Below are 288,358 nucleotides of genomic sequence, written 5' to 3' on the forward strand. Positions count from 1 at the left end.
AAATCGTATCAGTGGCCATACAAACCAGCCACATGTCCATTACACTATCATTCCATTAGAAATGCAGTACAGGCACTGCCAAATAACCAGTTGGCTAATGCTTCAAGGACAAATAGCGTATTACAATTCAGTGAGGAAAAAGACCATTTCTAAAGCAAAGTAATCATACCCTGAACTCCACACAGTAATTGTTTGATGGTTTTCAGCTGTAAAAATATGCTAATAGGATCAATAAACAAAGAGAAAAAATACTTTGAAACAATGATGACTACAGATAAAACAGCTCAGTGAAGCAGAGCTATTTCCAAATGGCAGCCAAACATGAGCTAGGAAGCATTGCAGTATCTTTTCTGAACACAAAGAAATAAGCCAGCACCCAGCAACAGTCCTTGGAGCTGTACTTACACAGGAAAAGAAACTCAGTATTAGTTAGGGGCCAGGATTGTGAGGTTGAAGCAGACAAATCCAGACATCTCATCTCATTTACAGTCAATGAATACTTTTTTTTTTTTGACAATTTGGCCAAAAGTGTTGACTGTCTTGCTATGTTTTTAAAAAATACTGTGGTCTGTGATGGGGGTCTATTTTTCTGAATGTTGTGCTTCATTATTTGTCTGGATAACTTCATTTGTATCTGTTGTTAAGATCTGCAAAACCAGGATCCTTCACTATTTTGGCTCCATTTTCCTGAGTAATTCTGTCCCTACTTGGAGATTAACAATAAAAACTCCCTCAGCTTTCTCTAGGTTCTCCTCAAACATTTCTTGAAAATACCAAAATACTATGCATCCATTCTCTCTGCCCTCAAGTAATCAACCGATACTGCTGACTAGATATATCCACACAGATGATTGATATGATATGATATGATATGATATGATAATTTAGATTCCAAGGCTGAGAAAGAATGAAGGCACAATGTCTCTTGTGGTTCCATGCAGTAGTCAAAAATTGGTTAGCTTCATCTCATGTGAACACCTGTTGAGTCCATCAGATGTGAAACCGGAGGCAAGAACCATAAATGTCATTGTAGCAGATTGCCAAACACAGAGCATGCCAAGATGAGGAGGATGGAAGAAGAGAAGACCTGCTCTTAAATATTATTTTTTTCCCCCCAGAAAATCAGATAATGGCTAGGCAATGCCATTGAGTTGTACTAAAGTAACCTCCTGATCCTCACATTCTCCTTAGACCACAATGGCTTGCAGAGTTACCGTACAGGTAGCTAAATCTTTCAGAGTATGACAGAAAGTTAGCAACACAACAACTGCAAAAATTGGAAATTTTGTATTAAGTGGATTTCAAAAGAAGGATGGCTCAAGGAACAATGGCGTGGTTGCTCTACTTAGTGTTGTGTTAGTTTAGTTACACAAATGTAGGTTTGTTTTTTGAAGTCACAAATCAGAGCTGATGTGAAAAGTGCATAGTTCTAGGTGTGGTTAAAAGACCCATGTAAGTGTCTAGCAGACAACCACTGACATTATTTTGTTTACCGTCTGGAACCACGCCTTTCTTTTTGATAGAACATACACCTTGTCTGAAGAGCAATCACAGGTAGAGCTGGTGCTTTGAGATGTGCATTGTACTAACACAAAACAGGCTACAAGAAGCTGAAAATGACGACAGAGCCATTGTGAACAAGATCATATTGTTGGATGGGTCCCATTTAACATGGGAAAAAGGGGTCAGATACTGCATGGAAAGGTCCCTTCCAACCCAAACCATTCAATGATTCTAAGATACTATGACTTCAGAAAGGGGCAGCACTTCAGAGATATTTGTTCCTTCTCATTCTTGCTCTTTCTTTTTTTTTGTGAAAAGGAGGCTTGATTAGCTGGCCATGTGAAAGGGTGCTCTTATTGTAGAAGAGCCTACAACAGCAATTTCTATGGTGCTAGGACCTGTCACAGATATACTGTCATGGTCAGGAAGCATGGTATCTTTGAAAAGAAAATAAATAAGTTAGTGAAGAAACAGTTGTTGGTCAATTATAGGACTAAAATAAAGCAGTTTTAAAAATATTATTGATGCATGGAATTTTCAATCTGGCGTGCAGCAGATCAAAGTAGGTCATGTTAGTAATTGTCTTCCATCCAACTACTGCATTTGCTGCTAGAAAATGCACTTCTTCACTGTCTCTTCCCTCATTATTTGTCTCATACCAGTCATCTCTGTTTCCTTCACTGTGACACAATTGTTATGCTGCAGCTCCATGTAAGAATGAAACTGTTCAGTCAAGTCATCGCTGTTCTGTATAAATCTGCAAGTATGCACTTCGGCTGTCCTTTTCAACCTCTTTTTTATGCCGGCAAGCTCAAAGGAAGAATACCTTTTAGGGTAACTGTCATAATTTATATGCAGCACAAATTATGGACAAATCTGAAACCTCAATGTATGCCTCTTTAAAAATTACAAAAAGAAGACGACTGCTTGGATCAAATATTAGTACACTACATAGTTTAGCTAAATTACTTAAATCACTGATTTATGTGATCTATTATAATTTGGTACAGAATATTTCATATAATTGAAACACTGACAGAAAATCTATGCTTGCTTGCTTTTACTCTCATTATTTAAATGTTCACCCTGAGAAATAATTCTAAAAACATGAACAGTTTGCCATTTGTACAATATTCTTCCTGTAATATTGCACAGAGGTAACAACGACATGTAATTGAATGCTGTAGAGCATAAAAGACTCAAAGAGGAAAGTCAGATGAACCAGACTAGATCTGTTTGTATGTGCCCAGTGAAGATATTCTAGGCCTAAATGTACCTCTGAGGCACTACAGCAGGAAATGTGTGTTTTTCAGAACTTGAAAATCAACTCACTGAATTATGCATTGTCTAATTAACGTGTGATTCTTACAGAAGACATGAGGTGAATATTAGTTTTTGTATGCCACAAGGTAATCATCAGAAAGAAAGAAGATGCATGTTTGATATTCCACAGCCTCTCTTTTGGTGGAGCTCAAGAACAGTACAGATCTGAGCTGGTTCCGTTTACCCACCAAGAGAACATTAAAGGGAGTTCCATGTTTCCTCAGTGACAAACCCAGCTGAAAGAAACATGTTTTACAGATCAGAGACATCAGAGTCTGAAGCAAGCAAGCAAGCATCAGATGTTTATACATATCACAGGAAAACGATTTATAATTTCTTGCAAGTCTGGTCACTAGGACTTTTGGAGACCAGTAGTTTGAATGCATGTGTTTGTGTGGGCATGCGTAAGTATGTACATACAGACGTTACAGCTGAGTCACAGATGTGATTAGAAACAAACACTAAGGCAGAGGTACAGTACAACAAATGCACTATTTGCCTACCGCAAACATTTTCCTCCTCCATTCCATTCAGTGTTAGTTTTCCAAAAAAGATACTCAGTTTTTCCAAGCAAGATTGCTGTCATAGGCAACCTACCAGCCAAAACCAGCACAGATACACCTCAGAAAAGAAACACCCTTATTACCAGCTGTAAATAGAAAACACTGTTAAACTAATTTTGCCAGGTGCATCAAACATTTTGCTAAAATTATAGAAGAAATTATAGAAGAATTATCACACAAACTGTAAAAGGAAACAGTTGATACGAGTTTCACTCCCATCTAGCTGTTGTTAACGATTCCTTGGCTAACATAAAGAGGAAGATCTCAAGCACTGCACAAACTATCTCTATGCAGAAATTTTACAGTATACAAATCTCACATGCTTGGTTTGGCCCTCTAGCCCTACTTTGTAGCTGTCTGCACAGATAAATGGATAGTTTATAGATATCCATACTTCAAGGTCTCTGATTTTTTACCATTTAACTGAAGTTCTTCCATGAAAATGCAGTTACAGGAACCTAGCACTTTGTTAAACAGCTGTTATGATTTCCATTTTATTGAGTCAGTCTATCCAATATGCACTCTCAACCATCCACCTGGTCAAAGTGTTACGAAGACCAAGTGTTTGAAAGGACCTTTCTTTTGCTTAAATTCTTGGCTATTATAATAGCCATTTTTTAACTGCCTTTCTCCCTTGAGTAGGAGATGTCACAGTTTCCCCCACAGCTTCACAGTTGGGTATGTCACAGTTGCCAAGGTACTTTCATGCTGTTGATGTGACTGACATTTCCTCATGTGGCAGGACTGTGTTCACATGAAGGAAATTTTTTTGGTCCTCAAGATCAGAGAACTTCCTTTTTCTTTTCAGGAATCAACATATTTATTAGCAAAAAAGGGTCCCAGCCCAAAACTTTATCCTTTAATCAGCATCAGTGAACACAAAGAGGGAAAGTTTGTCCAAATCTCTGACCATGTGAAGAAACAAACTGGCATGAGCTTTTGGCACAAAGAGTGCTGAAAAAGCATGCCTTCCAGCTGCATGAAACTGGCTGTTCATGGCTTGGACAGGCATCTGCTTTGCTGGGTGAAAAAAAGACTGGTTGGCTGGGCCCAATGACTGTGGTGAATGGAGTTAAATCCAGTTGGCAGCCAGTCACAAGTGGTGTTTCAGTGTTTCCCAGGGCTCAGTATTGGGGCCAGCTCTGTTTAATATCTTTTCCAATGATCTGGATGAGGGGATCAAGTTTGCAGATGTGACCAGGTTGGGTGGGAGTGTTGATCTGCTTGAGGGAAGGAAGGCTCTACAGAGGGATCTGGACAGGCTGGATCAATGGGCTGGGGCAAATTGTATGAGGTTCAACAAGATTAAATGCTGGGTCCTGCACTTGGGTCACAACAACCCCATGCAATGCTACAGACTTGGGGAAGCATGGCTGGAAAGCTGCCTGGAGGAAAAGGATCTGGAGGTACTGGTCAATAGCCTGCTGAATGTAAGGCGGCAGTGTGTCCAGGTGGCTAAGAAGGTCTATAGCACCCTGGCTTGTATCAGAAATTATGTGGCAAGCAGGATGTGATTGTTCCCCTGTACTCAGCACTGGTGAGGCTGCACCTTGAATACTACGTCCAGTGTTGGGCCCCTCGTCACAAGAAAGACCTTGAGGTGCTGGAGCGTGTCCAAAGAAGGGCTACGAAGCTGATGAAAAGTCTAGAGCACAAGTCTTAAGAAGAGATGGGGTTGTTTAGCTTGGAGAAAAGGGGGACACCTTAACGCTCTTGACAACTACCTGAAAGGAGGTTGTAGCAAGGTGGGTGTCAGTCTTTTCTTCCAAGTAACAAGTGATAGGACAAGAGGAAAGGGCCTCAAGTTGCACCAGGAGAGGTTTAGACTAGATACTAGGAAAAACTTCCTCACCAAAAGGGTTGCCTGGGGAGGTGGTTGAGTCCCCATCCCTGGAGGTGTTTAAAAGATGTGTAAGTGTGGTGCGGTGCTTAGAGACCTGAATTAGTGGTGGATTTGGCAGTGTTAGGTTAACGGTTGGACTTGATGATCTCCAAGGTCTTTTCCAAACTTAACAATTCTAGAATTCTATGATTCTATGTTCGGTCTACTTCTTCCCACAGCAAACTGTGTGATCCTAAGTGAGAAGCTGCTGTCCCTTCCCTCTGAAACATTTCCAGAGCTCTCAAGTCTCCGAGTTACACATCTTGAGGGTCTTTGCCATAGGCAAATCTCAGTCTGTGGGTCATAGGGGCTGAAAGTTTGGTCATCTCCGCTCTTACAGAACAGAAGCATCTAAGTGTTGCTTTCCAGGTGGTACTATTAGAAAGAAGCAAAAGGTTGAACTGCTGCTTCTCAGCCTGAAGTGTGTTCTTGAAATTCAAAGAGTTTTCTCCTTTTCTAAGAATGCAAGGATAAGGATCTATAGGAGGCAGATTTTGATTATCTGTGTGTAAATGGTAAAAGGCACTGCGGATATGAACTCAACTACCTATATACTAATGTCTGTCCTTGAAATATGTCACTGGAGTAGCTGGAGAAATGTTTTTGCATAAAGGCAATAGAGACAAAGAACATTTCCAGGACCATGTATCCACACATCTGTGGATTCCCACATGACTCCTTAACATGACTCCTGGGAAGAAAGTTAGATCAGCATTTATTGAAATGAGGCTTGGTTGGTCCTGGAGTTTTTTGTTTGTTTGTGGTTTTTTGTTTGTTTGTTTGTTTTAAATACAGTTGAAGCATCCTACCTTTCCTAATAAGGTTGGTTTTATGCTTAAGATCTTTATACTAACTCAAGTTTTAATTTGCTGAATAAGTATCATAAGGACTTTAAATATGAAGTTTCATTTGAACCAATTCAATGGCTGTTGTAACAGTGCCATCTTACATGTAGCGCTAATATGAGTATTACCCACATGAGCAGAAGCAGAAATCATTCTCCTGGTAGAAAGATCTGGGCAGTGAAGAGCAGCATGAGGCAACTTAAAATGCAGCATTGCCTGGTAGTAGTCAGCCACAAAAACTAAAATGGTCTAAAATGAAAGAAAGTTGCTATAACATTCAAGTAATGTTATAATGAGCCTTTAGTCATGGAATAGTATATCATGGAGACACATGTCTTTATTGTCTGAATTGGTGATCGACTTGTGCTCCAGACACCTAAAGGAAAGAACACTTCCTGAACGGTACTGCAGAAATCCTATTCAGAAAAGTCTTTGTTTTGAGCTTAAAAATAAAAAGGTGATATTTATAGGAAAGTTTAACATTGGGTTAAAATGCAAGAAATAATGATCAGGGCAAAGAATTAGAAAATGGAGCAGGCACATTTCCTACTGCTCTTATACTAAATGAATTATCTCACCAGTAGTAACAGACCTTCACAGACAGAGAAAGGTATACCCTTGCGGAAACTTTAGCAGTAACAAGCCAGGGAGAATGAGTCCTGGAGGGATTTCAGTCACGGTATCACAGAACCCCAACCCAGCTCCTTCATTTGGCTTCTCAGGCAGCTATTCTTAGCTCCATGTTACCAGAGCGGGCAATCACAGGGTGCTACAACTGACACTGCTGAGGACAGTTTGTAACAGCGCAGTGGTTGTACAGCTGCACTCTTCCTGGTATATGGAATAGCTAGAGCAGTGCTAATTCATTACCTCTGCATTGCACTGTGATTTTTACATATACCCTAAAGGTCGCACAGAAAATCAAGCGTGGTCTTAAATGGGAGCCATGTGTCTTGCAACTCAGTTCAGGGCTTCACCCACAAAAACAATTTCTCTGGAATAGTACAGATTATGCCACAGACGGTTCACTCACTCTCCTGCCATTTTGGACTGAGGAAGCTAAGTATCTATTTTTCTGCAAGCCTGATTACCAAAATCAGCAGCTAGTAGGGAACAGAGTCAGTCATGCCTTTCCTTTGTTCACAGTGCGGAGTTAATGCCCATCACTTGCATGTGACGGCTGATCTGCAGCTCTCTAGATGTTTTCCTGTCATGCTGCTATCTTTTACACCTTGACTGCAGAAGCCTTCTTGGTTGTGGAAAGGATTTAGAGTGTTGGGCAAAAATCCCAATAAGGGGAATTGACAAGAGATTTGAGGACAAAGAGATGTTGAGATGTTTCTGTTTCTACAGAAACATCTAGGATATGCTTGATTAATATAACTCAAAAAACTTGTTGGCAGTGAATGTAATCTCTTACCTGTGTGCATCAGGAGGAGGGGCAAGTAACTGGGATTGATACCTTGAATTTAGTCTCACTGCCTTCAACCAACTCTTTAGCTTCAATTATTCAACAGTACTATGGCAGAATGGTGGCAAATATATAAAACAGGTGAAAGTGAACTCTGTTTTTTAAACCAAAATTCATTAATTAGAAGCCATTACTGCCCAATGCATAGAAATTAAAAGTACCCAGGAGATGGTGCTTTGAAGTTGTCTTTAAGGACAGGAGGACATAACTATTTTCCGCTATCCAGACCCAATACCAAGTTTTTAATTGTTTGAATTTTCAGTTCCAAAAGAATATTAAGTCAAACTGATTATTAGTAAATAATATATCCTAAGACATTAGTGTTTTGGAATCATAAAACTGGTGAAAAATGGGAGTAAATGTGACACCAAGAGGTCATCTAGTCTATTGCCAATTCTACACAGCAGGTATACAACTATATTCCTGTAACAGAAACTCATGTAACTCTTAAAATCTTCAGTGATAGAAATTACAGTCTCTATAGGCAGTGCTTCACTCTCCTTATTTTTAGTTTGTGCTCATGTGTAAGCTCATTCTGCCTCTCTTCAATTCCAGTCTACGCTTCTTTTCTTGCCCAGTATGGGGACGATTTATTACTTTGCTCTTAGCAGCAGCCTTTAAATATGTGATAACTATTGCGATGTCTTCTTTAGTCTAAACAGCTCCACATCTTTCAGCCATGAAATGGCAGTGAACATGAACACTCACATTTCAGGAGCTCTGAAAAAGTTAGTAATACCTTTTCACTGTATCTTATACATAGAATTCCATTTTGGTTTTAAATTTTTAAAATATTATTCAATACAATAGAATACAGTGAAGAGGATTCCTCTTTCCCAAAAAACAGAGGTGGAAGACGTATTTGCATGAAAAGTTTATAATGCTGCCCTTGATTTTTGAGAGGAAGTTGATAACAGTAAAATAAACTGTTGCCTAGTCAGAGCTGCAAGCCAGGCTTTACAGTCCTCCAAGAGATTTCCCTTGTACAATCTTTTTGTTTCAAGAAGTACAAATTCAGCAAAATTTTCTTGTTCTGATCAGAGCCATGGGAAGCCATAGGTTTCCCACATTCTTTGTACATCAAGACATAATGTTTGAGTCTCATTAGAGCTGACTGGTTAGGAATTACAAAGTCTTACGAATAGACAGAAGTACCAGGATATTGTATACTAGGAATATGCTTTTTGTTTTGCTTATTCAAAGGTAAGAGATTTCAATGTTCATAAGCAGTGCCTGATACATTGTGTATTTTCTTCACTTCTTTTGCTTCTCTCTGTTCTATTACGTATTTAAGCAGAGGGAAAATACACATTCTTAGTGATACACTTACAAATCCCTTCTGGTAGGTGACTTTTATCCTACGCAAAACAATGAGGTCTCACATTAGGGGTGGTATTAACCTTGTTTAAGATGTCATAAAAGGCCACAGGATCTGAGGTTACCAGTTCATGATAGTTTTGTTTCAATGAATATTCAATATGTGTAACCAGACTACATGAACAGGCTTGCACTGTATGCACAATATATAAACCAGGAGAGTTTACTTAATATTTTGGGGAGTTACACTTAAAACTACTGAGAGAATGGGGAACACCATGAAATAAGTGTCACATAGTTCCTTCTATTGTATGTCTCTAGGAGATTAATTGACACCAGAGAAGGTGTGCTCTGTGTAAATGCATGTAATATGGATGGGCTGATATTTTAGTTTCTTTTCAAGCTGCCCCTGGGGAGAATTTTGATTTACTATTCCAAGAGAATATTGCGCTCTCTCACTATTCTGTGTATAAGGCCTCATGGTAACACGATCCTCCAGCATTCACGTTCCCCAATTCAGAGCTTCCTGTTCACTAGAATGATTGACCAATAGCCAACAGGCTAGACAGGAGAAAACAAACAAAAAAATTATTTTCAGGGACTATGGGAGCAGAAATGATGGCCCTTTAGGGAAGAAGCAATAATACCTGCCCAGAGTTTAAAGAAAAGGGAAGGGAAATTCAGTTATCCAACGGACAAAACAGCCAAGCCAAAATTCATTGAAACCTGATGGCAATATTTGTGTCATCCTTGCGCAGTTTTCCGTTCATGTTACTCCATAGTAAAGTCACTTACAAAATAAATCTGGAGCCATTACAAAACACAGGTCAGTCTTAGAACAGCACGTCTGTCTTATGGTATCGGAGATGGATGGTAACTCAATTAGAAATGCATAATGAATCTGCTAATGGGATCTCTCCCTTTCCCTTTTTCTTAAAAGGAAATCATATATATCATTCCCAAAACTGCAACTACTTGCAATTTTCCCCAAATATCCAAGACTGCCTATGTCATTATCAAAACCGAATGTCTATAATACAGCAACTTCAGTAAAATATAGATTTCCAATAGAATATTATTAACAGTTTAGAGACAGATTAAGCCACACTAAGCCTTCCAATATGTCACAAATGTTGTTTCCAGGAAACTAAAATTAAGCAGCAGAGTGTAGATTTAGGTACTCTTTGCTTCATAAGGTGATAATGGAGGGAAGAAAAATAAAGAAAAGTCTTGAAAGTAATTATGTTAGACCATTACTGACAGGAGGTGAAGAAAATGCTATGAAATCTGTCAGAAATGACCAACCTACCAATCAGCAAATGCTGGACAGTAAGTAAATAACAGAGACATGTATCAAAAGATAAAGACAAGCAAATAGAATATGGCAGTGTGTGAGAAAGAAAATTCCATTGCAGCCATGATTTTCCAACAGCAACATTTTATCTGAAACCAAACCAACTCCTTAAACTGGCTTAGTAACAGATAGAAAGCACAAGAGATGCTGCTAACTTGACTCGGACAATTCTGTCTGGGTGCAAGTACAGAAGCTATACTTGCTATTCTTAAACACTTTTATAGAGCTAAGAAAGCTTCTTATGCTTCTTCAACCGCTCATCCTCAGGATGAAAAGAAACAAGTTGCATAAACAGTCCAATAGTTGTTATACATACATAGTGAGGAAAGCGAAACAACTCCGTATTTACTTTTACCTTTCCAAGGTTAACAGATGATGAGATACACAATAAACCACTCCCTTTTCCTTTTCCTTCCTCCACTCAGCGACTTTCAACAAATGTTCCATGCAAATATGTTGGTCTGGAGGGTTGGAAACTGTTGCTTCCCATCATTTGGTCGAGAGAGGTGATTCTCCCCCTTTGCTCTTGTGTGACGCCACCTCGAATACTGCATCCAGTTCTGGTGTCCCCACCATAAGAGAGACATAGATCTGTTGGAGCGTGTTCAGAGGAGGGCCACAAAGATGATCCAGGGGCTGGAGCACCTCTGCTACGAGGACAGGTTGCAGGAGCTGGGATTGTTCAGCCTTGAAAAGAGAAGACTTCGGGGGGACCTAATAGCTGCCTTCCAATAGCTGAAGAGAACCTACAGGAAGGCTGGGGGGGGACTTTTTACAAGAGTGTCCACTGATAGGACAAGGGGAAATGGGTTTAAGTTGAAGGAGAACAGATTTAAATTAGATCTTAGGAAGAAATTCTTCAGTACAAGGGTGGTAAGACTTTGGAATAAATTGCCCAGAGAAGTTGTGGATGCCCCCTCCCTGGAGGTGTTCAAGGCCAAGTTGGACGGAGCCTTGAGTAGCCTGATCTAGTTGAGAGGTGTCCCTGCCCATGACAGGGAGGTTGGATTAGATGATCTCTAAGGTCCCTTCCAGCCTATGCCTGGAATCTATGACTCTATGATTTGAAAAAAATGTCTTAACAGAGAAGGTAGCATTGCTGAATGTACTGGAGCTTTTGTTAGACTGTTTTTAGGTAAAACTTTTTTTTTTCTTTTCTTAAAAAAAAAACAACTGAGTCATACAAATAGGAAATTACAGCTTCAATCACTAAAGTATCGCAAAGTTTTATACAACTATGAAGTGGGATGTCACGGCAAAAGTGCTTTCTAAGAGGAAGTGTTGGGAGCCAGCTGATAAAATTCTAGTCTCCAGTTCACTATCTAGAAGTCATTGCTATGAATCAGGTGAGTCCAAAGTAAAGAGAAAACAGGGAAGAGAGATGTGAAAGCTATGTCATCTTTGAATACCATAAAAAATAAACTATATAGAATTTCTCTCTTTCACATTAAGTAAAACTTGGAACTGAGCTGCATAGAAAAGGAGAAAAAACAACCCCCAAAAAAATGTTTGAAAAGAGGAAGAGAAGAAGCTACATTACCCCAGCTTGATCTTTGTGGCCACTCAAATTCTCTCATTTCACAAAATAATCCAGATGCCTCTCTCTCTCCAAAGATGCTGAATTCTTATGAAAGGTGCTGAATTTCTATGACAACACCAATGAAAATATACAAAAAGAAAATTATTTACGAGTTAATACTAGAAGTATATAAAACCTACTACATTGTTTTTTCACCACTTCTCTCAATGCTGAAAGAAGAACTGGACACAGACTTTAACAAACTCTTTCCTTTTGGAGAGTAAACGTATATTGCCAGCAACCCTGAATATAGTAGTGGAAAATATTGAATTTAATCTTTATTTAAACCTGGAAATGTGGTCATGTGTTCTTGACACCTGGTTGCAGTGATGCTGTTCTGCTTTTCTCAATATGTTACTGGTTTCCCAATGATTCTCACAGAAGTGCCTGTCAGGGACCTACCGCAACTACACTAGCTCAAATTACAACGAATGGAAGAGAGTTTAACACTAGATGGCAATATGTCTTTGCAAAACATTTCTCTGAGATGCCTGTAGATATAGGCAAATATTTTTCCAACTATTTCTTAGTTCTTGTGGAGGTTTAGGCATACAGTTTTTATTTGGTTTGCACTAAAGTAAACATTCCTTTCATGCTATTGCAGAGTTCTCATTGTTTGCTTTAAATCAAGTGTAGACAATACCCTGGTCTAGAGCTGACCAAACAGAAGAGATTCAGAGTTTAACTGAAAGTATGTTATGAATTATCCACTGTTCAGTGTATGTGGAAAACATGAAGAATCACAGGATGAACGTTGACCAATTCTATCACGGTTGGTGAAATGTAAATTAAAATAAAGTTTATTTTATGGGCTACTGCCTTGCATCTACTGATGTCAATCAGAACATTAACCTCATCATTTATCTATTAAACTCAAGATTCCTTTAGGTTGCATTTTTCTCCATTACATGAAACATTAATCTTGGTTATCTATTCTGTGCTCACGCCTAAGTATGTAGCCTCTACTGAAGTCCAAGTCAGTTATGCAGGTAGAATAGCCTGGATTTTACTACAATTATCCAAGGTACTTTGGCTGGCTTACCTGTACTTAGTGTAGCACTTTCCCTGAATTCCTTGGAAAGCCCAATGCGTTATAAATCAAACCTATAAACCCACACTTTGTAAAATGAAACCAACATTATAATTATCAACTAAGTTGCTAATTAATGGGTTGCTTGTTTTTTTCTGAAAATGAACAGTATTTGAAGGTAGCATTAATCTGTCTCAGCAGTGGCAGCAGCTCAGAAAGGCCTTGGCCAATTCTCTGCATGACTTTAAGTATATATTCCTTTTACTGGCACTTCTTTTTCTGTGAAAATAGGTCCTTGAAGCTGTTACCACTCCCACACACAACTTATTCTCCCTCCCAACAACTCAGGAAATAACAGATCCCAAAACAAAACAACAGGTTAACTGCCAGTACCATTTTGTCTGTTCATCATTTTAGCTATTGCCCTCTGGATAGTTTGCCTGTCCCACATTTCTCCAAAAGGCACTTTTATACCTTTTGTGCTTTATATGGATGTGTCTGTGAAGATGAACACAGACAACACGGGATTATAGTAAGAAAATGGGACATCTTTTTGATGTACTTTGTAGTGGCAGATCAAAATACCTGACAGAACAAGCTCAATGTCACTTCTAAATTAAGTCTGAAAAACATCTCCACTTCTATCACAGTGATAAGCAATGTTTATTTTAGTATGATTTAATGTGAAACTGGATATATTACCTAAAGCAAAATTATGCAGTTTGCTTCTAACAACCATATTGACAGTCAACGAAAATTTCACTGATTAAAGTCACACTGGAAATGCCCATAAGAGCTTTGAAGTGATACCACCATGCAGTTTAGCTAGTATTAATAGACATAGTGACATAAAACCACAGTCTTCTACTGTAACAGTTCTGACAGTTTCATTCAGAAAATGTTAGTGGCACTATTTAGATCAGTCAGCAGCCTCTCAAGAAAACACTAGATCAAAAAAGATTTGAAATGTGCCATGAGAGTATGCCCATGTCTAGCATTAAATGCTTCACTGATTAAAATGAACAAGAGTAAAAATAGCCAAAAAATCCAAGAATCTAAAGCAACTGAAGAGTAATAACAGCATGGGAACAGAATGGAAAGAGAGAAGAGGAGGATAATAGCTCTGAAGTAAACAGCTAATTTACTAATTCTTCACACCTGATTCGGGATTTAAGTACCAAAACCTAAACTATCTATACAGGTAGATGACACTCATTACCAGCAAGATCCAGTATTTCTGAGAAATTGCTGGCTTATATTTGACCGTAACCTGGGTTATTATAAAGGACTTCTTGTTTCATTCCAATAGAAATAAAAAAGTTATCAAAAGAACATTTCTTCCCTCCCACATATTTGCATTTTAAATCTTGCAGCATTGTGTTAAGGCATGATCAGAAATCATTCCAGCTGAGCAGAACAATTGCTTTAATCATAGTTATTGTAGCCTACCTCAAAGTTAAATATAATTATTACAATTTAAAGAAATCAGCAACCCAAACTCCTCAGGTATTCTAAGGTGCACAAGGACAATAGCTTGATGCTTGATTACACACAGGGAGGTTGTTGCTTGGACTTATGTCAGCTCTTGGATGAAACACTTCTGGTTTATGCTTAAGCTAGACAGCTCTGATGATGGCTGGCAGGAAGAAAATGTTCTTTTCCTCCCATATGAGAAATATCTCACCTCCCACTGTCAAAACAACATGATCCTGTCAGTCCCATACAACTCATTAGTAAGTCTAAATGACTAGATAGTGTTAGTGGTTTAAAGATCTTTGTCTCCCAGCAATTTGCTACAAACCGTACCTCTTTCCTGCAGTGGCAGTCTGGTTGCATGATACAGCTATCCACCACACCCAAGCAAGGTTGCTTGAATTCAGTCACGGAATTTGTGAAAAAATAAAAAAGGGCTTTTACACTGGACAAAATTTAGGTTTGTGACTCACTTATGGTCTAAGACCAAAATAAGCACCGTTATTGTCCAGAATAATGCCAGCTAAATACCCTTGTTCTGATATTTTAGTAACTTCTGTTAAGACACAACTACCAAGCTGCATCTTAATCTGCAACTCCTCCATATCAGTCTTGCTTCTCTTGAGTTGTGTATTTTACAACGACAAAGGTGAATCACATGAAACTGGAGAGAAAGTGCTTACATTTGAGAGGAGGAAGCTTTACTGTCCAGTAAAACTCTGGAACTTGATCTCTTTTTGCACCAACGCTGGGATCGATTTTTTTTAATAATGCTTTTTCATTGGTGCGACTCTATAAAAGATAAAGAGCTAATTCAACTCATACCAAATGAGGATCTGGAGCAGCAGATGCACATATCCCAAACACAGCCACAAAATGCAGAAGATGAGAAGGTGCTGAAAAGGACATCAGTGGAAGAACAGCTATGTAAACCTCAAGGGAAATACATTTGGAATAAATTCATCAACTTCTGTGCAGTTACTCTATATTTGCTTCACGTAATGGAGAAGAAGCTGGCCACTGTGCAAAAAAGTACTTTATCTCACATTGACATCAAGAGGGCAGCTTTGGACCCAAACTGAAGGCAATTGCCTAGAATGCTGAACAGCCTAAGAACAACCGCAGCCTCACTCCTTGCAAGTCCTAACATGAACTGCTGTCTTCTGTTTTCTGCTACCATTTCAGGAAGGATCAGAGAATATGGGGCAGAAGGTCATGTCTCCTGCTGGTGGCAGAAAGAACATCATGCACAGCTCTTTAGAGCCGCTGTTACAACTGCAGATTACTCTGACAAGCCTTGACCCAGCTCCTCAGGACAGATGAACACACCTCTAATTCAATCTTAAAACGTATAGAAAGAATACTGCATGCCAGCACTGAAATCATTAACAGAAATTAAATTATGTATCTGATTGGGACAAAATTCTTTTTAAGGTGGGGATAATGTGTCCCTGTGACACAGGCATGGTGACACGACGTGCCTTTGTTTTCCTAATGTAGAGGACCAAAGAAGTCTACGTTAAGCATTAGCCAAATAGAGGCAGCTGATATCTATCAACTTAGATTTTAAGCAAGTGACTCGGAGTTGGTCATGGTTCTTAGTTTATTGCAGCTGAGTGAATGATATCCTCGCTTTTCCTTATCGTTTAATCTCAGTGTGCAAGCAAGAGACGAACAGGTACATTGTAAACCAGAGGAAACACCAAACTCTATTTAGGGACAGACACAGCCCTGATCTGACTAGAGCTGAGGAGAGGAGATATGGAAAAGGCATGGAAGTGGATATGGACATCAACACTGCAAAAGCCATGGAGCCATGACTTTAATATCAGAGGCTGGAATCAGTATCCCACTAGGGAATATTATAGGGAGGGGCAAGGAGGGGAGGCAGGATGAGAAGGTTGAAGTCGTGCTACACTTGTTGCCTTCTCTCCCCACTAATTCCACACTGGAGTCTTCTCCAAACACACTTATCAATATATCTTCAACTGATTCTGGTTCTCCTCCACTGCCAATGAAGAAGTTGCATCTCAAGCTAGAAGTTCAATCCTACATTGTGTTTATATATCAAGCAGATTTAACCCTACACTTACTAAAAGCTCAGGCAGTAAGTATCACAGCTTGGAGAAGATTTCTTTACATTGCAGTTTGCGTGAAGAGGGACAAACTTTGTCCTTCAGATTAATAAGCCATTAAATACAATAACAGCACTTGAACTGTGAACCTACTTTAAAGCATTGAAGGACTCTTAATGAAAGCTTACATTCCCTAAACAATGTCTAAGATCCAGCAGCATTTCTTAACACACTGACTTTTCAGATCTCACAATACAGGATGCAACACAAATCTGTACTTTTACTTGCTTAAAAATACTATGTTTGTCACAATCCCATAAACACTTCATCAAGTTTATTGGTAAGATAAAGGTATAGGATCTGCACCTTATATATTTGGCTTTGTACTTCCAAGGCAGTGAGGTTCATTTATTGTCTTTCCCATTATCTCCTCCTCTTCCACTTTCAACTGTTGTTTTAACACAGGCTGCAGGGATATTAAAGAATCAGTTACTTTGACTTTCAAAGCAGCTATAGCTTTCACCCCTCTCACTACCCACAACAAGGGATTTCTGCAGGTATGAGTTAGCTGCCAAGAAAGCTCCGTCTTACTCTCTAGAGTTTCAGTCTCAGGAATAATGCTACATGGCATGGCATACTGTTTCATTCTCCCTCTATGACCTTCAGAAGGAACAGTTAACCAATGTAGTGTACCTTAAAATAACTCCAGCCTTTTATGTGTCTCTTCCCATAGAATTAGCAGCACCAAGATCAGATCGAAGGAAGCAAGTATCAGTTTTTATACTAATCTCATGTCATCTCCAAAGTAAGAGTAATTTCACCTTCCTTGCTAGAGAAATATCATGTAAAGTGTGAGGCAATGGGTGCTTGAAGAGAATAAACTTAAACCTTTCTGCTCCTGTTGTATATCTGCTGTCCCTGCTAGATGTATCTACAGTATCTGAAGAATCTGAATGGAGCCTTGTGATTCTCAGAACTTGCCTATTTTTCCTCAGTGATACCAGCTGGTCTAATTAAAAACCCTGCCTTGCAGAGCAGTGTATTTTAGGAGTGGCATCTGATGTCATGTCCTTTAGAAACAGCAAAACTCATAGTCTCTTCAGAGAGGCTTTTGAAGTATGACAGCCAGTGGAGGCAGGAAAATGTACAGGATGTGAATAGCTTTAATCAGTTGACCCACATCTCCTCCAAGTCCCTCATTAAAAAAAAAAAAAAAGGAAAAGAAAAAAAAATTCTTTTTCAATAAATGTGGGCAGATCCCCATATTTTTCTATTTCTGCATGAGAGTATTAGACTTGTCAGGCACAAAAGTGGAAACGACAGATGAACCATCTTGCAACAAGAAAGTCTGACCTCTGAATGTTTCATAGAGAAACCTCTTTAGCTCTGACAGATGTGAAAGATATGGCTTTGTTATCTCAGGAAAGAGAACTGATCCCTCTAGACAAGCCTATATGTAATAATTACAAAGGAAAGTTTTGTTATTTGTACCTTAAACTAGCTTGAGATTATATAAACTTCAGGTAGCACCATGATTTTTTTTTTCAGTAATTTCTTTTAAATTCTTACATACAGAGAGCTTTTGATCACTAAGAAATCACTCTCAATTTTTACAGATTAACAGGGCATTCATTAACACCCGAATGTGATTGAATATAAACCAATAAGTTTGTAAGATCAATCCTGTCCCCTGCAACAGTCTCTGAGCTAGATTTTCTCTTTATTTAAAATATAATGAGGAACTGACAGAAACAACTCTTTATTTATGCATGCTGTAACAATGAAAGTGTTAGCAACAAGAGAAATTTAAAATTAAAAAATTTACCTACCTGTATGAAATTCTGGGGGATAATTTTAGAAAACAGTGGCACATGCTTTGCCACTAGAGAGACAGTCAATCTACCATATAGATGCAAGTTTCATTCATGTATCTTTATTTTTTTGTGGTGAATTTAGGCTTATTCCTGCTCCCGTGCAACAAAACCTTCTGCTATTTATTCTTCCTGCAGACCACACAGCCAAATCCAGTGAAAAATCCAGAGATCTTTGATAGAACAATTGACAGCACTGCTTTTTCTAGCTTCCTAGTACACAGTGCTCAGATGAGACCATGTGAGCACTAGGAATGAGGATGGTTTACTAGCTCTTTTGCATACAGCAAGAGACATTAGATTTGCAGCATTTTCACTTTTAAGAAGGCTGACTGACCCATACTAAATCCTAGCTTAAACAATAAAAGGCAGCTTGTTCTTGTTAGCTCTTTATGTTCACCTGTCTTGCAAGTGCCAGGGGCAGGAAATAGAGAGCTCAGAAATTCTCCAGAACATATGGGACACAGAAATTGAGTACAAGTGCAAACTATACTTTTCATTCCATGAATCTTCTGAAAAGCTATAAGCACTAAAAGCATCCAAAAAAAAAAAAAAAAAAAGGAGGAGGAGGCCAGCTTACAGCCCACTTTCAGACTTCACTGAGCACAACCGACTCCTCCCTTCTTAGCCACATATCTACAGTATCACCACATCCAGTCTGTGGCCTTGGTGTGCAAAATAACTGAAAGCTACCCTCAGGATGAGAGCAAGGCAGCTGGTGTGCGGAATTTGGAGTCTGTGTTTCATGTTCTGCCTTTTCTGCATCTTTCTTCACCAAACGACAGCTAAAAGAAAACTGAAGTTTGTGTCCGTAGTAAGTAGATCATGGGCAAATGGAATGTCTTCAAAACCTGTCACTGACTGCTCTTCTTGTACTCCAGGGTAGGAAGAAGGGGGCACTGTTTGAATATTTAAGTGTTTCCTGTGTATTCAAAATTCACTATTGCATTGTAAAAAAAAAAAATCCTCAATTTTAAATCATATTTTATAATTTTGTCTTCTTTGTGCCATCCTAGATGAATTTAACTTTCTGGATTGACAAAAGAATGCTTTTTTTTTAATAGCACTAAGAGAGGAGTCACATAGGATTCTTTTTCAAATTGTAAGAGGATTTCATATCTAAATGTCAACTGTGCAAAACCACTTTTTACCATGGAAGAGTTTCCACTTTTCCAGTGTTTTCAGTGGATTAACATGCAAAATAAATTTCATTATGTGAAACCCAAACCTTTGAATAACAAACATAGAACCAATGCTGTCAAACTAATGCTATTTACAATGATTATGACATATCATGTGTTTGCAGAAAGTCTGAATCTTGTTCTGAACATCAAGCATGCTTGTAAATCACTTATATACTTTTTGTGCTGCAGTTTTTGATTTTATTTCTCCCTACTTGGATTAAGAAAGTAAAAAAATCTGGTGGCAATATGACACAAATCTACAGGAATTATGCTGGACAAAGAAATGATTCAGTGCAGGAATGAAAAGTCTTGATGTATCTTTATAGATGTATCTTTCATCTGAACTTAAATTCCAGAAGAAGTTCAATATTTTCAGACTAACAGTTTAGTCTATATTTAGATATTAGATGACACTTGCATCATCTCTTGTGATGAAAAAGTCAACTTGTGGCTTTTTAAGGCTAATTTCTTCCAAGAAAGAGTGCTTCACAGCAGTCAGCCACAGAAACTGTACCTAAAGTAGTCTGGGCTTTTTACTTCTAAATTCCCAGTTAGTCCTACCAAAATATTGATGTTCTAATATTTCTGGAAAATTACTTACATCCTTCTATTTGGTTTTTGTTTATTTAATGTTGTGGTCTATAGCTCCTAAAATAGATAAAACCTCTTTAAAATATACTAAGATATTTTATAGTTTTTATAACTTGCAAACACTCATTTGAGATAATTACTTTTCAAATGCCAGGAAAAAAAGAAGAGCTACATTCGTCTAAATAAATTAAACAGGCATTATAGCTATCTAGACCCAATAAAAGCACCACAAATACATTTAGCATGTCAGACACAGTACTCACTGTCATTGCATATTCCTTGTGACTGCACCAATTATATCCATCACAAAAATCCCAGTAAATGCAAACAGAACCCCATCTATTTTGTCAGGTATTTCGTCATGGTGATCATACCCCACAGGAGTTTTTTCCAACTGACAAGCACAAAGAAGTTGCAAGGCAGCAGGGATATGGACAGCTTACCAAGGTACGTCTGCTTACCTGGATCAATATACTGAAATATCAGAATGTGGTCTGTTGATATCTGATTTTTGGAACTTTGTTTTCACTTGGAGGAAGCCCATATTAAGTTGTCATACACAGGTCTCCAAAATGACAGCCAAAGAACTTACCAGGAAACTACACCTGTGAGCAGTTGTTGATTTTAGATGACACTGAGTCAGCTTGTTCTGGCCCAATAGCAGCCTACGCTGAGTGGTTTGACTGCAGGCTGGGGTCTTCTGGGAGAAGCCAGGCACTGGTGACCACCGAAGTTCACCTGGTACCAAACACAGAGCTTTAAACATCAGTAGCATAAGGTGACGTAAGCGCTCACAAACCACCCTTAATGTCTGCTGAGTAGGAGCGCTCCTTTGCCCCTGAACTACTAAGATCAGCACTACAGGAAACTTCTCTCATGCTATGTCAGGAGAAGTTGATTTAAAGCTCAGCTATTTTAGTGCAGGTGCTGGTGGAATACAGCAGAGATGAGCTTGCACACCCGTATCAGCTGACGTAGTAACTAGCAGCAGCTAAAGCAACTGCAGAGTCCAAGTGCAGAAACTGTGTCTCTGCATTAACTGTAATTTGTATTAGCTGCCTCCTCTTGTGAGCGGAGCCAAGGGTGAACTTCTACAATATCAGGCTGTAAGGAAACGTGGGCACTAGGTGATTTTAACCCTACTTCTGCTCTGCTCCCACCAGCATGACCCACTGTGTCTGCGCTTTGGTCATTTTTCCCCAAGAGATGTTGTTTGGATGGAAAAATCTACTAGTTATTCACCCAGGATTCTGGGCACCAGGCAGCGTCATTGAAGTAGTTTAGATGTGCCAAAAGTCTGGATGCCCCAGGTAAATGGCTATTGTGCATGTGTAGGCAGACTATGAGGGCTGTGTCTCTGTTAGGCTACTGTAGAATAAGTTTGCTCACACACCTTATGTCCAGTGGGTCCAGCACAACACATGTTTCTCTCTCCTGGGGGAACTAGTCACTTGTCAGGTCTCCATCAAAACCAGAATAGAACAAACTGCCGGAGGGGTTCCTCTTCCTTGTCATTCTTAGGAGGCCACACTGATCTCTGATGCACGGTCAGGCCTGTTTCCTTTCATGTCACTCTCCTTGAAGAAACAGGAGTAACAGATCAGCTTCCTATGCCTTAACTCAGCTGTGGCTGAATCATTGCACGTATACACTATGGGAGTTCAGCACTATGTACCAGCTTGCTCCAGGGCATGGATGGCTTCAAGACTCAGGTGTCAGTATTTAACAACACACATATTAGGCAAGTTGGGGCAGAAGCCTAGGCCAAGCATAAACCCTAAGAAACTCTGGATGCACAATTCCAGAAACAGAAAGATGTGATCACGTACATACACCATGGGCCATGTCTGGCACTCTGGATAAAGCCCTGAGCAACTTGTTCTGATGTTATAGCTGACTCTGCTTTGAACGGGAGGTTGGACTAGAGACTTTCTGAGGTCCCTTTCAATCTGAATTATCCTATGATCCTATGACTTAAAAAAGGACTTTAGGATGTAATGTGTAACCACTTTACTTGAGATCCCATTGCAGAGTAATGATTACATGAGCAAAGTTGAATATATTTCAATTTAGGCCAGGAAATACCAGGTACAATTAAAAAGATGATAATATTGAAACCATTACAAGGACATGGAATGTGATTCTCATGTCAGATATTTATAAAATTATGTTGGCAAGCTGGAAAATGTTCGGCAAAGAGCTACTAAAATGCTGAACCTGGAAAACCCATTTTGCTGTGAGAGTAGAGAACTGTCTACTATTTAGTTTTACACAGATTAAGTGACTTGATTCCAACTTATTGGTTGTCATTTTACTGGGAATAACATCTGTGATGGCAAAGAATGTGTCATTCAAAAGGATAACAAGATCCAGTGGCTGAAAGCTGGGCACATGGTCAGGCAAGAACCAAGAATCAAATGCTTCAGACTGTCAATAATAATTAACCATTGTAGCAAAATACCTGAAGGTTTCGAGGACTTTTACTTGAAGTCTTCTGTTCAAAATTTTCTGTTTTCTGTTCAATATTTTCTGTCTTCCTGAAAAGTAAGATCTTGTACAAGCTAAAACTGTAACCTCCATATGGAATCACTGGTGATATTCTATGGGATTCATATCCTGGACGTGCTTTCACGGACAGGTGGTTTCTCTGTCTGCACTCCCAGTTAATTAGTTGTGAACCAGCAATAGAGCAGAAACTAGACAGATGGTGTTGGGACATCTCTATGCCTGCTTTAAGTCACCCTGACCCTCAGCCAGTCTTACTAGCTTGGATAAACATACACAAAGCTTTCCACAGAGCAAAATGCAGAACTGTATCCATTAGGAAGACATATTGAATATTATTCAATACTTTAAATGCAGCAACTTTACTGCATTTTTCTCCTGTCTTCTTTCCTCTTTCACTTTAGAAAGGAAAAAAGATCTTTGTCAAAATAACATGAAATATCTCATTTTTTAGTTGTAGGAATGCATGTGTAGCACATTTCTTGAGCATCTTACACTATTCTGTTACTTCTACAGCTTGGTATACAGCAACAGTATGAGCTTGGCCAGTACATGCGGAGGAGATACTCTTATTTCCTGAGTGTCATATACAAGCAATATGAGGCAAGTACTGGACCTGGGAGGGAGGATGTTTTTCATGGATGTTAGTGGGACTTCCTGAATGCATGAGAAGCTGAACCTGTTATGTCTGGAGATAACTGAATGCCCATTGAATTAAACGTCATTTCAAAGTATCTCTGAAACTGTGACTCAACTTTTATTTAGGCTGATGGTTACCTGAAAACCATGTGAAAGGTTTTTTAGGCTGTGTATCAGGTTCAGATGCCTCACTGTTGTATGGCAAAGTATCTACGTTGGATATCTCCAATTCTGCGCTTCCATATGCAGTGCAGATACAGCTTAGTTTTCTTTCAGGGTTCAGCTGTTCAGTGCATCCATGATGTCCCAAAGCCTAGGTGTTCAAATGGAGTTGATCTTAACACTTTTCACCAGGGCTCCTAAGGGAACGGCTACTTTGTTGCAGCTCCCTTGTCTACCAAAATTTTATTCCAAGGCTCTGTTCCAGCTTGACTCTTTCTCTCTCTCCCTTCTTTCTCAGGGTCCTTCTTCACCCCACTCCGGTTCAATGATGGTTTCCTCAGCACAATACCAGTCCTGTTCTTTCCTACCAATAGGAAAAAAAAAATGCAACCAACCAGGAGAAATGGTCTCCCAAAAGTTTTTTCTTTCTTTTTTTTCTTGCTTCAGATTTACGTTCAAAGCACTGACTGTGATCACACACTTATGAGTGCTCAGGCAAGTCTTGCCGGACTGTACCCACCAACACCGGGCCAGATTTGGAACCCCAAAATCTTTTGGCAGCCAATTCCAGTTCACACAGTGCCAGTGACACATGATAATGTGAGTAGAAACTAAGTACATTTGTTTTCCCTTAATCATTACTAAAATACCTGGGATATGAGATAAAGGGGCAGGATGAAGGACATAGTAAAGGGAATGAAAAATACATTATGTTACAAGAATTGTGCAGAAAGGCCTAATAAGCTGAACAGAAATATTGTCAAGAGTTTCCACAGGAAACCTGGAGTTAACAAAAAAGAGAAAAAGAATTAGCCTATAATGTGAGTAAACCACTATAGAAGTAGATTAATCCTAAGCTTATCACAAACATGACTTTCTTTGTGCGAGAAGAGGAAGCATAGCTGTTCTCACTAGTGCTTCAACATTTTTTAGTCTGCAGCCATTGGAAAAGACAAAAGCACTATTCTGAAGTTTTCATTACAGTGAGAATTGAAACACAGGATTGCTTTTCATGCACTTTGAGAGTTGGTGGAAAAAGTAAAAGGGAAAAGGAAGGAGGACTAAGAGCTTTAAGAGCATGAGTTCATAGGGCAATGTATTTATTCATCTCTCTTCCTCAACACCTCACCTTGGAGCTGTAAGGAATTGTGCAGATAGCAGCTCTGTAGCCCGCATATAGTTGTCCTAGAGGGGAAAAATGGGCAGCTGAATGGAGCTGGAGTTTCCCATTTGTGGAAAACCTACAATAAAAAGCTAGGAAAGGTCAGGAGTGTACAGCATGAGTCCCAGTTTGGGGGAGAAGGATTGTACATGTGATGCAAGGTAAATTGTGTGGGCTTAGAAGTCTAGTTAACACTGTCTATGATAGGGGAGTCAGGTTAAATACAGACATGGAGCAATGGTTCTCACCTTGAGATGATAAAAGCATGAAGATGAAGGATATGCAGACATGTGTCTTCCTGTTCATGCACACAGCCTGGCATAGAGTCAGGAGCTGCTTCTGACACTGTCACAGACGGCGGTACTCCAGTAAACAGTCAAGCATACCTGGCCAGTATGAACACCACTATCAAACTCGGCAAGCCAGTACTGCACCTCATTCACATCTAGGGAAACAAATACGTTTTTTCAAAGAACTCATAACACATACACATTTTTCATACTTTTTCAACTATTTGTGTTTTAACTCTACTCATCTTTACTACATATACAGGGTAATCTTGAGACCACATGTATCCAACTATCCAAAACAAGCATCTATCATTTATTGGTAAAGTCATGCCTGTTCATGAACCTGTGGTTATAATTCAGAAATACTTTCCTACCTTCTGGAATAGACAGATTATATTTCTAAAAAGATCTTGGAACTGCTGTGAAGCTTTCCAAAGTAACTATCCCTTCAGGATTCTCAAGTTCTTTTAAAATATCTTTTAACTGTAGGACTATATAGATAGAGCTTTATTACTGGAAAAGGGACAAAAAGCACATTAAAGAAAAACACTAAGGATATCTCAGTGTCAAATTTTGTTTTAACTTTTGTTTAAAATTTAACACAAAAGACTTCAAACAAGAATAAACTCCGTTTAGCTTAGATAAATGAATTAACAAATTCTTAAGTTATCCCAGTCACTTGTAACCTTTAACCTTCATATGTCCTGAATTAATGAAAGACAAAACTGAGTTATAGAAACTTCACAAGTTTCTACGATTTAGCTGAACTAAATGAAGCTGTGGTAAGTCCAATAATAGAGCTGAGTATGCACAAAAAAACTCTTATTGTGGTCCAGCTGCTGCTTGGTAATTTGCTGCAAAAGGTGACGGTGTGTTTAAACACGACGAGTGAAATCATCACTCGGAAAGCCAAGCACAAAGCAGTTTGTAAGGGCTTGTGTTAGTCTTCTGTCGAGGGACACATTTCATCTTGTGTAAATGAATCCTTTAACTTTGAACTACTGCAGCTATTACTCCTCTGAACATTTAAAGATTATTTTGCAAGTAGTCATCAGTATGACTCTCACAGTCCTGAAGATGAATAGCCTTGAAAAGTACATTCCCAAGTTATTTTTCAGTCTGTCCTAACCAGTGCAGCCAATCAGAATAACAATCCTGGAAGGGTATATTGCATTGCAGAAGAAGCAGCACCTTGCCTAACTCATGTTTTGCAATTTTCTTTTCAGTTGCTATCCTTACCTTTCTCACACTGCCCAAAATACAACGAGCTTCTGAGAGAAACCTTTGCAACAAGGGATTTTCAAAGACAACTCAAGCAATACAGGGTAAAGTATTTCTAGTTCTGAAAATCTAATTAAAATGTACCACTTCTGTCAACATTATCTAACAGGTAGGTTAAAAAAATGGCAGTCAATATGCTCCTTCCAGATCTCTAATCTTCACAGTGGGTGTAGACAACATACCCAAAAAACAATTACGACATTATAGATCCATCTAGACTGGGCTATTCCCACCAACTGAAGATAAACTATTGACTACCTTGCAAAGAAAACAGTCCGCCTACCTTCTAGGAGAGCAGACAAAACAAAAACTCGGATCAAATCAGTGCAAATATCTCTCAAATCACTCCAATACCTCTCTCTGTTTTACATGACTCCCATGTAAAGCAAGTCCTCTATTTACATCATACCTCCCTTCTGCTCAGTACCAACATCAAAATAATTCTGTTTGTCACACTTGCTTTAAGCACTTTTTGGATTTCTGCTGGGCTTCCTCATCTAGCTATGTCTCCTCTACTCCTTTTGAAGATTTCTGCCAAGCATCAACCACCACCATACTTCAAATCTGAAGGATCACCATCCTCGTCTAGATGAACAGGCCAAATTCTCATACCACTAGGCAATGGTTTATTGCTTAAGTGCAAAGTGCATAGACTATCTTGTTTCTAAAAATTACTATGTACTAGTATGGCTGTGTGTAGAAATGATGTAAAAAGACCCTGTGTACTACAAGTTTGCTTTTTGTATTCCAGCCATTTCTGAAGTTTTTAGCCACTCATACAGGATACCCATTGAAGAAGTTGAACACTGAAAGAATTTGGAAGCTCTCTGACACTTTACAATATGAGGTAAATAATAGAAAGAAAATGTCCAAGGTCCAATAGAAATACTTACATTCTCTCAAAACTGGTTTTAGCTCTTATTGCTATTGTTTGTAAGACACCACAAGGGAGCAGGTCTGTGCTTTCAAAGTTTTTTGAACCACAGACTGTTTTCAGCTTTTTCCCCAGAAATCCTCACCTAACATCAAACTTGCAACTGAAAATCACGAAAAGACACTATGACTGTGTGAGGCTGCTGTGGGTCATCCACCACTACAAGGAACACAGATCCATGGCCTACCAAATCCAATAGTCTGTCAGTGATTGCATATGGACAATTGGGCAAAAGCATACCTTTGGATAAAATTGTCCTGTTACTCTTCCAAACCCCATCACAGAGACACACAGGAATAAAATTTGTTGTTGGCAAAGAAAAGTAAGCATTCTTCCACAAAGATTTGATGCAAATTGTATAAATAAGAGAAGTTATAACTTGCATATGGACAGTAGTGCTCAGAGTATTTTCAGGAATTAAGCAGCCATTTGAATGACACAAATGGCTATTTGTACAAGTTTGGGAACCTGCTCTTATCAAAGGAACCAGGCACATCACAAAGAAGCATGAATTTTATAATAAAAGGGATACTGTCATGGATACCTGGGTCCCACAGTCCAGTGGGAATCTGAAAAAATCCTTAGTGCCCTTAAGTTAGCAACAAGCTCCACTTCATGTCACTTCAAAGTCTAGACTTATCTCAGCTGAAGCAAGTGAAAATTGCAGTCTTGTGTAAAAAAATATTGTCGCAGGCAGCATTTGCTACAAATGCTTTAATGCATAATTATTTTTGAATGCAAATATTAATGATAAATTAGTCATCTGTACTGAGATATCCCCTAGAAAACTGAGACAGTTTTAAGGTGGATTTCACAAGCAACATGTAATATTTGGGTGTGATGCTAATGACTTTACCTCTATCCTGCAGTTTCTGCAAAGGTCCAACTTTGGTCAAAGCAGTCTTGAATGGGAATATTAGCCAGGGCCTTAAGTTACATGAAATGTTAACATGTTGGGACACCTCACTGTAATTTCAGTGAGGTCATCCTTCCATATTTTCCAAATCCAGGACAGCTCAGGACCATAACTTTTTATTTCAATTGCTATATGGTACTGAGAAACCTGTACCAGAGAAATGTGCAAAATTTACAGCTCCCATCAGGGATCTAGCTAAATGCTGGAACACCAAACCGATTAGTTGAGTTTTTTTCTTCTAGTGTTAGATTTGGTGAGCTTTGGTCTTCCATACTACTCAGTGAAGACTCTGAGGGTATCAGTTAAGACATCTGCCATAAAAGCCACTCTCACCCTTTCCAGCACACAAAAAGAGCTTTCTTAAGCAGTTTTTAAATGTAATTCATGAAACTACAGTAGCATGCATCTCTCTGCGTTTGTTATTATTGGTTAAGTGTCACCAGACTTTCAGGTAACCTGGAGACTGAGGCACTTGTTTGCCTACAGCTCTGTCTTAAATAGTATGCAACTAGCCAATTCTTTCCTCAAGACACAAATCACATTTGTTAAAAAGGAAAGTGATACATTGTGACCTGAGCTGGTTTAACCTAACATGTTCTATTGTTTCACTTGCTTAAACAAATCCTTTAAGTAGCTTGCATTTTCCTTAGATCTCGTTGTTACAAGAACACTTCATCTGGTGAGCTCAGTCCAATGGCTCACGTCCACAGAGGTTACGCTGAACTAAAGGAAAGATAACCAACCTTGTTTAAACAGGAATTCAGGGTAGTGCAAACCAGGAGTGTTGGGCGTATCTTTCCTCCTCATAGTTGTGACCATTAATATATCTTAGGCTGCATCCCTAAGGAAAGACCAATCCATTCCACTTTACCTTCAGGACTGCATCAGTATCCAACACATCTGGTATACGTAGGTATGAATTCCATCTATGTGTCTAATCCCTACACATATACCTCATACTCTGGTACATGTGAATTACAGCTATACATATTCCTACTTGATCTCTGCATTTCACTTATATCTCAGAGCTGGCAGCCCTTAAAATCCTCACATCTATATAGGATTTGTTTCAGTAAAGATCTCAGTTATATCTCAGTAAATGGCTAAAAAAGAAAGAGTCATAATGTGAATTTTTTGCACCTGAAAACTGCATTAGCAATTGGCATAAATAACACCAGTTGCTTTTTGCATAATAACTTTTAGCATTATGTTTCCTCTTCTTGTTGAACACTGCCCTTCAAATTTGTTTTAAGCAGCATGGTGATATAAATAAGAATTCTACAGCTGTCTAAATGTAAAATACAGTCATTATTTCATTGCAAAGAGAAATGTTACTTGAGTGAAACATTCAGAATTGCTTCCAACAAGCATTTTGTGCCAGGACAAACAACATTTAGCAGTAGGAATCAATAAGAAAATCATCATGTTTTCTTTCTTCACTGTAGGATATTAACAATTACACTTTACCTGTTTGGGCTACTCATGGTGTCAGGACCAAGCTGATAAAGCTCTCAGAATTGTTATTGCAGGCGGAATTTGGGTTCCACAAACAAATACAAAAATCACGTTTGCAGGGAGGTAAGCCAAATTCTTAGCCCATTTAAAACCAAGAGTAGAATGGGAAAGAAGAAAGGGTATATAATGAGTATTGCTACCAATGCCATAGTAGAACTATGAAAGATGTCATGATATGGATATCGGTGATCAGCACGGAAAGATTTTGATTGATGGGAAGAGAGATGGTGAGGATATGGATCATAAATATCCTAATCCAACATTATAAAGGTAGCACCATTTTGGTTACACTATATAAGAAATCTGAAGTAATATACAGATTCTTGCTGAACTGAATCAAGTCTGAATTTAATGTAAGCCACTATGCTTAACTTACTTAACAAGATATTATTTGTAATAATCTTTAGAATGTTAACTTTGCTGCATAATAGCCTTCATATTCCGCTAGTGAGAACACTAAAATCAGATAATTAAACTGCTTCTAAACTCATCAAATAGTAGCTGAAATTTAAAGATAGTTTATACCTTTTTAATTACTCATTCTCCTCCATTCATCCACTGTCACCCTTTGGGCCCCATTTTTGTTTTATATGGACACTGTACAGTCAGGCTCTGTGAGCTACAAGGACAAATCACATATAAGCATGGATTAATTTGTTTGCCTTTTTGGAGCTCAAACTAACAAATCCAAGCACAAAGTTCAAACCTCTTTTGCTTTACTAACAATTGGTATTAAAAAATGTGCCAGTAGCCGAAGACAATACATGTGTCTAATTCTGCTACAGTGTATAGTTCTTATTTTAGGATTTTAGTTTGTCAAGATTCCAACCTTATGCTAACATACTAGCACAGCCATTGATTTAATTCATATACTTTGTCTTACAACTTTTCAGCAGTTAACATGAGCAAAATACAGACAACCACATAATTTAAGAAGGAGTGTATTGGACTAGAGTCCAAAGGATGTGCTCTTTCTTTCTCCAGAAATCAGGAAGTCAATGGAGTTAGACACAAAAGAGGGTAGTTAGTATTCACTACTGTGCTCTTCTCGCACTGTTGGGCTTGGACAAAGCACCTGTGAAAGCACTGTTTGAAGCTGTTGAGGCTATTAGGGATCCCCAAAACATTTTAAGCAGAAGCAAAATAGGCCCACTGTTGATATAAAAGATAGTACCAGAATTAACCAGGGCACTCTGCACAAATTACCTATAAAGTCAATTGAATAAAACTGGTGCATGTAAAGACAAATTGTGTTACAACAGTAACAAGTGATACAGATGTTAACACAAGCATCCCTTTCATTGTCATTGCTTCCTCATTTTCTTTCAGGTATTCTTTTAAAAACTATTCTGAAGCATATCTCAGATGCTAGAAAGCCTTCACACCACCGAAAAATGGTTATGTATTCTGCGGTGAGTCCTTTCTGTTTATTTTATGCTCCCTTTCTGCAGTTATTAAATGCAGTGAAAGCCATGAAGCTTCATGAAAAAGCTATAAGCATTTCTTATTTGGTTAACCTTAAATATCATTAGATTATTTTCATTCTTTAATGAACAGATAGTACTTTGAAATTTGCAGCATTCTATTCTCCACCTGATGTCATGGCTTGTTTCATTGTATATAGTTTTGATCGAGCAGAGAACTGGAAAAACCATGCCCATGTTCTATTGAGCCTCTATCACAAAGATAACGTAGAAACAAACCTCCTGCTTCCTGCATCTTTTTCAGAGGCAAAAGAAAAAAAAAAAAAAAGAAGGCAGGCAAAACCACTAGCTCTTTTTAAAATAAGTTTTAACAGCTCCTACTGACTTTGATAAGAACTGCAAGCGACTAAGACTTCTCAAATATTTACATCAATGTATACTTTATATATGCAGCATTTCAGTTTGTACAGCCATAGGACTGTATTTGTTCAGTGTTGCGGAGGGCAGAGGACAAGTAGTAATGAGGCCACACAGGTAATGGTAAGTGGACAGATAAGGTGTTGGACATACTGTTAAATAGTAGGTACATGCAATTATTTTCAGTAGTCCTTTAATTAAAGGTTTCTTGTGTTTACAGCATGCAGCCACCGTCGTTGCCTTACAGATGGCACTCAATGTCTTCAATGGGAAATTGCCCCCTTACAGTGCCTGTCATTTTTTTGAACTTTACCAGGAAAAAAACGGGCAAGTATCTGCAAGCTGTACAGCTAACATAAACTTTTTTCTAAAAAGCAATTTACTGATATCCCAGACTAATTAAGCTGGATACACAAGGTTTACTACACAGGAAAAAGATGACAGATTGGTTTTAGTTATTATAATTGGACTCAATTTAGCAGTTATTGACAGTAGCAGAATCACAGCACTGCAGGCTGAAAACTCTCTCTGTATTGTTTCTTTACAGTTATGAGAAGTTTTACTCTGCCCTTTCTATCTATTTATCTCCTTGGCTCTCTGCCAAGAACACAAATTACAAGCAAATTGCTGCTGATCATCTATTGTTTAAAACAATCTCTTTGGAGTATTACTGATACATATTAATAACCAGACAAATAAATTGGCTAAAAGTTTGCCCCGAAGTACAATCACTACAACATGGAAAGGCTGTGTGGTTCTGCATACCTAACGTTATTTTGACCCTTCTGTATTCTGAAACAGGCAATACACCATAGAAATGTACTACCGGAATAGTTCTTTGAGAGATCCTCACCCTCTCACTCTCCCTGGCTGCAAATTTCGCTGTCCACTGGAGAGATTTATTCAGTTGGTCTCCCCAGTCCTAGTACACCATTGGACAAGAGATTGCAGGATGTAGGACTTCAGAAGAGGTAAGTTAAGTGCTTTGGGCACATGTACTCAAAAGTAAAGTCAGGAGTACATCTTCTGCTGAGACCTCATTTGAAGCAACAATCATTTTCATGAGGGTCTGGTCTGAAATTAAAAATATTCAGATGCAGTAAGACAGAATTGTACCCATGGCCACAGTTTCTTCTCCATTGATACATTTATCTATTCCAGCCCAACTTTCTGCTGAAATGAAATCAAGGCTGATCAGACTTTAGGGCACTACTTTTCATGGGTTTTTGTTCTAGTACAGTCAAAAAACCCTTCAGTTACTGAGGAAGCAGATACAAATGCACTGAATTGTAACAATTAAATTTATCTTCTCTAAACGTAGAGTGTTTGTTCAAGCTGGTTAACAACTTTATGCATTTTCTTAATTTTAGGAGACATTCAGAGATCAAAACAGATGAATATCGAATAGTATACCACACCAGTACTTGCCAGAATGTCAAACAAATACAGATACCCATTGGCATACTAACACATTCCCTAGTAGCTTGTCTATATCTCCATATTAGAATGTCTAACTCTCCATTTTACTACTAATTATATTTACGTTTGCAGAAAGGGAACAAGAAGGTAGAGAATTACATTGTATCTCTTGTATCTAGCTCTATATTCCTTAAGGGAGATGAAAAGCCAACAGGCCCCAGGATTCAAAAATGTCCTCACTTTTTTGATGATCAAATGTTTTATCTAATGTTAAAAAATCCCGTATGGCTTTCTGAATCTCTGATCTCTGTAATAATTTGAAATGTCAGAGATTAGAAGAATGCAGGCAAGCCAACTCACCTGGTTGCAAACAATTTGCTGTTAAATATCTTGGATCCTTGAAAAGACTGGAGATAGTTTAGCCAGAATGAATGAATAATTAGCAACTAATGACTCACTGAATACATTTCTTCACTATATTAATTGCTTACAAATTCTCAGGAGATACATCAGGAAATGACCACACTTAATTGCAAAAGGTAACTCATCAGGGTGGGCAGAGGTTGGTTCTGACTACATTTTTTGGCCAAGAACTAATACAGTCATGGAAGATAGAGGTAAATACTTCATGTTTATACTGTGGTACTTAATAATCTAAGTTTTGTGGAAACTAGTTCCCCTCTTTCACAAAGCAAACTGTGTAACTGATCAAGTAAATAAACAAAAAAAAATTCTATCATGTAATCATAATATGGCATTAATAAAGACACAAGTATTTAGCCTTTGAGTTCAACACAAAGGCTGCACATTGTTTCAATTCTCAAATTTTGCTTAAGTAGAAGTTAGATGGTGTCCAGGCTTTTTACACCAAGTCCAGCATCACTGCTTATGACTGTTTTCATTAGTAATCCTGAGTGCTGAAAACACAGTCATGGAGATGACTTGTGGCCCTAGTATAAGGAAATACAGGGATTACAGGTCACACAAGAGAGCAGCAGTATTTGAGGGTGGTATAAATCAGAGCCAAGCTTCTCTACATGACAATGACTACAGTGCGAAATAGAGGAAATGAAGGCAGCTCAGGATATTTGGGAAGGAGGTAAAATATTTACCTGTGTTCTTTTGGCTGCTTAGGAAGGTTTCATTGCGGACCGGATCACCATTTCAACAGACTTTTGCTAATTCCATCAAAACGGTAGCAAATTTTGTTACCCTTCTGAACTTAGTCTGAGCTACTCACTTGTTGAGGTACTATTAAGATATTTGCAGTGTTTTTGGAGAATGAGGCCACGTGATAAGAAGAATTCTTTTTGTCTTACCTTTAGGTGTTCCCGCCATGATCTTCAGTGTGATTAGCTTTATGAAGCAATTCCTCTCACATTGTGATGTGACTACAGTCTAACATTTCTGATTAACTTCCATCAGCACGACCAACAGCCTCCTGATTTCTATCAAAGAAAACATTCCTCAGCACAACACACCAAAATTATAGAAATCAGTGACTTACCCTTCATGAACATTTGCTTTATTTTATCAAGTGGTAAAACCCAAGTGCAATACAAAACCACAGTAATTTTTCAAGATCTATTCATTCCAAAGGGACTTTGGCAGAACTAATTCAAGAATGTTATTGTAGTTAGTGTTGTGAAGGGCTGTAGCCTTAATTTACAGCAAAATTGGAAAATACGTCTGAAGGAGAGTTGCCCTTTTTTGAAGAATGAGACAAGAACTTCCAAAATTGTTAAGTGAAGCAATGCTTCAAAAGGAGCCCCCAAAAGGATGAGTCATTCCACTGTCCTTATACCTCATATTATTCAAGAAACAATGAAACATTTTATGCAAACAGATCCCAGAAACTACAAAAATTAAGATAATGGCTGTTTACTTACCCAAGAGATGTCTTTCTTTTTCTTTTCTCCATCTTATACACACTCAAATATCACATCTCTCTACAGAAGGAAGGTAAGACTTACGGAAAGAACAGACCACAGATCTAGACCTAAGAGAAGCCTACAAACAGCCAGGCTGGCTACCATGAATACCTGGCAGGCAACTGGAGGACCCAACAAGGCTTTCAGATATTGAGCCACTGTATCTCTATCAAAAATGACAGCAAGGCCAAGTGTCAATTTTGAAAGAAAAATCATCTGTGTTTTCAAATAGCTTTTCAAATACCTTCCTTTTGTTATGTTACCTTGATTGTATACTCTTATCTGATCATATAAAGTCTGTGCTTTGGGGAAATTTGTAAGTCCATGCTGTTCTTGACATTAACAACAAAAAAGAAAAATAAAAAAAAAAAATCCAGAGCTACATGCTAGTTAAAACATGAAGAACATGCTGGGCAATCCTTCACTAGTTACATTTTCTAATATTTTTATTACGAGAAGAGTTGATGTTCTTACTACAAAAGCTGCACCAGAACAATCAGGTACAACTAACATCTGAAAATAGTGGACACTTCTTTGCTTGAAGAACTAGGCTTTTTTAGTTTTTATTTTCTCACAGCGGATAGGACCTTTGTCAATAGCCTTGTTGCCCGCAGGTCATTTCAAAGAGAACTATAGTAATAGATGAGATGCTGAAAATTTTTACATTCTAGCTTCCTTTCCTTGGATCAGTTTTTTAAAATGGATGCTAAGCATATGAAATGCAAGTTCCTCTTTAGAAGCACAGCATAAGCAGATAACTGAAGCAGATAACTGCTGCTCCATAAGCTACAAAAGAATCAAAAGATTCATTTTCCCTCTAGCAAGAATCTAAATTTCAGAATTCTCACTGTAAAAGCCCATTCTCTTGTCAGCAGTGCCCAGGGAACAATTCTTGTGCTTCCTAAGCCAGAATAGGAAACATAGTTCAGCAAGTAAAGTTGTAGTTAGATTTCACAGCAAAGAAGTTCAAACACATAGATAAATATAAATAATTCTTCCCTCAAGTGAAAAAATGCAACCCCTTTTAACATAGCATCCAAACAAGGGTAAGAATGTTTTCCAACAGCATGAGACCACCAGTTTTAGCTACTTCAAGCTTATTTTTTCCATATTACCTTAATGTCCATAATGGACACCAGCAGAAAGCCTTTGTAGGACTGGCAGCCCTCAAGGGAGAGTTAGTGCAAGCTATTTAAATGATTCATCTCAAAACCACGCAGCTGATCATCATAACTCCCTTAACAAGAAGTAATTAAAAAAAAATGCTAAAAGAATGCAAATAAAAAGGAAAACTTAAGACTTCATCTTTATCTGCATTAAACTACTAATAAGACTGAAGGTCTGGCTGCCAAAACTAAATTTCTAGGAATCCTCTCTTCTATTCTGAACCTGTTCCTATTTCTCCTTTTTCTGAACTTGTGCCAGCTTGAGTTGCTTTTAATATTTTATTTGCCAGATATTTAGAAGTGGAAGTTGAAGAGCTGTAAAGATGACCTTGCTCTTCTAACATCAAAAGTGAGGGTAACTTTCCTGCTGATTTCTTAGACTGAACAAGGCTCATGTAGAAAATGCAATACAGTGCTGAGAAATTCTTTATGATTCTCTTTAGCCTGTAGTTCCCAGTTTCTCCCCTCCTTCCTCACCCAAATTCATCTCCGAAAAATTTTAAGAACTGCATGAAGACCTTTCTTCCGTCCCACAGATTTGTCTGGTATGGGGGATCATGGAGCCAGGCCCTGGCCTCAGCACTTCAGTTCAGCTATGGAAGTGCATCCTAGCTGAGGCCCATGCTCACAGAACACCAACAGAAGGTCCTTCTTTCCATCACATCCTCAGCCCATGTTTTCTTCCTTGCTACATGCCCCAGTGAATGTCCTTGAACATTCTGGTTTCTGTTGAGGAAAATTAAATTCCAAATTTAATGTCCAAATTAAGATATTTCTAATTTTATTCTCCTCATCCCTATTCAACAGAAACCCCATCACACACCTTCTTTACAATGTTTTTTGTTCTCAGGACTATTACTGTAGAAACATAAAAAGGAACACTTTCTTTATATCTTGCTTACTACAAGGAAGAATAAACATCAATGTTCATTAAGGCTGAAACATCAAGCTCAGATCTTGTTGTATGAATATAAATTGAGGGTGTTAGTGAATGAATAATAAATCACCCTAAATCATGTTTTTCTACAACCGCGCCAGCTGACTGCATTTGAAAAATCTGTTCCATAGTCTTTTGCAGGTATGAAATCATAAACAGTTTCATTTCGGTTACTCCTAACAAAAATATGAGCGAAAAATTACAGTTCAGCTTTGGCATTATTTAGAATGTAAAGAAAAAGATTTTTTTTTTTATTATATCATGTTGCAAAAGCAGGATCACATGAACTTTCACAAACAATGCATAGACAGTCCAGTCATATTTTAAAGAAGACTTGCTATAATACAGTAACCTGAATAGCCATGGATGCTGTAACATAGGTGAGATGTAGCTTGTGATGTTCAGTGTTTTTCCTGTCATACACTGAAACAATGTCAGCATGATGGGGAATGAATAACAACAGAAAAGCAACAGTAATTTTGCACTGCCTGGGAAACGTGGCACTGGACTGCCTGAACTACAATTTTCATTCTTTTCACCACCTTCTTTTCTCTTTGCGTTATATACTGAGCTGAGCGACTATCAAAAAAAAAAAAAAAGGAAAAAATCCCAAACTCTGCATAATTCACAAATACGGATCACATTCATTGTCTATTTCTGATTTGTTTCACGTAAGCGTTACAAGTAGGTGTTCCTTCCTATTACTTAATGCTAAGGCTACTCATCAGAGACGTGGCAGACACAAGTTCAAACCTGTCCTTTATCAAAAGGATCTGATTTTACATCTTCCAGAAAATAACATCATCACCAGGCTGCAGTTTCAAAGGGGAAAATGAAGATGAATAGAGCTTTCTGCCTCTTTCTCACTGCTGTTCACCTTGTTCTGTTTACTCTCCTGGTGTGCAAAGTAGACTTCTTATGTCTCAGGCAAGCATCTCAATTATAAGGCTAGAAAGAAATTCTCTGAGTGCCCTGTAACCAGGTGAATATTATAAATTCGAGACAAACTAAGAAATTATTAGAAGAGACTGAATAGACACTTCCTTCTCCCTGCCTGCCTTAAAATAGTAACTACGTGCTTAGGGCATTTTCTCCTGTGCAGGATAAAGGTTCATGTCCTGTCATCAGCCTTAATTCTTCCTGTGTCACAAATGAACTTCTTTGTCCTTCCTACTCCCCACAGTTGGGTGAAATGACCCCAACATGGGACTGCAAGATACCCTTTTGCTTTTGTCCTAAGTGCTGTGGACTTGTGCTTGGAAAACGTGTCACTTTTGTTTACTTAAACCAATTTTTTTCTTTTCATTCTCTTTTTCAGCTCGAAAAAGCTTAAAAAAAATGCTTGCAGATAAATCCAAATTATGTTAGGTGCTGATCTGCAAGTTCAGTCAGTGACAGAACCTGAGCTGTTTCCCCATGTGAGCAGTCTGGTCCATGAGTGCACTCCTGTGAGTGCAGGCAGCAGTTTCATATCCGTCTGCCTCGACTGCAATGACTCCAACCCTTTCAGTGTGCAGGTTGTGCTCCACCACCAGCAGTTACCTAAGGTAACCCTTGCATACAACAAAGCATGGGTTCTTTTGCAACCAGTCCACTTCAAAGCCAATCTAGCTATGCTTCAGCAAGCCTTCAAGATAGATACATGCACTTAAAATGGACAATTGTGTTTAAGCTAATTCTACTTAAGGTCATAATTTCATAATTAAAACATATGCCAATGAGCCAAATTAACATAAAGATGATGATTGAAATTGTTTAGGTCCACTTGCATTACGATGCTTGGACAACTGTAACCAGATTGACTTAGGAATTACTTTTTTTATTTTGCATCAACTTTTCCTGAAGAGGGTAAGGATTTCATTGTTGTGGAATATGACAAGTTTATAGCTGCCAAATGTGCAGTAGAAATTGAGACTATACAAGACAAGTAAGTAAATTTCCAAATGAAATACATGCTACCAACATACTTACAGATTACCTGCAGGATTCCTATAGGACCCTATCTTACCACTACGGCACATGAATGAGGATATTATTCCATTTTGGAATGTGTACAGATTTATTTAATATGTTGTGTTCTCCATTCTTTTGGGCATAAAAAAAATCTCACTAGTGAAGTATACCTGCCAAAGGGAAAAGTGAAGCCACAGAAAGCAGAACTGTTTATCATATGCTTCGTCCTGCATTGAAATCTCATTTTTTAAGAGACACTAGCAAAGATTTTCTATACAATGTGGTTGTTATATATTTTTGAACATTCCTAAATAATGCCATACAGTATCACAAAATAATTGAGTTCATGTCTGAAGTGAAGTTACTATAAGTGTTCCATAATAATAAGACTTCACTAGTCATAATCACTCATCAAAGAAACACAATAAACCAGCAAATCTTATAAAAAAAAATCCATGATGAATTTCATGGTAAGGGCTTAGGAAGGACGAGAAAAAATTCTGAGAGTCAACAGGGATTCCTGGATCCAAAAAGATTAGGAACCACCCATCTAAAAAGCTATAGAGATTAGAAAAGTAGGACATACTTTCTCGATTTTTGAGGCATATTAAAATATTCCAAAGAAAGGGTATTTTATGACCTGCCCTCTTAAATAATAGATGAAGATGATCAGCTTACATTTGTTCTCAGAAAACCAAAGTATTACATATTTATCAAGCATGAACTATTCTCTTACACCTTCTGCATAGGCACAAGCACATCAGGAGACACCAAAAAGGAGGGTGGGGACATAACAGCGGAGGAAGAAAGAAGTTCAAGTAAGTGCTGAAAACTGGCCATAGATTGACATGAGAGATGGGGAAGTCTGGGAGCCATGGTCCTCCTCCCTTCTGCTCCCATCCATCAGAGGAAACGGATACACAATGGTCATTCACAGAACTCAGAGAAGAGAGCACTTGAGGCTTAGTGGTGTTTATGGCCCTAGAAACAGAATTTCTGGTAAATGGTAAAATACCTGTTGTAGAGAGTACTGTTGCAGAGAGTTCAACAGAAGACCCTGAGACAGGATTGGGTATGACAGGAATGGGATGACTCAGACAATACACAGAGGATCTAAAGTTTCAGCATTTAGAGAACTCTATTGATAGGTCTCTGCAAACTGTAATACTCAGAAAATCCTTATGAAATCAAGCCTGGAAGTATTGTTATTCTTATTTTATAGAGAGGAAGTCAGCAGAGGCGAGCTGAGCAATCTTCTCAAAGCCAGTGAGCTACTGTCAGAAACATTGTTCTTGATCAGCAACAATAACAAAGTGAGTGTCAGGGCTTGTTAGCAGGAAATTTCTTACAGAATCGAGGCCAAAAAGAACTTGACATAAGCAGTTACAATTTGGGAAGTACAAATATACTCCAAGCAAAAAGAAAAGCAACACACACAAATTGAAGAGCAAATAACTTCCCAGCAAGGAGCTTAAAGAACGTATTTATTGCAAGGTTTATTCAACTATTCTATCTGAGAGACTGGCAATTTTAACCTACGTGAATTGTTGTTTGAAATAATTATTCTGATTTCACAGTGACAATATAGAAAAGGAAAGAAAAAAGGAAGGGAGTGAAGCTGAAAAAAGGACTAACCGAGTAGCAAAGAGAAAAGAGAAACAATATTGCCTGGCTCTTGGTTTCAAGTTCATTCTTGTGGCCATGCTATGGTCTGGAAAAATTCCAAGCCCTGGGAAGTGGAAACAGAATAGGTAGGTTGAAACATTAGGAATGCTTAGCAACTCCTTCATATTTTAACCTCATCCTTACACTCCAAAAGAGAAAAATATCACAGAGAAAAAGGAACTGAATTATGATTTAATAGAATGTAAACAGTCATTTGAAAACAAAGGGCAATGCAATTTGTTGCGTAGTCACACAACATTCCTCTTGGATTTGAAGTTCACCGGCAGAGGTTCCACCCCTTTTGAAGGTACAGCCTGGCACCTGGGCTGTTCAACCTGAGCAGCTGCTGGAGCTACACGGCCTTTTTTCATCCTCTGCCAGGATGGGAGTGATACAGCTTCTCAACCCATCTAGGATCCTGTGTCTTTCTCTTCATATTATCCTCATTCTGCTTCAACAGACTACTGCAGAAAGAGAACTGAAGTTTGTGGTTGTAGTAAGTAGATTTGTTTTCTATTTTGGTGTGGGGAATACAGGGAATTTGATGTGGCTGTCAAACCAAACAAGCTGTGCAGTTGCTTTGCCTCTTTTTAGACTCAGAAATAATTACTGCTGCCCTTTTGCTTACTGAATTGAAAGACTTTACTTAAAGAAGATAAAAATGACTCTAGTTATAGGAACTTCCATCTCCTAACCCCGAGTTATTCTTTCAAGGTACCTGAACAATTTAGCTTTGTGGAAGCTCTTAGACACATAGTGCACAGGAGTTAAGAGATCTGAGGTCTAGTTTAGCTGTTCTTGGTTAATTTAGCTGACAGTGACCAGGACATTGATGCATAGTCTGAGAGATGGAAATTATGGCCTACCTTCTCCGTGCTTGGAAGCTGAAGCTTATCATGTTACAGAACTTACCACAAAACCAAAAGCATTTTCCATTTCAGAATAACTGAACTGGCACAACAGTATACTGAGAAACAGAAAAAAGCCTTTTTATGTAGAGATTTGAGATACATGTTGCATTAACTGCAGTTAGGTTGAAAACAGACTATAATATTTTTTTTTGCTGGGCCATTTCTTATTTTAAACTAACTAGACACTACTTCAATGTCACTTTCCCTGAGAGCTCGAGTAAAAGACAGATTAATTCAATGAAATAGCTTAGATTGTGAAGGTTGCATCATAGTCCTTTTCATTCTTATTTCTTTTTTTAATAAGAGGTATACTGATAAAGAATAGTTAGTCTAAAGGGATGTTTTCAAAACAAAGTTATGGGGATTGGAATTCACATTTACACATAGGAATTTTAAGATCTTGTTCCACCTTTCTCTATTTGAAATATTACATGCATATACAGATAATAGACAGACATACTGTGTCCAAAACATGTCATCTAGCTCTAGATAAAGTATTTCATATCTAGTTGTCTCTTGGCTGCACTGTAGATGTGCCACTTGGAGAGAGGCCAGAGCGCACAGGAAAAACCAGTTCCTATTCCTGCTGAGGCTTATTGCTCCATCAGACACTACACACAGCAGGGATTCAATGCTAATTCCAGTAAAGTTCTCTGTACAGCAATATACTTAAATGTTGTTTCGATGATATGAGGGAGAACTAGACACACGGATTAAATCAGGCAGTCAGTAAGTCTTGGAAAATTAACTCTTTGAAGGGAAGGAGACTTTTATTGAATTGCAGCTGTCATTGTGTTCTAACAAGCAACGGTTTAGCAGAAAGAATTACAGGAAATGCTCACCACTACAGAAATAGAGGTTTCCTATCCAAAATCAGCTTGTTTACCACAGCTGTGCAGCCAACTTCAAAAAAAGAAAAAGATAGTACTTTATTTATTTATAGAGTAACTTACCTCAATTAATATTAAAATAATACATATATTTCATTGAAACTGTTTTCTTTTTATCCCTGATACTTTTCCTTAGACTTACCAACTGCCTAAAAAGTTGTAAGAGGTTTAATCTTGATATCAACATATATTTCTTTTCTCAAGGCATCGTTTCTGTGTGTTGAAGTGAATTTTGCCTTCTGAACTTATTGATTGAAGTTTCAAGTGAATAGAATTGCTAGCGTAAATAAATAGGGTAGGAATTGGCCTCAGAAAACGTCACTGATATAATGGGATATAATAAGAGTATGGCTACAGTCAAGGTAAGTTTTAAAGGCACATTTCTGAGTTAATTCAATAGCCATTTTCCAGCTGTACTCTGTAACTTGCTATGTTTTCACCTGAGAGTATTACTGCATTGCGAAAATATGACATAATGATTTTTTTAACTTAGCAGAATTGCACAACGTAAAATACATCTGCAGGGGAGAAAAAAACAGACAAATGTTCCTTTTTTCTCACTTCTAGAATTGTCTATGGTCTGAGAAGGTGTCTTGCTTTCTCCTTACAATTTCCATCTTTGTGCTGATTGGCCACAAGTCCTTTAGGCTGAAAAGTTCTAATTCAAGCCAATTTGTCAAAATACTATTTCGATTTTCTTTCTTACACATAAACATTAACCTTCACCATAATTCTTGCACATTGAATTTAAACTAGGCAGAAGAGAAGAAAACAGGAAATATGAAGGACCATCAGTAGACAGTATAAATGAAATACTGATTTATTGTCTCTGTATGAAGAAGTTCTGACCTGTAACTTCCGTCTCCACACAGGTAGTCATTTCACCTGTCATATATACAAAGAGGTGTGGTTTCTGAGGTACTGTGATTTCATCATGTCCTTCTTCTTACAAGTCAGGATAGGAAATGTTATCTCAGAATGTTATCTCTTTATCTAATCAGTCCAAGCCATTTGAAACCTTGACTAAACATGCTTAGTATTTCTGCCTCTATGGTTTCCCTGAACTGGCAGCATGACTAGTTCCATTTCTCTCTTGTTTCTTCATTCCCATTGCTGGCTTGAAACTAAGAAATTTTTTTGTTTGGAGTTGAGTCTGTCAATAAAAATGTCTGTAAGGGGCTCACTATTACTCAGAGACACATAATTCACTGTAATTCATTTCTGAATGAAGATGTTAAATGTACTACACGCGCCGTATTCTCAGTTCACCCTCTCCTCCACACCAGTTTTTCTCCAACATTATTATTCACCTGACAAAATGGAAGCAAATGCTGGCCAAAGTCTGAGTCATGTGGCCATTTGGATCTGAAGTGATCACCCTCACAAAGTTACAAAGAGCAAAAACGAGAACCCAGACAACGAATCAGGTTCAAGCTGTATTAGAGCTGAAGGAGAGGGTATTTGGTATCTACATATCCACTGCTTTGGAGAATTGACTGAGGTAAAGCAATCCAGATAAAAGTGCTGAAATGAATACACCAACAGGTGTGCTTTGCTCTTTTTGTATACATCCTACTTGCCCTCCCTTCCTTCCTGATTTCTAGAGCCTTTCACGTTTTATGATACCTCCTTGTCCCTTTTCTCTCATCCCGCCATGTTCTATGTCTTGTGAAAGGTCAGGAAGGCAGTCTGCAGACCAGGAGTCATAAATGCTGCAGCACACATATTTTTTAGTGAATTTGAAGGATCAACTCCTTTTTAACAAAATCCAGTACATATTGATACATATTGATGAGCAAGGCAAGCTTTGTAGGGATACATTTTCTTTCCCTAACAGTATCAGGTGTTCTAATGAAAAAGACAAATTTTCAAATACATAAGCTCTTCTTAAAGATTTAAATTTTTTTTCTAAGAAAAAGTCTCCTAAAATATAGCTGACTATGACTGAATGAGTTAACCCTTTAGGTTAAGTGGTTGTTCATAAGGTCATTGTTTCATTTCCATCTGCAACTAAAGTGAGGTCATTTTCAGAAGCAGCAAGCAAGAAGATTTGAGCATAAATAAAAATCAGTTGGCTGAGCAGCTTAGTCCTTCAAGTCCTAAAAACAGGGTTCTGCTCTCAGAAGTATTTGTTTCTTTTTTGCTACTTCCCACAGCGTTAATATCATTTTTATATGTTACTGTGCAATGAAGACGTAGAAATACAAAAAATGAACTAAACTTTTTCCTCATTTGTATGGACTTTAAGAGGCTGTGCTGCTTTTTAGAAGAGAATATCCTTCACTGCTTCCATTTCTTAAGGTTACAAAGTGAGAAAATATTTTTCTTTACATCTCCTGGTCCCACATACATTTGAATATATTTTGATCTTTATCTCTATACCCTCTCACCTCTGTTCAAGTAAAATGCTACTCTGTTCTGACTTATTGAAAGGTTTTAGGGGTTGACTGTTGTGACAATGAAATATAGACTGTGGGTAATGTTGAACATTAAGTATAAAGCATTGTAAACGAGTATTTAAAATCTATCACATTTTCATTAATTTTTCACTAATAAAAAGGGTGTATTTATTGGCCAAGTGTTGATCCATTGCTACATATTGCCTAAAAAAGCATCATTTAATCACGTCAGTCAGTTTGAGCAACTGTCAGTTATTCATAAAAATGCTTTTCTGTGAAGCTGGATAATTTAACAAGGAAGTATGCAGCTACATTGTAATTGGCAATTAAACCTTCATTCTTTACAGAGGCATCAGCTTGTCCAGAAAAGCCAATGAATCCTACCTGACACCTATGTATATCAGCATGCCAAAACACCAAGGAAATAAGCAGTGACACAAAAGTCCTTCTCACTCATTTTTCTTGCATGCAACCCAATCCTTCACCAGACAATTTAGCTCTTAACTATTCTCCTGTTCACTAGAGGTGCACTGAGAAACTATTACAAAGAACCAACTGAGATTCCAGATTAGTAAGAAAAGACATGCGCAGAACTAAAAATTGCATACAGAAGCAAAAAGAAAATATTTAAGAAAGATTTTATGGGCTATTTTGCTGCACTTGAATTCAGAAAAAAAAAAAGAGTTTTTCTTGAAACTGCAGTTTCATATTGATAAACATGTTGATGATGACAGTGAAAAAATCTCCTTGATTTGACGAAAAATATTCAAGTTGTCCATATCTTCCTTGACATTTAACTATCAAAGTGAAAAAATAATAAGCAGTTTTCTACACGGTTCCAATGGTAATACCTACTCTAATACACCTTGCTGTCTAGTGTAGAAAATGTACAGATGGATAAATCCAATTATATTTGCCTTTAAAGGATAGTATACCTGTTCTAGCATTGGTATGTGCACATTAGTACGGAAGGCTGATGAAAAGTGTGTTGTAATTAAAACATTCAGACACACTGCTTGTGTTTACTTTGAAAAATATAAACATAAAACACCTCCCAGTGGGAGTGGCAAACTAACTAGAAGGTACAAACCTCTCTGATGTTTGGGCAAGAATGATGTGGCCTTATGAGGCAATGAAAAGTATTAATTATAATCAAGCTATATAACAGTGAGGTATTACAGAGTAAATATAATTTTCTGAACAAATATACCATGCTTCCACATTGTCATTCTATTCTGCAAAGTCAGGAATGAGATTGATTATGTGAACATTGATATAAGCAAAAGTAACTTTTGCAGCAGCTTGGGTCAGCATCCTGAAAGATTGCCTGGAGCCCTGTGAATTTGTGGTCCAGCATTTCGACTTCATTTTTCTAAGCCCGCACATGACATACTTAGGGAGGGTAATTCAAGTTTTTCAAACTAGAGCCAAGTGTGAAAACTAGGGCCAAACTAGAAAGTGTGAATCGAGGGTTCACACTTTCTTTGTATGCTAGAATAAAAATACAAAAAGGCTCATTTAAAGTTTCTGATGTAAAAATCATATGATTGAACATATTACTCTAATATTCACCATGCTGGAGTGTCCAGTCGAACTCTTTGATGTCACTGAATTTAACAGAAAAAAAAATTCCTACAAACTTTAAAAAATATTTTCATACATATTGCGTAAGCTAACAGTGTAAATGTTTAAACTTTTTCATCTTTATATTTTAGGATGACAGAGAAATCAAATATAATATCTGTATTTACATGGAATTACTTTTAAAGATACTGCTATGAAAAAGGCAGTTGCCAAAAGTTTCAAGTGTCTATGCCAAAGTAATTAAGTCCTCATATAAGCACATCAGTAACTGGTTTCATATTCAGAGGTGCTGAGTGTCCAAAATTCAGTCAGATGTCTTGTTTAGGTGCCTAGCTATGGATGTAATCTCAACATTAACATCTTGGTTGATTAATTTTATGTTCTAGGTGGAAGAAACATCAGGCTTATGGTCACTCAATTCCCATAGAATTATATCTATTCTTGTGTGTAAAGAATGCAGTCCAATCATACTTGACTAGGTTTCTGCAGACTCTCCAATATTTTCATCTCAAAAATGTCACTGGAAGTATAATGTATGTTTGACTTCTAGCTAAGTATGAAAGAAATGTTAACAGTAATTAACCAGAATTTTTTACCGGTAATTTTGTTAGGTTTTCCGACATGGTGACCGAACACCCATTGTAAACTTTCCAACTGATTTACACAAAGAAAGTGAATGGCCCCAGGGATTTGGACAACTTACCAAGGTATGTTGACTTTCTTAGAAGCACTTATATATGCTACTAAAACAGGAAGTGGGCAGATTTTTTTGTGCGTGCCTCAGAAACATTAGCAAATCCCAAGTACTGATAGATGATATTAGCAATACACCGCAATTCATAAACATCTTTCCAACATTATTTATCCAACTACTGTTAAATTGAAATCTTGTTCATCATAGCTTTATAACTGCCTTCCTAAAAGCAAGAAGTTCCTGATAGTGTATCTGCGTTCAAATAAATGGCAAGTTTAAACACTGCCTATAGTCTTAAGGTTGATGAAGTTCTGATGACCATAAAGCACTGGGCCCTGTGACAGGGTAAAGGACTGACACCTGTCCACCATGTCAAGTGATGAGTTCACAACTCATCATTTGACCAGCAACCACCTACTCACAATACAAGCGAAGTCTTGCAGGAGAAGGCTGCTTCTGGGGACAATGTGTCTTCTAATAAGGCTGCTCTCAGCCCAGGGTTTAACTAGGATGCACTGAACCTACTTCTTGCTCAGGCATTTCAATTTAAAGCCTTAGCATTTTAACTGTATTTCACATATGAAATTCTGGAGCAAAGAGAGGCCAGTACATTTCCTAATAATACTTTACCATAACTCAGAAGCATGAATCAGAGACAGTTCAGCATTTCGTGTTTGAAGTGAGGCTTGAAAGAAAAAATCAGACACTCAGACAATGCATTACTATTCCCAGGTACACAGCTTATGTTGTAAGAAGAAAAAAAGTTTCTGCTTTGGCAAAGATTTTTTTGAGAGCTTTTTGCTATTTTGTTATCTTTTTAGCAACACTAGTAAGAATCTACTTCTCTGACAGCTAAAAGTTAAAAAGTTCCGCTCACAGCTTTGGAAATTAATAACAGAAAAGACAGTGTGCAGTCTAAGACAACTACAGGTGCACATGAAAGAAGGTTACTTAAGGCATGAAATGCAAGCCACAGATTTATCAGGTTGATCAAATAGCAGAGCAAGAACAATAATAAATACTAAGATATCAATCATCCTTTCTCAGCTGTCACCAACTGACATACTCTTTACAAGGCTGATCATGAATAACTCCAGGAGCATCTACAGAGCTACAGCACTGTGGAAACAGTATTTGTATAGAATCAGGTGTACTGCCTTTCCTGTAGCAGATGTTGGAGCCTTAGCATTTCAGAACACGTCATTTTTTCATAGATATAAATGAGTATTTCTGTTAAAAATTCTAGATCACCTACAACGTATACAGTATATTACACAAATGGTTAATGATCACTTAAAAACTGATTGCTGAAGACAAAAAAAGAAAATAGAAAATAAACTTCTACATTAAGATTCTCTAGTCACCTTAATCTAATAGTCATCTGTATGCTTGCCTCACAGACCGGAATGCAGCAGCTATTTGAACTTGGACAGTACATGAGGGAAAGATACTCAAACTTTCTGAACAGCACATACAACCGGCAAGAGGTATATAGCAGAACTGTCTGGAGGACATTTCTCTGGCACAGCAGAACTGTGGACTTGTGCTAGATAAAAGCACATCACCTTATTCATTACATTAATGGAAAAATTAAGGTAATAGAAGAACATTTTTGAAAGTCAGGATTTTATGTCAAGGTAAAAACATAGACTAAAGTCTAACTTTCACCTCCTACATTCAGTTTGGGTCTTCCACCATCCAGTTTCCCAGGACTGAACAGCTCCACACCACTGAATAAGCTGGGAATTTATACACAGTGACCCAATATTGTTCTACCCTGTTGAAAGGTGAATGCATCCAGCCATGTGATGGGCTATGCTCACATACTGTAAAAGAGAGGTCTAACAGTTGTTTGGATGTGCTTGTCATACGGTACAGATCCATTGTGGGGAAGACACCACTACTGTTTTGGTCAATACATGAGTGATGCATTGGAGGGAAGGCATAGAAGACTATAGCTTTGCCATGCTTCCAAGAGAAGTCTCCAGTTTTAAGTGCCATCATTCCTGAGGTATAGCAGATGGATCGTAGAATCATAGAATCATTCAGTGGGAAAAGATCTTTAAGATTGAGTCCAACCATAAACCTAACACTGCCAATTCCCACACTAAACCATGTCCCTAAGCGCCACATCTACATGTATCAATGTTCTTCTGAATCTCAGAAGGTGGAGAGCTTCCTTCTGTTAAATCATGCTTTCGTATTCTTCTTAGTTCAGTCTGAGGGTTAGATTCCAAATTGAAAGATGTTTTGGCAATTCGATTTATGCAAATGAAGTAGGGCCCTAGAAAGCTGAGTTATGGTTTCACTGTTTTGACTTTATGCAAAAATATAAAACTGAAAATGAGAAGCCAGGATTGATTAGTTGGGTAAAATTTCCTTATTATTTTTATTGTTTCCATCTTTTTTTTAACTCTTTGCCATTCTATCTTCAGTTTTACATCCAAAGTACAGATTATGATCGCACCATTATGAGTGCCCAGTCATATCTTTCCGGACTCTTTCCGCCAACCAGCAGCCAAATTTGGAACCCTCAGCTTCTCTGGCAACCCATTCCAGTTCATATTTTGCAAAAATCAACGCACCAGGTGAGTACCGGATGGACAGTTCCTATAACACCTTGAACTTTCCCAGAAGAAAAAAAAAAAAGAGAGAAAAAAAGGGAGGAAAAGCTAAAAAATACTTTCTATTCTTTTTGAGTTCAATCTAATAGAAAACATCAACTGTAGCTACTTGGCTGACAAGCATGTCACAGGTCAACTGTAATAGCTGTATGAAAATCCTCCTTCTATAGCTGCAGAATACCTGAATTGTCATCCACACTACCATTTTCTTCAAGGTACAGCTTTATCATTTGTCCTGGCAAAGACACTTTTGGACAGTATCACAGTGAAGTTGCCCTAAACCTTTATAGAGAATAAGTGTTTTTCTAAGCACAAATCAGCTAGACAGACCTTTGTTCCTTGGCAAGTTTGTTCAATAGTTTATTCAAGGAATGGAATTTTCACCAGCCACTGTAATGACCTCTCAATTATTACTTTCCTATTCTGGTAGCACTTAGGCACCTTAATTACAGACAAGGGCACTTTTATGCTCAGTGTTATACAAACATTTAATGAAACCCCAGCACCTGCTTTGCGGTTCATAATAAGAGCAGACCTACCTGAATAATAGGTCTTGTAGAAGTTTTACTATATGTAGCTCTCTCTAGCTGACTCAGGTTTAGATTTTAATTTCACTGGCTCCTGTGACAAGGACTGTGTACGGAAGAGCATGTTGAACAAGGACAAGTTATTGAGTGTAATGACAGAAAGGCTAATTTTCTTCTGCCTTTGAGGAGAGAAGTTGACTTAAAGAAAACGTATACAAAACTCTTATTAAATAACTGCCTGTCCAGTCACCAACATCAGATGATGGACTCTGTCATTAGAGGGTGGCCGCACCTGCCTCTCATTGGCATTCCTTCATTCTTGGAGGCCATGCTTGAAAGCAGGTGCAGAGAGAAAAGGTTTCCACAAACTGGATTACGCACAATGTGATTCAGCTGGAAACTCGACTATCCCTCAACAGAAAAGAACACTGCCACTGTTATTTAAATGTGGGACACTACGGGAAGTTCCTTCACCAGAAGACCAAAAAAGCATCAAAGTGGTCAGAGCTTTGACCAAATGATACCTCAAAACCCTTAAGGGAATCACAGTGCAGTGCAATGACCTGTTTGGAGAAGGCAAGCTCATTTGTAGGAATCTCCAGTACCTCATTACTTCTGCAGCTGCTTCAGGAGTGGGTATTGATGTTTCAGTGAAACACACATCTGTAGCAACTCAAAATTCCTGTTCAATATGCAAACCACCTGGAAAAAAAAAACAATGTTCCCTTGTGAAACCAAGCAGATGTTTGAGGGTATTTTCAAGTCCTAAGCAACACAAAATGGGAAATGGAGGCCAAGTACAGTACTGTAAAAAAAACTAATCACAGTTTATTTTTCAGCCACTGAGATCTATCAAGACCTGACAGGCAACAGTACTGAGTACTGCTTAATGAGGCCAAAGGGAGTGGCTTAATTAATAACACCTAGAGGGAGATAATTAAGACACACAGCAAGAGAAACATTTATTAATGTGTAATTAAACAACATTCCCCAGTTTCATATTGCAGCTTTGAGCCTTCACCCTCTAGTTTGCTGCTGAAAAAATGCACCTTGGAAATCTGTCCAAGTGAAAGTGCTAGTGTTGGCTGGTGGCTGCTGCAAGCTTCACGTTGATAAACCGAAGAGAAAAGAGAAGCACTGGAAGTGCAGCCTGCTAATGTTCACCCCAAGGCAGAGCAGACCTTCTCATACATACATAAGCCACAGATATTGAAGTTAATTTCTCCACTGTATATTAAGTCAGTTCTTCAACGTGATTTGTATGGTTACAATATAATATTAGTGCCGCGTCAAAAATGCTCTAGTGATGTGACATAAAGTGCTGAACCAGCACAGGCTTATTTTGCTCATCATAACTTTTTACTGGTGCTTTATACTGGATCAGATATCATCTGTCCTTCTGCAACTGGCATAAAGCACATTTGCCAAAGTATGTATTTACACATGGTTCAGATCAAATATGTACTATCAGGTGACCTCGTAATGCACCCAACTGGAGTTATTAAAAGCGAACCAAACCCCTAAACAAGAACACAGCCATTAGGCTCATAGCTTTTGGATATTTCAGGAGCACAATTTATTTGTCACTCTTGTTTCAAGTTCTGTCCATTAAGTCCAAAATCCTTACTATAATATGCTACTTATCTCCAAAGAGATGAGAGCAGGATGTGATGTGTAGATGCAGAAGCAATTCATATTCCAGTACCAGGTGGAGTCAAGCTGCATCGAGGGTATTCAAAAATTAAATTTAAAATTCCTGATCATGAAATCTGATCCATTTCCCAAAGCGATCCCCTGACAGACATGCATACTTGCTTTTTGCCAAAATCAGTTAAACTAAGGGAAATCAAGGTATCACAGCCACAAGTAGCCACTGAAAAGTCAAGTTTCCACAGTCCATTGCTTTTGTTAACTGAATTCATGAACAAGGTACCCAAACAAACCAGTATGGAGCAGCTGTAGCACAGCCATGAATCTATCTAACAAAAATTACACCAGCAATATCAGCAATAGAAAAACTAGAGATACATTGATTAATCCTACAACTATTCTAAGTTTTACTTCTCTTGTTTCAGAGGCTGAATTTTCCTCTGCCTGACTGTCCCCGTTTTGATGAACTTCAGAATGAAACACAAACATCTAGTGAATTTCAAAGTAGAATACAACCCTATATGGTAAGACAAAATAAAAAGGAAACAAAATCTAAGAAGAAGGAAAGTAACTAAGATGTAGAAGTTATGGAATTGTATTGTTTCCTTTTGCTAAAATGAAAAAATAAATAAATGCAAAAAACCCCACCTTAAGACTCTCTTAAAATCAGAAATGTAGGCCAATATGATCAAAAAATATGTTTGATATGGTTTTGCATTTCCCATACTTTTCTAAATTAATCTTTTAAAATCTTAATTTAACATTAATTTTCTGAGACTATACAGAGCTGCATATAATTAAAGTTACATGATCTGAAGGGAGAAGAAATTTCTGGATGCAGTAATTTTCAGTTTCACAGTGTAGTACAAAACCGATTCTAAAAAATATGATAAATCTGAAACTTGGAAAGGTTTATGCCATCCTGCTGTGACTTTCTGAAGTTGACACTACAACAGAGAACTAAAGCAAGCCCAATCAAGTGAACACTGACTTGTGTAAATTTCTCTGAGATGCATTTTGGATCCATCACAAGTCATGCTTCTGTTTTGGCCCTGACACAAATCTTCACAGTCAGAGATTCAAAATTTCCCATTCCAGTGCTGCAGTGGGATGTAGGTACATGGATGGTAAAACTGCCTCAAGCAACCATGTTCTTGTGAATAATAATTATTCTAGATAGTGATTACTGCTGCTCTCTTTTTTGCCTACTGGGCATTTTGTAATAGCACTACCGCACAAATAAAGCAGGAGTCTTGTGTCCTCATACCCTGACTGTACCTGTACACATTCTCTCAAAGTCACTTCAGGCTTCCTGCTTGGGCTAAACCCTACATTTTCCTTTTTTGGTTTATTTCTAACTTTCTGCTAGCTCAGCTACTCTGGTCAGCCTCACTCACCTGCAACGGGAGGTGAATTGAATTATGACTTCTTAGCTATCCTCTCTCTCAGCTACTAGTATAAAACAGGTAATGTGGGAATAAGGGATATTAAGGAGTCCCTTATTCTTCTGTGGTAGCATCTAGCAAGAATCTCTATGGGAACTGTTGTGGAACTATTACTCAGATATTCAGCTCTCCTTCAATGGCAGAGGGAAAACCTAGTTTTCTTTTCAATTTCTTTTGACTCATCCTAAATATTTCCTTCAGCTCTCTTTAATTTTCCATTTTCTCCTCATCTTTTTTCTCATGTTCCTTTTCCCTTAGTGCCTTCCTCTTCCTTATATCTGAAGGCTTGAGGTGACTGAGGTAGACTCCTGGAGTAATCAAAAGAAGGAGAGAAGAGTGCAGCAGAGAGAGCACCAGACTTATCCATAGCAGGGCTGAGAAAAAGCAGTGTCTGAAATAGAGATCAGTACCTTGAAATGGTTATAAAATGAAATCTGCAACCAAAATCTTCTGCTAAAAGAGTTTCACTTGTGTAAAACTAAACGCTACTGTATTGCCAGCTAATGAATCTGCATGCATATATGCTCCATACGTATTGAGTATTTGTGATATACTCCTCACTTTTTTTCCCTCAGGATTTTTTACAAACAATGGCAGTTAATACAGGACTTGAACTAAATCACCTTAAAATACTAGACAATTTCCAGCTCTGGAATACATATGATACTCTACACTGTGAGGTAATAATAAGGCAATAGAGGTCGGGAAAGAATATAACTCCTAAGTTTGTTTTCAGTTAAACCATGGCAATGTGGTTTCACAGGAATGAGTTGCTGTCTCTCTTGGATTTGTCTGTTTGTTTTTAAAATTTGAATCTAAGTTTTAATTTAGTACATTGGTAAAAGATAACATATTCCCTTTTTTCCCTCATTTTCCTTCCCAATATGCTGCTATAGAATTATTTGAGCATGCTGCCTAGGACATATTTATGATTTTTAACAAGAAAATTAAATTCTTCTCTTTAACCTGTCAACAGGTAAACATCAAAATACTTAGATGTTGAAAATGAGAGGTAAGATTATGATCTATCAGTTAGAAAATTATGAGATGGTGATTGCTATCAGTGAATAAAACCAGATTGGCCACAAGAATGGGATGATTCCATTTGGCCCCCGTCATTAGCACCACAGGAAGGTTGTTGAACATATCCTCCACACACTGAAGCAATTAAACACTATAAGGCACTGTCACTCTCACATGACTGGAGAGTGATGCTCTGTAAATGGCCAGTGATGGAACTGCTATCTGGACAACTGTATGAAAAAGGCAGGGAAAGTTACAGCTAGTTTATACCCTGAACACCCAGAGGAAAGGAAGAGGATAAGACACATGTCTGCAATCTTTCACGCTAGCAAAACCAAAGCCATATATTTCTATAGCAAGAACACATTATATCTACAAGGGATTCCCTTCACACAGGTGTTTCCCCTCTTCCCATTCACCCACTTCAGGTTGATCCCTATTCCCACAAAGGGTATTTCAGAGCACGTTGATGAGTAAAACCACACTGGGCAAAGAATTGCCGGACAGCCTCAGAGAGTCTAAATGTAGTAACGTAAGGCTGGGCAATAGGATGATGGAAACCAGTAGAACAAAAAAAATTTTTTTTTTCTTTTATCACTAGGGTATTCACAATTTTACTCTCCCTGTATGGGCCACCAAAGACGTAATTGACAAGATGGAAAAACTGGCAGAATTGTCCTTATTATCGCTATTTGGGCTTTATAAAACAGAAGAGAAATCACGACTACAAGGAGGTAAATCAAAAAACGCATGACACTTAGAAAGGAAGAGGCAATGCTTATGATAACATGCAACATCCTCTCACCTTACTCATGTAAAATTATTGATACAGAACCTTGATTTGTAACTATGGACATTGGATGCCATATTAAGCGTGAAAGTATGTGCTGAACTCTGGCGTTTGTAGGGATGAGACATTGAAACAAGGTGTAAATATTAATTTCTTTAGTTATCCCATAGCTTCTAGGGGATTAGGATTTTAAGAAAGATTACAGAAATCCAAGGGAAAAAATCAAGCCCACATGGGTAGGATCATTATTTGTCTGATACTAGGTTAGATTAAGTTTAAGTTCTGTTTCTCCAATGTTTATTCTCATTGTTTCCTGATCTTTGTTTTCCCTTTGACAGACTGTTTATATATTGTGCCAAAACCTTGGTAACACATTGGTAGCTCTCTGAGAGACTGATATAAAGCTGCTTCAAAACAGTCTGATCAGAATAGAAGATGAGAGACTCAAGTTATGTCTATACTGCAAGAGCTGGGACTACTGCTTAGCTCCAAAATCGGCGCTCATAGGCTATACACATTCCGACACTACCTCAGGACACAACCCAGGCATTTATCAAAAATCCCCAAGTGTCCATGAGCAGGAAAGCCAAACAAGTGAACCTGAATATCTGCAGGCTGGACCGTTTGGGGCTAGGCTTTGTAATGCACCTACTCTGCAGTCTAAACCTAGGTAAAGAATTATTAGCAGCCTCATCACCTGGCCATATACATCACTCGATCAAGCCATATGGTAATTACAGGCTCAGACCTGCATTAAAGCCCACTAGATGGCAGTTGGCTGTATCATGTAGTCAAGACTTTTTTCTAGTGTTGTGTGTGTTTAGTCTCTTTCCCTAAAATGGTGTAAATTGTGCTGCAGGGAATTTCTGCTGCCCTTATCCCATTGGCTTTAGAATATCTCTGGTCTGGAGAAGGAGTACAAAAGAGCTTTGGAAAAATGAAGAATTGATACTGTGTGACTTGTTGGAAGTAAACAGTTAAAAAACATTTCTTCAGCATCTAGAGTGGAAGGGGATAGCACAGCTGTCATTCTTGCAACACTCCAAACAGACAAAAAATTATGGCGAGGAGGTCTCAGCATCACAATGGAAGTGTCATTAGCCCCAGTTCTCAGGATGGTTCTAGATAATTTCCTGTAAATCCTGCCACTTCAGTTGACCTGGATGATAAATTATATATTTCACCTCTGTAATATCTGCTCTCTAGTTATGAACTTGTAGTAAGCTAAAAAGTGAGTAAGAGGCCTGAGTAGATGTCTTCTATTTGATACTCAAAATATTTTGCCTTTTTGGTTTCTATGCAAATGTTATATCTTCATTTTCCTCTTCCTTGTTCCCATCTTTCTAAGGTGTTTTTGTGAATACTATTTTAAATAGTATTAAACAAGCTGCCGATTCTTCAAAACAAAGAAAAATGGAGGTCTACTCTGCAGTGAGTATTTTCATCTTTCATAAATCTTGCTATGATTTTATCAGTAAACGACCCTTCAAGAGAATAATCAGCTTCTCCCTGTAAGTTAAATGAAAGAATAATATAATACAGTTCAGTTCAGCTAAGAAGCTGAACACCAGTCAGTACAACACCACAGTGGGAACATGGATCTTGGATCTCATCTCAGCTTCAGTCAAACTATACTTGGTAAGCAAAACTATGTATTTTATCATTCATTTTTCCAGCAACTTAATGGTACAGTTTTTGTAAGTTGCATCTTTCCTTAAGTGTTCCTAACCCAGAGATGTTGGCACATAGCAGAACTTCAGCTGTGCCTCCAAACCTTTCCTCTGCTTAGAAAAGGATGATACAGCTGTGGATCCTCTCTTTTTATTTTAAGGGATGAAGAGGGCCATGTAGGTCAGACCAAGATCCACTTAGCTCATTCATTATCCTGTCTCTAACAATGGCCAACGGCAGGGAAGAATGTGAGAATAATGCCAGCACAGAGTGATGCCTCCCCTGATACAACCTTCCAGCAATCTGTGGCTTAGGGACTTCCTGAGATAGAATCTGTGTCTGTGTGTTTAATAGCTCTTGACAGACTTTCTTCCATCAATTTATCTAATCACTTTTTTAATGCATTTGTACTTTTGGCCTCTGCAACATCCTGTGGCAATGATGTGTGTCTTAAAAGAAAAAAAAAAAAAAAAGCAGTTCCTTGTTTTTGTTTGAAATTTAATACTGATTTAGCTCCTTCCTAGAATTTCTATTGTGAGAAACAAGGAATAGTAACTCTTCATGCACTTTTCCTGGGGCACTCATGAATTTACTATTTTCTGTCACACCTCTTCCACATTTCTTTTTCCAAGACAGAATCCTGCCTTATTTAATCTTTTCTCACATAGAAACTGCTCAATACTTTAAATCTTTCTTGCTGCCTTTTCTACATGTTTTCTAGCCCTACTATATTCTTTTTGAAAAGGAAGACGAAGAAGTGCATCCAGAATTTTCACTGCTGCTTTAATGCCTTGAGGCCAAGTAAACTCTTACTTCTGAAACTGATCAGTGTAAAAAGTTTCAGGTCCTGAATAATCATTAAAAGGCAGCCGTCAGACTATAACACAAATAAGCCTAGCAAATATGTATATAAAGACACTTGCAAAATTTAGGCATCAGGGTGTTTGGACTTCTGCAATGAAGACAGGCTGAGAGAGTTGGGGCTGTTCAGCCTGGAGAAGAGAAGGCTCCAGGGTGATCTTATAGCAGCTTTCCAGTACCTAAAGGGGGCCTACAGGAAAGCTGGAGAGGGACTTTTTACAAGGGCGTGTAGTGATAGGACAAGGGGCAATGGATTTAAACTGAAAGAGGGCAGATTTAGGTTAGATATAAGAAAGAAATTCTTTACATTGAGGGTGGTGAGGTACTGGAACAGGTTGCCCAGAGAAGTTGTGGCTGCCCCATCCCTGGAAGTGTTCAAGGCCAGGTTGGATGAGGCTTTGGGCAACCTGGTGTAGTGGAGGAATTCCCTGCCCATGGCAGGGGGGTTGGAACTAGATGATCTTTGAGGTCCCTTCCAACCCCAACCATTCTATGATTCTATGACTTCCTTCCTTCAGCTCCTCCTCCTGGGATATCCTGCAAGAGGAGGGATAATGGGGAGGGGAGGAGACTGCAGATGAGTGGGTAACTGATTCCATCAAAATGGAAGCCAAACTGAGATTTTATTGTATAAGTCCGAACAGAAGGAACAGCAATTTAGAAAGCTCTGGAGTGCATGTGGAGGTGAGGAGAATAGTCTTTGTTTGCAATTATTTGTCTAGTATACTATCTAAAAAAAAGTACTTGTACCTTCACTTGAAATGTCATAGGATATACTACCTTATACTGCCTTGATCTGACTTTGAAACCAAAAACACTCCTGAAGGAAGGAATAACAAAATGCACTGAAAATTAGATTTTTTTCTCAAACCATATCTTGCTTTCCCCCAGTATCTCTGTCTCCAAAATATTGCCAAAGGGTGTAAGACACATACTGCAGTAACTCTTTGGAAATGTTTCCTGCTGTCTGTAGTAATGTTAACATATTTTTCTCAATGGTGAATATATTTTTATGGTCAAATTTATACAGGTTTTGTTTTATCTTGATTTCCACTCCCTCTTTGCTCTTGTTTCATTACTCTGTATAGATGGTCATCGACTTAACTGACTTTTAAGGATGGATTTTTTTTTTTCGAAATAGCATGACACCACACTTGGGGCCCTCCAGATTGCTCTCAATATTTTCAATGGAAAACTGCCACCATATGCCGCTTGCCAGTTTTTTGAACTCTACCAGGAAAGCAGTGGGCAAGTATCTTTTTATCCACGCAAGAACAAGGAGTATTTGAAATTTGGTTCCCCTTTCCTCAAAATCGTATTCCTCTCAAATACTATAAGGGGATTCAAATTCATTATAAAGTGATACTTCACCGAGCAGTCCACAGGCACAAAGTTACTTTAAAATTAGGAAAAATTATGTTTGCTGGATGTGCATGTATCTGTGTGCTTTGAAAGATAGGAAGAAGAGGAAAAGAGGCCTTATGAAAAGAGGAAGTAAATGGCAAAATAAATTTTCCTGCTTCTTCAAACGATAACAACAACATTTCCAAGACATGTCATAAATCCCAAGGTAAAACAGTTCATAAGAGCCTGGTGCTGTTGCCACTCAAGAAGCCTACAGAAGGATCTTTTGAGCAGACTGGTGGTCTGTGCAGTAATGTAACCAGCTTTGGCAAAGCGAGCTTTGCAGATGTCTTTCACAAATCCACCATTCTTGAAGAATAGGTCCTAGAGCAGGATGTTATAGCCTATTTCCAACATTCTGTCTCTAAGTAGGAAACCTTGTGTTAAGAACCTGCTTTAAGAAATCTCTCCAATGTTGTTTATCAGGTATTATAGCATTGAAATGCATTACCGGAACGACTCTTCAAAGGATCCTTATCTACTCACTCTACCAGGATGCAACTCTTCTTGTCCACTTGAGAAGTTTGCTGAACTCGTTTCTCCTGTGATTACAGAAAATTGGTCAAAAGAATGTGGAAAGAAAGACAAAATGAAAGGTAGTGTAACAGCTCTGTACTTGCTACATAAGACATGGAAGCAGAAATTGTATCAATGGCTCCAAACTTTGTCCCTTTCACACAATACATAGATAGCCCTTTAACATGTGTGGACCCACTTTACTAGGGACAGGGAAAGCTGACAGAAATTAAATTTCTCTGAAAACATGAAGAGTAGAATTGCCCACCAGGGTGAAGGCAGTGCTCTTATTAGCATACTCACATAAGGAGCTACCTAAAGGCCAAGGCCAAAACTAGAGCTCCACTTGTTGAAAACGTCTGACAGAAATATGGGCGTGGGTGCTACGCAAGAAATCCGGAGTATGTTGAACACATCAGACCTTCTGTAGATGTAAAGCGAAATGGCTTGCATGTGCATAGTAAGATTCGTGCACGTGCACAGTAAGATTTATGCATCTGTTGTATTTCTGGCAAGTGTACTGTGTATTGAGGATACCTTAACCTCCACTGTACACATAGAGTGCAGCTGATTCATGCAGATATAGCAGCTGGTTGCCTCGGACTACCAATAGCCAACAGCTGATAACCTCTTCCTACCTCAATCTTATTTCCAGGAGGGAAGTAGAGGGCAAGGTAACACATGCTACTTTCCAATAGGTCTGGTATTGCTGTCTTCTTGCATATATTCAGTGTTTTGCTGATCCCTGGTGAAACTCATAGTTTGCGTTAAAAACACATGGGCCTTCATGCCCTGTGAAAACCTAAGAGTGAGATTTACCCATGCACAGGAAGCTATTTATGCATTTCCAGGATTGAAGTATATGTTTTTATACTTATGTTGTGCATGTCAGTAAATGTAGGCCATGTGATCTTGCCAGAAACAGGAACAAAATGTAACTATATTTCCATTGTACATATTTGTAATTACAGTTATCTCTATATCCAAAATGATCTACATTTATGTCTTTCATTAACTCCATTTTCCTTTATTGTTTTTCCTTTACAGATATATTTATTGGATTTGAAGTTGCTATTGGCTTGTTGTTCATTTTTGACCTTGTACTGCTCTACCTCCTTTATCATTATGGACGCTGCAGGCGCAGAAACAATTACCAAGACATTTAAAGGGGAGGTAAAGAAATGAGAGAGCAGCTAGACATCAAGCAATCCTTGAAGTTGCCTATATCCATCAGTTTGCTCTGGCCAAATTAATCTCCAAAGCATATTCAATAAACCTGAAGAACTGAGGTATCTGTGGCCTAGCTCCTAAAAGACTAAACATCTGTAGTGAGAAATATTGTGGAATACGTTATTGTTAAGAATTTACTTTTGTAGAAAGATGGAATTACTTCAATTTCTATCTTTAGGTTTTCCACTATTGATCACTCTTAAGTCAACCAGTGAGGTGAAGAGATGCTATTGCCTATGGTTTTTGGGGTTTTTTTTCATATTGCCTATTACCATTTAGACCTCTGCTTCTCTCTTACCCTGCTCAATGAGTCTTTCTTGAAAATCACAGTCTGTAATATTTTCCTTACTTCTTATATATGGCTATTTTGTTGATGCATAGGAAAATGTGAGCAGAAGCTGCAATTACTGTGTGAAAAAGATTTATACCAGCACTTGGGCATACTGTTTCTGCATTTATTCATGCAAATCTATGCATAAGTTTTTGACCTTGGCCTTCAGCTAATGAAAGTCTGCAGCCTGCTTTTCAAAGGACTGACATTACTATAACTCTCACTGAAATAAGTAGAAACTGAGGGGAGCTCTGTCACATATCCAGGTATCAAGTAAGAAGTTTGATGCAACAAGATCTTGGTCAGTGTCCACAACTTCGGTAATATGGATAAATAAATATATAAAATCTCTTTTTTGTTGCTACACTGCTTTCCTATTTTTCTGAGCTCCCAGTTATGAATGATCCTTTGTCCTGTACCTTTTCTATGATGCATCTGTTCTGTGTCCTGCTTCAGGTCCCTTCTATAATTTATTTCTTTGAGCCACTCTTACAATATTTCCTCAAGCCATCACTCTGTTCATCACCTTTCATTTTAATTTACAATAACTCCTTTAACTCCTTACTCTGTTCAAAATCCCCTATGTTAGCAAGACATGCACTGAAAGTAAGAAAATAATGATCCTGCTTTTTGTATGTTGGTCTCTTCCGTGCAATGTATTTTGTTCAGATTGTAAGCTCCTAAGGGCAGGGAATGTGTTTCCTTAAGTGCTCTGTAGTATCATAAACTAGTATCATAAGCACTAATATTGCTGCATAAAATACTGCTTATTGTCATATGTTTCAAGGAGTCAATCAAGATTTTTTTTTTTTATCCTGTAGCCCTGCAGAGGATACTGTGAATTACATTACCATCAAGACGCCTTTTTAAAAATCAAGACAACTATACAGACAGGTGCCAACAGCAGATTCAGCCCAACAGATATAATGAGCAATCATGTGCTCAAGCTACTGAGTCCTGTTGAGGTGCAGAAGTCTAGAGAAAGCTAAGAGATGGACCTGCTTAGCTCAGACACGGCATCACATCAGTGTGAATATGGTCTTCTGGACTGACTTTGACTCACATCTGTGGGTTGCAACTTGGAGCCTAGGAGCTTGGATCAGCTACCACTGATCTAGAGATCAGCCCTCAATATTACAGCTATAGACACATTTCAAATATAATACCATATATATAAATACCATAAATCAAACAGAATAGCAAAGGCTTGTGTGAGAATATAGCACTTTCTAAACATCATTGCATTTTCTTGTAGTAACTTCAGCTTACTGAGGTGTCCATTTTTTGAAGCATTTGCCACTCAGTAAAAGCTTTTACTAGTATCCCTGAAATTTCCATTTTATCTATTTTAGGAAATATCATAATCAAGTGATGGATTTGATTCTTACATGGTAAGGATGTTTTATTGTATAATGATTTAGGGCAAAGCTGTTGAAAAGATGAAAAGCTATCCTTAAATCAGATGTTTTGGATGTACAAGCTTCAGACTGTAACTACTAGTTCTGATCCTTGGTGCAAAAACTTAAAGAAATGTCTATATTGCAGCCAAAAGTGTTACAGAAGCTCTAGGAAACAAGCCTGAGCTGGCTCGGTTGCTATTAGCAGTGAGGAAAAGCTCAGGACAAACTGCAAAACTGATCCTGGCTCCCGAATACATATACACTCAGTGATTACCTGACGCTGAGCACTCTGTATTACCATGGCCACAGTGCTGCTGGTACTCACCTAAGGATAGACTGAGCACCTCTTTTATTAGAGGCAGTCAGATGCTTGAAGCGAAGATGTATCATTGACTGATAATGTGCAGTAAGAACAGTTTTTGAGATATTAGAAAGTCAGTCGGTTGCACTCCACGAGAAGTAGAATGGGGCATGATTTTTCCAAGATGGCTTCTTACAAAAAGAAGTACATCCAGACAGAAAGTAAAATGTGAAGTGTCTTGAGACATCTTTTGTGGTTTATGCTACTGAAGCCTAAGCTGTTACAGAGAATTTCAGGAGACGAGGCAATTCTAGCTGCAGCAGAAGCTGTCATGAAGTAATTTTACTGTAGAGACATCTTTTTGTTAACAGCTAGTCATACCTGAAAATGTCCATGCACTTTAGAAAGGATTCAATGAACACAAGTTACACAGAATGCAACTGACAGGTTCAGATGAAAAAAAAAAGGTAACTTCAGAATTAATGATGGTACGATAAAGATACAATACATTAGTAATGGTGGCCCTGAATCTCACTTGTAGTAAAGACGCTTTGTCTTGCTCTATATAAATCAAGTATAATTTCTCCAGTGGAGTAAAAGGTTTTAAGTGTCAGACAAGCTTGTGGCTTTTTCAATTTTTCAGTCATATTTACAATTTGCTTCATATAATCTGCAGACTGTTTGTGATTAGAAAATATCTTGTCTCCAAGCAACTTTTAGCACTGCAATAACGTATGTTGAAGTAACAATTCAACATTTGCAACTGTATTTGAGTGAAAAATAATGGAGCTTTCAGTATGCCTAGTGTTTCCAAACAAAAGCGAATGTTCAGGCTTGCTCCTTCTGTAAGAAGAGATTTTTAAAGCACTGATGCTTTGACATGAATAATGCTAACGCTGATGACATCAAGCTCTTCCATTTGCCCTCTAGCAGTGACATCATCTGCCTCTATGATAATTATGGTAGCAACCAGTAGCTCTGCAGCAGGGTTTTCTGGTGCATATGGTAGACAGCAGTGCATACACAGCACTTTCCAGCTCAGTCAGCAACAACCTCCTCTTACTGAATCGATTTCATTCTGGAACATGTTTATTCACAGTCCGGAATATTGCACACACTGGGTCAGCACAGCATACCTGCCTGACTTCCAGAGTAACACCGGCTAGGTCTGGAGCACACATGTTCATCTGTACCTGTAATGTAGGGACATTTGATCCAAATGATATTACTTCTTCTCACTTAAATACATTTTCTTAGGTGTGGTAAGAAACAGAAAACAGAATAACAAAGAATACTGTATTAAAAAAAAAAAAAAAGAGAAATCTGTTCAGTCTGAAAAATCTTGAGTTTGCATTAAACTCCAAAAGACAAAGGTTATGTTTCTAAATTTTTCTCCACAAACAAAAATGCTAAAAAATCTACTGTAAAAAGAAGAATAAAGATTTACAGTTAATGAATTTGAGAGTGATGATAAGGGTTTATTCTTAGGCGTATAACCTTGGCCCTTATGAATCCATGTTGAGCTGCTGTCAGCAATATTGCATAGAATTGCAATCTTGGCATGAAATAGCTGAAACTACTGCACTCCTTAAAGCCTTTCTTATAAAGAAAGATGAGGATGAAAGGTGGACATTTACCTATGAAGGGCTGGCTTTATTGATTTAGACAATAATTCTGCTTCATCAGAAGTTGCCAATTACTAACACTCAAATAAATAAACATGAGTTGCTACTGAAATAACAGCAAATCATTTGAACTATTACACTACATGGTCTCTTTATGACTAGGCAACTTCACTTCCAAAGGGATTTTAGCACTGGCAAGGCCGGCAAGACCACATCTAGGAGATCAGGTATAGTCGGAAAGACAGTTAGAAAGGCATCTAAAGTCCAGTTGCACTAATTTCTGTAATTTCTCTTAAAGTAGAATAATGAGATGACTCCTCTCCTGAGACTGATAGTACATTGTCAAATTCATTACCCTGCAGATTGATGTTTCAGTGATCTCATGAAAAATCTGTAGAGAGAAGAAAGATAGCATTTATCAACTCAAAAGAGATAGTGGCAAAAGAAAACAGTTGTAGCTTCATCTCTCTTTCTCTATATTTAATCAGAGTCATGTCCAAGTCAAAAAAAAGGTAATTTCTCTGTGTTCTGGTTATGGCAGCTAAAGCTCTTGCCCTTTGTCCTTGACTTCAAAGGCGATAGCAATTCTGCTATCTCATCTACCCTATAAACTAGGGAAAGAAAGGTTGTAAGATGCAGGAGGATCATAAACCCTCTCTTTAGGGAGATAAGAGTTAAAAGGATATATGGACTCAGTTATAAACCTGTAACTTTAGGCCCAAATAGGTAAGCACATGTCCTCCATTCTCAAAAGTACTAGTCTTGACAGCATTTGGATCAAGAATTACAGGAAGACTAGTAAAATTCTGTAATATTTACTATTGAGCTAACTGATGACATTTCCAGTACTTCTTGGAAGTGGAGCTCCTTCATTCTTTCCATTCTAAGGCATTCTCAGAGCTTCTCCTGGCTGCTCTTCAGGAAGCAGCAAGAGCTAAAGCAGACCTGAAGCCTACTTCTTGTTCAGGAGTTTTGAACCACGTGCACTTAAGATTAAAATGGATGTAAGTTACTGTTTGTTGTATGACAGTTTCTTCACTTGTGAAATTAATACAGAAGTACTTTTACAGTACAGGACACCTCATCCAGGGCAGAAGAGTTAAATGAACAACTCAAACATAGCATGTTACACTTGTAAAAAGACAAGAGCATTTGCTACTGATATAAGCAGCGCTTCACGAGAATCCTGTGTATCGTCTATAACATCCTGGTGGAAGAGAGCTTTATCAATCCAGTTATGCACAACAAATGAAGACTCCTCTTTTCTTGGTAAAGGAAGATGTGGATCAAAAACCACTTTAGTCTGTGAGTTAAGACCTTTCAAATAAGCACATTAAAATCTTCTTCTGACAAATGAAGGCCTAGTTTTCACTTCACTTCACTTCACTTCACTTCACTTCACTTCACTTCACTTCACTTCACTTCACTTCACTTCACTTCACTTCACTTCACTGTTTGGCAAAGACAGGATATATTAAGCTGCACTATATAGTGAGTAGTTTATCTCCAGCATAGCTACTGAGTTGTCTTCTCTTGTATGGCTATTTGGTCTTACTTTGGAACTACTGGTAGGAGTAATATGAACTGTAGTGAGCAATACAAGCTGCTGTTGCTTACTCTTACATGTTTTAACCACCAAAACTATTTGGTTCACATCTATGAGGGGGCTAATTAAATGGGTCTTTAATTCCCTCAATTCTTCATTCTAACTACTACACTCAACCTTAGTATATGTAGCAAAGCATAGTCTCTATTGATTTATATCTCTCTCTTTCTGACCACACATTCAGTAATAACAGTATTGTAAAAAAGCCATTAGCTGAGTTGCAGCTGTCTTTGTTGGTTTCGTTGTCTGATTGACGTTTCACTATGATTTGAATACCAATTCTCTGTAAAGAAGACCTTTCTTCACCATGAAGTGCTGTTGTCATTAATGACTGTCTCACTTGAGCCTTAAGAAAATCCTATTTTCTGCAGACAAGTATCTCTGAACAAAAAGCTAGGAGATTTTCATAACCACATCTTGCATTATCAAAACCAGACTAAGCACTCTATACAAACTTTCTTCTTTATTTCAGTGAAGAAACTGCCACTTTGAAGAGTGCAAATGCACTCTGACTCTTCTGGAGTGTGTCACTGTATAATGACATATCTTTCTGTTTTAGGATGTAGTTTTAGAATGTAGTCCTAAGTATGTTTGTTATCAGAGAAAATACAAAGACTTATGTGAGGCTGTTGACGATGATAGGTCTTGACTGTTCAAGAAAGAGACCAAATATCCTGAAATAACAATTATAAAGTTTAAAAGAACTGCATTGCTGAGACAGAAGGGTGTTACAGACTCTCATCTGTTCAAAGCAAATCCTGAGACAACTGGAAATACTACAGGAATGGTCACAGAACAGTATGATTTTGGGAGGTTTCTAATGACAAAATCTAACACTTGTGAAAATGAGCTCTTTCATCAAGAAACTATTGGGACAATCCTGAAGCTATTCTTCCTGTTCTGTGAGATATTTCTGTTTTCCACCATATGCTTACATCCAACTTAAATGATTCTATGATTCTATGTCCATTGAGCCTTAGTAAATGTTACTGTGACAGGACCATTCAAGATTTCCCTAAGTCTGATTAAGCATATATGAAGGAGGAAGGAGGAGAATTGTGCACAGCTGGACACTCCATTCTCAAATCAATCTTTCATTTATATGCTAAGCAATTGATGCAAAACTGATAGCAAGATAACATTGCAAATGGAAGGGAACTGAGACAATCTCTATGTTTCAATTTTAAAAGTTATTCCATCATGTTTTACGGAAGATACAAGCAGGAGAAAACATCTTGAAGAATAATGTCATAATCTTAGTCTAACCAAAGCACACAGTAGAAATGTTAAATAGCCTGAGAAGGAAAGCAAAAAGAAAAGAACCAAGTTTCTGCATACCTGTGTGATGTCCCAGTAACCATTAACAGAGCCTAAAAGATCAGTCTCAGAAGCCAACTTAAATACAGAAATAGCTACGGGGATATAATTTTTAAAATTGTATAATTTAAAAAAATATAAAATTTCCATAATGTTTTATTATTTTGTGGTTTTATAATCCTTTTCCCATTACAGTAAAAACATATTTATAGATTCTTTTGCTTTTAAATCTTGACTGGTGACAAAACTAGTTCTAGATAATCTGGTGAATGCTAAGCATATCATTAAATAAATCCGATCCAATCTTTTCACATAGTGGACGGGCAGCTCCCCCAAGTGTTTACCACCTGTTGGGTTGTGTAGTTTTCAGCAGTCTTTGGGCAGTCCTCTACTTTGATACAACAGCCTAGTCCTAGGTAGGTAATGAAACATCTCAGCATACACTGCCTTTGGCAGTCAGCAAAATAACAGCATGAAAAACAAATGTGATGGGAGAGATAGTTTGTGGAAGCACCACAAGCTTCCCTTGTAATGGAACATACAAGACAAAAGCTAAGGGACAAGGTATTTCCCTAAGTGAATTAATTATTAGCAGCAGGGCATTGTGGAATCCCTTGAGGTGAATTTAAGCTTGAAGAGAATCTGCTAAATAGAGAAAAGGAGATTTGTTACAGGTTAGCATCATTTAAGGAAGGGCAAGTATGAAAAAAAGCTTTGTCAAAAGACTGGATCCCAGCTTTTTCAGTACTGTACAGAAGCTATTTTAATGGGATGGTCTGCTGTTTGGAGAATACTTTAGACACCATTTATGTCACACGTATGTAGAAAGCAGTGGAGGCCTTGGTTTATCTGTAGACATCTTCAGACATCCACATGTTAAACTCTGTTTTGGTTAAAAAAATCCTTGAGGTATCTGGAGTTAAGAGGGATTTTTGAGTAGTGAGTAAACAATGGGAATATTGTTCTGTAGGGGTGGCAAAGCCACGAGAGTACTAACTTACCATCAACAGCGGCAAACAAGCAAGATCAAGGTCACCCAACTGCTGCAGGGCAGGGTAAACTGCCACAGTTACTTTAGGAACAGATAATGCAGGGTGCATAGATGCAACATCCTCTTGCCCGGCAAGCCCTTACCAGAGTATCCCTGGCATGCTTTATAAAAGTAGGTAGTCTGTTTGAACCCTAGGAGTTCTCTCCACCTTTACTTCTCTCTTTACATCACCCTTAACCACAGCCCCGTAGGCATTAAGAAAAGCTTGAGTCACAATTTCCTACTAATTACTGGAAGCATTCTGCCACCTACTGCCTATACAAGCTTTCTGTGTTTGCAGCTTTCCACCTAAATTGCAAGAAAGCTTGTTCTAAACGGGATTTAGCCTGCTTCGATGCTTCAGAATCTGGAGCCAAACTCATCTCGCATGTTAAAAGGCCAGTTCTGCCCTTCCAGCACTAACTTTCTTTTCAAAGGAGTAGAAAAGAAGTTGTTAACAATTTTCTTCTAGATTATGTATGCAGGAAGTCAATAGACAGGTTAGCATCAAATGAACAGACCTTGGTGCCTCAGAAAATAAGATTTCATTATACGTTTGGTTCAGGGATTAATCAGTAATTTTTTTCACACACAAAAACTCCTATTCAGGCATATTCAATAGCTAAACTTCAGAGGATGATTACGTTTTTCTGACCTTCTGGTCGTCTGAGTCCATCTTACTCTGTGTTACATAAAAGAAAGGAATAAAAAGAAAGGAATAATTACATTGTGCTTGATAGATCAGTATCTCTCTCATGCTATGTTCTATTTTTTTAGTGTCTTCTACTCAGCTGAAGTTGTGACTTTTTTTCAGTTACGTTCTCTAACAAGTTAGATGCACAGCATAGCTCTTTCTTACTTTTTTTTTTAATAAAAACATGTAATACTGTAAGACAAGTATGTTAACTACTAGCCTGAAAGCATTTGCTTGAAATCAGTAGCACTAGATTTAGCTAATTGTTTAATTGTTCAATGATTTCTCATGTCTGAAAGCTATCATTAGAAGCCTTTTTAATCAACAACTGAAATTTTCAAATTCTTCTTGCAGAACATTATCGATGATAGTAGGGAAAGTATCTTAAGTCAAACTGCTTAATTCCTGTAGTCATCTAATGCAACAGAACCCATAAATTGAAGAACATGAGGAGAAGTGTCTTTGATCAGAGTCTGGCTGTTGATTACAAATTCAGCTTTGTATTCAATCTCCATGCTGACCACAGCCTTTATACCAGTATTGTCTCACTTCTTAATGATTACAAGGATAAACTCATCCCATCATATCTAGCCACTCAATCTGACACTGGGCATTTCAGCTGGGGATTCTTCAAAATTTTGTCATCTGAAGCCCAATGCTGCTGTAACACACAGATGTAAATTTTCCATCAGAAGTCAACAAAAGTCATAGTTATTCTAGAAACAAGATTTTTCTGGCCTAGCAAGCTTGAAACTTTGTAGTTCTCTAATTCTGGGAAAAACTAAAACATAAAAATTCTTTTAAAACTAAGAAAAGGGTGGATGAAGTACTTACGGATATGGTTTAATGGGGGATTAGGGACGGTTGGACTGGATGATCTCTAAGGTCTTTTCCAACCTAGAAATCTATGAATCTATGAATCTATTAATGGATAAGCCTGTAGTAGTTTGAGAAAAGCCATACAGCAAGGAAATTCCCACCTCCACGTTTCCCTTCAAGGTATTATACTAGTGTAACTACTGAAAATTATGATATACTGAAAGCAAATTAACTGTTGCAAGAAATTTATATGGCTTTTAATAGTTGCAATCACAGTAAAAAACACATTTCTTGAGGTAGCTGAATTAATTACAAGAAACTGATTACTAACTTTGTGTTGTCTTTTGTAGTACAGCGCAATGGTGCTTCCAGTACATTCAAAACAACGCATGAAGAAGAGACAGACATGAGACAAAAATAGCCAAGACATTGTGAAGATTTGTAATATACTTGTAGCCACCTGCTGGAAATCCTCACCTGTGTGATTACTCATCACATATGCACAGTTCCATTGACTCCACCCACACCTGGGGTAGGTCCTCCTACATGGTAAAGGCATGATCAGTTAAACAAAGAACTAGTAAAATGAAAACATCTCAGATTTTGGGTAGGGGTATTAAGTCTCCCTAGGAAGTTGAGAGAAGGAAATAAATTCTTTCCAGGGAAAAAAAAAAAAAAAACAACAAGCACAACAAAACAGTAATATTTTGCATTGGCATGCCTGAAGCCAATAGCTATCAGGAGTTGAATGTAAAAGGAAACAGAATCTTACGCGATGAGCTTGTTACAAGTTGGAACATTGTCAAACCCAGCTTCAGTTTTTTAGTTTTGCTTTTAATCAGCAAAGTCCATGCTGCACCACTGTTTACTGGTTGAATTGAAATAAATTTAGGTCCACGACTGAACAGTTTGTCTTTTATCTGCCAAGTGCCAAGTCATCACTCTGTGCTTCTGTCAAAAGCTCTATTAAGGTTCCTAAAAAACTGAGTACACCAGATCTCTAAGCACTGGTCAGAGAGAAAAACAAGTTATATACAAAGACATAATTGCTAGTCACTTCTGCATAAGAAAAAAGCACAAGATAAATAAAATACTTCAGTTTCTCTTAACGACTACCAAAATACTTCATTTATTCAAATGCAATAAACTAACAATTCAGTTTTAGGCTATTTCTGTAAAGATTATGTTCTATACCTTTCTTGACTTCAATCTTACTTGTGCATATAAAAGTTTTCTTGTAAGGGTCAGGTCACTTCAGATCATAAGACTCACATCAGAAGTAATTAGATGAGCATACCTGGTGGTGTGCAAATAATTACCTCTTCATAAAAGATCGTTTGAACATGTTCAGTGCCTTTTTTGGTAATAAATCACTTATTTTGCACATTGCGAGGAAAAGGTATCGGTAAAAAGCTTGAGCAATTATGAAATTGGTTCATACATTCATGAATTTTATTTTTGACACTCCAATAGCGGAAGGGAAATAATGAACAATGAATTGTCAAAATGGAATTTGGACCAAGAGCAGAAATAAAAGAATTCTGCGCTCGTATGATAGAGAACATGTTTCTTTTCATGACTGCTATAACATCACCTCAATTGGGAGAGAGTTCAAGCGTTTTAAAATATCTTAGTCTACCCTTCTCTCAAGTGGATAGCATTTACTTGCCGGTCAACTAATTAAACAAGCTTACTAGCTCATTTCAGTTCACCAATAAGCAGTTTATCAAATAACTAATTCATTTATATAATCCAAACCTGTTTTATTAGTATAATACAATAATAATTAATATTTTCCAGGAGTAAAGATGTGTAAATAGAGATATATTCACGTTTCTTTTCTTAAATGCCTCTATGCCTTACACTAAAAATGGGACAGCAGAAGTTCAGGGAAATTTGGCCAAAACCCCAAGCATTAATAGTATCATTACCAACTAGCACTAAATAAGATTACATAAGTATCCATATGCTTATGCTTAAAAACAACAGCATATGCCTTATATACCATTTGATGGTCACGATCTGTGTCAAAGCAAAGCAAAGAAAGTGAGAATATGAATAATAAACTGCCTGAAATGCATGCTAGAAATTGTCTTAACTTGCCACATGCATTTCTGCTTGGCTTGTTGTGCATTCTCAGATTCATATACTTCTGTTTCCATTAATTCGGCCAAATGGCCCAGTCATCTGATTACAGACAATTTTAAGGCTATTAAAGCCAAAACACTTTTTCGCCATCAGAAGCAACACTTCTGAAAGCTGAAATGCTGGTATCTCTCAATACCGAGAAATTGGTAAGGGACTTGATGATTAGGTCATAGTGAGAAAACTGAAACCAGGAACAGCATCAGGAAAACGAAGGTGAAACAGTAAAGATCTAAGAAAAAGAAATCTACCAAACCAAAAGAAAACAGAAATTTCCAAAGTCCTGCTTCTGCTTGTTACAGAAAAAGAGAAAGAGCCTGAAAATTATGCTGACTGATGTTCTTTTTATTACTCACTGTGTCTGGCATTCTTACAGTGTAGATGTCATTTCAGAACAGAGGAAAGGCAAACTATTAGCTTCTCTACATCCGCGGTTTGCAATGCAAGAGTATAGCATTATTGCAGCATAGTGCTGCACTCCCCCTCTGTTGTTAACATGGATGTAATCTGATTATCAATGTAAATAGCTCATAACATGAGCTTCATAAGCATATCCCCTGGGCCCATCTCCTCTGAGCCTTCTTCCAAGGATGGGGTGTGCTGCCCAGTGATACTCCCCACCTTGGTTCAGATCAGCACTAGTGACCACTGGTGTTGCACAGTGACCTTGATACATCCATCGTATTAGTGACTTGACCTTCTGCCTGTGTACAAATAGGGTGAGAACACATGCCTAGAGGGGATACCAGTGAGCCCATCTCTGTGGGTTTAATCTTGTCATTTTGTTCCACGGACTCCACCACGTCATCATTTGCATGAGCACCAGCAAGATCATGTGCCAAAGACAATGACCCAGATGTCACATTTCTTATCTGCTGCCTTTTCCTGCCAAGCTGAATTATCTGGCCCATGGTTCAGCAAAGAGCCTCCTCAGCGCAATACCCAAAGGCCTTCAGCCACTCATCTCTGTCTGGATCCTGCTTGCTCTAGGTGTCCTCACTGCTTCTGGGACAAGGACGTCAGTGAGTTATGGGCCAGCTGGAGCTTGTTGGCCCTGTAGTACCAAGGCATCTTGGTGGCTGCCTGTCTTAACCTATAGGCTATCCAACAGGTCTGAGCTGGCAGGAGGGTTTAATGTTTTAACACCTATTTACTTATTTGTAGACATTTGACATTATACTGGATTTTGATTTAGAAGAGTGATACAATATTATGCCGAAATCACAACACAAGCATGATGTAATGACTGTAACATAAAGCAGAATCACAGTACAAACTGATTCCCTGTGCCAGTCTCTACATGCTCCACCATCACGAAGAGGGAGGTTTTGTCCTAATTAGAGAGGTCCCAAACCATGGATTGAATAAAAATATAGTTTGGAAATCTTTAGATGGCCTGCATAGTGGCATTGTTAACATTTTTTCTTCCCTAGCAGTGTGCAATTTGATGCTTAATTTCCAAGAATGAATGTTATATTTTTTCCATGCTAAGTCATGGCGTTCATCTTAGCCAGTACTTCTGAAGGACAAATCTTGTACTTCACTGAAATCAAGTCCTGAAAGTTGCTGGAGGGAAGAGGAGAGCCTATATAAAGTTGGGAGTTAACTGGAGATTCAGAGTCAAGGACTCTAGGGTAATTGTGCAAGAACTTGTAGCTCTGAGATCTGCCAACATCAAGGAAGAGGCACAGCTCACTTGAAACATCTCCAGCATCAAGGCCTCTTCTGGCTCCAGCAGCAGTTTCAGGTTTAAATGGCAATTAAATCAGATGTACCTTGTGCCATCAGTGTGTGACATGCCAGCTCTGCCATGCAGGGTCAGGGTGGTCTTGTGTGCCACCCTTCATGGTGAGAATTACATCAAGATATAAAGCTACATGTGGTAATTAAGTCTAAAATACCATCACTGATGATTTTTAGGCATTCTGACTGAAGTGAGGTGAAAGCAAAGCCACTGCAGTTAATTTTCAATTTACCATGGTAAAAAAGGGACGGGGGTAGAGAACAGCCTAGTAAGATGTGTATACTACAAACCATATCTACATGAAGCTACACTAACCTTTGAAATACTTGTAAACAGTTTCTGTAGAGAGCAGGGCTAGATTTTAAGCAGCAGCATCCAAAACGTGGAAAGCAGCAGGTGGTGTGCATCCCATTTTCTGTCCCATGGTGCTGAAGCCAGAGGTATCTGCTGAAATCTCATAATGAAACAGTTGAATGCTTTGAAAAGCTGAACACAGCTCAGCAAAGCAGATCCTCATAACTCTCGCTGGTGAAAACTGCAGTGCCTAAGCAGAGGACCTGTTGCTTGATTTTCAGAGGTTCTTCTGGTTTGGATGACCAAATTTAAACACCCGCAAGGCACTGCAGCTATAGATAAGTTCAAGGAATCTCACCTTGATTCTCTGAGTAGTTCTACCAAAAAGTCCCTCTGACTGATTTTTCCTACTGTCTCACTAACTCACTCTGCTTTGAAAAGTTTTGAATAGTGTTCAAAATCACTTTTTTGGAAGCAGATTTTTCATTTTTTGTTACCTTAATTGCCGAACATAAATCTTGGCCACTCTGTTAACCTCCAGTTTCTCAAATTAGTAGCATTCCTATCAGGGACCTAGTATTTTAATTTAACTTGGCCCTTTCGACAAGAATCGACCTTTAACAATAAATTGACAAAGAAATAGACAATTCAAAGTCTTCAGTGTTTGAATTTCATAAAGTAGAAGCACGTTCTCAAATATGTAAGGCATGTGAAACATGACATGACATAGTGTCACATAGATCAATATGTTGAATAAGCCTGCAATGTACACTATCATCTGTTTTGGTTCTACTGTCCATAAAAACAGACAGGGAGAGAATCAAACAGCAATGCTGCTTTTTTAAAGGAGTGTGTTTTTGCTAAGAGATACACGATTTTTAAAGCATGTGCCAGAATACTTGGAAATTATACACAAGAATATACAGAAAAAGAAACACTAATGTACTTTCAACCAAATATTAGAAGCAGAAGGATGTTGTGAAAACAAATTGAATCATGTTCTTGGAGGACTCAGATCGCGTACCGAAGAATGTCACAGAAATGTCAATATGGAAATTAATGAATCTGGAGCTTGAACAGTAGAGTTCGTATAGCTTACACTAAGTAAATCTTGGGCCAGCAAACCAAGTAATGTGGATAGGACACAGTATTGAACACATGTCGATTCAATGAGTCCTTTCATCTTGTGGAGTGAATAAGGCAAAAAAAAACAGTACTTAAGCATGCAACTATCCGCAAAGACAACTCTAATCTTCCGGAATTTTCTAACACTTAAAGTCTTCTGGTTTTACAGTGTCAATATTGCATAACTGTTTATGTGTGTAGATGTATAATTCTCTAGGTTTATTACAAAAATCCACATAATTATCATGTGGGATTATATCATATACCACATCCAGATCTGCCACACAGATTTCTGAAAAGAGAACTAGCAGTAACTAGCAACTGAATTAAGTTGACTAATCTCCACTAGAGAGGATGTTAAATACATTCGGGCATTAAGTTTCTCAGCTGGAGTCATCTTGGAGAAACCGTGGTTCTGTTTAAGCAGGCTACTGTGGCTATTGCTTCTTTTGCCCTGTCTTTTTCAGCCTGTTACTCTGCTAAGCGTTTTCTCCCTCCCCTTGCTTCTACATTTGAATCTTCCTAGCATCCTATTGACTCAGCTCCTGTCCCTCACAGTATTCCTCAGCTCAGTCCCTGTCTTCTTCCCAGTCTTTCTTCTCAGATACTTGTATCATTAATAGTGTTTCACTACTCCATATCTAGATGTTTCTCTCCTTCCTCTTCTCCTTTTGCTTTCCCTCTTCTGTGGGTTATCTATACCAGTCTACTTGAGATAAAGTCCTCTTGTCCCTACATAAGTGCTTCTTCTGCTCATATTGTATTTTTTTTTTTAATTTTCCAAAATCGTAGCTTTACAGGTCTTCCTATCTTCCCAGTTCTCAAGTATAGCCTATTGAAGCTAATTGGTCAAGGCCCTTGTCCCCTCTCAGCTATTCCGAGACTCCATCCATCCTATGACTCTCACATGCAAAACCCAGTCCTACCACATCAGTCTCAACTAGCACTTGCTTTCCAGTTCTGGTCTTCCTTTCCTGTGCTCCAATTTCTTCTTCCTCTAGGCCCCTTGCCTTTCTCACAGTCTGCTCCCTCTTCAATCCTTTTCTGCATTTAAGGCCATTTCACTGCATGGCTGTGTACCAACAGTGGGAGGACAAAAAGACTGGGACATGTTCAGTACGTTCTATCACACAATGGTCCCCAAGAGCCAGATATTTCAAAAAGCAGTTTACCTTAGGCAGGCTTGCAATACTAAGATGAAGCGTCCTGAGGATGAACTATGTATTTGGAAGTTTTGATTGTCATATTTTATCATGGTTTCCACTGCACATGTGTGAATGGAGTTCTTTCAGATGTACGTAACCTGGATAAATACAGTCAAAAGAGAAGGTAGGTACAGATTTTCTCTACAAAAGGGTTGTTCTTTTCTTTTACATGCAATAAACAAAGTATTTCTCCGTTACTTTTTCCTTTGAAAAAAGGTCACTACGCATTTTTAAATAATGTAATTCTGTTAATAGTTGTTATGCCATATGACATCTGAGATATTAAATCTATTACATTCACTGTTCCTGTCTCAGATATACCCACATAAACTACTAAGACTGCATGGCAACTCATATTGAAATTTATCCATTGGAAGGTAAAAGAGTTACAAGATAATCTGTAGATTATATTCAAAAGACACACCAAAAAGACAAAGTTATACAGGGCTATGGGTGGTTGAAGAGATCAAAAGTTAACACGGCAGTATTTACTGCATATATGTCAAAGTCAAAATGAAAGGATTATCCAAACAAAAGAGAAGGGCTTATTGTAGCCAAAACAAATGGTATGAATATGAACACAGTTCAGCATGAATCACTGTATTGAAGATGCTCCTTATTAATAATTCAACAAAATTCAGTAACAGTATCATGAAGGTAATTAGCTTAGGCTGCAGTTATTATCAAGCTATTAACTGAGATAACAAACCAGTTATCACTTAACGAGTCTATCAGGAAATATAGAATTATTAATAGGGAGCATCCGGAAGTTATCTTTTAATTAATCTTACAGAGAAGATAATTTATCAATATTATTTGCATTTATTTTTAGAGAAAATATGTCAAAATACATAAAAATCTGATGTCAGCTTTGAACTGCTGGCAAATTGCCAGCATAGTCTCAGTGCACCTTTGGGATAACAAAGAGTAGAACAAAGACTGATTCAGTAACGTGGGTCTGATGCCCAGAATCTGTACTGTGGCATCTGCAACAAATTAGGAGTAAAAGTGACAAGATTCACGAGAGAGGCATCTTGCTTTCTTAGTTTCAGATGGGACTTGTACACTCACCTCCCCCTTGTTCCTCTGAAAATCTTTCCATTATCCTCTATCAGTCAAGTCCTATAATTAGGCATCAAAGTATTATTGTTATTGTTATCTGGTGACTTTAAGCATATTCCCCTCTTAATTATCTTAAATTTATACTAAGCTGTGGTGTACCACTTAGACACAATCTTTAAGAAGATTGGTTAGATCCCCATCACTTTATGGCAGAAAAACAGTAGTCAGCCTCAGAGTGGATGGTCTTGCAACCTCCTACATCGTAAACACATTGTGAGTAAGAAGGTGAAGTAACTATTCCCATTTCTACTAGGAACTTATTTTCTTGTAAGACAAGGAAGAGTGGAGGAATTTCTCCTTTCTTCAGAAGGCTGACACAAAATTCTACCCCATCATTAGAGACAGTACTGGGAAAGGGAGTTAATTTGTCCTTTGCTTGCTGCGTGCAGGCTGAGTAGAAACTTGTTCTTTGTTATTGCTATAAATCACAATATATTTGTTTTAAAAATAGGCTGTTATAGGCTATATTTACAATCATCATATTTACTGTTGCTGCAGAGAATCCCAGCATTGGCTGTCTACTGTATCTGTACTGTAGTGCATCTGAAGAATCCAGCCATCCTAAACCACAGTCTTTCAGATTAGGTGCTGATCACAGAAATAGCCAGCGGAGTGTTAATTATTTAGTAGTGGACTGTAGCTCTTCACTCCTTCTGGATTTCAATAACTGGATGGTAAGAAGAGACCTTGCTCTCTAGACTGGAGGTGGCCTGAACGCTTTTGCAAATGACAGTATTTAAACTGACAAGGTCAGATTGATATTTGCAGTGCTCCTGATGAAAGATCTAGAAGTAATGAAGACGAGTTCACCTCTCCAAAGCGGATTGAAGCAACTTAACATTTTATCCTTTAGGAAGGCATCAAAACTGTGCCTTGTTATTCATATTTTAATGATGACAATTACTCTAATATAGCTCCTGACTCTGTAAGTGACTGGGAAAACTAAGGGTGAAACACTACCCGTGTCCCAGCTAATAATAAAACTGTCATTGAAGTTAATGGAGTGAGGATTTTGTTCACTTTCTTTTTAATAGCTTTTTAAAATAAAATTGTAAACTTCAAAACTAGAAGGTGGTGTTAAAAATACAATTTTTATATTCCAGGCTTTCCACAAACCTTTAGGCAAACAGAACAAGGCTCTAACTGTAAAACACATCCAGTAGTATCATCTCACATGAAAAAAATGACAAAGAAAATTAAAATGCTGTTTTCTGCACACAATTATAATTTCATATACGTTTTAAAATTAAAGTTATGAAATTCTGATCCATGTTAATTTATGAAAGATATTTTACCATGATGTACAACATCATTTCCATAACTTACTGTCTGTATTCCCTAAACACACCTTTCTTGTTTTCTTTTTCTCTGAATAATAATTTCAAAATGATTATTCCACTTTCTCTCATATTTTCTCACTCTTAATCTATATCCTCCTTTCCTGTTATCATTCTTCTGCATTATAACCGAAGTCAACATCACGACTTACACAAAAGCATGTCAAAAAATAGAGATAGTGTATAAAGGAAAATACACAGGTAAAGACATAGTTTATTACTGAAATACTAGCTTGAACTGAATAAATATGTTGAAATACAATCTATGTTGTCTGATTAAAATCTGGCTATGAAAATATTGATTCCTAGTCTGTTACACCAATTTCATTATGTAAATGCCATTCTTTGGTCTCAAGTGAGACCAAAGCTAACTAACAAGCTGTTGCTATCCTCGTGTTTTACCTAACTATATTAACAACACAAAAAAGTACCAAGACAAAATGTAACCCCCCTGAACAAAATTCATCCAAGCCAACTAATCAACAAGAACAGAAAAAAAATCCCTCCAAGCCTCTCCAAAAACTCTTCCATTCACTCAAAGAAACTCTTCTGAATCATATCACCTTCCTCTGAAAATAGATATCAGCAATTCCTAGTGTTAATAAAACATAAAGTCTTTTTTCCCCCTCAAAGTTCTATGACCAAATGTAATTTATCAGCTTCTCCAAAGCAACGGTTTTTTCCTATTAGTGCTATTTTACCACAGTGCGCCAGATTCAGAGGACTAAAGTTATCAAAAGAATTACTTATTAGTATTTAAATATCTTATGTAAAATACAAGACGTGAAGGATCGTTTATATGACAATGAAAAGGATATTAAAAAATAGCAATATACCGCCCATGAGTTTAATAATATTTTTTTCACCAAGATAATTAGTTCCAGTTGTTATTTATTCCCCAATTCCCTCTTCATTTCCAGAATTTAATAACACTATTTTCAAGGAGAGACATGGTAAGTGCACATGTTCTAACGTGGGACATATTTCAAAATATTTACATCAATCTTTAGGCATTTTAAGGAGATCATGGCAAGCTGTTATAATGCCAGTTTAGCTTACAACCTCTTTGGGAAGTCTGGCACACGGGAAGTTGATGGAGAGCGTTAAGAGTCCTGTAACACCTTTTGAGAGTGGTTCTCCAACCACATAAATCAGTAGTTCAGCAACATTAATACGGCATTTAACATTATTTGTACAATGACACAAATAAGACGTATAATTAAGAAGCGTATTTTGCTTTTTGATTGCTCAGTGTGCCTTTCACGGCTTGATGACGCTCATTCTCAAAAAGGAGGCTGCAGGTTAGCAACATTTTGTAATTACAGCACCTCTGTCATCCGCTACATACTCGCGTGATGAGCATGAAGTCACTACCAGGTCTCAAAAACCGGGATGCCGAAGGCATGGGAAACTGGCAGTGCTGCAGCTGCTGTCCGTATCCCCACAGACACGCGATCGGCAGAGCGGGCACTTAGCAAACCACTAACTGGCCCCAAACCAGCTGATCCAGCCTAGACCCACAGGCTAAGCTCCGTTAAAATACAACAGAGGGCGCTGGGAAACCCCCCACCCGCCTCACGCAGCGCCGCTGCCGCCGCCGCTCCCCTCACGCCGCGCTCGCGCCCGCCGCGTGCCAGCTCCGCCCGGCCGCCCGCCCCTCCGCCCTCCCGAGGCCTCAGGTGACGGCGAAGCGAACGGGGACTTTGCACCCCAGCTGCTCTGCGCATGCGCAAGGAGCCATCCTGCACCCCCGCCCGGTTCCCGGCAGGGCAGAGCAGGGGCGGGAGGAAGGCGGGCGAGGCGGCTCAGCGGAACGAGCCGGGCAAGGCAAGCGCTGCCGCGGGAGGTGGGAGGGAGAATATCAGCTGACCGCGTCCCGTGACGGCCCCGGGCGTGACGGCGGCTGCGCCGAGAGGGCGGTCTTGCTGCTGGAAGTAAGATGGCGGCCTCCAGCTCTAGACTCTGAGGGAGTTGGAGAGGTGCAGCCGCTGCCGTCTGGAGGGTGAGGGCTGCGCTCCGTGGCCCTGCACCCTGATCGCCGGCAGCGGCGGGAAGCGCAGTGCTGGTGGGGGCAGGTCCGGGCAGCGCAGGCTCCCCGGCCAGGTAAATCCCAGCGGCGGGGAAATGAGGAGGAGGAGAAGAAGGTGGCGGCCCCTGCCCTCCTTCCAGGGCCCCAGGCGGGGCCTTAGGTACCGAGGTGCTGCTCGAGGCCGTGAGGGTGGGGGGCGCGCCCGGCCACTGGGGCTGTGAGGGAGCGGGGGCAGGGCTGGAGGCAGCGTTCGTTCGCCTGGAGGCAGATGCTTCCGCCGGCAAAGCCCTCTGCTCCTTGCCCCGGCCGCGCAGCGGGGAGAGGCGGGCGTCGGGGGACGGTGAGCAGCCGGCCCCGAACCCCAGGCGTGGTACCTGTTTTATTACGAGCCACTTCCAAGCCCTTCTCTTCCTGTATCTCCGAGGAGAGGCTGGGTTTTTCTCTAGCCTCAACCTGCCTGGTGCTTCACTGAACGTGCTCTGCACCTGATGCAGCTTTTGTAGCCGTGGGGCAGAATTTGTCCTCTTTCCTAAATAGAATACTTGTGTGTCCGTTAAGAAAAAATGTGTTATTTTTCACTTTCTGGCCTCAGATCAAAATATAAACATCATGAGATGCTTTGGGAAATAACTTATGAAGAGTGGGAGAGATGAGGAGGAAACTTGCTCTCACAGAGATGAGATTTTAGTTCTTTTTGGAGTGGTAATAGTATAGCTGAAGAGCATGAACCAGAACTAAATCTATCTTTCAGAAAAATCTACCCTTGATGTGCTATTTTTCCAAGATTTTTAAAATTTCTCCCATGGATGCTTTTTGCTTGCTTTTTGTTTTCTGAAAGTCAAAACAGGTAGACATACTAAATGGTTTTCTGTCTGTAGTGAACTGCCAACAGTCTTTCGGACAGATTCTTCGTGTCAGGTGGTGTGGAGCTTGCACCTTGATAGCTGTGCCTCTACTGAGGGCCAAGCTCTGGGCTATAAAAATGTTGTCTTAATGCTTCAGTTTCGGGAGGGGTGAGGGTTTTTTCTGTTTTCAGCTTAATGCTCTCAAGCCAAGGGAATGTTTGAGCAAGCTGCTTGCGGGGAAGCAGGTATATAAGTTTATTTGGAGTCTTCCTATTAATGCACTTACTCTCTGCTTTGTGGCTGTTTTTGAAGTTAATATAGTCTGAAATGTATTTTCTCTTTTTTCTCTTGTGCTCTTTCACGTATAAGGTCTATGGCAGTGAGTCTGAGAAGGTGAAGTTGAGTAGATAGCTGCTTTGTTTCTGGTTAGCACTGATTATATACTCCGTAGTATACATGTATTTCAGAAAATATTCCGTGTTTTATAACTTAAGTTCTTTGGAGCTAAAGCATTTTTTTCTTGATAATTAGAAGATTGTCTACATAGGCCACTTGCATGTAGTGAGATACGTAGAAAAGGAGGAAGGCTGTTGAACGGACTGCTAGTGACTCAAGTTTCATCTTTGAATTGAGTTAGGAGGATGCTGTTCAAACACTCTGACATGGCTTAGTTCAAAATAGCAGGACCAGTATTACAGATGTAAAAACTATGTTTGGCTCTAGCCATAGTTTACAGATCTGCATCTTGGTTACTTCCTGCCTGCTATCGACAGCCAAGTGCCAGAACACTTAACCAGAAATTACTGACTCCTTTCCATTATTACTGTCGTTTTTTTCCACTTGCAACAGATTTCTAAGAGTTTGGAGACTCAGAGCTGAGTATGTGTCTCTGTGACTTTCCAGGAACTTTACTTTGTATTTTAACCTTGCTGGGATAAATTTTAAAAAATATTTATTTCATATGTATTGCTTGCTCCTCTGAGTGTCATGTGGTATTTTTCATAGTTTCCAAATGTGTAGTTGTCGTGAGGGACTGAATCACTGTGTATTTCCATATTTTAAGCAGTATGCTGGGGATTGGTCTTAAGAATCACAGAATGGGGCCAGATCTGTGTTTCAGAGTGAGCAGGTGACTTTTCTTTTAACTTGTGATTTGAAGCTCAGTAAGTTAAGCTTACTAACTTACAAAATCAGCTGGCATTCAACTGTATCTTGAAGTGTTAACCTTCAACTGTTTAACATCTCAATTTGCTTCCAAGAAACTATTCTTGTGACAAAAAAACCTTAACAATTATCCTACCTCACTAATAAAACTTAAAATAGAACAATGTTCTGAAGAAATATGGCAAGATGGCTAAACTATGACTGAAAAGAGCACTTTTTTCTTCCCTCCATTAGTGAGTAAACCCTTTTGTTCTGATACTCACCTGTCTAGCTGGCAAATCAGATCGATTCATTGATACAGCAGAATGCTGATGTAGATGGAATAGAGAAAAACAAGTGTGGAAGATTCTGGTTGTCCTGGGTGAGGGAATGAGAGCAGTCAGCTGGATGTTAATGTCAACACCATTATTTCTGGTAGTAAGGTTGAAATTCTCAGCCTGTTTATGTCTTGGACTGTGGAAGGTGACAACGCTGCTGTCACTGGGGCAGGTTACACTAATCCTCTTTTAAGTATCTGGTGGGTCTCATATCTTTTTTCCTATTACAAAAAGAACTGCACAACAGATTAAGAAATCTCAATTTCCACAGCTAATTAGGCTGTAGTACTTTAAGAGCAGAGTTCTGCTTAGGGTAGAAAAAAAGATTTAGTGTTTGTTTAAAAGTAATCTATCTGAAGGCAAAACTCTACCGGTTGGTCCACGCAGCAGTGAAAGAGGCAGATGTGAAACCTAGACAGTTAAAATATTTCAGTGCAGAAAAATTAATTTATTTAAATAATGCCTGTAGAGCTACAGATGAGTAGATGACTGGAAATCAGGCTCTAGACCTTTAATCTAAAGGTAGGTATGTAGAACCACAGACTAACAAAACCTTTTTTCAGTGCTTTGCTCTCACTTCTTTTCAATTGGTCCCTCTTGGTACGTCTACTTTCTCACAGGAGAATCATACTTGAACTTGATGTGAGTATCTGTCTCAGTGTTGTATAGACTTTCTGTGAACTTTGTTTGTGTTTTAGCCTTGCTGGAATAAATTTTTAAAAAGAAATCTTGGTTTCATCAGGATTTGTCTTTCTCTTCCCTTTAAGAAATCTGTTTCTTATCAGTATTTAGCTTCCTTCTCCCCCCAGTGGAATAAAATACTAATCTTGTTTGGGACTCTGAAGTGCTACCTTAGCATAGATTAAACCTTCACTTAAGAAAGATATGGAAGCTTTGTAATAGTAGAGGAATAATATGATCAGGAAAAAAGTCAATCTGAATTCTGCAGTAAACTTTGAACCCACGTCCAAACTTCTGACTTAATTTAAACTGAGGGGTAGTTATGTGTAATTACAGCTGTGCCTATTGCTTTGCTGCCTGCAAGGTCACAGCTTTGTTTCTAAGTCTACAAGTGTTAGTTTGAGCTGACTTGCTTATGTTTCCTGAAATAGGTTCTGTTTTCCCAGATGGTAATTTTGTCTGAAGAATATGAAATCATGGAAAAGTGGCAAGTGTATGCAATTTGAACACAGCTTGTGTAATATACCTACTAATGTAGCTTAAACTCTGAGGCAGGGGGAGTCCTGGCAACAGTTTAGGCCCTTTAATTTTAGGGGTTGCTATTTCTGGTACACACAGCACACAAAAATGTGGTTTCAACTCTTCCCCCAAAAGCTGTTTCATTGCTACTTGCCATACTACAAGAACCAAGTAGGAAATTATTGCTGAACTTCTCTCTTGTCAAAAAGCCAATTAAAATCCCCAGGTATTGGGGGAATGCTTTACTTAAGCTCTCAAAAGAAGTTGCAAGTCATGGACAGTATTTTGCTTGCAAGAACCTCAAATTATTTGAATATACTTTGCATTCATCATGTTCTCTCTCTCAACCAGATGAAACAAGTTTATAAACTGCTACTTTCAAGGTACTTGTTGCCTCTGCTCCAGTAGAAATAGGAAAACTGGACTAGGTGTTTCTCTAGTATTAAACGTTTGAAGGCCATGAGTATGGGATATCCAATGGCTGTGCTGCAATGTGTTCGAAATAACCTTTGAAGTTGTGATTTTTGTATTACGAGATACCCCAGGACACTAAGATGACCATTAAAATTGGGGCCTTATTGTCCTGGACGCTTTTATGAGTGAAATAGAATTTAACTCCTTTTTTGTGTCAAGTCAGTCAACTTTTTAAAGGTCTCTTGAATACAGGAGGAAGAGGTAAAGGTGACAAGAATGTCTTATTTTGGGAAATTAATATGATATGACTAAGCAGGCAGCTATAGTTTACACTGGCAATATGGCTAAATTTGATTAATAATAAAACCTGATGTGCTCTGCGAAGTCAGTGGTTATACTGTCTCAGGTACTAAAATTACAGTGTTTCACATCTTGCCCTTTGTGTGGAACCAAAGACAACTGAAAAATTATTGCTGGACTTAAACATAGCAGCTCAGAACACTAGGCTATTGTCAGCTTTGTTCTCTGTTAAACTGCAGGAAAATGTGTACGAGAATTGTTACTAGATTTTGGCGTGTATTGCCTCTGTGCTAGCCTTCTCAATGGGAGAGAGAGTTACAGTCACTGTCCAGAAGCAACAAAGCTTAATGGTTTTAATGGTTTTAATCTAAACAAAAAAGCAGTCTAGTGAATTTGTCACTTCTGCTGCATGTACAATACTTCATGTATCAGTATCCTGAATCTAGTTAGATGCTGGTGTTAAAATTAATGGAAGCTACTGGTAGTTCATAAACGAGTGTCTCTTGTTTTAGTGTTAAGACTTGATGTTTGCAAGTGTGAGAACATCTTGCTTTAAATATGTTACAGAGCTGGTGGTGTTCAGATCTGGGAGACCTAGTAGACCTGTTCAGAAGAGTCTGGTGTTGTCGAAACCGGAATTACAGATAAATAGATCTTATAATCCTATACTTAGTGGAGCTAGTCTTGTCATAAGCCTTTTATTTTATTTTTACTAATACGTTAGTCAATGTCAAGAAAACAGCTTAAAAAGGGAGGTATGAAGATTGAGTATCATAGAATGGCATAGTCTGGAAGGGACCTTAGAGATCATCTAATCCAACCTCCCTGTCATGGGCAGGGACACCTCTCACCTAGATCAGGCTACTCAAGGCTCTGTCCAACCTGGCCTTGAACACTTCCAGGGAGGAGGCATCCACAACTTCTCTGGGCGATCTATTCCAAGGTCTCACCACCCTCGTACTGAAGAATTTCTTCCTAAGATCTAATCTAAATCTGTTCTCCTTCAACTTAAACCCATTTCCTCTTGTCCTATCTGTGGACACTCTTGTAAAGTCCCTCCCCAGCATACCTGTAGGTTCCTTTCAGGTATTGGAAGGCAGCTATTAGGTCCCCCTGAAGTCTTCTCTTTTCAAGGCTGAACAGTCCCAGCTCCCGCAACCTGTCCTCGTAGCAGAGGCGCTCCTGTCCCTGGATCATCTTTGTGGCCTTCCTCTGAACACGCTTCAACAGATCTATGTCTCTCTTATGGTGGGGACACCAGAACTGGATGCAGTATTCAAGGTGGCGTCTCACAAGAGCAGTGTAAAGGGGGAGAATCACCTCTCTTGACCTGCTGACCATGCTTCTCTTGATACATCCCAGGATGCGGTTGGCCACCTGGGCTGCATGAGCGCACTGCCAGCTCATGTTGAGCTTCTTATCTATAAACACCCCCAAATCCTTCTCTTCAGGGCTACTCTCAACCCACTCTGTGCCCAGTTTGTATTTGTGCCTAGGATTGGCCCGACTCAGGTGAAGGTCCTTGCATTTTGACTCGTTGAAGCTCATGCAGTTTGCACTGGCCCATTTCTCAAGCCTATCAAGGTCCCTCTGGATGGCATCTCTTCCCTCAAGTGAGTCCACGGCACCACACAGCTTGGTGTCGTCGGCAAACTTACTGAGGGTGCACTCAATGCTGTCATCCATGTCGCTGACAAAGATGTTGAAGAGCACTGGACCCAGAACAGACCCCTGAGGAACACTGCTTGACACTGGTCTCCATGTAGACATTGAACCATTGGCCACAACTCTTTGAGTGCGACCATCCAGCCAGTTCTTTATCCACCGAGTGGTCCATCTGTCAAATCCGTGTCTCTCCATTTTAGAGACAAGTATGTCATGTGGGACAGTGTCAAACGTATCTGGCATGTTGTTCTGAAAGATAACTTTAAACCACAAAATTATCAGATCTAAAGTGTGCTACTGTAGAGTAAGATCTGTGTAGTTTGGACAAACAGAGTGTACTGTTCTGGTGCTTATCTAGGCAGTAATAATACAACATAGTTCTTAAACTAGTCAAAATAGAAAACTTCAGGGACAATACTGTTGAATATCTTACCCCTCAGGAAACTGTTTCCAAAAAAACAGATTTGGAGAATTTAACTTGCCACAAGTCAATGAGGTATTAACTCTGAAAATTTGATTCAAAGATTGAGTCATTGGTGTATATATAAATACTTGTTTTCTCTTTTTCCAGAGGCAGTGCCACAAGTTCTCTTCAGTAGGTAGTGGTGCTTGTGCTGGTTCTTCTCCTGAGGGAAGGAATTCTCAAGTTCATTTCGGTTAGGCTATCCGTTCTTCATGTTCATTACTACATAACTGCTACAGTTGGTTGCTCAGAAAGAAAATAGCCCGAAGTTGTATAGGGCAGAAATTAGCAATGAACTAATGTTACAAGTTATCTCAAAATGAGAGATCTTCCTTTGCCAAATCAAATGTAGAGTTAGCTGAATGTAAAAAGATAACTGGGGTTGTAGTCTAACTTTCAGTGGGGTACCGACTGGGACTGGTTTAATGTTGCTTCAGACAAGCTATGAGTATGAATTCTTGCAGATTAGCTGCTTGACTGTAATGTTTAGTGGATACCACCACATTAATGGTGTGAACCTAAAAGTAGCACTGGTCTGTAATTGAGAGCAGGGAAGCCTGTTTTAACATGTTCGAAGAGAAAACTAATGCTGTAGCAGTAAACTGAGAGTGACAACTTCACTCTTGCAACTTTATCAGCCTGCATCCACTTAAGTGCCTTGAATATGTAATAACAGCAAAGTGATAGAAAAGGGAAGTTCATTTCCTCAGTACTCAACATGTATCGGTTTCAACCATGGAAGATGGTATTTAGTGTTCAGAAGCATTCCTTAGAACTTAGCCCCTAAAGCGGGGATCCACACAAGCAGTTCTGGGTAAGTTTCCCTAGATTCCTGCACGTGTTTAGGGAATAGGTATTCCTGCGTGAAGTAAGCATGTCGGGATGTTAGTGATGAGATTGCTTAAACTTTTACAGCACAGAAAGGGTACTTAGTCAGCTCTGTAATCACAATGCTTGGCTAATAAGTTTCTCAACTTCAAATTCCATTTCAGACTGAAAAATAAGCTGTTATCTATCCAGATATGTCTTTGCTGTGTTTTTGTGGTTTGGTGTTTTTGGTTTGTTTTTTTTTTTTTTTTTTTTTTAAATGGCAATAGGAATCTGGCTTAGCTGGAGTTACAGATGCAGGGTACTCAAATCATTTTTACATTATAAAATTGTCAGAAGTTAAGCGTTCTGGCGATGACATAAAATACACTCGAATCTGAATGTGCAGAGGTGCAGCAAAAGTAGTGCTATTTGCAATAATATGGCAAATATTTCATGTTCAACTCTGTGTGCAACTTAGTCCATGCATTGTTTGATAACATAAGTATTCCTAATACTTTTTTTGTGTGGAATTGACAAAGCAGTGCCTCGAGTGTTTAAAAACAAAGTCTTTTTGTCTTGAAGCGTATTGATGATTAGTGAACTTGGTTTTAAATGAAAATCATGAGTACTAACAGGATGTCTCTTTTGTTTTCAGGTCTTGGCACAGAATGAATATAATTAGAGAAAACAGAGATCTTGCTTGTTTCTACACAACAAAACATTCATGGAGAGGAAAGTAAGTTTAAAGTTTGGTGTTTTTTTTGATATTTTGTGTGACATTTCTCCTCTCTGTTATTGAATTTAACTGTATAGTTCCTGTATTGATGGATGAAAATTGAACTAAAGTCTCCTACTGCTCAGTCGCTGAACTGAATGTATCTTCACTAGAATCAACTTGGACTTTATACATTGCGTTTTAGCCTTCCTCTGCACGTTACTACACTTCAGTGTAGCTCTGAAACGGACCACCTGACTTACTCAGCTTCTGAGTCTCTTGAACTTACTATATAAAGCACTAATTTGAAAGTGGAAACGTTTCTTCTCAGAATGAGTTCTTGGAGGAGTAATGTCTTATGTACTGTAATAGATGAGAGTCACTAGTCCACATATATGCTTGACATATTGTGTAAGAGAATATAAGTTAAACTAGTAACTGAGATTATTTGAAGACTTCCGTTGCTAGAAGTAAAATTCTTCCCTAATGCAGGTCTTGAATCTAAAAATAAATTTTCACTGATGCTTCTGTCTGCAAAAGCTAGAGAACTTCTAATAAAACTATGCATTAAACTATTATAACTGATACCTGTTACATTGTGTTTGAAGTCAGCTGTTATACACACCACTTAAAGCTTCATAGGACTTTCTTTGGTATTCTTACCCATTGTTCCTTCTCGAATGCATAGTAGTGCTGTGGAACTGGGATTTTTTTCCTTGCTACATGAGCATCAACAGAACAAAGAGGGTATGTTATCTGCACCTCAGGAGCATGAGTACTGCTTTATTCTAGTGGTAATAGTGAGAGCTGATGTCTGAATCTCACCAGTAAGTTGAGACTAGCTTTTTTTGGCTGTCTACTGAAAGATACTTCATGAATTCTTCCTGTCAAAGATTGGGAATGCTGGGAAAGACAGGATGGGATTGCAAGGAGTGGCAGTCACAGATATTTCTTAATTGTGCTTTGAAGAATCATGAGATTTCTTCAGTGTCTAATCAAAGAGCTCCCTGCCTTTCTGTCAGCAAAAATTAAAGCCCTGGGTGGTTCAGAGTAGACTGAGCAGCTGTCTGAGGTCAAAACCTTTCCTCTATCAAGACAGATTCTTGATTGACTTGAAATAGTTTAATACTTAGTTTTACCTCATTAGAATTCTAGCCAATACTGGTGTAAATTGAGTCTTACCTGAGTGAAGTTCCATGCGTTTGTATTTGTGTGGGCATGGGTGGATAAACTGTTTACTTTAGTAGTAATAAGATACTATGTTGGGGTAGAAGGTTGCAACAGTTTGTCCATCCCAGTCTCTGTTGCCCAGTGGAAAACACCTGGTCTCTTCCTCTGAAGTTCCTGTGGCATATATGCAAATTTAATGTGCATATGATTTGAGCTACTTGGTGTAATTTAAATACATAGAACTCAGATTGCTTCTCTTACCCAATAACTTCCATTAAAGAGCCTGTTCCTATATGATGCAGGCTGCTGAAGTTAGTGGTACGATCTTGAACTTTGACGATAGTGTTCTGATAAACTATGAAGTCTTATAGAGCTTCAAACTAATTATGAAGTGTAAAAGAGAGGCTGTTTGAAAACTCAGTGGTACTTTACTTTTTGCATAATGAACGGGAAAGGAGTATTTAGTGAGTAGTTGCCTCTTGTGTTGCAACAGAAGCTTATATGACTTTCAGTAAACTTATATTTGAATATTTAAGTCCACTCAGTTCCTAGTTATACATTCTCCATGTAATCTATGGATAACATAAAAAAACTCAACCCAGTAACTTAAAGCATAGTGCTAAATGAGCCTGAATCACTTTGCCTATTCGTATGATTTGTCACTTTGCTGGGCTGTGTGCATGGCACTTAATATTTCCTAGTAATACAGATGATGATGCTCCAGTGTTGATCTGTAGTTTTGTAAAATTAATAAACACTGTCTTTCTGCTTGTGGTGGTATAAAATTTGTCTAACAGGTTCATCCCGGGGCGGGGGGGGTAGTATAATTTCTGACTTCTACAGTGCTTCAGAGAAACCAGTGAATAGGCAATAGCCTTTTTGCTGGGAAGAGGACATTTGCTTCAAATTCTTCTCAAAACAGCCTGCATTAGACTGTATAGCAGAGTAGTTTGAGAGATAATTAGTGGTATAGTCTCCAAGGCCTGGAGGTATAAATACCTTTCTACATATTTAAAGGTGAAGTTCTGGACAAGAATATGTTTAGGCCATGTGTGAGAACTGACTTCTCAGTCTGCTCTGTTCATGCGACAAGACTTGGGGCTCCTGAATTTGCCTAGGGAGAGGAGATGAAGGAAACAGTAACTCTGTAAATCTGTCGTTCTGCCTTGTGCTTCTTGTCACATCACATATTAAGAATACTGCATAATAAATATGCTTCCTAGATCTTGAAATACTGGCTTGAGCGTGAGGGGAGAAAAGGAAGGGACTATAATGTTTTGAAGCTGATCTTCAATTTTGTAGGATCATTGTAGATCCTTATTCTGCCACAAATCACTGTGAAGCTCTTTAGTACGTTGAGTAAACAAAACTTTAAACAAGTAGAAGTGCTTGATTACTTGTGATAAGTTTAAGTTCTTTAGAACAGCCTTATTTGTAAATCATATAAAAGATAGAATGCCAACCTAAATTGTGCAACAAGAGGAAAGGGAACAGTTGGTTTGTTCAAAGCATTTTTTTATGATCTAAGAATTGGAGCGTCTTTGACAGACTGAATATAGTGGAATTATTAGTAACTAGAGTAACTTCAAATGTTCTGCTTTATTACTACGACTTCTCTTGACTTGTATCTTAAATAAGGAAAATTCAACCAGGTAAAGGAACAAATAAGTTTTTCAATTAGATGAAACATCTTTAAGGTGGCAGGTCACTTCAGTATTACAGATTTTTCTAAGCTTTGAAGAGAATAAGCACTTGCTTTAATTCCTGGATAAACACCTCTGGGCCAGTAATGGCTTGAACTTGCACCAGTTTTTTTGAGTAATAATGGAAAATGGTAGGGAATGAGGTTTGTGAGGTTAACTGTTTGCGACAGATACTCTTGGCCTTGCTATTATGAGAGAAGGAAGAACGGGCCAAGTAACATGAAGGTGCAGCTGGGAATGTATCTGAAGCATGTGCAAAGTTTGACCTTATACAGAAATGATGGCTTGTGCTGCACACCTGGCAAGTGAGAGAGAGAAGGGACTGCAACATAGGAATGCAGAGAAAGAGGGAAGAAACACTGGCTTCTTGATGTGGTGTCTAGTCTGGCATGCATCCAGATTAGTCAGTCAGCCATCTGAATGAGCCTAACCTCCTCTTCCTTAGCAAACCCATGCTTTTCCCAGAACTGAAGCTTAAGTTGCTACACTGAATCAGTTTTAACATGGACAGCTAGCCAAAGTGTTTTTATTTGGTTCAAGTTCAAGAAAGGCATCCCTGTTCAGATCCTGTTTCTTTGGTCAGAGAATAGTTACTAGAATTGCTTTGGTTCAGGTCTGGCTTGGCTTTCTGGGCAGGACTGATTTCAGATAGAAGCACCCTAGAACAAGAAGTTTGTACAAGTAGTAAGGGGTTAGTAATAATCTGCTGTTTCAAACTCTGGTTAGTTACGTTGCAAAAATTTCTGATTCAGAAATAGGTAAATAGTCTCTGAATAAATAGGTGGTTCAAGGTATGCTGTGAAGATTGTCTAGGAAATGAAACCGCAGTAGCGCTTCCATTTCCTACTTGATGCAACTAAATTTCTTAGCTTTAGCTCACTGCTGCTTGTTTCTGATATGCCTGAAAGGCAAGCAACTACCTTGCTACAGCTGTTCGTTAAGCACTATGGCAGTTAACATACCTGATATTGATGTACAATGACTAGCTGAGTATTGAACTATAGCTTTAGGGATCTGAGTCTTTCTAAGTTTAGTAGTCTTAGTTTTCCTCAAGATGAAGAAAATTAGGTTTGACTATAGTAATACTTTCTTGTTAGAGTATTGTGACCAGGTGTGTAAACTGGACTACTTCATATTACAACTGAGACAGCTTTAGAGTATTGCAGGAATGTTTGGGGTTTTTTTCTCCTATCCGTGTAGTCTTTTTAGAATTTTTTCTGGTCTGGTTGTCCCTTCCAGTGCAAGTTCCAAGAGTCTTTAGTCCTGACTTAGCCAATAATGTAGGAAAAGATATGCATAAGGAAATAAATTTAGTAGTGTTTAACTTGTATGCCCCCTTTATGGATATATAGAATGGAGGAGCTTGACATATTATAAGAATAATCTGCAAACTGACAAATCAACAAAGAAAATTCCTAACACTGACTTGCTTATAGCTTCTTAACATAATTTTTGCTGTTCAACAGGGTTTTTCAGTGACTTCTGGAGGAATTAATATTCTTCTGTATTCTAGGTATAAGCGAGTCTTTTCAGTTGGAACCCATGCCATCACCACTTACAACCCCAACACGCTAGAAGTTACAAATCAGGTAACTGTCATTTTTGGACAGGGCTATTTTGAGTTTATTTCTGACATGTTCACCATCCAGAGTGAAGGGTTGCGTTTAGTCTCCAGAAATTATCTTTATTGGCCAACAAGTTGCTTTTGGGTGTGCTGTTCTGAGTGAACTGGATAAGTTTGATCGCTGTAAGGCTATGTCTCTGAAGGGAGTCAGGACACTTTCTTACTTTGCAGAGTATCAAACAGGAAGCTTAAGCTAAAGCTGTCACGTAGCATTGTCTCATTACATCTACTCAGTTGTTATAAGTACTCAGGGTTTTCGAATGGAGGAGATGCAGGTTTAAAATTACTAACCGTATAACCTAATTACTTTCAATTGTTTAGTGGCCTTATGGAGATATCTGTAGTATTTCTCCTGTTGGAAAAGGACAAGGAACAGAATTTAGTCTCACTTTTCGCAAAGGGAGCGGAAAAAAGTCCGAAACTCTTAAGTTTTCCACAGAGCACAGAACAGAACTCCTTACAGAGGCACTGGTAAGATTTTTATTTTTTTTGTTCAAGCAAGCAGTAAGTACTTGGTTATCATTACCATTTGTCGTAGTTGACTAAGCTTTCTTTTCTTACCTAAAAAGTAGGAAAGCAAGTTGTCTTTTGAGCTGTTCTTTTAATGTACTTGATGTAGTGTCAGGTTGCAGCAACTATTGCATGATGCTTAAACAGCAAGTAAAGCTACAAATACTGAATATATTAAACTGCAGTGGAATGATGAGTCTTCAAGGAGACTTAGTTCAAGCCCCTTAAAACGGAGCTTAAATGTAGATTTTTCTGAATAGACTGGCTATCATATTTGAATTCATTCATGATTAACTTTTTTAAAAAAACAGAGATTCAGGACAGACTTCTCGGAAGGAAAAATCACAGGACGGGTAAGTGTCTGGCTTGTCTGGATCATGTGCAGTTTAATGAAATAATCCGAAGACTTAAACTTCTACTGTGTTCCTGTATGTTATGCTTGTGCTATATGCATTACCTAAAATAGCTTTTGTAAATTTGGATTTGAAGTCTTCCTCTGAGAAAAGAAAAATTAAGAGTTTGTTCAAAAGCCATGGGAACCTTTTCCACAGTAGAATATTTGAGTTCTTTTCACTTGGCCTGAGCTTTGTGGTGGTACACTTAAAGACTCTGAATGTTACTGCTTTGCCAAATAGATGCAGTTCTTATTTGGAGAGAAGGAAGAAGAAGAGCATAAGCTTTGATTTATTATTCAATGTTTACTGCTTCCAGTGTTTTAATTTCGAACTCTAAATAGTTTTCTGCATAACATCCTGAACACTTAATGTGGGAATATTTGTTTCCTAGCAGGATTTCTGTAGGTCAGATTAAAGACAAGATTGCCATTTAATGAATCTTGGTAATATAGTAATAAGTGAGGCAGTATACAGAGCTGGACTTTGTTTTTGTCTTCTGGACACAGAAGAAAGCACTTAAAGTGACTTAAAGTATTGCATAGAATAAATCTTCAGTGATGAACATAGCAACGCTGCTGGAATATGGCGGTCTCCTTTGTTTTGCTGTAGTTCAGAACAGACCTAACTCTTGCTGGTTTCAGTAAGTCTGTACTTGTAATGAAGTATGACTGCAGGAGATAAAGTTTGCACTATAGTAATAAATTTACCTTAATTTAGTCTTGATTACCTGAATAACAGCATTTGGTGCAATAGCTGTTTCCTTGTCTAACCACAGTGCACATAGTCTGTGAGTAGACCACCTTCTGCAGCAAGAGAAACTTTTACTCCCTTTGAGTGGCTGTTTTGGGATTGGTGTTCTCTTTCCAAAATGCATTGTTTAAGCTGTGACTTCTTGTCAGTGAACAGCTATTTTCCTTTGATTCACAGTGTTCTTAACATAGGTAAGAGCGTTAAGGTAAATTATATAATCTTTTGAACTTTACACCCACGCTGCTTACTAGATTGGAAAAGAACTGTTGCTGTATAGTAGAGGAGTGTGTGTGTAGATGTCTAAAAGTAGCTTTCTCTGCAGAGGTATAACTGCTATAAACATCACTGGAGTGATACGAGGAAACCTGTGATTCTGGAAGTGACTCCTGGAGGTATTGACCAAATTGATCCTGCAACAAATAAAGTCCTGTGCTCCTATGACTACAGAAACATTGAAGGCTTTGTTGATATTGCTGGCTATCAGGGAGGCTTCTGTATCCTCTATGGAGGATTTAGTAGATTGGTGAGTACTAAAACAAAACATCTGGGTATGTTGCTTAGGATGTTTATAGCTGCATGTTTAATAATGAAGCTTCAACTCAAATTGAGTTGTATGTATGTGTATCTTTTAAACCCAGCTGTGGAGCCTCAAAGGCTCATTGACAGGTTTTAAACCCTCTTTTCCACAGGAAGTTAATTAAAACATTTGAGTGCAATATGTGGGGGTTTTTCGTTTATTGTGTGTTTGAAAACTAGAGAGCACAAAACATCTGGTTATATATATTTGGGTAGTGAATATGAATGCAACGTTGTCATGGAGTTTCCTGATACTTCTCAGAGTTACAGAAGTGACAGGCAGTATTACTAATCTCCCTAACTGATGGAGGGATTCTGTTCAGAAATAGATCAATCAGTGATGATGCTTCCTTTTAGGCCTGTGATCTGATATTCCTCAGCTTTGCTTCAGAAGTAACTGCAGTGTAATGTTGGTTTCAAATCTTAGAAGGGTTTCTGTGTACTATACTGCAAGCAGCTGAAATGAATCTTTAGGACTTAATTCATGGTTACAAAGGTAAATATACCTACCTCAGTCACTACTAGCAAAATAGGGCTTTGTTCTCTAGATCAGGGTTTCCACATATTTTGTACTGCAGCATACTTTTCTCTGGCATAAAACTAGCAGTATATAATTGATTCTCTGGAGCTGCCCTAACCTTGCCTAGCAAGGCTGGACAGCAGCCTTTACAGATAGCAGCTGGAGCTACCACTGTGGTTCTCTGGATTCTCACTCCTGCCAGGCTGTCAGGATCTGTTGCCAAGGGTGGACAGGCAGGTTATGCAGACCTTTAATAACGTGCTAATGTATAGCAGGTTATCCTTTAGGAATAGCTGCTATAGATTTTTTTTTTTTGAAAGGCAAATGTAAACTTAATAGTGGATCTCTTGTGTAATGAATCTCTTCTCTTTATACCATGCACTTAGCTGAGGCAAGCCCAGCTGCTGGGAAGATTCTCTACTGTTGGATATATAGTGGAGGATTACTGTGGAACCGTGGTTTCTTGAGCTATGCCATGTTTTTCACTTGTTTTTGTTTTTGTTTTTTTCTTGTCAAAACTTGCAGCATCTGTTTGCATCTGAGCAGAGGGAGGAAATTATCAAAAGTGCAATAGAGCATGCTGGCAACTTTATAGGTATCTCTCTGCGGATAAGGAAGGAATCCCTAGAGTTTGAGCAATACTTGAATCTTCGCTTTGGAAAATACAGCAATGATGAATCTGTAACATCTTTAGCAGAGTTTGTTGTTCAAAAAATAACACCCAGACACTTGGTAAGGGTATCAAACTGAACTTACTTGGTCCCTTTTTAAGTGTGAAGTTTTCTCTTTCCTAACATGCTTTTTTTTTTTAAGGAACCTGTGAAAAGAGTACTAGCTCTTACAGAAGCTTGCTTAGTTGAGCGAGATCCAGCTACCTATAATATTGCAACTTTGAAACCTTTAGGCGAGGTAAGAGGCAACCTTTCTCAGTACTTCTTCAAATAGAAGACCTAAAAGGTGATAATAGTACAATTTTGGTAGCTTACATAAGATGGCCTTAATTTGTAGAGTAGATAAATAACACTGCTTCATGAATGTGATTCTTATTTTTAGGTATTTGCCATAGTGTGTGACTGTGAAAATCCCCAGCTTTTTACCATTGAATTTATCAAAGGACAAATTCGGAAATACTCTTCAACAGAAAGGTAACTGGAGCTTCTGTGAGTTATAAATTCTAATGCAAGTTCCCATTGTAGTGTTTCTCCATAAACTCTGACCCTTGGAAGTCTTAACTCAAGCCTTGCTATTCTAGTGGTCTGCCACTTACAAATCAAGATTTGTTACGAGATCTAAATTTCTCCCCTTTACCTTCATCCCAACTTTAAGCAAAAGTGTCCAGAAGTTTTCTGATAAACCTGTAAGGATGTTGGACAGTTAGATAGAGCCTGTTTCTCCAAAGCAATGTTCTTCTGTGTATGTTGTACTTGGTTAAGCAGTGTATCTGAGATAAGGAAGGAAAGCACAATTTAAGTGATATGGAAACGTGAAGGCTGTAAACCCTTTGAGCTGTTGTCTTGAGATAGTCTTAGATGATTCTATTTAAAACAACCAACAGAACAGTCCCTGAGTGCACTTGCAGTTGTAATGCAGCCTAATCCTGCTAAGTGAGGTTTTGCAGAAAGCACAGGGATGAATTGACTGGCAACATGTGTAACTCATTAACAGATAATCTAGGTTGATCCCCTTACTGAAAGGCTGCAGCTGGCTATACTGTATGTAAGATGGCTCTGTTCTTACAGTGAATAAAGGAACATTTGAAAGTTAGTGACTTCTTCCAGAGGTGTAGCTGTTGGCACCAGTGTTAGTAAGAGATTCCAAGTATTGCTGGGTTTTGTTCTGTGCTTCATATTTTTTTTCTTCTTTTTTTTCTTGTAACTTGGTTCTTTGGCATTGCTTTTCTGATCTAAATTATATTCGTATGTCTTTGTCCCAACCCAGAGATTCTCTCCTGGCTAGCTTGTTGGATGGAGTAAGAGCTTCTGGTAATAGAGATGTCTGTGTGAAAATGACCTCCACACAAAAAGGCCAGCGTTGGGGATTACTCAGTATGCCTGTAGATGAGGAAGTAGAGAGCCTTCATCTGAGGTTTTTGGCTGCTCCTCCAAGTAAGCCAGTGCTTATTATATGTCTTCATAGTGCTCTTTAAAACATACAGATATTTAGTCAGGTACTGTGCACTTAACTTTTGTTATGTCTTCTTCCAGATGGTAACTTTGCAGATGCTGTGTTCAGGTTCAACGCTAACATTTCCTACAGTGGGGTACTACATGCAGTTACACAAGATGTAAGAATAAATCCTCTGCCCATCTTCTTAAGAGGTCGTTAATGCATAAACATATTAATAATTGTTATTTCTTAACCAGGGCCTGTTCTCAGAAAACAAAGAGAAACTTATTAATAATGCCATAACAGCATTGCTATCGCAAGAGGGAGATATTGCAGCATCTAATGCAGAACTTGAAAGCCAATTCCAAGCAGTAAGACGACTAGTGGCTTCAAAAGCGGGCTTCCTTGCCTTTACTCAGCTTCCAAAGTAAGTGAGAAGTCTCTTCAAGCTTGGTAGTGATAGGTGAAAACAGTTCTTGAGCTTTTGATGACATGATATCTTTAAAACTGAGAAGTGGAGTGAAGTCTCACTTCTGAAAAACACTGGAAGACTCTGTACACGTTTTCTTCCAATAGTACGAGACTGTCATCAGGCTTTAACGTAACTTGAGAATCCCAAATGATCATTAGTATGTAAAGCTGCTTCTTCCTTTGCTAAATACTCTCTGCCTTGAGTCAAATATGGTTTAATGCTTTTCCTAGTGGAAAAACTTCTAAAACATAGCTTCATCTGTCCTTGAAGGTGGGCAGTTCTTCACTCTTAAGAGTATGTTGATGCCATTGCTTTCTTCAGTTCAAGACAAGGTAAAACTTGTTGTTAGGAGGTTGAGTTGTTACTCCTACAGTAAGTACAGGCTGCTTGGAGTTTGTGTCTTAATTGGATAACATAAGAAAGCAGAGAACTACCAGATGAATGAAAAATTCTTTGGAATATTTCTGACTCAGGACTATGGGGCAACTGAATGATGTGAAGAGTAATGTATACACTTACTCTGAGGCCTGAATAAAGTTCTGTTTCTCTGTGAATAGTGTCCTGTACTATCACTGTCCTGTAACTACATAAATGTGTCCTTGTTTTGGTCAGCATGCTCTCGGTATATTATTAATGGGGAAGTCAAGATTTTCCTACTAAGGAATCTCAAATTTATGTAAATGTCAAGGAACTGGCTTGCCAAATGGAATGAGAGCAGGCCACTTTTGGTCCCCGATTGGACTTTTATCTTAAAACTAAGCTTTCTGTTTCCTCTCTAATCTTGGTGGTTTTGCTTTCCTTTCAAAAGATTTCGAGAACGATTAGGAGTGAAGGTTGTGAAAGCCCTCAAAAGGAACAATGATGGAGTAACCCATGCCTCTATTGACATGCTTTGTGCTCTTATGTGTGTAAGTATTAAATTGCAGATTCTTTTATTTCTGAATGTGTGAACTTCAGTCTACTGAAAGATGTAAAAATAGGAACTGCACTTCAACTTGCAGTGTGCTCAAACATGAGAACTTGTACAGTGATTTCCTGCTGAACTTGAACTTGAAGTAGGATGTGACTTTTATGGGTTCAGAGTGTGGCTTTTGGACTACAGCTGTTAAGAGTTGAGGGTTGAAATGTGACTGCATAGTGAATACCTTTTTTTATAGCCCATGCATGATGACTACGACTTGAGGCAGGAGCAATTGAACAAAGCTTCCCTTCTTTCTTCAAAGAAGTTTCTAGAAAATCTACTAGAGAAATTCAATTCCCATGTGGTAAGTCAGATTTTGAAAACAGATAGCTTCTTTAAGTGCCTTTCCTAATTCCTATGAAAACACTTCTGTCATACTTGGATATGTCTTTGAATGTATTTGTGCCTGCAATTGAGGTTCAGAAAATACAGTTATGTCTGACACTGAATCTTGTTCTAAATAGGTTTTAATCTTGACAGGTTGGAATGTAGCTGTCTATAGTGCAGAACTTGAGTGTCATGCAACAGATATTTGCATGTTTGATGTGGAAACTGAGTGTTCCTTTCGACTGGAAGGATAGTGTAAACTGGTACTTATGAGATTAAAACTAGAAATAGTAATTTGCAGCACACCAGTATCCAAGGTCATGAGTCTCCGATACACTCTAGGAGCCAATACTTTACCAGAGTATTGCCATACTCAGAGTAATGACGTATTTTAAAGTTGTAATTTTTGTTTGTAGGCTGTTTCATGGTATGACAGGGAAGATCACCTTCAGCATCATGAGTACTGAATAAAATTTGCATGAATACTCTCAGGCAGGGGAGAAACACTGTATCTGTATTATATACCTGTCGTCTTAATTTCAGGATCATGGGACTGGTGCCCTAGTAATTAGTTCGCTTCTGGACTTCCTGACATTTGCCCTGTGTGCTCCATATAGTGAGACTACTGAGGGGCAGCAGTTTGACATGTTGTTGGAAATGGTGGCATCTAATGGAAGAACACTGTTTAAGCTCTTTCAGGTAAGATTTCGTAATTTTTCAGTTGTTATTAGAAGCCTTAAGTAGTCAGTAAACATGAACTTTTTCTTGTTATCCTGAAAGACAAGAAAGAGGTTAGTGACCTGTTGTTTTACCTTCAAATATCAGATTGAGGTGCTTGTTCTATAGTGAATGATATCCCAAATCATTGTAGAATAGACTGCCTAAGATTTGTTTCTAGAAACACTTTAAAATGCCAGTTAAATATTAAGCTAGATTCAACAGTTGGACAGATATTCTTCTCTTTGGAGAATCTGCCACCTTTTTGTGTCTCTCTCAGTAAATGAGAGTTGAGAAACAAGATGGACATCCTCTTTGTTAGTAAACCTGTAAGAATTCTAGGATTTTTAACTAAACTGTCAATGCTTTCTTTCTGTAGAAACAATATGCTCTCCTGCTTCTTGATTCTTGTTAGCTTGTGTTGGACAGTTTCCCCAGCATTATTTCAGCTTCTCTGGTATATACTGCTGTATATATATTGCCAAGAAGTCCGTCTGATAGTTACATGAGAGATTATTGTTTAAAAATATGGAATTAGAACTCTTCCTGGGCCTAGCTTTCGTAAAACTGAAATACTAGCTTTTGCTCAAAATTAGAGGTAGAACAGTGATGTAGATGCATAAGGATGCTGAATCACAGATGATCTAATCTTCAAATTTTGCACTTGGGTAACTATTTTGCCAACGTTTTGTTTTAGCACCCTTCCATGGCAATTGTGAAAGGAGCAGGTTTGGTAATGAAGGCAATAATAGAGGTGAGATTTTTATCAGTGTTACCTGGGGTAGACAATACATATTCAGTATGCTACTTCATAAGCGCAATTGCTACCAGTAGTAGAAGTTTGTTATGTTAGCCTCTCGGGGGGTGGGGGATGGAAGAGGGAAAGATGAGGAACAGAACACCTGCTTAATTGTGAGTGGTTTAATGTAGCAACTTGCTTTATCTTACACTTTGGGGTTTGGAAGGCATGAGTTGAGACATTAGGTAGTGCCTTGCATGCTTTCATAGTGCAGTCAAGATCTGGCCGTTAATGTTGTATGTAGCTCAATCACCTACCTCAGAGCCACCAGACTTCTCCTGCATGTTAAAGAGGGCCTGTCAAGGAAGAGAGGCCATTATTTCCTGGGATGCATTGCCAGATGGAATGGGACTGGGATTAGGAGGCAGTAGTGTCTGAGAGCAGACCAGTGATGTCAGCCTCTATTCTTGCTCTTTCTGCTTCAACAAAGGATGATTTGGCTTTGTTAGTTTCCATACCACATGATGTATGGGCCAAGTCCATACTTGTCAAGGGCTGCTCATAAGTGTTGCAGGGTGACCTTGCTAACTGACTCTTGACACTTCCTGTGTTGAAATTCAGGGCTTAAGTTAGTGCCTCATTGTATCACAATGGCTTATGCATCTGAAATGCATCTAGTACTTTCTTGGAATGGAAGTGAATGAACACTTGAAATAGAGGTATTATATATCTGCAAGTTGACATTGATGTACCTGATAATATTAGCTAAAAGTTGCTATGCTGTTTGTTACAACTTGTGTCGTTTGAACTGTAGTGGGACATGGGCAAGTAAAAACACAGTGAAAGCTTTTTCATAGTTATGCGTTGCAACTTATGTATCTTGACTGAGTGACAGTTTTATCCATGTGGCTGTCTAACCTGAACAGCACTAGTTATTCTTAAATGGTTACTGTTGACCAAAGTCAAACAAGAAGCGATTTTGGCCGTCATTCTTTGTTTAACCCTAATTTGCAATTGCAGTGTGGAAATGGTACTTGTAAATATACTGCCGGCCTCCTGATCTGTGATGGAAGACGCGTATCTTACCGTGTCCTGTTACTGTCCTCATAGACATAACCATCAATTATCTGGTCCATGGCTTTACTACAACTTTGATCAGTGGCTGTTGAGAACTTGCACTTAAAGCCTATCATACTATGGCTTCTGGCTTTTGGATATTAATTGACATAATTGATGGTCAAGAAGGCCTTGGAACTGTAGACTAAGATAAAAGCAGCTTAACTAAGATTCTTTCTTTAGTAATCATCTTGCCCTGTTTCCAAAGGAAGGAGACAAAGAGATTGCTACCAAAATGCAAGATCTTGCCCTCAGTGAAGGTGCCTTACCTCGTCACTTGCACACTGCTATGTTTACAATAAGTACAGATCAGAGGATGCTTACAAATAGGTATGTCAGTCTCACTTGATCTATTATGTTTAAAAAGGCTAAGTAATGGCCTAGCTAATGTTAGAAACATTGGGAGGTGAGGGAAGAAAACTTGCAGTTTAGGAGAATATTTTCTTCAGCAGTGGGTGTGTTTAAGTAGAGCAAGCTTCAGCTGAGACTGCAGCCACTTAATATCCTTTGATTCTTTTTTCTTTTCCAAAATGGGACTTGCTTTGGTCACTCATTAAAGGCTCAGGTTTTGATTTTTATTTTTTTCTGAAAACAATCAGGAAAAGAAAAGGCAAGTAGAATGTCTGGAAGGTGTGAAAAGGTTTAACTTTATTATACAACTGTATAAGTCCTGGTGTGCACACCTCAAACATCTTGCATGCTGTTAGGGTCACCTAACTCATCTGAGAGATAAATCCTCTCATACAGAAATCATTCCATGAATTCAGCAGTCAGTAGAACTTGTGAGCTCTGAGACTGGGCCTGAGGGCATGCTGAGGATGATGAGTGGTAATTATTTCCACCCAAATACAAGATTATAGATGTTTTAACTGCACGTTCCTGAAGTGCTTAAAGCGTTGCTAAGCAATGTAGTGAAAAGTGGAACTTTTTGCCACTGTATGTCGTTCAGGAGAGAGCTAGCATGAAACCTTCTGTCATACTAGTTCTGTTCGGAGCTACCGCTTGCAATTTACTTGTAAGCAATGCTTCAGTTTAATGCAGTAGAACCCTAGTGACAAATGTTGGCAGAAAGCGTCAGTTGGCATAGAAGACAGGCTCCCAAAAAGGCTTTCCTAACCAATAACTGGTAGGAGCTTCAAGTAGAGCACTTAACAGTTCTTGATGGCTTCTACATTCTTAACTTTATCTGTAACTTAAGATTGACTGGATAACATCTAACGACCAAGTGTAAGTTTTAGTTTCTGCTCTATTGCTCAAGTGTTCTTGTGAGGTCTAGATCAAAAAGCATGCGCTGCTACTGTTCCACTAACTTCACTGGAACTTCTTAAAGGCAACACTTTTTAAAGCATGCTGAGCATATACTTGAACTGGAGCAATATAATGCTTTGTGCTCTTACTCACTCAAGAGCTTTTGCTCATCTTCATTTCACGAGCATGGTAAGGGTGTCAGTTTGGTAGTTTCAAAATCTGTTTAAAATACTAACTTGCAGTTTGTTAATTTCAATGGCTTTTTCAGGCAGTTGAGTAGACATTTGGTTGGTCTCTGGACAGCTGAGAACAAAACTGCTATGAACTTGTTGAAACGCATTTTGGTGAGTAAAAATGGGATATGGGGTAGGGAAGAATATAATCTGAGAGCCTGTAGTAGTAGGAAACTAAGGATAGTCTATGTAGTAAACACATCCCCTTTTCCTTCCAAGAGGGATATCTGCCCTGGGAGAACAGCAGTCTGGCATCTGCTATTTGAGGGATATTGATGGCTAGTAGAATGTCTGGGATTCTTAAAGTATTCTGTTACTTTCCTGCCACTTGTAAAAATGACATATGAAATACACCTTAAAAATAAGGTGTCTGACTTTTTTTTTTTTAATAAAAGTACAAGAATGTGTGAGACATAGTAAACAGAGTCACTAATGCTTAGTGCCAGTAAGCAATTAAGGCAACAGTTCTGTCTATGCTTTCATGCTGTTCAGCTTTGCTTATAACTTAGCTAGGTTTACATGTTGGCTGGTACTTCCTGTGTTCTTTCACCCTTGCAGCCTTCTGAAAGTTTCTTGCTTAAGTTACTTCAGTAAAACTAGTTCAAAGACTAGCGTTGTAAGGAATTACTAAAACTGGAAGAGTAGCAGCTTTTAAATTCAAAATAGCAATTCCCTCATTTTTGGCAGAGCAAACTGCTATCTTCTGGAAGGCTTAGTCAAATGAGACTCTCATCTCTCTAGTGTCACATGCAACTTTCAATCCATATCAAAGGATATGGATGGATTCTAGTGTTAACAGTATTAATTCCCCTCAGTATTGCTGTGGGATCAGCTCTTTTTTTCCTGCACTCCTTAGCTTCATTAAGTGCTCCTTTAAGATGGGATATAAGCAAGACCCCTGCTGTACTGAAGCTAATTATGTGCCTCTATTGGTGGCATTTCACTAATAAAAGCAAAAAGCTGCTGTAGCGTTACATACTTGCTGTAGAGTAGAATAAAAATTCTGTTTCGAAATTTCTAATTTAAAGAAATAATCTTGTTGCCTAATGTGAATGTTTCTGTTCCATTAGCCACATGTGCGTTTACACTGGTTTTAAATGTTTTTAGCCCCCGGGTTTGCTGGCGTACCTTGACAGTGCTGATCCTGTTCCTGAAAAAGATGCTGATAGGATGCATGTTAGAGATAACTTAAAAATTGCGACTGTAAGTAATGTAGCTGTCTTACCTCTTCCATTGTATAGATGTACAGTATTAGTGACTTTTCTAATACGGATACTTGACTGTTGTGTTGACCTGCATCAAACACGTTGATAGACCTGCGACTGCAAATAACTAATAAGATTTATTCTGCAGGATCAGTATGGCAAGTTTAATAAAGTGCCAGAGTGGCAGAGACTGGCTGGAAAAGCTGCGAAGGAAGTTGAAAAATTTGCCAAAGAAAAGGTGGATCTAGTCCTGATGCACTGGAGAGACAGAATGGGCATAGCTCAAAAAGAGGTAAAAGTATTTGAAGCTCTTTGTTACAGCAACTTGACTAAGTGTAGAGAGAAACACCTACAACTCCATGAAATCAGAGGAAAGTTTGACAATAATAGAAGTGTAGGAGTGTGAGAAACTTAGTTCTGTTTTCTTTGAGTAAACTCTCTGCCTCTTAACTAATCTTCATCTTGAGTTAGAAATGGGTTCCAGAGAAAATGTAAAGCAGACAAATGGATTCATTCAGCGTATGTATTAAGATTTAGCTTCGTTTTGCTTTAGCCAAGCTTATCAAACTGGACTGCAGCTTATGTGCGTATCTTCCAATATAATTTTACAGGAGAACAGGAAATTACTTGAAATGTGGCAAAACCAGTCTTTGAACTGCATTTGGAAGAAACAATGGATATTCTTTATGCTAGTGCATTTTGTGCTAGTGGTGTTTTAGTTATGGAATGTGCTTGAAGAAGCTTAGTATTACCTTGAATATAGGTGTCTTAGTGCTTAAATTGCAACATCACTATGCATAAAGCACAGTTAATATTGGAGTGATAAGTGACTGTTTTGATCTGATGTTGTTATAAGAGGATAGCTCAAGTGCTGCTTGAGTTCTTACTGTTGGTCTCCTTTTTCCTTTCATTTTATTGTTCTGTTCTGTATGACAAACTTCTTGAATCACAAGATGTTTCCTTTAACTTCCTGTAGTCTCCTGACTGCAAAGAAGGATGAAAAGAGCAATGCAATGCAGAGTATTGAAAATGCCTATCTTTGTACTTGATTTGACATAACAATAAGATTTAATTTAGGAAACCCTTAACTTACTAAAAATCTAGTTCAAGTTTCATGTGGACTGAGGTGCAGAATTTTAACAGATAATGTTTCTGAATTGTGAACTAGGTTCGAAACAAAGCATTAATGGAGAAATGTGGAAAATGGTAGCGGAAGGGCAAATTGCACTTTAAACATCTGTCTAGATACTGAGTTTAAACAATCAATTTTCTGTCTGGAGTTTTGAGCTGTTTAATTTCACAGTAAATGTATGCAAGTGTAGCTTGGAAAGGGTTGTACCAAGTTTGGTATTAGCACTTTGAATTACTTCAGTGGCTGTGGCTTGTTAAATGTACCTTCTCTTTTTCTTCCTACTTTCCATCACAATCAGGACAGAAACAATATGGTGAGTCTGTATATCTCTGCCACTTGTGTGGATTGTGTTGCACAGATTTCTGCTTGCATGTGGTACCTCATGTAGCGTATAGCACTGATTTCATGCTTGATCAAACTAGGGAACCTTTCAGTGGCTGAGTCAGGTTTGTGACTTACTTCTGTGACTTGCTGTAGTTATTTGCTTTAAAGAGCAAAGCATTCCTGCTGTCAGTTTTCCCCTCCATCAGCTTTGGAGCTGATGAGTGCTTATGGTGATGGAAACTTTAGCCTTTCTCAGGGATGACTTACTTCTAAAGGAATGATGTGTTAAACAGCTGAAAGCTTCTCTGGCATGATTTAACTTGATGTAAATAACAATTGTGAAAGTCTGTTGCTGCTACTTGCTGGAAAAGGAGACCTTATTAATGAGACTTAACTTCATGTGTCTTTTGAGGTAATAAAACCCCAATGTTTTATTTTAAAAAGGGGAAAATAAGGAGTATCTTTTTTACTAACTTCTGAAACTTTACTCTTTTGCAGAACATTGTTCAAAAGCCAGTGATATTAAGGAAACGACGCCAAAGAATAAAAATAGAAGCAAACTGGGATCTCTTCTATTACAGGTAAAATACTAAGATTAATATAGTGGGCTCTGATACAGGTTTTCACCTGGCTGGATATTTTTGTTAATATTATCTGAGTTGCTGTAGCTTAATTCCAACTCCTGCCTGCCTTGAAACAGTGCAAATGCTTTGTAACAGGAACTTATGAAAAATGAAATTCTAAGGTATACTTAAGGATTTAGCTTGTATTTTAGGAAAGGGGGGAATTAGGAAAGCTTCTCAAATGTGTTCAAACTGCATCCTTTTTTCCCTTGAATCAAAAGGAAGAGTGAGCAACAAACTGTAGGTGCAGATCTGCATGGTATTGATGCCTAAGCAAAGTAGCACTGGAAGGCATTGTAGTGTGTTTTCATCAGCCTGTAAGTTACTCGTTAAGATGTTTTTAACTTGAATTGGAATAAAAATGAGCTTAAGGCAGGCAAAAAAAACACGTGGATACTGGATTTCAAATAGTGCCACAGGTCGTAAATGCAGCTTGATTACCTTTGAGTTCTTACAGCTGTCAAAGTTTACAACTGAGGGGCCTCCATCTGAAAAAAGATATTATCACTACTTTGGCTATTATGTTAAATAGACCAATTAAGCTTGACTGTTCAGCAAACTCCTTGAAAGCAAGCTTGGGGAGATTCCGTAAACTTTAATGTTTAATTCAGTGCTTAATGTTTCTAAAGGTCAAATATTGTCCATTCTGCACAAGTGTTGCATGAAAGGAAGATTTGCATGCTCCTAAACTTTGAGTATTAAAGTGCTGGTCTCGGCCAATCTCTGGAGCCAAAGGCTGTTTTGTAACTGCCACTGAAGAATGTCCACTGACTGTCTTGTGGCACTTAAGACATCAACTTCTGTTTTCCTGCATGAACTACTTTTTAAAAAACATACACTTGGCATGTGCCTGTCTGCTGCCTGGGGTTTATTTTCGCTTCTAGCCCTTACTGGCCGGTGTGGTGAATAGCTTGTGAGTCTCCTGTTCATCAACGATGTGCGGGTAATAAATGAGCCAAAAGGGATGATGACAGGCGTGCTGTAGTCTATGCTGCTCTCCATGACTATGAAAACACTATACAAGCAAACAACCATAATTAGTGTAACAAACTGGAGACCACTACTCAGTGCCTTCTGATTAAGGTCCACTAATGCTAATCTTCTCTAGCCTGGTAGCTGAGGCTTGTCTGCCTTTCAAATAATGTTTGAGGAGTTTAAACTATGTAACTTCTTTCTTAGATTTCTGCAGGATCATGCTAGATCAAACTTGATTTGGAACTTCAAAACACGAGAAGAATTGAGAGATACTCTTGAGTCTGAGATGAGAGCATTTAACATTGACAGAGAACTTGGTAGTGCTAATGTTATCTCATGGAACCATCAGGAATTTGAGGTAAATGACCCGCTGTAGGAGAAACTGTAGGTGTAAAATATGTCTACTTAAAATGTTACTTTTCTGTTTCTAACATGCATGAATCTTGTGTTGACAATCTCTGACTGCAAGCTACAATTCTTTTGCGGTTACGGAAAACAACACTAAGGCTTGAGGCTGTGGACAAGTACTGTTGTCTGGTGTTGCTCTGTAAAACTGAAACCTCTTCAGCCTGACAAATGACACTACAGAGATGAACCATTGATCAGAACCCTTGATGCATTGTTTCATTAGGAGAGAATGTTGAAAGAGAAATTGTTGTCAAGATAAATCATACTTGTTCTTTTAGTGTGCTCCATCAGATTTGTTTTAGGTAGTTTAACAAGTCACTTCTTCCTGATAGCAAGTCCCTTGTCTTTATTTCCATTGCCTCTCAGTGATCCTAAGGCCATTACCTACTGGGTTGCCAAACAACAAATAGGTTGTGTGGCTAAAACCATGCTGCTCTCTAAATTATATATTGAGGATACTGTTTTCACAGTGTAGGATTCTGAAAAGCGATTGATATGGTCCTAATTGACTTTCTTAAAACAACTTGCAAGATGTTTTCGAGTAACGTGCTAATAAATACTTGCTGTACTCTACTCTTATCTCCAGTATTGTTATGGTTGCACACAGTTTTATTCAATGTGTAGTACTAAAGCAAAGCAAGGCCGCACTTGAATTCAACTGTAGGGTATTCTTAAATATTCCCAATGCCATCCTTGTCACAGTACAGCTTTCTTGTTGAAATTTGAGCAGAGGACTACTAGTGAAACAAGTGTAAACTGCTGCTTTTGACGAGTTCTCAGTTGACTACTCTTGCAAATCAGAAACAATTGCAAGACATCAGGCTAATGCTTTAGGAGAAAGGGATAAGTTGCATACATAAAATAGTTCTATCAGTTACAGGTTATTTTACCTTGATACTAAGTAGCTAAGTTTGGGTTTGTATTGGTATTTTTTGCACTTAGCTTTCAAAGTTTCCTTCAGGTGTGGGTCTTCTGGGCACCACAGTGTCTTCTATGCCAACTCTATCTCTGTACTTTAGAGTATTAATTGGGGTAGAATCAAAAGTACAGATTTGAAATGTAGTAATACAAGCTTCATATCTGCACTCCGTGATCCTATTTGGCTTATGCTACTGGAGTGTATCACTAACATTCTTGCAGTTGCAGCCCAGGGTATTTTGGGACTGGCTTGAGGGGGCTTCCATAACATGATCTTCGAACAGTTGATGTCTGAGATTTGCTTTTAAATATTTTAAATGAATAGTTTATCAGGCGACACTCTTTAAGTGTTTGCACTAACAGCATAGTGGTGACAAAGGCTTCTCTGCCAACTGTGAAACTTGTCACTCTGCCAATGGGGCTGGTGGCTTGAGATTGCTCTGGAAGCGTACTGGCTGGTGGGACCTCTTTGCATCATGTGCTGTGGTTAAATCTGTAGATAACTTTATGTGGCCTCATGACAGTAGCCTGCAAGCTATAGATAAGAAAAACCCATTGTAGAGAGTGGCTTTTGTGGTATGTCAGAGGTACCTCTAAATGAGGGGCCTGCCAAATGCGTAAAACCACTGAGCATTGAGGAATATGGTTAAACGTAATGTGGCTGCTCTGAAGTTAATTATGGCTGTCATTGTGCAATTTACTTCAGCTTCTTAGTGTGTATGATGCCTCTAGGCTTTTGTTAGCCAGCATAATGGCAAGTACAACTAGTAATTAAGGCATGCTTGTGTTTCATACTTGTAGCAACATTGAGTGAAATACTTTGTAATGGAATAATTACTTATTAAAGCTTGAGTCACTGAATGCATCATGTATTATCCAACTTAGTTAATAAAACCAGCTGGTATTAGAAACAAGTTACTTAAAAACTGGAAGCTGGGATTTCAGTAAGGTGAGAAACTTCATTTGTTGTGGGGAGCAACAACAGGTTATGGCATGTATTTTGGGGATATGTATTTCTTTGACAGCAAACTTGCAGATTTCAGTCTTCCTCAGACTGCGGGAGAGGTTGCTAACCTTGAGTTTATAGATGCAAGCAAGTACAGTATTGTTACGTAAGCAAAAACTTAATGAAGGAGGAATGGTATTTACTGTTAAGTAACTTGTTGTGTGTTACAGGTAAAATATGACTGCCTTTCTGAAGAAATAAAAATAGGGGATTATTATCTAAGATTGCTACTGGAAGAAGATGAAACTGAGGAGAGTGGAGCAATCAAAAAATCGTGAGACATTACTTATAATCCTATCTCATTTCCAAGGTCTCTGTTTTCTTCTCTAAAATCTCATCTCCTCCTTAGATACGAATTCTTCAATGAACTGTACCATCGCTTCTTGCTTACCCCAAAAGTGAATATGAAATGCTTATGTCTGCAAGCATTGGCCATTGTTTATGGAAGATGTCATGAAGAAATAGGACCGTTTTCTGATACAAAGTACATTGTTGGGATGTTAGAAAGGGTAAGAATTATTTAAAATTGCTTGATGTAGTAGTTAACATACAGCTAGTCCAAAATATGTTCAGATCCTTCAAGTTGCTGTGAAACCCAGGTTTTAGTTTTGTGGAACGTCAAGCTACAGCATGAATACTTTTTTCATGCTGTCACCAAGTGTTCCTAGTATCTCCCCTTGATTGGGTTGCAGTTTCACTAAAAAAAACCCTGCTGGTCATAAAGGTATGACTTCAAACTAGTCTCTTTATATCTGCGTTTTGTTGACCATAGCAGGTTTTCAGGCTGTACAGAAACAATACTAAGGAACTTTGTGTGATACTAATTTTGTGCTTGCTTTTGAAAAATGTGGAAGCATAAGCTTTTTAAGAGGAGAACATTGTTCCACATCACATTATCTCAAAACACTGACTTCAATAGTAGTGGCAACAGCCCCAGACCTAACGAAATGGTAGTGTTAGATGGGCATATGTGATGGATTATATTTTTAGTGGTAACTACTTTGCCTGTTAAGTGTCTCTGTGAAGTTATGTCTGACAAGTGATACAGCTTGCAAAAATGGATTTCCATGCAGTCTGAACAAGGGGTTCTGTCATGGTTTGAAGTGGGGGGGGAGGCCTAACCCACGACAGGTTCTTTGCTAGTATCAGTGTGGGTTTTAAATATGACTGTTGTAAGTGAAACCGAACCAATGCAGTCTCTTCTTGTTCTGCCTTGAGCCTCGATAGTCTCACCAGACATGTAACATCAAAGACCCATTCTGTCTGCTGGCTGAAGCCATTCTCTTTTCCTTGTATTTGTGTTAACTGACTCACTGGGGAATCCAAACACTGTCCCTTTAGAACAATCGACTTTGCAGAAAAGTGGGTTTGAGTGTCAGATCCAGAGCAACAGAGAGTATGGTGGAGGGCCAAAGGCCTTTCCTTTTCTGTGGCAGAAAGCTGTGTTTATTAGCTGTGCGTGAAACTGGGCAGTGAACAGTCACCAGTTTTATCCTGGGCGTGAAAAAAGTAAAAGGGTCTTTGCAGGTGCAACTGTATTGACTTTTGAAGGTAACTTCTGATATGTGCTACCAAACACTAACCTGTTCTATTCTGCTGCAATAGTGCACTGACAGGCTTGAGCGGGACAGATTGATACTGTTTCTCAACAAGCTGATCCTTAATAAGGTAAGGTGGACATGTACACTTAACAGTAGTTTATTGGTCTTTCAGCTGTATGAAGTGGTCTGAACTAGTCTTTCAGGGTTAACTTGAGCAAAAATTCAACTCTTGAGGAAGTCTTAAGAGTGTTTGATACATCTTTCTGGGATGTGGTAGCTGTTATTTACTGGTGAGAAAGCTGAAGGAAACGTGTAGACATTGTGGTGATTGTACCGTTGTAGTCACTTTAGAGAATGATTTGACTTTTCCCATGGTCACCTCTTACTTGAGTAAAACTGGTCATTGCTAATAATAACTTTTACCTAGAAAATGCTTGTGTTAACTCAGTTCATTCATTAACAGAAAAACGTGAAGGACCTCATGGATTCAAATGGCATTAGAATTCTTGTAGATCTGCTTACTCTGGCACATCTTCACACAAGCAGAGCTACAGTCCCTCTGCAGGTATATGGCCTTTGTTTCTTACTACTCATATGTTGCTTTACTAAAAGGACAAATCTCAAAATAAAATTAATTAAAAAAAATCAATGTCCTCAAATTTCCTGTAGAAATTTGATATTTGCACTGAAGCCAAAGCTAACTTTATAAACATCAACTTCTAGAGCAATGTGATTGAAGCGGCACCTGATATGAAGAGGGAGAGCGAGAAAGAATGGTACTTTGGCAACGCTGACAAAGAAAGGAGTGGCCCTTACAGCTTTCAGGAGGTACCTGTCAGCTTCAAACTCTGACTTGACAAATTGTTTCCATCCTGGTGACTGGGTGTGTTTCAAACAGTGAGAGGAGAAAACTGTAAATAATGCTAAACTATATTCTCAAAGTAACTCTTTAAATAGGAATTAAAGCTAGATAGAGACTTGATGTTGTGCCAAGAACCACAACCTTTTTAGTAAGGCTGCCTATCTCTCCATGCCCCAATTATGCTGCAATTAATCTGTCAACTTTCACTTCATGTTTCCTGACAGAGTTATAAATACATCAGAATTTCATGCAGCTATAGTAGTCTGCTATACAGCAGTTAAAAGCTTGTCTTGAGTAGGAATGTTTAGGAGCAAAGGTAGCTCTGAGTGCTGAATCAACTAAATTAATCTCTAATCTTACAATAGATGCAGGAACTATGGGACAGTGGAAAGCTGACTTCAAAAACACGTTGCTGGGCTCAAGGTATGGATGGCTGGCGACCATTACAGGTCATCCCTCAGCTGAAGTGGTGCTTGCTTGCCACCGGCCAGGCCGTTTTGAATGAGACTGACCTTGCCACACTTGTCCTCAACATGCTTATCACAATGTGTGGATATTTTCCCAGCAGGTAAACACTAATTTTCAGCAGAACGGATTAACTTTCTCTGGCAGATGCATAAATTCATAGCTTTGATCTTAAAGCTTTTATTAGAAACAAAGTAGTACATTAATGAACTGTATTAAAGAGCCTTTTAAATAGTAGTAATTAATTCTGTGGGCAAATAGAGAGTTTGTAAATGAGACAATAGTAATATTGTGAAAGGGACTGCAGGAGTGAATGCAAAAGCTATGTACATTTCTAATGCACAGCAATGCAGTCTTACTCTTGTGGGCAGGCTCGTGTTTAACTTAAATGACGTTAAACCACACTAGTCTTAACAACAAACTTGGAAGTTAAGAAAAAAAAAATAATGGCACTGAATGTGATCTCAGTAGACTGATGCTTATGGATTAATAAAGTTGTTCGTTCTTGAAAAAGAAGGCACATGTGTGCTTACTGCTGTCTCGTTTTATTTTTTTAGGGATCAAGACAATGCTATTATAAGACCTCTGCCTAGAGTGAAAAGGCTGTTGTCAGATAGTACTTGCCTTCCTCATATCACTCAGGTAAGCAACTCTTCAAAAACATATTGAAATGAGTAAAAGTCTGACTTGCTGACTTATCATATTTCCTGTGTGAACACTTTTAATAGGGACAAACACATCAAATGACATCTGTGACATCCTGCAGATCTCTGGACAAGCAGTTGCTTATTTCACTGGATGTTAAAAATGTAATGTTGTTTCAGCTAGTATCTCATTAATATTTCTGTCCTTGGAGATACTGAAAAGCCATCTGGACGTGGTCCTTGGCAACCAGCTTTAGGTGACCTTGCTACTGAGCAGGGGAGTTGGACAAGATGACCTCCAGAGATCCTTTCCAACTTTAACAAGTTTGAATGACAGAATGTTTATTTTGGGGCTGAAGTATTCCTTAACTGAAATTCTTCAAAGTTTACTGGCTTGTCCCATCGTTGAATTGGTTAAAACTTCAGGTTTGGCTAGGTAACTTGCACTATTCAAGCAGCTAATATACATGCTTGTGTTCTTTGATTTCAGCTGTTACTGACTTTTGATCCTATCCTTGTGGAAAAAGTTGCTATATTGCTGTTTCATGTCATGCAAGATAACCCTCAGTTACCTCGTTTTTATCTGAGTGGAGTATTCTTCTTTATCATGATGTACACGGGTTCCAATGTACTCCCTATTGCAAGGTGAGGAAAAAGAATACCTAAAAATACCTCTTTACAAGTCATGCTCAGAACGACTGCTGCTCTAAATGATCCAGGGAGTGTGGCTTGCTAGAACCAACATGAGATCACAAGCAAGCGCCCTCTAGAAGAATCCCCTCCACCCGGTCTAGTCAGTCACTAAAAAAGCGAATTGCTTATGACCCTGCCAGGGAGGGGGTGAGAGCGTGTCTGAGCGTATGGTTCCAACAGTGCAGCTAGGCATGGCTTATTGTAGAAGAACAAATTGTTACAGGCACTAAAGAGTAGTGATGTAGGCTACTGATACGCTGATGTAGTTTTGATAGTAAACAGCTATCAAAAGTGGGGGAGAAATCTGGTAGCCTGTTTTGGTATTGAAGCCTAAACAGTTAAATCAGTCTGTACTGCCTGACACAGATGCACTGCGCGTACAGGTGACTATTGCAGTTCATTCTACTCTTCCTCTAAATTCAATAGTTCATAAAAAGCTATTGTACAGTTCCAGACGAGTCTCTTCTGTAGCAAAACACATTGGGCAATGATTGCATGTTTACATGACAATTCTAGTGCAACAGGAATGTCAGCAGTTAGTTTAAGCTCATCTTGTTTCATCCCTGCAGTGATGATCTGACAATGCAAGGAGAGGTTTGTAGGGAAAGGCTGTCTGTATCTCTGTCAGCTGCTGCTGGTTTTTTTTGTGTGTGTGGAGAAAACAAGCTTTCAGGAACAAGACTTTCAAACTGACAAATGAACATAAGGCAACGTTTATAACATGGAAGTGCATAACTTTGTGGGTTCCCAAGGATTTGATGGAATTTCTACAGATATTCGTTGAATTGTTGCTGTTACTCTTTTATCTCAAAGTGAATGTGTGAGACTCGCCAGCTGAACTGTGTTGGTCTACTTATCTTTCAAGGGTGCTTTAAGTATCAGTAAACAGAAAATAACTGCTGTTTCTCTTCTAGGTTTTTGAAATACACACATACAAAACAAGCTTTCAAGTCTGAAGAAGTGAGTAGATTGCAAAAGTAACTACCTCTGTTCCCAAACAGTTTTGCAAACCAGCTGTCGTTGTTTTAACAATACTTGATGCTTGTTCTTTTTCTAAGTTCTCAAGGGTTAGAATTTAAGAACTATAATGGAAAAGGGGGAGCGTTTTCTAGATCTCAGTTTGGATAGCAAAACTGAATTCAGATTACCTTTGAGATGACATTGTGATCTCTTCTGTAGACAAAAGGTCAAGATCTAGTTCAAAGAAGTATACTTGGACATATTCTTCCTGAAGCAATGGTGTGTTATTTAGAAAACTATGAACCAGAAAAATTTTCCGAGATATTCCTTGGAGAATTTGACACTCCAGAAGCAATTTGGAGCAATGAAATGAGGTAACTGTTTTCTGTCAGAGGAACAAATAAATCTGACCTACATCTCGTGCTGAAAAGATCTTGTCTTTAACGTTGCTAAGGAAAGCTGAAAATACCTGGATTCCATGGTTTCATTGCTTCCCTCTGCCTTCTGTGAGGGTGGTGTCTTGCATTGCCCTCTGCTTCTATCACAAATAACAGGGGAGTGGAGTTGGCAGAGGGAGGGGGAATATTTCCCTGAACACCTGACAACATGCTTTACATCTGCCTCTGTCACACTTAGGTTCCTTTCTAGAGCGGAGACTTCGCTGTTTACGTGGACTGTTTTATAGTTACTGTACTCACTTATTGCTAGCACCTGTCTAGGAGATACACCTCTAATATTAATGTTTTTAAGGTTTCCCAAAGAGTAAAGAGGTGTTGAGGGAGGGCAAAATGTCACTTTATGTTGGCATTAAAATGGCTTTATAACAGAGTAGGACTAGATCCTATTCTGAATCCCTTCTGAAACGTGGGAAACTACTAAGGAAAATCTTTTCAGAAGAAGTCATTGAACATAGTCGTACAGTCACTGAAGGCTGAGGACTGCATGGCAAGCTTTAACCCAAACTTAAACTCTTCTAGGCGTCTTATGATAGAGAAGATCGCTGCTCATCTTGCTGACTTCACCCCTCGTCTTCAAAGCAATACAAGAGCACTTTACCAATACTGTCCTATCCCAGTTATCAACTATCCACAACTGGAAAACGAGCTGTTCTGTAATATTTATTACCTCAAGCATCTTTGTGATACGCTCAGATTTCCAGACTGGCCAATTAAAGATCCAGTAAGTAAGAAGTATTTTAGGTTTTATTTAGTTCTTGATCTTTCAGACTCCTAAAAATGGGATTTGTAACAAAAAAAATAAGGACATAAAATGCTAGGCTTGTTGCAATTAACTAATCGATAGGTACTTTCAGTTCATAAACAAATATGTTGAACACTTTATCTTGAAGCAGAATAGTGTTCATGCCATATAGCAACCACATGTTAAGCGTATCCTCCTTGTGTTGACTATTAAAAAAGGAAAATAAGACATCCAAGAAACTTCTGATAGTGTTTCAGTGAACCTCAAGTGGTTGGTGAGGGAGTTGGGAAATAATCACTTTTGGGTTCTTATTTGTCCATGCTGGACAAGAACTTGGTATCAGTACACTACCTGAATTAGTGAGGTCTTTTCAGTACAAGTCTACGGTCTAGAGCTATCCAGTGAGCTTTACATATTCGTGCAACTTTGTTGCAGTTTTTGTAGTATCGAGATGTGAACTGGATATCACTTAAGTGATTCTCCCTCTTCTAATATGACTCTTACATAGACGTTTTAATCTTAAGGTGCTCTTATCTTGAATAAAATATATAGCACCGCAGTGAAGCCAGGTTAATGGCTCCTGACTGGAGAGAGAACTGTAATTACTAAAGGTAAAAGGATTAGGTCTTTGAGTTTAGGGTGGTTGGTAATAGGGATTCATTAGTACAGTAGCACTTTCTTAATAAAGGTGACATGTACTGATGTCAGCATAAATGAAACACTAATTAAAATTTATTTAGGTTAAACTGTTGAAAGATACACTAGAAGCTTGGAAGAAGGAGGTAGAGAAGAAGCCACCTACCATGTCAATAGACGATGCTTATGAAGTTCTTAACCTCCCCAAAGGACAAGGCCAGTAAGTTGTTTTCAGTATTTAGAGTTGTATAACTACATTTACATAAACTCTGTACACTGAACAAACAGGAGTTTCTTATCTCAGTACTTGCAACCAATTAGTGGTACCAGTTCAGTTATGTCTAGCACCTACTTCTTTCACAGTGGAAGATTGCTTTATCTCAAAAGAAACAAAGCTTGGAAATCTAACTCCAATGTTTGAGAGAACAGCTGTTAAGTGTTCAGGTAAACTGAAACTGGGAGAAAAATGCTTTGAGGTCTCTTTCAAAGCATTCACTAGGCTGTTCTACAGGACAAGCTTTAGACTGAACCACCATGAGTAAAGAACATGGCAGAACCTGAATATGTTCAAAATGGAACTTGGTGTCTCTGATAATCCTTCTTCCCCACCAAATATTCTGTCTTGTCAGAATCCTGTTTTGTCACTAGTTTCTTGACTTCAGGCCTCTAGAAAAGAACTGACAGTACTTTGTATTTATCTTTCAAGAACAGTGTACTTAACTACAAATAATGAACTACTATTTTTTACCACTTATTGCTCATTTAGACTCTTCATTTTGAAGATTCAAAGACTTTAAGCACCTTCTGATTAGTATATTCAGTACAAGAGGTACTAAAATAGATTTTTCTATTCTGTGGCCACGTGATTACCCCCATTCAGTGTCAGCTGATGAAGAAGGATTTTCAAATTGAAATATAAGAGCTTTGTAATTTTCACTGAATTGCAATTACTATTAGTACTGTTGTCAGAATACGGACTTGCGTTTTTTTTAGTTTTTCTGATGTTACTCAATGTAATAGGACTTGTTTTCTTGTAGGCATGATGAAAGCAAGATCAGGAAAGCTTATTTCAGGCTGGCACAAAAATATCACCCGGACAAGAATCCAGAAGGCAGAGTATGTACAACACAGACTTGTGGTGTTAATAAAGTGGGGACAAATTCAGCTGTTCTATGTATTAAGTATTCTGAAATGCCCACTTAAATTTTTTTTCTCCCTCGTAAAGGCTATGCCCTAGATGAATCCTAGAATACAGATTAATGCTACAGATAAGTAACTGATGTTAATCAAGGAATATTAGGATTTCTACCGTAAGTGGATGTAATCAGAGCAGACGGACATCTCAGAGCGTCTGGTTTAAAGTTACACAGGATCTAAATAAGCAAACTGCTCCCTTTCAAAGACAGACTGCATCCTCTGCCTATTCGTAGAATCAGTTGAGCTGTACTTACAACTTTTGTGGTAGAGAAATTGACTTAGGAAATTGACTTAGTTTTAGTCTCTTGCCTATGGTGTTTAGGAGACAAAAGAAAGCTGATCTGTGAACCAGTGTTCTTAAGGTTATTACACTTCATAAAATACTCAGAATAAGGCAAGAAAACTAGTGTTGTAGCTAATAGTCTGGAATACTTTATTTCACCTGCATCTAAACTGATGATGCAGACTTGTAGTAGTTTAGGGAGTTCTTAGCAACTCTTACGACTATTTTTCTTTATTTGCAGGATATGTTTGAAAAAGTTAATAAAGCATATGAGTTTCTATGCACAAAGTCTGCGAAGGTGATAGATGGGCCGGATCCAGAAAACATAATTTTGATCTTGAAAACTCAAAGCATCCTTTTCAACAGGCATAAGGAAGGCAAGTATGCGGTCTCAGAAGAATGTTTGATGTTCATTTCTTTAGTGGCCATTGCAGTCAGTTTTAATCTCCTGTATTTTTGAATCTGTGTTCTGTTGACCTGTTTTCTTACTTGCCACAAAATTATGGTAACGGGGTAGCTATGGTAGAGGGCTTCAAAACAGGATATTTTCTTCCATGAAATAAATTCATCTGCAGTAAAACTTAATTCAAAAAAGCTCTTTGAAATTCTCTGCTCCAACACAAGATCAGTTTGAATCTTCTTCCATATATGACTTAGACTTACAATTCTGTCTATGCAGAGAAGTCCTCACTAGTACTCAGTCACCCAGATGGCAGATTATAAATGAGATTACACTCATGTGGCTATTAAAAATACGACAATCTTGTGGTAATTCTTACTAGAGACCTCTGAGTGTGCTGCAACACTACCTCTTTCATGGCCCAACTGGGAAAGAGATAGCTTAAGTACCCTAACCCTTGGCTCTAGCTACAGTCCCTGCGTGGCAGCTGCTGGCATGTCCAAGTTTTGCAGAGCCAAAAGTGTTCTGCTGCGTAAGTGTTACATTATAGTGGTAAACCAGGAACTTCATCTGCAATCATAGTTCTGTAAGCCATGTGTAGGCAGTGACAACATTAGTGTAGACCATCTCGCAGTATGGAGTCGATTGTGAGACAAAATTGTTTGTTATCATTGCTGAACCCTAAAGGGACGAAAAATGTAATTATTTAAAACATGATTGCTGTGTCGAACTGGAAAAGGTCCTTATAGACTTATTGTTAGACAATCCTGGCCTAAGACAGACAAAGCTATACTCGTGTTTCTCTGGCGACAGACAAGCATCATGGGGAGGGCTCTGAGCTTGGGGCTTGCTGAGCTGAAGATAAGTCTTTTTTAATTGTAAATGAGTTTCTGTCCATGAACCTTCTAGCATGAACAGTCTTAAGTTATAAAGAATCAGGTTGTGTGGGCTGTTCAGACTTGCTCCGATTTTCCCAGGTGTTGGCTTTCTTTGACTCCTAGTCTTTATATATCTGAGATATCTTCCACTGGTCGTTGTGGCAGTTCAAATGGCTTAGGCTCTGCATGGATGTAAACTTCGACTTTTTTCTATTTCAGAGTTGAAACCTTACAAGTATGCGGGCTATCCTATGCTGATAAAGACTATTACTATTGAAACATCAGATGACCTTTTGTTTTCCAAAGAATCTCCTTTGTTGCCCGCTGCTACAGAACTTGCTTTCCATACTGTCAATTGTTCAGCATTAAACGCAGAAGAACTGAGAAGAGAAAGTGGAATTGAGGTAAATAGAAACTTATTGAAGTGATTTTTTTTTTTTTTAGTTTAACTTTTCCACAGCTCAAATCCTAGATCCTCAATGTATAGGACTTCAGATACGATTTAGTCTTGTTCAGACACTTGTCCATTCCCTTAGCCACTCCTCATAAGGCTTGTGCACTAGACTATTCACCAGCTTTATTGCCCTTCTTTGGGTACGCTCCAGCACCTCAGTGTCTGTCTTGTAGTGAGGGGCTCAAAACTGTGGATAGTGTTCGAGGTGTGGCCTCACCAGTGCAGAATATGGGGGGATATGTCCCTAGTCCTGCTGGCCACGCTATTTCTGATACAAGCCAGGATGCTATTGGCTGCCTTGGCCACCTGAGCACACTGCTGGCTCATATTCAGTGGGCTATTGACCAGTATCTCCAGGTTCTTTTCCAACAGGTGGCTTTCCAGCCACTCTTGCCTAAGCCCGTAGCATTGCACGGGGTTGTGGTGACCCAAGTGCAAGACCCAGCTCTTAACATTGTTGAACCTCATGGCCTTGGTGGCACCAGTTGGCCTTGGTGCATTGATTCAGCCTGTCCAGATCCCTCTGTAGAGCCTTCCTTCCCTCAAGCAGATCAACACTCCCACCCAACTTGGTGTCATCTGCAAACTTACTGAGGTGTTAGCTCACGTGAGAATGCTATCAACTCTAAAACTCCAAAGGCTAGTAGCAGCACTTGCAAGGAATTTTGCCCCTACAAACCATTTCAGCAAGCAGCAGATTTTGTCTATATGTTTCCCTTCAGCCATTAAAAATGGGTTTACCAGCTAATGTTTTATTTCTGCCAGCCTTTATCAGTTTTTGTTGTGACTGAACTTATGTATCATCCAATCCTCACAGGTATTGCAAGAAGCATTTAATCGTTGTGTAGCAGTCTTGACTCGTTCTAGTAAACCAGATGATATGTCTGTACAGGTAAGTTGCAGCAACTTTGAGTGATTGTGTCAGCTTCTCAGGAGAAAATGTATATTAGAGTGTATATATAATGTGATAATAACTACAAGTGTGTGTATATAATATAAAATATTGATATAATGTTATATATTGATATATCTATAAATATGTATATAAAGAAACAGAATATGCAATATTTCTCTGCTTGGAACCAATAAAATACTGCTTTTTGTAGGTATGTGGATATATTAGTAAGTGTTACAGCGTAGCAGCTCAGTTTGAGGAATGCAGAGAGAAGATTACAGAAATGCCTAATATCATTAAAGACCTCTGTAGACTACTCTATTATGGCAAGGTAAGAGCTCCTTTCCTTTGCCTAAGTATGTGTTTAGGGGAATGTTCTGCTTTTAAGCAGATAGGTTTGATCAGTCTCTGCAATTGTCCTTTCTGTAAGATCCCAGCTAATCATTGTGATACAGAACTCTACTGCTTTGTTCTCAACACTTGCATTTGAATCCGTTTAGTGTACTTAAAATGCAGTCACTGTAAAGATTCAGCTACTTTTGCCTTTTTACTGACATGTCTAGCTGATTGGTTTACTGTACTAAATCAGCAGATGAAAGTACTAGAGCTAAATCTTACGTAAGCAAATGGTCTCCTAAATCAGCATAAACTCGTGAGAACAGTATTCAAGAAGTTCAGTTGCCACTTAGCTCTTTAGAACTTATCTCATGTTATATAAATGCTGAATTCTGGCTGAATTAAAGGAAAACCTGGTCTTGAACGTTTCGTATGGTGTATGTGAAAACAGAAGAGTATACATAAAGACTACAGAAAACAGAAAACTGTAAAAATGGACTGTAGTAATTGACTGTAGATGCTTGTGTGTTCTTTAGTCCCTGGGGAACACATGTATTGCCATTAAAAACTCACTTGGGAATCTCTGCCACCTTCTTGAATTGTTTTTCCACCAGTTCATCATATGCTCCTTTCTAATCATATGAAATAACTACTCAGTACTCTTCCTTTGAATGACGGTGACTAATTAGCCATGTTTTTTGGCTACCAAACATATAACTTCAACTGCAGATGTTATTCTGTCTACTTCAGTTTTCATCTCTGCTGCTTAGATAGCACTCTAGAATGAGCAAGTTTTGGCTTTAAGTCTCTGTTTGGCAAGGAAGCCAGTTAGCTTTCTTTGGTCACAAATACTAAGGCAAACACTTTTTTCTCCCTCAGAACATACCACGAGTAGCTGCTTTGGGAGTAGAGTGTGTTAGCTCGTTTGCCTTAGATTACTGGCTACAAACGCACTTGTTCCAAGCTGGAGTTCTCTGGTACTTACTGGGTTACCTCTTCAACTATGACTACACGCTAGAAGAGAGCGGTATTCAGAAGAGTGAAGATTCGAATCACCAGGTAATGTTAACAAGGTGCATGCTTCCAGGCAGCAACGGCTGCTGCCTGCTATCTCTTATTAATTAAATAAGTGTATTCAAACACTTGTCAGAATCATTGAATTACATGAACAATAGTGTTAACAGAGCTGTTTTGGAAGAGGATTTTTGTGGTAGTAGTGTAAATACTGTTGTTTGAGTTTTGGGTTGTTTTTTAGAGTAGCTCGTGTTTTGACTTCAAATATTAAAGCCGCAAAATCTGTAGTTTCTAATAGACTTAATTAATGCAAGACACTTATCTACAGTGAACAGTAAAAAAGTAAATTTGGGCTATCAGACGAAAAGGTCCTTTTCTTTTGAGGCTCAACTGAAGGGGTTGCCTAGTGATACCGTGAACTTACCTGAAATGTCTACTTTAGGACCATATTGTTCCTTTGACCCACAGCTGTGTAAGTGGCTTCATGGTTCCGTTTCCTTAAATGGTCACCCTGTAAGTATGGCATTTCCTCCTCAGCTGCTGGATGAGATGAGCTTTGAACAGTCTATTGTAGTTATTAACTCTTTTGTCATTGTCATAAAAGGTTTATTACGCCGATATTTAACTGTGCTAGCAGGAACCATTGTGTGGTCAGAAGCTATTACAAGAAGTAGCTTCTGTAGCTTTCAGCTCATCTTGGTGCCTCAGTTTTTCCTCCTTAGCAGCGCTCGTGTCTAACTGCATTTAAGCCCATAACACAGGGATTATATCGTGCTGTTCTGCAGCACCTAGTGTTTTATTAGATCTCAGTGCATAGTTAGTGGTGCAGGTGGAGAAAGAATACCAATTCTGTTTGTTCTGGTGCAGAAGCGTTGGACCACTCTTTCTGACTATTGTGATATTTCTTCATTAAGCTCTAGGGTTTTTATAACTGTCTGTATTTTTCAGGAGGTAGCAAATAGCCTTGCTAAGCTCAGTCTCCTGGCCTTGAGTCGCCTTGGAGGGTATCTTTCTGAAGAACAAGCTACACCTGAAAACCCAATGATCAGGAAAAGCTTGGCTGGAATGTTGACACCCTATATTGCAAGGAAACTCGCTGTGGTCAGTCCTACTGAGGTAGGCATCTGTTGGCCAAAACTTTAATGATTTGTGGAAGGAGTACACTGAACTGTCTTAGACCAACCTGATACAGAGAACAGCAGTGCGATTTTTTTTTTTTTTTTTTTTTTTTTTTTTTCCTTTGCTGTTGGAATAACTGCAAGGAAAGGAAACTGTTTTAGCCTTAAACACTATGGACAGTAATAGTACCCCATAGAATAATATTTGCAAAACAAATGTGGGAGCAAAGAAGTTGAGTTCTCAATTGTTGAAGGCTTAAGGCTATAATGATGATGGAGAACAAAGACTAAACTTCGCTTTTTAAAACTGGTGCCAAGGAAGTCATCTACAAAGAGATAGTGCAGGCAGATGCTGCTCACTGTCAAAAATAGAAGGAGAATCTGAAGTAAGGGTGGTTTGAAGCAGAATAAAGAAAAATTAAAATATAGATTGTACCAAATAGCTTACACATACTGTTTTTCCAGTATGTGGGAAACTTGACACTTTAAACTTCCTTATGAAATTGATCTAGTTGTTAAGGAGGTTGGATTAACTAATATAATGAAACATGCTGATCGCTGTGCATAATGATCCCAAACTGTTGTAAATGTGTTACATCATGTAAATTCCTTCTTTCTTAGACTCTGAAGATGCTTAACAGCAACACAGAGAACCCCTACTTGATCTGGAACAATGGAACAAGAACTGAATTACTTGAGTTCTTGGAATGTCAGCAAGAAAGCATGATTAAGAGAGTAAGACACTCTTTAAATCCCACTACTGTTTTTTTAAACTGTTGCATGTTTTGGTACATCCGCTAGTAATGGAGTGGTATAGTTAATACAATTATCTATTGTTGTCTACTCCGAAGTCACTTTCTTCATTCAATAGTCTTAAAAAGAAAGCAAAAAACCTAAGAATTTACTACTTTATTTCTTGTAATGTTTCAATCTGTCTTGAGTTTCTGACTTTTACTAAAGCTTTAAGTTTTCTCATCAAGTATTGTCTATTTCATTATTGGGTTATAGCTTTCCACTTTCTACAGGATTATTATCTGTCTGAGCTTGTGCTGCTTATCTCTACTTAAAGGGTGATTGTGACAAGAGCTATGGATCTGACTTTGTCTTCAGTGACCACGCAAAGGAACTTATTGTGGGAGAGATTTTTGTTAGAGTCTACAATGAGGTCCCTACCTTCCAACTAGAGGTGAGATGTAGCTAAAACCTTCCTGTTGAAACTAGTATTTGGAATGTTACTTCTTCCTCTTTTCTTTCTGTCAGTGCAAACAGAATGGAGAAAATGAAAAAATCCCATGGAAACTTCCTTCAGCACGATCAGCATGTTAGGGCATATCTCTCTATTGGAGCAGAAAAAAACCAAAAAGAACAATGAGTTTGTCATAAGACGTGCAGTTTCGGGTGTCTTAATGCCTTTTTCTACCAGCTTGCACTGCAGACACTCAAGTTGATTCGGCAATTCCAGGAGGTGGCGATTCTGCCTAGTAGCTTTGCTGTCCGTCCGTATGTATGGACAAATACCTTGAATGCTGTTGAAGTAGTGGCAGCTTTCTAAGGGTATGTTTAGATATAAGTAGGGTTAATGTGCTGCAGGTGTTACAATGATCATAGTGTTTCCTGTCTGGAAGAAAGGGATATGTGAAATGTAGAAAAAGTTACTTGGATACGCTTTCTTCTAGTGTGAATACTTTTGCATCACACAGCTAAAAATGCTCTCATCTCTAATTTAAAGCTCCCTAAAGCATTTGCTGCAAGCCTCTTGGATTACATAGGCTCACAAGCACAGTACCTTCACACGCTAATGGCAATAACACAGACTGGGAAAGTAGAGTCCAATCAACATGGAGATCGGTTACGGAGAGTTGAAATGGCCCTGGAGGCTCTGAGAAACGTGATAAAACACAACCCAGGTAGGCTTAAAACTGAACTTCCCTAAAAGGCTTTCTTGGGGACAACCATCAAAAATGCAGGCCTCTGTAGTCTTTACCTTCCAGCAAGAAGGAAGCTTGTTTTGCTGGCTAACAGACTTTAGTATTGTTAAGCCATATAGGCTTGCTTTTTTTTCTTTTTTTTTTTTTCCTGGATAACATTATCAGTAGATATATTAAAGTTTTGTGTGAAATCCAAGCCTTATCTATTTCCTTCTCTGAAACATTGGATGCTAACTTTAAGTCTAGCCTGCTGTTGCCAGGAAGACTTAAACCTCTTGGATGAAACTTTCTGTAATCCTTCAAAGAATCTTTAGCTGATTTTTTAAACTTCCTTGCAACAAATAAGCAAAAAAGAACCCCCCTGAACTGAGTACTGCATACTAGTAAACACCTAAAAACATGTCAGGGCCTCACTAAAGCAGGAGGAGAAGATACTCTTGAGAGTGGACAGCTAATACTAGCAAAGATATGTGAACAGATACCTGCGTACAGACAGGAAAAGCCTGAGGCATACAGTTAGGACATTCTCATCCTGTATTATATGTTAGTTCTAAAAGCAGCTCATGTTACTAAAAATAGCCGGTTAGGTTGTTCTCAGGCTGTATTCTCTATATTTGGCAATTATAACCCTGAAGGCAGCAGTTACTGCTGCAGATAGCAACCCTACTCTGAACTCAGACAATCAGAAGGGGCAAGTGTACTTGAAGACAAGAAGTACTGATGACTGATGATAAATAAAATAACTGACTTGCTTAGTTGTCTTGTAAGAATGCAAGTAACTAGGTAGTCCAAGAACTGCCTAGTCTTGGGTAGTTCTTTTTCTTTTGAAATATTGTTGACCTGAGACTATGGAAGGTAGATAAATAGACAGGGCTTTATAATTTTCTAGTTCTGTAGTAGGTGCTGTCCTGTAGGAGCTGTTGTAACTGCTGTAGCAGACTATATACAGACATGTAGCCTTTAACACCTCTCTGTATAGTGAAATGTGGGCTTGGGATGGCCTTCAGTGAATGCTTTGGCTAACATGAAGAGAATAATTTATTGGATTTCTTGCAGGTTCTGAGTGTGAATGCATAGGCCACTTTAAGTTGATATTCTCCCTTCTGCGTGTTCATGGAGCTGGCCAGGTGCAGCAGTTGGCTCTGGAGGTAAAAAAAACAACCAACAAAAAAAACATGCCACAAAACACCCCTGTCTGGATACTCTACATAATCAGCATAAACAAACCTTAGAGTAGCACCTAAAAAGTATCAGGATTGGGGTTCCAAGGTGTTAGTTCCTCCTTGGAGGAACAAGTGATAGCTTCTTGCCTGTGACTTGGCTCTTTTCTTCCCTGAGGTGACAAGACAATTTGGTGGTAGGAATAAACATTGTAAATATTAGTGATATTGGCCACTGAGGTGACTGACTTAATTATACACTGCATTTTCTGGACAGTGTCTTAACAGCTGGAATATAATCAAGTTTTATTTCTGATCTTTTACAGGTAGTGAACATAGTAACAAGTAACCAAGAATGTGTTAACAATATTGCTGAGGCAATGGTTCTTGCGAACTTACTGGCACTCCTGCATTCCTTACCTTCAAGTACGTACCATATAATTTTTAGTCTTCCAAGGCAAAGGGTTTCCAACTCAGAAATTAGTTAGAATGCAGCTGGCTGAGCTTACTACTGAGTTTTAGGTTAAAACAGTTTTTTAGGTTAAAAAAAAACCACAAATGTTCTAACCTGTTTGTCTTAAATGTGTGAGCTGAAACATTTGAATTGCAGGTGTTTGAATTGCATGGTATTTTGTTGACTAATTTCATAGATTTCATAGATTTTCTAGGTTGGAAAAGACCTTAGAGATCATCCACTCCAACTGTCCCTAATCTCCCATTAAACCATATCCCTAGGTAGTTCATCCACCCTTTTCTTAAACACATCCAGCGATGGGGACTCAACCACCTCCCTGGGCAGCCTATTCCAGTGGCTGACAACCCTTTCAGAGAAGAAATTCTTTCTAACATCCAACCTGAATCTCCCCTGACTAAGCTTATATCCATTTCCTCTTGTCCTGTCACCCATCACTAATGTAAAGAGCCCCTCCCCTACCTCCCCACCATCCCTTCTCAAGTATTTGTAGGCTGTAATCAGGTCTCCCCTCAGCCTCCTCTTCTCCAGGCTAAACAGCCCCAACTCCCTCCCCCATAAGTTTTATTTTCCAGCCCCTTGACCAGTTTAGTCGCCCTTCTCTGGATCCGCTCCAGGAGCTCAATATCTCTCTTGCAGCGAGGGGCCCAAAACTGGACACAATATTCCAGGTGCGGCCTCACCAGTGCCAAGTACAGGGGCAGGATCACTTCCCTGTTCCTGCTGGTCACACTATTCTTGATACACGCCAGTATCCCATTGGCCTTTTTGGCCACCTGGGCACACTGCTGGCTCATATCAAGCCGGTAGTCAACCAACACCCCCAGGTTCTTCTCTGCCAGGCAGCTCTCCAGCCACTCTTCCCTGACCTTATAGCGATGCTTGGGGGTTTTTATACTCCAAGTGAAGGACTCTGCACTTGGCCTTATTAAAGCTCATGCCATTGGCCTCAGCCCAACGATCCAGTCTGTTCAAATCCCTCTGAAGGGCCTCCCTACCCTCAGTCAGATCGACGCAGCCTCCCAGCTTGGTGTCATCTGCAAACTTACTGAGGGTACATTCAATCCCCTCATCGAGGTCATTGATAAAGATGTTAAACAGAACTGGACCCAGCACTGAGCCCTGGGGAACCCCACTGGTAACCAGCCTCCAGCCAGATTTAGCCCCATTTACCACCACTCTATGTAGGAATTTGAGCAGTAAACATCTAAGTTATGTCATACTAAAATATATGATTGATTTGACATTCCTTAACTAACTGAATTTAACCAGAAATACCTAAGCTTGCAATTGTATATGTACCTCTAGCTCTTCTCATAAGCCTTATTGCAGTTTTGATACGTTAAGATCAGTTTAGTTCATCTTTGAGCTAATAGTCTGTATGGCACAAAGTTCTTAGCACCTTCTATTTTGACAGGTCGGCAGCTTGTCCTTGAAACTTTGTATGCTTTGACATCCAGCACAAAAATAATTAAAGAGGCCATGGCAAAAGGTACAGTACTACACTGACAGCAGATCTTTCTGCAACACTGGGCAAGTAAATACAGTGACTAAATCTTACTTCTTCCTTTTAGAACAATCAGTGTGGAATTGGTGAATTCATACTACTTGCGACCAGAAAGAAATTTGAATGTTTTCCTATCTCTTTGTACAGGTGCTTTAATCTACTTACTAGATATGTTTTGCAACTCAACTCATCCACAGGTCCGAGCCCAAACAGCAGAGCTCTTTGCCAAAATGACTGCAGATAAGCTGATGGGTCCAAAGGTAAGGATCTTAACAGCTCTTGTTGGAATTCTTGTCTTGATATTACCAACTTTTTCTGTCAGTTAGTTTGACTTATGGTATAATAAATGCCAATTCTATTTATCCTTTCTAGGTTAGAATTACACTAATGAAATTTTTACCTGGAGTCTTCATGGATGCCATGAGGGACAACCCTGAAGCTGCTGTTCATATCTTTGAGGGGACTCATGAAAATCCTGAGTTAATTTGGAATGACAACTCCAGGGAAAGAGTATCGACAACAGTTCGAGAAATGATGCTTGAGTATGTGGAGACCTACTGACTAAGTATTTCCCGAGCTGAGGCACTTTGAGTGGCAGTAAACCGGAGTGCTGTAGGAGAACTGTCGGACAGAGCTCTGACTGTAAAAAGTAGAACCCTTGCAAGCCAGACTTCAGTGAAAGAAGCTTGTTCACTGTTTGTATATTATACCTGTAACTCAGTGATGCAAGCATGGTTTGTGCAGAATCCAGATATTTGCTCACTGCTGTAAGATTTGAGAGGGCGTTAAAATGAGGAGAAAATGGGCTTTAGAAAATGCAACGACTTCACCATGGTGGAGGGGGACTCAAGTGTCAAGTAGGGAAGACAACTGCTTTTTTTACTGCTTGTTAAAACTTACTTTCTTTTTAAAGGCACTTTAAACTTCAGAGGGACAACCCCGATACTAACTGGAAGGTAAAAGTATGCTCTTTCTGCTTTGGGTGCGTCCAGGGACACTATAAACCAGCTGATGATATGTGCCTGTGTGTAACTCTGACAGGCTTTCCTCTTAAAGTACCAACAGCAACTCACTGCTGTGCTAACATAACTGTTTTAATGTTGAATCGATGCTTTCGTTACTACTTGTGTCTTGAAATCAGACACTTTATTTATTGGCAGTGGTTTTTCTAAATTTTCTGATAGTTCAGATTACTCTAAAACTCATCAGAAGTTGGCAACAAAGTAGAATACTGGTTTGCTGGAAAAAGTCCTGTCACGTAATACATAGGTGTAGTAAACTTGCTCTTGGTAAATGTTTAGGAATGTTGGTAAACCCTGAGTCTCAAAAATGATGGTCCTGAACCATTCTATCACATCAGGTCAATCAGTGAGATGTTTCAGTCTGTAGCGTTTCCCAGTATCTGCAAAAGGCCAGACATGACTTCCTCGCAATAGTGGGCTAGTTCAACATTAAAACAACTTCTAAAGAAGTGCAAGGGTGGCTATTTTGATGCAGGTGGAAACTTCCCTAGATTGGTGGTGAGAAACCTTCCCCTGAAGTGTGCAAGAAAGAAAGGAGAGGACTCTTTTATGAGCTTTGTTGCTGGTACTTCTCTTGAAGTAGTGTTTACCACTAGTATGGTTGTAGACTCAGTTACTTGTGTTCTTTGATAGAACTAAGTCCACTGCGGTAGTACTGCCTGCACTCTTCTTCCTGCTCTTGCCTCTTACCTCATATTTCTTCAAGGTTAAGTGTTTATTGGTCTTGCACAGCTCCGTTTGGGAGAACACAGTGCAGTGACCCTTACTGCTTAGTCATGATGTTAGAGAAACAATTACAGCTCTCACAAATACCCTTGCCAATAACTTCTTCTACTTTACAATTCAACAGCTGCCTGAAGACTTTGCTGTAGTGTATGGTGAGGCAGAAGGTGAACTTTCAGTGGGGGGAGTCTTCTTAAGGATTTTTATTGCCCAGCCGGCCTGGGTTTTACGGAAACCAAGGGAATTTCTCATTGCACTGTTGGAAAAGTTTACTGAACTACTGGAGAAAAATAACCCCCATGTAAGATGATTTTTCTGATTCTGCTCTACCGATTTGTTTAGCAGTCTTAAGCTACTAGTCTTTTAGTATCTGATTAACTTAAATTCTCATGCTTTCTTCCCAAGATTGAATGATACAGGGTTTTATGTCTGCTTTCTGACTCTGTAAAAGCATGTGGATACACTTCAGCAACTTCTGAACATGAGTCAGTGCTTTTAAAGTCCTTGAAGTCACACAACTACCTTCAGTAGGTCTTAGAGGCTTGTTTTGTGGTAGAGATGAGACTTAACAAATGAAGTGTCTTTAATTATTCCATGACTGACCAACCTAAGTATTGGCACTTGTTCTGCACTGCCTAAAAATTATCAGCTCTTGACACTTCTAGTGTCCTTCAACACTTAACTTTCCACTCTGGTGTAAATTATGTAACCTAGATAAGGCTGCCACTTAACAATTAGTGTAATGCAGTAGAACTAATGTGTTACGGTTTGAATGAGAACAATGTTTGAGACGGTAACTTAATGTAATATCATGAAAAACTGGATTTTAAACAGTGTTCAGACAGATTCTGAGTTAGACCTGCAGGGAGGAAACTACCTTGCACATTGAGTAAAACGGACATCTTGGTAATGATGATGATGTGATAGCAGTGTGCATAGGCATGCCGGATGCAGCGCGTGTGATCAGTGCTGCTGTACAGGCTGCAGAACCTGTTAAGGCATTCTGGTGGTCAGCCTAAACATCTGTGCTATCACGCTTCTACCCAGCAAGTCATCACATGTGCTGCTGTGCACGTAGAGGCTGCAGCCAGGCACTGGCTTCTCTAGATACTGGAAACAGTGCTTAGGAATTTATGTGAAATTAAACTGTTCGTAAAACCAGTGAATGTCTGCCACTGTGGACCTGACCACATTCTAAACTTCTTATTTTAACAGTTTAAAAGCAAAGTGATGTGATAAAAGCATTAGGGGGAAAAAAAAAATCCATAATGCAGAGCAAGCGAGAAATGTTGCTATTATGGTGATACGTAAGGCTTTACTGAGTTATACTTTCCGTTGGTTTTTGGTTTTCTGCAGGGGGAAACTTTAGAAACCATTACTACAGCAACTGTGTGCCTGTTCAGTGCCCAGCCGCAGCTAGCTGATCAAGTTCCTCCACTTGGTCATCTTCACAAGATAATCCAAGCTATGAACCACAAGAACAATGCCATTCCTAAAAGTGCCATTCGTGTCGTGCACATATTGTCTGACAACGAGGTACTGAATCACTTAAGTGCTCAAGGGGAGAAGAAAGCATAACTGGAGTTGTTTGTATTGTTCAGTAGTGTTCCTAGAAGGCCGTTATTCTAACTATAAATGCTGTGTGCCAGCAGAGCGGGGACTTACATCTAATTAGTGGGGAACTGATAGATTAAAGACACTGAGAAATTTATGGTGTTGGCTGACCGTGTCTGCCATAACCATCAAGCTTAGCATAGAGTAAAGTGCTCTGGATGTTTGTGTCTCTTTATAGCTTTGTGTTCGAGCAATGGCATCACTGGAGACCATTAGCCCTCTCATGAATGGAATGAAAAAGAGGTCGGATATAGTTGGTGTAGCCTGTGAAGCACTTAATCGGATGTTTCAGAAGGAACAAAATGATTTAGTAGCCCAAGTAAGTACTACATTCTCAGACTGTAAAAATGTGATATTTTTATATTTGCGTATCTAAACTGTTCATCAGAACAGAAGTACCGTTCAACTGTACTGGAGGCTTCCCAGAATCCATCTAACTAATGTGCTTTTCATGCTGGAGAAGTCAGAAGTCAGTCCTTTATCCAAAACGCAGACCTGCTCAAGGATATTACCTGAGAATTGAGGCTTAATGCATAGGCTAGTGTTGGCTTGTGTCTGCTGAGAAAGCGTAAAGTAGGAATGCCAGCTAATTCAGCCAAGGTCACAGCTAAACAGAGCAGAACTGCTGGACAGCATCTTTGCTGTCTCTTGTGTGTATTTATACAGCTCGGGAAAACGTGGCTAGCCTAAACATCCTTAGTAATAGCTGTTGGCACTTTTGGTTCACACTAATGCTCGTAGTGTAAAACACCTGTATGGAACTTCCTGGTCCATGTTAAGACAACTCATTTGGGTATGTTCGCAGGCTTTGAAAGCAGATTTGGTCCCTTACCTTCTAAAGCTGCTTGAAGGTATTGGTCTTGAGAACCTGGAAAGCCCATCTGCGACAAAAGCTCAGATCGTTAAAACCCTGAAATCCATGTCTCGCAGCCTGCAGTATGGAGAACAGGTACGTACTGACAAGTCCTTCACTGGGCTCTGTACACTTGGAAGATCAAACCCTGAACATCCCTTATTTAATCTTATGGCCATTATGTGCCTCATTCTGCTTAAAATGTGAATATCATGTAACTACAAACTACTATCATTATGGCTTGGAATGTCTCTGTCTTTCTTGTGGAGAAGTCATTGGTTCAGTGCATGTGAGGAGCACTAACAAACCACAAATCCCAAGTGCAGAAATGTTCTGTAAGCTAGCAGGCTTCTACTGACAACTCTTCAGGACTTCTCTTAGAAACGTAAATTGCTTTTCTGTTTCTTTGATGAATACTGTTGTAGACAGCAGTGTTAGGGATGTATGATCAAGGTGGTAAACTTTGTCCCAGTAACTGTGCTAGTTCTTGGTGCTGTTCTCTTACCCATGTGTTGGAAGCTTTCTCAAGAGGAGGGAAACAGGGGATAGGTCTTTCCTCCACGTTGGCCCTAGTTTGCTATAGTACAGGAGAAATCCTATTCTTCCTAAGCTCTAGATGCATGGCAATCAGCTGCTTGCAGGGTTGCTTTTCCTTGTCGCCTACCTGCGGAATGAGGGAGAAAGTCGAGCTACTAAATGACTTCTTTATGAGCCTTCTCCATTATGTTTTCAGCTGCACAATTCCAAGTGGAAAAGCGAGTTGCTACAGTGTCCTTGGAAATGTATGGTTCTGTATCATAGCCTAAACTACTTCATGGTATTTGGTAATCTCTTCAGAATGGTTTGGTTGCTCACTGTTAATCTCTTCAAATACTGTAGGTAAATGAAATTCTGTCTCGTTCTTCTGTGTGGAGTGCCTTCAAGGATCAGAAACATGACTTGTTCATTTCTGAGACCCAAACAGCAGGATACCTCACAGGTTAGCACCCCTTTCCTACTTATGTCCTGAATCATGCTGAACTGTTACTTAATTGTCAGACTTGACTCTGGAGATACTGTTTATCCTCAGGATCTAGTGCCATCATGTGGCCAGAACATTTAATGCTGTACAAATACAGTAAGTTTTAAAAACACCACAAGCCAAACTTTTTTGTGGTTGAGAATGTGTTTCTCTGGATAGTCTTTGCTGTACCTACTTCTAAAATATCAAAGCGATGGAATCTGGGCACTGGCAAGTGCCCTGTAGCAATAAAGCAGAGATGTTATCAAACCTCATGAATGACAGTGACTTTCCATGCTTTCTCAGGATCAGTCTACTTTAGTTGGAAAACAAGTTGCTTTCCAAGGTTGGAGGGAGGAATAAGCTTTCTTCAAAATCACTTAGACTGTTTGTATTAATTGTGCCGTGCGACTTACGCTGCTTTAGTGTCAGGCATGAAGTTGTAGTATTGGAACAGTTTGACTGTTAACAGCTCAGAGCGTGAGGCCATGTGGCAGTCAGACTCAGTGCCCCGGCAGGGCCCTTCTCTGGAGGGAATGGCCTTGTGCCTGTACTCGGAGCCTGGGCATACATCTGAACGCACCTGCAGTGCACCCTGAGTGAGTCCCCATCCGGGGCCACCAAGACTGAAATGGCACCCCGGGGTGCCACCTCAGTCCCCCTAGCAGTGTAGAAGAGCATTCCAGCTCTGCATGCTGTGTGCCGTGCGCGCACAAAGAATCGCAACTGATGGGAACTGCATTGCTGGTAACAGCGTGGTGCGGGCATAATCCTAGAACAGTTACACCATAGCAAATCAAATTCTGGTTCTTCCTCCGCCTCTGTGCACACATCTTTAATGACTCACAGTCCGAAACTTCGCTATCACAGATTACTTGCTGTATCTGAAAATATTTTATGTAATGACACTGTAGCAAACTTTGTCTAACGCAGCACATCATGCAGACTTCTGACTCCTCCATAGCGATCGGCTGAGTGATCGTTTAGTCTTACAAGTGCAGCCTCCTGGGTAAGGTTTTAAGGTCCTTTGTGACAAGTCAATATGAATGCTTCCATGAACTGCATGGACCTTTCTCATCTAACCCAGTATAGGAATCTTGGTGAAGCTTTTGAGCATTACTGAATTAATGAGGTATGAATCAGATGGCCATATAGACAGGGAAGTTTTTCTTGCAAGATACTAGCATGTATTTTGAGACGATGAAGCAAGAGCCTTTCAAGTCAGGAATTAGACATTCTAGAAGCAGATGCTTAGTATTTTGAGAGTGGGTATATTGCAACACGTGATGCGTTTTTCCATGTAGGAAAGACTCGAGGCCTTAGCTCTGAACAAGAGTTTTCTGGTTTTGCACCATTTAATGCCATTTTGACATAGAACACTAGAACACTTGATTCAGTTGGTACAGAATTTCCTTGGTATTTCATAAATACCATAAATCAGAAATATGAAGTAAATGCTGGCTGATTACTGGCTAAGAACTGCAACTATGAGATATGGTGAGGCTTAAGACGGGGCAGTACAGCTATCCAGTTGCCTTAAGGCCTGTGCTGCATTTAAATTGTCTAATGTTTAAGTGCTTGCAAATGTGAAATGAAGATGCTGTACAAATGCAAAGTATAGATGGAAACCAAACTACAAGCTTTAATTTTAACCTGCCTTATCTTGTGTTCTGCCTTCTTTCTCGCTTCAAATTGCTTTGCTGTTTGCACTTCCCTTGAAACTTCCCTTGCTTATTTCTCTTCCCCCAGGTGTCTCTTCTCCTTCCCTTCTAACTGGCAGCAGTCCCCTTCACCTGAGAAGTGGGCTTTAGATCTGCTCTGCCAGGCAGCTTGCTAACTTCTGTGTAGCTCTCTAAAGCAGGTAGATACCATCTTGCAAAATGCGCGCTGCACTTGCTGCATTCCGAGTGGTAGATGCATGTGATAGAACTGTGACAAATGTGTGGTCCCAAACTGCAAAACGCCGGGAAACTTGCTGCCTTCAAGCACGCAGGAGCAGAAAACTAACTGCTGCAGGGGCTGGTACTTGCTGGGTACTACAGATGAACTATAAACTTCTGAAGTGTGTTAGGAATCTTCCATAATAGAAAAGTTTGAGGGACAAGAGAACTAGTAGAATTTTTGCCCTGGGATGTGTGAAGGTGGGTCTGGCTCTTGGCAGGTGCTGCCCAGGGGCTGGCAAAGAGGAACCCCCTGCTGAAGCCAGGCAGCTTTTTTTACCGAAGGCACTGCTGGCTTTGCCCTCCTACTTGCAGTAGTAGTGTGGCACTGTGTGTGAGGGGACACAAACCATGCTCTGACGTTCTGGCTCCAGGCTGTAGTGTGAGAAGGAAGGGTGGGGCATGAAGAGGTAGTAAATTTAGGAGAACTTAGTGAGGATGGCTTAAGAGGGGTTTAAGGACCCAACAGGATTTTAACATGTTGAAGACTAGCAGTGTAGGCTGAAGGTCCAATACCAAGTTGATGACTGTGATGCAGGAAGATGTTGAAGATTGGCAGTTTTCTGCAATCATTATTATCTGATAAGAGTTGCTGTTAAAAACTCGTGCTGCAGTGTGAGCTGCTTCATTGCATTTGTTGGAAGTTTCTATATGACTAAACTTAAACGCCAGGCTTTGAAGGAGAGGGACTTTGTCTGCAGTGCAGAGTGCACTGCCCCATAGTAACGGACCCAGATTTATTAATGGTACGCAGTTCTCTGTCTCCAGTACGGAGTTTGTGTATCCCAAGGACGCTGTTGCTTTTTCTGACTGAAGGCACAAAGAGCTGCCTACACAGGCATAAGGGTTCTGCTTGTTCACGGGGCAGCACGCTGAGCTTCCTTTAAATGTGTGGCTGGGAAAAACTTGGCGACACTGAAAGCACAGCTGTGGAGCCCAGTTGTGGAACGCATGCCTGAACTTGCTTCACTTCTGCAGCAGGTCCTTTCCTTAGCAAAGGAAGGCCACTCCCCCTTCACTGCCACTTCATGGCAGAAGGCTAGATGGAAAGTGCTGGTGGTTGGGGTGGTTCTTGTAACTTACTTGGCACATCAGAATAAAAATGCTGAGCAAGTCCAAGAGTGGTCTCCACAAGCTAATCCACTTAGTGGACTAAGATGCCTTAATTCCTAGTGTTCCTAGATTCCAGAGAATCTAAGTGATTAACTCTTAAATGTTCTTGTTTGAAGTGTCTGGTTGACTTGGATGATGCATTTGAGTGTTAGCAGAGGGCATAAAGCTCTTCAGTTGCTCTTTAGACTCAAAACTAATCGCCAATGTTCTGTTTTCTTTCCAAAAGGCCCTGGAGTTGCTGGTTACCTTACTGCAGGGACGACATCATCTGTAATGCCCAATGTACCACCCCCGGTAGACAACGAAGTGGGAGATGTCAGCTAAGGACTGGAAATCCTTCTGAAAGAGACAGAGAGGCAGACTGGCCAGTGATGAGGAGCAGCACTTTCCTCCAACACATTGAAGTGAACTTACTGCCTTTCCAAGCATTTAATGACAGTGTTATTCCTTTTTCTATGACTGTTTGGGATTTTTTTTTTTTAGGAAAAAGTCAGTGATTCTAACTATCACACTGTAACACAAGAAAGCACTCTGTGGATCAGCTGAAATGGGTACACAAGCATTTTTCCTTGTTGTACGTAAGCACATTTTGTTCCTTTATATTTGTTTACAAGACTGTGAATCAAACTTTCCTAGTTTTTATATTTTATGAATTAGCATGACTGGAGTTGAGCTACAGTCTAGAGGAATTGGGCTAAAATCACTTTGACCTCACCAACCTCCCCTACAGGGGCATCCCTTCTTCCCCAGTCTGATGTGATCACTCCCATTAAACATGACTTGCAAAGGGTTTGTCCTGGCACCAGTTCACTGATGTCCTTAATCATTAACATTATCTTCTTCCTGAGATCAAACAGCATTAGACATTCATATGTATAACTGGCTTGACCAAATTGACAAAGCTTCAGCAAAAAAAACCCTTAAAGTTGACATGTTATGTAAGAAATTAGTGTAATTGTGAAATGTTCTATACGTTATCCAGTATATAAAAACTTTCTATATTGAGTGTACATTATACAGATCATTCATATGTACATAAAATTTTAAAATAAAGGGAATTAAGAGCCTTGTTAATGAGATAAAGGTGGTGTTCTTACGTAGATGTTCTTTGAAGATGTGGGAAACGAGGGCAGTCGGAGACCTTAATTTGAGTGTAGCTAAACAGGGTTCCTGGGCATTCTTGCTTGGAAAAGCACATTGTGCAGGTTTTGATAGCCTGGAGCAGAACTCCTAAACCACAGGCAGTGGTACAAAGCAGATTGTTTTGTGTTTGAAATGCACTTCAGTCACTCTGACTTGCTGACATTCTCAACTTCCTAGGAAACATTCTTGGCAGGAGGCAAGAGGAAGCTAAAATGGACGGAAATAATAAACAGTGATCTGCCTAGTTCTGTTACTGTATGAACAAGTTCTCTTGTGAGTAACGGATGTCAAAGAGGATTGTTACAGAAGTAGAGCTGAGACACTCTGACCTTTGTGTATTTGGCATAAATGGCAGAACCTGTTTTGGCCACAGAGGAGGCCATGAACTGCCCTGTGCCAGTCACTGCTGGTTTCAGCCAAAACTTCAGCTCCTCAGAGGGGAAGGTGCCACCCTATGCTCAGACATACTAAATAAAGGGTGGGAGCAGCTGGAACCAGGAGACGGCTTGTGAGGATACACAGAAGTAAAGATGCAAGAAAAGACAAAAGGGGCACCTCTATGGAAAAATGTGGGGAGAGGCATTTGGAGAAACAAAGCAGAGGAGTAAGAAGCAAGGAGCAGCAGAGAAACTGCTACACACTGACCCCAGCCTCCTGTGCTGCCCCAAGCCTCTGTGAGGGCAGGTGGGGGAAGGAGTGAGTGTAGTATTAGTGAAAAGGAGGGCACCCAAGAGCAGGAAGCTGGGGAGGAGAGGAGGTTAGACTGAAGCTGAGCTTTGGAAAGGGAATAGAGAGGCATTACTCCAAATATTTGTCATTTAATCAATAATTAAAAGTCTATCTTAGCTTGCAGTAAACTAAATTGGGTGAAGCTGCTGAGTCAAAACTGCTTTGCCTACAATAAAAGGATAAAGAAGGCTTTGGCTCAGAGCAAATAAAGCACCTTAGGCCTGTTAGAAAATAGATTTTATTTAGTGTTACAAAGAACCCAGACAAACTCTGGTACTTATATAGCATTCTGCAAACTTTTAAAAGCAAGTGTCGCATTATGAAATGCAATTATGACAAGTAAAGGCAGAATCTGTATTGCTTCAAGCTAGAATCAAATTTTTGTATTCATCCAGTTTTACCTTAAGTACTGCTGCACTGAAGAAAATCTTTCCTAAATCTTCCATCCCTTTGAGATTGTGTTACGCTGACATTAGATTTTTGCAGTTAGCTGCTTTGACTGGTCAAGCAGTTCCCACCTTGCAATTGTTGAGAGATGAACTTCATCGGGCCCGTCTGCCAGGCGCAGGGTCCGTGTGTAGGCAAACCTGTGTCAGAAGCGCTGAATTAGAGCAGATCTCTCATCCTGCTGTGGCAGCAAGGCAGGCTGAGAGCAGCAGCCGTCAGCGCTGTTTTTGCCACAGCTCTCCTTTTAATAATAGTCTTTTCAAAAAGATCTATCGCACAGGAGACACTGCAGCAGAATTGTCCTGACAGGATTGAGGGGTGTGGGCTGGACATTCTGAATGCTTGCTTCTCCCCAAGGTGGTGAGGGATCAGACTGAGCTTTAGAAACAAATCCTCTGTGCTGCTGTTAAGAACTATTTTAGGTCCAGTGCCAGCTTTTTTTTTTTTGTAAGGGTAAAACAATGCAATTGCCTTGGAATTGAATTATAAAAGCAACTGCATTAAGTTACATAGCTGAAAGGCATATGGACCATTATTTCAGGCTACCTGAGGTGAAACAGCATGTACCGGGTGTTACAAAATTATCCTAAATGGCATGCTTCGAATCCACAGCTCAGTCTGTCTTACTCACATGGAAGCCAAAGGAAAATCCTGGGAGACTCCGGCTCCACCACACACTTGGATTGCACAGTCAATCACTTTAAGCACAGCTCGAGGGACAACCACTTTGGTCATGGCTATCTGCAGTTAGAAGAGAATTCATGTTATCAGCAATAGTTTCATAAGCAACTGAAAAATGTTTATCTAACAGTTCTGCTGCAGGTTGGTATCTCACAGGACATTCCTCCCCCTTTGGATCAGAGAAGAGCTCTGCTGCTCCTGTTCCCTGGGTAAGGTGAAACTGTTTCCAAGAGAGACAGACTCAAAACTCTCTCATTGTGTTGAATCCAATGACTTAACTTTAATTTTTAAATACTTTATCAGATTGATTTCAAAGTTTTTAACTGAGAATACTTTCCAATCTCATGACAATCAAATGCACTTTTTAAAGGTGTCTATTTTCCTTGTGAAGTTGTGCTCTACCATTGGACAGACAACTTTTAGCAGTATGTTTTAGCTTACATTTCCATGATCTGAATGCACAAAGCCCTAGCCTACGGCTGGCAAAGAAAATTTCACCTCTTTTCTTGCTTTTCTGTTGCCCACCATGTCGATCTTTCTGGCTGTTTTTAGCGTAAGCAGTCGAGCCTGTTCTACGCTGAGGCGGCATTCAGCAATCCAGTGGGCAACAACTTCCTGTAGAAACGAAAGCCAACAAGCAGGAAGTCAGTTAATGCCTCCAAGTGAGTCTGGGTAAACCTGCCCCAAGGAGGGTGCCCTTATTTCTCAGCATGTCCATGTTCAGTCAGAGACACCCTTCTGCAAACTGAAGGTAGTTTGAGGCAGGTCATCTAACTGAGGAGAAAAGAAAGAAAACACTTGACTGACAGCAATACTAGAGACAGAGAGTTCTTTTCCTGGCAGGAAAGAAGATGAAGGGGAAAAACTCCAGATTCTGGCACACTAATTTCCTGGTCAGACCCACTGCCTGCTATCCATTTTCCTGAAATCCCTTGAAAGCCTGCTTTTTACTCCCTGTTTTCCTTTACCTGCTACCAGGATGTGTGGTCATTTCTCTGTGTAACATGCCCTGCATACAAAAACTAGGGGATGAAAGAGGAGAGGAATGGGTTCTGTTTTGCTTAAGCTACTGCTGGTGGTGTGTTACACACCCAGGCGAACAGCTGCAGGGTGGTGCCTGATGCATCTGTTGGATCACACTACTGATAAATTAGTAGCTTTCTTGATCCAAACAAAGTTACTGCCTTGGCAACCCTTCCTTCCTTCTCTTGGCTAATTCCCCTCTGCAGCCAACATACCACAGTACAAAAAAAAGTGCATGTGATGCTTGTCTGTGCAACAGCTCTCTTGGAGCCTGAGACAGCCTTGGGCACACACTGCTGCCTGGAGTGTGGACGCCCCAGGAGGCATGAGCAAATAATGAGCTCAAAATATGAGCTTCAATACAAAGTCTGGGGGTTTGGCGTAGCTCAGGACAGCAAAGGTGATCTGAACCCAGGTGGAGGTGTTCAGAGACCTCTTCTCCTGACAGCTCCCAGGGCTGGTGGGCAGTGGTGACGGTCAGCTTGTTATGCAAGGCAGCCAACAGCTTCACCTCTTCCTTAGCTGTCCCAAAGCTGTGGGACCTGTGGACCCCCAGGTCTTGCCTGTGGCTTCATCAAACATCAGCTTTACCTTAACGAGCTTCTGAGAAATAGAGTGCTCCTCTTTCAACGCATTAGTTTTAGGTTGTGGTCACGAATGGAAGTTTGGCAATGACATGACTGGAAAAAGGGATATGTAAGATTATTCCTTCTGGAGCTGTACAATTTTCTATAACCTGTGCCAGACACTAATTCAGTTTCCTCTTTCCATTGCCTTTGCTTGTTTTTTCCAATAAAGTCACCCTATCTGTTGGATAAGACTGAGGAATGCATGAAATGTGATAGGCCAACTACTGCATCCTGATGGTTCCTATAAAAAGCAGACTGTCATCTTTTTATTATTCTAGCGAGCTCTCTTTCACGAAACAATACTTCAATTCCAGAGCAATATAGGATCAAAAATCCCACTCTGGCCTTGGTTTGGTCTGTACTTTCATAAGTAAGTACAAGTAATTGATTAGAGAAATAAAATTTTTAGTCAAATTTAGACCCTTGAGTGTCTAGTGATCACAAATGGAGATGTCTAGGTGACAAATTTGATACACAAAAATAGTGAATTCAGACTGGAACTACAGAAACAGAAGCTGTAGTAGGCCTGAAAAAAATACTTGTCCAAACTGATCAAAACCATGAGGGAAAGCCACGGTGACAAAATCTGTATTCAAATCCAGCAAAGGATATCCAACTCAGTGCAAAGAAAAAAAATCAATCCCATAGGTTATAGTGAAAAATGGGAGCCTCGCACTGTGGTTTTTCCCTTGCCTCCTGAGGCATTATGAACAGGAATTCAAGGTTAGGGCACATCTGTTATTAGAGTCACAAGGTTCTGAGTGGGCAACACAAAGGGCGATGGCTGGAGCATGGGAATTGAGACAAAGAGGGAACATGCTTACGTGGTGATACAGTTTCTTCCCGAAAGTCTCTCTCTGTCCTGCACGCTGGCACATGATCTGTAAAGCAGTTTCAGCTGCACCAAGGGACCTCATGCAGTGGTGAATACGGCCTGGCCCAAGCCGACCTTGAGCTATCTCAAACCCCCTGCCCTCACCTGGTTGGAAAGAAAAACAGGCACATGCAGACTTCTTGATTTCCTCTTGAAATGATCCATGGCTCTGAGCACAAGTGGCCTCATACTACTGGAGCTAGAAGCAAGCTGCTTAAAAGTTTATTTTGCAGAACTGTTGCTTGTTTACTCCAACTAGATCTATAGTGATACACAGTCAATAATACTTGCAGCAGAAAACATACTACAAGATGGTTTCTCAGAGGGTTCGATTTACCTGATTTAAGTGTTAATCTCAGATTGAAAAATACATCTATGAGATTTAGTATGAGAATCTGGGGGAAGACTTTCAGGTTTCCAGGTCCTAGTGCTACTCAAGAAAGCAAGCTCTTTCAGCAAAATAAAAATAACAGAGAGGAAGCAGAAGAAATCAGGATTTATAGCAAGTGAGTGAAGTAGAGCAGAGTTCTCTGTGACCTTCTGCAGGGAGCTGGCCTGCTCCTTTTTTTTTTTTTTCCAGTTCTGCTAAGTCTGTAGGCACCCAGGCTTGGATGGCCATGGACTACAGCAGAATGCTCTTTTAAAAGTCAGTGAAGTCTATGACAACTGGTTTTGGGGAAAGAATGCCACTGCCAGTTTCTCCTTTGCTCTACTTCAGGGAAGTGATTTTTGCAGCTACAGCTGCTCTGCTTCCTTCGCCTTTCTGCTCCAAGCAAGTTGCATTCAAGCAGCAGGTAGGCTGCTAAAGGAAGAGTGGGCTCCTCCTTACACGCGTTTGAGGCCCTGGCTCAATGACCATAGCTGTTGACAACAACTGCTGGTGATTCATAAAATAAACCACCATTTCATAAGACTTGGTTCATTGCTGTATGTATTAAAAAGGGATTAATACTGAAACTCACCCAGTATTATATTGGAGGCAGGTACTCGCACATCATTAAAGTGTATCTCAAAATGTCCCCCATGGATCTCATCTACAGAGGCAGAGAAAACCCAACAGCAGGGTAAAAACGAAGGAGGATAAAAATACAGGCCTTCAATTCCTAACTCTTTTCTATATATGCATTTTACTGATTTATTTCATATACAGTATTTAATAGTATTACTACAGCTTCTGAGACTGCTAACAAATTAATACACATATAGATGATAAATATTATCACCTACCCAGGTAGCCAAACACTGAGATGGGTCTTATCAGCTTCAGCCCTGGAGTGTCCATGGGAACAATGATCATACTGTGCTGCTTGTACCTGATCAAGAAAAAAATGCACAAGTTACAATTAATTTTGAGCCTCCCTTCTGTCCCCTCCCTCCACTGACTTTATTTTCTATCCTCAATTAAGCACCTGTATAAAGCCAGTGTTGAGATTTACCTATACTGATTGCAGCCATCCTGCCTGCATGCAGCGCGGTGTGCATCCGTCAACACTCCCTGAACCACCAGTCCACAGACGAAAACGTACTAGTGGCATCTAATGCACCACAACTGAAAAACTACTACTTCTGTCACTCCTGTGCAAGTACTCCTCTATCACCCAGCCCGTTTCCTCCCCCAGCTCCACATTTCTTTTTTGTTCTTAAAATACGTTTATCATCATCATCGTGGCTTGCCTGTAGTTTATGAAAAAAAATCCCCATGTTTAAATTCCTTCAGGATACTTAAGGTCAGTCAGTAGTCACACAGAACTGGAGGCGACATCCCGGGTCCCTGAATTCAGTCTCTGGTTCTATCAAGTGCAGTTCTGCATAATCCCACCCATGAACGTCTGTTCAGCTTCGAAGAGCTCAACAGATACCACTGTCCGTGGAGCTGCTGGACAAACCATCCTGTAGGCTGTAAGCAAGTTACTGTTTACTTCTCATGGAACCTCGCCAAATCTAGAAACTTAAGATACTTATCAGTGGAATTTGGGCTAAAATCCAACTTCGTGATACAAACGTTCCAGTTCTTCTGTATTACAAGCTGTGTGATTTTAATGGAATCAGTCACGAAGCATTTTATTCATCGCTTGCGTAAGTTTTTGTGCAAGGCAATTTTAGTTTGGAAAGAAGAGCTGAACAACATATTTCTTTAAACAAGAAGAGGGAAGTATTATATTTACACATATAGGAATGGAATAAGTAGCTCTGATTAAAGATGTGCGGATAAGTTTGTGAAAAACTTAGTAGATAACTTCAGGTCTCTGATGTGTCACTTGTACTTCTTCTGTTCAGGGAAGCTCTGAAATTTTTGGTTTTATTATCATTTAAGCAAACAATTCTTACTCATTGGTTTATATACTATACCTATGAAATAAACTGTAAGCCAGAAATAGTCATTGGTTGAACAACCGATGCAGACTAAAACTAATATGACTCCGACAGAAGTGAACCTCAAAAAATTTCCTGATGCAATTCATCACAGTTGCAGGAACACTAGAGCTAGTGCCATGGAGTGGGGGAGCATGGGATGCAAGCTGGTGACAGCAAAAAGGTTGGGAGGCTTCTGTCATCAGCAGCTGCCAGCCAAACAGGAGCTTGGTCAGCACCTTTTTTCTCTGAACAGACGCATGCACAGGTGCTAAAACTCCCCTGTAATTCACAAGCACATGCAGCTGATCAAGGCAATTAATGGTATTTCACTTAACAAAATTTTTGCAAGCAGTGACTCCTCCAGGAAAGAAGTTTTAGGTCACTCTTTGAATCTCCTAGGAATCCTTACCTGGATGCTGAGGAGGTTTTGGTTTTGCCCATTACAATTGCAACTTTGCAATTCGGGTTTCCAGCACCTTGCAAAAGTCACAAATACAAAAATAGTTTTCAATATAAAAAATCTAAACATAGAATCAAACAAAGTTTCATGAGGATAAATCTTACTCCCTTTCTTTCATGATACAGGAGCAAAAGCATGCAATCTACTGTGTTTATTCTCTGAGTAATCAGAATGAAACAAAATACATCTTATTGCTCAACATGCAAAAGGGAGTTGACTTGTGGGGAGGGGAACAATGGAAAGCCTCCAAAGCCTCCAGGATCCAGCTCCATCACTTATTCCCATGAAAAGCGAGCAAGAAGGTACTTGAAATGGAATCTAATTACTGCTGTCTCTGTTACAAATAAGCAAAGAAATAATACAAAAGCACGTCTCCAGGTGAGAACCTGCCATTTCAAAAGTAGAACTTAAAATTATCAAGGCAGATCTACGTCGGAATGAAATGTCGATCACGTTATAACCAAATTATGCATATAAGCCCATCAGAGGGTTACTAGGGTGAGTTTGCTACTACTTAACTTAACTTCTGTGGAATGAAAGTTTTTTCCCCCTTTACGCAAGTGATTTTAGTTTGCACTTCAAAGAAAGATCTGAGTGGAAATCGTTACCTGAAAATAATCCGCAAGCATTTCAAGCCATTGACAACATATTTGAGATGAGTGTTTGTAGCGTAAACCTTGCATTTTAATCCTACAAGTCCTAATGAAGATCCTACTGTTAATTAAAACGGCATCTTATTTCTAAGAGCCTTAATCCTCACTACCTTTTTCTTTAAAGGTTTCTTGGTACCAAAGCATGCTCTCATTCCTAAGTCTCACACAGACAATGAAGCCAGGGAAAAGGGGCCAGGATTATACCTGACGTATGTAACAATCAGTAAATTTTTTATTGCTATCTCAATGCAGATGACAAGCTTCACAGAGATCTGATCTGTACCAACATGGTTTGCTTTGAGGTCAGAAACAAAGATGACTTTTTAACTTCTCTGGCAGTTGTTATTACAAGGTTTGGGAACCTCTGGTCTAAACAATACAACCACTTGCCTTTGAGCTGAGCTACTTCCTCCTAAGAACAGCCACTGTGATGGCCAGGAAGTGCGATGAGATTTACTTCGTTCTGATAAACAATGTCTGTTTTGAGGGCCAGACTGCTGGCTGTTTACTTTCCTCTTTTGCAATATGCTATTCAATACATTGTTTTTAAAGCTGGGTTATATTTGTGGCCCCTGAGCTGTACGATGCTAACAAGCTAAAACATCTGAGTGAAAATCTAGGGAGTAAGAGAATCTCAGAATCCTAGAGTTTTTTAGGTCGGAAAAGACCTTGGAGATCATCGAGTCCAACCATTAAGCTAACACTGCTAAGTCCACCATTAATCCATGTCCCCAGGCACCACATCTACATGTCTTTTAAATACCTCCAGAGATGGGGACTCAACCATTTCCCTGGGCAGCCTGTTCCAATGCTTGACAACCCTTTCGGTGAAGAATTGTTTCCCAATATCCCATCTAAACCTCCCTGACACAACTGGAGGCCATTTCCTCTTGTCTTATCGCTTGTTACTTGGGAGAAGAGACCAACATCCACCTCACTACAACCTCCTTTCACATAGTTGTTGAGAGCAATAAGGTCTCCCCTGAACCTCCTTTTCTCCAGGCTAAACAATCCCAGTCCCCTCAGCTGCTCCTCCTAAGACTTGTGCTCTAGACCCCTCACCAGCTTTGTGGCCCTTCTTTGGATACACTCCAGCACCTCAATGTCTTTCTTGTAGCGAGGGGCCCTAAATCAGCTCAGTAAAACAAAAAGGCAGATCTCAAACAGCTGGCTCATTCAGGCAACTGCAACAAGCGGGTGACCAGCTCCAAAATAACACAAGATATGCTTTGCAATGTACCACGCTGCAAAGAGAAATGCTATACTCCTCTTAAGAGGTATTTGGTGCTCCTCCTTTTCCACAGAAGGTAAAGAATTGCACAAGTGGTATTTTCTAAGCCACGTTTAGCTTGGCGTGAGGTTTACAACAAAAGATATTTTGACTTTCTGGAATCTCTACAAAAACTGTTTTGTAAACAATCTTCAAGTCATATCCCTGCTTCAAAAAAAGGCAAATGTCATCAAGTTATATGAAAAAAAAACACAACAAAAAAAAACCAGAAGAAGCTTTCATATTGAACTTAGTGAGGAGTTCACTGAGAACTAGACATCTGGTTAGACGTTCTAAATCATTAGTACAAGTTTCTGGAAGGCAAACGAATACCTCTGTTTGATATGTACTTTTTCCTATCAGAACACAGCAAAGGCAGGCAGATTCCTGGCCTTTCTACTCCTTAGAGTTTGAAGTTCTGGAAACCCAAAACAAATTTCATGCAACTTTGACCCATAAATGCCAGAAAGTAGTTCTGGTCTAATGGAATGAAAGACTCCAGTGCTTTGGAAGAAATGCAGACCTGCCTGGATGGAATAAATCCCTCATTTCTAAATAGCATTTTTACATTACTTACAGAACTCAAAGAAGCTGCTGGAGGATGGAAGGAAGAGTCAGAGAAGCCTGTCATTTTGGCAGGAGTTAGAAGTAGTTTTGCAAGAAACTCTCGATTGAAAGAACAGAGATTTTAGAAGGTCAGTTTTAAGCATATTTCCATATTGATAAGCTTTTAAATAAGCTTTTTCACATATATGTCTGCACAACCTGTCCAAAACTTTTAAAATACTTTGTTGCTACATTGGGAAACATCGCAAGTTTAACGTTACGTTTAATGTTACGTTTTTTAACTCTCCATTGCACCCACATAGGCAAAGGCAACAACATTTTAAAATGTGCTTAGAGGGTTGATCACAATCCTATTAGAAGCCTAATCTTTGCTACTGGGGGTGTAATATGCTTAAGATTACTGACCTTCTCACAATCAGCTTACACAGGTTCTTTCTGGTGGAGAGAACTAAATATGGACAGTACAAGCTTCAGTTAAAGAAGCTGCCATAAACCTCTGTCGTGGTTTTTTTTGGACTGAGGGTCGAGACAAGAACCGAAAAGGAGCACCCACTAACCAAGCATGGTCTCGGGCAAAACATGACTCAGGCTTTCTTCATAAAAACAAAAACAATTTATTAACAGTTACTAAACAAAAGACAAAAGGGGAACGAAACCGGTTACTTGAGAGGAGAAAGAGAAAACAAGGCCCGATCTTAAAACAACACCTCCCCACCCCCTATTTTCCTTTCGTTCCTGGCTCTGCCTTCCCCCCAGCGGCGCAGGGAGACAGGGAATGGGGGAGTACAGGTCAGTTCATCCATGTTGTTCACTGCCGCTCCTTTCTTAAAGGAGGAGGAGTCTTTACACCATTTTTCCCTTGCTTCGGTGGATCCCCTACTCACAAAGAAAAAGTCCCCAAACTTTTCCAAAGTAAGTCCTGCCCGCAGGATTGCAATCCTCCCCATGGATCGCACCAGTTCGGGCTTTACCAGTCTCAGCCTCTTAGGGAGCTGCTGCCACTCGCGTTAGCGTGGGTCGTCCCACGGTCTCCAGATGCCTCCATGACCTCGTCGTGCATTCCATGCCCCATTATCAACAGTACCTGGTCGCGCATCCCCTGCTCCACGACCTCTCCTGGGCTCAGGCATCTCCTTCCCGACGTGGGTTTCTCCACAGGCCACGAGTGGGTCGCTGCTCCGCCGAGTACACCCTGGCTGCAGGGGGGCCGCCTGCCATCTCACACCGATTTGCAAGGGAAGCCTCAGCTCCAGCACACCTCCTCCTGCTCCATCTTTGCTGACCCGGTCGTTGTGGTTGTCTTCTCTTAGATATTAATCCTCTCTAGGGGAGCTCGGCCCGGCAGGCACCCCGGGAGCGGGGCGCTTCCCGAGCCCCCCCATGCGGCTCCCCGGCGCCATCTTGAGCACATGGCGCCGGCCCGGGCCCGAGCGGCCGCTCGGCCGGGAGCCGGGAGCGAGGGCAGCGCCCTCCTGCTCTCTCCTCGCTCCTGAGCAAAAAGCCCTTTCCCGCCCCTTTGTCCCAACTTAAATAGGGCAATTCGCAGAGGCGCCGCCTTGGCTCAACCTCCCCCGGGGGGGATGGGACTCAGATCTGGTGGCACAGGGAGCAAATCCCCTCCCCTGCCACCAGAACACCCCCCCACACATCAAACTATCACAACCTCGTTTCAGAAGCCAATAGCACTTAATTCTTGCAATCTAGTTATCTATTTTTCAGTGTCCAGTCTTCAAAATTTTGGCCAAGATGACTAAGGCAAGATAATCTGCTACTCTAAAGTCCAGCATACCTCTGACTCGTGCCATGCTGACTGCTGCCCTGGTGAGCCGGGTGGGTTGCCTCGCTGCTAAAGATCAGGGGTCTGTAGTAACGTTACAGACTTGGCAGCTTCCTAGAAAGGCACTGATAAAAGCATGTTCTGGACTATCCTGCAAGAAGAAACTGGACTGAGCAGGGTGGACAGCTGCAAGGTATTGATTGTTTTAATATGGGGATCTTCTAATGGAGAAAAAGGGATCCCCCCCAGGAGCCTGCAATAATTTCTATCCTCTAGCACAACGTATTCCATAGTTTTATCTCATCTTCTCCAGACAACACTGCTGGGCATCTGGTTCACGTATGGTAAAGATTATAATGTAGCTGCGAGCAAACTGGCTACAACCAGTAAAGACAGAGACAATACTGGAGCTCTGCAGCTAACCAGCAAGGACCGTGCAGTCCTGCCGCTGAATGCGGCTGCTAGTCATTCCCAGCTGGAGCTCAGAGTCTCCAATGAAGCCAGTGAGAAGAGCTGCTCTCAACAACATTTCACCTTCATCCCACTTTTACACAGCCATAAACGCTTCTCAGTTATACGAGATCCATTGCCGTTTGGCATTCGCTCTTATTAAATAGTTTTTGCTATTTTTGAGCCTATAGGGCCCTACTGAAATCTAGTATCACATGACATTATTCCTGTACCCTGACTGCAAGGTTCTGTCCTCCCTGCACCCTGCAAAGTTACAAAAAGCTGAATCACTGTAAGAAACAGCACAGGATCTACATGAACTGCCTTCCTACAACCTGCCTCCAGGACCTCTCAGGCACTGGTAACACAACTGTCTTTTCTGCAGGCAACACATGGAGATACTTCCCTGGGAGCTTTCTCAGTTCTACCCTGACTACTCTATCTTATGAAGGACCATATTGAGACAAAGCCCATTCAGAAGTGAGAGGTTCACTTATTTTGAAGAGATATAGCTCAGGCCTCTAAGCAACGACACAACTTGAGAGCAGCAGACATGCTGGAAGCAGCCCAAATGTCTTATCTGCCACTGTGAAGAACACCAGTGAAGAGCTGCGATAACTCAAGATGAAAACATTGCTGAAATACACACAAATATTGCAGCACTCTTTCTTTAAACTCCACTTCTTTTCCCAACTTGTTTTTCCTTCTCGTTGTGAATGCAAATCAAGCTAGAAGCATGTGGAAAACATCTGCCTGTTACATTCTTAGCTGCCCATTTTGAAAAACATATTCCAAAACAGAACCACAGACAGATGGTTAATCCAGCCATGGCAGGTGTGTCAATTTAGCCAGTGTGCCAAAAAGTAAAACCTGACCTCTCGTTTGCTCAATCTCTCTCTCTCTTGCTTGGCATCAATATTGCACTTACTGAAACTCATTACACTGCTACAGGATACAGGATAACTCAAAATAAAAGCTCTGGAAGATCATGAAAGGCTCCTCTTGCACAACAGACCAATTTGAAGCTGTAAATATGGAAATTTAAGCAAGATCCAGTCATTTTAGGAATTCTTAGCAGAGGTTAAGTCCATGTCTCAGTGCAGAAATACTAATGTCTGCATGTAAACTGCAGAACTTCTCCATCTTCCCTTTCCTGTAAAAGTATTGACTCTTTATAATTCAGACAGCACACTGCAAGTAGAAACCTCATGAATGGAATAGCATCTTTTAATTTTTCTTCTACAGTATCTGCCCGCCTTGCAGTTTCCATAGAAATATTATCAAACACTCACTCGATTACGAGTCTGACTGGTAACGTTCAAGTCCCTGAGAACTCTCCCCCAGGGTGCAGGACTATTCTACCCTGGTTGACAATTTACCACTTACTTTTACATCTTTTCCCTATCATCTTCCTGGTTTTGTTCTGTATCACATACTGAAAGAACAACATCCTCCGTCTTACAAAATGCAAACTCATCTTTCTATTGTATCCCCTAAAAAGTTATTTTAAAAGGGGATAGAAGGATCCCTGAAAACCTTGTATAGGCAGCCATCAAAAGTACAGTAGTGTCCCGAGGAAAGAATACAGTGATGCCCTGCAGATAACTCTGCCCTAGACAAATCTCCCTCTCTTTCTTTCCTTTTCAAATTTTAAATGTGTGATTTCATAAAAGCCTTTTAATTATGTAAAAAAAATATAATCAGACCTTCAGGAATAAAACAAACAATGGTGAAACAGTAAAAGAGTCTTGACCTTCCAAAGAACACTCGCATTCTGGCTGGAACAGGGAGGAATGTAGGAAACGTACGTGTTCAACACGAGAAGAGGTTCCAGGAAAGCAGGATTTTTGTTTATTTTTTCCTTGAAACTGGCAAATCAAAATGAAAGTGCAACAGACTTCCAGATGAGGGTGTGGTGCTTGAAAACAAAATGCAATGTGTCAGACCAATTCAGATCATTTCACTGAAGCACATCTCACTTGCAGTACCTGCTACTAGTCTGCTGACAAAAGGTTAGTTTTATTTTAATATTTACTGCTTTGTATACTAAGTGTGATATCTTTCTTACATACAGAAGTGCTAGGATTTACTCTTAGATAAGTTGGCTTTACACAGGCATCATTTCACAAAGGCACATGCTTATTTCCAGTCTTAAAATTAGATTTGTTCAGTAGAAGAACAGAATACTGCTTAATTAATTAAAGAAAAAAAATCAGTTTAAACTGAAGATATTAACTTCATTCAATATGCATTCAGACAATCCCATGTCAAGTTTAAACACACAGAAACACTGAATTTGTATCTACATGGAAGGCTGGAATAACTCTGCAAGAAAACATGCAAAGCTGTCTATTTGCTTCCTAGAAATCAGAACTTGGAAAGTTCTGAACTCTTTGCGTACTCGTGGGCACTTTTGTATGTGGTAAGATTCCTTTCTGTGGACAACACGCTGAGAAGTCTCCAGCTGTAAGATGCAGTGTACCCACAGCAGTTTGGTTCTGTAAGAAATTCCACGTGGGCATAAGGCAGCTCGCTGTGTGGGATGAAGACTAAACTAAGCCTGTTCAGCATTGTTCAGCAACTGACTCCCACGGGACTGCTCTGCTTTACGTAACGGGCATGTATACGTGTGCCTGAGAAACATTAACAGGAATGACATATTCAGATAGGTACGTTAGCCAAAACACAACTGTGTTTTTAAGGGAGAAATACCAACTGTTGGATTTTAGATAGCTTTGTTTCTGTCAAGAACTCGGGTCAGCCAAAAGCGTATCAGGCAGCAGAGCGCATTCCTCGTCACAGCCAAACCGCTTTGTGATACACAGACTTCCTGAAGTTTGCACTGAAATGTTTATTGATTTGCTTTCAGGCAAATTTGCCAGTGATCCAATTGGATTAAGCATTCCCAGATGGGTTCTGTAATAAGCGTTTTAGATCACAACCGAATCTGTTCAGTTTAACTTTTAATTTTCTTCTAATCTTGGCTAAGTGGATTAAACTCTCCCTGCAGCAGTTTCTCTTCTATTAAAAGAAGATACATTTGCTGCTGGTGTCTGAATCTCTCCTCAAAGAGCTACAAAGCTGCAAAAGATTACCCTTGCTGAAAAGTCCTGCTAACACAGCTTGTTAGGCACAGAACAGACGTCCCTTGCTGAGCTAATAAATAGAATTACTGTATCTTTCCATTCTGCATGCTTCATTTAGGCAATAGTAAATGACAGATTACAAGATTTAAAATAAGAGCAACCATTGTTTAAAGTTGAACAGGAAGTGTTTTGAAATGTTAACAAAATGATGCAACACAGACATTAAGGATGAAGTCAAACCAAATAGTTAATTTCTAACTAATACACTTTTGAAAAAATTTAAGATAGCAGATTCACGGAAAAAAAAAATCAAGCAAAAAAAGAAAAATATTAATTTCTTTCTATTTAATTGGTCTGCACCCTTGAATATGAGATCAATCAGTAGCTTATTTTTCCTGATAGACAGAATACATTTAAAAAAAATGTTAAGAGATACTGTTTCTAATAAAGGTTGGCAACCCTGCATTTAAACCCTTGTCTAAAAACTAGAAATGGTATTTGGAGTTTTTCAAGCTTGAAAAAGCTCTGGGGCAGAAGATCAGATAAGAATCTGCTTTCAGTATCATTGGACTCAAATTCCAAAACACTGCAGACGATAAGAAAGGAGAATATGTTTTTCATTCTCAGCTACTTTTTGCTACTGTTGTTAAGAAATCTTAAGCCCATTTATTTCAAGAAAACAGGGCACTGTAGGACTGTAGTTCACCATAGAAAGAATTTCAGCAAATTAATCAATGATGAGCACAATTACAGGAAAAGAAGAAAACACTGTAGGACATGACTTACTTAAGACACAGTCTGAAGATACAAACACTCAAACTTCAACCCTAAGCTGGCCGTGAGAATACAGCCTTAGTGTTTAGGGAGTAAATCTGTCATGAGATAGTACTTGAAAAAACAGCAGAGCTTCTGAGCTGTTTGGGTAGTTGCGGGCACTTTTGTATGTGATAAGATTCTTTTCTGTCCTAACATCCTGAGAAGTGTCCAGCTGTAAGATGCAGCGTACCCGCAGCAACTTGATTCTGTAAGAAAATCCACGTGGCTCGCTGCGTGCGATGGAGACTAAACTAAGCCCGTTCCACTGCTTTTCAGCAACTGACCCCACTGCTGTGCTTTACGTAACGGGCACATATACCTGTGCCTGAGAAACAAGCAAGCACATTCTCCCTGTGTTATACTTATGTCCCAAATTTGCCAAAATTATGATAGTAGGCACAGAATACTACTGCTTGCCTCTCAGCTTTAACCTGTTAGTATTCCTTATCCACTCTATTATAACAGCATTTACAGCCTTCACCTGGTACTCCTTTGCTTTGCAGAGGCTGTAAAGAGGACGGTGTAAGTTCAACCCTATAAAGGCAAAGACAAATTTATTTTGCAATGGAATACTGTCAAACATAACTGAGTCAGAGCAGTTTAAGCAATGACGTCTCCTCAACCGAAACATAGAAACCAATGAGGTGCACTCCAAGCATCCTGCAAACTCAAACACTGAGGCTAATGAAAACATCTCAGTTGAATCTGTTTCACTACTATGGATGTATCAGTTACCCCATTTCATGTGAGAATTTGAGACGGTCTGTTCTGCCTCCATCACTGTCTAGCTCTACTCTGATTACTTACAAATGTATTCTCTATATGCAACTTCTTTAAACTTGAGATGTATAAGCAACGCTGAGCAAGGATTTTAAGTTTCAACAAGTTTTAAAAACTTAAAGCCAGTATTACTTCTTTGGCGTTCCCTCTCCCTGCTTTTTTTTTGTGTCTTGCAGCTTTGCCATGGGCTGGGATATGAATAACTCAACTGATTACTGGATTGAGGACGAGGAGGATGATCTCAACTCTGTTATAGATTACCATACATACGAGCTTCTCTGTGAAAAAAGTGATGTGAGGAATTTCAGTAAATTATTCCTTCCTGTGTTCTATGCATTGGCTTTCACCGTTGGAGTCGCTGGAAATTCGTTAGTGGTCGCAATTTATGCCTACTGCAAGAAACCCAAGACTAAGACGGATGTGTACATCATGCATCTAGCCATTGCTGACTTGCTCTTGCTTTTTACACTCCCTTTTTGGGCTGCAAATGCAGTGCAGGGATGGGAACTTGGAAACTCAATGTGCAAGCTCGCTTCTTCTCTGTACACCATGAATTTCAGCTCTAGCATGCTGTTCCTGGCCTGTATCAGTGTGGACAGATACAAGGCCACTTCTGAAGCCCAGGGTCATAGAAGAATTCGTCAACACTGTAGCATTACCTGCCTCTGTGTCTGGCTGTCTGCCATTTTCCTCTGTATCCCCGAACTGATATTTAACCAAGTCAAGAAACATAATGACAGGAATGAATGCCTTCCTGTATTCCCAATGAACATGGAAACACTCTTAAAAGCAACCATTCAAATCCTGGAAATTATCCTGGAATTTCTGCTTCCTTTCCTAGTAATGCTGATCTGCTATTCAGCTACTGCTCGAGCAATCTTCAGATCTGCAAACGCTAAAAAATCAAGACCTTTCATGGTTCTGCTGGCAGTAGTGGCTACTTTCATTATTACTCAGCTACCTTACAACATTGTTAAGTTCTGGCGAGCCATAGATACCATCTACGTGTTGATTACTGACTGTCATGCAAGTAAAACCATAGACGTTGCACTCCAGGTCACCAAGAGCATAGCTTTGTTTCACACCTGCCTGAACCCTCTTCTCTACGCCTTTCTGGGTGCCTCTTTTAAAATGCATATTATGAAAATCGCAAAGAATTATGGATACTGGAGAAGACAACAACAGAATGGAAGACCTGAAGAAATCTCTATGACTTATGAAGACCATACTGAAGAAACAATTAGTTTCACTATATAGACTCTCCATTGCTTTCATTATCTTATATAACCAAGGGAATTATTTACTAATTCTGGGGGTATTGTTTCAGCAGCTCTCTGCCAGTCAACTTCCAGATTAATTTCTGAACCTGCAGACTAGCCAAGACACCACAGTGCAAAGTGGAACATGTTGACTGAAATTAAGCATCAGGTGAGAACTAAATACTCAAATTCCTAGAAACAACTAGAGATACTTACTAAAAAAATCAAACCAAACAAACCCCCCAAAACCACAACAAAACCCAAACACCTAAAAAAACCCCAAGATTTAAATGTAAAAGTGTCACAGTACTAGGTAATTAAATAGCAGCGTAATGAAAAATCTGTACATGTCTAAACATCTAACTAGAACAGAAGAAGAAACCATTGGCAATAAAACAGCAATACAGGAACTTTTGTACCAAAAGCTAATAATCTTGTGTTTCTCCAACTGTTTTGTAAAACTTTGAAACATTTCCCTAATAAGTCAGTTCCATTTTTTTTTCCTCAGCTGTCATTCCACAGATATCCTTGCAGCTTGAAATGAGGTATCAGTTCATGGCTGAGAACTGATAGGGGGGATGGGAGGAGGGGAAAAGCCATTCTCTGTGTGCTTCCACTCATGTACAACACTACCACCATCCTCTACAAAAATCAGTAACTCCTTCTCTTTAACTATCAAAAATGACCTTCAGCTCTCCTTTTCTGGTCACCCTAAACTTCAACAAGCCCAGCGCCCTGCGAGAGGCACATTCTAGCTCTCTGTAAATGTCATGTCAAATGTAAATGCCAAAGTAGTGCAGTTAAAGCATTAGCAGAAATGTAAGAAAAAGTAAGTTAATCTTCAGATACAGGGCCTGGAATTTCTAGACAGAATTTGTAAAATGAATCAAACATTGAAATAACTGTATTTGCTAAAATATGTGGAGATAAAATTAAATCAAAGAATACAGAAAGTGCACTGGTTGTCATTTATTCGTATCTTAATGTTTGTTTTCTTTTAGTAGGTATTGACATCTCTCATCATAGGCATTTGTTCACCAGCAAAGGCTGGAGGCCTCGCTTGATCAATGAGGGAGGTTCTGACTCCGTATGGAGCTCATGGTTGGTGGGATTTACAGCTTTTCCACGGGGAGGTACCAAAGCTGTCCCCTGTCACAGTGCTGGCGAAGATTCCAGGAAAACAGCAGTTTTCCATGGCTCTCTGGAAGCATTTCCAATATACTGACTGAATATTTTCCAATATTCCAATTAGCTTTCAAAATGAAAATGTGGTATTGCAGCATACTGCCCCAGCCTTCAAACATCCCAGGGGCTCTGACAAAATGCCTGATCTACAGCTTAGGAAAGCCAACAAGAATCTCTCATTGTTCAGACATTGTTCCTAGTTAAACAGTTATGAAGTGGAAGGAAAAGCTCTAAAATGACAGACAAGAAACAACAGTAGCATAAACAAGATACAATCCTCTTCTCTCTGGATGACAAAAGCTTAACAGAACTTCTGCCAAGTATTTTAAGAAATACTAGGGCATAAACAGATAAGGCAGAAGTGCTTGACACATGGTCTACACATACACCATAAATCTGACATGTTTAAGCCATACTGGATTTACTGTAGATGTGCAAAGCACCCTTACAGAGCATGGTAAGAAGCTTCAGTTCTTCCACAAAGCAACAGATTCCTTGCATGTGTGATTTATGATCTGTCTTCAGAGTAGTTGCACCCAGAGTGACATTCTGACCAGACTGTCAGGCTTCTGGAATTCTCAAACATCCAAGATCCTAATGTTCCACTCAAAGTAAAAAACAAACCAGAACAAAGCAAAACAAACAAACAAACCAAAACAAACCATCCAAACAAACAGAAAAAAAACAACAACAAACAAAACAAACAATCAAGCAAAAAACCCAACAACTTGGCAGAAAAGGAGACTCTAAGACAGAGCTGCATGTATATGATTCTCAAACTTCCTGTAATTGCAGTGCCTTTCGTGTGTCTGTCTTTATGCAAATCTGACTGTCCTAATTATTTTTATCAGAAATAAGTCAAACCAAATATGCTTACTCTCTTATGTTTACTCTCCTTTTCATAACTGACGTAACTAATTTTATGAATAACATTTTGTGCGTGTGACCACCTACAAACTTTCTCATTACTTCCTTAGGAACCGCAGTGCACCGTTGGGAGGCGCTGAGCCAGAACAAAGGTAGCAGCCAGCAGTTCCGTGACACTCTCAGGTCAAGGGACAAGCGACCAAGCCTTCTTTTGCTGCCGGTTTTGCAGTACTAGAAAAGAGAGCGACCGCTATCTTCTGGTGTGTCTAGGTATTGCACAAGCACACATCAGTTGGTAGCTGCCATACAACATTCAGGTTTCACTCCAGTTAGCAACTCAGTTTATGTAATTGGCTTCCAAACTCCCAGGCAATGATGACTTTCCAGTTGTTGTCATGCATGTTTCAGTAAAAAAGTAATGGTACTATGATATCAAGACGTTTACCACTTACAGTTTAATTAATCGATTTTTCTGGGAAGCACAGTATAAGAAAGTTACCTGTAAGAGTCAGTCCAATAGCATCACAGGCTGGTTTAAAAAGCAGCCAAATTTTACTGTAACAAGACAGGATTCTCAAACTTCACACACAAGCTGCCAAAGACAGCTTCATAAAAACACAGTTTAAAGGCTATGGCCATAAACATGTAAGTTACCTGATGGAAAGAGGTAACGTTTAAAGAACAATAGTTGCATTCATTCTGTGAACGAAATTCAGAGGTCCCAAAAAGAGCCCAAAACCCCAAACTGGATTCGAGTCTTGGACTTTATAGAACAAAAGCTTGATTCAGCTCTTTACGTTGTTTTAGATTCTATTGCTTTTTCCCAAGAAGAGACAATTCTCCATCTCAGAAATGGAGCACAAATACTTTTGTTTTATCAGTTCTTGGAAAGAATTTTAGACTCAGGCATTCTTATTTAGGGTTCCCATACTTACCACTGCTCCACCACTTCTTGCCATTGATCACATAACTTTTTCCATCTCGCTCAATGCTGCATTGCATATTGGTGGCATCACTTGAAGCCACATCAGGTTCTGTGTTAAAGAAAAAAAAAAAAACAAATCACTGGATTAAATATACAGATACTACTACCACCACAAATATAGGGATCTAGATATACTATATGGACAGTAACACTGTTTTGCTCCCAATAGAAAAGCTGTTTTCAGAACCTCGCTCTGCTGGTGGTCAAAGGCTTTCTATTTTCTAACAACCTGTTATTCATAGCCAGTTTAAACTTCTTGGGCTCAGACTACACTTTATAGGCAACAGCCTTCTTCCTTCCCCGATGTTTTTAAATCCTTCCCCCTTCCAATGCACTTACAGATAATAGTCATATCTCTCCTCAGCCTTTTTTTGCCTTAGGCTCTTCTCAAGTGAAAATAAAAAGATTAAAACTACTTTTGTGATCGTTTATGAAATAGGTTACACAAAGCAGTTGCCAGCAAAATGTCATCAATTATTGTTTGGAACAGGAAAGATTCTTCCTCTCTCCTTTCATCCTTAACTTCTTTTATAGGCCACCATCTTTAAAGCATAAGCATCTCTCCTCTTGGCAAACACAGTGAATAGAATTTGCAAAATAAGAGTTCAGCTCCACAAGACTAAGTTCTCTCAACTCCTGCTGACACAGAACGATCGAGATTCTGACATCACATATTCAAAAGCTACTTTCCTAAATCAACAGCCAGGCCTTCCGTAGATACTGAATCCTGCAAGCTTTCAAGAGCAAAAATGGATATAATGCTGAGCTACAGACACAAAGCAAGTGCATCATATGTTTTGCAAATTATTTTCAGGTTATGTCTTAAAACCTCTACCTATGACATAATGCAAAACTACACAATTTTAATCACAATAATCATACTTGTACCTACATGTATGTTTCTTGAGAACTCCAAAGCACATTACAAAAAAGGATAAGTTCTAGTGTAAATCTGTTAGGTACGATAAAATGTATTTTACTAGTACTAAAAATAAATTGATAGTACATGGAAAGCAAATACTAATTATTGTAACCACGAAAGATGGTAACTACTGGGGAAGGGCAGCAAGGATGCTTCACTTTGCACTCACACCTCACACATGATTCCATATTCAAACACATTCACAGATACAGTGAAAATTTCTGTATTAATTCATTAACACATAAGGACTTGTAGTTTTGTACTTTTTGCATATGCCATGTGAAATTTCTGCCAATTGCCTCTAACCTTCTTCTGGAGACAAATTTACCTGTCATGCAGAAGCAAGAACTAATCTTCCCTTCTAGGAGAGGCTCCAGCCACTCTTTCTTTTGCTCTTCAGTCCCATACATGTGCAGGACCTCCATGTTTCCAGTGTCTGTAAGACATCAGCAGTCATGTTTACTTCTTGAGACACGCACAACTTGTAAGGCACAAGATGTCCAACTTTTCAATGCTCTCAGTGCTGCAGCTACGGGACAGGGTTGCTAACCTGGTGCATGACAGTTGAAAACCTCAGGAGCAAAGACGCATTTCCCCGTCTCCTCAGCTATTAGCGCGTAGTCAAGCTGGCTAAGACCACTGACATCTGGGAGAAAAAGGTTCCACAGACCTTCTGCTTTGGCCATTTCCTGTTGAAAGAATCAACAGAGGAAAACATTAGCAATAAATCTTAAAAAAAAAATTAAGTTCTGGCTTGCTGCCCATTTTTTTCTTTCCTGCCTAACATGCTGTCCAATACACCTGATGTCTTCTTTCAATAGCTATTTTCATTAGGTACAGTCTTTGACTTAAAGTTCAGACATATCCCTCACAGAACTCACTTTTGGTTTTTCCTTCTCATTTGTATCTCTCACCTCCTTCTGTACACTTCCTTCTCCCCTTTCTTACACTGCTCCTCATGCTGTTTCTTTCCACACAGAGTAACTTCTCCAGAAGCAAACGCCAAACTTTCTTATGCTTCATGTTACCACCTGTTGCTTTTACTGCTAGAGTGCTTAAGAATATTTATTATCCCATACCTTCAGTCTCTCAAGCTGTGGTGGTTTCTTCCATTTTTCCTCAGTATTTCCAAGTCCAGCATAGTACTTTATTATTTCCTTTGAGAAATAATTAAAAAGATGCTTGTTTAAATTAAGAACACAGGTAATATACACAAGTAATAATATGGTGTCTTTTCGAGCCCAAAAATAGTTACAGATAGACTTTTAAGAAACTTTGCATTTCAAGATTTTCTGCTCTCCACCTCTCCTGTGATAGGCCGATGCATTAATCTTTTAGATTAATATGTCCTCCTCACTTCTGCCTGACTGTAAAGAAAAACAAAACAAAACAAAACCAAAAAGCTGAAAAACCCAATTCTGCTACAAAAGTCCTCTGTGCTTTCATGAGGCTATAAGTTGAACCAGCTTCCTAAGTGGAAAATTTCTAATGTCCCTAGGCTAAGTAAACTGCTTCGTCTTATTTTCCCTTTCACTAATTAGGGACCTCTGTGACTATTTCACTGTCCGATTTCAAACTTTCACTGGTATTAGATATACTCAGGAATGAGGCTACATTGATACACTATGGAATCACAGTTTTTTTCATAGAAGTCATATCTTAGAAAATAAGGTAAGGAACAGAAACATTCAACTTGGTATGGTCAAAACCAGCAGTTTTCATTTTTTAACTAAGCATCTTTGCGTTTAGTGTGTTAAGAGTTCTAGGGTTTTGTTACTGTTAAAGGTATTTTGGCAAATACCTTTAAAAAGTAGCTCTTTTTAAAAAGAGTAATTCTGAACTTTAAAAAATTTAAAAAGTAACTCATAGCTTTCATTAACAATGCACAAAACATTTTAATACTGCAACAAAAAATTAATACAGACTATAATGATCTCTGTTAATATTTTGCAATGCCTCAAACATCACGCCATGAAAATAAGGCTGTTTAAAAAAAAAAGATAAAAAATATAGGAAGGTGTCCTGGTTTTGACTGGGATAGAGTTAATTTTCTTCCTAGTAGCTGGTACAGTGCTGTGTTTCGGATTTAGTATGAGAATAATGTTGATGACACACTGATGTTGCAGATGTTGCTAAGTAATGGTTATACTAAGTCAAGGACGTTTCAGCTTCCCATGCTCTCTACCAGTGAGGAAGTGCACAAGATGTTGGGAGGAAGCACAGCCAGAACAGCTGATCCAAACTGGCCAATGGGATACTCCATACCGTATGATGTCATGCTCAGTATATAAACTGGGGGCAGTTGGCCGGGGGTGGTGAGATTGCTGCTCAGGGACAGGCCGGGCATTGTTCAGCGGGTGGTGAGCAACTGCACTGTGCATCACTTGTTTTGTTGTTTATTATTATTATTATTTTCTCTTCCTTTGCTATCCTATTAAACTGCCTTTATCTCAACTCACGAATTTTACCTTTTTTCCCCGATTTTCCTCCTCATCCTACTGCAGGGGGGAGGAGTGAAAGAGCAGCTGCATGGTGCTTAGTTGCTGGCTGGTCCTAAACCACGACAGAGGGTGTGACTTCTATAAATAGCTTTGTGTTTTTACAACTCTACTCATAAAATGCTCAGTTATAAACAGGCTTACTAAAAGCTTTCACCTTCTCAGCTGGATATATGTGCTGCTTCATGAACTGCTTGACCTTCAGCAGAATTTCTTGGCCTTTCCTACTTTGATGGAACAACTCTCCAGAAGTGATGTCAGTTGTGCTGCTGAAAAATGACCTAAAGAACAACATTCAACGCAATAACAAATAATAATATAAGCAGCCTTATATAGGCTTTTAAATAAATGAAGACATTTCAAAAGCTTTGCCTTGCCTCTGACCAGTGGTTTAGAACACTCTTACCTTTTTGAGAGCTCTAACCCTCTCTCTGCCAAAGGCTTCACAATCTTAGCAAATTCATGACTATTCTCTGCAGAAGCATTTCCAATGAGAGATCTAGCATATACACCCTAAAACCAAAAGAAGGGCATACATGGTATAATTCTGCACTTCAACTTGTCTCTTTTTTTAGATTAGTGATTTCTACAACTACGAAAGTAACACTTAAATGCACATATTTTTAATAGGAAAAAAAAATGCATCCAAACCAGTATTACTGAGATATGTTAGTACTAGTTTTGATCCGCTTCTGATATAATGGAGATGCTTGGCATACAAGAGAAAAACAACTACTCCAGCTAAACTAAACGAAAACCACAAAAATTAGTAGAGAAAAAAAGAAGGAAAAGAAAGAATATGTCTGCACACGATACTGCAAGCAAGCCCAGCCCGTCCCCTAAGCCAGCTGACAGCAGTACACACATATAATTATTATCCTCCACTACATTAACTGCCAACATCTATAGTCTTACTCCAAAGTAATTCCAGGTAGCTTATCCCACATTTGGTATGCTGATCTCATGCTGCAACTCATAAAAATATACTTATGCCTTACAATAGCTGAATATCTAATTACACAGTTACTTCTGTTAACAATGAATCAATAAACTTATTTTCTTCTATAATCACATCTCAAGATTAGTCTCCTATGCTCATAATAAGCTGAGTTCACAACACACTCTTTTTCATCCGTGGGTGGCACCAACAAGGATCTTACTTATCCATCCCGCTATCTACTTTCACAAGAGCTGCAGAAACTTGCTAAGATCTTTGTTTCTCTGTAATACAGGATTTAAATTTGCCAGAGATTCCGTAAAGGTAGCGACAAAATTGCCTGCGTACTAGAACATCGATAAGAAAAAATCCACATATCCACGTTTTCTTCTTTTTTTAGCCTACTTTCCCAAGAAGTCAGCTATATCTAACACAATGTACTTTATGTAGCAAATCCTATCCTAGAGAGTTTTAAGTCATAAGCATCTAAAATATGGCTTCTAAAGGAACAAACTGAAATACAATGTTTACAGTTACTTTTTAAATATGGTTCATATTTTGAACAAGTATTACCAAACTACAAGTACTCATAATAAAAATATGTGACATTTCAGCAAATGGGAATGTATTACCTGGGCTATTGCTGCCATTTTAAAATATGACAAAGCAAGGAAAAAATTTATGTTGGATAAAGTAGTGCTAATACCCCGGCAGCGGCAGTAAATGGAAACCAGTTCTTCAAATGAAGGAGTTTCTACAAAAAAATGACAGAATATTTTACAACAGTCGACATTTTCTATGATTTTTTTCCACCTTCTTCAAACATTTGTACAGCTTTTCAGCTCTATGAGATACTCCATTTGCATAGTAAAAATCATGATCTATCATTCTCAAGACCTAAGCGTGATATGGAGAGCCAAAAGGAAATAAGAGCTGTCAGAATTCCAGATAAGCATAACACTTCCTCCTGCTCCTCACCTCCACTCCAGTTAGGAAATAAATTGCACCATGGCGGGGTTTTTTGCCTTTTCTTTTTTTTAATAAACGACAAGTCTACATTTAAATTTTAGTTTTCTTCTTTAGTTATCTCTAAGAAAGGTTCAAAATAAATTTTTACAGAAGCAGCAATCTGTGGCTAAGCCACAGCTTACTAAAACAGGACTACCTGAAACCTCACTATCAGCATGTTACCTACAATGAAGAAAATAATGGAAAAGTTCTTTTCAAGTGCAAAATGATGTGCTTACTAATTTAACTTTTTATTATTGATTATAAAAGTAACATATCAAATAGAAATCAATCTTAGAATTCATTTCAACAAAAAGATTACAGTTTCATACCTATGGTGTCTTTGAAACCCAAGACAGATCCTTGACCTAAGTCCTTAATAGATGTAGGCCAAAAGTAGAATAGAGTGGCATATGCTAAATCTGCTAAAGGATGACCAGCAGTTGAAAGTTCCCAGTCCAGCACTGCCAAAACACGAGCCTTAAATAAAAATAAAAACCTCAAGTGACTGCTAGAAGGCAAATTATCTCCATCCACAAATACACAACTCAATACTCAACAGCTTTATTTGGATACTATGTGTTTAAAATTAAAAACACGCACTGTACATGTCTACAGGAAAACCAATTCCTTTTAGCACTGTGTAAGGATCTGCCAAAAATTAACAATCACATAGTGGCAGAAAATCAAGCATTTTTGCAATGAAAATCTGTTTTAAATTCTACGTTTTTGAGTAGTGTTCTTCCTGTCAGAAATTTCTAAACTCTCCCAATCAAAATATGATTGAATTAAAATATCCCGGAGAACACCAGTATTGCCAGCTGGGGTTTTTTTGTAGCAAATTTGTTTCCAGTCCTGTTACAGAGATACCGTTGCACAGCCCTTTTGCACAGATACTCATGGACAGACCATGCACAAAAAACCCTAATTTATCACAGTATTATGCACAGATTGACACTTACATGGGGAATTGAATTTCTCAAACGGGACAGTCAGTCACTGTCCAGATAGTGACATGAGCCTCTGCTGCAAGCATCCATGCAATGATGTCTTCAACTGGAAGGGCTGACACTCCCCAAACTGTCGTTCTGATGAGTTCTTATAATCCAGCTAGCCTGTCATCCTGAACAACCCCTCTAGCCTACTCATGATCCATGGCTACTTGAACTATGTGCAAAAGACTTTCCTATATGGTCATTCCTGCACATATAGGAACAGTTTCTACAGATTATTTAAAATTAACTATGTACAGTTCGGTCAATTGTTTCAACTACATCAGGAACAGCTGGGAGAGTCCCTGAGACCGACAGATTCTCTGCTCCAGGAGTCAAACAGCACGTTTAAACCTACAAACAGTGTCTATCAACTGGTCTATGCACAACAATGGGAATCTCTGGGATCTTTGCTTTGTTGTGAAGCAGGCAGTGCAGAGTCTTGGTCACAAACCGCAAGCATATCTTCTGGTCACAACACTGCAATTAGCGTGGAAAAAATATTGAAAATGCAATTGTGTCGATAGACAGGTAACACACATTTATTTCCACAAACTAGAAAAAAATCTCTTCCTTTTCCCTAAAGATGAATGAGGATCTCTGTGATCTATGTGTGCTCCATAACTAAGTAGCTTTGGCAGATTTTTCTTTGCTTCCTCTAGTATCATATATCATACTTTCAGATCCTGTTCCAAAAGCCATGGTTGTTAATTGAAGCCATACCACAGATTTCAACGGGCTTTGGATGAGATGCTTATGTGGCTTAATGAATTAAGTATTCAGCATGTCCTTAAGCTGCACTGAATTCAACAGGATTTATGCACATAAAATGTTTTATTCCTGGACTTTGAAGTAGGGACAAGAGCTAATGAATAAATTGAGTAACTAGCTCCTGCAATGAAAACCAGGACTGTATCAGGTACCTAAATACCATACAGAGAGTACAGGGAAGAGTTAAGTTCTCTACTGTTCCCTTCAAAGATGTTTCATGCACTAAAACACTCATGGAAGTGTCCCATTACATGGCAGGAGTACAAATGAATGGAGGACCAAATGCTACTAAACATGTAGAAATATGTTTTGAATACCTCTGTTGGGTGGAAGATGATGTTATCTATTCTAAAGTCCCCATGAACCAGTCTTTCTTCATTATCATCAGGTGGCAAGTTGTTTGCTAACCACTCAGCCAGCTTGTTCATGGCAGGAATGTCTGTATGAGCAGCTGCATCATACTGTCTTTTCCAAGTTGATACCTACAGAAATACAAACACTTCAACAGATTTGTCAACTGATTCACAAGTCTTTCAAGAGCACAAAACTCTGAAGCTTTTGGGTTTTGACTACTACCATGTTACCTGTAAGTTCAGTCACACCCAGTACCTTTGTATTTGCAAACGTGAACTGTGAGATCGAAAGATGCAGACTACTCTATTTTCAATCCTATTTACATAGTCCAAATCTAATATTATTCCAAAAGGGAATTAATAGCAGTCCCCAAGTATAGAATTACAGAATTATCTGAATGTAGTAGTAACTTTATACTGTGCACAAATAATTGAACTAAATGAAGGTGTTTAATAGCTAAAATATGATGGTTACTTTTACAAGTTATTCATAATTAACAATTTAGCTTGAAAAACAAATAAATCTTCAAAGATCTGACAAAACACGACAATTTTTTTAAAAGCTGTACCTGTCTTCTGCAGTATCCTGGTCCTCTACCATATCCTTGGAGACCCAATGACTGCAAATCAAAGGAGTGCACCAGGGCCAAAGTTTCTATCATGGCAATATACAAAGCTGAACGCTCTGCTGGGCCCACTTCAGGCAGTGAGAGGTTTCGGAAGATGCGACCCTAGAAACATCGTAAATCAGATACTGGGTGGGATGTGCACATCAGATGAAGAGAAGTAAAGCTATACATTTCAGGAGTAAAAACAGATGCAGTAAACCAACACTCCCTGTGCAACCAAAAAATCCTTCTTCATTTATTTTATTCCTTGCCCGGGACAGATGAAAGAATTCACAGTAATCTCAGATCATTAGTTTACTGGATATCTGTTGGAAGGCAATTAAAATAAAGAGATATATTCAGTACACGAAAGTCTGAATTAGAGCACTCGATTCAGATATCCTGAAGTTTGACAGTAGTAGGAAAAAGAATGTTACTTCATTGTCTCTAACAGCTAACTTTCAGAAATACATCGACAAAGACCTTGGGGGGAAATGGGGGGGCAGGCAGGGAGAGGAGGGGAATGGGTGGGTTGTACATACAAAGAGGCAAACAATCCAAAGAAATTCACTTGCATTCTCCTTATAAGCAGTTTAATACATTTAGAAGATCGGTGTGGTTTTCCATTTTCTCCTTTAATTTTGACCCTGCCAGTAATAGACTGGAAAAGAAAAAACAGATTCTCCTCTCCTTTGAGTTCCTCAATTTCACTGGTTTGCATGACAGCTTCAATATATTTACACAGCTAAAGCATCAATAGAACTTTTTTGCTGAAAGATTCTGCAAAACAAATCTATAAATCAGATTTTGTATTGTGTAATAGTTTATTCAAAACAATAAATCCATGATTGTTTTCTAAATACAGAATGTATTTGTTAAAAACAACACACTGCTGTTCATCTTAGAATTTACATCCTTAAAAAGGTAAGTATATTTCTTAAAAAGGTTTCCTAAAAAGGAATCACTTTGTTCTAGTCAAAACCAGAAAAATTCTCCATCTTTAATGTAAGAAAATAGTTTCAAATTCTTCATAGCTTTTAAATTTTATTACTCTTGATTCACGTTCTTTGTAGGAAGGTTAACTTAATCTCCAGGTACTGGCCCACAAACTCCTATGTTTCTAATTTCCCAGTGAACCTGATGATGGAGTAGGATGCAGTGAAAGGGAAGAGGCCCGAATTCAAATCCTCCTCTCACAGGAAAGAAAAGACATGACACAGAAGACTTACTCTCAGAATCACCCAAATCTAACAGAAACAGTATCAACTCAGCTACAGTACCCCAGAGTGACAGACCACAGACAGAGATACGTCATGTTCTTTCTGAAACTAGTGCTTGAGCTGGAATCCTGCTTGGTTTTCCAGAAAAGGTGACAGTATATAGATTCCTATCCTCAGTACTAAACAGGTCCCAGGACGTCAAAAGATTCAGTATAACTTGATAGATAGGCTGACTTGTGTATGCTTTTCACAGAAGCAATATTGCCTCATTTCAAGACATCCTTCTGAGAGCTCAGAAAAAGAGCAAGAGGTTAAACACTGAGCTGAGAATTCCAACAAAGTGGGCAATAAGCCCTGGAGAAGCTGAAATCAGTGAGAATCTCTGATAGCTAGCATTTCTTAAAAATGTCAGAGGATTATTTATGTTTATATCACAAAACTTACTAAATGCTAGATAAAGATCTAACAGAAAGGTTTTAGACAATTTAAAAAAGGCTTGTAGTAGGGAGAAGAAAAAAATCTTTTTCATTGGAGGACCAACCTGCACATGCTGCATTACATAAAATTCTGTTCCAATGATAGAAACATCACTGCAATACAACAGGGGCTCAGGCACTGGGAATCCAGCTGAAAATAAGGCTTTCTGCACACGATATTCTCTATCAACCTGAAGAAGACACAGAAATTCAGGTTCAGTGAAAAGCTCCCAAACATAACTGAGTACAGTGAATGACGATGTATCCTCTTAAATGTTTAGTTATGTGCATAGCACAGAAAACTGGAATTGATCCAGCAATTCACTGCATTTCTGGACACACTCAACAACGTGGTGCATCATGATGTACAGGACTTATCCACCTGCAATACAAAGTGTTTGCAGCTCAATGAAGAATGTTTCTCACCTTGTGAGCTCTAGGTAAAAGGGGGCCATGGGGCTTCTTTCTGAGCACATAAGCCTGCCCACCCTTCTGAAGATAGAAGGTTGGATTTGACTGGCCTGAGCTACAAAGAGAAAGATTATAATTACTTACAAATTCAAGTACTTACAAATTTGCAAACTTTTAACAGAAATGATGCAAAATGCACTATGATTTGGCCTGAACAAAATGGCAAGACAGAGGAAAGGGTTTTTCTCAAGAAGTTTTTCTTCTCAAATATAGTCTTACAAGGATGCAAGTGATAGCTACAAAATTGGAAGTCAGAGGTTCTATTCCTACCTATAAGAAAGATGTTTTCTTTCATTACAGAGAGGTCACAGATACTCAATTTGTTCTCCTGTGAAATGGCGACAGCATTTATCTCTCCTCCCCAGAGAGACATCATTAATGTTTTCAGGGTATGCAGGAGATAATAACGTTAAAGCCTTCTGATTTGGAGGAAATCGAACAGAGCAGAATTCACACTAGCTCATTGCATTTGTCTGTTGACGAGCTGTATTATGAACAACATAACCATAGGGAATCCAAACAGCTGATGATTCTAGCACCAAGCCTCAATGCAATACTAGCCTGACCATCACATACAAGCTATGCTTAAGGCACTGCCTATAGTAACTGTAGAATTTTAAAGAATGAATGTTGCAGTGACAAAGAATCAAAGAAATCAGACATTTCAATCACATACATGTGTAAAAGGACAACCTAGTTAAACCCTTCATAACACCTTGTTCATCATATCCCAATCGAGCTCATTGATCCTTATTTTTCTCAAGGCTCTGTGCTAATAATCTACATGCCTGGCTCTCCTCACTCTGCATCGTTTTTAAGACACATTCTGACCTAGTCCAAGAAAAGATTAGACAACTTCCAGAAAAATCAAAATCAAGTGAACTTTTGCCCTCATGCTCCCCGTGACATTTCCATTCTCCCTGAGGCAGTTATAGTTACAGCATAGTCTGTAGTATAGTTTAACAAGTATACTGCATAGACAATACTCTGCCTGGCACAACAGAGATTTAGATCGGTTGAAGCCTTGAAATGCAACTGCAAGACAAAGCAGTGAAAGCATAAATACTGACAATATTTTAGCAGATTTTATTATTAGCTACTCTCCTAAGGTCCCTCCTAAAGCCTCCTCAAATGAAGTACATACAAGGATTAGAGTACAGCTGAGAATTCAATGGATGTTTTATATTTGCGACAGAAGACAATAAAAAACTGTTTACTGTTTCTTAATGACAGCTGCAGATAAAGCAGCTGAGGTCCTGTTTAGAAAGGAATTAATACTTATTTTTAGAATAACTTAACTTTGAATTGCTCCCAATTTGAAGTCACATAGCCACACCACTGATTTGCTGAATGGAGATGAACGAGACACTCTGTGCAAGAGTGGCTTTGGAGCGTGGGTGTAGCACCTCACTGGTGCAATGCATTGCTCTCAGGGCGTTAACATGAATCTCAGCACAGTGTTACGCTGTTCGTATGGATTTGCTTACCTGGCAATTGCCTAAGGCTTTTAAAATTGATTTCTTAAGCCACGTACGTGCTTCTGAACTTTATTATTTGCTGCGCAATTAAAGGTCAATCAGATAAAATGAGATTTATGAGTAGGCAATAAAACAACTGTGCGCGTGTTTCAACAGAGCACACTAGGGAGGGCCAAAGACATGTTTTTCCGAGGACAGCAGCAAGTCCACCCAACATGTCACCTGCCTGCAGACGGCCAGCTGCAGCCACAGGGTTGGCCCGTGCCAAAGGTCGCCTTCGCCGCCGCCGCGAACTTTGACTTCTCCGGCCGTTCAGGGGACGAGCTGTTACCTCAGAGGCAGCTGCCCGCCATCACCCGGGCAAAGGGCCCCAACTCTGCCCACCGCTCCGCCGGGCAGCGAGCACAGCCGCAGCCCCTCTCCTCACCCCGCAGAGGCACAACGCGGGCGGACGCGCGGGCTCCACGCCTCAGGGTGCGCCACGGGAACGGCCCGTGTCAGCAGCCATGGCGGCCGCCGCTCGCCCCTCACGGGCGGTCTCGGGGCAGGAGAGCGGCCCGCTCTTTACCTGTACTGCCTGACACTCAGAGCGCCCGCGGGTTGCTGCGGGAAGCCGGGCAGGTGGCTGCAGAGGTACCGCTCCAAGCTGCCCTGGTTGAAGCGGTGTTGCCGCCGCACCTCGCTGGTGCCCGGCTCCGCCGCCATCTCCTCACTGCGCCGACAGCGTACACCCCGCACCGTCCCACCGCGCCGCTACGCTACTAGCGGAGGAGCCCCGCCCCGCCCGGCCCGGCGTCGCCGCGGCAACCGGAGGCGGCTTGGTCCGTCAAGGAAAGCGGTCCCCGGCGCCGGGCCGGCGGGGCTCGCGGAGCCCAGCGGCTTCTCCCGGAGGAAAGCAAGTCCCGGGAGGTCGTTACCGTCCCGGCTGACACCTGCTCTCACTCATCGCCAGAACCCGAGCGTCGCCCGCTGCCGGGCTCCAGGAGACCCCTTGGAGGTGGGAACGCTCCCTGAGGCGTCGGCGCGAGCAGGGGACGGCGCTCCCCGCCGCTCCCGGAAGCTCCCTCGGACGGGGAGACGTGTCTCTGCCGTGTCGCTGGCGCTGCCATGGCGGAGCCGAGCCGGCTGGAGCAGCTGGAGCGGCGCGTGCGGGAGCTGGAGGAGGAGCTGGCGCGGGAGAAGGGCGGGCGGCGGGCGCCGCGGGCCCGCATCGAGAGCATGAGCCCGGAGGTGACGGACTCCAACCCCTACAGGTGCGGCCGGGGGGCGAGGCGCGCTGTGGCGTGAGGAGGCTGCACATGCGGGGTTGGGTTATGAGGAGAGGGCGAGGACTGCGCCATGGGGAGGAGGCCCGGAGGCTGAGTCCGGGTGTAGAGGATGGGGATGAGGGCTCTCAGGCCGTGGGTTGGAACGGTGGGCTCTGAGGGGTGGGCCGGGTGTGCTGAGGAGGGTGTCAGGGCAGTGCTGAAGGCAGGTGCGCTGTGAGGAGGAGGGGAGAGATGCTCTCGGATTTCCCACCTGACCGGGCTGGCAGGGGGGTACATCGGGGTTACCTTGTGTTATCTTGCTTTACGGTACAGGGAGAGGGAGGGGAAAGTTTTTGAGATTTTCAGCTAAGTTGCTAATAAATGAGACAGATGTCAGTATTACATGAAGTCTTTTTCTTATTCTTCTGACTAACATATTTTAGAGTTTGGTTTAGAGATGTCCCGAGCATCTGGGACCCCTTCTGATGCTCAGCAGTTCTGGAAATCTGATGCATTTTTGGGTTTTTTTTCCAGGATGAATTGCGTTGATACAAGCTGATGCTTGTATTTTCATTCATACTTTCTATGAAAAAATGCAATAGCAGGATAAAACGTTACTTTAAAACTCTTCCAGTTATCCTCAAAACCTGATACTCTGTAATTAATTTTTAAAAAAAATGTTATGTTGGAGTTAATCTAGTCAAATTGATCAAAAAACAGTGGAAGAGTCTTTACTGGCCTGCTGCCATATGGTTCATTAAAGTAAAAAGTGTAGGCTTTCATTCTGTAAATCAGGGATTCATTTACAAAAATAGCTATGGATCCTCCTGATTTCATTGTTGGTACTCGTACCGTCTGAATAAGTGCGTGAGTTTCTGCAGGGTTAGCACTCTGTTGCTGTTGCTAATAGGAAAGTATCTACTGTCTAATTTAGACTGCATCAAGCTTGCAATCACAACTGCAGTGAAAACAGAAGGCGTGAGTTTGGTGCTTGGTGGGGTTATTTTTAAAGCAGGAGTGATTTTAAGTATCTGAAAAGCAAAATTGCTGTTAGAAATGTAGAGAGCATTTTCTGTATAATGTTGCTGTTTTTCTTTGTAGTCGCTTGATGGCATTAAAAAGAATGGGAATTGTCAAGGACTACGAGGTAGGATTTTGTCTGCATTAAAATAACCTTGCGTATTTTCCCTGTGAGGACCATTTTTGATATGCTGATCTGTATTTTATTTCTTTCTGCAGAAAATCCGTACCTTTACAGTTGCAGTAGTAGGTGTAGGTGGAGTTGGCAGCGTGACTGCTGAAATGTTGACAAGGTGTGGCATTGGTAAGGTAATGAGAGTTTTCTTCTTCTACTTCTTTATAGTAGACGGATCAGTCTTCTTCATAGAGAGTTAGATTCGATTTCACTCAGTTGATTTTGCCCAAGTAAAAAAGCACTATGAAGAAAGCACTCAAGAACAGCACTTGTGTCAACATCACAAATAAAGAGTCTTTATTTTTCTTATGCTAGTAAAATTGATTTACTTAGGGCTTAATCCTGTATCATGTGGATGATTCTTGTTTGGATGCTTGTCTTCTCTGTGCTCTTGTATGAGCCCATCTATCTAACTGTCATACTGGATTATTGCAAAAGAAAAACAAAATAAAGAAAAAGGAGGGGATAACTTGCGTAGAAGATTGTGCTAATGTTATGCGAACAAGTTGGTATTCATGAAATTGAAATGCAGTAGATGCCAAACAAATGTTTTTATCACAAACATTAGTTCATCATGTGGCAGACATAGAGCTAAAAAATCAGCAGCAGTTAAAAATAATTTGATGTGTGTATAGATAAAAAGAATCTCCAGAACGGGATTTTTCTTTAAAGAAGGAATTTGGAGAATGGCTTAGATGTTAGTATTTCCAGGCAATGCCTGACCACTTACTCATGGAACTTTAAGAAGTTTCTTAATACAGAGGTGATGCAATTTTTTATTGCAAAGTTTATTCCTCCTTCTTCTGAAGGAGCATTTCCTGAAGACCAGCATCTTAGGCATAGAAAAGTACATGGGACAATTAATTCATAATTTATAATAATCAACATGTCCATGTATTATGTAGGTATTTTAAGTGATTTGTTTTTGAAGAACTACATGCCAAGACAAGTGAAAGAAATTACAGGAGAGACTGTGTGAGTTTTAGTTGCTGGATCAGCCTAAAACCACAACATAATGCCATAACAGCAAGCAGGACTGTGATAACAGAGGTGATAGTGTTCATGTAGATAATCTGTTGAATATTCTTAGTTTAGATAAAATGAACAAATTGCTTTTTATTAAGAGTTGTTTTCATGACTTACCAATTAATTTCCTGGTGAATGACAGTTAGAATTCAGTCTTTCATGTACGTACAATGTTGGTAACTTCTGTATGTGAACTGAATGGGACTGGGGGCGGTGTTTGCTTGGGTTTTGTTGTTGGTTTTAGAATGAGTTTTGTTGTTTAAAATGCCTTGCCATAGGGCTCTGATTGTGGAGTCTTTGGAGATTCACATGTGTTAATACAATCTTTATTATAGCTACTTCTGTTTGATTATGACAAAGTGGAATTGGCAAACATGAACAGACTCTTCTTCCAACCTCATCAAGCTGGATTAAGTAAAGTGCAAGCAGCAGAGCATACTTTGAGGTATAACTTAGGGAAGTGGGTATCAAAATGTATTTACCCAGGATGCTGCTCCAGAAAACTGATGTTTCATTCTTAATCACTTGCAGAGTAGCATGATCTAATTTGGAAATTTAGATCCAATTTAGGATATAAATAGTTGTGGGAATTATTGATACTTTAAAGACATTTTTGTACTGGCCAAAACCTTAATGTAAGCCTCCATTTTAAGTATAGCTAATTTTTCTCAGAAGTTTGCTACAAATGATACCACTTTGATATGTTTTGATTTTATTTTTTTTTTTATCTTATCTGTGAATTTTTGATAAATATGGGTGTACTCTAGACTTCAGACTGGAAGCTTAAGACTGTAGCAACGCTGAAGTTAAGGAGCAGAATGCAAGTTATCATCATATTTATTAACAGTGACTTATGTTATTTCCTCCATAAGGAATATCAATCCTGATGTTCAGTTTGAAGTACATAACTACAACATCACAACACTGGACAACTTTGAACATTTCATGGATAGAATAAGGTAAAATCTCTCACCTTCTGCTCACGTGTGGCTCTAAATACAGCCTCACATTTTTATTGTTGGGTTTTTTTTCAGTGCAATGACTTCCAGTTGAAAACCAATGGGAAATATGTATGTATGAAGATATTTCTGCCTAGACATTTTCTTTAGAGTTGGCATTTATTTCTACTGTTCGATAGTTATGTTTTTATATTAGTGCATCTTTAGATTTCCAACCAAAGCTGCAGGTCTTACAGGCTTTTCCCATTATAGAAAACAGATCAGGTCATATCTTGACTGCTCCGGAGTAGTTTCAGGTGTGCTTCATAGAATGAAGAAAGGAAATAGTTATTAGCGGATCTCACAGAGAAGTTCTGAAATAACTTTTTCCATTTGCAGTTATGCTGTACAAAGATACAATTCTCCAATACTTTGTATTGTGGATGTGTACTATATAAAATTTCTTTTGATCTAAAATGCCCATATATTTAAATCCCAGCTTTGGCATGCTCTTGTTTCTACTGTAGATCTAGGATGGTAGTTGTATCCTGTTCTGCATTTGCACAAGTTTTGTTAGAAATACACTTTCCATCTGCTTCTGTACTCCAGAGCAGCATGTTGATTGCTATGTTGGTATTTTGTTCTGCCAGCAATTTCATGCAAACTTCTGATACTTATTTCAGTAACGGTGCGCTAGAGGAAGGGAAGCCTGTCGATCTTGTTCTGAGCTGTGTGGACAACTTTGAAGCTCGGATGGCTATTAACACGGTAAGGTCATCGAAGGTGTGAGGTTGCAGAGGTCGATTTTTCTCCTGTAAATAATGTTAGGAATTGTGGGGTCTAGAGGAAAGACAGGAACTTATCAAGAATCTTCCAAGAAATTTCCTCCTTGATTTAAGGAAACAGGATCTGAGATTTTACCCAGTTCTTATGAAACACGTTTTATGTGTGTACATATAACTGTAGACCTTTAAGTGACTAGCAGGTGATGGTTAGTAGGAGTTGAGTGTTGTCAGCCCTCTCTGTCTTTCCAAATTACCCTGTTTATATAAAAGTATTATCAAAGCCTGGTGTGTTTAAATCTTACAAACTTTTTAAAGACTCTGTATAGCTAATTGTATACTTCCTATGACTTTTTGTATACTAAAAATGTCTTAAGGCTGTGTACCTAATCAAACTGTTTTTCTTTATAGTAGCAGCCAATGCAGGGTACATGCCAAACACGTGTGTTCTGTTATCCTTCAGCTAACTGGATCTGCAAATTGCATGCACAGATACACTGTATCCATGCCACTAAAAGTAGTTTGTGCAATTAGATTCTGTAGTGTGCTAGTAATTGGATCACTGATGCCTGTGTTTGTTCAAAAGTCTCAGGTCCTGAGGAAAGCACAAAGGGCTGGCTTCATGAGGACAACTTCAATTTGTCCTTTGGTAAACAATTTCTATTCTACCTTTTCCTGTTCCTTTTTCTGATCATGGCCTTTTTCTCTTAAAGCAGGAAGATAGATGTGTTTAATCACTCTCAATTTACAACCTTTTTTTTTTCCCCGTTATACTTCTGCAGTGCTGACGTGTGTGTTTCTGTGTTTATAAGGCCTGCAATGAACTTGGACAAATCTGGATGGAATCTGGAGTGAGTGAAAACGCAGTGTCAGGACATATACAGCTGATCACACCTGGTGAATCTGCTTGTTTTGCGGTATGCAGTGTTCTGAAGAATTGTTCATTTGTTTTTCTTTTGAAGTGGGACTGGGAGTATGAAGATTAGCTGGCTAGTGAACATGATCCTGGCACAGCTGATGGAGTAGCTTCAAATTTTGTGTGATCTGTGCTTTTTTTATATACTTTTTTTAAAAACTGAATTTCTTTTTTTTCCCTTAGTGTGCTCCTCCACTTGTAGTTGCTGCAAATATTGATGAGAAAACATTAAAACGAGAAGGAGTTTGTGCAGCTAGTCTTCCTACAACTATGGGTGTTGTGGCAGGACTTCTTGTCCAAAACGTTCTGAAGTAAGTGTCTGAATTGCTGCTATTCAATGTGCAGCACCATAAGAGAAAGAAACCTGGAGGAACATTTCATAATGATGGGTCTACTTCTTTTTATATGTTTGTGGTCTATTTCCTAAAGATACTGGCATCATTAGACAGGGCTGAAATACACACTGCTTGAATTGCTGGTGTGTTTACTTTGGAGCTGCTGTTCTTAATAGAACTTTTCAGTGGTAAGGAAAAGTCTTCTGAATTTTCCTAAGAATTTCTCTTACTGCATAGACACACTTTATTTTTTTTTTTTCCTCCTTGTAGTTCTGCATTTAAACGTGCTCCTATTTGACATGACTAAGTTACACGCAAAAATGCTACAGTGCAGACTCTTTGGTATTTTGTACATGGACAAAGAAGAAATCATTTCCCTTGCAGTGTGTGTATTCTAACCTGAGATGAATTAAAAATTGTATAGAAATATGAGATATTTTAATATTTTCCAAGTACTGTCACATGACTCCAGCTGCTAAAAGAACTGCGTATATCAGCAAGGAAAATTCTTTAACAACTTTGTATTTGGTTTCAAAATGATGCACCATCTTTTACAAGCGTTTTTGAGAATAAGATCTTATTTAGCCTATTTTTAGCTTTAGCTTGGTTTTGTCAGTTATCCAAAAATTTCTGGTTACAAAGAATAAAAACACTGTTTGCAAACGTGCCTACAAACAACTAAGCGCCATTGTCAGCTGTGCAGAGAGAGGTGTTATATAAAATTGCATAGCAACAGGGGTTTTTCTTCAATGAACAATGCAAACATTGCAGCTTAATGTAAATCTTTATTTTCATTGCCAGTATGACCCTACAGTAAAGATAATTAAACTGGTTTTGATTAGCTGTTGAAAACTCTCCCTTCCTAATAAAGGGCACCGAGTGTTTCACGCGATGGGTTAAGGCACAGGAGAAAACTGCTTACATTTAAGCATTTTTTTTTTTCTGAGACTGTAGCGGACTTGTTCTCACACGCGTAGACCGCAGGAGGATCAGGTTCTATGTTGATGCAGTTATGCTGTGGTCAGGTGACTACAGCTTATTTTAAAACAATTACAGTAATTTTTTACAACTTCACTGGTGTGAAAGTTTATTCTAAAAGTTGAGGAAAAATTATTCCTTGAGCAACTGAATTTTTAGGTTTGCGCCTGTATATAAGGGCCTGCTTTTTCTGTTTGTGTTTCTAGATACCTGTTAAATTTTGGTACTGTGAGTTATTATCTTGGTTACAATGCGATGCAGGATTTCTTTCCAACTATGTCTATGAAGCCAAATCCACAATGTAGTGACCAAAATTGCAGAAAACAGCAAGAAAATTATAAGGTAAAATGTTTTGTGTTTTTTTAATTTTCCTTTTCTTAAAGTCTTAAGAGCAAAGCAAGCTACAGACCTGTAGTTGAAGAAAACTTTCATCGCTGCTCCCATTTTCAGCAGCCTTGTCTTCAGATGGTTGCACATGTTTCTAAAAAGACAGAGTTCTCTTAAAGCAATGGGTAGGCAGGATGGCTTCCATTCAGTTAGATAATACTTTCTTCTGCAGTAATTGCTCAACCTTTCTGGCAGTCATATGTTTTTAAGTGTTAAGGTTTGGGGTTTTTTAACTTGCAGGTATTCAGCATTTTTATGCCTAACTAACAAAGTTCCAAAGGGTGACTGCATGCCTTAAAGATTAAAAGAAGTGTGAATATTAGATTTTATCATCTTTGCTGTTGATGAAAATTGGACTATTACATATATTATGGGTTTTATTTTTTTGTATTTTTCCTTCAGAAAAAAGAAGCTGCACGACCAAAAGAAGAAGTAATTGAACAGGAAGAAGAAATAGTTCACGAAGATAATGACTGGGGTAAGTAATCAACTGGAGATGAAATGATGTTTCCGTACCAAGATTCAATGAAAGTCTTTGTTTTGGGTGAACACACTGTAGGGTACATGGGACTTCTCATGGTTCCTGTTTTTTGCACTTTATACTACATAATTACTGCTGGCTTTTCACAGGTTTTGACAGTAATGCTAACAAAACTTGAAGATGTAGTTTTAGTATAATGTGCAGGTTTTAGGCACAAAAATTAACACTTTGTATAAAATACTTTCTCAGAAGACGGTCTGAAGATCTGAAAGATGTGGGAAGATTTATTGGCTGTGTGTTCGTTTCAAATATGTAGCTACAGAGCATTTGTCATTACCAAAACCACTTCGCTGAGGCATCCCCATAGGTCTTTTTATTCCTCCGAGGGAATAAATTTTTCAATTAGAAAAAATTGTCTTAAGAAATAGTACGTGCATTTTTCAAGAATGGATATATACATTCTGTTGATTGCATGATCTAGAAAATAACTTACCCTTGGTAAGTGTCCTCACAGTAGGATTTAAACTGTTAAGGACAAGGAAGCCCTATAGGAGAGGTGCCATTCTTGTCCACAACTTCCTTGTATGGAACAATTTCATGTATTATAAAGGGAAAAAGTTTTACATTGATAATGGGAATGATATTGAAATCAAAGGTCTTTCTGCTTTTACATTTTTTCTATTTTAGAAAAGTAGCTGCAGTTTTCCTTGTGCTATGCTAACATAGTGATTAAAGAACTTTTTCGTCTAACTTCTAATGGAGTTCTCAATTCCTTTTAATGCCAAGGCATCGAGTTAGTATCTGAAATTTCAGAAGATGAGCTGAAGGCTGCGTCTGGCCCAGTACCTGAGCTTCCTGAAGGAATTACTGTAGCATATACTATCCCAAACAAGGTAATATTTTTGTTCTTTATTAGTACACTTATTTTTTAACTACCTTGTATAGATTAAGTTTATAAAATGAGCCACTCTGGTTACCCTTTAAACCTAAAATAAAACTCCACAATTCCAGTAAAATTGTACCTCAGTACATCCGACGGCTGTCTTCTGTGGTCCAGTTCTGGGTTTCCATGAAGTGTATTTCTTTCGTTATGGGTGTTAGTGTGAGTGTAGTTTTGGTGATAGGAACAAATGTATTTGGGGGACAGGGGAGGGAAAGAAAACGTGAATTTCTCAGTTGATATTTTGATGACTAATATTTTAACCATCATTATCTTGTAAAAACTATATGTAACCAAAGAGCATAGCTGGGGAACAGAATCTGTACGTATTGCAGCCAGAACATTCTCACTCCTGGTCAGAACAGAGTACACAATTTAAGCTTATAATCACCCAGGCCTAGTCTTGCACCCGAGTGCTTCGTTCTAGGAAAACGGTGTGGTACCACAGGGATAAAGCTTATTTGTGCAGGGTTTTTTGTTTGCTATTTTATTTTTATTGCCAACTTTTCTTCCTGTTCCTAATAGGAAGAGAATTTGATAACTGAGGAAACGGTAGCTGATTCTGAAGAAAGCCTAGAAGAACTCATGGCCAAAATGAGAAACATGTAGCAAAACAAATATTAAGTACAACTTTTGGGAGTTCGGATTGACTTTTGCATTTTGAGAAGACCAGACTTCTTTTTTCTTTTCTTTTTTCCCATCCACTGAAGCTTATCTTTACGTTTCTGCTGAAATGGAACTGTTACATGGACAAGAAGGAAACAGGCTGAGCTTGTTTATATTCTGTTGTCTATTCATGTCTTTAACATGTGGAGTTGTGCTACTGTAAATTTTCATTTCTCAGCATCACTAGTGTCCACAGACAGCAGGGAAATAAAAGGAGATGGATAAACTAACAGAAGCTGGCATAGCACATTATATGCAATATCACGTGGTGAGAACAGTACCTAGCATAGGATAAGTGAAAAATGGAATCTGCTGGAGTGGACTGAGTAGGGTCAAGGGCAAATGATAGTGCCTCGCTTGTATTGCTGCTTCTGATTTTCCAGGCACTGGTACTTGTCGTTGTTCGCCGGTCTCCGTAAATTCTTGGCATGGATCACGCTGTGGTTACTTTTTCTGAGTAAACAGAGCATTTCAGCCTTTTCATTTGCCTTAAATATCTCTGGGATGGATTTTTTTTCAAACTTCCCAGTTTTTATCAATGTTTTCCTACTGCTTATTCTTAAAATAGCTGCCTATAAGTTTTGTATGTGATTATGCTTTGAGTATGCTACAACAAGGCAAAGTCTTTTGTTAGCAGATAATTATACTAGGAGACTGGATATTAGCATGTCTCTATTTCAGCTGGCAGATGCTTTTCATCACAAAATCAGTAAGAATTACCAGCAACATTGGAAAGAAGAGGAGATTTTTGTCTACCTCTTTGAAAATCTAAATCTTGTATTTTTGTTGCTTATTAAGAGTTTAGCTATAATTCTAATCCATCCCCATCATATGGGCTGTATCAAGGAATATACTTAATCCAAGTTTGCATAGGAAAGCTTCTAAAATGACATGCTCTAAACTTTGTTTAGCGTTGCACATATCTTCAGCAGAGTAGCTAAGCTGCTGTATTTGTCTTGTAATAATGTTAGTACAGTCATATTACCTTTTACATTACCACCTGTTTTAACTGACCTGTAAACGTGCACAGTCCATGGTGTTAGTAAACCCTGCAGAATCGGACGTATCAATTTCAAGTATTTTAACTACTCTGAGTGTCTGATGCAGAACTTGACCATTATTTAGATTTGGCTTAGAAGAATGTAAATTTCAACCTTTACAATACAATACAAGTATTTCCATCTTGGGCTGTTCAAAAAACATTTCCATAGCATGATGGTGCACATCACAGAACCAGCTAGTAATGGTAGCAGCAGTATCCAACCAACAGATAAAAAGAGAGTAATATTGTGGAGGTGCTTCTCTTTCTTAGGGCAGCTGAATGAATACTTGGTTTAAAAATGTTTGATTTCTAAGCAACGGTTACAAACTTCAAAGTGTTTCCTGCACAGCTGACACTAGATTGTATTATTCCTGTACAAATCACCTCTGAAGCTATTGAGGGAGGTTTTGGGTGTGGTACATTATACTGTAAACTGGAAGAGGTTTTTATGGATTGAGTTGTTTTGGAGAAAGCAGATTTTAGAAATGAATGGCAGAGAAGGATGGGAAATAGAATAATGAGACCATTAAAAAGGTAAATGCTTGAATCTGTGTCACTAAGTCTACGTTAGCTTGATTCAAGTGTCAATTGAAGTGTTACTTACACGTTTTTGTGGATTTACCTACCTGTTGGGAACAATAAAAGTGGGGCACACACCTGGCTCTGGAGATGGAGGCAAACAGTTAACTGAGCTGTTGTAGAACTGAGCCGATCTTGACCCTTACTCTGGGCTGACATGGCTGCTGTCACATGATTGACAGCTTTGGAAGAGGCAACTGCTTACTATTTTACTTCATGTACAGTTTTGTGAACAAATTAATACGCTGTTGTTCGCCCATTTACAGAGTATGCAAAATGGTTCTCATGTTACTTTCAGACTTTCAACTTGTATATACAAGAAGAATTTGAAATAATTAGAAAATACTCTGAGAAGAATGTAGGTGCCAATGGTTAAAATTATTTAAAAGTAAACAGCATCAAAAAAAGCAGCTTTAAGGATTTTTCTTTTTTTTTCTTTTAAATTAAAAAGACATTTACAAGTATACTCTACTCCAACTATAAAACCTAATGGAAAATTTATTACTTCTGTTAATTTATTACTTCTGTTATGAACTAACAAATTAAAGTACATTGCAATGGTTTAGTCCAGCTTTGTTCATTTGGCAATCTTATACAAGAAGCTTTCAGTTTTTACAGCGTATCATGAATGTTACTGAGAAGTTGATATTCTGACTGTATAATTAAATCTCCATTGAAACTGCTGACTTTCTGTTTTGAGGTGGAGTTTTCCTACATCAAAGTATTATTTGGCATACATCAGATATACAAATTACTTTTTTCTTTAATGTCCATGAGGTACCACTACAAATACATGAACAACTGTCTTAAGAGCGCTGTGTCTACAGCTGCATAAGCTTGTGGCCCACATGCAGCATGCCAGACCCTCCACTAGCACCCATGATCCTTGTTTTACGTAGAAAGTTTTCTTTGGATTGACAGAGCAAGCATGTTGTTTCCTCACCGTCTTTGCTAATGGACCATGGATGGTTGGGATCTGCTACTTTTTAAGGACTGATTTTTCTTCCAAAAGCAGCTGTGCAGCCTATGAGTAAGTTGGAGAGAAGTCACTCGAGGAAAGAATAGTAACAGTTCAGAATTGGAAATCACTAAATGGGGAAAGTCTGACATAACACTAAAGGTCTAGAAAGTACCTTCTTATTTAAGCTAGCACCATTAAGGAAAAGTATTTAGGAGAACAAGATACATCATTAAACATGTTAAAGCCAGAACAGAGGAGACGAGCTGGAGCGTGCATCTGGTAGTTCCTAACACTGGCTTTAGAGGAGGGAATTGGCAGGTCTGAGAATAGGCAACAGAAACACATACAAGCTGAGAAGATTGAGGTTTTGGTTTTGTTTTTTGTTTTTCCTTTCGCCCCTCTCTTTACTGGGTAACAGTGCTGCAAAGAAACTTTGCAATTTTCAAAACTTCAAGGTGGCTAGAATACAGTGGGAAAACTCACTTTGATTTTCTTAAGTAAGAGGAAAATAGCAAGGTGCCAATTCTTGTTGCTGTATTGCAATACCTTCAAAAGCTATTTTTGAATTTTTTTCAACTATATCTTAATCTGAAAAATAAAATTTGGGTTGTACATTTGTTCTGTCAGTTTTATATACTTTTGCCAAGTTATGGTCTTATCAAAATTTTTCAAACTGGATCAAGTAAATCTTTACATCAGTTGCCTCTGAAATATTTTAGTGAGGTTTCAATTAATTTTTCACTTACATTCAATTTTTTATAAAAAGGTTTTTTAGTATGTATTTAAATTGATTCATGGATTTATGCACCAAATGAGAACAGACTTCAGACTGATTCTTCCAGATGACTAGAGTATTAAGAAACACAACAGGCAGGTAGATCTGATTAGCAACTCTTTTTATTGATGGCAAACTATTTTGCATCACTAGGTTTTTCTAGCTAATACAAACATTCTTGTATTTTAAGGGATTCACTGAGATGAAATAGTGAAAGTATCACTAAAGGGTTAACCCCAGGGAATCAGGTCATAATCGTCTTTTACTGAACAAAGCTGAATCTGACAACAGCTTAAACTGCAGGTGATGCTATATTTAGATAAATTAGCTTCCCAATGAAACCAATATTCTTGCACGAGTCCCTTGAATGTAGGTTTGCTTAAAGCTGAAATCAACCTGCAGGTAAAACTTTGGGTGGAAAAGTATTTTGACTTTTTCAAAATTAGTCTCTCTTTAGAACTTCAGAAACAACATTAGAAGCTTTTGAAAAGGCAGAATGGATTGATGAAACAAAAATACACCAATCCTCTAAGCCAGGCTGTTAGAAGTAAGAACTACCCCATGGAGTATACGCATTGGTTCAGCTTAACTTCTAATCCTGGCACTTAGGCCAAGAGGTATCAAATCCACGTTTTTGGAATTAGCTATAACTTGAGCTCATAACTAATACGTGTATTTATAGACAGTGAAAGAAGCTCGCTCTGTACCATACAGTCTGCAAAGCTAACATGGAAGGATTTCGAGCTTAAACATGTTTCTCTGTCATTCATGACGACAGGTGTCAGTCCCAAAATAGTACGTTATCTCAGAAAAAACAGATTTTCTTAATAATTTTATGTCTGCTTTAAAATAGCAAAAAAGAGACTGCCTTTTCCTTGAGCAGGTTTTTATCACCTTTGTCCATGTTCCAGGAAAATGTTTGGTGATAACGCACTTTTTAAGCTGAATGTATCTCCACTCGATGAGTGTCGAGAAGTTGCTTTTCCACCTATCAACAAAGTCTCTGCTTCTTTTATTTCCATAGCTCTCTTGTAAAGTTCAGCTGCTTTCTCAAAGTCTCCCCCTTCATAGCTTTGGAGAGAGTAAAACAAAGTTGAAACAAACAAATAAAACAAGTCTCTCAATTCATTTAAATGGAAACGCACACCGTGCAATCAACAAAGTGCACTTAAGGCTCTACTTTCCTAAGAAGTACACAAGTCCAGGATGTTTTGTTTCATCCAGTGATTTTTATAGGACTAAGGCATATAATCTTACCTTAGCACAGCCAAGTTTTTCAGCGTTTCCCCAACACGAGGATGCATGTGACCAAAGCTGTCTTCATAAATCTTTAATGCACGTTCATAAAGAGGTAAAGCTTCAACCTGCTTTTTCTTTGGGTAGAAAACAGTTGTTTGTTACAGACATATATTACATTGGCTATTCTCTTTTCCAACTATCAACACATCCTAGATACAAGGTCATGCATATTTTACCAAAAAAGGTGGTTTAAGTTCTTGATACTGTTGACAGATGAAGATTGTAATTGAGATTGTCAAAGCAATTGGCTTGCACTTGCAAATGCAATTTCCATTAATAGTAATTTCCATTAATTAGGGTCTGGACTTCCCAGGCGTTTTTCAAAATCTCAGTCTTGAAAGTTTTGAGTTACCAAATGCTCTGTACCCAAGGCAGCTTTAATACCTGTTTAAAATCAGATCTGCAGATTGCAGAAACACAGAAAACAAGAAAACAATCTACAGCTCACTCCTATTGATGCTAAGTAAAGAATTCAGTAAGTTGATTGCATCTCCTTTGCATCTCGTATTAGTTGTAGACTAGCAAGTCTACAGCCTTCTCAGATTTTTAGTTACATAGAGTTGCAGTTGACCAAAGTGGGCACTCTTCATTCATGGACATAAATTTCAAAGGATGGTGTTTCCCTCCGAGTCAGTGGTGGAGCTGTGTTCCACCACACTGTGATAACTGCCTTATCACTGGAAAATGCTGTACTCTAGCTCTAGTCTTATACAAAATGTGGGCATTTTGAATTACCTAAAGAGCGTCAGATGCTGTGAAATACCAGTCACAGCAATTGTCTGTTCCCTGCATACATTTTCCTTGCCAAGTATCTTTTCAATTTTTAAAACAGAACCTAAGAATTTGTAAGTTTTATGAGGAATTTCCTCCTTTTAAACGTGATCGAGTTAGTTTGGTATCATTTAGGTACAAATAATAAAAAAGTCTAAGGCAGGAATGATAAACATGTAAGACATGAAAAACTTACCATCTGACAATAAAGGACAGCCAGATTCACCAAAGCAGTTGCTACACTCGGGTGTTTTGGGCCAAATGACTTCTGTCGAATTTCAACCGCCAGTTCGTACAGAGGAACAGCCTTGTCGAGTTTTCCCTAGAAATAACAGGGAAAAAATAATTCCATTCTCTTGTGTCAAAATGGTAACAGCAAAATCTATTTTAAACAAAAAGCCTTGGAGAAGATATAACCATTTCCAGAATAACAGTTTAACTTTGGTTAATTCGTAGTTAGGTTCTGCACAAATTGTTTATCATGAATGTTTCTTAGGACCTAATTTTCCAAAATACTGAGCATATTCAACTCCCAGTTAATGAGCTTCTCAGCTATGAGTATTACTTTTTAAATTTGATGTTTTCCTCACAAGTGTCTCATTGAGAAGGCTCTTTAAACTGAATTTTCAGTTGCACTTTTATCCCAATAATTTTCTCCATTTATATTTCCTCATCCTGCCATAAATGAGGGCAGAGTTTATTTTTTGTCCTAAAGGGTCTAAATTTTACTGCTGATACAGGAATGAGAAAGTAGTTGCCTTAACTTTTGAGCAGTTTTCTGCTTACTAAAGTGGTATTTGCACCATCTTCTTTGGAACAGCCGCAGCGTCCAATGCAATTTCAATTACTGGTTATTAATAATAATAATAATAACTAAAGACGTTATTCATAAATGGCTTTTCTTTAAGCAAAGCGTATTTTGGAAAAGCTACTGGGCTTTTTGGAAAGGCTGAGGCCGCCTGACTACATCTTTTACGCATGTGTGTAGAACACCAATAGCTGACAAAATTCCTCTGCCCCACTCCTTTTGGATTGAAAACTGTTAACAATGCAAGGCATTACAGTTAGTTAAGATGATGCAAAACGGTGACAGGCTTGTGCTTACCATCCTTTTGTACAGCACTGCCAGGTGTTTCACAGTATAGGCCAAGGAGGGATGATCTGGAGCCAGCGCTCTCCTCCTGATGTCTAAAGCTTTTTCATAGAGCTCCTCTGCCTTGTCATAGTGCTTCTTCTCATTGTACAGGGCTGCCAGATTGTTCAAAGACTGCGCGCAGTCTGGGTGGTCACAGCCCAGGACTCTCTCTCTCATTTCCAAGGAACGCTTCAGGAAAAGCTCTGCTGTCCTACAGAACACGTGTTCAGCAATATTTTAAAGCTGGTAACATTTGTACAGGCTGAAGTCCTGTTTGAAATGGCATAAACAGCCTCGGATATTGACACCTGGTAACGGACTTTTGCTCTCCTCCGAACACGCAAATGCCGGATCAGCACTTCACGTGTGCAGTGAGGAATTCTACATCCCAGGCACAGTCCTGCTCTGCAGGCTAACCATAAGGATGCAGACAGAGAGCTAGTTAATATATTCCTGTGCAAACTGGAGCCCCTCCTGTAAAGGACGTAAATGCCAGTCTAGCAGATTTCAGCAAACATCACACTACCCCAGGAGCTGCTGATTTCTTTAGTTCAACCTACATCTGCAGATATGCAAGTAATCCTTCCTTATTCAAAACATTCTACTGACTTTTGGGCAAGTCCTCATAGCGGTAATAAAGTCCCACGAATAAAGTAGTAGTGGAATGCGAGGTAAAGGTTCAGGACGCACCATACATTTTTCAGGTAACTTAAAAAAAATATAAAATATATTACAGGGTTCAGCAGACAGCTTTCATACCAAAGCAGGGGAGACTGGAATGGGTTTTATGTATGTCATAAGATAGATTCTCATAGTAGAACATGTCTAGAAGTGACAAAGTCGGAAAACTCTGTGTAATGCCACCATTCACGCATTTCCCTATCAAGGGGGCATATTTTATCCCACTAGAGTAGCGTACTCCTATTCCATTACAGCAGTTCCTCTATCACAAACAATGGGTGATCTCCACGTAATACTGGCAGCATCCATTATAACTAGGCAGTCTGTCATCCTGACATACAAACAAATTCTGTGTGACACTATTCCCAAGAGGTCAGCTTAGTAAACTGGAAAAATCCATTTCACATTGGAGAAAAAAAAAGGCCATTCATAAGTCTGTAGGTTCAATTCTGGAGCTCTTAGACAAGTGTCAAAAGGTGTTCACTCTGTGTAAGGGCCAGAGGACGATGTGTGATATAACACATAACAACTAAAAGTGACATACCCTTCCACCATTTATTTCATCCTAACTGCATTGAATGATCAAAAAATTCAATCTTCGTGTCAAAACCAGGACACTTGGACTTGCTGATTCAGAACAGAGACATCATATCCATTAAAAAAATGATTTAAACCCTCACTAGAACAAAGGTTATACTTTTGCTCTCCTATGAAATAGTGGAGATATGGTTACTCTAGAAGTAGGTTGTGTTGGACAGGAATTACATATGAACAATGCAGAATATAAAATTATCTTTTACGAGATTTTATAGACTTAGCTTCTCTATAATCAGTCACTTTGGCATGACTTCACAAGGGCAAACTGATGAAAACGCCCACATTTCCACCAACTGTTAAAAATCAACTCCTTCACTGTAAAGGTCCTGCATTTCACAGAGATCCTCTGTGCAGATCCTAAATGACGACACAATTCTGTAGTTAGCCAACAACTACTGGGGACATAAACATCAGATATAGAAGAATGTAAAAATACTTCCAGAACTTGCTCTGTGCTTTTTTGCTGTGCAATTCCTTTCTTCTCTGAAAAGATTCAGTTCAGTAGAGTGGGATTTAAGATGACTTCACAATACCCTCACAACACACAGTTTTAGAATACTATGGGGACTAAGAAATTGATGTGAAGAGCAGCTAATCATGCAATTAGAACTGCTCTGCACCTTTTATTCCCCTTCTTCAACACCCCTGCTTATCTCTATCTGCTTTTAAACAACTTTTTGCTGCTCTGTCCTCTTCTGCCCTTAAAAAGGGCAGCAGGGTAAGAGCCTGAGGATTACAAGCACAGCGAATATTTAACTCATGATTTCTTGTAATACTGGAATTTTGAGCATGTTTCACAGGAAAACAACAGTCCTGCTGTTCAAGGATAAACACTACAAGGGAGAGTCACAAAATAGTGAAGCTGAGTAGAGGGGCCATAAATTGAGATAACTGCTATTTGCAAGGAAGGCGAGGTTAAACTTAATTGTGGAACATCGATTCTGAATGCAGGAAATGCACTGACTTGGTAAATACTCGCATGCTAACAGCACCAACTCTAGAAAATAAAAGTGAATTTCACATTAAACAAAAAACAGTAGAATGAATCAAGGATGGCACTATAATGAGTGTCTAATCATGTGTCTACATTTAATGCTGGTTCTCAATTCTTTGCTTCCATTTAGATCTATTAAAACACTCAGCAGATGTGTCACAATTAATACAACTTACTCAAGATTATTCTGCAGGTAATAGAGGACTCCAAGCTCATTGAGAGTTCGAGCATTATCTGGCGTATCCTTGCCTAACGTGAGCTCTTCCAGTTGCAGGGCTCTTTGGCGCAGGAGAGCAAAGCCACACTACAGCAAAGCACAAGGTAATGCAAGCCAATCACTGTTACTTTTGAAGTGTACAACTGAAGACAGAAAATCAAAAGACTCAGTCTGGTGCCAAAGGAGCACAATAATCCTACCTAAGTTCCGTTTCCAAGCTAAACGGCATGCAGGCATTCTGCTTATTTACCATCTAATGGTGAATTTCAACAAACATGTTTCCAGGATATTTAAGTTACTATGCTGTCGTACAGCTCTGTTTTCTCTGTAACATATAGGCTGATTTGCTTAAACTCTGCAGTTCACATAACCAATTCAGACCAAATTCTTAGGTTTATAAGGTTAAAACTTAAAATCAAGTTAATCTCCTACCCTAAATGCCATACACAATTACATATGAAGTATTACTCAAGGCTTTACACAGACCTTTGTAAAATGGGCTGCCAAGCTAAGGCTTACATGCAAAGTGAATTACAGGTAAAAAGTGCAGCCACTGTTACACGCTGTGTCTATTCTTGATCTTTGCAGCCTTAATAAAAATATTTGTGCAGCAGATAAAACTGCTTGCAAAATCATTACAAAAACAGACAAAAATCCTCATGACCCAAATTCATTTATATTTAAGCACTGTGGAAACGGCAACATTTTTATGGCTTTTCACAACTGTCATTAGAGCTACACCTAGTAGAGGTGTACTAGTAGAGTGGTGCCTATACTATCAGAGTTCAGCTAGTAACTCCTAGAGTTCTGGAATTACTAGCTGAAATCTTATAGTACAGGCACTACATAACAAACAAATCCTTAGCTCAAGCCTGATGACAAGAGGAACTCTCTAGCTGAAAAATACAGAAGAAAAAATAGAGAAAAACTCAGTATGGCACCTAATTTTATTACTGGGATTATCCACTGCAGTAAGCAGTGTTCAATAGCATTTGTAGGATAAATGTCTCAGTTATTCCAAAGAACGTTTTTTTCCATTAACATTTTGACAGACAATTGTGTCAGCAGTAATTCTGCACCTCTGAAACGTACATATCGACTTATTTCTTTTCCACCTCTCTCAGTTCCATACCAGTTGTACTGATTCATCTGCACTTCCAGTGGAGTTGAAAGGGCCATTACCAAAGCTGCTGCGAGGCTACTTCACTACCTAAGCCCTCAAGTATCAAAAGTGTTCAAGCATCAGATGAGCAGAACTGCAACATGCCCTGTGTTTTTAGTAAATATCAAGCATTTCCTTACCAGGCTGCCTTTCCTCCTTGCTGCTTTTTGGCGTATTTTGAAGGACTTTTTCCTCAGTTGCTCAGCTTGTTCATATCTGAAAACAGTTATTTACAGTGTTAGAATGAATGTCAAATGTAGCATCACTGGGTATTCTGGAAAGCTTCTAAGTTACTTGAACATAAAAATCTGAGGAGAATTTAAGAATCTTGAAGAAATTCACATTTTCTGTCAAAGACAAAAATACCCAAAATGCTTAGGACCAGACAATGCTCCTCCTTTAACTTGTTAGAAGTTGTTGGAAAACTAAGTTGGCCCCTACTGGGTGGCCTTCCACAAGAATACAGAGGGGATGCTCATGGTTGCATTGGGAGTTACGAAACACTAAAAAAGAACCGAAGAAAGATTCAGGAAGAAAATATTTGCTGTTATTTTTGCGCCACGTCCACATGAAAGAAAAATACCAGCGTAGTTAAGCTTACTTGTTCTGCTTTTGGTATAAGGTTGCAAGTGCATCAAGTTCACGGGCTACCCGAGGATGTTCAGCTCCATAAGCATTTTCAGAGATTTCCAGTGCCTGTTTATACAACTGTTCAGCATTTCCAAACTTCTTCCACTGAACATAAACCCCTGCTAGCTGGTGGAGGGACTGCGCCACCCTTGGGTGGTCTGGATCCAGCGCAGTCTCTCGGATCTCCAGAGACCGCTGCAGAGGCGCTACGGCCTGTAACAATGAAGTTCAGAATATGATGGCAGCAGGCAGCATCCCGTATGCTACAATAATTAACAACTGCAACAGAAAGCATACACTGAGCTCTGCCTAATTTGCCTCCTTGCTGTTAACAACAATCTCTCAGTGTACTTACCTGACTGAGAAGACCTAGGTCCTTAAGAAACCGTCCCAGGGTCTCATAAAGATCAGCCAGGCAGACCATACTTTCCTCTCCCTCACAGCTTTTTTCGTATTCTTTCAGAGAGTCAAAATACTCAGCTGCCATAGAGCTCTTATCTTTCCCAACCAGCTGCCAGTAACTCAGCAATTCTGCAAAATGTCCCCTGTTTTAACAAGGAAATAAGAAGCTCATCTTACCTCTGACACCCCTCTATTCAGATTGATGCTAGATTAGAAAAAATTGCCATATGCATGAATTTTGTCTGTATGCTACAGTGTGTACAGAGACAATCCATGGAGACTAATGCTGTTCAACAGCAGTATTTCTCTCTTTACCAAACCCCAGGTGTAAGAGAATAGAAAAAAATAGACAATTTCTATGACAACAGCATTTAATGTTTCAGCCTCTACTATTTAAATTCCTTTTATCTATTTATTTATTTAAATAATTTTCTGATTTACATTGACAAAAAACTACTTAGAAATGTTTATAACCACCGAGGCAGTGGCTACCTTTGTACCTTTTGTAAAGGTTTTGAGATACAAAGAGATTCAAAAGACACTTGTGTAGCTTTTGCTTATCACTCTGCTGTTGGAAGAGCCAGGGCAGTTCATCCGCACTTCTCCAAGTCACTCGATCTCGACTATTGAAAGAAAAGCAAATCAAAATTAAAATTCTTGAGAGGCCTAACAGAACTTGTCAATTTGATGTGAAAACTAGACAAGCATACAACTACCATACATGAACGTCTAAATAGACAGACTACTATAAAACCTATGTACTCCATTTTCTCAAATCTTCGTTTTAATTTCACCTCAGAGGGTGCTGCAACCCACAGGTACCCCACAGGAAGCCACTCCTCCCTCCCATGTGGGCTAATCTGTGCCTGCTAGCAGGACTCCAGCCCAGCAGCAGCCCACTGTCCCTTTGTGCCTCCTTTGCCTGGCACACTGTGGCCCTCTTGGCTTTCTGCTACCCAACAGGGGATGCTCTGGGAAGCAGTAATGCAGCAGCCCGCAGCTGGGATGCACTAACTGAGGACTGTAAATACAAATCAGTTTTCAAGCTGGATATGAACTTGTAGCTGTTCAGCTGTTCTACTGGACTTCCTCTTGTGTATGTGCTAGTTGCTTGCTGAACACAAGTGGTCTTCTGCTGCTTCTTCAAGTTCCAAGCAGCCTCAAATATTCCAGCATTTACTTGGAGTTAAAAAATTGACATGGGATCAGTTACCACAAAATAACTGATGTAGTATAAATTCATGCCCTACCTTTTCACATGACGACTTTAATATACGCCCATTCCCCTCTATAGTCCTCAATCTTTTCCAAGATTAAAAAGCAACATATAAATAACAAACTGCTAAACAGACAACTAGGATTTTGCAGTTATTTTGCCATAATGATTTACTAAACTGAGTCAAAGAAGCCATATCATAGAATCATAGAATTTCTAGGATGGAAAAGACATTAGAGATCATCCAGTCCAACCGTCCCTAATCCCCCATTAAACCATGTCCCTAAGCAGTTCTTCCACCCTTTTCTTAAACACATCCAGGGATGGGGACTCAACCACCTCCCTGGGCAGCCTATTCCAGTGGCTGACAACCCCTTCAGAGAAGAAATTCTTTCTAACATCCAACCTGAACCTCCCCTGACTAAGCTTATACCCATTTCCTCTTGTCCTATCACCCATCACTAATGTAAAGAGCCCTTCCCCCACCTCCCCACCATCCCTTCTCAAGTATTTGTAGGCTGTAATCAGGTCTCCCCTCAGCCTCCTCTTCTATAGGCTAAACAGCCCCAACTCCCTCCCCCATAAGTTTTATTTTCCAGCCCCTTCACCAGTTTAGTCGCCCTTCTTTGGACCCACTCCAGGAGCTCAATATCTCTCTTAAAGCGAGGGGCCCAAAACTGGACACAATATTCCGGGTGCGGCCTCACCAGTGCCGAGTACAGGGGCAGGACCACTTCCCTGTTTCTGCTGGTTACACTATTCTTGATACATGTCAGTATCCCATTGGCCTTCTTGGCCACCTGGGCACACTGCTGGCTCATATCAAGCCAGTGGTCAACCAACACCCCCAGGTCCTTCTCTGCCAGGCAGCTCTCCAGCCACTCTTCCCTGAGCCTATAGCGATGCTTGGGGTTTTCACACCCCAAGTGAAGGACTCTGCACTTGGCCTTATTAAAGCTCATGCCATTGGCCTCAGCCCAACGATCCACATGAAGAAAACAAAAATATCCACAAGGCATAAAGCCTACAATTTAGCACATCTTGAGGAATTCTGACCTACCTTAGCTGCATGGTGAAATACTCCACTAGTTTTTGTCTATAGGCAGAAATAACATTTTCACCTTCTTCCATATACTCTAGTCTCACCATCTCCCAAGCCTGAAAGAGAGTATAACAAAGAGAATACATTTAATTTATTAAGTGCTGATGATACGTAGTGCGCTGTAAAAGATTTCTTTACAAAACACATCTCGTGTTGTAGAACTGAAAATCTTTTGATGACAAAAGGCACTACAAACAGATTGTCTTGTATTATACCAAAGCTCTGGTTATTCAGCTAATATCCCCTTCTCCTTCAATTCTGCTTGGTTTTTGTGGAACCAGTGTTTTCTACAACACGTGGCATTAACAACTAACAGATCAGAAAATTCTGAAGGTTTAAAATGCCAGGTTTTCAACTGCCAAACAATACTGACCAACACTGCTATCACAACTCTAGTAGTTTTCAAGGTGATTCTAACATCAGACCAGACGTTAAGGAAAATGGATGAGCAAATACAAACATATCATGGCCTACCTAGTTAACAGGAGAACTTATGTAAAAAACGGCAGGGGCTTAGGGGGTGGAGTTTCACTTGCACGTGTTTAGAATTACGAGGTTTACCTGGAGATGCTGGAACTTCAGCAAACCACAGCCGTACGTCAGCAAACACATTTTGTGCAGGCTGTGAATGAGCGAGGCTAACACTGCAGAAGTCAATTGAGGATAAAGTTCCATCAGCTCTGACTCACTTACACCATTGTGGCTAACACCGATGACACACAGTATCTACATAAAGCAGAAAAATTATTTTACAGAGTTAACAATGTTTGCTGCAGAGCTTAGCTACACTGAAATGCCAAGAAAAATATTGTGTATCAGTGTGTATACCTTTATATGCCAAGGGAAAAAAAATTGCCTACACAAGCCCTTTCCCTCTACTGTCCTCAAAGAACAGTCCTCAGTGCTAATGGATTAATATTCTAATACGTAAAGCATCAAATGGGACACTTTGGGACAAACAAACAGCTCCTTAGACTTTCCTCTAAAACAGTGGGGGAAAATAACTCCATTATCATAAGGAACTTCCATCTAAGTAAAACATGCTGGAGGTCTTATGCTGCCAGCACCAAAGAACTTCTAGAAATTGATGAGTGTCATGTCCTAACTAAAAAAATGTTCTATACAACAGGAAATTCTGCAGCAGTAGGAAGAGGAATCAGAAATCTATTAAGCGGTGCCCTGTATTCACAACATACCATGTTTTAATTACATTTACTACGCTCAACGTAGCTAATCATTGGATCAGGGTAGTGATCAGCAAGGAAGTGCTAATTCTGTATCACATCATAGTGCTTTGTTTTGTGAGACAATGACTTAGTTGAAATTTAACACAAAGCAGTCATATGTTCTATAGTTATGCAATAGATATAATTGGATTAATAAAATTGTTGCTTCTACGTTAATAATACAGTAATTTCTGAATCATATGTTTGAACCAACATAAATTTGTATTTACTTTTAACTTAAGAAAAGCACTTCATAGGAAAGAAGATATATTATCTGTAGAAAGTGACATATTCTCTGCCTACCTCTCTCAAAAGACCTTTCTCTTTATCACTCTGCAATGATTCTTGAATTGATCTCAGAACAAGCCTGTATAGCGACACTGTGTCTTGACATTGGAAACACTGCTGAAGCGTTTCATCAATATTTCCTGTATTTCCAACACTGAGCAGAAGGACAAAAAGGGCGTGGGTTAGCATATTAAATGTGGCTGAGTAAGATGAATTGAAACTACTGAACTGAACTGATAGAATTGAAAGAGTTCTATCTCAAAAGTGCTCAGAATTCCTAATTCCTACTAGGTTTAAAAGGTGCATAGCACCTGGTGAGATTAAACACAGAAGAGGTGAATCCCTCAAGCCACCTTCTGTCATATTGTCTGATTTTTCTAAATAACTGCAACATTTTTTTTTTAAATAAAATGTTGCAGTGTTCTGTCCTCCAGCAAGAGTAGAGAGTGAGAATATCAGGTTGGATAAAGATAAAACCACATACTTCTGTTTCATTTAAAGCATTTACAAAGCATGCTTTCAGGAGCAATTAAGCATCCTAGGACATAACAGAAACAAAAAATAATGAAAATCAGTCACCCAGAGTAAATTATCAATCAGCGTATCATCTTCTGGGAGTCTCTAAATTAAAAAAGCAGCTTTCTCAACAAGATGAAGTCTAGGTTAATAATAAACCAATGCACTTACTAAGTATTCTCTTGCACAAGAGGGAAAATTAATTTTCTCCACAGTAGGAATTATAGGGCAAAGTACCATATGCAGGATGTTAAACTAAACAGTTGTTGAACTTCCTTAAAAATCCATGAAGCAAATTATCTGGTACATCAGTGAATACAACAGACTTGAATTAAACTGTTTGACAAAACAATACCAACATTCTCCAAATACCTGTAAAAAACTTCGAAGTAACTGACTCACCCAGAAAGGAGAACAGCAGAAAAACAAAATAAAAACTGAAGAGCTGAAAACAGACAGATACAACTATCTGGATTCACTTAGTATCAAAATGGCAATTGTATAGTGTACTATTTTTTTTTCCTATTGCATTCACAGTCATGAAGGGGAAAACTTTGTATACTGCTCCGCTGTTTTTCTTAACAAGATTCATTCTATGTTAAATGAATGTATTTCAAAATGCTAAAAAATCTACTTGAAGTCTTCTAATCCATTAATTAACATAATAATGATTTTAAGATCATCTCAACTTACCAAGCAATGGTTTTGCCCAAGAGAGTGACGTACAAAGCGTTGCACGTTGTGGCAGATCGACAATGTCCCTCAAGTTTCTTCTCCTACAATATTTTAAACAGAACCTGTGAGCCAAGATGAAATTAACGATACCAATAAGATGTTCACTGTTTGACAAGAAAACAAAAGTTTTAGACATGCTTCTACCTGTAACATCTGGAGACTATCGCAAAATACTGCATGTTTTTCTAACTATAGGAGCATGTGTGTGAAAGTCTCCTTTTGAATTTAGAATGAAAAGAGTTAGGATCTAACCATTCCACCTCCGAAGATGAGGATTACCTTACAAAATCAGTCTCCAAGGCAAAGAGGCAAAATATTTTTTTCTCCACTCTGCCAATCATTGTTACAGTATTATGCAATACTAAACTTTCTATTATTCTAAAATAAAAGAGCATGTTTACAGCAATATGTGCAACTGCACTGTTTTTGTGTTAGTAATTTATGCTGTTCCATCTGTGTTTCAGTGCTATGAGCCATGAGGTAAAAATACTCAAACTGCATGCTATGTTGAGCAGTAGTATTTAGTTAGCTAAATACAATACTTTCTTTTGGCAGCTGGGCTTAGTTCATCTTTCCTTATTTTCATTAAAAGTTATACTGGAGTGAGGTACTTCAGAAGAACTGCAACAGACATACCTGCTCTTTAGTCAATTTAACATTTGCAGAGTTACATTCTGCATTAATGAGAGATTTAACATCTCTGGAATTCAGTGGATCAAGATGAAGAGTGGGCCACAACCTTTGGTAAGAGAGAACAAAGTCATATTCAGACCTTATTAAAATGCACACAAAAGACAAAAAAAAAAAAAAGACATCAAAGTTCCAGAGCTTTTTAAAGATTTATATCAAAGCAGTAATTGAAGCTGTTCCCTGCTACTAAGGAATTCTAGTCATCACAAATTTCCACTTTCAGCCTTATCCTGGATCTACATCATGGTATTGAGGTTCTTGATGTGCATCTGATGGCATTTAATACCCTCTTTTGTATAGTCACGTGGATAGATCCATCACAGTAAAACAAAAATCTGGCTTCCCAACAGCTAAAACCTGTCCTCATTGCAGTTGCAATAGAGAAGCTTTCACTGGCCTCAATGGTTGCAAAACTTTATCCTATTAAATCTCCAGGTCTTGACAAATCTGGCTCCTTGCTCTTCAACGAGTAACTGCAACTGGAAAACAGTAATTCTAACCCAGGCTACTTTGAAACATCTCAGAAATATAACATACCTCCAAGCCTGTGGACATGTTTCTACATTCACTGACACAATCACTCTCACATTCACTGGCAGTGGATCTATCAGCCACTTCATATGCTTCTCAGCTTGCTTAAAAACAAATTTTGGTTACTTAATACAAAGGTTGTTCAAAACAATGCCAGAAGTTGACACATTTCATTAACTGCACAGCTCAGTGAAAGCAGTCTTAAATTCTCCAGTGTCCTTAAAAATTGTTCATGATCTGGTTCTTGACCAGTATCAGATGATCCATTGACTGTATCCGCATGACTGTACATTAAATAAAGCAGACAGAATACTATTGTTGAAATGTTCGCCTTGAGGACTGGGCTATTTACACAGCCTTGAATCTTTGGATAGATAATGTAACTGGACTGCTCAAAAATTAAGGTGCTAAGATAAATTTAGAAGAAAAATAATTCCAACTCAACACAAAATTTATCTCTAAAAACTGAAAGACTATTTTAATTCATCTTCAATTTTTGCAAAACTGTTTTTTATATGTGCTCTTTAAAGCAAACATTAATATTTCTGTTACATAAATACAGACGAACCTATTACAATGGGTTCCTTTAGACTAGACTGGCAAATAGCAAGTACTTTGGAAACATACCTGTATTTGGTCAATAGAATCAATAATTATAATGATGCTGCCTTGATGACGTGCAGAAAGTTTTTCCAGCCAGCGGGGAAACTCTTCCAGAAGTTTAGCTGGATCCAAAGTCAGGGGTGACACTAACCAAGAGTGTTGCATAAGCTGCAGAATTATAAACATATATTACAAATTCCACCTTAAAAATCAACTAGGATAGTTGAAAGAAGTCTTACAGATGCAAGAATGAAAAAAACCCAAAACAAAACAGTGCAATTTTAGGGCAATTTTTCTAGTCAAGTTCACACAGGATTCTTTCCTTCTAGCATATGCAGAAAGCTGGTAGATGCAGAAAGCTGGCATACGCTGAACAAAGACTATTTATTCAACACATTGTGTAAATTCTAGAGAGGTAACCTGAGTTTACACAATGGAGAAGGAATTTGCAGACTTAAAAGGCTTAAAAGTTGCACAGCTTAAATAGGTAGACGTCTAAACTACAGGAGAAAATTGCAAGGACAGCATAATTGATTTAATTTTTCTAAAGGTTTTAGTCCTATGAGGTCCCTCGTGCCACCCTGTGAAGGAAAAACAAAGCTTAGAGCCTGGCACAAAAATACTCCTCGCTTTTTCCCCACATATCCAACATGCAACTAAAAAATAGATTAACACAGGAGAGAGACTAGCTAAGGAACAATATGGTGCCAACTGGTGAATATAGCCTCAGGTTTCTGAACACACTGACAGAAGAGGTATCACCTGCCTCTCTCACTGGCCAGATGGCAGGAAATTTTGGAAGATGCTTATGTGGTTTTATGTGGTCAATATAGGTCACTGGAAGGATAACTGCTAATGTCAATCTATTAGGAACATCCAAGAGATGCTATTTAATTGATACGCGTTCAACGTACAGATCAGATTCCTCCCATTCTATAATGCCTTACGCTTGTATTACTATTAACTGATGTACAAAGACCTGTAGCAATTTTTATCTTTTGACATCATGCACACACACACTGGCACTTTGCAAAGAATCATGCAATGCAGGGTATGCAATAACCCAGCATACCTTTAAAGTAAGGCGTTTAATTATCAATGCAGATTCTGCACTAGTAGACATGGGCCTCCCAACAAAGTGATAAAGAATTAGAGTGTTTGGTGAATGCTTCTGTTGCAACTGAATCCTAACGAGAGAAGTAAAAAAAACAACAAAAAAGCACTTAACAGACTACAATTTTGCAAACATATCTCAAATAAAAACTATTGGTTTTCATGAAGGAGATACACTGTCTGCACCAGAGGTATTCCATGTTTATCTTACAAATCTGGATAGACATTTCCTGAGCTGTAATTGGACTTTTTATGTCAGATTCCATTTTTGCTCTCCCCAGTACTGACAGCCATTAACAAGTGTCCTTGCTGGCACTGGATAGTCACATGTCACTAAGCTTTTAAGAAGTAATGACACTATCAATTTGTTTTTATAGCAGCAAAATTTTTCCTAGCCTACAAGTGACCATAAAATGCATTTCTATGATAAATTATTAGGTTTTATCTTTCCTTCGTTTCAGTTAAAAAGACTCCAGAGGATCCCCCTTGGGTATCAGAGAAGGGCAACACTACTGAGTTACTGAAACCACTCATTAATGCTGTGCAAAGACAGAGCTGTAGGTTGTTGAAATTGGAGTCAGGGAGATGTTAAAGGCAGTCCAGATGGAATTAGCTACTCAGTTATCACAAATCTTTCCAGGACATTTCAATAACTTCAGTACTTCATAAATGCTCCTGTTTTAACTCAAATTAAACTGATACGATGTTTGAAATGTAATGGAAACATTTTTCTTAAATTTCACTCATAAAAAAAAAAATAGTTTAAACTACCATTTTGATAGAAGGAGAGATTTCCCAGAGCCTGGTCCTCCTGATACAAGCAGAGGTGGAATTGGTGCTGGTGCTGCTACTAGGTCATTTAGACGTTCAAAATACTATAAAAAAAGAAACAATCATTACAAATATTCTACTGTTTAGGGAGAAATACAGTGCTTGAAGGTATTGTAAACCATCTAGATACAGAATGCATGTACAGGTTTACTAGGGTAAGGGAATAACTACTGAAATGCAATATAATACAAATAGAAACAAATTTTGTAATGAAACTCTTAAACCACAGAATTTAATATCTCGTTTAGAAAAAATGTAAAATAAATTAACTTTTTTTTTCAAAACTCTATTTAAAATGGAAGTTTCAGTGCTAATAATCTGAATTAGTGTTACTACAGTACAGCAATTGGCTATTATGTTTGTTCAGGCTTCCTCGCCCTCTCTTTCCCCCAACTACTCCACTGCATTGGATATGGTTGCCAGGACAAAGCCTTCAAAGCTGGCATCTGCCATGGATGATATTTTGAGGCACTAAGCACGCAAAAGAATGGTTGCCAGGACAAAGCCTTCAAGCTGGCATCTGCCATGGATGATATTTTGAGGCACTAAGCACGCAAAAGAATGGCTTGCTTTCACCACATGAATGCCCAAGAATCTTGTAGCAGAGTTCAGGATAACAAAACCAAAAACCACCCTTCATCCATCTATCTAGGAGAAATATTTTTGTCTGCAAAAAAGAAGTGGAAGTGCATTAAGATACATATAGGTTTATTTTCTATTAATGTTCTATTATTTTACTCTTCTAGAATGTAGTAAAGATGGCACAATCCTCCAAACCATTGCCAGTATATGAGTAGCAAAGTAAAAGAATAAATTGTGCTAGTAAAATAGGGGTACTAACTATTTAAATACAATAACATAGAAACTGCATGCTTATGCTACATTATAACACCAAGAAGTGTTGCCCAGATAAGCTGTGGCATGACTTTCCATGACCACTTCAATGTTTTTTTCTTCCTGCATTCATTATACCTTCCCTACACATAACTGTTCCTGATATCCCCAATTTGAAATGTTTTGAAAATTTTATTTCGAGTAATGAGTAAGTACTGAGCTATTTAGTAGCTCTCCAGTTTAAAGTTTCCTGTGTTCTTCTCACATACGTATGGCTGCATGATGAGATTAAATCTTTTCATTAGTGACCTCTGAAAGACCTAACTCCCGGATTTCAAGACAGAGCTTGGATTTCCTCAACAAAAAAATCAAAATAAACCAACAAAGAAAACATTTGGAGCCTTTTCTGTTGATGAACAAAGTCTAGGAGGACATTATACTTCTGGCACACCGTTATAGCGCTTTTCCCTAGTGCAGGAACAACAACTGCTTCTTCATCAATGCCATTGAACAACACACAAACTGGCACCTCTCCCAGAAAATAAATATGCCATCTATGGAAGACATATGGCTTCTTCACCTAAGGAGTAACAGCCTCGAGGATGCTCTCAGACACAGCTCTTCTGTAGAAGCACATCTTGCCTAACAAGAGATGGAAATGAGCGATGACTCTGTCTCCATCCACATACATTTTCAATATACTTACTTTCTCAAATCCCAGCTCACATGTTGAATTAGAGGCTTGCTGAAAAGCTTCCATCTGTTCTTGTTCATCATGTGCATCCCACAATACATCACCAAAAACAACTTCTTCAGGAGCAGTGGACTCTTCCTTATTACCTAAATCCTTGCCTTCTAGTTCTGCCATTTCACATCCCAATATATCCTAAGTAAAAAGAAAATAACAGAGAGAAAAATGCAATGATAGCTCTTAAGAGTGCAGGCACATTTCATAGAATCATAGAATCATAGAATGGTTAGGGCTGGAAGGGACCTTCAAAGGTCATCTAGTCCAACCCCCCTGCAAGAAACAGGGATATCTCCAACTAGATCAGGTTGCTCAGGGCCTCGTCCAACCTGGCCTTGAATGTCTCCAGGGATGGAGCATCCACCACCTCTCTGGGCAACCTGTTCCAGTGTTCTACCACTCTCATGGTAAAAAATTTTTTCCTAATATCCAATCTGAATCTACCTCCCTCTATTTTAAAACCATTACCCCTTGTCCTATCACAACAGGCCCTCCTGAACAGCCTCTCCCCATCTTTCTTGTAGGCCCCCTTGAGGTACTGGAAGACCGCTATAAGGTCACCCCGGAGCCTCCTCTTCTCCAGGCTGAACAGCCCCAACTCTTTCAGCCTGTCCTCATAGGAAAATGTTAGCTTTGATGTTAGCTTCAATCTCACTGCATATGAGCGCAGCTCTACTAACATCAATAGGCTGATTTCCTTTTAGGCTAGCAGAGAACAGAAATAAATGAGCAATTAGAGGAAACTAAGTTAACTCTGAATGCACAGGTCTCAAGACATTGGGTTTAGTCCTCATAGTGGAAGCAACTCACCACAAGGAAGGATAAGGAGAGAACAGACTACGCAATCTTGCCTTGTTCTATGACATTGTTAAAGACAAATTTTAATTTAGGCCGCAAATAGATCTCCTTCCCCTGTTATTTTTGCTTCCGTCCATAAAAGCACTGCTCAGTTTTGGGTTTTATTTTCCACTTGCAGATTCCTTTGCTTGCCAGATTTTAATGATCAAACGCAAAAAGATCCTTGAATTACATCTAAAGTAGCATATAGTAATCACACTGACATCATTTAAGATCATAAATCAGAGTAGGAACAGAGAAAGCTGGAATGCATTATGTACTCTACCTGTTTAATTATCTTTTCCACGCAATTATAGATTTCATATGCTCCGTCCTCCACATTTCCGATATGATCAATCATCTGAAAAAGTAAATGGCAAAGCATGACATAACTCTGAACCCAACTGGGAACAGTATCTAGGACTTCCAACAAAAACATTTTGGAACACATTTAAATTCCATTGTGTTGCATTCCTTAGGTCGGATTCACTCTGCCTAAGCTTTTAACAGTTGGGCATCTAGTTTCAGCTGTTCTGTAGAGGGAAATAAATGGCAACTGCTCTATTTTCAGATGGGAGGAATCTCTCTGGAGGTACACTTCTTTCTCTTTAGTGGCTACAGATGGACCTTAGATAACTAACTTCGCCATTTAAATGGCTAAACACAGGTGAGGAATTCTATCCTTATAGCATAGTGATTTTTTTTCCAGTGAAAATGCAGTGGCTTTTTTTTCTCCCCTGCTAATGAAAATTTCATAACATTCATAAATTTCAGCTTCATCAATCTGCTCATATAATAAGCATCCAGAGCAACGAGCGTAATGCAATTTCTCCTGCAATCTGAGACTACTAGCACTCGATGCTGTTTATAGCAGGAAAGTAAGCTTTTTGAAATTCCACAGTTTTTAAAATGCCATACCTTCACTTTGTTCACGTATGAAATTTGCTCAATTAACTGTTGCACTGAGAGTGAACCGACTCTGCCATCCTCTATTCTGTGGTAAATTAGCCGAGGTTTTTCTTCCGGATTTCTCAAGAAGGCTTCTTCGCAGTCCTCCAACAAACAACTAGATTGGAAATCAGCATTCTTGTGCTATATTACACTGCTGTAGCAAACAGTAAATCAACACAAGCTCCAAAGATGGGTTTCACTGCAAAATCTAACTCAAAAGTCATATCTATTTACAAGAAAGAGTAAGCAAATATTTCCGCAGAGAATTTAAGATAAACTCTGAAGCAAGAAAAAGCTAAAAGAGAAATTTAAGCTGCTTGTACTAAAACCATTAAACCAATATATTAATTCTTATGATTACTGCTTTGTAAATTAAAAGAACGTGGATTCACACATGATTAATAAGCATCACATACATGATCTGCCATCACTTATTTGAAGGCTCTGTTCTATTCCTTGACCCTTCTAGGAAAAGTCCTTTAGTATTTGTCAGATGTAGGACAGTCTTTTAATTTACAGTAGTTGAAAAGGAGAATTACATACCTCCAAACTCAGATGCACTTTGTATTTATACATGTGAATGCTATCCACAGATACCATTCCCAGAAAATCTAGCACTGTTCCCTACACAACCTGGAGATGCTTACAATAGCAGACAAAAATCTCTCAAATATTAGGTACTGCATATGAGCACTACAATTTTCATCACAGTTTTTATGAGAGAAACTAAGTGAATACTGTTGGCAGGGACACTCCTTTATGGGTTTTTCTTCTTGCAGATTTTGTTCTTAAACACTTGTGACCCACATACATAAAACTGGATTATTTGGCAACAGTATCCCCTCAGAGTGCGAATATACCCTCAGCAGCTGACATTGTCTTTCTAAGAGCATAAATGTATAGCAGCTCCAGTTCAGTTCCTCTGTGGAAACAAATCAACATCTCTGTGGTACCTGGCTGTTCCCTGAAGCACTCCACTGTTGTAAATCTTAGCTACTAGTGCCTTAAACCAGATTTTAATTCTCTGTGGACAGATGTTTTATGTACAGAAACAGGAAGTCTAGTTAATACAAGAGCTCTAATAATACAACAGTATTTGAAATCCCTAGAGTTTAAAATCTACCCCTAATATGAAATTTAATGCATACCAGTATTTTCAGATTTTTGCATTTATACAGATGTTTTGGAATGACCACTCTGTGACCTTAATATTATATTTTCTAATCCCTTTTTCCCTCTTCTTCAGCAAAAGGACACACCTCCCTTCCCCAAACACCGAAACCAAACTCCACTCAAAACGCCCAAATGCATAACAGAAAGAGTCCTAACACAGTTCTAAAAGTATCTCTAGTTTGGTGTTTTTCATTTACTAAGTCATGTTTCCTCTTCTAGAAAAGGTTAGGAAATCACTCACTGAACAAACAGAACAGAATGCATCACCATTTGTCATAAAATACCATAACTTCAGTAAGTTAAATGGTTGAAAGCCAGCATAAGGCACCACACAGGAGAGCCAGGAAATCAGTTAAAAAATCAGCCAAAGACAGAAAATAATACGTGACAGAATAAAATCAAAATACTACAGGCAGGTGTAAGGTTAATAAGTAAATGAAAAACACTGAGGACATTCACACCAGTCATCTTGAATTCCTAAGACTCCACCAATATGCACGACAGAGAGCTGCTCTTGGAAAGCAAAGCATTTCTGTATTATGAGGACATTTTTCGTGCTGTATTTTAAGAGAATCCGTAGCTACAAGAAAAACGAAATGATACAAAACTGATACATTCTTTTAACTGTCTGCACTAGCAAACCTAAAGTTTGAAGGAGTATCATGTAGAAGATACTAGCTTAGGAAACATACTGAGCAAAGCATCACATACATTTTAATAAGCTATGGACTCTGAATAAATGACAAGTTTCCATTTGCTTTACCAGTCTGGAAAGTACTTACCTTGGCAAAGTTAAATGTAGGAGCAAAATGACTAATGAACTTTTTTCAATTTCCCATTTTCTTACATCCTTAAGAGGTCTTTCATTTTCTGCTGAAAAATGAACAACTTGAAAGAAGTACCCCATTGTTTCACAGACTCTTTGAAGTTTTGGTGAGTAGTTCTGAAAGCAAATTTGAGTAACGGTGCTTTATTACTAAATCTGCATAGCACTAAGGACCTACTAGATGAATCTCAGTTTCTTTTCCCTAGGCAGTTTCTTCCCCCAAAGGCGTTGACGATATTTTCACTGACTACACTGAAATCAGGCTACACCTACTAAAGTTTTCAAGAAATCTTAGACAAATTTCTGAATAAGTACCACAGTGGAAACAAAACAGCATGTAAGTTTGCATAAGTTTGTGAGGTACTCACTCTAATGAAGATGTCCACTTCTGGTTGAGTCTCATCAGTACTAATGATAAAACATCTTACTGTATTACTCCACAGAGAGTGGGAAAACAGAGGAGTAACCTGTAACAAACTGGCGACAGCAGCATCCCAATCATCTGCCAATGGAAAAAAAAAAAAAACAAACAACAAAACGAAACAAAGTCTAGAGATCTTCTCATCTCATTACACTGCATAATAGATAAGTCATCACCTCTCAACATTATGAAGACTACTTTTTATTTAAATTAGTAGTAACATTTTTACTCAACTATTTTAATTTTATAAATTTGACTTTAGGCAACTCGTATCATCTGAAAACGTCACATAATTTGACAATGTGGCAAAACAACAGCGTTAAGTATATTCATATCATCATTACAATGACATTTCCTTTAAATAGGATTGATGAAATGTATCCACAAAATCAAGCTGATAGCTGTAAAATAAGCAAAAATATGCAGGAATAATAAAATCACTCATAATCGAACATTTTTTTTTTCCTCCAGATAGATCTACCTGTATTTCAATTCGACCATTCAAACAAATGACAGTGAAACTTCATGGGAATTGCCTTTTCTTGAGATAAAGTCCATTGCCTTCTGTAGTTCTGAATATCAATTCCTTATAGAAGCAATGAATTCTAAAACTTTCTTAGGTTCTTAATTTTGTGGCTGGTCATTCTTTCAAGATAGGAATAGGTTCTCCTTTCAGTACCACATAGGATGATGAAAGGCTTAGTATATGAAGCTGGAGCCATCACAGAGCAGACCCTCCCCCTCCCACTTTGCAAGCACAGACTTCTGCACCAGAGCCTGAAGGACTGAAGAAAAAAGGGAGAAACTGCCAGCAAAGTCACCTATATGCAGGAGGGGTTCTAGGGTCAGGACAACAGTGAGAGAAACCAAAGCACTGGAAGACAATTTACAAGAGGCCATTTGGGAAACAAAGTTCAAAAGCAACAATTATTGACAAGAAAATATCTAACACTGATGTACAGCTACAGTTCCTTTTGTTTTTACAAAGAATTATTTCCAATAACCCTTTAGTCAAATTGCCCAAGAACAGACAGAAAAGGAGCTAAGAAAGAACAAAATTACTTAAGAATGGATAGAAAAATGACATAGACACCTATAATCCCACCATTACTTACCCCTGTTTATATTTGCAAATGGTCCCTCAACGTCTATGGAGCTATGAGCAAATTCAGGCCCTCTGAAAGACTGCTGAAGTTGCATCATACTACCCATGGATGGCTCGCTTCCCAAAGCTCCTCCATTCCAGTATTCAGATTGTGCCCCAGTAGCTAAGAATTGAAAAACAAAAAAACCTCTTCATGTCACTAAACAAGGTAAATTATTGGTCTTAAATACTCCAGCTGAAACCTACTGCCTCATGCCACTGATCATATTTTTTTCTCCTTTAGCACATTTGCTCACACCTTTGTGTGCTGTAGCTCTAAATGGGCGCTTATCCAAAGTTAATGACAAGCCACGATGCTAAAGGATGAGATTATCTGCTGATGTTTGTTATTACACAGACTGCTCATATCTGCTGGGTCCAAATGCTGACTTGCACTACAAATCAGGAACACAGTTCGAAGTATTGCTGCAGTCATTTGTGCACATTGCAAAACTGACAACTTCTGCTCAGGAATGTTTCAGCACTGGAAAAGCATAAAGGGGCTGTAGATCAGGATTGAAATAGATTCTCTGTGCTGTGTGAAAGAGCTTTCACAGTATCTCTCCATAATATGCTTGGATTACACTTCTGCCAATCAATATACAACATTCAGGACACCAAATAAATCTTCCACAGAGAAAATTGAAAAAGACTTCGATAAAGGTAGGAAGGGAAGTATGAATTCAAGAATTAATTTAACACAAAAGAAGACAGAAAAATATACAAAAGAAAACAAGGCAATCTGTACCACTAAAGCTCAGCAAATGCATAATTACTATGCAAAAGCCATCGTTGTATTTGGAAACATTTCTACTTTTAAACATTGCATATTTATACTCCTGCCAGGATGTGACCATTGATACCTTAGTAAGAAAAACAAAGGCTAAGCAACAGCGCTCCCATACAGTTCTTCCTCAGTAACCCTTCGTGTCGCAAGAAGCGACAGTGGCCTTTCTTAAAGAGCGTTAAGGTGCCAACTTAATTGTCTGCTACAATTATTGCTTTAGATACAAAGTCAGAGGACTGATCACATACCTATCTGAACCCTTTCCTTTCCAAATACCTCTTAAAGCAATATGCAAGGTTTTGCCTTTTATACCACTAAGTTTGCTGGGGCTTCTCTTTCAAAAAATTCTTCAATAAAATGACTCTTTGGTCAGTTCATGTTTGTTAAATATCGAACTCTGCTATTCTAGAAAGTACAGCAGTCGAGACTGGCATACTTCATCACCCATAGACAGTAAGTCTATATAAGATTCTCTCTAGTTTCAGGTGTGCTTTTTGGATCCTTTGGAACATGATCTCTCAGATCTAGAATGAGAAAACTCAGAAAACGACTAGAAAACTCAGAATTTTTCATGGAACAATTTAAAAAAAGTTCCAGTCACTGTGTCTAGACAGTGCTCTATTTTCTTCATCTATTCATTCATAAGACCAGAAACGTGAGATTCCCACAAGCTAAACCAAGTTTGTAAAGTCAGCTGCTTTTTCCCTTTAAACTACTTTATGTTGTCTTTCACCTGGATTAAAGAAACTTTTTTCAAAAGAACATAAATATTTGTCTTGTGCTTTACTATTCATAGACTTCAGTCACATTCCAATGCAAAATGCTGGGGATGAAATTCTCACCTGTAACATCTGTACAATTATCGTCAGAATCAGACTCTTCAGGGTCAAACACTTGGATGCCTTGGGCCTGGAGTCTCTGAAGTTTTGCTTCTAGCTCTCGTTTGGCCCTCAGTAAGTCCTGAATCTCATTTTCTTTAGTTTCTCTAAAAATCTACGAGCAGGAAAAAAAAAAAAGAAATACAAACCATAAATCTTTCAAAACTCAACAGCAGTTTCTGAATTAATGTTATCTGCTTTCGATTGGAAAAATGAGTTTCTAGCATTCATTTAGCAGATAAAGGCATGAAAATGTGATTAAGAAGCCATCAGGAGCCTATAAATGAGCAATAAAACTTAGTTTATCTATTTTTAAAATTTTACCATTTTAAACCTTAGTACACTGTTTGGAAAGTTAGAAGTCTGCATTAGTATGGGAAGTTAATTAAAAACAGCAAGTAACTTTCTTCATCTTTTAAAGTTTACTGTCACTACATGTAATAATTTTTTCAAAGGTTCCCTTTTATTCTTCCATGTATTTTTTTTGTACATTTACATACAATTTTGTATTTACTTTTGATTGTTGCAGAAATTTAAATTTCCTAACATAGAAAGTGATTAAGCATCTCCAGCTGTCCTGTTTATAAAATATTACCATGGTGTGGGGAAGAAAACACAAACCTAGACTTAAATTCTAGAGGTAAAATCTTCTTCAAGTCTCATTTTTGTAAATAAGGTCAAAACCAACCCTCTTTTTGTATATTTGCCAAACATTAACACCTGTTACAATTAAAGATATCAAGAATCTTGAAAACAGTGTAAAACCAGGACCTATTGCTCTGGTTTGGGTGGTAGAAGTATCATCATCTGCAGCAAGGGAAAAGCAGAAGCATCAGCTTGGCCTTTCAAGTCATCCCTCCAGAAAGTGCAAAGTTTTTGTCTTTGGCTATCACATTTTAGCAGGCAAAAGAGATGCATCAATAGATGCTTTTCTTTAATGTAAGAAATGTTAATCATTACAATGCTATATATAAAATTTATTCAGAAATAATGGAACTCTGTGTTTATACATTCCTTCAGCATATCTCAGTTTGTTGCCCATGTTTTCTTGTCACGCTCAAGTATGAATATATTCCTGTGTGCAAATAATGCAGGAATTTAGTTTAAGATGCATCACTGCATATTCTCCTTTTAATATTTAAAAAGTTATTTTCCATGTTTTCCTTATAGTTTTAAAGAGACATTTTGGTAAGATTATCTTAAAGGAAATAGGCAGCTGCTGCTATGATACTCCAATTTTTTCTTAAGGAGAGGTCCTTATGAAAGCCATTGAAGTTCATTGAGGGAATGTGACCAAGTGACATCTATCTTCTTTTTTCGACATTTTCCTAGGAAAAGAAAAGTCAAGCCATACCTTGAATTGCCTTTTGACCTTGTCTCGATCATGTTCAAAAGTAGCAGCTCTCTCCATGGCTTGGTATTTAGCCTCTAATGCACTTTCTTTCTCTCTAAGTATTTTCTGGTAAGTTTTCTGAAGTGCCTGAAAACATTTAATATACCATTTTTTCTGAGTGAAAGCGATTGCTGATAGAAGGTTTTAGACTACTTTCCAGGTCTGACTACAACAGTGTTACCCCAGCATCCATCATCTCTCCTTGCTCTAGGGAAGACAGCCACGCATCGCGCAACCCCTATTCCCAAAGGCACACCTCAGCTGCATCCCGACGGCTCGCCAGGATGGCACTGGGGCACGCACCATTTCCCCAGCACCTTGCCTTCCTTGGGAAGGAAAAGCCATGGCACTCGTCACCTCCCTGCCACAGCTTTCCTGGGAAGCAGGACGACTCCTTCGCAGCCTCTCGCAGGACAGCCCGCTTCCCCCTCGGTCCCCTCGCCCGAGAAGGCGGCGGGAGCTACCTGCAGCTCGGCGCGCAGCCGCTTGTTCTCCCTGTCCAGTTTGGCCTCCTTCTTCACCATGGAGGCCACCTCGTTGTTCTTGCTGACGCGGAAGATCTCGTACTCCTTCTTCAGGCGCTCGTACTCGGCCACGCACTCCAGCTCCTGCACCGAGGCCGTCGACTTGAAGCTGGCGCCGATGAGGCCGCCGGGCCGCGACGCCCCAACGCGCCGCAGGGAGCCGCGCAGCAGCCGGGCCTTGGGCTTCACCTCCACCGGGATCTCGCAGGCCTCGCCGCCGCCGCCGCCGTACGTGTCCTCGATCACCTCCCCGGCCCCGCCCGCCGGGCTCACCAGGGACGACGCCGTCCCCATGGCCGGGGGACGCCACAGCCGCGCCCACCGCCGGGTGAGGCTTTAACACCGAGCGGAGGAGCCGGCGCCTCCGGCGGATCCTGACGGCGAGGACATGCCCGAGGCCGAGAGCTCCCGGAGGCGGCTGCTCCCCGCCTCGCCCCGGCCGGCGCCCCTCAGCGCCTCCCCCGCCCGGCCGCGCCGGAGGGCCCTCCGCCTCCGCGGGACATGGTCTTGCAGCGGCCGGACGAGGAAAGGGGGGCGGGAGGAAGCCGCCCCGCGGGCCACCTCCCTCCTTCTCCCCTCCCGCCCCGTCCCACGGCGGCTCCCTGCCGGGGAGCGCGGCTGGAGCGGCCCGGGAGGGGGAGCGCGCGCCGCCCCCGGAGCGGGGAAAGGCGGAGCCGCGGCGCGCGGCGGCGGTGCGCGGGAGGGGCTGTGCGGCGGGAGCAGCCGAAGGGCGGGAGCCTGCTGCTCTGATGAAAAGTGAGAGGTTTTTAGGTTTTTGCTTTTAAAAACAAGAGGTGGCCGGAGGGTACGGCAAACCCTACTGTTCCCATCGGCACCGTCGCAGCGCGCGCCGGGGAAGCCTCAGCCCCGCCACGGGCAGCGCCCGCCAAAAAAATGCCCGTTTTCTCCTCGGAGAGCCCGGCCCGACGGGTCCGTCCCCTGCACCGAAACCCACAGGCTGAACCGCGTCCCAGGCGGGTCTACACGTTTATAGCACCCGGTTCTCCTCGGCCAAACGGGGGTGTGCAGATTGTGCCCCAAGCTTCTGCATGGCTGAGACCCTGTGGGGGAATCACCTCTCGCCGCCCTAAAATAGTGACCTTTCAGACTAGTTGGTGCGCTCCAAAGAAAAACTGGGAAGAGATGGTACTGGATCCACCAAGAAGTAAGTGCTGAGTAAGGGTGCCATGTGCCCGGGGTCAATGCCTGCGCCTTGTGCTGCCTCCCAGCCTTGTCTGAAACTTTGGAACTTTTGGTTTGAAGACCTTCCTTTTCATGAGTAACGTAGTCATATATTATCTGCCTCTTAAATTATTCTAATGCCATTTCCCTCTCTGTCTCTTCAAAAAACCCTGTCTGATGCCTTCACTCATCCTGGAGATTTGAGAGAAGCAGATGCCCAAGGCTGAGGAGAATGTCCATTTGTTCCCAAATCTCAGAACCTGCCCTACCATTGTCATGAATAGAAAAAATTTGCTACTTTAAAACAGGTTTTGCCTCATGTATGTGCCAGGTTTGTTAGCCATGACCTGGGGAGCCATTTCCTCTTAACAGGAGGGAAAAAAAAAAAATCTTAGTAATGTCTTTCCAATGATACATCTCTGAATTTCAAAATCTGTTGGAGAGGGAAATTACTTTTGTGTACAACAGAGAAAAGGTGTTGTTTTATTTCCCCGAGTAAAAACTCTGGGTTTTGGGAACATGTGCTCTTTGCCCTAACTTTACCCCTTTGTTTTCAAGAGGAAAAAATAATTTCTTGTCTGAATATGATTTATGGTTACGTTGGTGATCTATTCCAGTTAAACTTTGTTTCAGTGAAAAAGGTGGATACAGAAAATGTGACAATTGTGGGAAGAGGAAGAGTGCTACTATGTTTTCCCTAATATTGACAATAACATAGCCTGCATAGTATTAGGTGATTCAGCAAAGGAGCCTGTAATTGTGTAACAAAGCAACGCTCTTGGTTTCTTCATTTGCATGTTGGTATCAGGCTGTTTCTTCACTCCACTGCTGTTTGAGTTCTGGGAATAATTAAAAATACGTTCATGCTGGTGCTTGAACTGAATTGTTCTCATTTTCTGAGTTGGTGAAAGTAAAAATCTCCAAGCTTTAAGCTTAGAATAACAAGTGTAGTATTGTAAGAGCTCCTGGATTCCTTCTAATAATCCACTTGACATTAACAAATAGACTGGAAAAACTGTAGATGCTGTTTCTCTAATGTTGCCTCTGGATGCATTACAGAATTTTTATGGATAGTAGAGGCCATATTAACACAACACTTTCTAAACACAAAAATTACACTGCTTCCCTGTTGCTTCATGGATTTTTTTTCCTAATGTTTAGAGATTAGAATAGCTTGCTTCAACATCTAAATTGTAAACTAACAAAGATTGCTTTAAATCACCGATCAGGACAATTCAGAAAGAAATCCAACTGTTCATTGCACAGATGTTGGAAACAGTGTCTCAGATGGTCTGAGGATGAGGTGTCTTAACTTTCAAAAACCAATTGACTCAGAAAATTGATCGCTGGAGAAAATATTGTATCAAGTTCTTTAAAAATTATCTTGTCATATTATGTCACATTTTTTAAGCTTCAATTGGAGCAGCCTCATCCTTAGTCCTTTGAGGACATTGATGCTGGGTGGATTGTGCCATAAAGTTCTTCACCAGTCAGTGAAGACATTTGGGATACTTGAACAGCTTCATGTTTAACATTGCTATTATTTAGATAATTTAGAAAGGTTATTAAGACAATCCATGTGTGAGATGTGGTGGGTTAACCCTGGCCAGCAATTAAAGCACTCATCAGTTGCTCACTCACTGCTCCAGCCCAGTGGGATGGAGAAGAGAACTGGAAGAGCAAAAGTGAGAAAAACTTGTGGGTCAAGATAAATACAGTTTAATTAGTGAAGGAAAGGGCGCGGGGGGGGGGGGGGGCGGGGCGGGGAAGCACACCAACAAGAGCGATGCAAAGGTGGTCTCTCACCATGTCCTACCAGCAGACCAATGCTCAGCCAGTCTCTAGGGAACAGCTACTTTGGAAAGACTGCCCCTGAATTTTATTGCTGAGCATCATGTTACATAGCACGGAACATGCCTTTGCCCAGTTTGGGTCAACTGTCCTAGCTGTGTCCCCTCCTAACCTTTTTCCCACCCCCAGCCTACTCAACTGGTGGGCAGAGTGAGAAGCAGAGAGGGCCTTGTTGCTGTGCAAGGACTGCTCTACAATAGCTAAAACATTAGTATGTTATCAACACTATTTTAGTTACAAATCTAAAACACAGCACCGTACGGGCTGCTATGAAGAAAATGAGTTCTATCTCAGCTGAACACAGTACAGGTGCATTTGTCGGATGAGGACCTGTACTTTGTAAAGCTCTTTCATGACTTGAGCTGTAACAGAACCAGACTGCTTTCCATCCCTGAATCCACGTTATGAGGAATACAGTACATTGGCTGATCCTCTGACAAATTTACTCTTCTACCTACTCCTTTGGGGTCAGTCTGCAATCTATACTCCCGATCCACGATGGAACAATTACTCTGCCAATGTTCTCCTTCTACTGAGACTATGTTGTTGGGGTTTTTTTTTGGTGTTTTTGTTTGTTTGTTTGTTTGTTTGTTTTGGTTTTGTTGTTGTTGTCGGGGTGTGTGTTACTTAGAAGACCATGGACTTTTGTGCTTTACAGCATAGATAATTTTGCGCAAACATTCTAAGTACTTCATTTGCTGGGCTACAGTTTAAAAAGATTTATGTGGCATCTGTAGGGCTATTGCTTTTGTCTTTGATATACCCACTATATTGCTACATGATTTATTGTTGAAATTTCTTACTCTTGACTTTTCTTCATTTTAAGAGTCTTTGGTGACTGTTAACAAACAAAATCTATGGATCTAAGGATCTGTCCTGTAGAGAAAAGTACAGCTGCAGAAACAGGCCCTCTGAAAGAAGGTTAGTTTTTCACATGGATCATTAGGTTCAGCTCCAAGTCAGCAGATGCTCATTTTATAAAATAATATATCTGATATGTTATTACCTATTTATTCCTGTAAAAGTTAGTGTACAAGGTCAGGATACAGCAAGACAAGAGATTTATCACAGATTGATTATCCATTAAAGATAAGAGTGGCTATGATTAGAATGAATGTTGATAATGACCTGAAAACAGAAGATGCTTTAAATGAAAAGCAGCTAACTAAACATCTATACAACATCCTTTTTGTTAACTGAGATGCTGGAGTGACTTTTAAGGCTATATACCACAGACATAAGCAAAGTGTGCAAGAAGCCCTTCATAAGTCACTATTAAATTGTTTGTGCCTGCACTGAATCAAGTTGATAATTTTTTATGATCTCATTCATTATACAAAAATATCTGTACCTGATTGAACATGATTGAGAGAGTTCTATTGAGGACATGCAGTGAAATGATGTAGTGCGGTAATTTTTAAAAGATTAATTTTGTCCTGGATTATATATGATTCTACTTCCTTCTTTTTAGTGATGATGAAGACCTTTCTTTAAAAGGTTACTTGCTGTTTGGCTGTTCTTTGTTAACTTGGTGCTCTACCTGGTGCTCTACCCTGTGGAGGAAGTGCTGGCCTGAATGAGCCAAATGACCGACCTACTTACTCAGCTCCTTTCTTTTATATAGCATGAGGCCTGATGTAAAATATAACAAAGTCAGGGGGAATTTTTCAATTCAGATGATCTATTTTGAATCCACTACTCTAGTTGTTCCATAAAAGCCTGAAGCTGCCAGATCTTATCTCTGAGCATGAGAATTACTTTGGTACAGTCTGCCCTGTTGCAACAGCTGCATTTCTTTCATCTGCACGAAAAGCATCTGCCTCTGTCCTCATTTGAGACCTTCTTACTAGAGTGGCAGCAGTTCCATGATCCACCAGCCACTATGACTGGTGTATAGGGTTCTGGGGCTGTGTGCAGCTGAGGGAATGTCTGTTAGACGGTGGGGAGATGGAGGTGTTCTTCCCTTTTTCATGCGACCCAGCACGGCTAGGGCTATATCCATCGTTATGACTGGCTTAAACGTTGTACAGTCTTTCTGTGACCTGACATGAAATGGTGCAACTGGGGTTCAAGTAATTTGAGGTAAGTATAGAAGACAGAGTAAATAAGAAACTGATTACAATTCATCATTAGCTCAACAAGTTAGAACTTCACAATCATAAGCAAGGCTTTGTCATAAAATTTAAGTTTTAGAAGTAGAACTGTACAGTTGAAGTCTGAAGAAATGTGCTGAAAATCCCATGTAAAGTCTTAAGATAATTTATTTCTATAGGCCTGTTTATGAGAGTCTCTAGTGCATCTGCTTTTTAATTTCAAGCTAAAAATAATACAACATTCAGGTCGTTAATTGCAAACTGCCTAACAAATTCAACCTTGTAGCATAGTTCTAAGTTAAAATATCTATTGAACTTACTATCTTTCATTCAGTAACTTACTACACTCTGTCAGGCTGAGATCATCAGCTTCTTTTAAGGATCCATTTGCTGAGAGACCTGAAAATTACCCGGAGCAGTGATGATGAAAATCGTAATGAAGGAGAGGACATCTACTTTTAAATGTTCCCATAACTTTACATGTCATAGCCCTTTGCCACTAGAGGACAGCAAGACCTCAGGAAAATGAGGTTGTGGGAGGCAGTGGGAGAAAAGGAGCGAAATTGCTTGCACAAGCACTAAGAAAGTGTTAGTTCAGAAATTACGTGCTTGGAGCTATAATCAAGCTTCTTAAAGAATTGAGAGAGTTTTGGAAGGTGTTTCAAGACAAAATACAGAGGAGACACTTAGATAAATAAAAGCTGAAGCTTTAATGTGGTGGTTTGCCTGTCAGTCATAGATAATGTTATTGGAAAAGCACAATGCTAACTACTTTTGAGAGCCATATACTATTTCCTTTAAATTCATAGATAGTTTCATATTGATTTCAGTAAAAACAGGGCTTTGCTTTGCAATCTTGAATAATATGTAGATGTTCTGATTTTTGATGAAGGAATTAGATACTCTGATGTAGGAAGGTTGTTACAGTCTGTTATTTAGAATGGAAATAATAGTCTGAAACCACTGGAAAGGGATCTTTTGCCTCCTCACCTATCTATTACTTTAACCATATTTATATTTGTAACTTGTAATGCAAGGACTCATTAAATGTTTCAACATAACAGACATGATTCAGAACAATGCAATTCATAATCAGAACCAAACTTTTCACCTTCGTGGCTTCAGGATGTCAGACAAGATAAACTTCTTTAATCTTTATGGCAAGTCACTTGGCAACATTTCTCCATTAAAAGTTCAAAAGAGGCTTTGAAATTACTTTAGTTTGTCATAAGTCTGAATTGAGTTTTAACTGAAAATTCTACAATGAGTTATAATCCTAGCAAGAAGAGGGCTCTTGGACATCCATTTTATCATCACTGAATCATCACTGAACTGAGAAGGACATCTCATATTTTGCAGTCTCATAGTCATTTAATACCAGGCCAACTGGATTAATACTATGTGAGGTCACAACGCTGAGGAACAACTAATCTTATTCACCAGAAAAGTGGGGTGAAAGGGAGGGAAATGTACAAATAAACAGCAAAACTGAGAGATATTAATGACAAACAATTGCTGTTTCTGTGCTCTTTATTGCCTCAGCCTAAAGCCACAAAACTACAACGGTGCCTAACAAGGGATAAATATAGAGGAAATATGCTGAAGATTGCACTTAATAATTTTAAAGATCACTTAGGAGTGGTCTTTACAAAACCTTCCTGTGCTAGTGGGTACGTGAAATTCAACAGGACCCAAGTGAAATCTCCTCAGTACTTTCGTGTTGTGTTGTTCATACCCAGAACATCTGCCTTTTGGCAGAGCCGAAGGTCCCAATAGCTTATCCTGATCTGGAGTTGCAAATTAGGCATCCTTAATCTGAACAAAACTTTCTTTAAAAACACATGTGGAAATGGTGCTGCCACTCAATCCAAAAGGTTGATACCTGAGTGGGTTCACTGGCTTCTCTAGCTTATAGCAATTAGATCCTGCATCTTTTGGTTCCCGAAAGAGTGCCCTGACCAAGAGGCTGTAGAGAGGGCTGGGCTCAGACCTTCTGCAGCTGTCTGGGGAGAACTAGTATGTCATACAGCAGAGAGTGCATGGTTTATGGGGCCAGAGAGAAAGAACTATAAGTATCATGATTCTCTAATTCAGTGATTAAGACTTCTCCTCTTCCAGCAAGCTGAAAAAAAAATAGTCTTCTGTCTCCAGATGTACTCAGCTATACCTAGATGAGGTTGAAATGATCTTCTTCAATTTAGATGTCTGATTCAGGGAGGCACCCGAGATCTGGAGAGTGATCAGGTATAAAACATAGCCATTCTTCAGCATTCCTTTAGGTAGCGATAGTCTCTGTCCTTCAGTATTCTGTCTGTGGTAGTGTGACTCTCCCTCCTGTACTGTCTAGAGAAGTCAGGCAAATGGATTGTACCATCAGGACAAGAGGCTTAAGAGTTTGGTGTGACAATATGAGAAGATGCCATACCTAAGTCTCTTCCTTTATTCAATGATGTGAATGGCTGCAGTTCACTAAGGTATCAATTTAGCAATGTCCTTAATCAGGCCTAATCTGTAATCATGTGAGTATTTACTTTGATATCCAAGGGACTAATCCCTTCCTGCTGTTTTTTCTTGTGCTTGGTGTCATTCTTATTTTCATGTTCAAGTAATTTTGTCTTTAGAAGTTTTAAGGACAGTCAGGTAGATTTTTTTTCTGGCTTGACCAAGTGCAGAAGAAATTACATTCATACCCTGTGAGAAGGTGGCTGTTCAGAAATGCCCATGTTGCTATGCTAGTGGTAGAAGTGCCAACAGAGGCATGGCATGTGGGATGTTGAACCCCAGCTTTAAGAAGAGAAATATTAGAAAGCTTCCCAGAAGTTCATATCTTGTAGATTTGAAACTCTGATTTCAGCTCTGAATGGGTCCCTGTAAAGGCTTAGATGCTTGGAACTCCTGTCTTTCAGAGGAAGGTTCTTTTAGTCTAGCTGAATATTAAATACTATGTTCCTTTAGTTTTTGATTGATCCCTCCAGTTTGAACTGTGTAGCTGGAAGTGCTCACTGTTGAGGTGTGCTGCTGTATTTTATTATTCATCCTGCTGAACAGGATATCATTTCAAGAATTTAGTCTGGATAGTGTGGAAACTGCTGAAGTGAATGAAGAATCTTAGGTATTTTCCATGGAGTTCATGTTATTAGAAAGGGCATGTAGTTGCTTGTGTGCTATATTAATACTGCATGTATGAGCTGAATCTGACAACCACATGATGCAGAATTTAATCTCTAAACCATGATGTGGCATATTAATGGAGTCAGTTTGTATAGTTTCCTAAAAAATTTCCTGGACTATTGGGCTAGCAGGTTTTTTTAGCACTTCATTGTTTATTGCATTTAAATTCTAGATGTGAGATGTGTGTTGAAACCAAATGATGTTTCTCTTTGTATAACTGCAGCAGATTCTGAATGTCCTGAGGCTGTCACTGACTGGCACACAGAGAGATTAGATAACCATTGCATAACAGGAATGGCTGGAGAACAGTGGAGCTGCATATACTCCTTTAAACATGTCATTTAAAAAACATGACTCGAATGAAGAAGGGCTTTGTGGTCAGATATATATTAAATTAAGTTACAGCTTATTTAAGCACACTTAAGCTATGTTGTGGCATTGCTCAAATTAGGACAATGGGGTACAATATGGCAAAAGGTCTAGTTAATTTTTCTCTGAAACATGTGAGGCATGCCATTACTGTAACTCTTCTGGGAGTACTTTAGATTGAAGGTGTAAAGGTCTGTGATTACATTCCAGGTTCACGCCACAACTCATCTTACTTCAGGAGTTCTGTAGCAATGAACTGTGACCAGAGAGAATGGGAGGAAGGAAAAAAGACTTGTCTGTAGTGCATACAGCGGAAATGCACACTTGTGGAGTTTTTCATGATATGTTAATTGGTACTTTGTGTCTCCATATTTGGAGTGGCTTCTGTTTATGAGTTGTCAGTATGTGTATGTATCTGGAAAGAGAGCATATTCAGTATTGGATAGGAAATGTGGTTGTGATCTTGTGAGCTTTTGGAAGTCTAGGACTGGGGAGTATCTCCACGGCATCTAGTGGTACAAGTTCTTGTGAGGTAGATCCAACTGGTTGTTGTATAGCAAGACACACTGAAGATTGCCCACTGTGCACATGCTAATCAGCTCCACTGTGCCTGTGTACTGAGTTTGATGCTGTAGGAAGTGCCAACTCAACATACATCCATTGTACAAATTACCAGTTTTGGGCCCCTCACTACCAGAAAGACATTGAGGTGCTGGAGTGCATCCAAAGAGCAACAAAGTTAATGAAGGGTCTAGAGAAGAAGTCTTATGAGGAGCAGCTGAGGGAACTGGGGTTGTTTAGCCTGGAGAAAAGGAGTCTGAGGGGAGGCCTTATCACTCTTGACAGCTACCTGAAAGGAGGTTGTAGCGAGGTGGATGTTGGTCTCTTCTCCCAAGCAACAAGCAATAGAACAAGAAGAAATGGTCTCCAGTTGCACCAGAGGAGGTTTAGATGGGATATTAAGAAAAATTTCTTCACCGAAAGGGTTGTCAAGCATTGGAACAGGCTTGACATTGCCCAGGGAAGTGCTTGAGGTCCCCATCCCTGGAGGTATTTAAAAGACCTGTAAATGTGGTGCTTAGGGACATGGATTAGTGGTGGACTTGGCAGCTGTTAGTTTAACAATTGGACTTGATGATCTTAAGGGTCTTTTCTGACTTGAATGATTCCATGATTCTATGTGCTCAAGTGCAGTGCATCTGATCCATATGAGATATACTGGATTTACAGAGCATGCTCTACAAGCTGCAGTGTGTCCATAGTACTTGTGGCAGGAAACATGACAACTCCATTTTCACGTAGCAATTTTATTTGTGTGTGCTCTATACCTGCAGCCACAGCTTCTCTGCAATGCACATAGAGGCATTTCACAACTGCATAAGATATTACAAGTAGACATTACTGAAAACGGCTTGAAGACTTTAAAAGAAGGAACATACTGCATCATTGTTAACTTCATTTCTGAAAAGTTCTTTGCCATGTTGTCCTTTTCCTTCCACAAACTTTTTTTTTTCTTCCTCCCAGGCTTCATTGCCATCCCATTCCATCTTTCACCATCTTTCAGTGCATGCCAAAAGAATAGTAAGACAACCAAATAGCTACTAAGAGGGCCTCTTCACTCCTGCTACTCAAGTACAAGTGTTGCAACAGCCAGACATTTCTCTGCATTCCTTTAGGTATTGCTTCATGCCACAAGTCTGACTGCTGTCTGTGCTTCATCCCCTTAGCTCCTAATTCAGTCTTCTGTCTCTTTTTTTTAAAAAAAAACCACAACTGCGCTATGTGAAGAGACATCACATATGGTGAAAGAAGGGGAAAAAGACAAGAGATATCTTTGTGGCTTGGGGTCAACACAGATCAAAGTATTTTCTGGCAACTGGAAGACTGCACTCTCTCTTGTTACCTTCTCTGTGGGATGAAGCAGAGCACAGGTGCTACAAATCATGGGGAAAAGACAATGCAAAGCAGTCGGTGTGAGGTACCATCTTTAATACCTGCTGGTATCTCAAGTACATTGGAAAGCTGTCTTTGCAGTCACAAGGGCTGAACTTCTTTTATAAAGCTTCTGCTCTGTGCAAAGACAGCAAGCTGCTGTGAGACGAGGGACCTGACTCCCCGGAGCAGTTTCTAACAAAAACAAAGCAGGCAAAGTCTTTTTGGCATTTTTCTACTTGTTTTTTAAAGACCTTTTATATTGACTTAAAAGGGAAAATACGCTATAAAACACTTTTTCAACATATTTATAAACAGCAAATTGTTACTTTATTCTTAAACAAAGTAAATAAAGCCACGAAATGCATAGCTCATACCTGTCAGAAACCATACTGCCTTTAAATCAGACGAAACATTTCACACCGCATCTTCAAAACAATTTTACTATAAATCTGTCTGGCAATGAGACTAGTCTTGGAAACAATAACTCTACCTTAGCTTCAAATTGTTAAATGTCAGAGCTGGGCTTACGTTCACGATGGAACTAAATGATGAACAGCACCAATTGGATGACCTTTATTGAGTAAACAATTTGTTGCAGTCTCTGGTGAAGCCTTTCCTTTGACATGACTTTAGATTAGGTAATACATTAGAATAAACACTACTGATATCTAACAGTAAAGGAAATATTAAAAATATTACTTTATTTCCCCATCCTCCCTTAAGCCTGGCACTTCATTCTCATGTACCTGTTAAAGAAAAGCCCAAGGCTACTTGAAACATTCAGAGTTTTCTTTGAAAATTAATCCGCATGGAAGAGAAATTGAGAGTAAAAGCAATTCCTGTTCTTCCTGCTGCACTTATATTGTGTACACAGATGATGGAAAAAACTAATTGTAGTTTCTGGATTAAGGGCCAGCTTGTGTGAGGAACTCAGGTAGCAATGAGCTTGTCTTTTCCCCCACAATACCCAAATAGTTTGCAAATGAACTGGACACGAATACCTTTGCTTTGGTGTGTCACGATAGTGCTTCCCCAGTGCATCAGGAGCACTGAGATGACTATTCATATCTGGTAAACAGCAAACTCAGGCGTTTGGTTTCAGAGACAAATCTCACCAAATTCTTTCTGTTGACAATGTGGCAATGCCTTTTGGGAACTGCATTCTAGGGCCCCTAGCCGTTCTCTGCAGGATATGCTAAGGAAATGAAGCTGTTTCTCTGTCCTCTTGTTGCAGTTCAGGGAATGGTATTAACCAGAGTAACTTGCTACCCTGGATGGGATGCTGCACTGTTTTTCAAAGGCCAACATGTCTTTGGTCAGCCTGCAACATAGAATGGTATTTAAATGGCATGGTTTGTTTTTCTGAGCAAAGGCACTTGTATGTTCCATATGAAGTGTCTCCTGAGGCACCAGGCACTCTCAGAAGGGTGTGAAAGCAGAATACCAGCCTAAGAACGCAGCTCACAGACAAATGGTGAGAGCACAGATGGGATGCAGTGCCTGAAACCCACAGGGAATGCGCAACAGAATTCAGCATGCATTTTCTTTGATGATGGTTGGGTAGAGACTGTGTGCTTGGTAGTGGGTTCTGATTCTGTATTTCAGTGCAGTCATGTGAATTTTGATGAGGTTCAAGGAGCTACCTATTTAGTTAGTCACACCTTAGGGAAATTTTCATATGCTAAATGTTTGAGTATCTTCCTCTCTTATATCATGTTTCTATTGTCATTGTGGGAGAATTGGAGTCTTCTTTTGTCAGTTATTTAAAATAAACTGATGAAAAGCAGGTGTAGTAAGCAATCCATGCTAAAAAGTTCTCCTCTCCAATTCTGTGCTAATAAACGGAGAATTCACTTATATCCATGACAAATTCAACAGAGAAAGTAATTGGCTCTTGTGTGTGGTACACAAATTATTCCTTTGTCAAGCTGAAACCTATCAGTAAGTTTATCAGGTAAAGATAATTGGTTTAGGCATGTTCATGCTTCTGATACTAATTTATCTGTTTAACTCCTTTTATGGGTTTGCTCTTCATTAGCCGCCATATGCATAATTTGTGATCTATTTTTCAAAGCATAGAATTCTGTACATTGGGCCCCATCTATCTTCCTTTTAAGTTTTGACCCAGAAAACTTTAGAACAAAGAGGATCAAATCATATTAATGTATAAACATACACATAGCAAGTGACTGAAAAAGTAGCATATATCCCCTGCAAAACAGAATCATCACTTTGTGGAATTCCAGCTGTGTGGAAAGGATGTGAAACTGTTTGATTGATTTTTCCAGTAAGTGATGCATGTATATTTGGTTACCAGAGACATGTAATGTTCGTCTAAAATAGGCTGTGCAAGTCTTGGTATGTTTGGCAGGATGCTTGTCAGTGTTCACGGTCCCGTGGCTGGGTGACCCGCTAGAGCTCCCAGAACAGCTGAGGTATTACAGGAGGACAAAAAGATGGTAAGAGCAGGAGGCTACAGGGGAGCAAAGGTGGAAGTAGGAGCCTGCCCCAGGGCGACACATTTGGATGTAAGTTACGAAGTGAGAAGTGGATATTAACAGAGCTCTGTGCAGCTACACTTCCATATGGTTAAGCAGCTGTGTGCTTGCTCCTCTCAAAAAACACATTTTCCTATTACAGCTTGGAGCTGATTTGTTCAGAAATGCACTCCAGGCCACAGCATAATGAAGCAAAGCTTTGCTTTCTACTTGGGTTGTGATATTTTAATTAAGCGCCAGGTAAAATATTAAAAAAGCTTGTAGGTGACTTAGAAATCTAACTTTTTCATCAGATTTCTTAGAACGATGTTGGATCTGTCTTAAACTTTATTTAAGCCAGTATGAAAATGGGGCCTAAATACCCGTATCTGATGTGTACCCATATTTCTTTGTTTTAAGGAATCCTTGTGTTTGTTAGGAAAGGTAGAAAATGAGAAATATTATTGTTATGCTCTTCCCTTAAATCACTCAAGCTGGCTTGTGAAGCTGAATAGTAAGCAATATTGCCAGAAGAGAGTAGGAAATTAACTAAAAGTGAAACCAAAGTGGAAAGAGATAAATGCCCTGAAGAATTGTTTTTCATAATACGTGATTCTTTCCTAGACTCATAACACCACTACTGAGCAAACTGTTCTGTTCTTCATTTTTGTATCTTTGAAGTCTACATGATAGTTTGTGCTACTCAGACTGTAGAACCTTAACTTTTAAATCTTCACTAAGATCTGTCGTAAATACTATGAGTTTTTTGATGAAAGAATTTTTGTGTGTGTTTGCTTTTATTCTTCCTCTTCAATCACTCTTGCTTTACTTTGCTAAAATGCTTTAGCTAAGCATTTTAAAGTAATAAATATTAAATAGATTTGAAATTGAAACCTGGAATAATTTTTACTTTTTTTTAGATTTTAGAAAGATGGTGAAATTTTACACGCAGCTAAGAGATGTTTGCTGACACATGTCTTTACTGGGTGACAGAATATACTGGATAACGAAGTTATAAAGAATTATGAGATTATGTAATATTCAGGTTTGAGCTGCTCTTCTGAGCTTTTGGTCTTGAGATAAAATACATGCGCTTTGGATGTAGTTTCAACAGCTCTTGTTTTTCTCCATTTGTATCTACTACATACATTGCTGAACCGTCTGCGTACACATACAGGTAAGAATCAGGCATCCACGTCTTTTCTGCAAAGCTGGGACAGTTAGCCCTGCTGGCAATCCACATCCTTCACTCTTTAGGCCTTTCTGTCTTCTTCATGCAGGAGTAATTCCTGCAGATCTCAATTAGCCTGAAATCTGTGAGGAGAGAACCGAACCCAAACAGTACCAGAAATGACATCTCACCTTGGAATGTGTCTGTGACAGGAAAGGACTTTCTACTGTTTATGTTTCCACTTTTGCAGATGAAAAGCACAATCTGGATGTAAATATCTCTTCTACATATTCTGGGGAGGAATGAAAATTATGGTATCACACAGGCACCATTTTCATCAAATTTCAAAATTCTTTAGGAAACCACATACTTTATCTACTTCTCTCAAGAAAAACTGTTAAAATACTTGAATTAAGATAAAAAGCATACCTGAATGTCCATTTTGCTTAGTCATATTTTGACTCAAACTGATGTTTGTGGAAAAATATACTGCATCACGTTTATAAAACCACTATTCATAGAGCTGTATAGATTATATCCAAAAAGAGAAGTTGAATCTTAAAGAAGTGGCTCCTAAATGTTCCACTAAGATACGTACTCACTTTGCAGACAAATGTGTGTTTCATAACAAAGCTGACTAAAAAATACAAGCTGCGTGTGAAGACCTCCAGAACTTTTTGCAAAATTATTAAGAACGACTAGAAATATCACTGAATATAATAAAAGATGTAAACAAAGAGAACTATTTTTCATTGAAAACAGAAGTAAAAAAATTCTCTCCTATAAAAATTTTCAAAAAGAAAAAGTAAGATATTTCAGTTACACAGTTTACATCACCAATTTTCTAAAGGAAGTGTAAACCTGTGTTAATGTAGCTTCTCTAACTTGACAGTACGAGGTTTGGTTTGAACCCAAAAACCTCTTCTGGAGTTTTAATATCTCCTTGAAAAAAATCAGAAAAAAAGGATGGTTCTGCAAAGGAGACTTTGCACCAGTTGTTTTAAGCTTTCCAAAAGGAGCTTTTGCAAGTTTCATACATCAGAGGTTTTGTGTTTGCAAAAGCTCAGACTTGTGACTATATCTTTCTTTTTCATCACATTGAGCATATGTGCTTATAAATCTCTTTCAGAGTGACTAATGATAAACTCGAACCCTATTCATGCAAGCAAGAATGTAAATACATCAGAACTGCATTTCCTAGGTTGGCAAATTCTGCATCACTCGAAATTTTTCAATCAGCATTAGATTTCTGTTAATCACTCAATTTCTTTCACCATAAACTTTGGGCTAGATTCAAGGACTGCTCTGTAATACTAGGATTTTTTTTTTTTTTTAGTCTCGGTGTCAAGTTTCATTATTGTAAATTCTTTCCAGATCTTGAAATGTTTCATTGTTCTCTGTATGGACACTGGATCTTGAAAAAGGGGGAGGGGATCAGGGAGGTAGTGTGGGTGTGGAAGTTAGAAACCACTAAATGAAGACAGAGGACAGAGTGGCATGGAAGGAGAAAAGTATAAAATAAATGAGATAGAGGACATAGATGAGCATGAAGTTTCAGAAAGCCAGAAAAATGTAACAGACAGACCACAAAAGCAAGCACAAAGATAGGGTGGATTGAAGAAGAACTTTCTACGTTGCACATTTTCATCAGAACCAAGCTCTACACTTAGGTGGCCAGGCCTTCAACTTCTTGGGTATGCTGGTTCCATCCAGTGTAGCTGGATTTGTTCCATCTTTCTTTTGCCTGGTACTGATCAAAAGATAGAATTGAAAGAATTTCAAATTCAAGAAGAAATTCAAATGAAGAAATTTCTGAGGGCCACCAGGCTATGAAATGCATTTTGAATAATGCAGCTACTTCTACAATGCAAAATGAAATTTATCACCTCAGTGAATACACCAAGTAGCTATAAATAGATCTTTTCATTAGATAACGTAACAGCTGTATATTTCATGAGATTTATTTTGTGTCTTCTCATGGCAAACACTGCTACCTCTAGTGTCAGATTGATTTCTATAAAGGGATTTCTAACTGATATGTAATGTCATTGTTCCACTAATTTAAATCCAGCTATGTCTCAGTTTAACTTGGGAGTTTGACCAAAGCGGTTGATAGATGGTGCCAAGAAGAGGAACAGCAGTGTGGGGAAAAAAAGGAGGGAGGGAGTGATCTTGGTTTTACAAAATGCTCGTCCGATTTCTGAGTGAAAAAGTTACAAAATGATAGATGCACAGTCCCGTCACTTTGAGTAGCTCATTTGCTGTTGTGTACACTGACCACGGAGTCCTGTAAAGGTGACACATGATTGCATACCTTAATTCTACTGAGGGAAAATCTTTCAAATGCCTTTTTTTTTTTCTTTATGGCAATGAATTCCGTTGTCCAGTGAATCAGAAAAACAATCTGCTGGCTTGTTTTGTAGTATTAATAACTTCACAGTGACAACAAAATAGTTCAATTACTCTGTTTCCCATCCTATATTAACAGAGATACATTCATTGAATAGAGATATATTGTTTGAGCTTCTGGTTTTGGATCCGTATCAACTTCTTTTTTTTCCCAATTTCCAGTAAATTGAAATCCGGAGTTTCTACAATTTCTAGGTAGTATGGAAAGACTATTTGATAATTTGGGTGGCTATTTGATAGTTTATGTAGCAGTTGGTTATGGATTTCTCCAGACATTTCTGAATTTTGAATCAAATCTACCTGAGACAGAACCTATGAACAATTACTGATCATACAAGAAATAGTGAACTACAACAGGGTAAGCAGCTACAAGTTACATCAGCCTTAGAATGGGTACCCAAAGATGAACAGACCTTAAAGAAATATTCTTTGAAGGCACTGGCAAGAAAGAGAAACTGTCATACTGCTGCCTCTTTAAGGGGCAGATGACACAGCCCATGGACAGTTTCTTTAAAACTCTTTATACTTCCCAGGGTTTCAAGTGCAGTTGTCTAAGGAGTGAGTTTCTCACATGTATACCTGTCCTACTGATTTTTAGGGTGCCAAGGACGTGGAATCAGGTGAGGCTACAGACCACCGTTTCAACCCAGGGAAGACCATGTCAGCAGCCCGACTCTGCCATGGTTTGTAACAATGTCCACTACTGAAAAAACAGCTTAACTTAACTGTATAGGCTAATTGACACCAAATAACTGTGTTACTGCATTGGTTAAGAAGAATGGCTCAAAGTCTTAAAATTGCTTGAATGCTGAGAGCTTTTCTTCATTGCTGAAGTAGATAAAACTGAAGTTTCCTGATCAGTGTTGGCTTTAAAAATTGATAGCCCTACAGAACCAAGCGCCAGCAATAAAAAAAGTTTTTATCATATATTTGGACATCTTTTTTCTTCTTTTCAAGACTGTATTTGACCACGGTCAAGGACAGTGTGATTTTCAAACCTTTCAGTGTTACTTAAAGGAACATTGTCAAGTACTTTCATAGATTCTAATTTATCTCTCAGGTTAACCATATTAGAGTTTTGACAGTTGCATTTTTCCTCTGCTGATTTAATCCCTTTTGAAAACTGTTTCTTCCTCTCATCTGTATGGAACAAAAGCAATCTCTGGGGCTTATTGTCAAGGTACTTTATTTCTATATTTTTAAACTGTCTGGAAAGAAAAAGAACTCAGCCACACACAGCAAGCTTCTAGCTTTCCAGAGCAGAGTCACTCTATCAAGACATTCAATAGCAAGCGTTTAACAGATGGTACATAGGCACGGCTACACTTTGGGCTTATGCAGGTACATAACTTCCCAGGGGACAGGAATAGTTGAAGTAGAGACTGTAGTGTATGAAATGAAACATATACATACATCATTTGAGGACAAAAGTCTAATTTTACTTTGATTTTTAGGGAAGTAAAGAAGAACCCAACCAAATGTTTTACGCAGCTGTCACCCCTTCAAATGGCATGTAACCTTGCCTGAAGTGTTCAAAAAATGCATAGATGTAATACTTCTACATGTGGTTTAGTGGGCATGGTGGTATTGGGTTGACGGTTGGACTTGATCGTAGAGATCTTTTCCAATGTTAATGATTCTATGATTCTATAAAGCAAAGTTAAAATCAGATTTGTTTAAAGACACAAACAAATTATGGAACTCTTCCCTATGAACTGTTCTTTAGCCCTCTGTACTTTCTGAGGTGTGATGATCTTTGCTGCTGCTATCTTCAAATGAAGAAGAAAAGTGAACTTTGTGGGGCACACAGGATATCAAATTTGTAGCATTGTTTATCAGAAGATGTTGAAAGACTCCTGGAGAATGTTCACACCTCGTTTACAATGAGACATTTTCGGTCTGAGTACATCCCTGTCATAGTTGTGGTGTTGTATAGTGAGAAAGATGTGAATGCCAGATAACGTTTACTGAAAGAAAAATTCTTATGCTTTCTATTATGCTGAATAACTTTTCACACATTTTTAATTATTTTTCTGCATTTTAAGAAAACAAATACAATCTTATAACAATGGAGAACAAATAGCAGTTTCCATTTTTTTATACTGAAGCCCTGTGTATAGATGTGATAGCTGTGATATTTCACTACACAGTATTTTAGTTGAAATAAACAGTCTAATATAACACTTTAAATAATATGTGGTAAATATCAGAAAGGCCATCGTGTAACATATGTCCCCTTGATATATGGGAATCAAGCATTTTAATAAAGTACCTTTCTAATTAAAAAAAAAAAAGAAGAAACATCAACTTTACATTATTTTGACATTCTGAGTCTGTACAAATAATGGTATCAATTAGATGGACTGTCAGCCCTGTGATTGCAGTCCTTTAGTTTTCTTAAAAACATTTTGAATTAGGGAGAGAGCTGTGATTTAGCGTTCACACACTTACAGCACAGGAAAGACAAACAAAACCCTTTTCAGTGCCTCTCCAGTAAGGCAAGTGCTGTTAATGCAAAGTTTGTTCAGCATCCCTGTGGAATTACAACAGTAAGGCCTTGACCCTCTACTGTGATATGATAGCTCAGATCTTTGTATCCACAAAGAATCCTTTTTTACTCGTTGGTGTACACCTGAGTGCTTCTGTGTCCCAGTTTATCATCTGGTATATTTGTTTTAAAAGATCACAAGAATTTAACCGAATAAAATCAGTCTTAATATACTTCACAAAGATAGTGCAGGTTAAAGAAAAGGTTGATATCACAAAAATGGCCTTGTTAACAAAATAAGGTCAGTGTGAAACAGTTTTTAATCTTGGTTCAAGCAATGATGACATGAAAACACGACTGTGCTTGATTTCAGGTTCACCATTCGTATGTTGTTTTTTCTGCTTGCAGAGAGGTGTGGTCATTCTTATAATACTCTTTCTTCATCATGGTAAGTAGGCAGTTGCACCTGCAGGCAGATGAAATCTACCGGCTTGTATCCAAGAACAGAATAGTACCCATACCCTTTGAAGAAAAATGTGCTGAGCACTTTGCCATGTGCCTAAAGAAATGGTGTACTTTGGCTTTACTGTGCTCTAGTGGTTCAGCCACATAGATGTCTTGTTTATCTACACTTGCCTTCTACATCCTCACAAAAAGAGGCTTCAAATTACATAAGCAATGTGTATTCGACAGTAAGTTACAACGCCTAAGCTCAGGGAAACATTGAATTACCTTTGCTTAAAACCATCGCTTGTACAAAAGAGTGTAATTATTTGCAGAGGGGAGCTGGAGAGTCAGCAGCTTCCCCATTTACAAAGAAACGTTTAAGAAATAGCTGGCCTTGTGTTTGTTGTGTAACATTAAACGCTAAGAAAAGGAACTATAGGAACTATAGATTTTCAGATCCAGATCCTCAGACATATAAACACCTTTGAGAGGCCAGGCTACAGCAGTGAGAACTGAAGCTGTGCTCTGGGACCCACTTTGTTAGGTACTGTGCACACAGAAAAGAAAAATTGTGCTTTCATCCTAGAGATTAAATCTTAAATACAAGTCAGTGTATTATAAAATGGATGTAAATGAAAACCAAAAAAGGAGGACAAGGTATCAGTGGTCTGGTTTCAGCCAGTCTGATAGCCCATTGTGCTTACACACCGGCAACTTAGTAGTGTTGCAGTTCTGTGAAGGCTGCCCAAGCAAAGTTAGATGTGAGGGGAGTAATGCAACTATGCAGACGGTGTTAGCAGATGCCCAAAGTGTCAGGGACAGTAAGGATGGAAGCACAAATTATTCTACTGTTTGCTTGCTTGCCTATTCATTTAGTAAGCTTAAAATGAGTTCAGCATTGGCTGATCACCATCTCAGTAAGAATTGTTTGATAGGGTAGAGATACATGTGCACATTCTGAAAATGCATACTAGTCTTTTCTGATTTCTCGCAATGAAGGAGGGGAGCCAGTGTAGGATGCAAAGAGGCAGCTGTTGTGATATGAACTTGGAAAATTACTTTTTCAGTAGCTTTCCGGGTATGTAGAAGCGGATCCAGCTTGCGCTGATTGAGACCAATAGAAAGCAGGTTGCGGTATTATAAATAACAGGTAATGAGACCCAGATCCTATGGTTAGATAGCATGTACAGAAGTTTGGAAGTGGAGTGAAGCTTTCTAACTTGATGGAGATTTACATGTAATGTGAGTGTAAGGATTTAGAAGGAAGTCTAACTCAAAAGTAGTGATCAGCTGCTGTATGTGAATACTGATGAGAGAGACTTGGTGATTGGTAGAGGAAACAGAAGGGAGAGATCAAAAGAAAATGTAAGAGTGTCTGAGTTTTAGTCATATTGATGAGTGGATGTCTATGAGACAGATTTTAGCTGAGACAGAAAGAGGCAGATGAGTTATCCAGTTTAGCTTATGTTTGTGGATGTCACTGGGTGAGTTTATGCTTGTCCAACCTATTATTAAACAGTCTTCAGTGTTGGAGTTTCTGCATCTTATCTACTTGGTCCTTTTTTATTGATTCACTACCTTTATTTCTAGAATGTTCTTCATAATGTATAACCTTGATTTTCTACAGGTTGAGTGTCCCCTTCAACCCTTTTTTTGAAGATTGGTGCCATATTAGCCACCTTTCATTCTTCTCATGCAAAAGGGTTCAAGTGAGAATATAGTCACTTCAGTTAATGGTGTTGGAGGTAGGATTTTGTGCTAGGTATATATTGGTTTGATTTTTAAGTTCAGTTTCAGTCTATGTTCACAGTTCTCTCTCCTTTCTCTTTTGAGGGCTGAGAACGCTGTCATTTCACAAAGGATCATACAATCAAAGAAACAGTATAGCCTGGATAGGACTTTTGGAGTCTCCCATTTCAAACTCCAGTTCAAAGCAAGGGCAGCTTAGATCAGGTTGCTAGTGGCCTTGTGCAGTTTTTAATATCTTCAAGAATGGAGATTTTGTGGCCTCTTTGAGCATCTTCTTTCAGCGTTCGACTGCCTTCATGTGGACAATTTTTTCCTCTGTATATACCTCCTGTGAAGTTATTGAAAAGCAAATTGCTTTCTAGTTAAGTCTCCTGCAGCTGCTTCCTTTTATTAGAAACAAATATCAAGGAGTATTTGCGCATAGTTCTTTTTAACCAATGCATTTCAAGAGCTTGCTAGACAAACGGTGTTCCTTCCCCAAGAGCCATCTGGACAACTAGCATCCCTCATTTCCTCCACTCAGTTTGTTTTCAATGATTTTGCAAAAGGCCTATAGAAATGTTGATTTATTTGATTTTGCTGATTTGGTTTAATAAGTAAGGTTTCCAGAAGAGATCCCCTAGTCTTTTTCCTGTTCATTCTTAGACTTTAAGTGGGTTTAGCCACATTCCAGGCTTCAGAGCAAATCCTTCATGTGCAAGCTAACATCACCTTCTATCTTTTCTCACTTCTATCTTCCTGAAACAAACTAAGGGCAGCTGAGTTATACCATTGGATCTCTGCTTTGCCGTTTATTTCACAGCCCTGATCACGTGCTAAGATTTCTACCAGCTCTTGTCTTTTTTCCTCAGTATGCAGACATCTAATATGATCAGGTATTTACATCATTTCTTTCTTTTGTCTTTCTCATTTCATCTTCAGCCATTTGTTCTGACAGTATTTCTTTTGCCCATGGTGTTGGATAACTGTTCATAAAGCTGGATTACAATGCAATTTTAAAAATAACAAATTATAAAGGAGAGCAACACTTTTCTCACAATATTGTGTAGAAAACAACCTGTTTCCAGGGAGTGGGTTTTCTTCTGAAATGACCTGTAAGCACTACAGTTTATGAGAAGGAGTTGCTGAATACTGCAAGTCCTGAGACTGTAATGTAAGTAAAGATTACAAAAGAAGAAGTTAAGTGTAAATGCTTTGGAAGTCATGGTGAGAACTGATGTCTCATATTCTGAAAGCGTGATAATGAAGAATACAACACTTTCAAGCATTTATTGCTCTATAAACTACATCCAGAGTTTTAAATGAAGGGCTATAATCCTGTGAGATTGCAACATATAGGATGGATAAATTGAATTTATACATATTTGTTTCCAAACATAACATAAGCAGTAAAATAGCTAGTATGTACTATGCAATATGAATTCGACTAGTATTTTTATTACACAGTTAAATGCAAAATATGCCAAGGGAAGGAAAATAGCATAATTCATAAGTTTAGAATTGTTTCTGTCAGCAGGGGAAGTAGTCTAAAACAAAAAATGTTTGCTTTAGAAATTATTTTTGTCTATGAATGTTAAATGTGAAGGTCAGCTGGCCCTGCGGCCTCAACTTCTGTTTGGTAGTGTAATGTGTGTATTGTTAGCTCTGATACACAGAGTTTCTGTGATCAGAGAACATAATCATAGAAAAACAGAATTTGAGTATTGAAGGTTAATGACCTTAGTGTATTCAATTTCATTCTATCCACAAGACAATTAAATCGAGTTTGTTATAAGGCTATTTTTAATAGCTGCTGGACATTTTCCATTTGAGAGAGCACTTCCAGTAATTATGGGGCATCAGAATTCCAAACAACTTAAAGAAACTTACCCCATTTTACCCAGTCTAAGTGCTGTCTGGGTTCATTGCTGATGGTATCATCTGACTGCTAGTTCTCAAAGTTAGGTGGGGTTTGGCTGGGAACAAATCCTTGAGAGTGCAGTGCACAGGGTGCTGAGCTGTCACTGCTCCTGTTGAAGTCCAGTAGGAGCAGAAAGGTTTGGCAACTAGGAATAGCCTACTTCAGGCTTTGCTCTTATGTTGACTAAAGAACTCTGATCAAAGTATTTGGTGAGCCTTTTTAGGCCACTACAGTACAAGGTGTCTGCTTTCTGACTCACCTTTACTTCTGCCAAGCAAGTGGTCTGCAGACAAATATTTGGAGTAGCCTTCATTTTTTCTTAAATTCAAAAATAATAACAATATTATAGATAAATAACACCCTTGTAACTAGTGTTATTGAGGATATTCCATCTTTGTTCAGGAACCTTGTTGTAGACTAATAATACTAACTGGATGACTAGAGGCAACTCTCCAATAACTGTCAAGGATAACTCTATCCTTGCCACTCCCCTTGACCTTCACATTCTGAGTGCTTTCTTCTAATGGTCTTCTACTGGGTTTGAATATCCTATATTCCTGTACAGGATAACTGATATGTGTAATATATATCCATAATTAGGCTTCACAAGAGGAAAGCATTTGCTGCTTGTAATAGTTTAAATAAGAAAGACAATTTATTCTCCTTTGGTTAAAGAAGTGGTCTTTTTATTTTCAGCTTCTTACTTGACTTTCTAGAAATATTTGATTAACTATTCTGAAGTAGTCACTGATCTTTCTTTTGGGTAGCAATACCTTAACCACAGATGTGTGAGTCTTCTGTTTTAGGCGTGAAAAGGCTGTTGTGGTCTGCTGTCTAGCTGCTCAGAGTGCATGTCTTTGAAAGAGCATCACTCCCCTACAGTCAGTCTTTCAGGCTCTCTGCTGTTTTTCCACAAGCTTAGTGGTGAACAGAATTCTGCATCAGCAGATTAAGTATTTTCTGAAGAATTCAGTGGATTATTAGAATCAAATCCTAATATAATCCTATAATATTTCCTATAAAGAAACTGTCCATGTCTTCGAATGTCTACCACACATACCAAATGTTCTTTTTGTCATCTTACATATATTGTATCTGTTTTGATCTGACATCCTGATTGCTCATTTATACTGTAAATGATAGTAATTTTTTAACAAATACAAAAAAAAACCCATATTTGTTCTGTACTTGGTATGCCACTGTCTTATTTGTATGCAGCAAATCTCGTTTTAGATATTAATTTTATATATATAGTCTCCATATATTTATAGATATGGAGATGTAAGTTGAAGGTTTTAGAGAGAGAGAGTAAATGGACTAGAAACTTGTTGTGATGTACCTGTATTATAAAAGGAGAAGATTATTGACTTCTAGCAAGAAGTTAGTTGTTTTCTGTCATTCCAGTATATTCTTAGATAATAACTAAAGGATATACCAGGTTTGCACCACTGCTTTTTTTTCTTTTTTTTGGATGGTTTTATAATTCAGCCTCTCTTCCCTCCTCCCTCTAACCCCCTCTGCTTTCCAGTTTGAAGTGATATCTTGTCTTTGTGATCTAAGACAATGTATTGTCTTGAAAGATTGTTTCTCTAAAGCAGTAGTTTGGAAGGATTCAGTTCCTCACATAGCTGCCTGTCTATCACACATATGTTAATATATTGTCACGTGAGCAAATGAATGAATTGCTCTGCTCCTAGTTAGTGTTACACTGGCAGAGAACAGGGGAGAGTTTTCCCTGTTTCTGTAAACTGTCAAGAAACAATTTGTGTGATGATTTCAGTTTTACTATAAAATGAGTCGTTTGATATAAAATGCATTGCTCCTCTTGTAGATTATTATACTTGGATGTAAGTAAGAGACTGTAACTGCATCGACTTAGGAAGTTACACTGCCACGAATATTGGTCCCATGTCTGACAGTGGGACCAATATATAACTGATATATATGCAAGGGTTTTCAGCAAATTTTCTTTGTAAAGTCAGTTGTTACATTTAGTCCTCAGTTTAATGCTTGTCCTTCTGAGGGCCATTTCAAAAATGGCACTGACTGTTTATGAACAGAATCCTATGTTCTGTTTTCTGGTAGAACTATAGGACATATTTTAATTGTTTCATGGAATGGCAGTCTTCACTTACACAGTAGTTGTGTTTTGGCAGTCTGCAGTTTTACAAATGCAGTGGATGTAAGGCTTCATTTTTCGGGAAGTGTGGCAAATCATCACCAGATTTTTAACTTAATCATGGGTACTGCCATCAATATTTTAGCTGCTTTGCTAGTTACCAATCTGCAGCAACAATGTAAAGCCAGAATTTAGTCCTTACACCTCACTGTCTTCTGAAGCAAATGACAGGAGTTAAAACAGTCTATTAATTACAATGGAAAAAACCAAACAACTTGGTTCATTTTTTCTTGGGGATGGGGTGGGCAATACCATTTTTCAGTTATCAGACTTCTTTCTTGCGTGGTAAAATTAATTCTTTATGCCACTTTGGTTTATAATAGATTTTCTAGGCTGACTGCTATATGCCTCTTGTGATTTTGTGAGCGCAAACCCATTATTGCTCTGTTTCTGCAACTATGTTCATCACAATTTTTCATTTTGGAAGGAAAAAGACACAAAAGTAATTTTCCAGACTCTTCTGGATTTACCATTTTAATACTTCAAGATTTGAAACTCAAATCTCTCACAAGGAAAACAGATAAGGAAAATTTCTTTTATACTTTCCCATGATGAGTGCTTGAAAACAGATTTTATTAGTGCAAATTAAAACCAAAAATGTTTGGTTGTATTCTGAATAAACAAGCTATTCTTTTAAACAATAATATATTTTGAAAGTCAGTGCAACTTTCGAGTCAATGGAGACAAATTTAGTAAAACAAATTCTGAATCTCTCTCCTTGGTAGATGAAATGAGAAGAATGACCATGCATGTACCACAAGTGACCTTAATAATATAGTTGTCTGGATAGGGACTTTAGCTATGGCTCAAGTACTACATTGCAAAATTTGAGACATTAACACAAACTAAAACTTAAATTCAGAATTCTTATTTCATTTATTATATACTTTATAGCTGCAGTAATTCAATTACAGCATAAATTAAACCCATAATATGTCTGACGATCTTTAGATGAATCTTTGCAATTCTCCTAATTTATGGAAATAAATTATTTATGAAAAACCGTGAGATGAAAAGTAAAATGCTTTTTATCTCTCTTCAGAAAAAATGACGGTTGTAAAATATGAAAAGGGGATTCCACTCATCCTTTGGAGTTCTCTTATGTATGTAGATGTTAGGCAGGACAGCAACAGGTAATAATCTTATTTTCAACAATATTTTGACTACTCTAATTTTTGATATGTGAGTGAAAAGCCTTAGCTGTATATGGATCTAAGAAGCAATTATTTGTTACTTACATTGATTTAGTATTAAATGTAAGATGCTTCTTTACTTGAAGGAATACTTAATGCGAGAAGAAACTTTCATGAGCAATATTAAATGGTATAATGGAGTATTTATCCTACTGGAAAGAAGTTTGGCATTTTCAAATCAATTGGTACACCCGGAGGCTTCCACAATATAAATAATGGGGAATGTAAAAATTATTTACATTGAAGCACTTGCCTTCAACTGTGAAAAGATTAGATATGGATTTGGAAATGTTTTTGCAAGATTTTTATTAAGTAATGACTGTTAAAAAGAACTCTGAGACTTAAAAGTATGAGATAAATCTAGTCACTGTGTAATTACTTTAGAATTAGATTAGCAATAAAGACTTCATTACAATTTTTGTAACAAAAGCCCCCACAAAATATTTAGATATTTAAGAGCTCAGTCACTAAAATGACCTAGATCTCACTTAGAAGATTTTAGCTTCTCTCTGTTACAGTTAAACTCTTCTTCAGTCTACCGTGAGAGAAATCCCTGTGAGGTGGCAATTTTGAAACTGTTCTGTGTTGAAACTTGCTTGAATGCCATTAAAATGTATAGAGGATGATTTTATTTTTATCCCACTCGCTTGTACCAGTAACTGTAATTTTAAATTCTAATTCCACTCTGCCTCCTAGTACAGACATCTCGTTACTTCATGTGAAGCATTATCCTGCATGCTTATTCTACCTATTCTGTATACTTAGTGTTAATACAGGAAATAGTGTTAACACAGGAAATTAGTGTGTATTAGCTATTGAATTTCAAATTCACCTGTTAACTTCCTCATCTAAACACGGCTATAGATGAACAAAACACTCACTTTCAGGTGCATTTTAAAATAGAATTTACAAGTTAAGAGTCTTGCATCTCTTTCCTATAACTCCATGGGCTTTCATGAAATAAAGGCAAGGATGGATACTCTCATTTAACCCATCACTATTCACGCAAATGCCGTAATTATAAAAATTCTAACAATTTTCACATACGTTATACACCAAATATACCAACACCCTATTTATAGTACATATAAATATGCTCGTATACACATATGTACACTCTTTTATATGTACCTAAGATATTATCTATATCAAGAAGATATAATTTGAAGTTTTAAGGTTCCTCCCAAATCCTAAGATGTTAAAAGAACTTCTGCCTTCTCATTAGAATTAAGTCCATTTTGATGTACATATATACATATCAGTTACTGAATTTTAGTCATGTTTTAATTTCAAAATGAGCTCCAGCTCTCTTGCATTCTCTCACAAAGATAGTTACACAAATGGGCTATTCTAAACTACTATCAAAGTCTGGCTGTTTGAAAATCTAGTAGGATCATGCGTCATCAGCCTAATCTCAATTCTAATGTGATCTGGTTACATTTTTTAGTAATCCAGAACAAATTCTTCTCCCAGGAATGTTTATTCAGTTGGCAAAAGACAAATACTGAATCTCTTGTAAATGTACGGCTCTCTTGTTCTCACTCAGAGTTATTATTGCAAGAATTTTGTATTTTAAGGAAAAAGCTGTGAGTTTTAAGGTCTCTTTTTTACTGACATACTGAATTTCTAGAGCATAAAAACGACAATCTATGATACGTAGATTACATTACATACAAGTTCTATTTTTCCTCTTGCAACCATATATTGATTATTTCTGTTATAGCAACAACCAACTGTGTAATATGAAATGGTATAAAACAATCGCAGGCCATTCATCAGTGTTACTGTTTTGATTTTGGCCATTCAAACACACTCTCAGAATGAAAGGACAAAAGGCAAGAACAGAACTTTCTTTATTTTGTTCTAGGGAAGATGTTTGTTTGAAATAAAGATGGAGAAAGGAGGATTGCTTACTGCTTGCAGCCTTTGCAGCTGCTTCAGGTTGAGGTGACAGGAGATATTCGCAGAAAATAATTATGTTGATATGAGGTTTGGTGGGGTTTTGGAATCCTCTTTCAGAGGGGATGAAGTCAGCCCACACCGAGACAGTGTGTGCCATATGCACTCATGAACATGAGAAATAAAATGCAGTAGTATGTGACATCTTCTTGAGGCTATAATGCCTTCTATTAGTCCACTACATAATTTTAATTTGTAAAACTGTCCTAAGAGCAATGCCAGCAGTTTTCAAATGCAGCTATCAGTCAGAAAACAGCATGTAGTTCTTAGCTGTATTTACCTGATCACAATGGTAGATCACAAGTATTTCGTGGGAAGACCTGTGAAAGGAACAGTTGTTTGTACAAAAACTTAAGTACATCACAGCATACAAAGCTGCTTTGTTTCAAAGTGATACAGTAAAAGTTCTGCATGTATTCATATTGTCCTTATGTATGTTGCCACTTCTTAGCTATTTATAATTCATTTCCCTTTAGTTCAAAAAAGGAAGAATTAAAATACAAAATGACAGCACAAAAAAGGAGAATGTGTTCTAAACATAGTTACAACAGGAGGAAGCCTGGTGTATAAACTCACCTCCAGTGATTAACTGAAAATAAATAGTAAATGCCTTGGGCAAGGAGACATCCTGAATTCCTCCTGGAAAAGAAGGAAATGATGTTATCCTGTTGTATTTCACTCTTCTGAAACCTATCTAGAACATGAGAGATCTCTTAAAATGAAAATACATAAGTCAGAATCTAAATGCTTCGGTACTAAACTTGAGAGCCATGAGTCCACGTGGTCCTCAGTAAATACCACTCGGTACAGATACAATTAGAAAATAACATATTCAAAGCGTATGAAAGGCATCATATATAATATATATATAGCTCAGCAGCCTTATAGTAAATTGTTGTCCTAGTTTTAGCTGCGACAGTGTTAGCTCTTCTTTTTAACAGCTAGAAGAGCTCCGTGTTTTGGTTTTACTCAGAGGCTCGCTCTGAGAAGAATGCTGATAGCAAGTTGATGTTTGTGGTTGGACGTGAAACTCCAAGGACTTTTCAGTGTGCCGGAGTGCAGAAGCACGGCGGGATAAGGGGGGAGCATAGTTGGGACAAGGGGGACACTATTACCCCTGTGATCTGTGGTGGAACTTAAGATTGAGGGCCAAACTGGCCAATTAGTATTCCATATCATGCAGCGTCATGCCCAGTATAAAAGTGAGGGTCAGCCGGACAGAAGGGCTTTTGCGCTTTGGCTCTTTCGCTGCTTTTGCGCTTGCTGCGCTTTTGCTCTATTGCCTTTTTTTCCTCTCTCTCCCAGTACTCCCACTCTTGGAGTACTCTCTCTCTCTCTCTGCCCCTCTCTATTTCGGGGCCTCGCGTTCATCCGGGATTTGCAGTTTCAGGACGAGACGGGCTTTGCATACGAGGGGGTGGTGAGCATCTACACTGTGTATTAAATCATCTGTATTAAATTGTTCTTATCTCAACCCACGGGTTTCCCGTTTCTCCTTTAATTCTCTCCCTCATTCCTGGGGATGGGGGAGGGTGAGTGACCGGTTGTGTGTGGGGAGGTCGGCCTAACTCACGACAATTGTACACATGGAATTAGCTGAACACAGCAGTATGATTTTGGCTCTTAGCTGGATTCACTTCATCCAAACAAAAAGAAAAGCGGCAGACTTGGGAAGAAGGTGAGAATGAAATGCATGAAAAGTGTGAAAGGGTGGTGCCACAGTCAGCATCTCTAGCAGAGACATTCCAGAGTCATGGTTGTTGCCACCATGCTCTTCAAAATTGGCAGAGCATCTACATTTTCTGGTGTCACACTAGAAGGAATAAGTTAGACATGTTCTGGGACAGGTATCAAAAATGGCAGTCACAATCCTGACATTATGAATCAGAAATTGTTCAGAATTTCCTTAATATGTATCAAAATATTTAAAAGAGATGGAAATTTTATATGAAGATTTTAAATGAAATTCTGAGCAAAGCACAAAAAAAAATGCTTTGGAGTTGTAGAGTAAATTATATTGTCAAGTAGGAGTTTTGACCCAGGAAGAATTGTGATTCTGTGTTCAATCACTTTAAATAAATAAATTCTTTTTTCTTCATCTCCTTCAGTTCTGAAGTTTTAGTACCCAGAAAAGGTCTGTGCAGTGGTTTTGAAAGCAAACCTACCTCAGACCAGAAGTATTCTTTTACTGTGGTCTTCTGCTCCCTCTGGGGAGTTTTACACTGAAAAATTGAGGATTAAAACAACTTAATTAAGAACAATCTAGACCTGGAGATGGGTAGCAGGTAAAGGGAGAGTATTTTGCAGATTTCTTTCTTGCCTGGAACTATGAGAGGCTGGTAAGCACAGAATTGAAGAGAGAATGATAGAAGAAAGTACCAAAAGTTATAACAGCCCTGAGTGGAAAAACAAAATGTAGGAGAGGGAAGAGGTTTTGTTGGAGATGTTCTTTTTGTTTTTGAAAGAAAGAGGATAAGAATAGTAGCAGGGGAGTAGGGGAGATTGTGTGTGGTCCAGGCACCCAGAACTCTTTTAAAAAAATTAATTAAATGAAACAATTAAAAAAATCTTATCTAACAAATAAGTAATCTACATTTGAGTATCATCTGTTCGATGAGGTATGAATCCATGGTCCTCAGGGAATATAATAAATCCGGATGATGTCCATGAAACCCGATGTTGCATTTGGATCTCAGTCTAACTGTCAGATACGCAAAATCTCATGAAGACAGACAGCTCCCCACTGGCTCTGCATCTGAGGAAGGTTCCTGTGCAATGTTTTAATTAAGGTTATTTATTTCTTTATTATGATGATTGCATTTTAATTGCTTATGAAGCACCCTAGGGGTGGAGGTGTAGGTACCTTATAAATATTATATGACAGTAAGTAAAGGGAAAATGTTGCAGTTTTAGAAAATAAACCAGCAGCTATATACTTCTGAAGCAATTTAAGAATAAAAGCAGAAATGCTTCTTTAAACTCTTTCACAGTTTTGCAAGTAAATAACATTATCTTATTAGTTTTCTCTATTTAACATAGGCAACTGGCAATGTAACTTATAGTCATGTCCACATCTTTGCTCAGTTGATACACTAGTTAGCCACATGAAAGCTATCTGATGTGCATCTCCACTCGCAGAACTTAGTGGGACCTTTTGTATAGGGTCAGGGTAGACTTTAAAGCTTTCAGTCAAAGCACTGCCTGAATAAATCTCTACTAGGAGAGTATGATGGGAAAAAGAGCAAAATAAGGAAAAACTCCGGCCTTATGACAACTAGTCCCTCAGCTGCATCTTGTCTAGGTGTTCCTTGGGTTTCTGTTTGTTAAGTGGACAAGGTATAAATAGCTGGAGGTGAAATTCACATTGTGCAAAGGTATGCTCTGCTTGTATGGCTTTATGTAAGCCCTGGGCTTTCTCTTTCTCATCCGAGCAATGGTTTTGCAGCCAGGAACTCAAGTTCCCTAGTTATATTTCTTTATACCTCTCTTCACACGCACAGATTCTTGCAGGTACAGATTCTTGCTTGTGACACAAACTTGTGTTTTGATGCATAACAAAATATTTGCATCCAGATAAAGTGGTGCTCTAGAAGTTGGGTGTTTTTTTTTTCTATTAGCTATTTTTGCTATTTAATTCTTGATTCATAAAAGGTTCTTGTACAGTGACAAATATTTTGTTCTTTCTCCCCCCAGCTTTATTTTCATAGCTTAATTTATGAATTTAGAAAGTGATATTTTTCAAGATGTTTTTTATCTGGCCAAGCTGGGCTTTTTGACTTACATCCAACATTGAAAATTGTTGTCTGCAGTAAAAAAAATAAAATTGAAGCATTTCAACATCTTAAATTATTTGATATTGTACAACAATTTGAAAGTTATTTTAGCTTTTCAGGTTTTAAGATGCACTTTAATTAGGAAGAGATTTGACAGTTTTTTCACTCAAAGACTTAAAGGAATATCTCATTGGGCTTGTACGCAAGAAGTCTAGTCTCCTCTGTCAGGGGATACTTTTTCTATTCAGCAGTCAATATAAGATTATATGCCTGATTTTCTCCATCTGACTATTTTAAAGATTGCCACATGCAAGAAGGCACTGGAACATGGCTTACTGTCCAAATTGCAGTTCGTATACTGTGGCAGTAGAGCCTGAAGAGTACTGATGCTTGTTATACCTGTTCAGCCACCTAGAAAGTTCATTTAAACTGTGGTTACGATCAGGAATTAGGTACTTTTGCATCATCTTGTGGTGGGATAGTTCCATGTAGTTTCTGTACGTATCAATAAAGCCATGGGTAGATATTAATCCCCATAGAAACTGGATGCTTTATAACCATTACTTTTTCAGACCAATTTCCTTATCTCAATTAATACAAGATTCTGCATGTGAGAATGTCCAGTTGGATCTTTGCTGCTAAAAATACTATCACTATTCATATAGCCACAGTTTACTGTACACATACGAGTGGTTTTCACATGCAGAAATTGAAACTACAACTTCCAAAACATTCTTTAGATCTGCTCCCTCTTTATTTTATTTGCCTTCACTTTATTTTGCTGGCAGTGCATCAGAAAGGATGTTCTACTCTCTGAATCTTCTCTGCCTCTGAAGAAAATAAAAATACAGTGATGGGAGATGTTTTGTTTGCTCTTTGTTACAACTATGGGCGAAATGTCCATGCCAATAATTCAGCTGACAAAAATGTCTACACTGATGTCGCTTTGTCATCCACTCACTGTTACATGGAGTTGGTGTAGAGCCAGCTCTTCACTAGTGGGGATTCTCTTCCGTGTAGGTTCTGCACTTTGAGAACTATAGGCTCAGAGTAGCAGAGATTTAGTAAACTATTTCTACATCACACTGCGGTTTTTCAGTCATTGAACATAAATAATTTGTGTAGGAAGTCACATTGTGCAAAGGTACACTCTGCTTGTATGGCTTTATATAAGCCTTAGGCTTTCTCTTTCTTATCCGAGAATGGTTTTGCAGCCAGGAACTCAAGTTCCCTATTTATATTTCTTTATACCTCTCTTCACACTCACAGATTCTTGCAGGTACAAATTCTTCAATTGTTCCGCCTTTGTTTTCCTTGATCTCTCTTACCTGCGTCCTTTTTTGTCTTTATAGCCCCTTAGTTTCTTTCTGCTTCTTCCTCTGATCTCTCTCCATCTTCCATTTTTCCCTACCTATTCTGTTTCCATCCCAGGCAATGCTGTCTGATGCAGTGCCTGCAGCACTCAGTCAGCAACAGCACACGCAGACGTGTATGAGCTGGCTTTATACCAGCTAATTTTGGTATTGACAGCATAGTTTCTATTTTTGCCTAAAAACCCAAGTGTGTATCCAGCTCCTCACCAAATACTGCACGTGAAATCACTTTGTGCTACCATTGGTGTCTGAGCTAGTTCTCGTATGTGCAGGCACAGTGCCTGCATTTTAGATACACCATGAGTGTAATGCAGCCAAGGTTCAGCATATTTACTGCCTCCAGTTTTCAGCTCCTTAGTTATTGCTTGCAGTAAAAAAGGCATCTAATTTATTAAGGAGCTAGTGGCTTTAACCTGCTGCTTAGATGCAAGACCTGTTTATTCTGCAGGAAGCTGGTCTTAAACTCTGCAGAAATCATGGCATCTGCAAGACCCTGACTATGTTCTTCTCAATTGCCTAAATATTTTTCAAGTGTATTGGAACCATCAAAAGGATACCACTAGAGAAAAATTTTTGAGGGATTTGACGTTTTTTACTGATTGATAATTTATGGAAATGGTTTCTGAGCTCAAAAAAAAAAGTCACTAATGATTTTATATTTATTAGAGGTTATTTCTTTTTTCATCATTACGTTCCTTCCATTCCAAAGGAGCTTGATATTAAAGAGACTTTATTTGATTGGTTTGTGCACCTGCACCATCGAAAGTTTCAACATTGCTTTAAGAAGAGGGTTCACTGACGTTCGGTTTCTGCTACAAGTGGAACAGACAGGAAGAAAGCATCTGCAGCAGTCTGCATTAGCTTCAGTGAGAGTGGATGACGTGAGCGGCCAGGTCAGCTAGACAACCACTTTAGTAATCCAAAATAAACTGACTCAAAGCAGTCAAGGATACAGGAGATGCTTAAAGGAATTTGTGCAGTTACTTCAGGTAATGGTGATGTGAACACAGTATCCAGAGCAGTGGCTTACTCATTACTCTAGATGAAAAGTGTGAGATGCTCAGGGAAAAGAGCCTCAATGTTTTGGTAAATTGGGATGTTTCCTTTCAATCATGTTTATCCCTTTGCAGCAATACACTACGTATACAGCAGTATGCCATTCCCTTGCTTATTAGTAAATCTGCACCCAACGATTGCTTAGTTATGTCAACATGCACGTTTCTTTCTCTTCCTAATCTTGCCATTTTTACAGGATTAGAATAATTTAGGAATTTGGAAAAGGCTGAGGATAGGGCAGCTTATCAAATGTATCGAATGTTGAATGCCTGAAAGTTTTTTTCCTAAGAAGACTATTTTAAATGAGTTTGTGGAGGACTAGGTTTGTGTGAGCTTAAGCTCTGTAGAATACTGGAACAGTGCCAAGTTCCCTAATCCTGGTACTGTTTGTTTGCTAGATTGCATTTGTGCCTGTCTCTGCTTTGATGGAAGGGCTTTCTCTACTTTATCTTAGCCACTATCCCACTCAGGTTTTTCTACTTCAGGGTCCAGATTTTATACAACTGTGTTTTTGTTAATTGCTGTAATGATTTCATTATGTTGGTAGTAGTTCTATTTCATAATGGAATCCAAGTAAAATGTCTTATAATGTATTAGAAATGCCATAGTCAATTACATTAACTCCAAGTGCACTTAGCAAATGATGATATAGTCTGTCTTTAATGAGAAAGACCTTGAAGGGTCAGATACATGATACATGAGACATATGCTCAAGGTGGAAATTCTTTTGAAAAAGCATGTTTAATCCAGTTTAACAGCAGGTTGGATCAGTAAGAATAGAAAAGGCATATTTTGTACATAGAATGAGTGCAGCATATATCTGATTCTTTGTTATTCTTCTAGGTTTTTTAAAATCCATCTGCAGCCATCCACTGAGTGCTCTGGGTGCTCTATATGATGGATTAAGAATTACAATATAAGCTTTGACAGAACATTTCTTGTAAGCGTATCTGCATTTTCTCCCAACTCCCTCAAAAGCTATAGAAAAGAAGGAGAAAAGTACAGACTGGGAGAAAATTAGTCCTTTTGGTGTCTAGGAAGTAACTAACTCTTTAGAGTTATCATGATCCTGTTGAAATAAATAGTGCCATTGTAATTGACATAGTCAAGAACTACTAAGAGAGGGAAGGTCAGGGCCTGTGTGTGCTTTGAAGGAAGTGGCTTGATACAAAGAATTTAAATAGCAAAAAAAAATATTCAGAAATGCTGTGTTTAATTTGTTCAGTCTGTCTAGCTGACTTTTTTTTTTTTTTAAAAGATCTTCTGAGGCCCGATAGAATATCAGGTTTAAGCTTTTTCCATAGTTACACTGAATTACCAACAAAATTGTGAATCTGATGGACCTTCCTTCTGCAGAGATATGTGTAGCTGGAAACCTCTGTTTAAAGTGTGCCTTTAAGCTGAGAAGTATTTGTTCTCGCTTTTCAATTATAATACTTAAAACATCAATAAATATTTCAAATCTTTATAGCTACAAATACCTTGTCTTCAGGTTTCACGCTTCAAACTTGGCATGACCATTAATAGAAACAAGATTTCGCAAGTACCCAAAAGTTTGCAGACTTTGGCCGTGTCAGCTTTAAGTCTTGGACACACATTTCACTTCCTTCTTGTGTGTGCTACATTTAAATCCTCTAAAGCCCATTTTCTCTCATCCATTTTCATAGCATATGAACGTGACTGTCTATGATTGTTTAAAATATAAACAGAACTTATTTCAGTTCAATGCATCAAGGTTATTTTGGGCTGGCTGCCTGTTTGCCTGTTGTTTCTTTGTGCGTGTGTGCCGTTGTACCGTTTTAGTAATGTCTCTACAAAAGTCACTGTTCTGTTTATACAGTCTTTAAAATCTTTGCACTGATATAATTGGCTATGTTAAATGTTAGAAAACAGGAAAGGCTGCTCTTGCTGTTAGTCACACGTTAGATTCCAGCTCACAAAGCTGCAAGTTTTCCCTTCTCTGTACCTTTTCAGCTGAAAATTCAGCCAAATATGATACGTGTATTAAAGAGAGATTGAGGGGAAGGAAGAGTTCCTACTTGGAAGTTTTTATTGCAGGGTGCTTGAAGATCTAGTTGCTAATCAGGGCTTGTTTGTGGTAGAGACAACTCACTTCACACAAAAATGTAAATGTCTTTCAGGGTCCAGAGATGTTCTTTTCTGAACATTTGACAGGTAGATGCAACACATACCCAGGTAATAATAAAATAATTGCAATTGGTGGGATGAACAGTGACTGTAGAATGCCAGTTAGTCATTAACTTTCTGTTAACTGCCATTAACTTTTTCTGTAGAAAACCAGGCATGAATATGTTTCCATACCAGTGTTAATTTCTTTTCACATTTTGATGCTATGTTTCGCCAAGTAGTTCCTTGGCTGGAAAACCAAGATAATTTTGAGTTTTCCTACTGTTCATTCCAGAAAAGACAGACACTCAAAATATCTTATGAATCATCTTGTCCTCTATATTTTCATAAGCCTGAAAGTATCATTTTATTTCCAGATGAATTCTTTTTCTGTAGTTCTTTTTCAGTTTTCACAAGTATTTTATTCGGTGAGCTTTACTGAAGAATATCATCAGTGAAAAACTGTGTATCTTTTTATCTAGCCCTTATTTAGGTAAGGTCACTTTTGACTTGTTAGCGTAAAGACTTCCAGGCAAAGATGTAGTTGAGATTTCTTGAAAGGTGTGACAGTGAAGCTTGTTTGAGCTCTTGTCTTTTCCAGCACTCTGTGCTTCTGCGTTGCAATCTCCTTTGGGGAAACCAGGTTTCTTTGAGGCAAGCTGGTTTTTTTCTCCTTGTACAATTGGCTTGCGGGTATTTTCAGTTGCTGTCTGCAAATCCATCTGTGTGAGACTGTCATTTTAATTTTCTGATGTTGGACTAATCTAGAGGTGTTTTGCTTATTGCGGTTTCTCTTTTCTCGGTGTCTGTTTTCCAAAAATGTAATTTCTAAAAGTAAATTTATGATTACTGTATATTTAGAATTGCTGTAACAGGCTGCTGAAATTCTTTACTTAATTTCTACTGTTCCTGCTTTCCTTCAAATACAGAAATTTCTGTTAAAACACTGAAAAGTAAAATAGCTGTTGTAATTGAGATATATTATCATTAGAAATAGACATGATGAAGTAGAGGGGTAGAAATATACTTAAAGGTATTGATTTATATTGCCACCTCAGAATTGATACTCAGTAACAAAACTGTATCTACCTGAATACTGGGAACACCAGTAATACGTTTAATTGTGAAACAATAGTTCTATATTTTCATGCTTTTCAAATTCAGTGTAACTTGGCCAGCTGATTAAAGCTGGTTATATATTCTTTTAAAAAGCAAAGATGTAGCTATAGATATATGTCTTCGTGAAAGTTTAGGAACTTAGCCATATCTATGGCACATTGAGCATTATCAGATTGTTTAAATTTCTGTAAGCAACACAGAAGGTTTAGGCCTATATTTTCTATAGTTTTTATTAGTGTCACTGTTTTAAAAGTAATAAATATATGGCTATATTCAGAACACAAGTTTTCCTTTCTATGTGAATGTTTTTGTAATGAGAAGAGTACAATATATATATCTGAAATAACAGCAGCTGTGCCTCCTGTGTACTATTGGGTAAGAAGATGACACTTTGAAGATTGTAATAATTTTGGCAAAAGCTATTCTATTGAGCAACATCAGAGTGTATGGAAAGGCTACATGCCGTTATGTGGTGGTGTTAATTGGCGTATAACAATGAATGCATCATAAATATCTTATGTCCTTTGGAAGTACGGTCATGCCATGCGTTTGGTGGTAGATGTATTTAGAAGATTAAATAGACAAGCTTTGAAGAAGTTCAAAGTGGTTTTGATTTGAATCACATCTAACAACGATGTGTACCTTGCCTGAATTAAATTAACAACCAAGAAAATAGTTTTTTTCATCCTGCTTTTATTTGAAAGCCCCATTAGAATTATTTTTGAAGTAGGATTTGTACAGGGTTGTTTTGGGAGAAAGAAGGAAACATGCCATCTAGTAAAATATGATTATTTTCTTATTCAGTTCTATAAAATACCTTTTAGAGTCATATTGGTGTTGATCCTTTTCATCCCTTATGGCTCTTCTGCCATGTAGTGTTTGGCCTTCAGTGGAATCCATGTTGTGCAGAATGGATCACATAGTGTGACTTGATATTTGCACATTGCTCTGTACATTGACTTTTCATAGCTCTGCTTCTTATTACAGAAAAATATCATTAGTAGAAGTCACGTGTCCTGCATAGCTTTAGTTTATTGTTATGCAGCATGTTAATGCTAGAAGCAAGGCTTTGATGGAATTATTGTAAATAAGACCATATGCTTATACAAGCATTTCTTAAACTCTGACAGTGAGGAGTGCTTAGTTCCATCAGTCATCAACATGTTCTGAAATCTAGTATGTGCGAAATATATTTAACAGAGGATTAAAAAAAACCCTTTAAACAAAATATATGTTGTCGGGGGAGTTCCTGGCTACTACAATAGAAAGCACCTGTGCCTTGTTAGGACAGGTGCTGTGAGTCACGTTGGTCAACCAGAAACCACGTGACTCATGGAGGTTTAAAGGTGGGTCACTCCCAAGAGGGAGTGGGGCAGTTCCCTCCTGGAGACTGGAGTGATAGGAGCCCCTGGAGAGCAGCGTCTTGAAGCTCTCTGTTAGAAACCTTTGGTTGTGACAAGGACCTTTGGAGGGTGTTAGAGCCTTCTGATATACGAGGAAGATCACAACGACCTTCTGGGTTGTGATCCCCGAAGATTGAGGCATCAGTAGTCCGCAACAATATGTATATGTAAAGAAATAATTCTTGTTACAATTTGGGTTGAAGCTGTTGTGTGAAGCAGTTGTTCTTCCATTTAATCTAAATGAAGCAGCAGTTAATTCCTTTTTGTTCTGCCACTGCCAAATAGCAGAAGCTGAACACAGGCCCAGATAAGAATGAGGAGAAACCATTTAAGCTAAAGGCTTTTCTTGGGAAATGATAAAGCACATGCAGGAACTGGGATTGATGGGAGAAAGGGAAGAAGGTAAAGGAAGTGCAGCCGAATCAAAAGCAAAGGACTCGAAGTCACAATGATGTTTGAGAAATGAAGGGAGAAGCAGTCTTGTGTTGAGTGCTGACTGCAGTAAAGCAGGGAATTCCTTACTGGCATAAGGGAAACAGATGTTTATATTCCTGTTGTATATGAACGGGGTTACATTAAAGGCATTTGTGCTTCCGTTATCGGTTTTTCCTCTCCAAGGGACTAATCTGAAATCTGCTAAATTTGATCAGCTCTTTCATCCAAGAAGTGGGCAACTTTAACATAGATTCAGACCCTGACCAACTGGTGACCAGGTATTCCAAGACAGTCTTCTACTAGTAGCTCAGCTGATCTGGTTATCAGGAATAGTAAGCTGTAAGAAGACATTCCGAAATGACATTCAATGGTGCATTGGAAATGTGTGTATCTACTTGTTGGCTTGCTTCCAAGATTAGCTCCTTAGACTGTGGAGTCAAAATGTACATTTGGATGATCTAACAGTTCCCACTGCAGAATACAGATAATAAATCTGCAATTAGTAATTTACGCATTAAGTCCATTTAGGAGGTCAGCTATTTTGTAGTTAAAAGTTGTAACGACAGGGAACTTTCCACACTATCTAGGCTGCTCTGCACCTAATCAGCATCAGCAAGGCATGGGGAAACAACCCAGTCTTAATTTTCTAGCCTCATTTTTCAGCTGTCAGAACTAGTTATAGTTTTCTCTCATAAACTGAAAAATGCTGATGGCATAAATGGATGGATCAGATTTTCTATTCTTGTAAATAGGTGAAATTCCATTGAAATTAATACAGTGCCATCGAAATTGCCTGTAAATATCATTACACTATTAAGGTTTTGACATGCTATTTGGAAATGTGACCTTACCTTTGGTTTCACATAAATGATCAGGTTTATTTGTGTTTTTTCAATCTCTTTGCCACCTCATTTCTGTAATTGCAACTGAATCTGTCTGTAAAAATATTTCAATGGTTAAGACAGTAATTTGCCAGCTTGAGGAAAACTTTATTTTAGTAAAATGAGTTAAAGTTGAGTGAAGTCATCTTTACTTTTTATCCTCTGTTAGTCAACACTCAGAATTTGAATACCTTGAAAAATAATGACACTAGAAGAAGATCAAGAGAATCTATGATTGATAGTAGAAATATAGTTGCAAGAGGATCAGTTTCCCACAGAAACAAAGGGAGAGAGTTTTTAAAATAGAATCCAGGTTAGCCTTTCAAGTCAGCTTTCCTGTCATCAACACAGGTAACTTGACTGTCTTCTTTTGGAGCTGATCCTGACATTTTTTTCCCTGTCAACCAAGTAACATAGCTACTGAAAGTTCTCTTTGGCCTCACACAGATCAAATCTAAATCTGTAAGTTTCGACATAATGAAAGTTGAGGAGTGCATTCTCTGTCAGCTTTATACTGGCCTAGAGGAAAGGACAAACACTTTCGCTAGCAAGCTTGCCAGCAAAGGAAATAAGAATTAACATGCCTTTTGGGAAATCCAGAAAGCTATACTATTGAAGACTAAGAGACTGATTTCTCAAAATAAATGAGACATAGAAACCAAGTAATGGAGACATAAACAAAAATTTGCTTAGAGCAAGAAGTGCTGAATGTGAAAGGACTGTTACTTGTATCAGGTATTTGTTGCTTCAATTGTGCAAACCTTTGGCCTCCATTTGCTTCCTCAACACTCCATTTGCTTCCTCAAAACTTCAATATTTCTTCTCTTTCATACAGGCTCTTTTAGGATCTGAGGCTTCATTAGAAGGGCAGCCTTTTTCATTGTAAGACTTCAAACTGTACTTTAGTGATGCAGTATTTTCTGTTGTCCCCAAACTACTTTGCTTTTTTCACCACTTCAAGTTACCATTTTAGAAACACTTGAGATAAAATAACTTGGCAAAAAATGCCCAGACACAAATCAGTTTGTAAAGGAGAAATGAATCAACATACCTATGTGTCATCTAGGTCTTTCAGAGGCAGATTCCCCTAGATGGTGTTTCTGCCCGAACAATATAAGGACAGTTTAAGAGTTTCATCACATTTTATGTTTTCTTTGTTGACAAACTCCTCTGTTGATATCAAGACAGTGAAGTAAATCCTTTTGTGAGCATGAAACCTGCAAACAAAGGAAACGAGAGAATCAGGAATCCTGGAAAAAGGAGATATGAAGTAGCAGTGGTACAGAAGAGATCAGAGCCTCAAGCTGTAAATTGTCAGGAATCCAGTGATACAAGAGCCTAATTGCAACAGATGAGAGTCTGGACATAAATTTTCCAGCAAACATGTCTTACTGTAACTGTTATGTTTGAGGTTTTTAAAATCCAACATTGATAACATTGGCATGAGTCTGACATTTGCTACTTATTTTTCCTTATAAAACAGATCAACTATCCGTGTGTCTACATAAGAGACAAATACTGTACAAACTGTGAGCCTGTATCCAGACAGGAAAATAAGCATGTCTGTTCATCTTCAGTTCATGCAGAGATGGCTGGAATGAAACAGACACAGAGAAAAAGAGACAGTGACTAAGTAATTCCTGTCTTTCTATTGTTAAGTTTCGTATAGCTTGGTCAGTAATGAATACACATAAATTCCAGGAGGGAGTTACAATCAAGACACTCATATTCTCCTGTTCAGCCCAAAACAACATAGAACACTGTTACTTCCAACATGAATCTCCAGAAGTGATGAGTAAAAGAAAACCAGAACCCAAGTGAAGATGTCAAGATGAGAATAACTAGCCATGTCATATTTTCTTTCAAATGTTAATTTTATTAAAGTCTACTGTTTGTGATCCATTGTAATTCAGTTGTTCTCTTTAGAAGGGAAGTAAATAGAATTATTTTTTTATAGCCTTCTTTAGGTGATTATGAAAATATTTCTTGATAGTAAATTACCTGGGTTTTGGTTAATCTAATGTTCTGAGTCTTTTATTATGTACCTGGCACTGTGATATCTTACAATTACCTCAAGAAGTCACTAAGGAAGTTCCACATTCGGGTACAAGATTCTTCCTGACTCAGAAGCATACTATTTGCTACAGTGCATCCTGAAATATGACGTGTTTTGTTTCCTGTAATGTGTTGCCTTGCCTACGAAAAAAATGCCCGTTGAATGAGAAGTGGCTTGTGGGACAGGATGTGCTGACCAAAGACAGTACAAAAGTTGCTGTTCCTGATTACTTACTACAATCTAGTTCACTATGGTGTTTTTTTAGTTTTACCAGACTCTTTGCTTCAGTAATATCTTGCAGCACTAGTTAATATGATGTGTATACAAAAAGAAGAAAAAGGTATTTTAAATTCTGGTAAGTGCCTGATACTTTTTTGACAATTGTGGGGCATGCTAATCGGGCCTTATTTGAACACATGATAACTTAATATATGGCTTTTGATCGACGTGTATGTGAATGTCCAAACCACGACCTTACCCAAATATCCAAACATAGTAGATTCTGCAGAACTAGGAGCAATGGAGTCCTCTCTCCTTGTTGGCTGCAGCAGGAGGATTGCACATCTCCAGCCTGAACCATCACTAGCATCATGTTAGTGCTCCTGGGACTGCTATGAAGTACAAGTCATGGGCAAGTGTGAAATATAGGCCTTCATTTTAGGGTCTGAGGGATGGACTAGAAGAATGGCTGATGTTGTTTTATTTTCTGTGCACAGTCTCTTTGTATCTTTTTTCCCCTCCCATAGTGCCTCTTTACATACAGTGAAATTCTCTTTGCCTTTTTCTCTTGAATATTTCTATAAAGGTTGGGAACCATTTTGGAGTCTTTTTTTTCCCTAACCTTTACTTTTTTTTCTTGAGGTGCTTTATAATTAAGATCCTATGACAATCTCTATCTGTCTCTAAGGCGGTCATGACTTTTTCTCTATTCTATTTGTACTGTGTCATTTTTGGGGAAGAAATAACACACCCGCATGCACCATTGAAACAGAGGACGCACCAGTGATTTAGATATTAAGATTATATCTTTAATAGTATTCTGTGTTTCCTTCTTAATGCAACCTAATGTCTTATCATGATTTTTAGGTACTGGCTCCATACTGAACAGATGTCTTTATTCATTTCTCCTTGATGACTCCTTCATTTTTTTTTCACTAGGATCTTATAACTAATTCAGAAGTTATCAGTGCATATGAGTAGTTTAAATTGTTCTTTCCAGTGTGCACTACCTTGCAATTTTCTACATTAAATTTATTCTGGTCGTCATATCATCCAGCTGCTTTGTTATAATAGGTCCTTGTGGACCTCTTCAGAATCATTAGCTCAGAGGTTCCTGAGCATTTTATCCCGCTGCCTTTTCAGTCAATACAGTAACATGCAACACTTTAGCAGGAGTTAGGAGATCAATATGCCACCCTAATGGGAAAGTCTTATGCAAGCTAATAGAAATAAAACCCGTGGGCCTCCACATGTTATTATTAAAACCACATTCCTCTTATTAAAACATGACCTTTTTTTCTATGGGTTTTTAAATTATGCCTAATATAACCTTTTATTTTTAGATTAACTTTAGTTGACAATTGTAAAGGATAAGACACCATGGAAAATTTATGTTTTTTCTAAATGGCATTGTGTAAGTCTCTTCCATAACAGTATAGTCACAATCAACACTAAAATAGATTAATGTGTTTGAATAACAAATGTACTTTCAAGGAGAAAATCCATGAGAAAATATTCATAAATTTTATAAAGGCCCTAGTAATAGGCCCCATTAGTAGAGAGAAATAGATGCAAAATATTCCTAGAAGATTACAATATTGAATGATTCCTGGCTTGATAGATGCTGTCTTAATCTTGATTAATTTTCTGTATATGTGTACCCTTATATTTGAAATATCTTTAGTACCATACCAGATCCCATATTGCTCTTGGCTTTTAATGGTTTTCTAGCTGTGGTTAGAAAAGTTGACTTCTAAAATTTTGACTTTTTGTCAAAATAAATAAAATAAAAATACAAATTTTTTGTATTTATTTGGGAATGCTTCTGCTCTCACTAAGCTTTCAATTAATGATACAAAAAAAAAATCTGTTTTAAACTTTTGAATTAAATAATTTTTCAAAGTGTTTGTTGTTGTTTTTTTTTTCCAGGCAAGTGTTTGGTTTCTATTGTAAATTGAATCTGTTCTGTTTTTCTTGTCGTTGCTTACCCCATGTTCTAATCTGCTTGCTGGTTGATTCAGGAGAATCTTGAAAACTTTTTAAACAATTTCTTGAAATATAATTGTGGTGCTATATTCAGGAAAAATTATTCTAATGTGAAAAATAAATTCACCCAGACTCAAAGCTTTATTGATTACTGTTTTAAGTAAAGATTCCAGTCAATTTACTTCTTCCCATGCAAGCCTATCTATAGTTTAATAAAGTTATCATCTACTAAACCAATTGGAATTGATGTACTTTTCTGGGCATTTGCAGTTACAGGAAGCTACATGTGTCAGTAAGCTATTGTCACTCTTTCTCTAATTATGCACCCAATATTAGATTAGTAATGAAATTATTTAATCAATTTTATTAATATTTTCATTACTTAATTATACATAAAATCAAATCCCAGAGGGTTTTTTCTATGGAGTCATGAACCTCCCATCACATCCATATTTATCACTCATACTAGAAGATTAAACTCAAATGCTTATGTGCTACATGTTGCATACGTAAAAAGGAGTAGAAGCAGCTAGAAATTAAATCAAAACGGTGCTAATTGCTAATAAATGCAAGATGTGCAGCTGGAGTGAAATTTTGTTCTTGCAGTCCTGTTTGTAGGTAGAACAAAATTCGTGGTATTTAGATGTTTAACAGTATCTGCAAACTTGGTTGCCTTTATATATTCTTTCAATTTTCAGTGCTTCACAATGTGGAGATGGAAAATGAGAAATTCAGATTGATGCCCTATCCTCTCTGTCATCATTCTTGAGATAGCAACAGCATGAAGCTATGGGAGAATACTGCATTTGACGGAATCTTGCTGTTCATATAAGCTATTCATTTGCTTCAAATATATGTGAGGAATATTGTATGGAAAGGTTCTTTCTTACCCCAAATGCTGGCGATCTCCCCACAAATAATAACAAGATGTAAACTGAGAACAATATTGTTTTTCAGACTGTCAGAAATACAAGGATTTCATGGAGCACAAACGCACTCCCTCTCAAAAATCCTTGCAAGATGCCAGTCAATTCTTTCAGTAAAATAACTGTCTGCTTGCCCGTTGTAAACAAAGCATCAAGCCCTATTTCATAATTGCATGGTAGATGCAAATATTTTTCTTTACTATTTTAAATAATAGCCCCACGAGAACTCCATTCTGTCTTTCATGATTAAAACATTTCTACAGAGAGAGTTAGAGATTGAAATCTATTCATTATGGAAACTATTTTCATGTTGTTGGAGCTTTTATGAAAGATTCCAAGTTTCCACACCATTTATTAGGCAATAACATCACAAGAGAGAAACCCCAGGAATATTTTAGATTAGAAGAAATCTAATAAGGACCTTCAGAATTGGGGTGAACATGTTGTGCTGGAGATTTGAAAATGTTTCAAAGAAATCTTATCATGGCTTTAGAAAAAGGGAATAGTCCCCCTGCCCCTCCTTCCCATACTATCCACTTGGACCAAAGTCATATATTTGCAATTAAATCCAAATTACTATGAGTCGTATGGTGACTTTCTGTTCAGTAATGGGAAACAACAAGGATGTTGGAGCAATAGTCAGTGAAAGGATTCACTGAACTGGAAAATGCAGTTTTGACTGTAAACTCCAAATCATTTAAAACCTATGGAGATGTGATGATGGGCTTTGCTGGCATTTTACGGAGAGGAATTTAAAACTGTCATCTGTTTAACAGTAATTTTGCTGGAAGATACAGCAACTGAACAATGTAAAAAAAAATCCAAGGCAAAAAGGAGATAAAAGTATGGTTTATTTTTCATTTGATTGCCCTGTAAAAAGGTCAAATGTAGACCTGTGACTCACTGGGCGAGAAGCCCATCTCTTTTTCCACAGGAAAGTGATGAATTTTACTTTCTGTGACTAACATACCAAATTCTAGGAAGATAGCTTTTTTTTTCAGTAAAAAAAAAAGAAAGTTACTTGGAAGCTTCTCCCTCAGTTATTTGTGTATACGGTGACTTTAGAGCTTGGAGAAGAAAAGAACTGGAACAAGAAAATCCTTTGTGCCCAGAACTAATGGAGGGTAGGACTGATTGCGATTTTGCCCGTCATAATGGACTTTAGTCCAAGTCCCAGTGTGTTTGTGAAACCTACCAAATAGAAGTGATTTTCCAATGGTCAACACTTGTCTGTGTGGAGGTAGTGGAAGTCTACTAATTCCCTGAAATTGCTCAAGGTACTGAAGAGGACGATACCCTTAATACATGGTTAATACATCATCATTATCTGTGTTAGTATAGCTGCCTTGTCCAAGCAGGCACTACATTTCTTTCTTAATTTTATTTATAGAATCATATAATTGTAGAATGGTTTGGGTTGGAAAGGACCTCAAAGATCATCTAGTTCCAACCCTTCTGCCATGGGCAGAGACACCCGCCCCTACACCAGGTTGCTCAATGCCTCATTCAACCCAGCCTTGAAGACTTCCAGTTCTATTTTAGTCTATTTCTCTAAAATCTCATGATTTCCTTTAGATCAGAAGTTGTTTTCTGGAAGAGCCACCACCAATAATTCTTAAACAGAATGTCAGTCATACACACAATATAGAAAAAAATGGCTTGGGTCTATGTTTCACATAGATTATTTTATTTTATTTTATTTTATTTTATTTTATTTTATTTTATTTTATTTTAATGTTATTATTAAACAGTTAATGTTAAAAGGCTTAAGATTTTCAAGGACTCAATAAGAGAGATCAAGCACTTTTTTGATCTGTTGGCTTTGGCTTTACCTCTTGGAGTAGCTAATCTATATTTATTTATTTGATTTTATTTTTAGCATGTGGTCAGAAAAATTTCTGCAAAAGTCGTTTTGAAAAGGTTAATGTATGTGTGTTTGTGCGTGTGTGTGCATAGGGGAGTATATGGTGGACCATTATTAAACCATACATTGCAATTTCATTTCTCTTCCGTGGTATTGTTCAAAGCCTTTACACACAGGACCTTGTTTTCTGTTAGTATCCACCTGCTCTGGATGCTTTTATCCTTATTAAAGTCTCCCATAAGCAGTAAATTCCAGAGTCATCTGAAAAATGTAACGTTTGATAAAAAGATTCAGCATTTGTCCAGGGTTAGCTCAGTGGCCAGAAGGCTGCAGCTGCCCAGCACAAAGCAACACTGTACAGGAATATCTGCATTAGATAAAATACTAAAAATTACATAGTCATGTTCACTTAAAGGAAGAGCTCTGCTAATTACCATTGCTGAGAACGATAAAGCATATCTATAGCATGAGACCAATAAAAATGTCAATAGGAACTCCTGCAAAATGAATCCAGTCAGGAACCTGCCATTAGCAATCAGAGGCCCTCTTCAACCGTAACTGTAAAGTTCCTGGAACCGATCAGTAATTAGCCAAATTGGCAATCTGTTTCTTTGCAGGACATAACAGTGCAAGGCAAACTGAAAGATATAAAGAGATCTATTTTTTCACTGTGCATCACTCCATGCCATTCAAATCATACTTCTTACTTCAGTATTTCCTAGTGCTATATTTTGTAGCATTGTTTACTTGCATTTCACCATGCTTTTTCATTGCTTCCATTTGCAAAAGCCCTGGAATAGTAGTAGAATTACTTAGATTTTGTTTTGAAAAATAATATTAGTAATAATTCGGAAAAGGAGAATAACTAACTAGAAAGATTTTCTGATATAAACCGGAGGTGGAAATACCTGATTGGATCAGTCAGTTTGCCTCTTTCCAGACCCAATGATTGCTTATCATATAAATGCTAGCGTTGCAGCCATTTGAATTATAAATTGCTTTTATCTTTTCCCTGGAGAGACTGTTCCATGCACTTGGAGATCACAGGAACTGAAGGTATCTGGACTCCAGGACACAGTCTGTGGCAACTAAATGCCTGGCATGTCCTCAGCCAGAGGCTTTAAGTCATCTTCCAGCCACCAATATAGACATAGACTAATATTCCATCTAAATGTTTGTTTTCTCAGTCTTATTGTATCTGTTCCCATAGCATTCAGTACCCAAGGTGCAACTATCATGGAAAAGTACCTCTTGCTTTTAACTTCTCACAGTTGAGGACTGTCACCATAGCTCCTCCTTCTTCATCTGTCAGCCAGATTGGTGTACTGCTTTGTGTCTGTGGGCTGTCCACAGCAGAACCGTCATTTATTTAAAGTTTTATCAACCTAAGATTTGTGAAAGTATGATTTTGACCTGGATCTAGACCAATTTTAGTTCACTGAACTGAATGGATTTGCTACTTATTTATGACAATGAAGAAGAGAAAAAATGGGAAAAGAAAGGGAAGAGAAGGGATGAAAAGTTAATAAAAAACAAAAAAGAGAAAGGGAGGACGTTTAACTGGAAGGCTTTTAAATCAGATTTTGAAATGGTTAACCATTTCTATCTAGACTTGAGCCTAGATAGAGAGCATGCATAGAGAAATTAGGAGGAGGAGGTCATTAAACACAGAAACTTCTAGGACTTTGTAAATGCAAAATTAAAAATCAAGCTGAATTGTAAAATGTGTAACAAGTTTCATGGTGCTCTTTACTATCATGTCCTTTGAGCCTAGGAAGGAGCCCAGCTGCTCAGTGCTTGAGAGTTCAAAATATTCCTCAGCAGTTTGTAATAAGACTGCAGAAAATATGGTCACAAATAAATGGAAATAAAAGCCAGAGCTTAAAAAGAAACTTTTATTGCAAAAACTTTTCATTCTGAAAGCTGTCAGAGACTGAAATGAGCTGAAGAGATGACAGAAAGCTCGAAACATTGAAAATTATGCTCTTCATAATTAAGAATTAAAACTCTGCAGCTCCTTCTTCAAGGCAGACAATGGTTCTAAATAGGCCATTTTTGTTCCACATAAAGTCACCAAGCACCATTCTGAGTACTGTTGTCCCCATTGGCATAGCAGTCCAGTGCTTAAGAAGATAGAATATTTAATTCTTAGAGTAGTGTGTTATTACACAATTACATTAATTGGGAACATCTGTACTACATTTTTAAAGTCTCTGGTTTCCTAAGTCCTTCTGAAACGGGAACAATCTGTTTATAAAATGCAGACTTCATTAAGAGAAATGACTCTTTGTAAAGATATTTCCTAGACATCAGTATCATCCCTGTGGCAGCTTAAGTACAGAGCAGCGTACTTAGTTGTAACTAATTTCTTATTTAAGAATGAGGACACAAAATTAAACTCACACCAAAATAAAGACAACCTGCAGCTGGCTCATTTTGTTATCAAGGATAAAATTTCATAGACAAACTAATAAACTTTATTAGAATTTCCCATTCTGTTTCTAGAAAAGAGAAAGTACTGAGAATAACTAATTGAAAAGTGGTGTATGAGCTGATGAGTTACTTGTTATATATATATATATATATTTTTATATATATATACAACTCCATAGCATCAAAATGCTAAAGAATCCACCATCAAAAATATTAGCTACTTTCTTTTTTTCCTTTGATATGTTTGGTAAAATAATCCAAGACGCAGAAATTGTTGTGTAACACTGCAGTTCTCAGCAAGATATCTGTAATTTTTTATTAGTTCAATAAATCTTTTTGCTGTTCTTTTTTAAAACTTTTTTTTTTTTTTAATAGGATACAAATAAACCCTGATCTCCTGTTCCCATTTCTAGACTTTAAGAAATCTCAATAGTGATCCAAAACAATGGATTTATGGAAACAGAATGCAAAGACACAGCCTTATCAGTCACACAAGCAGAACGGGCGTTCTTAATCTCCGCATTTTCCTTAGGACTGGAAGAGAGGGAGTTGATTAAAATATATAAACTTACTTATATGAAAAACCTGTACAAGGCCTATTTTTCACCTCAGATTATGTCTTAAATTAGGCAGCCAAATATAAAGCTACTTCTTTTTTCTCCCCCAACATTAATCTTGGGAGAGCTTAAATATATATGTTAGAGTTAAAATCTTGCCTGTAGAACTTCTGGCAGGCAGTGATTGTGATTCCAGCTCACAGATTCCAGCTCACAGATGCTCAGAGGAGATGCTCAGACACCGGGGTTTGTTAGCAACATAAAGGCGTTGCTAAATGCACGTTGCACTTGCAGCCTCCGTACTATTCTGCTTGCCAGGACCTACTCAATGTCTGAGCAGACATTTGTCATACAGCAGTTGTCTGTTTCTATTGCAGCAATGACGTTCTTGTTAACACAATGAAATTAAGTTATAAATTAGCTAGTTTGGCTATTGCTGCCAGTCTCGACACAGAATGGCAGTTTAGGTGTTTATTTTATTCACTGGGTGCTTTTTGTGGCACAAACTGACCTCCATGTTATTACAGCTACATGTTTTGAAATTTCCTACCTATCTTAAAATTAGCTAACTGATTAGTTTAAACTATCGTTTAGATGCATAACTAAGCTGTCATCACCATCATTACAGTGCAGAGGAATCCTTCTGCTTTGCACAGAGTCTATTGGGATAGGTTCATGAGGCGGTGCAAAGACCTTGACATGACCTAGAATCAAGCCGTAGGGTTTCCCAGGAGTTTTTCACCAGAACACTTGGGTACTCGGGCTGTACTGCCGTGCGAACTGGCTTTGGAGCAGACATGCTCTTGCGGAGTTGAACACGTGCCTATGATTTCAAGGGTACTTACTTGATAAATGATGCTGTGGATCTATAACCCTTTCTAGGAGCTTTCTTATCTGAGTAGATCTTATCCAGCAGAGTTATTGTGAAAATAAGTCTTCTGTAACGATACAGAAATCTCACCTTTGAGTACTGTTTTGCAAATCTGAAGATCAGCTGGGGATATTACGTTCTATTCTAGGTGGGTTATGAGGTTTTCACTGTTGTACGCAATCCTCTCCATCTGAATTACATAGTCAGATAAGAAATGATGCCTTCCTTTCCTCCTCAGTAAAATCTATTGTAAAATGCAGTCTGAATGTATGAAACGTGTTCTCACATGAGTATTTTAAGGAAAAAAACTTGTAAACATTGGTTAAGCAACAGGAATTCAAAACGTGTTTGACCATAATTTGTAATGATTAATTCACAGAAAAATTGAGATCAGTTTTGGGGAATTCCAGAATTGCCCTTACATGGATAATTTTTCAGTTTGAATTTGCAAAATGTAATTTCTTTTAAAATCTTTACATGAAGAGGGGAAAGTGATTTCTGATATCACTTTAAGGGAATGATATCAGAAAGCCCTTAACTAGCTTTTTAAACCTACCGTTCAGACTACAGCTCTATACATCTCAAAATTTAGTATGGTTTTAATTAGGGTTTTAATTTCATAACATACATAATTTTTTGTTGCAGATTAGGCGTTATTAGTGAATCAGTCTTTACGTGGTATGCATTATAAAACCTGATTTTTGAGAATGGGTGATTTTGACTTTCTGACTGCAAGCTTTTCACCTTTCACTGTATTTACTTATTCCTGTGGGATGCGAGAACCCTCAGCTCCCTCTGTCTTTCACACAACTGAGCTCAGAGCATACTTAGATTCTCTGATTAAAAGTTTGTTCCTTCGTTTGCTTTGTGCTCCCAAAGGCTTTGCTTCCAGGCAGCTCACATTCATTAAAGACTCTGTGGAAAACACATGGGACGAACTTAATTCAGCAGTGCCAGTCCAGAATAGCAATGCATGTTCAGTGAGAACAAGGTGCAAGACAGTTGGCTTCTTGGGAATTGTAAACCATCACCACGGACTTCAGAGGCAGGTGCATTTGCTGGAGACAGTGCTGCCTATCAGGGGATATTGGATCTCTCTTCTGTAGAAACACAGTGATTTTAAAGGTTACTCTATAAGGTGAAATCGTATTGTCTCTTTACCCATTACAAATTATCACACTACTCTTGAACTGCATACAGTCTACAGCGTAGTCTTCATTGCATTGCTTATTTCAGATAGTTTGGGGTTTTTCTATAGCATGTAACAGAAATGGGCTTTGGTCCTGTTTCTGCATTTACTGAAGCATTACAGGAAGTTTTGCCATCCACACAAGCAAAGGGCAAATTGAATTCCAAAGAAATAATGTGTATAATTTGGTGTATTTAGTAGTATACATACAATGTAGTGTAATAAATACCTCATTAATAGCTAGCAAGTACTTTTACATGTAAATTAGGAATGAAGTATAATGCAATTATTCATCTCTGATCTAAAATATTTACATTCCTTAATTGAAATACAAGTGCGATTTGCAAAAAGCTATCATAAATGCTACTTATTTTTTTAAAAAAGAACTAAGCACCAAGTAGACATGCAGATTTCCTAATAAGGTGATTCGGTGAAGAATGTTTGATCTTGGTGAAACAAATTCTGCGTCTATTGCCCAAGTGACTTTAAGGAACTACAGAATTAGGATATTTAGTTTTAAATGTAAATTTTATTAAAGTTCTGTATTTTTCCCTTAAGGGCTGCAATTTCTTCTCTGTGGCAAGAAGTCATAGAATATGATATATTTTATAAAATACTTGTTCTAAGTAGTTACATTAGAAACTGCAAAGCTATTTTTAATCAATATGCAGATACCTGAAAAGTATTCACAATATACATAAAAAGGGAAATTAGACATCCATATGTGTATGAAGAAGCTTTTGAGGCAGTTTTTCCATGTTTGCAGAGAAGGAGATTTTTGCAGCTTGCGACAGGGCCTATTAACCTATAATCCAGTATTTCATTTTCAGCCTGGATCCTTGGCAGCATAAAATATGGCTCAAAATGAAAGCTGCAGAAGTCCAGACTTATGAGGAAACAGGGGTGATTTTCCAGTCAAGTCATTGCAGAGACTTCTAGTGCATATTTTTTTAAGCTTTGTTTTGTTTCATAGGTGGTTTTTTTAACCTGTTTTCTGAAGAAAGAGGGATTGAGAGACTACTTTTCCTTCTTCCCACAGAAAGGAGAGATGATGGAAAAGGTTGTTTCAATCCATTTTTGAAAGAGAAGGAATTGGAGTTTAGTGTGTGTGGTTTTAGGACCAGAAGGGATAAAGCATGAAGCTGAGACACTTCTAGAGACAAAAAGTTCCTGTTTAATTTTTCATCTTATGACATGTGTCGGTTTTCTAACAAAAAAATCCATTAAACAGCACTGCCCCAAATACACAAGCTGATCTATGGAATTTACACTAAAAAAAAAAAAAAGGGATGGAAAGCACAAATATCACATTGTTTCTACTTTGGAAAGTTTTTCAATATCTATGGAAGTCATTTCTCCTCCTGATATTATTGAACCAACCACTAATGTTTGATGGGTTAGGCATATGCTAGTGCTTTTGTCCTGCTGCTCTTCTTGTAAAACTAGGAGCTGTTTGGAAGTCTATTCCATTTTATCCGGATTTCAGAGATATTAAAACTGATTTTTTTTTTTTTTCATCAGAAGTTGTATCACCACCATGGTGAGAACAGAAATAGTGAAAGCTTGGTTGTCTGACCATGCTTTAGAAGGATCCAAAAGCAAAATGTTGTGTAGGCAGTGCTGGGTGACTTCGATTACAGGTAGTGTTGGCAAAAGATTAATATGCTGTTGAGCATTTCACTTCTCACTCCTCATGCTACTACCATGAGTCAAAACCTCAGGAATAGGTCACAGAAACCTTTTATATCTTGTCAGCTAAACGGAAACCAGTACTGCCTTTAAATTGCAGGGATGATTGATATGGCCAGTTAAATCATAGCATGCTATATGCAGCTGACATTTTTGAAATATTTCTCTGCAGTCCGACATTTGTCCTGTTCTCGAGAACAAACTTACAACTCTCAGGCTCTAAATAAAAGGAGAGAGTGAGCTTGTAGGGAGAATTGAAAATAAGGTATATAAGTCTGCAAAGAATCCTGCATGGAAAAATAGAGAATTTAAGACAGGTGAAGGCAATAATAGTCTTAGAATGTAACTGTTTCATTCATTTCTGAGTGGTGAATGAAAGCCTTGGAATAAATGACCAGTGAACCTTTTCCTCAGATGCAAAGGCAAGAGTGTGATTTTCCATGAGTGAAATCCCAGAATCTTCAGACTTTCAAGTTTCTTCACGCAACATGTGTGCAATTTAAGAATAGATTTTCATCAAAAGTTCTCTTAGTGGCAATAAAGGCAGAATAAGAGTGACATACCAGATAGGTCGAACACTTCTCAGAGCTATTATTTAATATTGAAGAAAGTATGTAAGGAGTCCTAGAAGCCCTTTTTAGCAATTCATTGCTTTCTACAGTTTTTTTCATTCCTTTCAGAAATTACACAGGGTTTTGCCATTCAGTTATGTTTGGTGATGAGAATTTTCTGTGTTCTTAGGGCATGACTTACCTAAGTGAATAAAGGTGAAAGGTCTTGCTTCCGTGCCAAGAAGCTGTTTTCTAATGCTGTGGCTTTGCTGAGCTACAATGTCATGATATATTAGAGGCCAGTAAGCCAATGAAGATCTCCTGATGAGAAGTAAAGCTTGTAAAAGCAATACTAAGAAATGTTTCTTTCTGCAGCAGAAATGTGTTGTTGGATACTCCAATGACTGTGACAAAGGTTCATCCTGTTGGAAGTTTCAAAGTGCAGTTGGGCTGTAATTGTCATCTGCATTTCCTGTTTTCTCTGCTTTCAACATCTTGCTCTGGTAGAGAAGCACTGTCTTCTCTGAAAGCAGTGACTTCAGTCTCCTGTGGCTGGTCATTTGATGAAACGGGTTTCATTATGTGGGCTGCTGAGTGAGAAAACAAAAACAGCAATAAAAAGCAAGCAGATTGGCAGTTGCTATGGCAATTCCATCCTTCGTTAGGGTTTGATATAAGTCTTAGGAGCTAGGGGAAATGCTCGGAAATGGTAATTAGTTTTTTCAAGGGAATGTAATTTTCCATTGTGAACAGAGATTATAAAGTCGGCAATTTAACTGATACAACTGGATTAAGGAAGCTAAATTTTATATTATCTATTTTTTAAGGAGCGAGGACATTTTCTGAAAAGATTCGTATTCTTATCTGAAATTCCAATTATGTAGTGTCAAATTTTATTTCAGATTATTGACTTTTTTCAAGTGTATATTGCTGAAAATTGTTAATATTGTTATCTGAGCAAGCATAAACCCAATACAGTCTGTTATTTGTTGCAAAAGGTCCATTAATTTCAATATAAAATGTGGCGCTAAAATAACTCAAATTTTCTTAGAACCTTAGAGAGAATCATTATGTGAGTTTTGGGACACAGCTTTTGAGGGATGATCTCTGGGAAGTTCCTGAAAATGAGATAAAGTTGCAACTACGTGGTATTTATCCATATTGTACATTTCGTAGATAGTGAAGGACTTCCAGATTGGAAGTTCGATGCCAAGCCATTTTTTCTGGAGAAGAAATCTCTGGTGACAATATACATACTACAGCTGCTAAGCTTATGAAACACCTCTGGGTTTTAGGTAGACTAATGGAGTATGCAATAATACTCTTTTCCATTTATTTTTCCAGTTACACTGGCTACAGCACAGATATCTGAAGGCTCTTATTTGTATATTGCTTTCTTACTCTGACACCCTCCTTATAGTAGGCATTTTCTGGTGATGGATTTTTTAGATTTCTAAGGATGGATATTGAATAGATTTATTGGTTATTTTGGAAGTATAGTACTCAAAATTCTCTGTAGAAACTGCAGCACAACCACAGCACACTAGTTGTACATCACTTGATATTCTTTCCGATAGAATTGAATTTGTAGGAGATGGTATATGTTTCCATGAAGAACAATAGATTCCTACCCTCTCTGTTAAAACTATCATGCTTATAAGAAATTTTAAACTTTTACCCTGGGAATAGTTGCATCCAATACCCTGAATTTTCTAACATAGATGTAACATTGAGGAACACCCTCGCAATGAAATGGTCTCACTGCTGTGGCTGTAAAGACACAGGAGACATTCTGGGTGAATGTGCTAAGAGAAGAGTGGAGAAGACAGCCATTTAAAAATTCCCACAGAAAAGCGCATGGAGTCTAGCTAACAGCTATGTCACAAGATAGACTGAAATGAACCTACAAATTCAGCCAAATAATTATCTGGCTTTATTTTTTCTCCAGGTTCTTTGCAAGAAGATTTTATGTGACAGTACCTAGAAAGTGGTAAGTTAACAGTAATTTTAAATTTAATTTAAATTTATTTTAAATAAACTGTCATTACACTATAAAGGATATTTTTAAAAATATCTGACAGCAAAACTCAGTCAAATATTGATTTAGGCCTTTGTTTCATGCCAGAATAGTATTCTAAATGGAACTTCAAAGGGGAGGGATTCTATAAGTCACTATCTTCCTATTTTGATCCACGAGATTATGATTTACAAAAAAAAAAAAAACCACAAACAAACAAACCACAACGCAAAGGGGAAGAAATTAATTAGTTGCCAGGAGGAGCACTTCAAAGGCTGAACGTGATTTCTTTCTCTCTTGTTAATACTATTGGCTTCTGATTCACACAAATGGGAAAAAGCAATATTCTTGTGTGCTTCAGATAAGAGGTACATAGGAGTATTGTCACCTGCACAGTGAGAAGGCTCTTCATGCATATGGATGCATTCTCCCTCTGAAGAAGTCTGTGTCCTTATTGTCCCCCAATGTGACCCTTTAGCTAAATGGTTAAAAGGACTGTAAATAACCTCCAGGTGCTGCATAGAGTCACATTTCTGAAATTAAGGGATATTATCCTAAAATCCCCATATACTTGCAGCATACTTGGAGGTTTTCAGTGAAGCCTAGACAGCATTCTTGAAATAACTAATACCCACTTTGTATTTGTTATGAGGTATTAATTAACCTCAGAGATGACCCAAAGAGATGTGTAACCTGCTCACACAAGTTTTCATACCCTGGTCTGCTCGGTAGGGAATGCTCAAGCATGACTGAGGGCTGCACTTGCCTAGTAAGAGACCCAAAATGTAAAAGAGGAGATGTGTTCCCTCCTGGACTGTGGGCTGGCAGCAACAAAGGTGTTATATATATATATATATATATATATCCCTTGGCAGCTCTGAGAATCCATTAGGAGATCTCACAAAGAATACTTCTCCAAGAGAGATCATCTGGCCAGAAGCTTGCAGCAGAGCTCTTAGAGCTCACAGAGAATTACTTTGCATACTTTTGTGTCTAGACTTTTTGAATAATATGTGTTGTAGAGAGACACGTCCAAAATGAGTCTAGAGAAGTATTTTCTCAAGAGTCTGAGGAGGAAAGCATCTATTCAGTTATGCTGATTAGCATTTCATTAAGTTTTCCTGGTATTACCAGCCAGGCAGTAAATTTATATTGGTTATATGCCATACTCCATTGAAACAGCTTAGTACAGTGAAGCACACAAGTGACAGTATCAGGAAGAGCACTTTGTCCTCTGGCTGGCTACATTCCAGGTTCCTTACCAACTGGAATATATATACAAGACTGCTGATTTTCTTTTTCTGTCATGATCATAGACTTGAACATGCTGAACAGACAGATTTGAAAGGGTCTGCAATATTCATGCCAGATACCGACGAGCATCTTTAGGCCTATACAAGTGTACCAGCGTTCTTTGCCATCTGTCCCACCTGAAGGTGCAGAGATGAAAGAGGCCAGTGCTAAGAGAGGACTGATCTAACAAGGAGAGTACACAAGTAACTGCAATGTTGGAGAGTGAGATTTCATCTCTGCAGTCTCTGGCTCTGCATGGAGATGACCCTGAGCACTAATCCAAACTAGGTCCTGATACTGAAGACCAGCCTAAACCTAGTCAGAGGCTTTGCTCTGCAGAGGTACTCAAGTTAGGGTTTTAAGACTCTTGGCAAGAAAGTCTTCTCAGTTAAATGCAATCAGCTGCAGAGGTGCATAACAGTTATTCCTATCAGGAACATGACACAGACTTCCTTAGTGTCCTAAAATCTGTCAAAGCAATGCTCCCATTCACGGAGCTTGACCCTGTGTGCCATGACAAGGAGTGGAAGCGTTCAGAGCTGTGGCTTGCATAAGCAAAGAGGCTCAAATCCTTCTGGCATCCTCTGTAGTGGAAAAGAAGATAGAAGAAGTAGCGGGGGAAGTGAAAGAGCCAATGAGAGAAAGAAAACAGAGCAGTGGGAGGTGTTCTGGAGCATCTAAATGTCTTGATATGAGAGCATCAGCTCTACGGCATTCGCTTTCCTGCCTTGGATAGTGGAGGTTGCCAAAGTGAAACATGGGTTTTAGCAACACTGAGAGAAACAAAGCAGGAATCGGCAGCATTTTCACACAGGCACATACTTTCCGAGCGATTAAACCTTTTTAGTTCTGCAGGTTTCTCTGTGATAATGTAATGCTGATATAGTTTGTCATGTCTTTACAATGTGATAAGCTTGGTGAGAACAGGGATTTTACAGTAAATGGAGGTACAGTGAAAGTGCCTTGTTAGGTTCACACCCCATATATCAATGTATTTTAAAACCCAAGTAATTTTGGATGATATCTTACATTTTCATGTATTAGTTAAAATACGGTTCATGGTCTAAAATTAAACAGCCTAGGGTGATCATATGGTAGAGGATAAAATATTCATCTCATTATAATTACAGAACTTAAATATAAAAGATTGAAACCTAGTAATGCTACATTTTGAAAAAAAAAAAGATTGTATTGTAAATCTGGAGGGTCATGTGAGTAATATCCACTCTAGGATTTTAAAATATTATTTCCTAGCCTTAATAAAGGCACTTAGTGTTGGATTTAACTTTTTCCTCAGTAAAACAAGCAAACTACCAGTCTGCTTTCACTAAGTGGTGCTGTCACGGTACAGAGAATTTCCATATTATAATGTACATTACAATCAATGGTTTTTATATCATGTATGTAGATTTGAAATATGGTGGGTTTGCAATAATACTACATAAGTAATGGAAGCCAATGCGTCTCTCCCCACCAAACATGTACGTACAGCAGAAAAGCCCCTTGACGTCTACACAAGGAAGATGTGAAAAATAACCTAAAGAAGAGTAATCAGAGGCAATGTAAAATCAGTTTTCAAACAGGCAAAAAGTTGCCACAAGAAGAGACATTCTGGGTCCATCCACTCTGTTATTCTAAATGTAGTGCTCTCAGATGACATAAAAAAGCCTGTAATTTGCGCCAAGTAATAGCAATTCACCTTCGTTATGTACTCCCTCACCTGTTCGATGGACATCTTAGATGCAGCAGTTCTAAATTATGGTGAGACTATATGGGTGGGAGCTATCATGGAAAAAATATTGTTATGAGAGAAGTAGAGAACCTGCTAAACTTTAAATGAGGACAGCTCCCATTCTACCTGTGATTTACTATTAAGTGCAATGACATCAAGGTTTCCTGACTCAATAGCTTCTGAAACACAGGTTTCTGGCCTCTCTATGGCCATACCAAGCCATAATAATATTATAATAGGATTTTAGATTGGAGAAAGAAATATAGGAAGCAAGTTCAAATACCACTGGGCAGGTTTGTCATAAAAGAACACATGGCTATAGGCAGAAGATCGAAATATCAAAATATATGTAAACATAAAGTTAATTCTGACTTCAGAAAATGCTTTTAAAGGAAGGGGTACAATCGGATAAGCATAAAGAAACCTAAAGGCAGCTATTGCCAAATGCCTCAGCTTTTGCTGCCTCTTTTCAAAGTCCAGAGGAGATGATTTAAGCATCAGCTCTAACAGACAAGTGAAAATGGCAAAGGGTGTTAGATGTAGATCCCTTCCCTCATTTTATCTTTCTATTATTGCAGACAGAAGTTGTTCCCCTGGAGCACGCTTGTTTAATTTTGTTGCATTTATGATGCTTCCTTTGACTTTTTTTGTCATGTAAGCAACTCCTTCAGTAATAGCATGAGCTTCTGGGTCTGTTTTATACTCTGAATCTCTTTAGACAGATGACACATACCTATCCAGGAGGTCCAGATCAGTGCTCACTTAATAATGTGTTATCATTTTAATGGTCCTTTCTTTCACTTTGCAGTATTGCTATTTCATGGTTATAGCACCCACCAGTGCTAAAGAGCAGCCAAGCACAAGGCCCTGTCAGGAAGAAGTCTCTGTTTTTCAAGCATTTTGGTTATAGTATGAACCGAGAACTTTCATGAGAATGTCCGGGTTCATGACTAAATTTAGGCATAATGAAATTTGTATGGATGGGAGAAGGGTAGAATGAGAACATACAGATGATAAGATAATCAGTTTATTGAGCTAATGCATGCAACAAAAGTGTATAGGTGGATTTTCTCCATTCTTCTCTGCATAAGTTATGTTGTTAGCTATGTTTGTGCTATTCCTGTTAACTTCAGAATGGTTCTTATATACAAAGGTTGGATGATCAAACCTCTAGCAATTTACTCTTCCTTGCTATCTTATTTAATTTGTTACCATTTCAAAAGAAATAGGAATGTTAGATCTACTAAACACTGAACCAATTTCAGCTCTGGTGAGAGTTATGATTTACTTTAGCTTTGTAATGATGAAGAAAAACTTGTCCAGCAAGTAAGGAATAAATTATTTTTAGTGAAAGAAAACAATTGTTCTCTTTTTAAGTAGGAAAATATTATTTAGACATATCTGTCATGTATGAAGTAGTGATCCATGATATGCTCTCAAAATAATTAAGGTAAGTAAGTGGTGCAATAATTTTGGAAAATCTTTTGATCACATCTGCAGAAAACATGTATTGGTTATATTCTACCTGCCTCCTTGTTTTTTATTTTATATTTTTTAATTTGCTCTCTTGTTAGAGCAAGCTAAGGTTATTTGTACATCTAGAGCCAAGGTTTGGGGCATATCAAGCTCCACTCTGCCCCAGCTGAAGAGATTTCTAGTCTTCTGATAAGATATCTTGCAAGTATCTTTTCCAACTTTGAAGAAGGAAATGTTCCATAAGAACATAGGTAGGAATGTATATGCATATATCCAATTTTGAACATTTACAACTGCTAAAACATGTTGGTTTCAATTGGCACTGAGCATTAGGTTCCGGTTCTGCAAATCTATAGTGTTATATTTTACATACATTTAAATAAACCTACAGAAAGTAATATAGGTAGTATATTGCTTTTTGTAAAAGTAATGTAAATCAGAGTTCTGACTTGCTTTCTAATTTGAGCGGGGGGAGAAAGATTAGTTTTGTTCGGTTTTTTTTAGTATTTAATATTGGCTGTCAATCAGGTTGTCAAATATGATGATCTTTCCTTCAGTCTTGTCAACAAAGCACATGGCATTTTACCCTTCATCATTTCTCTAGTTTTCTGGTCAAAATGCTGTAAATCAGATGAAACTGAACATCATTCTTGTATCAAGATTGGTAATTACATACCTGAAAAGCCTCCAGCAACTTTGACTCTTTTCCCCTTTTCCTCCTTGTGTAAATCAGCACAAATCAAACGGAAACCTGCACTTGTGTCACAGGCTGGCACTGAAGGTCCTAAGCTGTGCTTTTCTGGTGCCATGAAGAACTGGAGAGTTTAAGGAAACCTTCCCCTCCTAAAGGAAATAAGAAGTCAGGTTTTTTTTTCCTCTGGCAAAGGTTGGCTTGCTAGGTGAGGATAAGCGAAAGTGATCTGACATGACTACCAGTTCATTTCATGCAACTCCTTTGAAACGCTTGCATTTTTCTGGAGCTAGGAATAAGTACTAGTCGTGCACATCCCAGGTGGCAGAGCAACTGTGTGCAATGCATTTCTGTAGCAGCCGTGCATGTGCTAGTATTCCTGCTTCCCTGCCTTCCCCATAACAGTTGAGGTCAAATTTGATCTTATGTCCAATTAGACACGTTCAGCTGTTAAATAACTGAAAAATGGCAAGTGTCAGGGCTGCATCCAAAGCTATGGTTGCAGCAACAGCAGCAAGAGGGAAAAAATTGCACAACCTCTGTTTATAAAGACAGTCCTTTGGCTTCTCCCCATCCGCATACCAAAGCAAGTAAACTGCTGTTAATCTTAACATCAGCAATCTGAACAGGAAATTAGACCTTGTCCATTATTTATGAGGAAGGGTGGAAAGTAAATAATCTTTTTTAGCATTAAATTGCAAATTTGGAGAGAGATATGCTGGTTTGGGATGGTATGACATAGAAAAATAAATCTTACTGCTCTCCGGATTTAGCACATCAGATTCTAAAGATGTAAAAGTGGTTTTATTCCCTGCATCTCCTTTGTTTATCTCCTTCTTTTGGTCTTACATGTTAATGCATTTATTCTCCATCGTTTTGCAGGAGACCAAAATAAAACTTGGTTATGCTACCAAGATGGAAGAAGGAAACTATAGGCCCTAAGGCTCCTTTTAATTACACCAATGTAAAGGAATAATTTAATTGAAATCAATGACATTTCCCTGATGTGAGATCTGATGATAGCTATAAGCCTTCTACTAAGAATCTAGTAAAGTAAAAGATAGTTGATGGATTTGTTGTTCACTGTGTGCAGTGGCAGCACCTGTTTTTCCATTGCCAGCATCTAAATACTAGGCCACAATAAAATCTGCTGCTTATGTGGCTGCCATTACAAATCTGGTGCTTTTATATAAAGGAGAAAATAAAATGAGACAATAAAGTGCTTGTCTGCCATTGGCAAATTTTAAGGAGTTCTTATTTAACAAGAAGAAACATTCTTTCCCCACTCCTTCATGTGTTTTTTTTTTTTGTTCTCCCCTTCCCTCAGTGTCACTGTTGAAGTCTTGTTTTCTGAGTGATGGTAGGAAGATTAATCCTTTTGCAAAGAAATAAAGACAATTCCCCTTAACTGTGCTCCAGGCTGTTTTCCTTGTTGCCATCCCTCTGCAACCACTCTGTATGAAATGGTCCATATTTACAATCCAGAAAGATGACTTTTTTAATGTGTTGGAGGCTATTAACCCTAGAAAAACAAGCTAGCATTTCCATTTAACTATTACTCTGGAGTCTTCTCACTTACGTGTTATGGATCATTGTCTGCGCAGAAAATCAAGCTTAAAAAAACATGCAAAAGGGCTGGATACACACATTCAATGCAAAGGAAGAGAGCTTCTTGCATATCTCAAAGGGCTTTCTGGGGATGCTGATATAAACTTCAACAGAAAGTCCCATTTTCTAAATGTCAGTAATGTAGCACACTCCCAACTATGCCTCCAATTTTAATTTTCATAAGTAATGCTGGCTTTCTTCCACACACACCCTGCCCCCTAAATGTTTATTTTTTTTATCAGATACCTTTTTAACTCAGTGTTTTCCCTTTTTGCTTTCCTCAGGGAAGATATACTCAGGAGTGTAGGCTGGAGTCATTTAGTTCTCTTTTACAAGATGTTGCCTGTAAGAGTATTGCATACTTTTCCCTGTGCACTACTTCCATTACAGAAGAATCCATTAGCTGATTGACTCCTCTCTCTTTCTTCACGGAGGCTGGTAATGTTATCTATGGACTCTCAATCTAAATCACAGTCCAACTCAGTGTTGTATGGTCATGAAAGACCAGGCTAAGGCTATATCTGTACTGAGGGATCATGAGATCAAGCAGGAGAAAATTGGGTCTTTGCTCGGGAACTACAAATTCCCTATGTACAGCACTGTGTCCCTTCAAGAAATTAAGTTGGTAGCTTCCTCACACACAAAGTAGGCCATACCTTCTGGTAATGTAAATGGACATTGATCCACTGACATTGCTGGAGCTATTTGGATCAAAACCAATGACGGACCTGGCTCTGTGACCCTGCTTTTCTACTCTTTTTCTCGTGAAGAGACTTCCAGTCAGAATCCACTGGCAGTGGAGATTGTTTGCCATCACAGTTCAAAACGGAGGCAGCTCTGTGAGAAGCACGAACAGAGCAGGGCAAACCTGTGCTGCAGAAACCATTGATACAGGCGTCAACACCTTTGCTGTGTCCATGCATCGGCTTAAGCACAGCACAGTGCCATATTAACTGTACATTGGCTGCTGTATGGTTTTCAGAAGCCAATTGCTATTTCCACCAGGCACTAGAGCATGTGGAGCTACCAGCTGAGTTAGAGCTGTCGAGGAGAGTGGTGAAAGTAAGGGTTAGATAGTTGAGATAGATATAAAATGCTACTATCTAGTGTTTATCTGTGATGGGGGATTACATATCAAGGAGGAGGTTATCTTTTCTGCTGCCACCTTATTGCTGCTGTGAAGCAGCTATGAAAAATAACTACTAAGAGGTATGTTCAGGCAAACTGCATATAAAGTTCCCCTAAAACATAGAAGAATGGTGATTTCATTAGTCTTTCTAACAGTTGGGAGACCAAGGACAGGTGAAAAAGACTATGCTTAGGACCAAGGTTTTCTGCATCCTTTGTAGGCTTCTGATATCTAAAGAGAACTAGGGTTGCCACACAGAAAAGATGACAACATTCAGTTGCTTTCCCATCAGAATAGTATGCTCAACTCTATTCTAGTGGGTTTTTTGTCCCATGACTTGGGGCTGCTCACCAGCAAAATCACATAAATTCCAGAAACGTAATCACCAGGTTCATCTTTTATCCAGTCTTTCAGGATCAATGAAACATTTGCATTTGAAACATCAGTAAATTCTTAATCCATCTGCATAATTTTAGACTGGCTGCAAGGTTAACAAATGCAACCTTTGGTATGCACTTGAACTTCAAACCTATGCTGTTAGGGTCATTCTTTAGGTGTACGCAAGTTACTTAACTAGTTCCATCAGTTTAACAACAAAAAACAGGTTATGTGTGACTGTCATAGATTTGCAGATGATGACACAGAGGATAGCAGGTAAACTTTTGCTTTATTTACTGCTTAACAAATATATTCTGCTGTAGATTGGAAATGTCCTTCTCCTTCTAAGTTTTGTTTATTGCAACCAGAGCAGATGTAGGCCGATTAACATAAAAGGCAGACTGCAGGATGTTAAAAGGTCTTGAAATAACATTTGGAGCCTGTATAAAATTATGTCATAACTGTCACATATATGGTGCCATATATCAATTTTTTACACAACTATTTTATATTTCATACTTTAAAAATCCTTTAGTTCAAAGTTTTGAAAGTGAATGCCAGTAGTCTGACATTTACACCTGTATTCAGACACATAAATAAAAGTACATGTATTCCTTTAGACTTACAGCTTATATGATGACTGCTGAATTTGTAAATAACATTTCTTACATAGAAAAGCTATAGTGGGTCAGACAAGAAGGCGACCTTCCCAGTATCTTTGGCAGTGTCTAACATTGGATGCTTTAGAGAAAGTTTAAAAATTACAAGCATGTAGTGATGCTTTCATCAGCTTCCTCCCAGCTTCTGTCGGTTTACCATATATGGGGCACCTCTCGGGTTGGAGTTTGCATCTGTAATAATATTTGATAACCATTTAAGGATTTTTTCTGACATGAATTTATGTAGTAGTCTTTTGAATCTCTTCATAAATTTCTTCTCCTGTGGCCACAATTTCCACTGCTGAATTATTTATTGTGTCAAATTGTTCTCTTTTGTTTCTTATTTAAGTCCCTAGCTTTAAAAATAGCAGTGTGGCAAACTCAGTCCCTCCTGGTCTCTAATTATTGCTTCAATATTTTAAGAATTATTTCAGAGTGCAATTTCTGCTTGGAAAAAAAATATAGTTCTCTTCTTTCTAGTAGTTCTTTAGTGCTAACTAGGCTAAACTTTCCTCTCATGTAGATACCCTCCACTAGCTGCCAGGAGGCAGACAATGACAGTACCATATGTCAGTTTGTAATGTTCCCAGGTGGTAGGTAAATGATTTCCAAACACAGGAACAGATTGGTGATGTTTTCGACTCCTTGCTCCCCAAGGAAAAACACTTCCCATATAGCTCACTGCTGTAAAAGCAAGTAAAGTTCTACAAATAGTCTTAAAAAGTTGTTTCTCAAAATGCTAAAATTAGAACACACCTGAACATTTCAGATAAATGAGAATAAAGAAATGAATCCTCAGTAGGATAATGTATCGCAGAAGCTCATAGATCTCTTCCCTTTCTAACTTCCGTTACACTGTCATTCATGTCTTTTAAAATACATGTTTCTGGCAAACAGGAACACTCTGATACCTATTAGAGATACGTAAGCAGCCTCTTAAAATGAGGGCAGTGTTTGGTAATGATACACCAGTACCTTTGAAAGTTTGCAAGGATTACCTGTCCAATCTGCACAGCAAATTTTAGCACTAGGTGAGAAATGCATTTGCTGCTGACCATAGGGTGCCAAACCTACTATTCCTCTTTAATGCATCTCCTTCACATTTATGCTACTATTTCAAACTGCTTGTTAAGGAAAAGATCATTATGGCGCAAGTACATCTTCAAATTTTAAACTATCTGTTCTTTCTGCTAGGGAAAAGACATGTTTGGGTAAAGCTGAAGATAAACAGGATTCCAAAGTGGCAGGTCATGATTTTCCTCTTCTTAAAAATGTCACAGCTGTCTAAAAAACTAGATTTCTATCAATCTTACCAGGCTAAAATGGAAGGCTGAAATAATTCCTCACATCTTACCAGGCTAAAATGGAAGGCTGAAATAATTCCTCACATCCCTATAGCATATACATCACTGAAGTTAGTCAACAAGTTTTATTTTGAGGGGTTGGTTTTTAAAAATTCTGACTTTTTGAGAAGAAACAGTAAAATAGAAATGTGCCAATTTTGATGAAAAAAATATTTTGAGTTTTTTAAATTCAGGATATGGGCTTCTGTAAGAGGGGCACGTGACGGGAAGATCCCACAGCAGCTAATAGCCACTAAATAAGACACTCATTTGGGATAAGAACAAGTCTGGTTGAATCATCGGTATGTTAAATACAGAACAAGGACTCAAGCAAGTGCTGACATATCCGATGAGTGTCTTACACTGACATGGCTGGCTTTTCCAGAACGGGAGTCTTTCAGACTCTCTGGATTCAGTTACTGTGCTTTGTGTAAGAGCCCACTGTTCTTGGCACCAGAGTAATGAACCCTTGTGATGGATGGTTAGGTTACTCTCTTGTTTAGAATGTGCAAGACTCAAGTTGCTCTTCAACTCAAGAAGGGCAGGACAGTGGAACCGTGCCTCCAACGTGTAAGCTGGTGATTGCTTTGACTTAAATAATCTGTGTTCAGCATGTCTCTCATTTTTCCTGAGAAAATGTTGGCAATTCTTTATAATGACAACAGCCAGAAACTGAAATCGCAGAACTTTTCATGTGTTCTGGTTTCCTGACCAGCTGTACAAAGCATTCATGAAAGGGTCTTCCTTTGCAGAGGCAACAGGTTTTAATTATATGGTACTTTTAAGAATGTGAAAAATACTGCAGTTTGTTGGAGAACAAGACCTGAGCAGTGTCCTTATAGTTACTGCTGCTTCTAGATAGAAATATTTTACTCCCCAAAAAGGTTTCTAAACAATGCAATGAAAATGTAAAAATATTTTTTTTGTAATTTATGTGGCATATGCAGTATGACATAGATGTTCAAGTGGTTCAATATGGGATGATACTTATGACTTCAGCACTCCAGAGTAACTAATCCTTCCGCCGTTCCTACTGCTTTTTACCACATTGTCAATAACATGTCCTTTCTTCTTCGAGTGCAATACACTAAGATTATTTTTATGCTTCTTTGTCAATCTTCTTTAATCAAAATATGAAACAAATATGGTTAGAGTCACATTTTCAATTGATTGTATTAATGGGTTGCAATTGTTCAGCCCAGATTCTGTTCTTTCCTCCATAACTTAAACTAATCCTTAGGGGAGATGCAGAATAAACTTGTATCTCCAGTAAAATGCTGGTGATGTCTGCACAATGATACAACAGGAATGAGAAATGAATGATACATAATCATCTTCTAAAAACAGCACTTGGCATTGCTCAGAATTAAGTGCTGGCTGTTCAGATCTTATAATTTTTACTGGGCACAGTAGTGGAGACATTGCATTTTTTATTAGAGTCTGCATGATCATGAGATTAGAGAAGTATAATTTGGCACCACTTCATCACAAGGATGTCTGTCCTGGTTTACAGCTATTATTTCTGTCCTGTGATATATTTTTGAGCTTTAAGGTGATCAGATTTCACTTAGTATGTAGACTAAGGGAGAGTTGGCAGCTCACAGGCAGTACACGAAACACTTAGCATCTACTGAAAAAAAAGTAAAATGAAATCTTTTTTTTCTCTGCTAGTCTACAGATAGAAAATTTATTTTTCAAAGTATTTTTGTATAATAAAATTCTGAGATTTTATTTACTTGTTTATCTTTCTTAATTTACTTATAATGCATGTGGGACTTAGTCTGTTTAGATATTGAAAATAGAGAGGTAAATTAAATGAAATTCTATACCAGCCATGCACTGTGAGTTGGGCTGAGTTGAAAAGTCTGAATCTGGTTTCACATCGAACTCTCCTTATGAGTCAAAGAAATATGACGACATTGGAATCATGAATTCTGGAAAAATACACTCTGTATATAAAGGGTAAGTATGGATTTGGAGGGAAAATACCAAATTTATTTTCAGAGTTTGGATCCAATATTTTGGTTCAGGTCAAACTCCCTTTATCTCTCTCAACTTGCAATTCAGAAATGTAGGTATTGCGTACCCTGTTGTTAGATTCCCAGAAATGGAGCAGTTCCCGCTAGCTGCTTTCCATTTTTTTCATGCTTTGCTTCCCATCATCATTTTCAATAAATCTGCAATGCAAATTGAAACTTGATATTTAATGTAGGGATAAACTTGTCTATTGCTACTGAGATATTGAATTTAAAGCATGGGAAATTGTGTAGTCTCACTTGAGTGCATTTTGCCATTGATGGTATCTCTTGGTTTACTCCTTAAATATTGGTGGTTGCTGAGAGCTGAATCAAAACCTGAAGTCAGTTCTCATTTTTCACTCTTTCTTAGGCAACCTTCTCTGGAAATCAATGTGATATAAACAAGCAGGAATTTAAGCAATACTTGATAATTAGGTCTGTTGGGAAAAGGAGCAGTGTGTGGTACCAAAAGGCAGTGCTGGTCTGTGTTATCTCTTAGCTGGGCCTGGCAAAGCTACTCCAAGGGATGACACATCTCTGTTAGTCTCATTCTTATTCAAAGCCAATGGAAACGGTGTATGTTGGATAAAGCAGTGAAGATAAAGATGACAATAGAACTGCAAAATAAAGCAGTAGGCCAGGTGCTGAGAAAACAGCCTGGTTTTACTCCATTTGTAGATAAAGCTGTGTCTGACTTTAATCATTTCACTTGTACTAGGAATTAATTAGGACCTTAAGGTTTGACCAATACTGAATAATCACTCTAATAATCTACAATGTGCAACCTAGTTATACCATAGAAAGGGCAGTAGTAATTATAGGCTATAAATAACTAGGTAGACAAAACATGAAGACACAGACCTCTCATTGTGTTTCTATATGAAATCACTACCTTTTGATCTTTTTTCCCTTTGATTTCTTATTGAAAAAAGATCGTAATCTCACATTAATATACTGCCTTTCACCTCAAAGCACATCAAAAAGGTATGCACACGTAGTAGCATGTGTGTATAATGTCTGTGAGTTTGTGTCTTACATAAATATGAGGACTTTCCTTTAATAGGAAGTAGCAAGGAGGCAGAGGCTTAGAGGATGAAATGGAAAAAACCCTCAAATAACCATTTTAATTTGTTGGGTGTTTGAGTCCCTAGAATATAATTATCCAGGTTGGACTGGTTCTGAGAAAGGGATTCCTAAACTTTTTAGGCCATGTAGCCCTCAGCGTTTCTGGTTTATCAATGCAAAGCCATCATCTTCACAACAATATGGTTGCACAAATTGGGCACAGATCACTTACTGTGGCCTCCATGACACTGGAAGTAACCTCATCAAAACCACTGGGATTTGCAGTGATATGCAGAGGCCAAAAGGATCAGTTTGCTTTCATCATGCGGATGACAATCATGCCCGTCACCATGGTGCTGAGGAATTGCGTAGGCACTGATTTGTGCAGTAACTGTGGCAGGTCCTGTGGATTTGTGCTGGAGCTCCCACTGCCAAGTACAGTGCTGGCCTGATCATCCTAAGCTTGTGAAAACCAGGGCCATAGCCTCAAGTCTGCCTTAGAAGAGAAGGGTAGAGAATGAAGGAGCAGTAGTGTCTCCCTAGAGGTGATTGCTGTGTAGCAGTAGACATAGCATTTATGAACAATTTTGTCGTTCATTACCTGCAATAAGCGTTATACAGGGCAACCCAAGTAGAGGAGCACCAGAGAGCTCAGAATGCGTGGCCTGAGAGGCACATGCAATGATGCTAATGGACAGAAAAAACAGCTGTTGTCCTCCTCATGGTCAGAATAGAAGCAACAACACATCATTTCTCCAATAAACACACCAGAATATAGAAACTTTATGTCATATATATTAGGTTTCTTTCTTAATTATTTTTGTATATCAGAAATAAACAGAAAGGAGGAGGCTGTGTGGAAATAATAAATGGAGAACTTTGCAAAGGTTGCCAATGCATAAAGTTAGCAGACAAACTTAATAATGGAAAATGATATAGTAGAGTGCAAAAGGAAGAAGGCAGAGTCTCAGTATGCTTGGAGAAAGAGGGAAGGAATGAACACCTTTTAGGGTGTGCTGAGAGCCTTGCAGAATGAACACCTTTTAGGGTGTGCTGAGAGCCTTGCAGAAGTGATCTGAAAGCAACATTGATGTGCATGGAATGTACGCAGGGAGTTTACAGTTTGATGAAATCTGTCCAAGCCTTTCTTCCTCCTCTGGACTTCAAAGAAACATCATATGTTGATCTAATGAATAATGGGGCTAGAAAGGTGAGAAGTAAATAGCATTTTCTATCGCCCTATCATATAAATCATGCTTTACAAATCCTTTTAATCTTGGCTAGTGCCCACTGTGTTATTGTGGGATGGGACAAGCCCTGCCAGTGTCAACCTTGGTTACAAAAAGCATTCATTTTCTCAGATGAACCATTTCCTTTTGGCACCGGCAGCAGTTGAGCTGGACTGGTTTCCCCCGGGCCTAGAGTAACAGTTATCTTTGAATATGAACTGTTATATTTGAGCTGTTATCTTTACTTTCTCCAGTTGATAATTTGGCCTGATCTTATGATCACAATAGCCAAGTTGGGTTTTGTTTGGGTTGGGTTTTTTTGTGTGGGTTTTTTTTTTTTTATTTATTTCCGTGAGCATCATGAGTATCTCCCTTTGTTCTGTAATACCATTAACCTGGGACCTACTTTGGAACCACCAGTTCAGTGGTCCAGCATCTCACCATAGTCTTTTGCATATTAAGTATCTGCTTCCTTTGGTAAGGCCTCTGCTTTAATCTGCATGGTACAGAAAATGATTGAGATAGGACACATCCTGTCTCAGACTGACAAATACAAAAATCTTCCCTGGCTTGTCACCTACCTGGACAAGAAATTCTTGCTTTCACCAAGAAAAAACATTATAAAAAACAGTGGGTCTTCAGTGGTGACAACTTCTCTGATAATTGTGAGAGTAAGGACATACCAGCCAAATTTATTGGATTTTATATAGTCAGACTCAGAAATAGGGTGTATTTTCAGTTGAGTGTTAGTCAAAAATGTTTAAATTATCTTACCCCTTGATGATACAGTATAGCATTCAGAGGTTCCTTCAGGCCAGAAAGGTTTTGAAACAATTCATCAAGGTGAATTCATCTAGGTGGTCCTAGTCATGGCATAATATGTGGGGAAATGTCTGCAGAGGACATCTGTAGCACTTATTTTTATGACGTGTTCTCAAATACTCTGTTTGTGTGATTTCATTCAGATGTGATAAGCTGCAATTAATTTTGCCTTTGCAGAGCTATGTGCCTCTCTTGGAGGGTTTTTTTTTTTTTGCATTATGCATTATTCAAAGGTTGGCCTTGTCATTTGTCTGCAGAATGAAGTTCAGATACCTCTGGATCTTCTCTTCAAAACTATGAAAACCATTCTGAGTACAATAACCAGACAGTCTTCCTACTGTCTTCTTCTAGCTGTGAGCGCACACTTTTAAAGCAAGAGATTGTGAAATAAGCCATGTATGGCTTTCACAGCTGTCCGTGTCCTGCCTCTCTAGGTATCTCTGATACTTTAGCAAGTGTTTGTTTCTTGGCTTCATTTCTCCAATCGATCACTTTGCTTCTTCAGAAATAACCTTGAATTTTGTCCTCTCTTCACAGGTCTTTTCTTTTCCCAGACTAGTTTCTTTAACTTTTCCAACACTTCCCATTTATTTCTCCCCAGCTGCCACACCATACCAATAGATTCATGCAGTAAACATCTCAACAACAAACTAACCTGAGAGAATGTAAATGAGCCCAGAGCAGCTCAAAAGCTGTCATGATCCCAATTTATAAAGCCTAGAGGTGTATAGATTTGGACCTCATTGACAGTAATTTTACAAAGAAATTTGCAGCTGGTTGTGTATACAAATACTTACTCTGTAACAGTCTTTGTAAGTAACCAAATCTATTGTTCATTTTCAGGGGAATTCAGTGTTGTCTCTTAATCATTTTTTTTACCTATTCTTCCCCCCAACCTTTTATTTCCTAGATAAAAACCAAAAATGCCTTGCCAATAAATCCTCCTTTGAAATGAATGTGCAAGGCACAAAGAAGTACTGTGTTTGGGGAGAGGGGGATGTTGTATGACAGAGAGACAAAAGCTTTTGGAGAATGATATTCAACCAGCTAATATAGGTGGGATAAACAATTAGGCTTCACGTCTTTGTGCCTGGAAACTTATCCATTTTTCCTAACTTTATAATTTGAACTAATAAAAGGATGGGCCTGTCTACAGACCTTACTTTATCAGAACTATAACAATACTTTTTTTATGCATTGTAGTTTCCCCAACTCAGGACTTGCCAGCAAAGCAAACTCATGCAGAAATTAATCTGGCACTGCAATTCTGTCGGCACAGGCGAAATCTGAATGACATGAAGGAGTGGATGTGAGAGACTGAACTCAGAAACATCCAAATGATTCACTGAAAGCTAAATGAAGATTTAAGAATACACCTGTTCGTCAGCTCCGAGACAGCAATGGATAAATGTATTTCAGTAATGATTCAAAGAAACAACAAAACACAGCCCTCTATTATTAGGACTGACAGGAATAGGAGCAGAAGAAAAAATGCAGTGAATTGCTTGCTGCCTGTGTTGAAACAACAGGTGACTTATCCAAACAAAGATGGAGAACCTAAAGTGAACCAATACTTCTTTTTATGCCTGATGAGGCAAAAACTACATGCTTGACTTATGCTGAGCACGACCTATTTATAAACATGCTCCTGCAGACTTAGTGGAAATTCTCCTGTAATTAGATGTTATTGCAGCATCTGGCCTTCAATCAGGACCGTGCCTTTCTATTCTACAGTAGAGCAATTGTGTATAGTCAGGTAGTTGCAATGTGAATAAATGTGTCAGAATTGTGACCTTTATTTTCAGCAAAGCGGATAAAAATTAGGGATTTGAGCTATAGCAACCTCTTTTTATCTGAAATGTTTTGTGCAGATGGAGGTCATTGTAGTTCCTCTCTGATTTTACAAGGTTTATGTAAATTTGAAGTAGGATTACATAATTCTATGTGTTGAAATCCACTACTACTGCTTTCATGCTGCATAGCTAGCAAATCGACAATAGCACTGTGTGTGTGGTAATAATTCAAAATCATTAACAAAAGCAATGACTGATACAACTATCCTCCTTTCGAATACAAAATTCCTCTAAATTATTTTCCCTTAAAAAAAATACATTCTTCTTATGAGAGAACTCGTTCCCATTTCTCTTTAGTACTGCTAATATTTTGCCCCAGATCTTTCAAAGATAAGACAAATAGGCAGCATTCTCAGAAGCATGCAAGTAATAGAAACATTTAAATCCTGGCAGATGATTTCTGAGGAACAGTTTTTAAAGCAACATAAACAAGGCAGACTGGGAGGGCAGAATTGTGTTTTAACAACCAGGATATAGAGGGTGACAAAGTTAAAATGAGAGAGATGGAATTGAACTGCTTCTGGCTAGTAAAGCAAACAGTAACTCACCTGTATTTTTCTGTTAAAGAAATGCATAAAGACTGCTTCACTTTAATAGCATGCTGCCGTCGTTTCCAGTGGCATATACTGCACATTGGATTAGGCAGAACCTCACATGAAACTCTGAGCCTCTACACTCCCCCGGCTGTACTACAGCCTTTAACATAAACCCTCATTCATATCAATGTTTGTAAATCTATCCAGGTTTTGAACAAAACTAGGTCTGTTTTCAATTGTGTCTTCCCTCACATTATCCATTCAAACAAGAGTAATGTGCAGAAAAGTACAAGTGTACTCATTTATATTTTAGTGAACTTGGGCAGCTTTTTAAGTAGGAAGAAACAGAATCCTTCTTCTAGCAGAAACCGTACATTGTTGAACAGGAAATTCCTCCCAGGTCATCCCCTCAAATCATCCCAGTTGCTAAAAAGAGTGGTGCTAAGACCAGAAAACTTAGTAAGACCTGTGTCTTACCTATTTATTTTTGTAATCAGGGTGGCTGATTAAAATGGGTAAGTATCGTTTGCTAGAGCATACTTGAGGTGTGCTTTCTTAGGTAGCTTCTTTTTTCATTAAAATTGCCTATACACAAAGATTCACATCAACATTTGCTGGTTTACAAAACAGTCTTAAAAACAAAATTTTATTTTAAGCAAAATGCAAGGAAAACTAATTCTGCAAGAGGAAGCTATCTGCTTCAAAGCCAGTACCAAACACATGGGGTTTTTTTTGCAAGGATGTAATGTCCTTCCAGACAAAAAGTCCAATACCTTACAAAACTTTTGGGAATTTGCATCTTCTGAAGGAATTACTACTTACTTTTTCTGGACAACATTTAGCACTGTTGTTGGTCCCATGACTGACTGGCACAGCTCCATGCTATTGTTAGTATTTCCTTAGACCGTCATTGCTTAGTTCTCTTTAGTTTTTTCACCTTATGGACAAAAGACCTGACTATTTGTATGTCTGCTAGAAAGTTATTAACCAAGGCCGTTTGTGTTACGCTAACAGATAAAACTTCAAAATGAGATGCGAACTTTGAAGTGGGCTGTTTCCCTCCCTGATTTATATTCCTTTTATTTCTTAAGTCTTCCCTGCCCTTAAGTCACAAAGTTGGCCAATTACAATTACAGTCCAAAGGAAACTGTCTCTAACAGGTTTTGTTCTAATGCAAAAGATCTGTTAGTTTTCATTTCATTTCCCCTTGTATTCAGGGGCATTAGCTATTTATAACCAGGTAATTATTTTTAGTCATTCTACTGAACAAGATAGGAAGGAAGCAAGAAGTAAGGAGAAGGTAAAACCACTTTTGAAGCTAACAGAAAAAGAACATTATTTAGAAAGCAAAATGCTGACTTGTGTATGAAACAAAGTTCCTGATCCTTGGAGTCAACAGCAGGGCTTATACTGATATCAAATGGACAGTACCAGTGTCAAAGGTCTTGTGATGCCAATGCAGATGCTGAGCACGCTGCTCAACAGGTTAGAGTGGTTGGAGGGATACCCCTTTTATTAACAGCATGGTCTTTCTAGCCTGTGCTGTACAGCACAGTTAATCATAGTGACTACTGAGACATCTTGGGGCACCACTCAGAGCAGGAGTAAGCTTGCTTACAAGACAGCAAGAGGTTGTCTTTCTCTTTGTTATATTCCCCCTCTTCAGTAATGGATCCATTCAGAAGAAGGAAAGTTTTCTAATTTTTTAACCGAAATGAAATCAAGCCTCAACATCAAATCGGACTTTTAACTTTCCCAATCATAGAGTTCATAGAATTGTGCTCCAAGCCTGTTTGTAGCAATCTGAAGCTCAGGTCTGAACTTTGGCGTGAATTTTACTTGCAGATCTAGAGGAATTTTTTCTGGAATTTACCTT

The 288,358-nt window shown here is 38.7% G+C and overlaps 7 protein-coding genes across 15 annotated transcripts; 5 read left to right on the top strand and 2 right to left on the bottom strand.

Annotated features, from left to right (window-relative positions):
* The first annotated feature begins 18,986 nt into the window (after nt 1-18,986).
* LOC104382104 (prostatic acid phosphatase-like) lies at nt 18,987-32,264 on the top strand. Its single transcript, XM_009989979.2, has 10 exons — nt 18,987-19,100; nt 20,413-20,508; nt 23,083-23,169; nt 23,815-23,967; nt 26,046-26,144; nt 26,852-26,947; nt 29,396-29,528; nt 30,795-30,877; nt 31,527-31,633; nt 32,108-32,264. Exons 1-10 carry the CDS (start codon nt 18,987-18,989, stop codon nt 32,262-32,264), a joined length of 1,125 nt encoding a protein of 374 aa, XP_009988281.2.
* An 8,495-nt stretch (nt 32,265-40,759) lies between these two features.
* LOC104382103 (prostatic acid phosphatase) lies at nt 40,760-60,532 on the top strand. The gene is made up of 11 exons (XM_009989978.2): nt 40,760-40,873; nt 46,773-46,868; nt 48,256-48,342; nt 49,291-49,443; nt 52,082-52,180; nt 53,677-53,781; nt 54,726-54,858; nt 56,263-56,345; nt 58,588-58,694; nt 59,277-59,446; nt 60,414-60,532. Exons 1-11 carry the CDS (start codon nt 40,760-40,762, stop codon nt 60,530-60,532), a joined length of 1,266 nt encoding a protein of 421 aa, XP_009988280.1.
* Nucleotides 60,533-80,751: 20,219 nt separating this feature from the next.
* On the top strand, nt 80,752-138,363 carry DNAJC13 (DnaJ heat shock protein family (Hsp40) member C13). 4 transcript variants are annotated; one of them, XM_086615082.1, is made up of 57 exons: nt 80,752-80,794; nt 88,554-88,634; nt 93,000-93,075; nt 93,432-93,581; nt 93,932-93,973; nt 95,088-95,288; nt 96,387-96,593; nt 96,675-96,770; nt 96,915-97,006; nt 97,800-97,966; nt 98,066-98,145; nt 98,225-98,394; nt 99,248-99,347; nt 99,597-99,704; nt 100,271-100,426; nt 101,142-101,198; nt 102,508-102,629; nt 103,816-103,891; nt 104,888-104,983; nt 105,134-105,277; nt 106,416-106,430; nt 106,940-107,022; nt 108,244-108,397; nt 110,542-110,645; nt 110,721-110,880; nt 111,977-112,039; nt 112,376-112,477; nt 112,636-112,740; nt 113,140-113,342; nt 113,797-113,881; nt 114,374-114,528; nt 115,491-115,536; nt 115,756-115,910; nt 116,514-116,715; nt 117,477-117,592; nt 118,410-118,488; nt 119,094-119,229; nt 120,350-120,534; nt 121,402-121,476; nt 121,691-121,810; nt 122,695-122,874; nt 123,778-123,945; nt 124,569-124,682; nt 125,017-125,133; nt 125,677-125,854; nt 126,932-127,023; nt 127,362-127,461; nt 128,925-128,999; nt 129,162-129,274; nt 129,387-129,556; nt 129,928-129,970; nt 130,887-131,060; nt 132,116-132,295; nt 132,552-132,692; nt 133,179-133,322; nt 134,106-134,205; nt 137,506-138,363. In XM_086615082.1, the coding sequence occupies exons 2-57, from the start codon at nt 88,567-88,569 to the stop codon at nt 137,601-137,603; spliced, it is 6,738 nt and encodes a 2,245-aa protein (XP_086471208.1). In that variant the 5' UTR covers nt 80,752-80,794; nt 88,554-88,566; the 3' UTR covers nt 137,604-138,363. The 4 variants fall into 4 exon arrangements, with proteins under 4 accessions (XP_086471208.1, XP_086471207.1, XP_086471210.1 ...); XM_086615081.1 differs by lacking the exon at nt 106,416-106,430; XM_086615084.1 differs by lacking the exons at nt 106,416-106,430; nt 130,887-131,060.
* Nucleotides 137,596-171,754, bottom strand: ACAD11 (acyl-CoA dehydrogenase family member 11). Of its 3 annotated transcripts, none has more exons than XR_015222272.1 (21): nt 171,618-171,754; nt 169,527-169,626; nt 169,166-169,291; nt 167,366-167,527; nt 166,761-166,925; nt 165,013-165,160; nt 164,305-164,426; nt 163,142-163,248; nt 162,893-163,016; nt 161,317-161,394; nt 160,788-160,926; nt 160,566-160,673; nt 159,266-159,364; nt 145,570-145,636; nt 144,033-144,118; nt 143,768-143,839; nt 142,756-142,910; nt 140,778-140,894; nt 140,230-140,339; nt 139,553-139,738; nt 137,596-137,618 (listed from the first exon to the last, which is right to left on the bottom strand). XR_015222272.1 is itself a non-coding variant. In XM_086615085.1 (20 exons), the coding sequence occupies exons 1-20, from the start codon at nt 171,752-171,754 to the stop codon at nt 139,624-139,626; spliced, it is 2,337 nt and encodes a 778-aa protein (XP_086471211.1). In that variant the 3' UTR covers nt 139,361-139,623. The 3 variants fall into 3 exon arrangements, 1 of the variants encoding a protein (XP_086471211.1); XR_015222271.1 differs by lacking the exon at nt 137,596-137,618 and adding an exon at nt 138,551-138,629; XM_086615085.1 differs by lacking the exon at nt 137,596-137,618 and having other exon boundaries at nt 139,361-139,738.
* On the top strand, nt 151,706-157,498 carry ACKR4 (atypical chemokine receptor 4). The gene is made up of 2 exons (XM_009978013.2): nt 151,706-152,349; nt 155,196-157,498. The coding sequence occupies exon 2, from the start codon at nt 155,203-155,205 to the stop codon at nt 156,274-156,276; it is 1,074 nt and encodes a 357-aa protein (XP_009976315.1). The 5' UTR covers nt 151,706-152,349; nt 155,196-155,202; the 3' UTR covers nt 156,277-157,498.
* A 402-nt stretch (nt 171,755-172,156) lies between the features above and the next one.
* On the top strand, nt 172,157-182,701 carry UBA5 (ubiquitin like modifier activating enzyme 5). 4 transcript variants are annotated; one of them, XM_086614442.1, is made up of 12 exons: nt 172,157-172,302; nt 173,398-173,443; nt 173,536-173,625; nt 174,853-174,962; nt 175,390-175,476; nt 176,106-176,223; nt 177,050-177,154; nt 177,337-177,464; nt 178,673-178,808; nt 179,256-179,331; nt 180,121-180,227; nt 180,800-182,701. In XM_086614442.1, exons 1-12 carry the CDS (start codon nt 172,157-172,159, stop codon nt 180,881-180,883), a joined length of 1,233 nt encoding a protein of 410 aa, XP_086470568.1. In that variant the 3' UTR covers nt 180,884-182,701. The 4 variants fall into 4 exon arrangements, with proteins under 4 accessions (XP_086470568.1, XP_009984129.2, XP_086470570.1 ...); XM_009985827.2 differs by having other exon boundaries at nt 176,139-176,223; XM_086614444.1 differs by lacking the exon at nt 173,398-173,443 and having other exon boundaries at nt 172,281-172,302; nt 176,139-176,223.
* A 2,486-nt stretch (nt 182,702-185,187) lies between these two features.
* On the bottom strand, nt 185,188-211,846 carry NPHP3 (nephrocystin 3). Its single transcript, XM_009988527.2, has 27 exons — nt 211,493-211,846; nt 210,990-211,115; nt 209,600-209,750; nt 207,942-208,094; nt 206,774-206,907; nt 206,362-206,522; nt 204,374-204,521; nt 203,742-203,816; nt 202,577-202,756; nt 200,977-201,080; nt 200,165-200,279; nt 199,117-199,260; nt 198,496-198,593; nt 197,905-198,007; nt 197,227-197,309; nt 196,033-196,171; nt 195,065-195,229; nt 194,462-194,559; nt 192,686-192,808; nt 192,139-192,328; nt 191,755-191,996; nt 191,294-191,369; nt 189,951-190,078; nt 187,473-187,713; nt 186,564-186,689; nt 185,555-185,670; nt 185,188-185,368 (listed from the first exon to the last, which is right to left on the bottom strand). Exons 1-27 carry the CDS (start codon nt 211,844-211,846, stop codon nt 185,188-185,190), a joined length of 3,954 nt encoding a protein of 1,317 aa, XP_009986829.2.
* Between the last annotated feature and the right edge of the window lie 76,512 nt (nt 211,847-288,358).

The sequence above is a fragment of the Tauraco erythrolophus genome, chromosome 7 (assembly GCF_009769465.1).
Source record: "Tauraco erythrolophus isolate bTauEry1 chromosome 7, bTauEry1.pri, whole genome shotgun sequence".
Taxonomy (NCBI): domain Eukaryota; kingdom Metazoa; phylum Chordata; class Aves; order Musophagiformes; family Musophagidae; genus Tauraco; species Tauraco erythrolophus.

What these genes read in the sequence shown, in the direction of transcription:
- ACKR4 (XM_009978013.2), top strand. Translation starts at nt 155,203, where the DNA reads ATGGGCTGGGATATGAATAACTCAACTGATTACTGGATTGAGGACGAG.
- UBA5 (XM_086614442.1), top strand. Translation starts at nt 172,157, where the DNA reads ATGGCGGAGCCGAGCCGGCTGGAGCAGCTGGAGCGGCGCGTGCGGGAG. An exon ending in CATTTCATGGATAGAATAAG is followed by an intron (nt 175,477 to 176,105) that starts GTAAAATCTCTC and finishes TTGTTCTGCCAG; the next exon opens with CAATTTCATGCAAACTTCTG. An exon ending in CTTGTCCAAAACGTTCTGAA is followed by an intron (nt 177,465 to 178,672) that starts GTAAGTGTCTGA and finishes TTGTGTTTCTAG; the next exon opens with ATACCTGTTAAATTTTGGTA.
- DNAJC13 (XM_086615082.1), top strand. Translation starts at nt 88,567, where the DNA reads ATGAATATAATTAGAGAAAACAGAGATCTTGCTTGTTTCTACACAACA. An exon ending in ATGGAGGATTTAGTAGATTG is followed by an intron (nt 95,289 to 96,386) that starts GTGAGTACTAAA and finishes CAAAACTTGCAG; the next exon opens with CATCTGTTTGCATCTGAGCA. An exon ending in ACTTGTTGAAACGCATTTTG is followed by an intron (nt 103,892 to 104,887) that starts GTGAGTAAAAAT and finishes AAATGTTTTTAG; the next exon opens with CCCCCGGGTTTGCTGGCGTA.
- ACAD11 (XM_086615085.1), bottom strand. Translation starts at nt 171,754, where the DNA reads ATGGCGGCGGAGCCGGGCACCAGCGAGGTGCGGCGGCAACACCGCTTC. An exon ending in TCATCTTCCACCCAACAGAG is followed by an intron (nt 165,161 to 166,760) that starts GTATTCAAAACA and finishes TTTTTATTTAAG; the next exon opens with GCTCGTGTTTTGGCAGTGCT. An exon ending in AAAACCTCCTCAGCATCCAG is followed by an intron (nt 144,119 to 145,569) that starts GTAAGGATTCCT and finishes TTTCTTGATCAG; the next exon opens with GTACAAGCAGCACAGTATGA.
- LOC104382103 (XM_009989978.2), top strand. Translation starts at nt 40,760, where the DNA reads ATGGGAGTGATACAGCTTCTCAACCCATCTAGGATCCTGTGTCTTTCT. An exon ending in GATTTGGACAACTTACCAAG is followed by an intron (nt 46,869 to 48,255) that starts GTATGTTGACTT and finishes CTTGCCTCACAG; the next exon opens with ACCGGAATGCAGCAGCTATT. An exon ending in GTAGAATACAACCCTATATG is followed by an intron (nt 52,181 to 53,676) that starts GTAAGACAAAAT and finishes TTTTTCCCTCAG; the next exon opens with GATTTTTTACAAACAATGGC.
- NPHP3 (XM_009988527.2), bottom strand. Translation starts at nt 211,846, where the DNA reads ATGGGGACGGCGTCGTCCCTGGTGAGCCCGGCGGGCGGGGCCGGGGAG. An exon ending in AGGTCAAAAGGCAATTCAAG is followed by an intron (nt 209,751 to 210,989) that starts GTATGGCTTGAC and finishes TCCTGCTCGTAG; the next exon opens with ATTTTTAGAGAAACTAAAGA. An exon ending in ATTTGCAAATATAAACAGGG is followed by an intron (nt 206,908 to 207,941) that starts GTAAGTAATGGT and finishes TTCCATTGGCAG; the next exon opens with ATGATTGGGATGCTGCTGTC.
- LOC104382104 (XM_009989979.2), top strand. Translation starts at nt 18,987, where the DNA reads ATGAGAGCAAGGCAGCTGGTGTGCGGAATTTGGAGTCTGTGTTTCATG. An exon ending in CTGACACTTTACAATATGAG is followed by an intron (nt 26,948 to 29,395) that starts GTAAATAATAGA and finishes TCTTCACTGTAG; the next exon opens with GATATTAACAATTACACTTT. An exon ending in CTTTACCAGGAAAAAAACGG is followed by an intron (nt 31,634 to 32,107) that starts GCAAGTATCTGC and finishes ATTCTGAAACAG; the next exon opens with GCAATACACCATAGAAATGT.